This window comes from Marmota flaviventris, chromosome 3, assembly GCF_047511675.1.
Source record: "Marmota flaviventris isolate mMarFla1 chromosome 3, mMarFla1.hap1, whole genome shotgun sequence".
In the NCBI taxonomy this organism is placed as follows: domain Eukaryota; kingdom Metazoa; phylum Chordata; class Mammalia; order Rodentia; family Sciuridae; genus Marmota; species Marmota flaviventris.
Window position 1 is genome coordinate 63,494,637 of NC_092500.1, and position 249,684 is coordinate 63,744,320.

The 249,684-nt window shown below is 41.2% G+C and overlaps 8 protein-coding genes and 1 non-coding gene across 42 annotated transcripts; 4 read left to right on the plus strand and 5 right to left on the minus strand.

The window, feature by feature from the left end:
* The first annotated feature begins 26,930 nt into the window (after positions 1-26,930).
* Atp5mc2 (ATP synthase membrane subunit c locus 2) lies at positions 26,931-35,190 on the plus strand. Its single transcript, XM_027949995.2, has 5 exons — positions 26,931-27,005; positions 30,387-30,456; positions 32,325-32,402; positions 32,877-33,070; positions 34,931-35,190. The coding sequence occupies exons 2-5, from the start codon at positions 30,418-30,420 to the stop codon at positions 35,043-35,045; spliced, it is 426 nt and encodes a 141-aa protein (XP_027805796.1). The 5' UTR covers positions 26,931-27,005; positions 30,387-30,417; the 3' UTR covers positions 35,046-35,190.
* A 27,203-nt stretch (positions 35,191-62,393) lies between these two features.
* Positions 62,394-164,263, plus strand: LOC114103948 (cyclic AMP-dependent transcription factor ATF-7). 5 transcript variants are annotated; one of them, XR_011707078.1, is made up of 13 exons: positions 62,394-62,509; positions 86,361-86,429; positions 130,273-130,369; positions 135,115-135,233; positions 139,874-140,011; positions 143,047-143,204; positions 144,523-144,622; positions 145,228-145,341; positions 145,937-146,089; positions 149,608-149,805; positions 151,288-151,396; positions 155,686-156,027; positions 161,499-161,588. XR_011707078.1 is itself a non-coding variant. In XM_071609803.1 (12 exons), the coding sequence occupies exons 2-12, from the start codon at positions 86,382-86,384 to the stop codon at positions 161,591-161,593; spliced, it is 1,329 nt and encodes a 442-aa protein (XP_071465904.1). In that variant the 5' UTR covers positions 62,394-62,509; positions 86,361-86,381; the 3' UTR covers positions 161,594-164,263. The 5 variants fall into 5 exon arrangements, 4 of the variants coding, with proteins under 4 accessions (XP_071465904.1, XP_027805633.1, XP_027805634.1 ...); XM_071609803.1 differs by lacking the exon at positions 155,686-156,027 and having other exon boundaries at positions 161,499-164,263; XM_027949832.2 differs by lacking the exon at positions 161,499-161,588 and having other exon boundaries at positions 155,686-160,890.
* On the minus strand, positions 126,645-126,778 carry LOC114104081 (small nucleolar RNA SNORA38). The gene has a single exon (XR_003584774.1). It is a non-coding gene; the product is annotated as a small nucleolar RNA SNORA38 (small nucleolar RNA).
* Npff (neuropeptide FF-amide peptide precursor) lies at positions 164,159-164,814 on the plus strand. The gene is made up of 3 exons (XM_027949837.2): positions 164,159-164,263; positions 164,389-164,510; positions 164,634-164,814. Exons 1-3 carry the CDS (start codon positions 164,159-164,161, stop codon positions 164,734-164,736), a joined length of 330 nt encoding a protein of 109 aa, XP_027805638.1. The 3' UTR covers positions 164,737-164,814.
* A 93-nt stretch (positions 164,815-164,907) lies between these two features.
* Tarbp2 (TARBP2 subunit of RISC loading complex) lies at positions 164,908-170,362 on the minus strand. Of its 2 annotated transcripts, none has more exons than XM_027949834.3 (9): positions 169,990-170,362; positions 169,279-169,448; positions 168,456-168,558; positions 167,787-167,882; positions 166,999-167,071; positions 166,670-166,787; positions 166,256-166,383; positions 165,624-165,825; positions 164,908-165,477 (listed from the first exon to the last, which is right to left on the minus strand). In XM_027949834.3, exons 1-9 carry the CDS (start codon positions 170,040-170,042, stop codon positions 165,320-165,322), a joined length of 1,101 nt encoding a protein of 366 aa, XP_027805635.1. In that variant the 5' UTR covers positions 170,043-170,362; the 3' UTR covers positions 164,908-165,319. The 2 variants fall into 2 exon arrangements, with proteins under 2 accessions (XP_027805635.1, XP_027805636.1); XM_027949835.3 differs by lacking the exon at positions 169,990-170,362 and adding an exon at positions 169,743-169,850.
* Positions 170,363-171,699: 1,337 nt separating this feature from the next.
* Map3k12 (mitogen-activated protein kinase kinase kinase 12) lies at positions 171,700-189,052 on the plus strand. 5 transcript variants are annotated; one of them, XM_071609806.1, is made up of 15 exons: positions 171,700-171,938; positions 178,795-178,924; positions 182,004-182,485; positions 182,915-183,098; positions 183,284-183,475; positions 183,746-183,904; positions 184,040-184,198; positions 185,570-185,678; positions 185,946-186,055; positions 186,179-186,295; positions 186,414-186,551; positions 186,689-187,313; positions 187,500-187,570; positions 187,661-187,928; positions 188,337-189,052. In XM_071609806.1, exons 3-15 carry the CDS (start codon positions 182,041-182,043, stop codon positions 188,433-188,435), a joined length of 2,676 nt encoding a protein of 891 aa, XP_071465907.1. In that variant the 5' UTR covers positions 171,700-171,938; positions 178,795-178,924; positions 182,004-182,040; the 3' UTR covers positions 188,436-189,052. The 5 variants fall into 5 exon arrangements, with proteins under 5 accessions (XP_071465907.1, XP_027805708.1, XP_027805705.1 ...); XM_027949907.3 differs by lacking the exon at positions 178,795-178,924 and having other exon boundaries at positions 182,004-182,177; positions 182,277-182,485; XM_027949904.2 differs by lacking the exon at positions 178,795-178,924.
* Positions 189,053-189,839: 787 nt separating this feature from the next.
* Pcbp2 (poly(rC) binding protein 2) lies at positions 189,840-214,672 on the minus strand. Of its 18 annotated transcripts, none has more exons than XM_027949917.2 (15): positions 214,420-214,661; positions 212,116-212,258; positions 211,002-211,025; positions 210,874-210,906; positions 210,300-210,416; positions 207,567-207,698; positions 204,960-205,088; positions 203,871-203,957; positions 201,940-202,032; positions 200,719-200,760; positions 199,402-199,474; positions 198,853-198,891; positions 197,869-197,921; positions 196,606-196,775; positions 189,840-190,290 (listed from the first exon to the last, which is right to left on the minus strand). In XM_027949917.2, exons 2-15 carry the CDS (start codon positions 212,182-212,184, stop codon positions 190,254-190,256), a joined length of 1,098 nt encoding a protein of 365 aa, XP_027805718.1. In that variant the 5' UTR covers positions 212,185-212,258; positions 214,420-214,661; the 3' UTR covers positions 189,840-190,253. The 18 variants fall into 18 exon arrangements, with proteins under 18 accessions (XP_027805718.1, XP_027805717.1, XP_027805720.1 ...); XM_027949916.2 differs by having other exon boundaries at positions 197,869-197,924; XM_027949919.2 differs by having other exon boundaries at positions 203,871-203,945; positions 214,420-214,659.
* Positions 214,673-223,319: 8,647 nt separating this feature from the next.
* On the minus strand, positions 223,320-226,714 carry Prr13 (proline rich 13). 8 transcript variants are annotated; one of them, XM_027949800.2, is made up of 5 exons: positions 226,597-226,709; positions 226,285-226,426; positions 226,003-226,041; positions 225,242-225,615; positions 223,320-223,961 (listed from the first exon to the last, which is right to left on the minus strand). In XM_027949800.2, the coding sequence occupies exons 3-5, from the start codon at positions 226,019-226,021 to the stop codon at positions 223,920-223,922; spliced, it is 435 nt and encodes a 144-aa protein (XP_027805601.1). In that variant the 5' UTR covers positions 226,022-226,041; positions 226,285-226,426; positions 226,597-226,709; the 3' UTR covers positions 223,320-223,919. The 8 variants fall into 8 exon arrangements, with proteins under 8 accessions (XP_027805601.1, XP_027805604.1, XP_027805605.1 ...); XM_027949803.2 differs by lacking the exon at positions 226,285-226,426 and having other exon boundaries at positions 225,242-225,426; positions 226,597-226,714; XM_027949804.3 differs by lacking the exon at positions 226,285-226,426 and having other exon boundaries at positions 225,242-225,426; positions 226,589-226,714.
* A 5,488-nt stretch (positions 226,715-232,202) lies between these two features.
* On the minus strand, positions 232,203-238,974 carry Amhr2 (anti-Mullerian hormone receptor type 2). Its single transcript, XM_071609278.1, has 12 exons — positions 238,926-238,974; positions 238,457-238,639; positions 238,044-238,235; positions 237,709-237,786; positions 237,377-237,507; positions 237,031-237,261; positions 234,440-234,554; positions 234,135-234,307; positions 233,783-233,930; positions 233,501-233,637; positions 233,183-233,242; positions 232,203-232,691 (listed from the first exon to the last, which is right to left on the minus strand). Exons 1-12 carry the CDS (start codon positions 238,972-238,974, stop codon positions 232,473-232,475), a joined length of 1,716 nt encoding a protein of 571 aa, XP_071465379.1. The 3' UTR covers positions 232,203-232,472.
* Positions 238,975-249,684: the final 10,710 nt, after the last annotated feature.

Sequence of the window (249,684 nt, forward strand, 5' to 3'; positions counted from 1 at the left end):
AAAAGAATACAGTTCAATTTTAGATTGTTTATATTGAAATGATAGCATTCTGGACATACTGACTTAAATAAAATATATTTTTAAAATTAGTTTCACCTAGATCTTTTTACTTTTTAAAATTTAGCTCCTAGAAATTTTTAAATTTCATATTTGATTTATGTTAAATTTCTACTGCATAGCATTGCTTAAACCTTACCACAGAATAAGATACAACAGCCTAGGGCCTAGACACCCCCGTATTCTTTAATCACTCCCAAACTACCAATATGTCTCTGAGCAGAAAGATAAATAATGCCATAACCCTATACTCCCAACCATACAACCTAGGGCAGAGACTTCAGATCCATCTCCAGGGTTTCCCTGTCCTGATCTCTGACCCTTTTTATTTCCTCAGGTCTTTTGATACTAATGTGAGAACAGAGATATCCTATTCTAACTCACAAAAGTAGGTTTTCTCTTCCCGTCCTCGAGTTCAGAATCTCTCTCCCAAACCTCAATTTACAAGCCATGTCTTCCCCCTGTTTCCTCCAAGTATCAACTTCTTCTTTGCCTTTCCTCCTTTGAGAAACTGGAAATCCAATTTGTAGAAGCATGGTTTCATGGAAAGCATCCAGACTTTAATCCCACAGACCTAGTTTGTTATACTTTCTAATCATGTGACCTGGAGCAAAATATTTATCTCTTTGAGCCTAGATCTGCAAAATGTAGATAATATCTACCTGGAAAAGTTTGTTTCTGGGAAGATTAAATGAGATCATGTGTGCAGAATGCCTTATACAGAGGCTGGCTCACAATAGATACTTTGTCATTTGGGGTTTCCCACTTTGCTTCCTACCCTTCAGATTTGAAGAAGGAGGGAAAGACACAGTAAACTCCAGTCTATATATATGGACTCAAACCTCAAAACCAAAAGGGCTCTTAGAGATGTATTTCCAGCTTCTCCTTCAGGGAAGAAATTCCCTGGACCACATCCCTCATTGGTAGTCATCCAACTTCTGCACAAACATCTCCAGGGGGCTTTCATTGGTTCATTCAATCAACACCAACAAAGCACTGGGGGGAGCCACAAAGAAGGGCAGGCACAGATCTTGCCGTTAAGGAGCTTATATTAGCAAAAAAATAAATAAAAATAAAACGTATAAAGAAGTAACTATATGGCAAATGTGCTACGTGCCAATTGAGGTGCCATGACGGAGAGTTAACAACCTTACAAGTTAATTCATGTTCAACAAAGAGTAGTTCCAATACCAAAATCCCTTCCAAATCTCAGACCTCAGTTTTCCCATTCATTTACTGGAACGTGGGCCACAGATTATCCTTCAGGAGGACTTTTCTACAATAGTTTTAAAGCTCCAGTAGAGTGTGAACGTGGAAGAGGCTAGCGTGAGTGAATGGGAGCACAGGTATGGGGAGCACTGGAAGCAATAGCAGATGCTCCAACCTGTTTTGTGTCACAGAATGATTTCTGGGAGTTCCTAAAGACATCCAGTCCCCTTCCTTCTATTCAGAATTTCTGTCCTCATCTTGGAAAGCCCTGCACATCCCTCTTCTCAGGACTTAACCAAATATCTTTCTGTCTGTGCGTATCTCTCATCATCCCTAGTACATATCCTTCATCTTTTGTCAGCAACTCTATAATTTTCTTTGTGTCCATCTCTGCTTCAATCTGTCCCTCTCGTCATTTTGGTATTGGGTTTCTAACATTCTTGGGATCTTTTTGCTTCTCTCTCTGTCTCCTTGTCTCCCTTTTACTCTTCCATCGTACTCTGTTTCTTGGTTGATTTCCATTTTTCTGTCTCTGGCCTTGCTTTCTCTCCAGCTGCCGCAAAGCCATAAACCTAGCCGGCCCTGCAGCAGGCAGCCGCCAATCACTGGGCTCCAAGAGTTGAGAGGGAGGGGGTAGCAGAGACATGGGGGGATGGAAAAGCTGGGGCACTGTTGCTACAGCAGGGGAGGGGGAAGGTGCAGAAAAGAGCTGAGAGGTGCTCCTCCCAGAAGTCAGCCTCAGCTGCTTCCATAGCTTGTCTGGACCCCCTTTCTACAGAAAACAGACACAAGCCCCTCCATTCTGCTTGAAACAGGGTACCTAGGCCTCTCTCCTATATTCCACAAACCATGATTTGTCATCCAAAACCACTAGCAGAGATCACTCTGTGATAAATCTGCCTTCTGCTTCATTATTAGGCCCTCCCAAGATGAGGGAGTTAAGGGACCCTGGTCATCTAAGCATGCCTGGGACAAATGCATACAGGGATGTTGAGACAAGAAAATGATGGCCAAGACAGGGTGTAGTAGGCTAGATTGGTCTTGGAGAAGCGATGAAAGAAGGGAAGGGTCCTAATCAACCAAGGCTGAACAAAAGGTTGGCACTTCCGGCTATTCCTAAAGTAAAACTGACAGCCAGAGTCCCTGACCCCTGGTCTGGGTTGAGGTTCAGCAACTTAGAATACTACTTGAGGGGCAACTATTCACCTCACTTTCAGAAACCTACAAGGTCTGGGGGATTAGGAGAGGAAGACCGGGAAGGGGAGGGATCAGTGGGAGATTTTAAGACAAGAGCATAGGAGGAGGAACACTTCCATCCTGCTGGGGCCCTAAGGAGACAGACCTGGAAAGCAGGAATTCCTGGTGTACCGGCGACCCCTGCTGGCTGCACACACCACCACCTGGGAGATGGAAAGGTACAGCCAGCCTGTGTGAATCTGAATACCCTGGCTGTAACACTGTGTTTTTTGACTGTCACTGTAGAATAATGATGGTGTGTGCAGTGCCGCCCATGATTATGTGAAGCCACTCCTAGGTGAAGGCAATAATGTGACGGAGCATACAAGTCACAAAGTTCAGGCTCTGAATTCCTGGCTCCCTCCTGGGGATTCTGGGTATGTGGGAGGGGTGAGGTCCTTCAGCCCCCCATATCTCCTCACCAATGTTATGTCGGTAGTATAGAACCACTCAGGGAGGCTCTGATGGAGACAAAGCAAAATTAACCAGTCCAGGCAAAGGGGAGAGACTGCTCACTTTGGTATCAGACTTACTGGGCTAAAATTTTGATCCCCTGGTTACTACTTGGATGACCTCAGACACGTTACTTAACTTCTTTGAGCCTAATTTCCTCACCTGTAGGGACAACTTAATACTGATCACGCAGGGCTAATGTGTCGAACATAGTGCCTAGAAATGGCAGGCATTTAATAGATGCTAATTTTCTGCCTCCCCCTTCCTATATTTACCTCCCACCCTCAAGGTCGGGCAGGAATTTCAAAAGGCAAATAAACACGGGATGATGTTGACAATGATGGTGGTGGTGGTTTATATTTACGCCACTCATGCAAATCATTTTAAACATATTTTAATACATGGCTTTTTTCCTTTTTATTAGCCAAGCACATCATGATCGTGTTTTATTGGGATAGAAATATCCTGATGTTATGGCAGGTACCTAGAAGGATGGCCTTATGAAGTGATAACAAGGCATGACAAATCTTTCTTTATTGTGATACATTTTCATTACTTAGGTTAATCAGAAATTACCCATTAGAACAAGGGCTTAAGATAAGTACATGACAGTCATCTGCAGAGATCAAAATCTCCTGATTTTTCAATGGGTATCTAATTGTTATTGCTATTGTGGGGGGACGATTAATGTTCAGACTGAACTGGTCTTAAAACATTAGAATAACTCAAGGAGATATGACAGGTAGTTAGAATTAGTATATTCTGAAATTAAAAAGAAGACAGATATCAATTCCACCAAAGAATATTCTAACCCCTCCAGCTGTCCAGTGACAGGGGCAGACTGTATCTCAAGTAAAGAGCTCCAGCAAGAATCTTGAAGCAGAGGCCAGCTGACTCCTGGGCAGCCTTGCCATGGAAGATATCCTGGAGGAGATTGGGGCCACCCTGGGAGATTGGATAAGAGCCCCCCTAAGGTCCCTCCATAAATACTCAGTGTATGATGAATACCTACTCAGTAAAAATGTCCTTCCAAGCAGCATTACTGCCATACCCACAGTCATTGCTTGTCACCATGGGGTGGGAGTTGGGGGTGGTAATAACAACAATGATATTCTTTTCTTGAGACTTTGTTCTTACCAAGGAAAGGCAAGAGTCCAGGATCATTCCCTCTTTAACCATCCCCACATTTGTCTTGATTTATTCTGTAATCCTCATCTTTTTCTTCATAGGATCCATCATCGAGTATCTTAAAGCAAACCTTACCTTTTAGTTTCTTGCCTCCAAGAGGTAGGTAAGCAATGAGGAGGGGGATTTGTTTAGCTCCTATTAAATTACACTCCATAAATTTTGCCCTTAATTAAGAGAGGTGTGTATGTGCTTTCTTGCAAGTAAACATGTGTGTATGTATACTGTTTTTACATGTGAATGTAAATGTGAATGTATCTGAAGAAATCCTTTGCTGTTCAAGCCCATCTGAGGGATCTTGGTATCTAGCTTGGTATGGGGAGGTCTGTGTGTGGCTCCTTCAATACCTTCCGTATGTGCAAGCTAACCAGGAGTTATTCTTCTGACCTCTAGATTGATTGATTGACTGATTGATTTTGCAGTACTGGAATTGAACCCAGAGGAGCTTTACCACTAAACCAATCCCCACTATTTTAAATTTTGAGACAGGATCTCACAAAGTTGATGAGGCTGGCCTCCAACTTATGATCCTTCTGCCTCAGTCTCCTGAGTCACTGGGATTACAGACAGGCACCACAGTGCCTGACTTGGCTTCTAGATCATTGTACATGATCCCAGGTTTGTGTGTCCCCATCCTGAGCAAAAGTGTGTTGACACATCAAGATTTATTGGCCTTAGGCTGAGGTTGTAGCTCAGAGGTAGCGCACTTGCCTAGCATATGTGAGGCACTGGGTTCGGTCCTCAGGACAACATATAAATAAATAAATAAAATAAATATCCATCAACAACCAAAAAAATTTTTAAATTAATTGACTGTGTGCATGACTGTATTTTCCATCTCTATCCCAGTGTATGTGCAGCTCCATGTACACAGCCTGCCCTTTGTGAAGCCATGTATGTCCCACAGTCCATCTTCCCAAGGAGGATCCTGTGAAGAGTCCTTGGCACCCTCCCCTCCTGGCTACCCCCACTCCCCACTTTCCATGCCAGGAGAGATCTAATTACACAGAAATTAGTACAGAGAAGGATCGTTTGCTTTTATGGCATCAGCGCCAGGGCAGCTGTAAATCTGGAGCCGCTGCTGCTACCGCCTCTGGGCACTGTGCAGCCTATGGGGTGGGGTGCTCTCTCTTCCACACTTCTTTGCTCCTGGGCCTCTACCCTTTCCCAGTTCCTTTTACATACCCATCTCAGCAAAGGTAAGGGTGCAAAAAGGGAGGATGTGGCCAATCAAAAGAAGACACATAATAGGTGCTCAATAAATGTTCACTATGAGTAGAGGGATGAATGCTAACCACTATCAAACTACCCAGACCCAATGACAAAAGGATGAATATTTCTACTAAAATTGCTCTCAAATCTTCAAGTTCTTAAAAAAATCCTCAAGCTCTTACAAGTCTTCTCTACTTTCTTATGAACCCAGACAAAGCATATGGAACAATCAATCACACTAGCTTCTATTTTAGAGCCCTGAACTTCTTCTTAGCCTCATATAGCAAAGGCAGACCCAGTTCAGATCTTGATTCTTCTGTTAACTAGCTAAGTGACCTTGAGGACACCTTCCCTCAACTGAGCCTTGCTTTCCTCATCTGTGAAATGGAAGTCAAGAAACCTACCTCTCAGCTTATTGTGAGACATCAACAAAAAAGCACTCAACCCACAGGAAAGTGTCTACTTATCTTTAAATCACTATTCATATCTTACAACTAACACTTCCACCACTACTTCTAGCTCCTCTCTCCCATCATGCACTAGCTTAGCCTTTATCCCAACCAACCCCCACTCAAGTGCCATCATACACTTTGGGGCAACAAGACATGCAGACAGTCTGTGTCCAACCAGGAGTGAGTGTTTCTTTATGTCTAAGAGTCTTATCAGAAGACAGTGGTGAGGACAAATGACTCCAACAATCCCTGGAGTCAGTGTTTCACCCATAGCCAATGCAATCTATGCTCCTACCTTGGCAGTGATTATTTTGATCTTATTTTCATCAAGGGTATGAATTTGTTCCTTGGGGTATCCAAGCATCTCATTGTAAATGAGAAGAAAAAAAATCAAGGATTTAGGGAATTAGGAGGGACCAGGAGCTGGGAAACATCTGGGGTGGAGACAGGAGGCTTGAACCCATCCTAGAGTAAATTCAAAGGGCCCTTTAGGGAGTAGCAAAGTCAGAAATCAAATGCCCAGCTCTCGACTTCCTGCCAACACAGTCCTCAAAACCAAAGACTTGAGGATCTTCTTCCTCTTGTCTGTTCCTACTCGGATGTCTCCAGCCTAAGGCACTTGGCCAAGAATTTCTGGATTTATTCCCATGTGGATAAGCTCTAAATGGTGAATAGGTCAGGAAGGGACAAGCCAAAGAAATGCAGGAGTGAACCCCTTCCCCCAGCCTTCCCAGGTCTCCAAGCACCACTTGGGCAGGACCCTCCACTCCCACCATTCAGGGCCGGGAAGAGCCGCAGGAGCAATTGGAGGCACATCCTCTGTGTCCGGCTTCTCACCCCCTGATCTGCGTCCCAGGGAGTGTGAGGATTTGGCGTGAAGGGCAGAGAGGCAGGGGGGTCTCTGGCCCCCGCCTCCCCCACCCCGCAACCCCAACTCAGGCTGCAGTCTCTCCTCGTTGTAGCAGAGCGAGAGCAAAGGGACGGGCAGTAAAGATGAGTGATGGCGCAGAGACAAGCAGAAATACACCATCATGAAAATGCTAATGACTCCTTGCTCTCTTTCTTTATGGTTGGAGTAATACAGACTTCAATCATAAAAACAATCTCCCAACATTTTAATGGGCTCCATCATGCCCGCACTTGTCGGTATATTTGAAGAATAAATCACCCTCCCCGCTCGGAATGAATTCGCTGTCAAACTCGGCTCCCTCGGAGAAAATGGATGGGGAGAGAGGATGGAGTTTTTTTTTTTTTTTTTTTTTTTTTTTGGGGGGGGGGGTCTTCTCCCCCGCTAACTCCCTCCTAAACCGGATTGTCGTGAGAAATGCCTGGATCCAGAGTGGGAGGAGGGGGTGGAGGAAAATTGGGGAAACTGTGCCCGAAGGGAGGGATTTGAGAAATCGGGACCCGGACTAAGGGATTCCACAGCGAGAAAAACCACCCCTTGGACGGGTGTGGAAGAGTGAAAGGGGCAGGAACGGTGGTGGCACTGAAGGGAAGGGGCAAAACCCTGACACTGAACCAAGAGAATGCAAATAAGATGCAAAAAGCATGCAGATCCACATTATTTCTGCGTTATTTGTTTAGATTTCTTTCGGACTGTACCCCAGGCAGGAACACAAAGGGAAAGGGGAAAAGTTCGAGAAAACATTTTTTGGGAAAGTGGAAGAGGGGCAGGAAGCAAGCCCAGGAGTTCCTACTCCGAGCTAGTAGGTTTCAGCGCAGTAAGCCACAGGTCTGCACCACTGAGAAGGGCCTTAGAGTCCGGAGTAATTCTCATTTCCATACAGGTGGCCCTCAGCCAATGAAAACTTGGGATGTGCCTACAGCGAGCAACCAATCCCAGTTAAGGATGAGCTGAGCTGGCACGTTTAATTGCATCTTGATTGGTTGTGATGTTGCTAGGCAGAAGTCAGGTCTTGGAGATTGATGCGGGCAACACTGAAAAGCCACGTGAATACGAAACTATCTGGAAACCTAGACTCCTGGGTTGACATTTTTCTTCCCGAGAGCCTTCGTTCTTAAAGGACTGATGGGGTCAGAGGAATGTCTCTCCGTTTTTTCCTCTCGAGTGGGAAAGAGCCAAATAGTTGTCATATTTTTCCCAAAAAAAGCCTTCAGAGAAATCTGGCTACTTCGGGGGTTTTCTAGTCCCAAAATTCCCCGTGGAGTATTCGACCTTACCCTGGGTCTTCCTGAAATCTATGTTCAAGCCTTGCGGCTGCAGTTGAAGGTGGATTTTTTCTAATACTCAGAAAATGGAGAAATTGTGCTCCACATTCTCCCTTCAGACCGTGTGACTTAAAAAGCAAGAGCAAGAGATCCCCATCTTCCTGACCACTCGGCCAAGACCCAGGATGTCCCGTGCACCGTGCCGGGGGTTAGAATTTCACTCCTAAACGTCTAGGAGGTGGCATTCCTGAAATCGGAGCTTGAGCCTTCATTTTCACCTAATTTGCATAAAACTCTCCCTCCGGACCAAAGGCACCGGTCCCTCCCCAGCCCTGGCTCTCCTCGCCCCCCCACGCCCCACTCTTCTCACAGCCCGCTTGTCCCCACCCTGGCGAACCCCCCTAGAGCTCCCCCCTGCTGGCCACAGGGCCCAGAGATTCCCGCGGCTCGGGAGTCACAGCCTCCCCGGAGGCCGGAGGGGCACGGTGCGGGGAGAGGTAGGGGCTGCCTCCGAGAGCTGCGAACCCGCTGGTCTGAATACGACCGTCCGCCAACAATATGCCACCATTTAAATCTGAACGCGCGCCAACCGCCGATTGTGATGTTAATTCGGCGATGATTTAGGGGGGCGGGACCGAGGGGGGGCTGGCCGCCTCTCTGTCAAAGTGCTGTCCGGGGGCTTAATATTTGTAATTGAAGCTGATGAGGACTCCGTCTCTGTTTCTACTGATAAAAAAAAAAAAAAAAAGGCAGGGAGGGAAAAAGAGCAACTAAATTATAGGGCCTGGAGAAAAACATGATTAATCAAAGGTTTGAACTGTCGCCGTGTTCGAGGCCCAGTAAATCTCGCCCGGCCGGGCCCCGCGGAGGCCGGAGGATAAATCTGAACCGCCCGGTGTTTGCCGCCCCTCTCGGTTTGCCTCTTGGTTCGCACGTCAATTAATTCGATAATTGGATTTGAAGAGATGTCAGGAGATTGTCCAGGGGGAGTCAGGAGGGAGTGGGTGTGGAGAAAGGGCCTGGGGATAGCGAGAGAAGAGGCGAGACCGGCGGAGTCGGTTTGTGGAGGGACGGGAGAACCGAGCCTGCTTCATCCAGCTCGCCTCCGCTAGGGGTTTTCTTTCTGCTTTTTCTTTCTCTTCTCTTACCTCCTCCCACCCCTCCAGTACTGGAGATAGAATCCAGGGGCGCCTTACCACTGAGCTACATCCCCAGCTCTTTTTATGTTGAGACAGTCTCGCTGAATTGCGGAGGCTGGCCTTAAATTTGCAATCCTCATGCCTCAGCCTTCGAAGTAGCTGGGATTTGACAGGCGTGCCACGCTGCACGGGCTCGGTGCTCGGGATTTTGGAGAAGACCTTGGAACAGATGGCTGGCCTATGCCTTGCCCTTAGCAGCGGTTCGCGACTCATCTCTTCACACACTGCTCTCTCCAAGAACTTCCCAAATTCTCCCTCTAAATTCTGCCCTTGTTCCACCACCACTTTCCTTTCGAAGCTGATGGGAGTCGCTGGGGGAATGCATTTGCAAGTGTTTGTTGGTGTGTAAATGATGTTTCACTGATCCCCGTCCCAGCTCACAACACGTTTTTCTTTACCCATCCCCCAAGTTAGACACATACTTCACACATTTAGGATTCTAGCCTCCAGTCAAAGCTAACCTTCTGCTAATTGGTCAGGTGTTGCACACCTGTAATCCCAGGGAGTCCAGAAGCTGAGGCAGGATCACAAGTTCCAGGCCTGCCTTGATTTTTACTTAGCAAAACCCTGTCTGAAAATAAAAAGGGCTGGGGATGTAGCTCAGGGGTAGAGTAGTAGAGTGCCTCTCTGTTCTATCCCCAGTACAGTGCCTCTGGATTTGATCCCCAGTGTGTGTGTGGGGGGGGGGGGGGCACATGATGACTCCTTTACAAACATATCATATACACATGTTCACAGGCACACCGACCCAAAGACAGCTAGTCACTAAGCTCTTGGCTGCAGCCTGACATAGAAGTAGATGCTTCCAAAATTCAGCTCTTCCATAATATCAAATGGATCTTCCCCCAAAAAAGGTGGATCCAACCCCTAAAATGAGTGTGTGAGGAAGTGGAGATGGATTTGAGGGTTTCCCCCACTGGTCTCTCTAGATTTTTTTACGCAGGGATGGAGAAGGTTGGGTGAGGGGTGCTTATAAGAAAACAAGGCAAATAATTCTGAAAAATAAGATGAAGTTGGAGGCGAGGAAGGTGGTGAGGGCAAGCACACAAAAGCTGTCCTGTAAGGCTACTTGGTAGAAAAAAAGAAAACCCTCTGGATGGACACCAGCAGGCACCTCAGGGGAGGCCATAGCCAGAGGCTGCCCTTGAAACACAGGAGGAGCAGAGCGGGGGAGCGCTGACTCAAATAACCACCAGAGCAGTGCAGCAGGCCAGCACTCATTTAAAACACTGACAGGCGACAACTAACCATGCACACTGGAGATGATCTGCCGCAGTCCGGCTGGCTGCAGCAAAATAACCGGGGGGTGACGAATAACTTGTGTACGTTGATACAGCAGGAGTAGGAGCCGTTTATTGCAGGACAGGAGCAGTATTTATACATTCCACAGAGCTTATCTAATTAGCATAAACTAGATACATCAGTCAACCAATCAGGAATCTCTACACTTAATGGCTCGCTTTTGTTACTTCTCAAACCACTCCCTCTGGCATTTTGCCAGGCACCATCCAGACTTGTTTACGAACTCTAACATTCCCCTGGCAAAATGCCAGGTGTTATTTTGACTTGTTTACAGACTCCAACATTTTGACTTGTTTACAGACTCCAACAATGATCATTTTTTGAATATGTGTGAGGCAAAGTCCTGTTTGTGAAGGGACAATTGGGGGATGTAGGTAGCTTTGGTTTCCATGTGGAGGCTCCTCAGAGAAGCCAGCTTTTACCTGCTCTTTCTTATTATCTGGCCTATTGAAGAAGTCAATACAGCGCCAAACAAGAAAGGAACTGGACCTACCACCTGTTTTTCAGTTATAGCCTGGTTTGGTTCTCTGCTCTATGAATGGACCTTTGATCACAAGTATTTTGTATACTGGGAAATAGTCTCATTTAAAAGTAGGAATTGAGCAGTGGGATCATAGGAAAAATCAGGGCCAGCTCTCCCCATACATCCCAACAGGCAAGCCTTTCATTATCTCTCAAAAAAGGACACCTGTCTTATGAAAGACAATAACACCAGTTTCCCTCTGAAACCACAGGGAGATGGAAGATGAGATTTAGGGGATTACCACCAGATTAAAGCAGCTGAGGCTGGTGGACAGAGCACTGGACTTGAATTCAGAAGAATTAGCTTTAAGTCCCGCACTGCCCTACATGATCAGGGAGGTTGAAACCCAGAGTTGAAATGACTTCTTCAGACTGTGGTTGTAGTTCAGTGGTAGAGCACTTGCCTAGCATGTGTGAGGCCCTGGGTTAGATCCCCAGCACCACAATAAAAAATCAGTTCTTCATTTTTCCAATTTATTGTACAGACAGCCCCGTGTGGAATTCCATTACTGCCTCCACTTACTTGTGTCTCAGTTCCCTCTTTTATATAGTAAGAATAGTAATAGGACCTAACTTTGTAGAGTTGTGGTTAGGATTTATATAATTCATGTAAAGAAAACCTCTACAGGGCTGGGGTTGTGGCTCAGTGGTAGAGCACTCCTTTGGCACGTGGGAGACCCTGGGTTCGATCCTCAGCACCACATAAAAATAAATAAGTGAAATAAAGGTATTGTGTTCAACTACAACTAAAAAATAAATATTAAAAAAAGAAAAAGAAAACCTCTACAATGTCTAGCATATAAGAAGTATGCAATAATAGCTGTTTTTATTATGATGATGGACATCGTTCTCATAACCGACCAACCTGAATGTCACATAATTGGCAAAAGTTATTCACCAATGCCTGTAAACTATATTGTGACTGAACCACAAGGGGCCCTATAGAAAGAAGTGAATGCTGCCTTGAAAAGACAATAGGTTTTCCATTTGGGTGGCTCTGAAGACCACATTTTATTACCTTCAAGTTTGCCAGATTTAGGTTCATATAGGAGGGGTATACCTGACCAGCTGTAACAGATGTATCATTCACTAATTCATTCATTGAATGTTTATTTGAAAAGCAGCAGCATTCATCAATCCATCAAACCTATATTGAAGTCCCATTAAGTGCTCAACACTTTTTAGACAGTTATTAAGCCATGACTCCATGATTTTTAAAATTTTTTTGTAGTTGTAAATGGACAGAATGCCTTTATTTTATTTGTTTATTTTTATGTGGTGCTGAGGATGGAACCCACTACCTCACCTATGCTAAGCAAGTGCTCTACTGCTGAACTACAGCCCCAAGCCCATGATATTAAAAGCTACTCTGGTGATACGTGTGTGTGTGTGTGTGTGTGTGTCTGTGTATGCAAAAACATATATGTATAAAATCTTTGTATCCCCAGCACCTAGCACTGTTCAGGCACAGGGGAACTTTATAAAAAATATATATTGAATGAATAAACACCATAGAAAATGGAAGAGAATTAGAAATACAGTTCCTTCTCTTAATAAGATTTAATTCCCAGTGGGGAAACAAGATTTGTACACATGAAAGAAAAAAAGAACAATACAAAATCAAGGACAGTGACAGATACCAATTATCCCAGAAACTTGGGAGGCTGAGGCAGGAGAATCATAAGTTCAAAGCCAGTCTCAGCAATTTAGCAAGGCCTAAAGCAACTTATCAAGACCCTATTTAGGGGCTGGGGCTAGGGCTCAGTAGTATCGCACTTGTCTAGCATGTATGAGGCACTGGGTTTGATTCTCAGCACCACATATAAATAAATAAATAAATAAATAATAAAGGTCTATCAACAACTTAAAAAAAAAAAAAAAGACCCTATCTCAAAATAAAATTAAAAGGGCTGGGGATGTGGCGCAGTGGTTAACTGCCCCTGGGTTTAATCCCTATTACCAAAAAAAAAAAAAAAATCTTATAAGTAAATAAGTTCTAGGTGACATAGACTAGGAAGAATTCAAGGAAAGCAGGTGGTGTGCAGTGGGAAGGATGCTAACATGAAAGGAGTAGGCCTAAAATAAAGAGCAGAATTTGGAATGGCTGAGGAGGAAGAAGGGCACTCTAGCTGCAGGAGTAGCAAGGTGACAGCATGTGGCAAGAATCTGTACATGTTGAGAAACAATGACTAAGCCAACTTAATAAGAGGGTCAGGCTCTCTATTTGGAAGATAGGCTCCATGCACGATTGCAGCCACTGTTTCTCTATGTTCCCAGTCACCAAGAAATGATGATAGCATTTTCTATTATTTTAGATTACTCACACCTTTTCTTCCTCTGTCTTAACCTGAAAAACCAAGAATCAAAATAGTAACTAGTTGCTACCCTCAGCAAAACAGATTATGAAAGCAATTATGCTATTCCCATTTACCATTATCTGCCTGAACTGGGAATTCTTTTTTTTAATTTTTTTTCTTTTCAGTACTGGGGATTGTAGATAGGGTCTTATATACACTACACAAGTGCTCTGACACTGAACTAAGTCCCTAGCTTTTTCTTTTTTCTTTTCTCTCTCTCTCTCTCTCTTTTTTTTTTTTTTATCCTCCTGCCTCAGCCCTCTGAATAGCTGGGGTTATAGGCATGCACCTCTGTGCCTGGCCTGAGCTGGGATAATTAATGCCTAGATTATTACTATCTCCTTCATAAACTTTTGTTCCCAAAAAATCCTGCAAGACAACCTTACCTTTTTTTTTTTTTTAATTGTAGACGGACACAATATCTTTATTTATTTATTTTTATGTGGTGCTGAGGATCAAACCCAGTGTCTCACACAAGGCAGGCGCTCTACCACTGAGCTACAGCCCCAGCCCAGGGCAGCCTTTCCTTTACAAAGAAGAAGAAGAAGAAGAAGAAGAAGAGGAGGAGGAGGAGGAGGAGGAGGAGGAGGAGGAGGAGGAGGAGGAGGAGGAGGAGGGGGAGGAAAAAGAAAGGGAAGGAAGGAAGAAAGGAAGGAAGGAAGGGAGGGAGGGAGAAAAAAAACCTTCACATTTTTCTCCAGTTACTTTGAGGGAAACATGGTAGTGAGTGGGAAGGAAACCAATGTGAACTGAGTCAGTGGTTTCTATATTCCAGGTGCTTTGCTTATATTAGATTATTTAATTCTCACAATAACCCTGTTAGTTGTTTTTTGTTTGTTCAATTTGGTTTCAGTAGCATGGATTGAACCTAGAGCCTTATCTACTGCTTAGCTATATCCTCAGCCCTTTTTAAATTTTTTTATTTTGAGACCAGGGTCATCACCCAGGCTGATCTCAAACTTGCGATCTTCCTGCCTCAGACTCCTCAGTTGCTTGGATTACAAGTGTGTACCACCATACCCAGTTAGGTAGGTATTATTATCCCACTTTACAAATAAGGAAACTGAGGCTCAGAGAGTCTACCCAGGTTCAAAAAAGAATAAATAACTCTCTGAATAAGGCTTTGAACCAGGTCTGTAGAGTCCATGCTGTGAGACCTGAGTGCCTATTTTGGAGGTCCTCCTTCTCCCCTACAGTGAAAAGAACTTAAAGCCAACTGGTTGTACCTACTGGGAGCTCTTGCCTTCCCTCTCTGAGCTAATCGCCATTCTCCATGCTGAGCAGGGCAGCCTGGAGCTCACTTCCAGAGCCTCTGAGAGCGCAGACTACACTGCTGGGGAGTGGATGTATTCAACTGTGTGGCTGTCTTGAGCTTGTGTGTGAGGCTCCTTGGGTAGTAGGAGAGAGCCAGGAACAAAATGAAAACCTGAAACTCAGACAAGGGGTGGGAGGTATCCCAGAGTCCTAAATATAAACTTTCCAGTTCCTGTCAATGTGTCAAGAAGCTAGAACATGTTTTCTTTAATGGTTCCTTAGCTCTGAGGTATAACTCCTGCATAGTTAGACAGTCGGCATGCGGACCTATATTTTCATCTTATCTGAGCCCTACAAATATTAGGGGTGGGACTGCTTATTTCACTATACTCTGAATCTTTTCCTTTCACCTGCTCTCTTCTGTCCTTTATAGCTGTAAAGCCCCAAGATTTGCCTACCAAGCAATTCTCTCTTTATTCTCATAGTTTCCCAAAGCCACCTTCCACCTGAAATTTCTTCAACTAACTGCCAAAGGAGGTGCTGATTTCCTCTCCGCTGCCCTTTCCTTGATGGGATAACTTCTGTTAACTCTGCTATTCCTGACCTTTCAGAGGATGTAACGAAGTTACAGTGTGTATCTCCAGTCATTTTACTATTTGTCCTGTCATTCTTCTTTTTCTTTCTTTTTTTTTCATTTTTGTTTTTGTTTATTTGTTTATACTTGGGATTGAACCCAGGGGTGCTTTACCACATTGCCACATCTGCAGTCCTTTTTATTTTTTTATTTTGAGAAAGTGTTCTGCTAAGTTGTTAAGGGTCTTACTAAGTTGCTGAGGCTGGCCTTGAACTTTTGATCCTCCTGCCTCAGCCTTCCAAATTGCTAGGATTACAGGCATGTACCACCATGCCTGGCTCTTCTGTCTTTTATGACTGGGAATCTTCAGGATGTTTTTGATACTCATAGCAGCTTCCTTGCTTGAGCCATAGCCCTTAGTCTTTAGGGAGAGATATTGTAGATGAAATCCCAAATACACAAAGCAAGGCCTGGAGACTCAGCAAGTTTTGAAAAATAAGGACACAAATAGGGATATCCCGATGGGAATTCCAATTCTTTTAGTAGGGGAAAATTGGAGGGAGTACAGCCCAGAGAAAAAGTTAGGCAAACGCAGAGTCACTGAGTACCAAGTTTAGGGGAAGGCCAGCAGAAAGAATAGGGCTCCTAAGTTATGGAACCTATGGTTTATGGAGCTTATGGTCCCTAAAATTTGGAGATGGGATAAGACCAAGCTTGGAAGAGTTAGAGAATGGTACCACATAGTGACCCAGGCCAGAAAAATGCACCATTTCCAACCTCCCTTCCTCATCCCCACAGCAATCATGGAGGCCTGTCAGCTCTTCCTTCTCAACCTCTCTTAGCTCTGCCTACTTCTCTTCATCCCAACTATCACCCTAGAGCTCAGGCCACCACCATCTCCCACCTGGATTGTGACATCAGCCTCCTTAATGCTTTCTGTGCCCCAAGTCCTGCCTTTCTCATTAGCTTTCCACATTACAGCTAGAATGATCTTTCTAGAATGAAAATTTGAGGTTCTGGGGTAGAGTGCTTGCCTAGTATGCATGAAGCTCTGAGTTTGATTCCAGCACTATTTTAAAAAAAGAAAGCAAATCCAAGCCACTCATTCCTCTGTTTAAAGACTCCTTTCTGCTTTCTGGATAGAATCCAAATGCCTTAGCTCGATGTTCAACATCCTTCAGGATCAACTAATCTCCTCTTTGCACCCAGATACACACATAACTGTTTATTCTGGCCACCCTGAATTACTTGCCCTTTATAGAAAAGATCACTTAATCACTCAATTCCAAACCTTTGTACTTATATCTCCTTCTTCAAGGGATATCGTTCTATTCTCTCCCTGTACAGATCCTCTAAGTGTTTCATAAATATTACCTCCTCTTTCCTTGAGGGCTCCAAATGAGACCTTTCTTGATTACCACTCCTCAGCATGGGAATGCATGTACTCCCATAGCACCCAGTACTTACCCCTCTTATAATACCATTGTACTGTGTTTAAATTGTCTTTTAAATCTCTGTATCCCCTGCTAGATCATAAACTTTTTAAAGACAAAGAGTTTATCTTATTTGCTGTTCAATCATTTACAAAACTTCTATTGCAAGCCTAGTAAGTGCCAGGTACTCTTCTTAATGCTGGGGATTCAGTGGGAGACAAGGTCACTGCCTTAGGGAAACTTATCTTTCAATAAGGAAAAAAAGCAATAAAAATAAAATTATAGGGCTGGGGTTGTGGCTCAGTGGTAATGCACTTGCCTAGCATGCGTGACGCACTGAGTTCGATTCTCAGCACCACATATAAATAAAATAAATGTTCATCAACAACAAAAAAATATTTTAAAAAATAAATAAAATTACAATAAGTGTTAAAAAGAAAAACAAAGGAGGATAAGGGATGAAGAAAGGAGGGTGGCTAAGCACAGTGGTGTGCACCTGTAGTCCCAGTTATTTGGGAAGCTGAGACAGGAGAATAAATTGAGTCCAGGAATTTGAGACCAGCCTGGGAAATATAGCCAGACCCCATCTAAAAGCAAAAGAAGAGAGAGTGGTGATTGTTTAGAAATGGTGGAAGAAAAGCCCTGTCTGAAGAGGAGAAGCATTTGATATGGGGCCTAAATTAAATTAGGGTGATCTGGGGATGATCTGTTGCAGGCAGAAGGAACAATCACTAAGTCTTGTGTATCAGGAACAGTAGGAACTATTGTTTGTTTGTTTGTTTTGGTACCTGGAATTGAACCCAGGGTGTTTAACCACTGAGCCACTTCCCCGGCCGCCCCTCCCCCCTCATTTTTTATTATTATTATTTTTTTAATATTTATTTTTCAGTTTTCGGTGGACATAACATCTTTATTTTTATGTGGTGCTGAGGATCGAACCTAGCGCCCCATGCATGCCAGGCGAGCACGTTACCGCTTGAGCCACATCTCCAGCCCTTTTTTTTTTTTAATTTTGAGACAGGGTGTCCCTAAGTTGCTTAGGGCCTCACTTGATTGCTGAGGCTGGCTTTGAACTTGCAATCCTCCTGCCTCAGCCTTCCCAGGTACTGGGATCACAGGTGTGCACCACTATGCTGGCCAGTAGTTGCACCTGGGATTTTCCTTTTTTTTTTCCCTTTCCTACAAGTAAAGTACTGGAAAGCTATTGGGAGATTATTTGAGGTTTTGTTTTTCCAGTGCTGGAGAATATATATATATATATATATATATATATATATATATATATATATATATATATATAATTTTTGTTTTGTTTTGTTTTGGTACCAGGGATTGAACTCAGGGGCACTCAACCAACTGAGCCACATCCCCCATCCCTATTTTGTATTTTATTTAGAGACAGGGTATCACTGAGTTGCTTGGCACCTCACTTTTGCTGAGGCTGGCTTTGAACTCCCAATCCTCCTGCCTCAGCCTCCCGAGCCACTGGGATTACAGGTATATGCCACTGTGCCCAGCCTGACCTATATTTTAAAAGATTAGATAAGCTAGTTATGTGGAGAACAGACTGTGGAGGGGTCACATTGGAATCAAGGAGAGCAGGTAAGAGGCTATATTGCAGTGATCCAACAAGAGATATCAGTGGTTTGATTTGGCGAGGTGCAGTGGCACAGGTCTATAACCCCAGGCACTCAGGTGGCTGAGGCAGGAAGATTGAAAGTTCAAGGCCAGTCTCAGAAATTTAGTGAGACCTGTCACAAAAGCAAAAAGAAAGAAAGGAAGGAAAGAAGGAAGGAAGGAAGAAAATTGGTGATGCAGCTCAGTGGTAAAGTGTCGCTGAGAAGGGAGGGAGGAAGGGAGGGAGGGAGAGAAGGGAAGGGAAGAGAGAAGAGAATGTGGTTTGGACCACATTAGATTTTGGAAGTAGTAAGAAGTAGGCAAATACAGGAAATGTTTGTGTTCTCAGTGTTGAGCATTATGTCTGACTAGACATTCAGTAAATATTAAGTGAATGAATTAAGAATTAATCCAACTAGGATTATAGGTACTCACCACTGCCCTAGGTCAAAGTGGGGTTTTTAAGCAGAAACCACTTTACAGTTCTCCAGATTTTCTCACTGATGGCAAATCTTTATTTTTGAGGTGCATTTGGTTCCTGACAATAGCCAAAGGGCAATCGGAATACACTTGGGTGAATGTGTTTAAACACAAGGTGTCTAAAACAATGTGCTGCCTTGTGTGGTGGCACATGCCTGTAATTCCAGCAACTGAGACAGAAACAGGATACCCAAGTTTGAGGCCAGTCTCAGGAACTTAGAGATGACCTGTCTCAAAATAAAAAATATAAAAGGGCTGAGGATATATCTCAGTAGTAAAGTGCCCTAGGTTTACCCCAGTGTGCATGTGTGTGTGTGTGTGTGTGTGTTGCATATATATATATATTATATATAATCAATCCAACTAGATGAAGACTCTCAGCTGAAACTGAAATCATCCTTGGAGCCTCTACAAAAATCTCAACCCTTCTAAAATCTGGAAGTACATAGCTGCCACTGACAGCAAATATATATGTGCTTTATATATAATATGTAAACTAGCACACTTATGTATGTATGTGTGTACACATACACACATATGATTTGCTAATTCCTAAAAATCAATGGGGAGATGACTAAAAACCCAATAGGAAAATGGGTTATGACTAGGCATTTCACAGAAGAGGGAACATAAATGGCCAATAAATATATGAAAAGATGTTCAACCTCACTAATAATTAGGCAAATGTAAATTTAAACCATCATGAAATTCCATTTTATATGCAATAGATTAACTAAATATCAATGTTGGCAAGGATAGGATAGCAACCAAAACTCTACCCCAGCACCTCAAATTTTCATTCTAGAAAGATCATTCTAGCTCTAGTGTGGAAAGCTAATGAGAAGGGCAGGACTTGAGGGCACAGACAGCATTAAGGAAGCTATTGTCACAATCCAGGTAGGAGATGGTGGTGGCCTGAGCTCTAGGGTGATAGTTGGCATGAAGAGAAGTAGGCAGAGCTAAGAGAGGTTTAGAAGGAAGAGCTGATGGGCCTCCATGATTGTTGTGGGGATGAGGAAGGACTCATATACTTTGGTGAACATAAATACTGGAAAACAAATTGAAATTTAGCTAGAGAAGTTGAAGACAATTCCTTGTATGTGTGTGTGTGTGGGGGGGGTGTTTCTGGGGGTCAAACCTAGGGCCCCAGTTATATCAGGTAAGCTCTCTATCACTGAGTTGTAACATCCCCAGCTCTCTCTCTCTCACACACACACACATACACACACACACACACACACATACACACACCTTGAAGAAACACTTGTCCATGTATACCAGGAAACATATACGAAATATTATTAAAAACAGCATTGTTTGTAATAGCAAAAAACAAATAGAAATGAACCTAAATATTCGTCAACAAGGGAATTAATCAACAAATTGGTAAACTATTATATATTAATGAAAATAAACTAGAGCTACCTAAATCAACAGGGATGAATCTTAGAAACATAATATAGAATGAAAAAAGCAAGTTGAAGAAGTCTACAAACAGTATTATATTGTGGTTTAAAAGCAGGAGGGAGGACAAAATAAATAACATACAAAATAAATAATATAAAATATGAAAAAAACCCAGGAAATTAAAAACATAAAATTCAGGAGTGACCATAGGATAGAAGCACCTGGAGGCCCTCAATGGTATTAGTGATTTTTTTCTTTTCTAAATTTTGGGATTATTTAATGGGTGTTCATTTTATTATCATGCTTCATAATTTACATAAAACATCAGCTCTAGGAAGGTAAGGATTTTTGTCTTTTTTTTGTTGATGCCTGGGTTTCAAGTACCAAGAATAATGTTTGGTATATAACAGATGCTCAATAAATATCTGCTGAGTAAATTAATATGTATTACTTGTATTCTTTTACATATAAAAGAATACAAGTAATACATATCAATTGATTCAAATATTTCATAAATTTTTAAGAAGAAAATAAAAGTTGGGAATGGTGGCACATACCTGTAATCCCAGTTACTGGGGAGTCTGAGGTAAAAGGATCACAAGTTCAAGGCCAGTTGCAGCAATTTAGCAAGACCCTGTTTCAAAAAACTAAAATAAACAGGATTGGGAGCCAGGCTCAGTGGCGCACACCTGTAATCCTAATGGCTCAGTGATTACAGGACTTCAAAGCCAGCCTCAGCAACAATGAGGCACTAAGCAACACAGTTAGACCCTGTCTCTAAATAAAATACAAAATAGAGCTGGGGATGTGGCTCAGTGGTTGAGTGCCTGAATTCAATCCCTGGTACCCCCCTAAAAAAAGGACCAGAAATGTCATAAAGCAACCTGGATTCAATTCCTGGTGAAGAAGAAGAAAGAGGAAGAAGAGGAGGAGGAGGGGACAAGGGATAGAGAGAAAAGGAGGAAAAAGAGGAAGAAGGAAAGAAGAAGGGGGTTGGGGATTTAGTTCTGTGGCAGAGCACTTGCCTGGCATATGCAAGGCCCTGGGTTTAATCTGCAACACTGGAGGGGGGAAAAAAGAGGAAAAAGAAGGAGAAGGAGAAGAGCCTATTTTAATCACAATGCCTCTTGGTTATTCTAGCTGAAAGTCATACTGCTTCCTAAACTACACAGATAGAATTTTAAATCCTGATGCACATTATGGTTATATATGAACATGTCATTCTTAATTATTATGAAAACAAGGGATTATGTTTTATCCTTTTTTATATACCCATGTACAATACCTTATATAGCAAATGCTCAATAAATACTGACTGATTACTTAAAGTCACAGGAAACAAAGGCAGATAAAGAAGGCCAGATCTGTTAGTTAGCATGTATTTAAAGATGAAAAAGAATTTAGTAACATCTAATGTTTTCTGTATTTCACAGACAAGAAAACTAAAGTCCAGAGAGTTGTTTTTCTCAAAATCACATAATTAATTACTAATATCCCCCAATTTAGACTTTAAACATTTAATTTGCTGCTCTTAACTCTTCACAACACTTCACAATGACACAACACTTCACAATGACGTCTTTTCTTTTCTTTTTTTTTCTGGTACTGGCGATTGAACTCAAGGGCACTCAACCACTGAGCCACATCCCCAGCCGGATTTTGCATTTTGTCTCACTGAGTTGCTTAGCACCTTGTTTTTGCTGAGGCTGGCTTTGAACTCATGATCCTCCTGTATCAGCCTCCGGAGCCATTGGGATTACAGGCCTATGCCACAGTGCCTGGCTCACAGTGACTTTTATTTTTTATTTTTGTCTATGTGTCTTCTTTGGCTTGGGAGGGATCTTTCAATGACAAGGACCAAATCTGTTCACAGATATTTAATCATAACTTTCAGATAAATATGCAGGACATGTACAAACTCCTCATACAGATTCAAAGGGATTTATATTCTCCCACAGCAAAAGCTTCTTTCTGACCATCGGCAACAGTGAGGCACTAAGCAACACAGTTAGACCCTATCTCTAAATAAAATACAAAATAGAGTTGGGGATGTGGCTCAGTGGTTGAGTGCCCTTGAGTTCAATCCCAGCTCTCCCACTGATCCCTCCCTCAGAAGCCTGGATACCAGTGATCCTTTCCCCTTTCTCCATTTACTGTTTTCTTTCTCTAGAAGTAGATAGGTTTAATAATGGCTCACAGTCCTGTATCTGAGGAACTGATTTAGCAAGAGAAAGTAGAGAGAGCTATCACTCAGTCCCCACCAGCCCATCAGAGCCCCAAAGTGAAATAAACAATAATATATAGGGGCTTCAGGTGTAGCTCTATGGTGAAGCACATACTTAGTGTATGCAAGGCCCTGAGTTCAACCTCCAGCACAAAAGGAAAAAAGTCCCTCCAAAATAGAGGAGTTCAAGATCTAAAAATAGTCCTTTATTGGAGTGTAAAGATACCACTTCAGCTTGGACAAGAGAATCCTGAAAAGTTAACGAACCACACAGATCACCTGCATCTCCCCCTGATTTTTCCAAATGAGGAAATTAGAACATTTAGAAATAAAGTAACTTGTATAGTTATTCAAACAGTAGTAGGATTGGGATTAGATTCCTAGTCTCCTGCCTTCAAGATAGCTGTTCAGGGGACTGGGATTGTGGCTCAGTGGTGGAGCGCTTGCCTGACATGTTCAAGGCACTGGGTTCTATTCTCAGCACCGCTTAAATAAATAAAATATACATCCATTGACAACTAAACAAAATTAAATAAAAAAAAAAGATAGCTGTTCAGTTCATTCCATGCCCCATGCTCATCTAGCAAAACGTATCATAAAGTAACCTCATCATAAGCCATCTGGAATGCAAAACATACTATTTGAACCCTTCTTTCTCTCTGGCAATTTTTAAAAATTTTTTGATTGACATATCATAATTATATGTATTTATGGTGTACAATGCAATTTCTTCTTTCTTTCTTTCTTTTTTTTTTTTTAGGTACCGGTACTAGAGATTGAACCCAGAGATGCTCTACCACTGAACTACATCCCCAGCCCTTTTTATTTTTTATTTTGAGACATGGTCTCACTAAGTTGCCAATGCTGGCCTTGAATTTGTAATCCTCCTGCGTCAGCCTTATGAGTAGCTGGGATTACAGGATTATTACAGATTGCACTACCATGTCCAGCTAATGTGATATTTTGATGTATGAATACATTATAGAAAGATCTGATCCAGCTAATTAACATAATCATCACCTCACCAATTTAATTGTGTATGTGGGTGTGTGTGTGTTAAGAACATTAAAAATTTATTTTAGGAGATGGAAGCAGTGGTGCAGACCTGTGGTCCCAGAGGCTCAGGAAGCTGAGGTAGGAGGATCCCAAGTTCAAGGCAGGAGAATCACAAGTTCGAGGCCAGCCTCAGCAACTTAGTGAGGCCCTGTCTCAAAATAAAACTTGAAAAAAAAATGGGGTCGGGGGTGAGGGTGGAGGTAGAGATGTGACTTAGGGCTTAAGCATTACTGGGTCCAATCTCTAGTATCAAAAACAAAAACAAACCAAAAACACCTAAAAAAAAAAAAAAAAAACTATTTTAACAATCTTGAAATATACATTAACTGTGGTCACCATGTAGTGCAATAGATCACTAAAACTTATTCCTCCATTCTAACTAAACTTTGTACTCTGTGGTTAACATCTTCCCTTTCCCCTTCTTCCTTCTTCCCCCACTCCCTACCCAATTTTTTTTTTCTTTTTTCCTTTGTGTTTCTCTGTATCTTAGTCTCCCTCTCTTTTTCTAATCCCTTTTATGTTTTTCCCTGTGAATCTTCTCCGGGGTTTCAAATTGAACTGTGGGCATGCTTGCATGATTCTTTCTATAAACTGTGTTTCTATCCAAAGGCAAACATGTGCAAGCCAATCAAGACTCTTTCTTGGTGACCTTTGTGGAAAAGAACACTAGGAATTTCAACAGGAAAGATGCTGAACCTCCCTCCTAGCCTATCCAGACAATTAAAATGAGTCTCTGGCTCCCCTGAGGGTTGTTAACCAATCCAAGGAAAGAAAAGATCAATCTCATTTCTTCGTCACTACAGTGCAGGAAAGCTGCTAACCAGTCAGAGTCTACTACTGAAAGTCATTAGAAAAACTGGCCAATCAGGCCAACCTTGTTACATGGCCTGGTAGGAAAAGAAAGGGACTGATTGGAAAGGATAGTTCTGGCTCCACACCCTTTCCTTCCTGGACCCGTCAGTGATGTGAAGGAAGAACCCTTACACAAAGCTCATGGTTAACAGGATCCCTAAACCTTCAGCTAATCTCTTTAATTCTTCTCTCTCTCTCTCTCTCTCTCTCTCTCTCTCTCTCTCTTAAAATTCACTCCTGCTTCATACTACATACAGAACAGTGAGACTACTTTTTTTGTAGTCTCACTGTTCTGCTACTGATGTAATTTCTTGCTTTAAACCTTGTTGCAAAAGCCCCCAGTATTTTCTGGTTCCCCCAAAATCTCTACCCACCAATATGTCAGATAACTTCTTTTGCATGATTTATGTGGGTAAATTTTTGTGACAGTAGTCTCTCTCTCAGGAGATACCATACAAGGACCCTAGTTTCTAGAGACTGCAATAGAGAGCAGTGCAGAATTGAATTGCATTGCTCCTAACCATAATAGTGATGGTGATGAAGATGACAGCAATTATTAAACCATGTACCAAGCACCTAGCTAAAATCTTCACGCATATCATTATCCCAATATTGGCTACAAGGTTAGCACTAATTAGTCCCAATTTACAAAGGAAGAAATTGATTTAGAGGGGTTGAATAATCTGCCCAAGGTCACACAGTGATTTGCCAACTCAAGTTTGTCTCAATTCAGAGTCCACCACTGTATCAAACATTGCAGGCTGTGACAACTTTTTTTTAAGAACATTAAAAATTTATTTAATTTTTGAGAAGGGCTAACTTTAGTTTACTCAGAGACCCTCTGGTCTCTGGGATTGTTGGCGATAATTGAGATTGTCTAAATTGTTGCATCAAACAGCTGCAACCACCGTTTGGCGGTGGCTCCAAAGAACTGTGGACTTTCTGCCTCATAGGCTGTGAACTGAGCGCTAAATGAAATTCAGTTTTGACGGGTGCAGGGGTGTCCGTGGATTTCAGGGTATAAACTTCTAAATCCTTGCTCCCCTGTCTTCCCTTTATCCCACAGCATCCTGCACAGTGCCTGGCACAACTTAGTACTTGGTAAATACCTGTTGATTGATTCCCAAAGATCTCAGTTCCGCTCCTACCCTAGTCAACAACTGGAACTGGAGAGAGATTTGGGGATTTCAGTGGAGCCTCTGAGAATCCTAATCGAGTTGAAATCTTGGATTTAGGGAAGGCGGGAAGTCCCCCACCCTCTTCTTCTCCTATTTCTCTTCACTCCTTCCCCTCCCTTTCAGAAGCTCAGGGCCATAAAAATGCAGATGGAGGATCGGTGTGAAATAACGGGCCCATATAAATCCCTCTGCCGCCCGCCTGCAAGATGGATTGGCCGCATTGAAATTCCTCCGCGAGGATAATTAAACTCGGGGCCTCATCCGGGCAAAATTACATTCCTGTAATGGCGTCGCTCGGGGTCCCGGGAAATTGCTCCGTGGGCTTTCAGCGGCGGTTTTTATCGCCGGCCGGGGTGTGCCTGGCTGCGGCTCGCCTCTCCTCCGGGACCGTAAAGCTGCTGCTGTGATTTATCCTCCCCTTCTCCCAAATCCGATTAAATGGAGGAGCTCGGGGCCGGGGCGCCGCGGGGCCGGAGAGCCGGGAGGGGGCGGCGGGAAGGACGGGGCCAAGGAGGGGAGGACAAACGGCCCCTCAGAGGGTGGCGGATTTGGTTTTATTTACAGCCGCGGCTTTCTTTTTATTTTTTATTTTTTTTATGGGGGTTTGGTGAGTTTTTCCCGTCTTTCTCGTGCTGCGTTCAATGAGCACGATGCCTGGACGGCTGGGGTTTGGAACTAGATAGGCCTCGCGCCCTTCTCTTCCAAAGGGCTGGTTAAGTCCTGTCTGAGGGATAGGCATAGAAGCCCCCACCGCTTCCACCAAGGGGAGGCCCCAAAGGACATCAGAGGGAAGTCGTGGGCTTTCGGGGGAGTGCCTCATGTGTACTGCTTAATCCATATCTCGCCTAGGTGAAACCTGGGCAGAGACCTGGGCTTGCCCAGGGTGACCTTGTACCTTAACTCAGGACACAGGTGATTGTTATTCCTAATCTGCCCCAGGAAAGAGAATTTTGGACTAAACCCCTAATTTTCTGACTTGTTGATACTGCTTTTCTCATGGCTTATCACAGAGTAGGAAAGGGGAAAAGACAAAGCCAGCTGAACCAGCTGTGGCATTTTGCTAACTATTCCCCCCTTAACCAGTTTTCCATCTAATGATGCCGGGAGCCCCAGGGCAACAGAAGGCTGGAATCCCTTGACTTCATTTTCCTCCTGCAACATTTCAGTAACTGAATCGCAATCACTATTGTATGCTATTTAACTCAGTATCTGAAGCTTTCCCCCAATGGGTTGCGCATGCTCAGAAAGGAGACTGGCGGCCAAGATCCCAAACGCTGTACTGATCAAAGGCAGGCCATGTTATGGATCTGCTTACTCTGAAGTTGGCCTATGTCCGCCAACTACAGGGTCGGCTCCGCCTGTAGTTTCTCCTCTCGAACACCAGGTGGGGCCTCTGGCCGGATGCCGCTTCAGAGCTAGCAGGCGGCGCTGTAGAACCTGGGCCCACCCTCGACATTGCATTCACTCTATCCGCGGCGGAGCGACTCGTTCGCCTAGGCGACGCATGCGCCAAGTCTTCCCTTCGCTATTCCCGCCCCCCCCTCCCCTCTCTGTCTTCTGTGCACTGGGAGCAGGTAAGGCGTTGGGGCCTCGTGCCCTCTCTGCGCCGCGCAGGCGCGCAGGGTACCACCTCGCGTGGATGCTGTGCGGCCCTTTTCTTGCTTGTTCCCACCCTGGTGCTTACACCCTCCTCGGTTCCCGCTGTCCCCGCTTCTGAAAGCTATCCCTTCCGCGTGCTAGTGACCTCCAACCGCGCGGGCCTGGCGCCATCTTGGGTGTTTCCTAGGGGAGGGTGCTTTGTAGCTGGCAAAAGTCAGATCCTGTAATGCTGATTTTCATCGGTCTCGACCCAGTCCTTACAGACGCTTTTAGCTCACTTTCTTGCCCTTTCAGAGTTGTCATAGTGCCCTTTCTTTCCCTACTTTCTCACATCTTAACTCTTGCCCCAAATTTCCAGATTCAACCCCAGGACCTCAGGCGCTCCAGCAGTGGAGATAGTACATCGTTCAAAGCCACCAAACCCTCAATTTAAAAAGTGAACTGAGCCGGGCGCGGTGGCGCACGCCTGCAAACCCAGCAGCTCAGGAGGCTGAGGCAGGAGGATCGCAAGTGCAAAACCAGCCTCAGCAACTTAGTGAGACTCTGTCTTTAAATAAAATATAAAAATGGGCTGGGGATGTAGCTCAGTGGTTAAGCGCCCTTGAATTCATTCAATCCCTGGTACAAAAACATAAACTATAAACGTGGTAGAAACTACCAACAGGCATAACATCCTATCCTGTCAGACAGTCTTGGAAGAGCCAGGGCACAAAAGAGTACTGTTACCGGTTGCGTCCCAGTACCTTTACTTTCCTGGCACTCTGGTGTAGTTGGAAAAAATCACAAGCAGTAGGCTAGAAATGAAGGTTTCTGTTAGAGACAGCAGGGCTATAAGGCCCAGCTGGTGGTGCCTGCACGAGTCTTTGCTTTACAACTTTTTATTAAGCTCCGCAGATTTCGCCATCAAGAGTAAAAAGCTGGGCGCGATGGCGCCCTTCTGTAATCCCAGCAACTCAGGATGCTGAGGCAGGAGGATTGGGAGTTCAAAGCCAGCCTCAGCAATTAAGCAAGACCCTGTCTCTAAATAAAAATATAAAAAAGGGCTGGGGGTGTAACTCGGTGGTTGAGCGCCCCTGGGTTCAATCCCTGCCCCCCCCCCAAAAAAAAAAAGGAATTTTAAAGGAAGGAAATTATTAAGTTAGCATTCCTGTAACTCGGAACTCTGGAGGAAACCCATGATAATTTAAAAGCCATGGTTCTATAGAGTGCCACTGCCCAAGTGCAGGCTCCAGCTGGCATGGTAGCACACAGCTGTAACCCCAGCAACTGGGGAGGCTAAAGCAGAAAGACTGCAAGTTCTAGACCAGCCTCAATAATTTAGCAAGCCCCTAAGCAATTTAGCAAGATCCTGGGGATCTTGGGGATGTGGCTCAGTGGTTAAGTGTTTCTGAATTCACTCCTGGGTAACAAAAAGAGAAAGAAAACAGATGCAGTTTCCTTTAATTGCCATCTTTGTTGTGAGCCTATTATTACCTGCCTGTACCACTTTATAAATGATTTGGGGGGGAAGGTGGGGGGGGTCACTTAACCACTGAGACTTATCTCTAGCCCTCACTCAGTTGCTGAAGCTGGCTTTGAACTCAGGATCTTCCTGCCTCAGCCTCCTAAGCCTCTGGAATTACAGGCATGTGGTTTGCCACCCTACTCAGCTTATAAATTATGATTTTAAGGCTTAAGTGCTTTGAGAAAAACAGCTCTCCCTTTATTAAAAGATTTAAAGAAGTATTGGATTTTGACCCAGGGAAACCTGTTCAGCAGAATTGGGGTTTGTGTTGCATATAGGTAGAAATCAGTTCTAGACTGGACAAGACTTAAAGATACCTATAAAACTAAAAGTAACTAAGATTTTGGATTCTGAGGTCTTAAACCCTGGGGCAATTTGAACCCAGTTCATTTAAGGAAGTTGTGTTTAATAGACCTACACATTTTCAGAGTTTCAGCCTATGGCACATTAGAAACTGTGTAACTTAATAGAGAAAAGTTCAAGGCTGACTTGGCAAATTAGTGAGACCCTGTCTCAAAATAAAAATTTAAAAGAATTGGGGAGCTGGGCATGGTGGTGCATGCCTGTAATCCCAGCAACTTGGGAGGCTGAAGGAGAAGGAACACAAGTTCAAAGCCAGCCTCAGCAATTTAGTGAGGCTGTCTCAAAATAAAAAAATAAGAAGAGCTGGGGATGTGGCTCAGTGGTTAAGTGCCCCTGGGTTTAATCCCCAGTACCAAAAAAAAAAAAAAAAAAAAAAAGCGTTGGAGATGTTGCTCATTGGAAGAGTACCCCTAGGTTTAATTCCCAGTACCCCAAAAAACAAACAAAAGTAAAATGCTTGATCTCAAGTCCTAGTTCTACCACTACCCTAGTTGTGTGTGTGTTTTGGTATTGGGGTTGAATTCAAAGGGGCTATACCCCTGAAATATATCCCAAAAAGCCTTTAATTTTTTTTTTTTTTCATTTAGAAACAAAGGCCTGACTAAATTGTTCAGGCTGCCCTCCAACTTAAATCCCTGTCTCAGCCTCCTGATAACTAGAATTAAAGGCTTCTGCCACCATGCCTAGCTCCAGGAATATATATTTTTAGTACATATACTACCTCTACCCCCAGATAATTTTGGTTCTGGTGTCTTCTCACTTCACTTGGAGAAATCTTGCGTTTATATCTTTAACTTTCCCTCTCTTCTCTGGTAAGTTCAGCTCTACCAATTTAGACACCTGTAGGGTGTAAGGACTTATTTAGATCTTAGGGATGCAAAATATAATACTATAGTGAAATGAATAGTTTAACAGTCATTGCTGTTGAGGATTATTAGAGTTTCTCATTGATCTGCCTCATGCTGTTAGTTAAATAGGAAAAGTGTTTTGAGTGTCAAGTACTGCTAAATAATTCAGTAAAAAAGATTGTTGGAGTCCTTCCAGTGTCTTGGCCTTCAACAAGTATCTGTCAAGAGTACAAAGACTCGTCTTTTTTTTTTTTTTTTTTTTTGAGAATTTTTTAATATTTATTTTTTAGTATTTGGCGGACACAACATCTTTGTTTGTATGTGGTGCTGAGGATCGAACCCAGGCCGCATGCATGCCAGGCGAGTGCACTACCGCTTGAGCCACATCCCCAGCCCAAAGACTCTAGTCTTTAGGGGCTGGGATGTGTCTCAGTGGTAGAGCACTTGTTCAGAACAAGAGAACATCATTTGATGATAAGAAAATCTTGGAAGCTCTATGGAGTTTCTGGAGGAAAACACAATATCAAGATTCTTATTCCATCTCTACTGATCAATCTTTCTGCTCTCTGGGCCAGTTAAGCTTTCCAGAGCAAATTTAGTGAGCAAGGACAGTATTTATAATGCTGCTTCTGTAATTCCAGCTTTCTTGCCACGACCCCTCACCCCCTGAAAATGTATGCCTGCTCCAGGTTCCTCTCCACCCACTCCTTGGTGAGTACCTGCTTTTTCTGGGAGAGTTTTCTTTTCTTGTCAGACCTTATTTTTCACAGCTGGGTTTGGGGGGTGTGAATGAGATTCTTGAGCAGGGATGGCTCTTTGCTCTGGTAGCCTGACAAAAGAGTGTAAATTGTTTCCAAGGTACTTCCCTATCCTATATTCTTTGGAGGCCAGCTAATTCTTACATATCCATAACCAAGATCATGTTATTCCTAATCAAACTATATGTTCCTGTACATTGGAGCCCAGCCAGAAGTGGTAAGCATAAAGTTGATACATAGTTTGGTCTGTATATGAATTGGGAATAGGATCTCAGTGAACTGTAGCTAGGAGTTCATTCTAGGAACTGAAATTTGGTTTTAAAAAAAGCTTACATACACATTGGAAAAGCATTTGGCTCAGAAGCAAAATTAGATGGCCGGGTGCAGTGGCACACGTCTGTAATCCCAGTGGCTCTGGAGGCTGAAGTAGGAGGATCACAAGTTCAAAGCCAGCCTCAGCAATTTAGCAAGGCCCTAAGAAACTTAGTGAGACCTTGTCTCTAAATAAAATATTAAAAAAGGGATGGGGATGTGGCTTAGTGGATAAGCACCCCTGGGTTCAATACCTGGTACCAAAAAAAGTAAATAAATAAAAATTAGATAGATCAAGGTGGGGTACACATCTGAAATCCCAGCAGCATGGGAGGCTGAGGCAGGAGGACCATAAGTTCAAGGCCAGCCACAGCAACTTAGTGAGACCCTGTCTCAAAATAAAAAGGGCTGAGGATATAGCTCAGTGGTAAAGTGCCCCTGGGTTCAATGTTCAGTACCAAAAAAAATGAGAGAGGCATTTCTCATAAGTTAAAAGGAGTAATGCTGTTAGTAGGCACCATTTATTATTTCCCATGTGCCTAGCATCAAGTTTACCAATTTGTATACTTCATCTAATTTATTCCTCAAATCAACTCTGATATTGTTCCCACTTGATAGATAAGAAGACAGAAAGATTTAAGTGACTGATACCAAGATTGCACAGCTGATAAAAGAGTTAAAATTGGAGTGTAGATCTATCTGACTTTAAAGACCTAGCTGTTACTTACTATGTGTGTTTTGAAGATATTGGGGTTAGTTAGTAAAGGCTACCAGGAGGAGGTAAATGTTGAGTGTGGATCTTTGAGTTTATTTTCCAGAGGATGTGAAAGATGCCCCAAACCTTGGCTTCCTTTTTGTGGGCTGGCCATTATCAGATAATTCCAAGGCTTAATTTTTTTCTTGTTCTTAGGGACTGTAAAAAGGTACAGCAAGGGTTTACAGTAAAACCCTTTTAGCACAAAAGGAAGTAGACTTTCTTAAAGACTGAGAACAAGAGATATGGTGATGTATCTACCCCTACCGTTTGGTGGTACTAAGAATTCAGCCCAGGGTACTCTTCCATTGAGCCACATTCCCAGCCCTTTTTATTTTTCATCTTGAGACAAGATCCACTAAGTTGCCTGGACTGGCCTCAGTCTTGGAATTCTCCTGCCTCAGCCTCTGGAGTTGGTGGGATTATAGGTGATGCCACCACACCAGTGGTGGGGGAATGTACAGTTTGCTAAAGCTGGGCATCTCTAGTCCCAGCTGCTTGAGAGGCTGAATCAGGATCACTGCTTGAGGTGAGGAGTTCAGGGCCAGCCCAAGCTACACAGCAAGACCCTGTCTCAAAAAAGCAGACAGAATTTGCTAAGACAAAGAGTAATCCAAAATTCTGACTAATTGTGAAAAGAATGGAAGGGGCACCAGAGAAAAAAAGATTTTATCTATGAAGTAATAACTTGTATGGCTCCGAAAGTTCTCTCCACAGCCTTCCTGACCTTCCTGCCCTTGTGTCATTCCCACTAGGTCAGGAGCACCTCTCATCTGCTGAGCCGACCACTGTCTGCAGTGGTTCTGAACCGACCAGAGACACTGACATATGAGGTACCTTAACAGGTGGAGTTGGGACTGTGGTTTGGGGGTAAAAGGGTATGGAAGGTTACCTGCCAGAACCAGTAGAGGGAGTCCTGAGGACAGTCATCGCAGAATAAAATTCTGGAAGAATCAAGGCCATTGCTTTAGGTGGAGGTGGAAGACAGGTAATAACCATGTATGTTTTTGTGTTTCGGTTTTTCTGGCAGTACATGCCTATATGTGCTACTGCTAACTGCTATTACTTAGTCTAGTCTAATTGACTTTAGGTCCCACATTACCAAGAAGAGGCTAGAGTCTCTGTCTTACCACTTCTAAAATATTGAAGGCATTTGAAATCCACCTCTGCTTGCCAGCATTTTCATAAGTTTTCCAGGGAGACTATAGGATTTGGCATCATAGAGGGCTTAAAGGGTAAAAAATGTTTCCAAAGCAAAAACGGGATTTCAAAAAAATCTTTACCTTCTTCCTATCTCTTCTTCACAGAGCTTCAGCAGCTTGGCAGTCCCATGTCCCCTGACCTCACTTATCCCTCACCGCCGCTTCCAAACCAGCACCATTTCAAGGGACATTGACACAGCAGCCAAGTTCATTGGGGCTGGGGCTGCCACAGTTGGGGTGGCTGGCTCTGGGGCTGGGATTGGGACTGTATTTGGAAGCCTTATCATTGGTTATGCCAGGTAAGATAAGTTGGGCCCATTGTCTCTGATATGCTTGCCAAACTTCTAGGCAGAAATATTAGACAGTCTAGAGTTGTACTATGCTAAAAGCAGCCACTATATAAAATATACATTTCAGTTCCTCAGGTCATACCAGCATATTTCAAGTGTTCAGGAGCCACATGTAGGTAGGCACTACCATATTTGACAGTGCAGATATAGAACATTTATATCACTGAAGAAAGTTCTGTTGAACATCTTTGGTATAGAACAGGGGTTGGCAAATTAAGGCCTGAAGGCAAAATTTGGACCACAGTCTGGTTTTCTATGGTTGCGTTAAGAATGATTTTTACTTTTTTAAAGGTTTTGTTTAGTTTTGTTTTTAAGCTAGAAGAAAAGATTTTTCAGTGGTCCTACTATAGGGAAGTGATAAATGTTTAAGGTACTGGATATGCCAATTATTCTGATTTGATATGTATCAAAACATTATATTGTACTCCATAAATATGCACAATTATTAGGGATGGGGTTGTGGCCCAGCGGTAAAGTGCTCGCCTAGCACGTGCGAGGCGCTGGGTTCAATCCTCAGCACCACATAAAAATAAATGAATAAAAATAAAATATTGTGTCCAACTACAACTAAAAAATATTTTTTAAAAAATATGCACAATTACTATGTTTGCATCAAAATTTTTTTAAAAAATTAAAAGGTAACAGAACCATATGTGGCCCACAAAGCCTTAAATATTTACTATTTGGTCCTTTATGGAAGAAGTTTGTAATCCCTGGTCTATAGCTCATTCAGTCATTCCGCATAGTGGCTTTACTGCTATCCCCACACCCCTCACTCTTGGGAAAACTGCCTCTGCAGCTGGCCCTATTGGTCCCTGACACTAGGGACTATTTGATTCCCACCAGCTCCAAACAACTCACTGGTATAACTAAATTAATCCTTTAGAGACCAGCAAGTTCTCTTAATGTCTTTGGGGAAATAAAGTTATTTTTTAGGGTTTGTGTTAAACAGAAAGCCTAATTGCTTCTGTGTCTATAATACTGTTAAAAGCTGGTGTTGCTTTACCTTACCCATTAAGACTTCCCTAGGTGTCAAGAGTAAGAGAAATATAAATTTTCTGACTATTTTGGATTGAAAGAAGGAAGTCAGTCCCCTGGCTCTGGGACAGTGTTTTTCTAATTGTGTCCATAAAGCCTGGGATCCTGAGGATATGCCCCAGATTGTCTTAAGAGAATGAAGGGGAGACCAGACAAGCATTTAAACTGCCCCACTTTTTTTTTTTTTTTTTTTGTACTATTGCAGTTTGGTTTTTGTTTCTTATTTTGTGGTTCTGCTGCTTAAAGTTTGAAATACTGCTCTAGAAAGACCTTACCACTCTGGATACTTTTCTGTCCTATTCGGGCCATGGATTTTAACTTTTTAAGTTACAATGATACAGGGGTAATCCACTGGAGAAGGTAATGTTGGTACCTGGGTTGTGTTATAGGATTTTGGATTGTCCACTTCCCCCTCATTTAGTCCCTGCAGAGACATTGGTGAATCGGGGCAAGAATTTGGACATAATGGTGTCATCTGAATGGCTCCTTGCATAAGATAAGTTTAAAGGCCAGGCTTCATGGTGCATGCCTGTAATCCTAGCTGCTCAGGTGGTTTAGGGAGGAGGATTATAAATTCAAGGCCAGCCTCAGAAACTTAGCAAAACTCTGTCTCAAAACCAAACTTTAAAAAAGGTTGAGGATGTACCTTGGTGATAGAATGCCCAGTACCACCACCAAAAAAAAAAAGAATTCTCCCTGAGCCTACCTAGATGTTTATCCTTTTCTTTGTATGTACTAGAAATTCAGTGTTTTCTTCTCCCCTTCTCCCAGGAACCCTTCTCTGAAGCAACAGCTCTTCTCCTACGCCATTCTGGGCTTTGCCCTCTCAGAGGCCATGGGGCTCTTTTGCCTGATGGTGGCCTTTCTCATCCTCTTCGCCATGTGAAGGAGCAGTCTCCGCCTCGAATTCTTTCTCCCATGTCTTGTCTACCCTGTATGTCCCTTTTCCTATACTTCCTCAGGCAATCTGGGGAAAGTGGTTGGCTCAGGGTTTGACAGAGGGAAGACAAATAAATACTGTATTAATAAGATGTTTCTTGAGTCTCCTGTGTATATTTCTTTTCCACAGTTGGCTGAGTAACTTGGTGAGAGTACAAGGTATGCAAGGTGATGATGGTTCTAAAACTCAGCAGGATCTGGCTGAGCTCAATTGCTCTTAATTGTGTTTCAGGGAAACCTCATTTGAAATAGCTCTCCTTTTTAATAATTACCACCTCACATGACCTCTTATTTGCCCTAAAGGATTGGGGTTAGTAGCAACTACAATCCTGGCTTAAAATGATGATGATTAATTCATTTTCTATTAATCATCACTGTCACTGTCCTAGCTCAGTGCCTAGTTGTCGGTCACCTGTTCTGTTGTAAGAATTTCTTATTGGACCACTTGCCTCCTGTCTCTGCCCTTTACTTTTTACTTGTACCCACTACTGCCAGGTTAATTCTCCTATAGGACTGGTTTTTGTTTACCAACTCAAAAACAACTTTCTTAGCTTTATATTTTTGGGGGTTTTATTTCTTTCTTTAAGATGGAGTCTTGTTTTATTGCCCAGACTGGCCTCAAAGTTCTGGCTCAAGAGATCCTACTGCCTGAGTCTCCTGAGCTGAGACTATAGGCACATTCCATCAGCACATTCCATCATGTCGAGCTTATCTCTTTTTTTTTTTTTAGTTGTAGATGAACACACAGTATCTTTTCTTTATTTCTATGTGGTGCTGAGGATCTAACCCAGTGCTTCATACATGCAAGACAAACGCTATACTACTGAGCTACAGCCCCAGGACTATCTTTTATTCTTACACACTTAACCCGAAGTGACTGTTATTTTTCAGATGCTTTCCCATCCTTAATTCTGCTCATCTTTGTTTTCTTTCTCTGAATCTTTGCTTACTTTCCTCTTTTTTTCTTTTTTTTTTTTTTTTTTTGGTGATGCTGGGAATTGAACCCACGGTCTTGTGCATGTGAGGCAAGCACTTTGCCAACTGAGCTATATCCCCAGCCCTGCTTTCCTCTTTTTTCAATCTGTTATCTTAAAGACTTGCTTAAATGCTGTCTCTTCCTTCATGAAGCTGTTATCTAATTTCTACCTACCCTCAGTCAAATGAGCATTAACCCCTATAAAGGGCTATAGAGCATATTGTATCTTGTTTATAATACTATGGTCTGTAATCTATGGATTTGTGTGCATGTGGACACTTAAATCTCCCAAATCAGGTTGTCAATTTCTTGAGGCTGAGACTCTCGTGTTCATGTTCATATCCCTAAAAGTATTTAATTTATCTCAGCATGTACTTAGTCACTTTTTTTTTTTTTTAATTTTCTCACCTGATTCTTTCTCCCTTCACAAGTAAGGAACCAAACTTTGAGAGATTGAAATGTTTTATCAGAAGCATTCACTGACAGGGAACTCATACAATCCAAGGTATAAAACTATCCTATTGTTGGTCTTATGGGACTCTTCCCAAGAAAAATGTTGCTGGTGACTATTAAAAATGTAGGAAGAAAAGGGCAGAGAAAACAAAGATAAACTTTTTTTCTGTTAAAAATGGTTCATGAGGTCTGGGGTTGTGGCTCAGAAGTAGAGCGATCGCCTAGAATGCGTGAGGTACTGGGTTCAGTCCTCGGCACCACATTAAAAAATAATAATAAAGATTGTGTCCACCTAAAAATTAAAAAAAAAGCCTCATGATCTGAGCACAACAACCAGGAGCAGTATTGCTTGTGATTCTAGTGACTCGGGAGTCTGAGTCGGGAGGAATGCAAGTCCAAGGCCAGCCTCAGCAACTTCACAAGACCCTGTCTCAGCAACTCCTTAGCACCACAAAAACAAAACAAAAAACAGTACATGATTTACAATCAGGAAGAAAACACAGATACCTTCTTAGGGTGGTAAGGATTGAGCTAGGGCCTTGTGCATGATATGCAAGCATTTTACCACAGAGCTGTGGCCCCAGTGCTATTCTTAAAATAGACAGATACCTGATGACTGAGGAAGGGGAAAGGCAGTAGAGCCTTCTACCAAAGGTTTAAATTCAAGTGAATAAAACAAAGGGAGGGCTATTGCTTATTTCCAAATATGTATATACTTCCCATCACCTCTGGGTTGGAGGAAACACAAATTAGAATCTGTGCTCATGAGGTCCACACCCCAGATAATATAGCAATCTGGAAGCAAACTGTGGAAAGACCCCTCTTGACCCTTAATCAAATATCAAAGGGGCAAGGATAAATGATTTGGAGTGATCTGCCTGTGGACTTTTAGTTACTGCTTGAACCAAAAGTAAAACCACTAAAGTCAACAATGTTATAATTTCTGAAAAGATGCTAGCACATATCCAGTTATTTCAAGCTATGTAAGATAGAGCTTATTCAAAATTTAGCCTTTAGAAAATACAGGAAATTTGCCAGGAATGGTGGCACATCCCTGTAATCTCAGCAACTTGGGAGGCTGAGGCAGGAGGATACCAAGTTCAAGGTCAGCTTCAGTAATTTAGGGATACCCTCAGCAACTTGGTGAGACCCTGTCTCAAAAATAAAATAAAAAGGGCTGGGGTTGTAGTTCAGAGGTAGAGCAACCCTGGGTTCAATCTCCAGTATTTAAAAAAAAAAAAAAAAAGTTATTTGCTCTTCTTGCAATTGTTCTTTTCCATGTTAATTTTAAAATCAGCTTAAGGGCTAGGGTTGTAGCTCAGTGATAGAGTGGGTTCAATCCCCAATAGCCCCATTCAAAAAACGTTGTGAAATTCTAATTTTGTCAACTCTGTGTCCCCAAGTACCTCTTGAAGTTTTGGTGCTGAGAGTTGAACTCAAGGCCTGAAGCTTACTAGGCAAATGTTCTACTGGATTGAGATGTATCCCCAGACCTTTAAAAAAACTTTGTTATATGCATTTATGAGTGTCAAAATGAACCCCACTATTATATATAACTATAATGTACTAATTAATAAAACAAACATGGGCTGGGGCTGTAGCTCAGTGGTAAAGAGCTTGCCTTGCATGTGTGAAACACTGGGTTCGATCCTCAGCACCACATAAAAACAAATAAAGACATTGTGTGTCCATCTACAGCTAAAAACTTTATATATTAAACAAACAAAAAACCTCTACAGTAAAAAACGTAAGTTTGAGACACAGTCTTGCGAAGTTGCTGAGGCTAGCCTTGGACTTGCATTCTTCCTGCCTCAGCCTCCCAAGTCACTGGAATCATAAGCATGTGCTACTGCCCCTGGTTGCTGTGCCCAGATCAGAAGGCATTTCTAACAGAAAAGGTTTATCTTTGTTTACTCTGCCCTTTTCTTCCTTCATTTTTAATAGTCACCAGCAACATTTTGCTTGGGAAGAGTCCCACAAGACCAACAATGTGATAGTTTTATACCTTGGATTGCATGAGTTCCCTGTCAATGAATGCCTCTGATAAAACATTTCAAACTCCCAAAGTGTTAAAGTGTTTCTTTACTTGTGAAGGGAGAATGAATCAGGTGAGAAAATTAAAAAAAAAAAAAAAAATGACTAAGTACATGCTGAGATAAATTATATTAAATACTTTTAGGGATGTAAAAATGTGTTTTATTCTTCTTCTTTGTCCTTCCTACAGAATTTAGTTTAGGTAACCACTTAACAACTTAGGTGTGTACAAGCAAAGCTTGGTGGCCCATGTGTTTTTGTTTTCTCTGAGGTAAATGATGAGATTGTTCTGCAAGAAGCTTGGAGGCAAATTTATTCAGGAGTCAAGGCAACCTGGATCCACTTGGCTTCAGGCCCCAAGAGACATCTATTGGCAACCCAAGTTGCCAACAACTTGGGGTAGAGGAGAGGAGAAACAGGGTTCAAGAGCAAATTTTCTGAAGATCTCTCCAACTTTGATTTCAGTTCTAATTTCTCTAATAGCACTGGCTATTGAGACACTGGGCAGATCATTAACCAGGAACTTTCTAGGACCTCTGTTTCTGCACATTTACTAAATAGGGGTAATAATATTCATCCCAGGGATCAGCATGTGCCCACAAATGTGCCTTGAGTATTTTGAAATGATAGTGTCATCAAAATTCAACCTGTAATCCTACTTGCTCAGGAGGCTAAAACAGGAAGATCCCAAGTTCAAGGCCAGCCTCAGCAACTTAGCAAGGCCCTAAGCAAGTTGGTGAGACCCTGTAATAAAAATTTAAAAATTAAAAAAGAAAGAAAAAAGGGCTGGGGATGTAGTTCAATGGTACCCCTGGGTTTAATGCCAGTAACCTGCCCTCATAAAAATTCAATGTATACTGATTATAATTTGCTTTCTTTTTCTTCATGGCACTCCAAGCCTATTATAACCATTTTTTTAAAAAAAATTATTTTTTTCAGTTGTAGTTGGACACAATACCTTTATTCCATTCATTTTTATGTGGTGCTGAGGATTGAACCCAGGGCCCTGCTCATGCAAGGTGAGCGCTCTACCACTGAGCCACAATCCCAGTCCCCCTATTATAACCATTTTATAGGCAGCTTCTCCCTCTTATGGTAGGCATAGAGAAGGGAACTGACCATTCAAATTTTATTCAGATGGGAAACATCCAAGGAGAGAACCCAGGTATGCTGAAGGCAGCGAGACCCACTTCCCTCTTCTTCTTTTTTTTTTTTTTTTTGTTTTTTTAAACACTTATTCTTTTTAGTTGTAGGTGGACACAATACCTTTATTTAATTTTTATGTGGAGCTGAGGATCAAACTCAGTGCTTTATGCATGCTAGGTGAGCGCTTTTCCTCTGAGCCACAACCCAGTCCCCACTTCCTTCTTCTTAATCCTTAGTTATTTCAAGAGTTGATTGTGTGCAGGGATTAAACATCTGTAATCCCAGCAAGTCAGGAGCAGAAGCAGGAGGATCAAAAATTCAAGGCCAGCCTGGACAATTTGGCAAAGCCCTAAGCAATGTAGTGAGACCTTAGCTCAAACATAATAAGAAGTTGTGGGTGCAGTGGCAGATACCTGTAATACCAGCAACTCAGGAGGCTAAGGCAGGAGGATCGTAGGTTCAAAGCCAGCCTCAGCAATTTAGCAAGGACCTGTCTCAAAATAAAAAGGGCTAGGGATGAGGCTCAGTGGCTTAATGCCCCTGGGTTTAATCCCTGGTACGAAGAAGAAGAAGAAGAAGGAGGAGGAAGGAGGAGGAGGAGGAAGGAGGAGGAGGAGGAAGGAGGAGGAGGAGGAAGGAGGAGGAGGAAGGAGGAGGAGGAGGAAGGAGGAGGAGGAGGAAGAAGAAGAAGAAGAACTGGGAATGTAACTCAGTGGCAAAGTGCCTAGGGTTCAATCCAAAGAAAGAAAAGAAAGAAAAAAAAAAAAGGAAGCATGGGGCAGAAGATGTTGTACAGAATACTAAACATGAGGAAAGGCCTTTCAAGTCAAATGTTTGACTTCTCTTATTAGTGTAAAATGGTTAGAGATAGTCTATTTCCACTTTCCCCCTCCTTTCCCCAAAGAGATACTTTCATGTTTTGAGTAAGTGCTATAATAGGCAGAATTTGTTTTTCAATGACCCCTAGGAGCTAGGGGTATAGCTCAGTGGTAGAATACATGTAAGAACCCTTAAGTTTTCAATCCCCAGCATTGCAAAATAAATAACTCTTTAAAAATGTCCTGCTCTAGGGCTGGGGTTGTGGCTCAGCGGTAGAGCACTCGCCTAGCATGTGCAAGGCCCTGGGTTCTATCCTCAGCACCACACATAAATAAATAAAATAAAGGTCCTAAAAAAAAAAAAGTCCTGCTTAATCTCCAAAACCTATGAATTTTATTTTATTTATTTATTTATTTATTTTTTTGGTACCAGGGATTGAACCTAAAGGGGCTTACCCACTGAACCACATCCCCAACCCTTTATTATATTTTATTTTGAGGCAGGCTCTTGCCAAGTTGCTCAGGACCTCACTAAATTGCTAAGGCTGGCTTTGAACTGCAATTCTCTTGCTTCAGCCTCCCAAGCCACCATACCTTACATGTGTGTACCACCATACCCTACCAAAGCCTGTGAATTTGATACCATTCCCCTTGGTTATGTCATATGGCACTGTTAACTTAGGGAGGTTATGTGTATGGGCCTGATCTAATCATATTAGCCCTTAAAAGCAGAGAGTTTTCTAAAGCTCATGGCATTAGAGGAAATCACAGATTTGAAGACAGGATTTAATGCACTATTGCTGGCTTTGAAAATGGAGAAAACCTTATGCAAGGACCAGAAGTGGCATTTCAGAGCTGAGAGTGACCCACTAGCAAGGACCTAGAAAGGAAGTGGGGGCTTCATTTTATAATTGCAAGCAACATAATTTTGTTAACAACTTGAAGGAGATTGGATGTGTGAGACTGGAAGTTCCTCCTCAGAACCTCCAGAGAAAAGCTGAGCATAGACAACTCCTTGACTTTGGTTTGGTGAGACCCTAAATAGAGAATCCAGTCATTGCCCCCTGGATTTGTAATCTAGAGATAGTAAATGGATGTCATTTTAAACTGCTAAGTTTGTGGTAACTTGTCATGCAACAATAAAGTTAATACAAGTATAACTATTCCAATCTGCAGTACAAGGAGTGAAATTTCATCTAGATCTTGAAAGGAAATGCTAAAAGTTATCTGTCTCCTAAATTCATTGAATCTAATCTAGCTCAGGGAGGCTAACCAGAAAAGACATTAAAACCAAAAATGGATGGCATGTTCCTTTATATAATTTTTTTTCTTTTTTTTAGTACCAGGGATTGAACTCAGGGGCACTTGACCACTGAGCCACATCCCCAGCCCTTTTTGTATTTTATTTAGAGACAGGGTCTCACTGAGTTGCTTAGCACCTTTGTCTTGCTGAGGCTGGCTTTGAACTTACAATCCTCCTGATTCAGCCTGCAGAGCTGCTGGGATTACAGGCGTGAGCCACCATACCTGGCATTTTTACATAGTATTTCACTTGTGTAAAGTAGGGGGTTTTGTCTTTCATGTTCAAGAATCATGACTTGTTTCTCCAGGTTATCTAAGTAGGAAGTGATAAAACAGAATAAGAACCATTGACCAAACTCTTTGCACTATACCACTCTGCCTCCTGGGGGCCAGGGTGTCATTGGAAGAGTGGGAAAGAAATCTGGACATATTCTGAGGTTTCTCAGTGAAGGTGATTGATCCATTTTTCTTATAATTATTATCCCTGCAGTTATCTAGCAAACAGGTAGTATTTTGCTTACTCCTGGTTTCATTTTACCCAACTGTTCATTTTCTGGGTTCCTGGGCAGGCTCATCTCAGTTGGCTCAGCTCTGCCCCTAAAGTGGATATTTTTAACCATTGTAGATTACAGCCTTCCAGGAACTGTGTAGCTGCTTTTACAGAAAAGAACTCTACATATCTTGCTAGTGGGGGATTGGTTGGGTTTGTGTGTATGTGTAGGGATGGTTTCTGAGCCCAAACAGACTTGCAGCCCCTCTACGCCTTCTCCATCCCAGTCTCCCAGCAGCTGGAACCAAAACTTGAAGTTGTCAAAGCTAGCTGCAAAGGGTAACAAGTAGGTAGCTCACAGCCCTCTTAGCAACAGAAGAACAGTCAATAGGGATTTAAGGTAGGGAGAAAGTTCAGCTCAGGGAAGGTTTGTACAGTACAGAAGACAAGATTTGCAGAAAGCAGCTTGGCCTTGGAGAGTTAACCAGATTCAAAGTCCCAGAATCCTGGGTTCAAGTTACTCACTGAATGGCTTTTGGTTAAAGCCTGTGCTACAAGTTCCTTCCCTTGTGTTGAATAAAAGATTATCTGCCTTCCTGAGATGGCACAGAAATAAGTGAAATTAGGTTTTTAATTATGTTTTTTTCTCTTTTCTTTTTCTTTTTTTTGGGGGAGAGGAGGTGCTGCGGGTTGAATTCAGGGCACCACCAAGCTACATTCCCTAGACCAAAATTAGGTTTTAAAACTACTTGTTGGAGGGCTAGGTTGTGTAAATTATCTCTGTCTCTGCTGTTTCTTAGTTACCAGTTTACCAGTAGTAACTTAACACTAGGATTCTCTGCCAGTGCTAAAATTAGACTCTACTACTCTTCCTTTTCTCCCTCTTGCTTTTGTTTTTGGGACTTAAGGGGCAGACATCTGCACTGCTGGAGTTAATAATAAACTAAATATCAGTTTTTTCTTTAAAACTCTTTTCTCACTAGTTGGGCATAGTGGAATATGCCTGTAATCCTGCAACTTGGGAGGCTGAGATGGGAGGATCACTAGTTCAAAGCCAAACTTAGTGAGGCCCTAGGCAACTTAGTGAGACCCTGTCTCAAAATTAAAAATAATTTTTAAAATTTTGGGGTAGGGATGTGATTTAGTAGTAAAGCACCTCGGGGTTCAATCCCCAGTACTAAAAGAAAAAAGAAAAAAAATTCCCACTAGAAAACACTGTTTCCTTTTCTTTTTTAATATTTATTTTTTCATTGTAATTGAACACAATACCTTTATTTTATTTGTTTATTTTTATGTGGTGCTGGGGATTGAACCCAGGGCCTCACCATGCTGACCACTGAGCCACAACTCCAGCCCCAGAAAACACTATTTCCATCCCACCCACTTCATTATCCTTTCAAAGAAGTAAGACAAATACGCCCTGAATTTTTATTTTTTTCCTCAGCACTGGGGATTGAACCCAGGATTTAGCACATGCCAGGCAAGTATTATACCACTTATATTATACTACATCCACAACCCTTCACATTTTATTTTTACACAGGACCTTGCTAAGTTGCCTAGGCTGGCCTTGAGCTCGAAATCCTCCTGTTTCAGCCTACTGCATCGCAAAGATTATAGGAATACACCATTATACCTGACCTTCTCTAGATTTTGATGATTTGATTCTCTTTTGGAAACAGAGCTGAGAAAGTCTAGGGAATGGGAGAGGATAGAATAGACAGAATTGGAATGGTAGGAAGCTAGACTCCTGGTTTCTCCAGCCTGACTTCACTTTCCTGGCTAGATAGGCTTTCAGCCTCTAAAACTGAGGTTCCCTATCATATCACCAAAGGGTCTGGAATTACTCCTAAGTGTGCTGACATCTTCTGTAAGAGTGGGAAGTTCAGGTATTGGGCACTTTTCCTGCCCGGTGAGGGATGGGGGGTAGATAGGCAGAAGGGACTCAGTCTTTTCCAGCTGCAACCTAGAAAGAAAAGGAAAAATTTCACCAGGGAAGATTGTGTAAACAGTGCGTTTGGCTGGAGCCATAGAGTTGGGGAAGCAAAGAAAGGGATCTTTGTTCTCCCCTACCCCAGCCAGAGTACAATCATAGAGTTGGGATTGTTTGTTTTGGCAAGGGACTCCTTGCCTAAAAGAACTAGGCGTTCCAGAGACTAGTGAGGCCTCTGTTGGGTTCCCCTATGGAACTAGGGAGAGGACAACTCCCAGTTTAAACCCTTTACCTATGGAAATAAGCTGGAGAGCTGCAGGCCTGAGACATCTGGCACTTTCTTCTCTAGCTTTGTTCGCCTTCTTCCTTTCCTACCTTTGCCTTCTTACAGTCTGTCAGTTTAGTTGACCTCAATCTTCCTGCCTTTGAGTGTGCTGTCTTGTATTAGAGAGTATTCTTGTATCTGAGTTCTGTCACAAAAGAAGCTAAAAATTTTCACAGACAGCAATACAATGCCAGGGCTGCTCTCTAAGGAATCCAGCAGTAAAAAGGATTATGAGATAATCCTATCCATTCTTTGACTTTTAGGTTGTGTTCTATCTGGCCCTGACAGTTGCAGTCAGTCTGTCCCCAAATCTCCAAAGCTGTCCTACTTTTCTTGGTTAACATTAGTGTCTCACAAATGTAAAGTAACATGTATAAAGTGCCTGCCTATGCCAGGTGCTTTGCAAATGCCATTTTATTTAGTTCACAAGACCTACTTATGATGTAGATATAATTACCCCCATTTTACAGATTAGGACACCAGGGGATTATCAAGATTAAATAATTTGTCCAAGGTCACACAGATGGTATATTAGTTTACTAGGACTGCCATAACAAAGCACTACAAGTTATTGTCTCGGTTCTAGAGGCCAGAAGTCCGAGATCAAAATGTCAGGAGGGTTAGTTCCATCTGAGGGCTGTGAATAATCTATTCCATGCCTATCCCCAAGCTTGTGGTAGTTTTCTGGCAATCTTTGGCATCCCTTGGTTTGTAGATGTATGCCTTGATCTTCATATGACATTATCCTTGTGTACATATCTGTGTCCAAATTTCCCCTTAAAGAAAGACACTGATCATACCAAATTAGGACCTCCCCAAGGTGAGTATGACCTCATTTTAACGAATTACATCTGCAGTGATTCTATTTCCAAACAAGGTCACATATCAAGATACAATGAGTTAGTACTTCAACATATGAATTTGGGGATGACACAATTCAAGCCATCAATGATGATAACTTGTTATGCCAAAATTTTAATTAATGTCCATCTGACTCAAAAGCATTTATGCTCTTTCTACTGTACTATACTGCCTTCTGAAAATCAGAAAATTGTTTAGTATGTCTGCTGGTGCCAGGTATGGTGGCACCAGCAGATATACTAACTATATCTACTGGTGCCACCATAGATATAGTTAGTATATACTATATCTACTACTCAGGAGACTGAAGCAGGAGGATCACAAACTCAAAGCCAACCTTGGCAATTTAATAAGACCCTGTCTTAATTTTTTTAAATGATTTTTTACAAATATTTTTTTAGTTGTCAATGGACCTTTGTTTTTTTATTTATTTATATGTGGTGCTGAGGATTGAATCCAGTGCCTCACACATTCCAGGCAAGTGCGCTACTGCTGAGCCACAGCCTTTGCCCTTAAATTTTTTTAATACATTTTTTAGTTGTAGATAAACACAATACCTTTTTTTTAACCATACGGTTTATTTTTATTTATTTTTTAGTTATACATGACAGCAGAATGTATTTTGACATATAATACATACATGGAATGTACATACAGCAATCATATTATCTATTCTATTCTGCTGTCCTTCCTATCCCCCCTACTCCTCCTCTCCTCTCCCATCCTTTCTCTCTATCCAATCTAATGTGACACACTTTTTTTTTCTTTTTCTCGTCACAACATCATATATGTATTCTGTATAACAATGAGGTTCTCCTTCCTTCTTCTGTGCAACTCCCCTTCTCCCTCTTTTTCCCTCCCACCTCTCTAACCTATTTAGTGGTAGTCTTCTTCTCATGCTCTTGTTCCCTATCCATTTTGAGTCACCCCCTTATATCAGAGAAGACATTCGGTATTTGTTTTTTAGGGATTGGCTAACTTCACTTAGCATAATCTGCTCTAATGCCATCCATTTGCCTTCAAATGCCATGATCTTGTTATTTTTTAGTGCTGAGTAATATTCCATTGTGTATAAATGCCACATTTTTTTTATCCATTCATCTATTGAAGGGCATCTAGGTTGGTTCCACATTCTAGCCATTGTGAATTGTGCTGCTATAAACATTGATGTGGCTGTGTCCCTGTAGTATGCTCTTTTTAGGTCTTTTGGGTATAGTCCGAGAAAGGGAATAGCTGGGTCAAATGGTGGTTCCATTCCCAGCTTTCCAAGGAATCTCCATACTGCTTTCCAAATTCGCTGCACCAATTTGCAGTCCCACCAGCAATGTATGAGTGTACCTTTTTCCCCCCGAATCCTTGCCAGCACTTATTGTTGTTTGACTTCATAATGGCTGCCATTCTTATTGGAGTGAGATAGTATCTTAGAGTAGTTTTAATTTGCATTTCTCTGAAAACGCAATACCTTTATTTTATTTATTTTATGTGGTGCTGAGGATTGAATCCAGTGCCTCACATGTGCGAGGCAAGTGCTCCACCACTGAGCCACAACCCCAGCCCATCTTAAATTTTTTTTTAAACTATTTTTTTTTAATTTTTTTAGTTGTAGATAGACACAATACCTTTATTTTATTTATTTGTTTTTATGTGGTGCCCCAGTGCCTCACACATGCAAGGCAAACACTCTACAAACTGAGCTACAATCCCAGCCCCTGAAAACTATTTTTAGTTGTAGAGGGACACTTTATTTATTTATTTTTATGTGGTACTGAGGATCAAACCCAGTACCTCACACATTGCTAGGCAAGTGCTCTACTACTGAGCTACAGCCCTAGCCCCTGTCTTAAAATATTTTTAAAATATTTATTTTTTAGTTATAGGTGGACACAATATCTTTATTTTTATGTGGTGCTGAGAATCGAACGCGGTGCCTTACACATGGTAGGCGAGCACTCTACCTCTGAGCCATAACCCCAGCCCCTCTGTCTTAAATTTTTAAAAAGAAAAAAAAAATAGAAAGGTTTTGGGGTATAGCTCAATCCCTGGTGCCTGGGAGTGGGGGGAGGGTAGTCTTCTGGCTTTCAACACTTCTCTCCTTCAATCCAAACTCTATTACTGTTAACTAATTCTCTTTCTAAAATATGGATTTGATCAATCACCTTCAGACTTAAAATATTTCAGAGACTTCCAGGGGTTGAACAGACTTCAGATAAAGTCCAGACACCTTTTGGAGGTAAACAAGGCCATTCTTTTTTTAAAAATATTTTTTATTAGTTGTTGATGAATTATTTTTTACTTATTTGTATGTGGTGCTGAGAATCGAACCTAGGGCGTCACACATTCTAGGCAAGCACTCTACTGCTGAGCCACAACCCCAGCCCCAAACAAGGCCATTCTTAAGAGAAACCAAATTATCACAAGGCTTTTTTTCATGCCTGTCTTTTCAGTGTACTTTCTCACACCACTTTCTTCCTCTGTCCAATCCCTATAAACTCCAACTGTACATGCCTGTTTGTAGTTTCTTCCTTTTGTTTTCTGTACTGGGGATTAAACCCAGAGGTGCTTAACCACTGAGCTACATCCTCAGCCCTTTTTATTTATTTTAAGACAGGATCCCGTGAAGTTGCTTAGAGGCCTCACTAAGTTGCTGAGGCTAGCCTAGAACTTGAGATCCTCCTGCCTCAGCTTCCTGAGCTTGTGGTATTAAACTGGTATGCACTACTTTGCCTGGCTGTTTGCAGTTTCTTAAATACAGTATGTTTATACACTCCTTCTAGTCTTGCTTTCCTCCCTCATGTCTCCTAATCTGTTCCTTTCACAGCTATCCTCATTTCAACTAGTCAAACAAAACCCAACGCTCATCCTTGATTCCTCTACTTCTTTTCCTCTACTCATCTATCTCTACTGTCACCTCCCAATGTCAAGCCACCATAGTGTCTCACTAGTGTAATAGCTTCCTAACTATACAGATGTGTGCCACCATGCTCTTTAGCCATGTGAGTTTCTTCCTCTATGAATTCTCCTTTTTATCTTTTGCCCAGTCTTTTACATTATTTTCTTTTGTAGTGCTGGAGAGCCAACCCAGGGCCTCACACCTGCTAGGTAAGCACTCTACCACAGAGCTGCACCCTAGCCCAGCCTATTTTTTATATATTTATTTGTGCTTTTCTTTTTCTTTCTTTCTTTTTTTTTTTTGGTGGGGGATACCAGGGATTGAACTCAGGGGCACTCAACCACTGAGCCACATCCCCAGCCCTATTTTGTATTTTATTTAAAGACAGGGTCTCACTGAGTTGCTTAGCACCTTGCCATTGCTGAGGCTGGCTTTGAACTCGTGATCTTCCTGCCTCAGCCTCCCAAATGACTGGGATTATAGGCGTGCACCACCACACCTGGCTGTGCTTTTCATATAGATTTCATAATGAGTTCTTTACATATTCTATATATTAATCCTTTGTTATATGAGTTGCAAATACCTTCTAATCTGATTTATCTCTTCAGTTTGTTTATAATATGGTATCTCCACTCCCCCCTATTACACCCCCACCCATCTCTTGAACTTGGAATAGAAGTCTGGGCCTTGCACGTGCTAGACAAGCCTCCTACCACTGAGCTAGATTCTTAGCCTTGGTGGGTTTTTCTTTTCTTTTCTTTTTTTCTTTTTCTTGTACCAGGAATTGAATTCAGGGACACTCGACCTCTGAGCCACATCCCGAGTCCTATTTTGTACTTTATTTAGAGACATGTTCTCCTTGAGTTGCTTAGCACCTTGCCATTGCTGAGGCTCACATTGAACTCACGATTTTCCTGTCTTAGGCTCCTGAGCCACTGGGATTACAGGCATATGCCCAACTCTAGCCCTGTTTTTGATACAGGGCCTTGCTTAGTTGCTAGGGCTGTCCTTGAACTTGTGGTTCTCCTACCTCAGCCTCCTTCGTCACTTAGATGACAGGCATGCACAATTATGCCCAACATTTATATTATTGTTATTATTATTATTTTTTTTTTTGGTGCAGTACTGGGGATTGAACTTTGGGTGTTTTACCACTGAGATAGGATCTTATCTGAATTGTCCAGACTGGCCTCAAACTTGTGATCTTTGTGCCTCAGCCTCCCAAGCCAAGGATTTTATGTGTGTATCACTGCATCCACTTTATACTCTTTTTTAATTTTTTTTTTAGAGAGAGAGAGAGAGAATTTTAATGTTTATTTTTTAGTTTTCGGCAGACACAACATCTTTGTTTGTATGTGGTGCTGAGGATCAAACCTGGGCCACAGGCATGCCAGGCGAGCGCTACCGCTTGAGCCACATCCCCAGCCCAACACTTTATACTCTTTTGACATAGAGAATTTCAGTTCTTTCAATCTTTTCCTTTATGAGCATGCTTTTTTATTCTTATGTAGGAATCCTTCCCTATCTTGATATTATAAAATTATCCTTCCATTTTTTCCCCCTAACAACAAACCCTGGCTTTATTACTAACTAGCTGTAAAATGTTGAGAAAGTTTCTTAACCTTTCTGGTCCTCACAGTTCTCTTCTATAAAATGAGAATAGTAATAGTGTCTATTTATAGAGTTATTCTTAGGATTATTCATTTGTATCAGGCAGGATCCCCAATTAAACAGATATCACTCTGAAATTAGGATGATTTGAAAAAATCTACCTATAAAGATATGGATGCGGGGCCTGGGGTTGTGGCTCAGAGGTAGAGCACTCGCCTAGCATGCGTGAGGCACCGAGTTTGATCCTCAGCATACATAAACTATAACTAAAAATATGTAACTAAAAAGTAAATATTTATTAAATAAATATTTATTAAATTTATTAAATATTTATTAAATAACTATAACTAAAAATAAATATTTTAAAAAATATTTAAAGAAGATCCCACTCAAACTACCTATAAACTGCAGGAGAAATGCAGGCTCAAAATAATTCTTACAAGAGGAACACAAGTTACCCTGAAGGGTGAGACTTTTGTGATCCTTACACAGACAAGATCCTGGAATTCAGAGAGAGAAGGATAATTCCCTACAACCATAAAAATCTATATTCATTTATTCCAAGGTGATGATCAGGGGAGTATCTCTGAGAGGTACCATTTGAGCATGGATGGGGAATCACACAGATAGTACAATAATGTGCGGGTAGTAACAACAGATAGCTGTTCCAATCCTGAGGCCAAAATGCAAAAGAAGGGTAGGTTAGAGTTATTAGAAAGATTAGACTCCATGTAGATATGATCACCTTGGTAGAGGTAATGATCTGCCAGGGATCCAGGAACAGCGTAAACCTGAGGCAATTTGGCAGAGAAGAGCCTGGAAAATAAATACCTTGGCCTTACTGTCCTTCATTCCTTCAAACTCTTACTGGGGCTCTACATGAGCGGAAGCCAGAGGACAAAGGAATAACCTGATATTGTCCATACAGGATACTGGGAACCAATGGAGAGAGTGGATCTGGAAGAGCAAATGAAAAGTATTTGGTATAATTTCTGTTAGAATGTACTGAGTTCAGGGCTGGGGACGTGGCTCAAGCGGTAGCGCGCTCGCCTGGCATGCGTGTGGCCCGGGTTCGATCCTCAGCACCACATACAAACAAAGATGTTGTGTCTGCCGAGAACTAAAAAATAAATATTAAAAAAAGTTCTCTCTCTCTTTCACTCTTTAAAAAAAAATGTACTGAGTGCAAATTTGAGTTAGTACTATTTTAGGCTCTGAGGATACTATAAACACAACAGACAGGGTCCCTGTCTTTTTTTTTTTTCTTTAATTTAATATACATTTTTTTAAGTTGTCTATGGACCTTTATTTTATTTATTTGTATATGGTGCTGAGAATCAAACCCATTGCCTCACACATGTTAGGCAAGTGCTCTATCACTGAGCTACAATCTCAGCCCTAGAGTCCCTGTCTTTATGATCTTATATTCTAATGTGAAAAGACAGATAATACATATTAGCAAATAGAACATGTCAGATACTATAAGTGCTAGAGAAAACAAGGTAAGATAAAGAAGATAGAGTGACAGGGTGTGAGGTGTAGGTTAGTTGGTCAGTATCTCTGACTAGGTACCATTTGAGCAGTGACCTAAAGGAAGAAAGAGAATGAACCATGTGTATATCTGGTATTTAAAAAAAAAAAAAAAAGGAAAGGTTTGGACATGGGACTTAGTCTATTTTCTGAAGCTATAATAAAATATCTGAATCTGTGTGCTTATAAAAAAGTTTACTTAGTTCAGAGTTTTGGAGACCAAAAATGCAAGATCAGGAGGTCCCATCTGTTCAGCCTATACTTATGGTGTCATAGCAGATGGCACCACAATGGAAGGAACCATGCAGAAGAGATCATATGGTACAATAGAAAGCCAGAGAAATTCAGGGACCAGGCTTGCGTTTTTATTTTTTTAATAACTTGCTGGGGTCCATAAGAACTATATTCATTTCTTCCACAGTGATGCCCCCCAATGACCTAATCACCTCCCACTAAGCTGCCCCTCTGGACGGTTTTTCCACCTCAGTACCACTATGCTGAGGATCAAGATTGTAGCACCAGAACTTTAAGGGACACACTCAAACCATATTGGACCATAGCAAAGACCAGGCTTGGCAGTCTGAGGAAAAGTAAGGAGATAGTTCTTTTAGAAAATAATGAACGACAAGACAGCAGTGGCTTATATGAGTGATGACAAAGTGGTGAGGAGGGGTGGCATCCTGGGTGTATTTCAAAGGTAGAGGATCTGCTAATTCTAAAAGATTTGTAATGTTGGATGTTTGAGAAAGCGGATTTGCTTTTTGAGAACTGTGAAAATTAAACAAAGGCCTGCAGCAATAAGGAGAGTGTTTATTCAGGAAAAATAGTTGAATCTCAATAAGAACAGTGAGTTTTATGGCATTTTACCTTATCCTTTTCTCATCTTCCCCCCTCTTTGACTCCACAGTAGCCTTGAAAACCAACTTCTTGCAGTCAGTGAAAGCTGGCAGCTTGGTAGCCACTAGAGAGTAGAATGGGGTTGAAGCAACTTCAAAGCCCAATTCATAAAAAACTGCCATTACTTGACTAGTCTGGTGGGTCCCTGGAAGATCCCAAACTACCTATAAACTGCAGGAGAAATGTAGGCTCAAAATAATCCTTATAAGAGGAACACAAGTTACCCTGAAGGGTGAGACTTTTGTGACCCTTACACAGACAATGCAGAGGGAGAAGGATAATTCCCTACAACCTTAAAATCTGTAAGAGGGCTGGGGATGTGGATCAAGCTGTAGCGTGCTCGCCTGGCATGCGCGGGGCGCTGAGTTCGATCCTCAACACCACATAAAAATAAAATAAAGATATTGTGTCCACCTAAAAAAATAAAAAATAAATATAAAAAGAAATAAAATCTGTAAGAACAGGTTCCAGTTAGAACTGGTCAATATGGGCCAAAGTGACCTAGAGTGGTCATGGCAGTAGGGAATGAAAAATCTGATGTCATCTTGCTGTCAAAAACCAAGAGGTGGGCCAGGGGAGGTGGTGAACACCTGTATTCCCAGCAACTTGGGAGAATCACTAGTTCAAAGCCAGCCTGAGCAGCTTAGTGAGGCCCTAAGTAACTTAGCAAGACCCTGTCTCAAAATAAAAAATAAAAGGGCTGGGGACTGGGGTTGTGGCAAGTGGTAGAGTGCTTGCCCAGCACGTGTGAAGCACTGAGTTCAATCCTCAGTACCAGATAAAAATAAAAAATACTAAAAAATAAATAAAATAAAATAAAAAGGGAGGGGGATATGGTTCAGTGGTAGAGTACCCCTAGATTAAATTCCCAGTACCAAAAAAACCACAATTATCTTTATTTGATCTGACTGGAGCTTGCTGAGTACAAACAGGCTTTTCCCTTCAGGCATTTGTCTAAAATAATAGAGGTAACTGTTTAACACTGCAGTTGTTTGTGATGGCAGGTAATAGTTGGGGCCAACAACAGGCTAACTAAAAAGTCTAAAAGGAATACTGGGGAATTTGACATCCATAGGGGCTTTGGAAAGTTCTAAGATATTCCTGGGAATCTAGAAGACCATTCATATGCTCAGGGCTATGTGTACACTCAGAATTGTGTGCATGGTCAGGAAGTCTCAGTATTAAACACTATTGATTAAACTTGAGGCTCTATACCAGTACAAAGTGAAAAAAGAGTTGTAAACTGCCTGGCTGAGAGCTGAAATCATACCCCAATATGTACTCACAGTCCCGGAGCAAAGACCAATAGACTCATTGGTTCTAGGCACTTAAGAAAATCTCTGTCCAATAATTAGCTGGGCATGAAGACAACTGAACACAGACTTGCATGGACATATATATCAAAGAATATAGAAGTTACAGAATTATTTCAGAAAGGCCACTAAATAAACAACCACCATTAAAAACAAATAGCAGAGGCTGGGGTTGCGGCTCAGTGGTAAAGCCCTTACCTAGCATGTGTGAGGCACACTGGGTTCAATTCTTATCATCACATAAAAATAAATAAGCCTGGGGTGGGGCTGGGGCTCAGCAGTATCGTACTTGCCTGGCATGTGTGAGGCACTGGATTCGATTCTCAGTACCACATATAAATAAATAAAATAAAGGTCTATCAACAACTAAAAATAAATAAATAAGCTGGGCACAGTAGTGCATGCCTGTAATCCTAGCAGCTTGGGAAGCTGAGGCAGGAGGATCGCAAGTTCAAAGCCAGTTTCAGCAAGAGCAAGGAGCTAAGCAACTCAATGAGACCCTGTCTCTAAATAAAATACAAAATAGGGCTGGGGATGTGGCTCAGTGGCCGAGTGCTCCTGAGTTTAATTCCTGGTACTAAATAAATAAATAACTGTTCATCCACAACTAAAAGAATATATATATATATATATATATATATATATATATATATATATATATATATAATGGCAGGGCTGGGGCAGTAGCTCAGCTTGCCTTGCATGTGTGAGGCACTGGGTTCAATTTTCAGCATCTCATAAAAGTAAACAAATAAAATAAAGGCATGTTGTCCAAACAAACAAAAAATAGCAGACCCTAGATGGAGAGAGGAGCATCTGATTTTTACAAGTACCACTTTATATTATTTAAAATGGTTTTCAACAAAAAAAAATTGAGACATGCAACAAAATATGGATCATACACAAGTAAAAAAGCAGTCGAGGGGCTGGGGTTGTGGCTCAGAGGTAGAGCACTCACCTAGCATGCATGAGGCACTGGGTTCGATCCTCAGCACCACATAAAAAAATAAAGATTTGTGTCCACCTATAACTAAAAATAAATGTTAAAAAAAAAAGGCAGTCAATAGCTGGACGGTGGCACATGCTTGCAATTCCAGCTACCCAGGAGGCTGAGGCAGGAGGATCCTAAATTGGAGGCTAGCCTGGACAGCTTAACATGACCCTATCTCAAAAGCAAACAAAAAACACATATAATAAAAGGAAATGACCAGGCAAGTTGGCAAGACCTTGTCTCAAAAAGTTAAAAAGGGCCAGGCTTGGTGGTACATGCTAGCTACGGAGGAGGCAGAGGTAGGAGGATTGCAAGTTTGAGGCCAAGACTCTGTCTCAAAAAAGGAAAAGGGTAGAGATATAGCTCAGTGGTAGAGTACCTCTGAGGTCAATCCCCAGTACTGCAAAAACTAAAAAATGATGCTGTCTATAAGAGACACCCATAGATTCATAGTTTCAAAGTCATGTAGGGGCTAAAAGTAAAAAAATGAAAAAAGATACATGATGCAAATAGTAACCAACAGAGATCTGACATACTACAAAAAGTACTTAAAGATAAAATTGTTGGGCTGGGGTTGTGGCTCAGCATTAGAGAGCTCACCTCTCATGTGTGAGGCCCTGGGTTCGATTCTTAACACTACATAAAAATAAATAAATCAAATAAAGATATTGTGTTCAACGACAACTAAAATAAATAAATAAATAAATACATAAAGATAGAATTGTTATTGGACCTGGGTGTGGTGGCACATACCTGTAATCCCAATGGCTCAGGAGGCTCAGGCAGGAGGATCCTGAGTTCAAAGTTAGTCTGAGCAACTTATCGAGGTCCTAAAGCAACTCAGGGAGACCCTATCCCTAAATAAAATATTTTAAAAAGAGCTGGAGATTTGGCCCACTGGTTAAGCACCAGTGGGTTAAGTTCCTGGTACCAAAAAAAAAAAAAAAAAGTTTTATTTAGAGACAAAGCAGGACTCCTCCACCTACCAGAGTAGAGACTGAACCCAGGGGTACTCTACCACTGAACTACACCCCTGACCATTTTTGGGGGGTGTGGGCAGGGGCACTCTACCATGGAACCACATCCCAATCTCTTTTTATTTTCTATTTTGAAACAGGGTCTTACTAAATTGCCAAGGTTATCCTTGATCTTGCAATCCTCCTGCCTTAGCCTCCCAAATCCCTGGGAATACAGGCATGCACCACCATGCTTGGCTAAAGGAGGACATTTTACAAGGATAAAGGAATCACTTCAGCGAGGTACAATGGTGCACACCGTAATCCTAGACTTGGGAGCCTTAGGTAGGAGGATTGCAAGTTCCAGACCTACCTCAACAACTTGTTGAGGCCGTAAGGACTTAGTGAGACCCTGTCTCAAAAAAAAAAAAAAAAAAAAAAGAAAAAGAAAGAAAGAAAGCAAGAAAAAAGAAAAAAAAATTTAAAAGGGCTGGGGATGTGGTTCAGTGGTTAAGTACTTCTGGGTAAAGTCTCTGTACCAAAGAAAGAAAGAAAAAAAAAATCACTTTATCAAAAAGATATAGCAATTGTTGGGGCTGGGGGGATGTGGTTCAAGTGGTAAACGAACTGCCCTGGCATGCGTTCGATCCTCAGCACCACATAAAAATAAATAAAGATATTATGTCCACCTAAAACAAAAAAAATAAATATTAAAAAAGATATAGCAATTGTAAACATAAATGCACCTAATAAAAGAGTCCCCAAGTATATGAAGCAATGATTGACAGAACTGAATGCAGAAATAGACAATTCGATGATAATAGACTTCAATATCCTATTACAATAATGGACAGAATACTTAGACACATTAACAAGAGATAATTTGAATAATACTATAAACCATCTATATTTAAAAGACATCTATATAATGATCTGTCCAACAACAGCAGAATACAAATTCTTTTTTATTTTTATTGTTTTGAGAGAGGGTCTTACTATGTTGCCCAGCTGGTTCCAAACTCCTGGCTCAAGCAATACTCCTTGCTTTAGGCTTTGGAGTAGATGGGACTACAGGTGCAGGCTACTGTGCCCAGTTTTGAACACAGATTGTTTTAAGGTACATTTTTTCTCTGGGATAGAACATGTTAAGTCTAAATATGGTCTTGATAAATTTAAAAGTATTATAAAAGTGTATATCCTCCTATCACAAGGAGAGAAAAATTAAATGAGTACCAGGAGGAAGAAAAGGGAAATTCACAAGTATGTGGAAAATAAACAACATATACCTAAATAAACAATGGTTCAAAAAAAGAAATTAAAAAATAAAAAGAAGAAATGGTTGAAATAGAAATTAGAAGAATACTTTGAGATTAATAAAAATTAAAACAAAACCTATTACATTTATGGAATGCAGCTAAGCAATGCTTAAAGGGAAGATTACAGCTATAAATGAGTATAGTTTAAAAAAAAAAGATCTAAAATCAATAACCTAACCGAAAGAAACAAAGAAAAAGAAAAATCCAAAGCAAATACATGGAAGGACATAATAGAGATTAGCATGAAAATCAATGAATAGAGAATGGAGAAATATCGGAGAAAAGTAAATAAAACCTGAAGTTGATTCTTTGAGAAGATCAACAAATTGAAAAAAACTTCAGTTAAACTGACCAAGATAAAAATAAAACACAGTGGGCTGGGGTTGTGGCTCAGCTGTAGAGCTCTCACCTAGCAAGTGAGAGGCCCTGGGTTCGATCCTCAGCACCACATAAAAATAAATAAATAAAGGTATTGTGTCCAACTAAAAAATAATAAATAAATAAATAAATAAATAAAAACACAAGTTACTAAAATCAGAAATAAAAGAGGATATTACTATCAGTCTCACAAAAATAAAAACAACCAAACGCAAACAAATTAGATGAAATGCAAAAATTCCTAGAAATATACAAATGACAGAAACTGACTTGAGAAGAAATACAAAATCTGAAACTGAAATTAAGAAAACAATTCCATTTACAATAGCACCAAAAAGAAAAAAATACTTATAAATAAATTTAACAAAAGTAGTTCATGATTTGTGCACTTGAAACTGCAAAACACAATTGAAAGACATTTAGAAGACATAAATAAATGGAAAGACATTCCATATTCACAAATTGACAAGGCCTGGTATTATTAAGACGGTGAAACTCAGCCAGGTGCAGTGGCACACACCTGTAATCCCAGAAGCTTGGGAGGCTGAAGCAGGAGGATTTCGAGTTTAATTTTGGGTTGCTGATACTAGTCTCAAACTTGCAATCTTTTTGCTTCACCCTCCTGAGTTGTTGGGATTACAGGAGTGTAAGCCACCACTCCTGGCTTTATGAATCCTTTTGATATTGGTATAAGGACAGATACATAAGAACAATAGAATAGAATTGACAGTCCAGAAATAAACTCAGGTATTTAAGGTCAACTGATTTTTGACAAGAGTGCCAAGAAAACTGAATGGGGGAAAGAATAGTTTAACAAATGATGCTAGGACAACTGGTTATCCACCTACAAAAGAATTTAACTGAACCCCTACCTAACACCATATGCAAAATTAATCTCAAATGGATCTAAGACCTAAATGCAGGAGATAAAAGTATAAAACCCTTAAATATATATATAGGTGTCAATCTTTATGCCCTTAGATTAGGCAATGTTTCTTAGCACAAACAAGAAGACAAATTGGACTTTGTCAAAACTAAAAACTTTCCAGGTGTGGTGGCACATGCCTTTAATCCTAGAAGTTTGGGAGGCTGAGGCAGGAAGATCACTAGTTTAAACCTAGCCTTAGCAACTCAGTGAGGCCCAAAGCAACTTAGTGAGATCCTGCCTCAAAAAAAAAGGCTGGGGTTTTAACTCAGTGGTAGTGTCCCTGTTACCACACATACACACAGATGAAATTTTTGAAAAGTAGAAATTAAACAAATACACACACACACACACACACACACACACTAAGTGGGGAAGACTGGGGAAAGGCCATATGTTGGGGAGAAAGAAGGAATTCTGTTTGGACATAAGTTTAAAATGCTTATTAGACATCTAAGTGGATTGTGAAGTGGGCAGTTGGAGAAGATAATTTGCAGTTCAGAGGATATGGTCTGGGGATATAAAATTGGGGGGAAATTAATTAAATATATATTTATTTTATAATATTATTTATATGTATGAATAGTACCTGGAACATAGGAAGACATATAAATGTTAGCCATTCCATGTCTAGAGTAATAGCCTATGATTTGTAGCATCCCTTCTCCATTTGTAATGCCACCTCCATTACATACAAATTTTCCTTATATATTGGAAGTTGGCTTCTATCTTGCATTCTCTTATGCAGGAATATTTTTGCAGGATGAGTACTGGGGATTGAACTCAGGGGCACTTTACCACTGAGCTACATTTCCAGTCCTTATTTATTTTGACTAAATTGCTGAGGCTGGCCTCAAACTTGGATCCTCCTGCCTCAATCTCCTGAGTCACTGGGATTACAGGCGTGTGCTATCATGCCCAGTTTATGTAGAAACTGTTTTAGAAGAGAGTAGATTGGAAGCCCAAACTCCTCTCAACTTTTCTTAAGTTTCAAGAATGTGATTCTAGACCTGTTTTACATTTGCTATGTAGGGAGGAATCACCTAGAATCTTCCTCTCAGAAGGTTCTGGGAGGACACATGAGATCCTAGACAGGAAGTTCAGAAAGTTTAGTAATCTGGGACTGGGGTTGTGGCTCAGTGGCAGAGCACTTGCCTTGCACATCTGAGGCCCTGGGTTAAATCCTCAGCACCACATATAAATAAACAATTAAAAAATAAAGGTATTGTGTCCATCTACAACTACAAAAAACATTTTAAAAAAAGTTTAGTAATCTAAAGTGACAAACAGAATAGAGATTCCATGGGTGATATTTTAAATCAACTCTCCTTATGAGGAAAATTTGTATGTAATGGAGGTGGCATTACAAATGGAGAAGGGATGCTACAAATCATACTAGAATAGGCTATTACTCTAGACATAGAAAGGCTAACATTTATAGATCTTCCTATGTTCCAGGTACTATTCATACATATAAATAACATTATAATATAAATATATATTTAATTCATTTTCCCCCAATTTGATCAATTTTAAAAAGTTTTTAATTATAAAATTTACCATGTTAACCATCATAATTTGGAGGCAGATACTGGGGATTGAACTCAGGGGCACTTAAGCACTAAGCCACACCCACAGCCCCATTCATTTTTTATTTTGAGACAGGATCTCACTAAGCTGTTTAGGGCCTTGACAAATTACTGAGCAGGCCTCTATGCAATCTTCCTTTAAACTTTTGATCCTCCTGCCTCAGCCCACTGAGTGGCTAGGATTATAGGCATGCGCCACCAAGCATAGCTCATGATAAATTTTTGAATACAGTCTTTGCATTTGATGTTTCCTTCAGAGAACTTTTTTAAAGAGTGTTTCCTGATAATTCAGCCCCTGGTTTAAATGGTACTTTCTCAAAAAGGCTGTTTCTCAACACTAAGAATAGTTTCTTCCTCACTCCTAGTTACGTTGTCTCATTACCCAGAAGCACTCTTCACTTTTTGAAATAGATGTGGTTTTGGATTATTAACTGTTAACTACCTCCCATCAACTCACACATACACACACACACACACAAATTCCAATACAGGGTTGGGTCTGTCTGTTCTACACCACAGGACTAGAATAGTACTTTGCACATAGTCTGTCCTGTTAAGTTTTGTTAAAATACTTGGTGAATAATATAGTGCTTTTTGTTTTGAGGTACTGGCGATTAAACCCAGGGGTGCTCTACCGCTGAACTACATCCCTGGGCCTTTATTTTTTTCATTGAGACTGGGTCTTCTAAATTGCTGAGATTGGCCTTGACTTTGTGATCCTCCTGCCTTAGCCTCCTGAGTAGCTGGGATTACTGGCCTGTACTACTGCACCAGGCATTGCTTTTTCATTTGTATGTGTGTGTGCTGTTGGGTATTAAACCCAGGGCATCACACATTCTAGGCAAACTCTCTATTCCAGAGCTACACCCTTGGCTCTATAATGCTTTTTAAAAATTGCCAAGCATTTTCATATATCTCACTTGATCATTACAACTCGGAGTAACTCAAAATGGGATTTCTATCCTTATTGTACGGTCTTACAGAAGCATCTCACCCCAGGCCATAGGACTTGTAAAATGGGAGAGCTGGGATCGCTGCACAGGTGGAATGCTTTTTCCAATGCATTCACTCCAGTTCTAGGGCTAAGGGTATTTTATATTACTGTGTTATTAAGGAAGTGCCTGGCTCTGGAGGGTAGTAGAAACGACCCAAACAATTTTTTACATGTAGACAGTTCCTGGAGTTGAACTCCTACTACCACCTCTTTCATTTCCTCACCCCATACAGTCACACACATAGTAGAAAACTGTGGCCACAATGATGGTACTGTTCCCATTAAGAAGAAAATACAACTACTCAATACCTGTTTGAAACCGTGAATTCCCTTGTTTAACTTGCTTTGTTCCTTCCTTGCCTGTTTTTAATAGCTTTATTGAGGTTTAGTCTTTTTCCCCCCCAGTATGGAGTTTTTTTTTAGCTTTAGGTGGACACAATATCTTTATTTTGTTTTTATGTGGTGCTGAGGATCCAACCCAGTGATTCGCGCATGAAAGGCGAGCGCGCTACCACTTGAGCCACATCCCTAGCCCCCCAGTATAGTCTTTAGTTTAGTAGTTCATCATTCTTTCCTTTTTTCCACTTAATATTTACTTTTTTTTTTTTTTTTTTTTTTTGTAGTTGTAGTTGGACACAATATCTTTATTTTATTTATTTTTATGTGGTGCTGAGGATTGAACCCAGGGCCTGGCAAGTGCTAGGTGAGTGTTCTACCGCTGAGCCACAATCCCAGCCCCTCATCATTCTTTCATTAGGTTTGTTTTTTCTTTATCGGTACTGACGATTGAACCCAAGGGTATTTTACCCCTGAGTTACATCCCCAGACCTTTTATTTTGTTTTTATTTTTTGAGACAGGGTCTTACTAAGTTCCTTAGGGTCTCACTAAAATTCTGAGACTGGCCTCAAACTTGCAATCCTCCTGGCTCGGCCTCCAGATTTGCTCCTGGCTCATTAGATTTCTAGACTACACCTTCACAAAAATCTTCTGAAGGCCGTCTCATAATTCAAATTCTGCTTTAAATGTTACTTTCTCAAAGAGGCTTTCTTTCAACACTAAGAGCAGTTTCTTCCCCACTCCTAGTCTTTCTGGGATTGACCCCAAGCCCTCAGAGCAAGCCAGGTAAACTCTCTACCACCGAGTTTATCCCCAGCCCAGTAATCTAATTTTTTTTTCATGACACCTTTATTCTATTTATTTAATTTTATATGGTGCCGGGGATCGAACCCGGAGCCTCACACGTGCTAGGCAAGCACTCTGCCACTGAGCTACTGCCCCAGCCAGTAATCTAGTTTTAAAGTGTGCTCCGTGAGATCATCTCATTCCTTAGAATGTTTGCTTCATCTTTTGGATCTACATCACTACAGATACCGTAAAGATACTATTTCCTCCTTTTTCCTTTCTTCCCTCCCGCTTCTACAGCCGAACACGTGTGACCTGTGTATACAGTCTGGCTCAGCCTTCCACCCAAGGCCTCCCCATAGTAAGCCCCTCCCCTCAGCTCTTTTCCAACTCAGCCCTCACGAATCTCGCCCCCCCCCACCCCGACTTCTCGCGAGAGGTAAGCTCGCCTGGCCGGACGGGAGGAAAGTATCTGCTCCGCTGAGGGGGGAAAAGGAGGAGCTGGAAACAGATTGTGGGACCGAGCGCGGGCGGGCGGGAGGCGACGGAGCTACCAGCGGGTGAGTCCTGTTAATATTAGCTAGTCCATGGTCTGAGAGCAGTCTCCCCTTCAACTCTGGCCAGCCACAGCGTCCCGGGCCGGGGTCTCCCCTCCCAGTCTGTGCTGGACGGGGGCGCTGAGGCGGTGGCCGGGCCCTGTCTGAGGAAGAGGGTGGGGCTTAGACTAAAGAAGACCAATAAGAGAGAAGGAAGCCACGATTGGCGTCGGTGAGCGCTAATGGGAGGTCGCTTTTGCCTTACGGAGTGCCGCCCCGCTTCTCTCCCTCCTCCCGCCTCCTTCTTTTTGGGGGAAGGCGGGGCCAGAGGCCCGAAGTGTGGGGAGAACTTGGGGTAAGTAACCCCGGGGGGCACAGGGCGTGGCAAGGAGAGGGGAGTTGAATCTTAAGGGTAGTGTAGTGTAGTACAGCCTAAAGGAAGGATAGTTAAGTGAGAGAAAGAGAACTGCCAACTATATTGAAGACCTAGGACTTCCCAAAGAGTGGGGTTAGGGACTTGGCATTGGAAAAGGCAGGGGTAACCGGCAAGAGGTAGAATTAAGTAGATGAGAACAAGGCCTTTGATCAGGTGAAAACATGCATTGGATTTTGCTGGAAAAATAGGGGTAGATAATTGGAAATGCGGGTCATGGCATTTCTACTGAATTAATAAAAATATCAGAGAGAAAATATGGATTGGGAGAAAATGTAAGTGATTGAGTTTAGGAAGACAGTAGAGATCTGTTGAGTCTCCAGAAGGCTGCTTTGGGAATGGTATGGGAGTTGAAAAGGGATAAGGGAGATGTTTGCAAAGAAGACGGCTGATATACAGGTCTTCAGCCTAGGTATGCGAAGGAGGCTGGGATACTGACTTAGGCCTTCTAGTGGATATGGCACCCAGACTGGTGACCAGCCTGCAAGAATGCTGAGAAAGGGTCGGGAAGAAGAAAATAGAATACTCATCTTTACTCAGATTTTCTTTCTCTCTCTATTGGCCTTCTCAAACTTCATCACTTCCAAAGTAGAGATGTGAGCTTGGGGCTTAAGTAGCCCCTTAGGGACTTGTATGTAGCTTTGAATTGTTTGTTATGTTCTCTTCACTCCCGTGTTTACTACCCTGGGCACCTCCTACCCAGATTCCGCGTTGCAACTTGCCTAACTTTAAAAGTTTGTTTTCTACTTAACGGGGTAATTGAGTATATCTGAAGGTCCTGTTGTACTAAGGATAGGTTTGTGTGCAGATTTTCCTCAGCACGCTCACTTGATTTCTATTTTTAAAATTTGACAATAGTATAATTTGTATAGAAACATCAATCTCTAAGCACAGATGTCTAAGCACAGATATATTAAATTGAATTTTGTTTTGTTAAATGTGGCTTCTCCACTCATTCTTTTTTTTTTTTTTTTTTGTACTGGGGATTGAACCCAGAGGTACTTTACCACTGAGCCACATCCCCAGCCCTTTTTATTTTTTATTTTGAGACAGGGTCTCACTAAGTTGCATATGTCCTCACTAAGTTGCATATGTCCTCGCTAAGTTGCTGAGGCTGGTCTCCAACTTGCTGTTCTCCTGCCTCAGCCTCCTGACCTGCTGGGAGCCCACATGCCCTGCCCCATTCTTGAAGTTATTAAATGGTTAGTTTTAATTAGCTTATATTTATTTTATTTTTAATTTTTTTTGTGGTGCTGAGGATCGAACCCAGGGCCTTGTTGTGCACACTAGGCAAGCACTCTATCACTAAGCTACATCCCCAGCCCTATATTTTTTAAATGGCATAAATAAAATAGAAATATTTCAGGAAAGTGAAAATTTTTCCTTCATATCTGAACTCAGAAACTAAAGAGTTGTCATAATAGAGCAAGAGTTGAGAAAATCAAACAATTTGTATATAAACATGGAAGATGTAAGGAAAGTGGAAAGTATTGCGAAATATAATGTCTGTAAGAAAAGAAGCTAAAGAAAAATTTGGCAGCTATGTAAGTAGTATTACCTGTTTGTTCTTAATTCTATACAGAAACGGGACAGGCCTTTGCCCTTTGTTTAATAGTTACGTAGCATTTAATAATGAGTTGGATGAATACAGCCAATTAATATTTTCTTTGACATTGCCTGTTTCTTTTACATTCCTTTTCTTTCTTTCTTTTGTTTGGGGGTGGGTACCGAGGATTGAACTCAGGGGCACTCAATCACTGAGCCACATCCCAGCCCTATTTTCTTTCTTTTTTTTTTTTAACATTTATTTTTTAGGTGTAGATGGACACAACACAATGCCTTTATTTTTATGTGGTGCTGAGGATCGAACCCGGGTCCCACCTGTGCTAGGCGAGCGCTCTATCGCTGAGCCACAATCCCAGCCCCCCAGCTCTATTTTCTGTTTTATTTAGAGACAGGGTCTCACTGAGTTGCTTAGTACTTCACTGTTGCTAAGACTGGCTTTGAACTCTGGATCCTCCTGTCTCAACCTCCCGAGCTGCTGGAATTATAGGTGTGTGCCACTGCACCCAGCTCTTACATTTCTGTTTTCTTACTTTTTTGGGGGGGGGCAGGTACCAGGGGGTTGAACCCAGGTATGTTTAACCACATCCCCAGGTCCCCTTTTTTTAAATTATTTTTTTAGTTGCCAATGGGCCTTTATATTAATTAATTAATTAATTTATTTATTTATCTGCGATGCTGAGAATCAAACCCAGTGCCTCACACATGCTAGGCAAGTGCTCTATCACTGAGCCACAATCCCAGCCTTTTTTATGTTTTATTTTGAAACAGGGTCTTGTTGGAGGCCTTGCTGAGGGTCTGAGGCTGTCTTTGAACTACGATCCTCCTGCCTCAGCCTCCCAGGTAGCTGGAATTATAGGCATGCACCCCTGCACCTGCGTTGTTTTTTTTTTTTTTTTTCTCTTGAGAATGCATTAATGTCTGAAATATCAGTAAAGCTAATGTGTGAAGATAAACCAGAGTATGTAATTTTGTTTGTTTGTTTGGTACAGGGGGTTAAACCCAAGAGCACTTACCATTGAGCCACATACCCTGTCCTTTTTTCTTTTTATTTCAAGACTGGGTCTCTTTAAGTTGCTGAGGGTCTCACAAAATTGTTGAGATTTGTGTTGAACTTGTGATCCATTAGCCTCAGTGTCCCCAATCTCTGGGATTGCAGGCATGTGCCACCACCCCTGGATCAATGTATGCAGTTTTGTATTAACCTTTGGTTTTCAGCAACCAGTTGAAAATTTTCTTCTGGGTCAAAAAGTTGCCCCTACAGCACATTGAGACTTATTAATTACTGATCTATTGTTGTTAATTACTGAGTTGGGTTTTAGTATTTCACATTAAGAGCATTGCTATTGGATATTCAGAACATTTTTCACATTTTGCCTGACTTTAACACAAAAAAATACCTAATGAGAGAGCAAAAGTACCTTGTTTTGGTCTTCCAATGTAAATTTTTCTTTTTTCTTTTCTCCTCACTAATGTTACCACCTCACAGAAAACAAGAGTGCAATTTACGGATCAAAGTCGGTGTTGTGATTTTATATATACACACACACACACACACACACATACTGGGAACTGAACCCAGGGGCACTTTACCACTGAGTTAAGTCCCCAACCATTTTTATTTTTTATTTTGAAATTTTGAGATAGGGTCTCACGAAGTTCTTTAGGGCCTTTCTAAATTGCTGAGGCTGGCCTTGAACTTGCAATCCTTACTTCAAGCTGCTGGGGTTATAGGCTTGTACCATCATGATCAGCCAGTGTTGTAATTTTTAAAATAACTTTATTTAATTTATTTATTATTTTTATGTGGTGCTGAGGATCGAGCCCAGTGCCTCATACATGCCAGGCAAGTACTCTACCACTGAGCCACAACCCCAGCCCCCTGTATTGTAATTTTTAAACACTATTATTTACTATGCTTCAATTACTCTATCTTGTTCTCTTTCCTCTCCTTACTTCTAACCCAAAATGAAAATTGTTTTTTTAACCAACTCTTAAGCTACTACTTTGCCTCAAGTAAAGTTCTTGCTCACTCTGAACACAGCTGCTCCAAAGTTCTAAAAGATACTGTTTTGGGAGCTGGGGTTGTGGCTCAGTGGTAGAGCACGTGCCTATCATGTGTGAGGCTCTGGATTCTATCCTCATACCGCATATAAATAAATGAATAAAATAAAGGTCCATCAACATCTAAAAATATTAAATAATAAAAAAAAAGATACTGTTGGGGCTGGGGATGTGGCTCAAGTGGTGGCGCGCTCGCCTGGCATGTGCGGCCCGGGTTCGATCCTCAGGACCGCATACAAACAAAGATGTTGTGTCCGCTGAAAAACTAAAAAAAATAAATATTAAAAAATTCTCTCTCTCTCTCTCTTTTAAAAAAATAAAAAGATACTGTTTTGTACATGTTAAGACTGAGTTTTTCCTAAATTGTAGTAAGAGGGTATAGTGTTATTACAGCTTTCTCATGTATCCATTTCTGATAAGGAGGAGCCTTCTCCTTGCAAAGAAGTTTTAGTTGGAGCAAATAGCACTGCCCTGTAAATGTACAATAAAGACAGCTCTCTTCTTGGGACTAGTTAACAGACTGGCAAGTAATTGCCACCTATCCGTTGGTAAAGGTACTCATGTTAATGTACAGCAGTTGTTTGAGAAAAACAAATGCAGCATTCATTAATACAAAAAAAATGTTCATTTCTTTTGTTGTTGATGTCTTTGAAAATGATTCTTTGGTTTTGGAGTTCATTAAAAAGTCTATTACTTTAAAAACATGTCAAAGAAAACACTTTTTAAATGTTGTATTCCACCAGATACAGCGGCCCATGCCTGTAATCCCAGCAATTTGGGAGACTGAGGCAGATGAATCACAAGTTCAAGGTGGCCTCAGCAATTTAGCAAGGAAAAAAAAAACAAACACGTGGGGAGTGGGGGGGACACGCCTGTAATCCCAGTGGCTCCGGAGGCTGAGTCAGGAGGATCGTGAGTTCAAAGCCAGCCTCAGCGAAAGCGAGGTACTAAAGCAACTCAGTGAGACTCTATCTCTAAAATAGAGCTGGGGATGTGGGTTCATCGTTGAGTGCCCTGAGTTCAATCCCTGGTACCAAAAAAATAAATTAAAAAAAAAAAGTCAGTGGGCTGGGATTGTAGCTCAGTGGTAGAGAGCTTGCCTGGCATGTGTGAGGCACTATGTTGGATCCTCAGCACCACATAAACATAAATGAACAAAGGTATTGTGTCCATCTACAACTAATATATATATATATATATATATATATATATATATATATACACACACACACACATATATATATATACATATATATATATATATATATATATATACACAAAACATATATATATGTATATAAATATATACGTGTGTGTGTGTGTGTGTGTGTGTGTAAAGCTAGGGCAAAGTGCCTCTGGTTTCAATCCCTAGTACCAAAACAAACAAACAAAAACAAGTTGTCTTCCCCACTAGGCCTCTTTTGGGATCAAGTATATCATGATATGTAAAAACACATGTTATAAGGAGGAGATTGGCATTTCACAGATACCCCTCTCCATTATTGGAGTTCTGCTTTTAGAACATTCTCTACATTGTGATGAAGCTCTTTAGTTCTGTCATCTGACGCCACAATAAGTAAAACTAATTCCTTGTCAATGCAGTAGACAAATATTTGATGAAAGTATGCCCATTGAGGCATATTTTTCTGAGTAAATATCCCAAGTTCTTTCAGTTTCTTCTTAACTGACATTTTTAACAGATTTAGGCTCTTTACCAATTTAGTTGCTTGAGTTTTTAGGATTATCTAGATCTGAATCAGATAAAATCTGATCAATACAAAATACGGGAGAAGGGTGTGGGGAGCATGGCTTCTTTTTACTTCACTCTGTACCTCTGTTCATAAAGCCTATGGTCACATTAGTTTGGTTGGTTTTTAAAAAAAATGTAATGGAAAATTTATCCGTGTTATTATCATCCTATTGACTTGGGCTGCTTATTTTAGCTTCAATAGCGTATTTTCACCTCTTGAGCATTCCTCATATATTTGTCTTATTGGCAAACTTGATAAAAGGATGCCATTGTAGGTCACTGGTAAAAATGTATAAGGATAGAGAAATACTGTACATCAGTAGACCATCATTCTGTTAACATTAGTAACCTTCTAGGTGAAATAAGTTATGAATCCCACTTGCTGTTTTATATTATCTAATCTTTATTTTCTATGATGTATCAAGAAGTGTCCTATTGATTCAGGCGTGGTGGCACACACCTGTAATTCTAGCAACTCAGGAGGCTGAGACAGGAGGATTGCAGTCTAAGTCAGTCTCAGCAGTTTAGCAAGGCCCTAAGCAACTTAGCAAGACCTCTGTTTCAAAATAAAAAATAAGAAGGGCTGGGGATGTAGTTCAGTGACAAAGTGCCTCTGGGTTCAATCTCTAGTACCACCACCACCATCACCCAAAAAAAGAATTAAAGAAGTATTCTGTTGAAATCCAAAATATATTCTGTCTATAATATCCCTCATCTCCTAGGCTGGTCTTGTCAAAAAAGAAAAAGAAATGAAAAGAAAATGAAGTTAAATATTAGTTGTTGTTTGGCTATCTTATACTAGTGTTCATAGAAACTGCATAACTTACCAATTATTCAAAAAACAATTTGTTTAATTCCCTTTAGAGTCTTCCTGGGAAATAACATCTGTTTTACAATCTATAATTTCTGTTCTTTACCACTCATAATTTTAAAAAGTTATGATTTTTGTTCTCCATTTTCAGGACTTTAGGTTCTGAGGTAGTACTACTTGCTTTTCTTCTTTTTTAAATAATTATGAAATAATTAACAATATTTATTTATAGTTGCTTTTTTTTGGTCATTAGATGACATTCTGTTTTGTAAATTTTTTTTTTTTTTTTTAGGAAGAAGCTTCATTCTCTGAACATACTGAGATATCAGAGAATTAAAGTATTGCCCTTGGAACAGTTTTTATTGTAGCTTCCCCCATAATATTGTTTGGAATAAAAACCTATACCAACTGTAAGTGTGTGTGTGTGCGCGCACACACACACACACACACACACATGCATGTACACCATTGACATTTATAATTGTAGTTTATTAATATGGTGGACTAAGTTTGTCAGGCTGTGTGCTAGAGCAATGGTGGTACAAATCAGATAGAGCATCAGAAGACATCTCTAGGGATGAAAAACTTTTAATGGGCAGCAAACAACCTTCCTGCATGTTAATTTTAGACCCTGACAGTTGAAGTTATGTTTGAGCAATTTTAGCTGATAAATACATTTTTAAAGCACCTTCCTCTTTTGGGGTTTTAATTTTTACTTTCATTTTTTAAAATTGAAAATTGTGAATGGAAATGTTTGTGCAGATGTATACCTTCTCATTTTTCTGATATTTTTAGTTACAAATTCTGGAAAGCAGGTGAATAAACTTAATAACCCCTCAAGGTCCTTTCTAATCTAAACATTCATAAGTAGGAACTCAGATCAAGGAACTTAAAATTGAAGAATCAGGAAGAAAAATAGACTGTAAAGAAAATGAAATGAAATGGTTCTACTGACCCAGTGGGAATGGATAAACAAAAAGTAAGGAACATAAACAGTAAGAAATAATAACTCCTTTGAACTAAAAACAAAAATCAACAACAAATATTTTGCATTGGGGTCATTTCATGTCTTAAAAATATTTTATCATGACATTTTCTCTTCAGCATTTCCCTGGTGGACACTTGTTTTGAAAGAATGTTGGTTTTTTCATTTTTCTGTTGAATCATAGTACTTTGTTTCCTTTCCTTCTCTAGTTGTTCTTTTGTTTAGTTTTTTCTTTTCTTTCTTTCTTTTTTCTTTTCTTTTCTTTTTTTTTTTTGTCTTCTGAATAACGTTGTGATTGCTTGTATGCAATGAAGTAAAATTCATTTCGGTTTTAAAAGTGAGCATTTGCTATGTATCTTCCTTGGTGAGAAAGGATGAGTGTTACAGCTCAGGAACATTTGTATGAAAAGATAAACTTGTTATTTGGTTCTTAAAACTTTGTAGGGCTGACATTTAGGAAAGATTCCTAACTAAACCAAAAAGGCAAGTTAGTATAGTAGTCTTTATTAAGGTCTTAAGTATTTTAGATATAAACTCACTATAAAATTACAACTTTTGTTAGCTTTTTCTCATCTTTTGGTAATTTTTAATCCTAATTGTTCTCATATATTTGAAACCAGACTTCACAAAAAGTTTCTCTTTTCTATTCATTACTGAATTCCTCCTTAATATCAGTTTATGAAAGCCTAATGGGAGCCAAGATTTAGCTTACAAAGTTACTTTGTGAACTTGTGGTTTTGGTGTCTGTGGTTACACTGTGGTTCTTTCATAGCCCCACTTTTTCACAAAACCCTATTTTCTTTCTTTTCTTTTCTCCTGCAGGCCCCCCCACTTTTTTTTAAAATATATTTTTTTAGTTGTTGATAGACCTTTATTTTATTCATTTATTTATATGCAGTGCTGAGAATTGAACCCAGTGCCTCACACATGAGGCAGATGCTCTACCACTGAGCCACAACCCTAGCCCCTCAACCCTTTTTTCTGTTTCATTTTTTATTTTGAGACAGGACCTTGCTAAGTTGTTGATTGCCTCACTGAATTGCTGAGGCTGGCCTCAAATTTGTGATCTTCCTGTCTCAGCTTCTGGTGTCACTGGGATTACAGGCATGCGCCACCATACCTGTGTGTTTTTTTTTTGTTTGTTTGTTTTTAAACTCAACAGTGCTTAACACTGAGTCACATTCCTAGCCCCCCTGCCTTTTTATTTTTTTTATTTTTTTTTATTTTGAGACAGGGTCCCTATAAATTGCTGAGGTTGGCTTTGAACTTGAGATCTTTCTGCCTCAGCTTCCAAGCTGCTGCTGCTGGGATTACAGGCATGCACTACCGCAGCTGGCCAGGTAAAGTGCTTTCTGATGTAAACAGGGAAGGGTTATATGCTAGCCTGGTCAAATTTTATTTGGAATTTAAAGCTTACATTGCAATAGAAAAAATTTTTTTTCTTTTCAGATTAAAAAAAAAAACAATAACAACAAAATAGTACTGCTTGGGGTTGTATCTCATTAGAATACATACTTAGCATGTTCAGGGCCCTGGGTTCATTCTCCAGCCTCCATTCACCCCAAAAGCTCAGCCATTCCCCACTACCTTGTTCTTACCCCCAACCCTCAGTACTGGGGGTTGAACTCAGGAGTGTTCTACTACTGAGCTACATCCCCAGCCCTTTTTATTTTGTAATAGGGTCTTGCTAAATTGCTGAGACTGGCCTTGAATTTGCAATCCTCCCTGCTCAGCCTCCAGAGTACGTAGGATTACTGGCATATGCCACTATGCCCAAGTAGCATAACCACTCTTTTTGAAAGAAGAGTGTGCTTAATAAATAATATTATAAATAATAAATAATATTATAAAATTAAGATGATTTATTCAATATAACATGATTACTATAAATGATTTATTTCAGCCAAGTTTCTTGCCAGTAATACTTATTTAAGCTTTATCAAACTTAAATAAAACTATGTAAGTTTTATTTTAATATTATATTGTTAGTATCAACATACCCCTGTAGCACCATTTTTTAAAAAATATTTTATTAGTTGTTGATGAACCTTTATTTATATGTGGTTCTGAGAATCAAACCCAGTGCCTCACACATGCTAGACAAGTGCTCTACCACTGAGCCACAACCCCAGCCCCATATAGCACCATTTTTAAATGTATTTTTTAAAGTTATCCTTAAGCAGTAGTTTGATATTTTTACACTTGGGTTTGAGAGCATCAGTCAATGAGTGTTGGAATACCCTCAAATAAATCACTTTGTTACAAATATCATAACAGACTTTGAAAATAGAAAATTTTCTTGACAAATTCTAGGCTTCCCTGTAATTATTATTGTGAAATATTGTCACTTTTTCCTATCCAGAACCAAATTCATACTGAGGTTTTAATATTAAAGTCTGTCCAGTTTGTTGTTTGTACCCTAAGTCATGAGGACTTAAAACTGATACTTAAAGATCAGTGTTTTGTGTTGATTGCTATTGGTTTATTGTTTTAGGGTAACACTTTATCTGAAAACAAGCAGAGAGAAAAAAAAAACAAGTTTTTATTTGATTTTTGATAGATATCCTACCAGTTTCCAGAAAGTTTTCTACTCTAAAATACACGTTGAAGGGGCTGGTGAAGTATATAGCTCTGTTAAAGTATTTGCTTAGTATGCTCCAGTCCCTGGGTTCAGCCCTCAGCACTGCAAACAATTAAAAGTTTAATTTCCAGTACTGCAATCAATCAATCAGTCACTCAAAACCCAATTGCACATTGAGGTCAAACATTGTTAGTTATAATGTTCTCTAGTTATTTCTAACTTTGCTTCCTGCTGTCATTTTACCAATTTGTAACTTCTTTATTTTTGCTCTATTAACCTTTCTGGGGTTAGCTCAAAATAACTCTTTGAATCTTCCAAAGTCCTAAAGAACCTTAAACAAAACAAAACAAGCGGAAAACTTCTAGTTTCTAGTCAGGTAGTTGCTTATGTAAAACTGCTTCAAGATAGGTTCTAAGCTTTGGCCAAGTGTTGCCTAACTTGTGATTCAGCGTAATTCTCACCCACATCTGTTTTCAGTCATTTGCTTGAAACTATTTGGTCTGTTTAGCTGGCTTCTTTCTTTGAAACCCATGCCTGTATGTCTGATCTTGAAATCCAGAAATTAATTTCAAACTTCTGTTTAATTGATTTATCTAGGTACTCCATTGCTCTTGTTATTTTTTTGTTTGTTTTGGTACTGGAAATTGAAACAAGCGGTGCTCTACCGTGGAGCTTCACCCCCAGCTCTTTTAATTTTATTTTTTTCTTTATTTATTTTTTTCTTTTTTTAAATTTATTTCTTACATAGATGACAATATGGAGTACATTACATTCATAATTATCCATTCACAGCACAGTTTTTTATAACTCTATATATAAAGTATATTTACACCAAATTATGCCATTACACATGAGCTCTCTTATTTTTTTTGCATACAATTCTTACTACACCTTTATACCATCATTTATCATATCTCTGTATATAAGATATGTCCTTTTAATTTTTTATTTTGTGTGTGACAGGGGATCACTAAGTTGCCAAGGCTAGCCTCAAACTTGCCGACCTCCCTGCCTCCATTTTCCAGGTCACTAGGATTACAGGCATGCACCACCATACTTAACTGTTCTTGTATTTCTTTCTTTCTTTTCAGTAGTTGTTATTACTGAGGATTGAACACAGGGTACTTTACCACTGAGCTACATCCTCAGTCCTTTTAATTTTTTTTTTTTGTTGTTTTGAGACAGGGTCTCTGTAAGTTGTTTAGGGCTTTACTAATTTGTTGAGGATAATCTTCAACTTGAGATCCTCCTGCCTCAGCCATCCAAGTCTGTTCTTCTGTTTCTCCAACTTTTTGGTTTCAGTACTCCTTTAAACTCTTAAAAATTATTGAGGACTCCAAAGAGATTTTTGTTTATATCTGTTCATATTTAGCATATTAGAAATTTAAAAGGAAGTTTAAAAATAGTGATTTATTTTAAAGTAATAGCAAATCTAATCCATGTTAACATAAATAACTTTATCTGTAGTTTCAAAATAGAGGGAAGAACTTCAAATCTCTGTAACGTCTGACTTAACATGAGACAGCCAGTTTCTCATCTCTGCTTCAGCATTCAGTCTATTAGGATGTTTAAGTATTTAAGGAAATATGACGAGGGTCATACAGATATGTTATAGAAAAGAGAAATATTACTGTCAGGTAAATATAGATAATCTTCTTCAGTCCCAAATCTGAAAAGTGATAGTTTTTAAAAGTGTAGAATCTGAAACCACATCTGTGAACTTTTGATACTATTACATTAAAATGCATTGGCCTGCCAGGAGCGGTGGTGAAAGCCTGTAATCCCAGAGACTCCTTCAGAGGCTGAGGCAGAATTTGCAAGTTCAAGGCCAGCCTTGGCAATTTAGTGAGACCCTGTCTCAAAATAAAAAAGACTGGGAATGTGGCTCAGTGGTTAAGTGCCTCTGGATTCAAACTTCAGTACCCAAAAATAAATACATAAAATGTATTGGTCTGTCTTGCTCTTTAAATAGATCTTTTGCCCACAAGTGATTTTAACCCCCATAAACCCTCTGAAAGAATTTGGGAAATCTGTCAGAAACCATGGAGCCTACTTTGAGAACTGTTGTCTTATAATGCCAAAGTTGAAAAATACAGCTATTTTCCATGTGGAATTTATGACCTCTCCAACCTTAGTGCCTCATAAAGGGTGAATCACTGATCATTTGTATCAGAATTACAAAGAATATTTTTTAAAGTGTAGATTCTTTGGGCCTAGTACCAAGAAAATCCAGGAGGCCTAGGAGTTTGTATTTTTACAAGGTGCCAAGGTAAATATGCAGAGTTTGAGAATTATTGAACTACCTTGACTTTATTTTAAGAAAATATAATTCTAAAATTTGAAAATCCACATAAAAATTAATACTTGAGTAGTCACATTATAGATGAACATATTAAAGATTAACATATAAATTCTGACATTCTTTGTAATTAGGATATTCTAATTAACCCATGTATTTTGATAGCTATCATACATACGAAGAATTGGCAAATTAAAGCAAAAGTAATAAATATGTTAGACCTTGCAGGCATGAGGTTTCTTTGTACCTACTCAGCTTTACCATTCTAGCACAAATAGCCATGGATGATATGTAAATGAATAAGCATGAATGTGTTCTAATGTAACTTTAATTATGGACACTAATTTCATATAATTTTCGTGTGTCACAAAATAGTCTTTGATTTTTTTTTTTCAACCATTTAAAGTGTGAAATCCATTCTTATCTTGTAGGCTACACAAAAATAGATGGCAGGCTGGATTTGGCCAACCCTTGGTATATGTTGTAACTAGATTATGAATTTAAAAATAACCATAGTAAAATATGCTTAACATGAAAACTGAGCATTACATTTTCCCCATTGCCCCATCTGCAGTTCTATTTTTTGCAGTTTTAGTTAACTCATATAAACAGAGATCTGAACATGTTAAATGGAAAATTCTAAATAATTTCTAAGTTTTAAATTGTGCATTGCTGTGAGTAATGTAATGAAATCTGGTGCCATCCCACTCTATCTCTTCCAGGACCCTGGGACGTGAATCATCCCTTTGTCTAGCCAGTCCATGAATCCGTGTTGTACGTTGCCTTTTAGTCACTCGGCCGTCTCGAGTATCAGATCGACTGTCACAGTATTGCAGTGCTTGTGTTCAAGTAACCCTTATTTTACTTAATGATGGCCCCAAACCACAAAAGTACTGATGTAACAGATGCACTAGGGCATAAAACATGGAAGGACAGATTAACTCTGGTACTATGTGGCAATGCTGCAGGGCGTATAGGAAAAAACATACTACGTACAGAATTTGGTACCATCTGTGGTTTCAGGCATGTACCTCAAGTCTTAGTATCTCCTGTGATAAGGAGGGATTATTATACTTAATTTTTTTAGACAAAAATATACTCCAAGAATTTATAGTCCTTCAAATTCACGTTTCTTGATATTAATTTGTAAGTATATAAGGAACACCTGTTGTATCCCTAAATTGTTGGAAATGCATGATTCAATTATAAATAGTTACACAGTGTGCAATTTGTCTGCAACTTTTCCTGAGTTATAAAAAGATGTGTTCATTTTGCTAATTTTTGCATCTTTTCCCATTTCCACATTTTCTATTAGTGCATTTTAGTTGTATATAATGATGGTATTTAAGTTACATGTTAGTACATGCACATAATATAACAATATGATTTGGCCAATATCACTCTGTAGAACTTCCCCCTTCCTACCCTCTTCCCACTCCCTGGTTCCTTTCCTCTGTTGAGCTCCCTTTGATTTTTCACAAGATCCCTACCCTCCCTACCTTTCTTTTCCTTTTTCCTCTCTAGCTTCCACATACGAGAGGAAAAAAATACAGCCCTTCAGAGTTTGGCTTATTTCACTTAACATAATGGTCTAAAGTTCTATCCATTTTTCCTCAAATGACATAATGTCTTTGGTTTTTTTGGGGGGGGAATTGGGGGGGTACCAGGGATTGAACTCAGGGGCACTCAACCACTGAGCCACAACCCCAGCCCTATTTTGTATTTTATTTAGAGACGGGGTCTCACTGAGTTGCTTAGCACCTTGCCATCGCTCAGGCTGGCTTTGAACTTGTGATCCTCCTGTCTCAGCCCTCTGGGCTGCTGGGATTACAGATTTTTGCTTCCGTGTCCAGCACATAATGTCATTTTTGAATAAAACTCATTGTGTATATACCACATTTTCTTTATCCATTCATTCATTGGTGGATACCTAGGCTGGCTCCATAATTTGGCCATTGTAAATTGTGCTGCTATTCACATGGGTAAGCAGGTATCACTGGAGCATACTGACTTCAGTTTTTTAGGATAAATACCAAGGAGTTTGTAGCTGGGTCTTTTTTTTGTTTGTTTTTGGCAGTGCTGGGGATTGAACCCAGGACCTTTGAACATGCGAGGCAAGCACTCTACCAATTGAACCTAGTCTTTTGAAGAATCTTCATACGGATTTCCATAGTATTTGTACTAATTTACAGTCCCATCCTCTCCTGCATTTATTATTGTTTGCCATTCTGACTTCTATGAGATAAAATCTCAGTGTAGTTCTTTTTTTTTTTTAATTTTTAATTTATTCTTTAGTTTTCAGTGGACACAACATCTTTGTTTGTATGTGGTGCTGAGGATCGAACCTTGGCCCCATGCATGCCAGGCGAGCACACTACCGCTTGAGCCACATCCCCAGCCCCTCAGTGTAGTTCTAATTTGTGTTTCCCTAATAGCTAATGATGTTGAACAGTTTTTCATGTATTTCTTGGCCATTTGTATTTCTTCTTTTTGAGAAGTGTCTGTTTAATTCATTTAACTCATTATTATTTAATTTGTCATTTGGGTTATTTGTTCATTTTTGTATCTTGTTTGGAGTATGTGGATAAGTAAGATTCAGACCAACCTCAACCTCTTGATTCCTTTTTTGCCAGTTTTTTTTTTTTAAACTCTGTGCCTCAGTTTTCTAGTCTGTTGGCAAAGTGCTTTACAAAACTTTGATTGAAGCCAGATGCAGTGGCACACGCCTGTAATTCCAGTGTCTTAGGAGGCTGAGGCAGGAGGATCATAAGTTTGAGGCTAGTCTCAGCAATTTAGTGAGAGACCTTTAGCAATTTAGTGAAACCTTGACTCAAAATACACATACACACACACACACACACACACACAAAAAAAAAAAAAAGACTGAAGAATGTAGCTTAATGGATGGTAAAATGCCCTGGGTTCAATCCCCAGTACTAAAACAAACAACAACAACAAAACCTTAGTTATAAGACAATAGGCTAATTAGTTCAAGATTATAGTACTGTCCTTTTGAGACAGTTGATTTACTTAATGAGATATTAGAGCTAAATTATTGTAATGTCAAGTAATACAATGGAAAATTAATCAGAATTTCAGTTCCTAAATAATCTACTACAGCAGATGTTCTGGCATATTTCTGTAATCCCAGTGATTCAGGAGACTGAAGCAGGAGGATTGCAACTTGAGTCCAGCAAGACCCTGCCTCAAAATAGAATAAAAAGGGCTTGGGATGTACCTCAGTGGTAGAGCACCTCTGGGTTCAATTCCCAGTGCCACACCCACTTCCCCCCCTCCCCCCCACCAAAAAAATCTGTTGCCTAGCAAAACTTGAGTTTACTCTGTTTTCTGGAGTTCACATAATCTGTATTATAGTCTCATGTTCATATGTTTACTGAAATATTTTCCCTTAGTCAGTTTTCTAGATTTAATGCAAATCAGAACAGCACTGAGTATCCTATGGAGAGTAAAATGTTGAAACTACCGTGACAAAGAATTTTAGCACTTGTAGTCTTTGCTCAGGAGCAGCAAAATTTTCTTAGAGTCTGAAAATTGATATCCTAAGTTATATTTTTGTAAAAAGAACTGTTTGTATATCATTCCCTCACTCAATGTTGGGGATTGAACCCAGCGGCTCTCTACCACTGAAATAACATCCCCAACTCTTTTTATTTTTTATTTTGAGACAGAATCTTGCCAAATTGCCATGGTTGGCCTCAAACTTGTGATTCTCAGCCTCCCAAGTAGCTGGAATTACAGGCATATGCCACTACCCCAGCTTCCTTCCTTATTATTTATTAATTCATTCACTCATTTACTGGTACTGGGGATTGATTACGGGGGTGTTAAAACCTCTGAGCCACACCTTAAGCCCTTTTAATTTGGGGGGGGCATGGTCTCATTAAATTGCTTAGGGCCTTACCTTCTGGAGTAACAGATTACAAGTGTGAACCACCATGCCTGCCTGGTATGTATGTATGTATTTATTTATTTATTTTTGGTATTGAAGATTGAACTCAGGAGCACTCAACCACTGAGCCACAGCCCACATCCCCAGTCCTATTGTATTTCATTTAGAGACAGGGTTTCACTGAGTTGCTCAGCACCTTGCCCTCACTATTGCTGAGGTTGGCTTTGAACTCGAGATCCTCCTGTCTCAACCTCCTGAGCTGCTGAGATTACAGGTGTGTGCCACTGCACCTGGCTCATTCTATCAGTTTTTGGTACTGGGAATTGAACCTAGAGTGCTCTGTCACTGAGCTACATCCCCAGCCCTTTTTATTTTTTTATTTTGAGCAGGGTCTCACTAAGTTGCTTAGGGCCTTGCTAAGTTTGCTGAGGCTGGCTTTGAACTTGCGATCCGTAATCTTAGTTACTCAGGAGGCTAAGGTTCTTCCTTAGCCTCCTGAGTAACTAGGATTACAGGTGAGTACTACCTTTTACAGACTTTTTGTTTTTTATTTTGAGACAGGGTCTTGCTAAATTGCTGAGGCAGATCTTTTTGTGGTGCTGGGGATTGAATTTAGGACCTTGTGCATGCAAGGCAAGTACTCTACCAACTGAGCTATATCCCCAGCCCACTGATGCAGATTTTGAACTTGCAGTTCTCCTGCCTAAGCCTCCCAAGTCTATGGGATTATAGGTATGTATCACCATACATAGCATGGTTTTTATTTCACTCATTGATTGATTCATTCATTCACTTTTCTGGTATTGGGGATTGAACCCAGTGGTGCTCTACCACTGAGCTACATCCCAAGCCTTTTTTTGTTTTTTATTTTGAGGCAGGGTCTCACTAAATTCCTGAGGCAGATCTTGAACTTGGTGATTTTTCTGCCTCAGCTTCCCAAGTTGATGGAATTATAGGCATACGCCACCACACCAGGTTCTGGTGGTGGTGGCGGCAGTGGCTGCTGCTGCTGCTACTACTACTTCTTCTTTTTAATATTTATTTGATAGTTGAAAATTAACCCAGGGTCACTTTCTCAGTAAGCTATATCCCCAGTCCTTTTTTTTTTTTCTTTTTCTTTTGAGAGATTCTTACTAAGTTTCTTAGGGCCTTGCTAAATTGCTGAGGCTGGCCTTGAACTTGAAATCATTGTGTCTTAGCCTCTTGAGTCACTGGGATTACAGGTGAGTACTACCAAATCTGGCTTCTTTTTAATATCATAAAGGAACAAGGCCCATATGTGCCTGTCTACATTTTTCAGCATGGTTATAGTTGAGCTAAATAGCATTTAGTACTTGCTAATCTTGGTTTGAGCTATCTGAATTCCCTTTGTGGTAATGGCTGGGTTAATTTCTAATTATTTATCATTGACATTATTTATTACTACAAGTAATACTTGTTGTCAGGGAGCATTCATGGGATTCTGAAAATCGGTCCTTAAGGGTAACAAAGGACTGTGTTGAACTGCTTGGTTTGTTCTGTGTATGGATGTAAGCTGAAGTTTTCACCATATTTATTTTCTGTATGAAACTTAGTTTATAATTTTAGAAAGACTTTTGATGGTTCTTTTTTTTTTTTTTTTTTTTTCCCTTTTTGGTACCAGGGATTGAACTCAGGGCCGCTTAACTACTGAGCAATATCCCTAGCCCTTTCTTATATTTTATTTAGAGACAAGGTCTTGCTGAGTTGCTTAGGTCCTCAGTAAGTTGCTGAAGCACAGTCTTCTGCCTAAGTCTCCCGAGCTGCTGGTATTACAGGTGTGTACCACTGTGCCCAGCTGATGGTCCTTTTTTTTTTTTTTTAATTTTTAGTTGTAGATGGATACAATACCTTTATTTTATTTATTTTTTTGTGGTGCTGAGTATTGAACTCAGTGCCTCATGTGTACTAGGCAAGCACTCTACCACTGAGCTATAACCTCAGCCCAGATGGTCCATTTTTTATTTAATGTATATATTTTTTAGTTGTAAGTAGACACAGTACCTTTATTTTATTCTATGTGGTGCAGAGGATTGAACCCAGTGCCTCATGCATGCTAGGTGAGCGCTCTACCATTGAGCCACAACCTCAGCCCCTGTTCATCCGTTTTGAACTTAATTTGCCAGTTGATTCTGTTGCTTTGTAGTAGAGAATGAGCAACTTGTTATGATTTAAATTTTAGAGCTTTGGACCTGTCTGGCAAATACATACACCCTGTCCCCACCCCTCCAACACTTAATTTAAAGACATTTTTTTTTTCCAATCATGCTGATAGGCATTCTTAGCTGACATTATAATTTATTTATTAAAAGCAATCCGTGGGGGGGCTGGGGTTATGGCTCAGCGGTAGAACGCTCGCCTAGCATGTGCAAGGCCCTGTGTTTGATCCTCAGCACCATGTAAAAATAAATAAATAGATAAAATAAAGTTATTAAAAAAAAAAAAAAGTAGTCCGTAGGGCTGAGGCTGTAGCTCAGTGGCAGAGCGCTTGCCTAGCAAGTGTGAGGCACTGGGTTTGATCCTTAGCACCATATAAAAATAAACAAATACAATAAAGGCATTCTGTCCATCTATAACTACAAAAACAAATTTTAAAAAAAAGCAATCTGATAGTTGTAGAGCTTTTAAGAAATAATAAAGGTACAAGAAGAATATAAAAATCATGTAGAATATGGTTATCCAGAGATAACCCTTTTTAATATTTTGTTGTTAATTCATCTTTTTCCATACTTATTATTTGTTTTCTATCCTATAGATTCGGAATTATGGATGTATGCAGTCTTTTATTCTGCTTTTCTCATTTAATGTATTAGCATTTTCTCATGTCATTAAATAGTTTTCAAATTGTTTTCTTAACATTTTAAATAGTATCTTGTGAGGCAATACCTTAATATACATTTATCAATTTCTCTTAAAAATTCAATTCCTATCATTTTGGATTATAAATATGACTATGATGAACATTTTAATACGTAAAAGGGTCTGTGTTTCTGGTTTTATTCTTAGAATAGAATCCCAAGAGAAGAATGATTTGTTCAAAGGTATCAAACATTTGGGTAAGACAGTTTACAAATATTGTCAAACTGCTTTTCAGAAAAATTGCCCAAATATGTATTCCTAAAAGTTGCCTCTTCTGCTGTATTTGTGATTGACATGCTGTTGTGCCGGAACATATATCTTTTTTTAATACTTTTATTTTATTTATTTATTTTTATGTGGTGCTAAGGATTGAATCCAGTGCCTCACATGTGCTAGGCAAGTGCTCTACCACTCAGCCGCAACTTCAGCCCCTGGAATGTGTATCTTGACAGTTCTGGCTGAGGTTTTGTTAGAGGTTTAATTAAGCATTAACTTTTCTATGTCTGTGTCTGTGTCTGTGTCTGTGTGTGTGTGTGTGCGCGTGTGCGCGCGCGCTCGCGCCACACTCACGTGTAAGATGATGGTGGGAATTGAATCCAGGGATGCTCTACCACTGAGCTCCATTACCAGCCCTTTTTATTTTTTATTTTGAGACAGGGTCTTGCTGACTTGCTAAGGCTGGCCTCAAACTTGTGATTCTCCTGCCTTAGCCTCTTGTTTTTTTTATTTTTAGGTTCATTTTACTTGGCACTTAATAGTTCCATAGTAGTGTTTTTTGAATGAAGGAAGAAAGGATAATCTAATCCCCTTTTAGATTTCTATGAATCTTTGGTATTTATGGTATATATGCCCTGTCGTTATACCTAGTGATGTTTGCTTTTGTCATTAGAACAGGCCCTTGGTTGTATTTGTATGGGGCTTGGATTCCATATTTAAGAATTGGGCCATCTTATTAACACCAATTTGTTACTAAAGAAATTATCACATCGTAACCAGATTCAGAGAATTAACTTTGTAACCCTTAGTTACAGACTCTATCCTCAATTCTATTAAAAACAAAAACTAAAAGAGATAGATAGATCTATATATACAAAAAAAGAGAATCTGTTTTTTCATTTGTATGTTGACGAATTAGGATCTACCTCTACCTCTGACAAAACTATTAGACATAGGCTTTTGGAAATTATCTCAGTTATTAAAAAGTTATGCTCTAAACATTGTGTTTTTTTTTTTTTTTTAACTTTTTTCACAGCAATCCGATAACTTTCTCTTTTTAATAAATCCTAAATTTTATCATTTTTGCCTTCTGGCTTCACTGAGTACCTCAGCCTTTCCTCTATACACCTTGATCTCTTGGACGGCCTTTCAGTGCATCTTTGTTTTCCAGTTCTTCTCCTTGCTGAAAGCATTTCACTTACCCTTGGCAGTACCTCTTAATGTATGTGTATCCCTGTCCTGTTATTTATTGTTTAGTTCTATAAAATGCTTGTGTTTCATCCTAAAGAAATAGATCGAGATGACAACACACTGTGAGTGCTATACCCAGATACATGATCTACTTTGTCAAGCAGTAGTGTCAGTGTCATTATTGAAGATTTCATTTTTTGTCTCCTGTTTATCCTACAGAAATGCGTAGCTTTTTGTTTTTGAAAGAGCATCAGTTTGACCTAACAATTAAAAATTTGTTTTCAGTATCAGATAGAAATAAACCAGCAAGATTCTTTATATTAACAAATTGATGCAGGAGAAATTTTAAAAATAGAAATGTTTGTTGGATTTATTTATTTTTTAATGGATGGACAGATCATTCTGATTGTTAAGTATTTAAACTTTCTTTAAAACAAGAAATATGGAAATTACATAGGGCAAAAAATTAAGGGAATGATTTAAGAATAACTGTGGGTATTTAAGAAAAAAAGCCTTCTTCCTCCCATTGTTATCTCCCTTTGGTGAAAACGGTAAAACAAAGGCCAGCAAATTGGGAAGGAAGCAGGAAATCCTAGTTAGTGAATGTCAGTTGAATATTTAAGACCAGTGAAAATGCTTACTTCTGTTAGATTTTAATGCTTTTTTTTCCCCCAAAGTGTTTTTTTCTCTCCCCCCCACCCCCGCCCTTTTTTTCTTTTCAAAAGACATATTTGTTTGTTTCTTTCTTTTTTCCTTCTTTTTGGCTGGGGATGGAAGGACTCAATTTTCTTATCTCTATTTCCTAATAATGATGCCATTAAATAAAACCCAGAAGCCATATATTGTGGAGTGATTGTGAAAAGCCAAGTTAAGTTTGAATTTTGTGGTTCTATGGAAATCATTCCAAAATTTATTTAATCACTTTGTATGCCAGTGCTGTCCCCTTCTCAGCCAGAACCCATTTCTTCCTCTAAGTAAATAGAAAAATGAGAACATTTAGGTCCAAATATCAGAACCAAGATAAAAAATAAGGCATTTTGCGTGGTTCTTGTGTCTATTCTAGCCCTTGTAGTTTACTTCCTGGTTGGAAAATATGTTGGAGGCCCTTTTTGAAATAAAATTTCATTTTGTAATTATATTAGGAAAACAGGTTCTAGGACTAGAAAGTGAAATTATCTGTAGCACAGCATTTAGGACTTTTTCCAGAGGTGAATTGCTTTTTAGAAATTATCTGAATTTTCAGACATAAAGTTCTTGGTCTTTATATTTATCTGCTTTTGTTTACCTTTTTTTTTTTTTTTGTACAATGTTGTGTTTCCAAAAAGTACTAAAAAATCATCATATATTTTAAATAAACAAACAACCCCCCCAAAAAACTCCCTTGTCCTGGGGCTATGTGGAGAAGAATGAAGCTCTCATTTCCTAGTACCCAATCATCAGCTTGAGCTAGCATCTCCTAGGAACAGAATTTATTGAAGCAATTTATCCTGGCTAAATGTGATATAAATCTGTGTACATGTATGTACATACAGGGTCTCTTCCATTACAGCAATGCTGCAGCATCAGTTTCCTTCATGGTTAGACCATGTTCCTATCACATTGAAAGATGACCAAGAAGCCCCTTCTATTTTATTGAGCACCCCACAATTTTAAGCGCTGATTAGTTGTGGAATTGCTGGTTAGACAACCAGAAATACTCGTTTCTAACCCCAGAGTGAGCCCTAAGAGAATAGGAGAGATGTTACCTACCCACCCTCTATGTTTTAAGCATGGTTTTCTGGTTACCAGATTGATTCTAGCATGTTAACTTTTTAATTTAATATAGGCCTGACTGAGATTGATATTTCTGTTTATCTCTAAGATAAAATTTGAAATTTGGTTACAGTTCTGAAATTATTTCCAATCATATTCAAATAATTGAATGTGATTCAATTATTTCAGCCTCTGTTATCTTCCCTGTTCATTTGTTTGTATACGTTTCTCTCTTATGGAGAGATGTTTGGAAATGTCCTTTAAGAGTTTAATCTATAAGGGTATTTTCATCCCTTTCCCCGTTTTTCTCTTCCACTTTTCCAAAATACTGTTTATCTTTTGGGAATATTTTTACTGTGATTTGCATTTCTAATATTTATTCATCTATACCTCTATTTTTATTCCTAGTTGGAATATGAGAAATTTTCCCAACCCAATGAGATTGGAATTATTGTTCATTGACAAAGAATGTTAATCAATATTTTGAGAATTTAGCTTCAATATTAAATATATAATATTAAATATTAAATAAATAATACACACACACATATAAATAATTATAAATTCTGTTAAATTCTTCAGAGAAATAGAAGAGATGGATGGTGATGCTTTTTAGTGTCATTTCTTTTATCCCCTGCAGCAGTACACATCTGTTGGCTGCAACAGAGCAGCCTAAGAACTCTGGGCAAGAGCGGCACAAACAGCCGGAACATATTCACCCAGTAAACCCCCAAAGAGTCGACATTTGTTTTATTGCTGCTTTTAAAAACCTCACCATAAATAGAATCAGAGGCGGGGGGAGGGTACCGATATTTCTCCATTTGCCACAGTCGATTGGTGGGGGGAGGAGGAGGCTCCCAGTGGGGAAAGAAGGCTTTTATTTTTATTTTTTTATTAATGAAAATCATTTCCCATGTAGCCCAATAGGATGGGTGCTTTGTTTTCTTTGGCAATAATCTGGGATAAACGACTCTTGCCAACAGTCTCGTAGTTTATACACCAGGGAGCCAGATTATGGCCCTGTAAAACGGAGCACCCCTCCTATAATCCCTTAATTAATTAAATGACAAATTTTGGTCTTCTCTAGTTCAAAAATATGGCTTCCACATTGAACATTCAGTGGATTTATTGACATAGGGAATTGCACTGTTGTAATTCAGCAGACTAGAGAAGTGTGTTATATACTGTAGCAGAAAGGGAAAATCTAGCAAAGGTTTGAAATTCCTTGACTATTTAAGTATAAATTTTTCTAATACAAAATTTAAATTGAGGGACAGTAGATCACATGCCACCTGTCTAATGGGTCTCCTCAAAGTAGCCTGTGTTTACAGCTTTGATAGATAGCATTCTTGGAACACCTGTTTCTAGGCTTGATATTTTTGAAGCACATTTTTTTGCTCCAGCGTATTTAACATAACTTTTCCCCTACCTCCCCCTCCTCAGCTCCGCTCAGCTATATGAAATATGGGAGACGACAGACCGTTTGTGTGCAATGCCCCGGGCTGTGGACAGGTACGTTTACAATATACTTTATTGTGAATGTCTTGTTGTGAATCAAAGTGGCTGTTTTATCACTAAGGCAAAGAGTTTAAAGCCGGTATTTTACGTGATCACTGGAGGTAATCAGATCAGAGGATTTGCAGTGTGTAAATCCAAGTTATGAGGAAGTGTAGGCACTCTACCGTAATGAAATCTGCCTTGCTCTCTTCCATATTGTTATTCTACTGGTGTTTGTTTTCCAACACACAGTGTTGAAGAATACATGTTGCTCTCTCCTCTTTTGTAAAGCTATCCATCTAAATACAAAGCAAGTTTAGAAATATCTTCATGGATATAAAAATCTGCTTAACATATTTGGAGAGATAGCTGACAAGGTACCCTTCATGTGAACCCCAATTTCAGATTTTTTTTTTTTTTAAATAAGAAAAAGTGTTTCTTCTGTTGATCCAGAAAATCATGTTTAACAGGTAAGGAAGAGACCTATCTAGGAAAGACAAATCTAATAAAGAACCTGAGATATTATAGCAGTATATAAACATTTCCCTTGTCTGATACTATGAAATGCATTGTTCTGTTAGCTGACGTGTAATTTTGTGTGTATATGTGTATAAGTCAGATATTTCTCATCATATGCCTTTTTAATAAAGCAATTTTGATGTAATTGCCTTTTTCAAACTTCTTAACTCTTAATACTCTGTGCTAATACCATGTTCCACAAAAAAAGAAAAAGAATACCAAAAAAAGTTTTTATCTGTCTTTATTAATTTATTTTACAGGCCCTGAAGGGTGACTTTCTGTTTATTTAGAAGTAAGTCATAGGCCTGTCCAGTGACACTTACTGGTAGTATGTAAGATTGCAGACTAGTTCTAGTAAACATTGTAAATATTTAGACAAAAAGAAGAGTTTAGTTCTAGAGATTAGTAAGAATTGGCTGGGCACAGTGGTGCATGCCTGTGATCCCAGCAGCTTGGGAGGCTGAGGCAGGAGGATTGCTAGTTCAAAACCAGTCTCAGCAACAGTGAGGTGCTAAGCAACTCAGTGAGACCCTGTCTTTAAATAAAATAGAAAATAGGGCTGGGGATGTGGCTCAGTGGTCGAGTGCTCCTGAGTTCAGTCCCTGGTACCAAAACAAAACAAAAAACCCCCAGACTACTAAGAACTGGAATTTGAGTAGTAGAAGAGATGAGGATGGTAACAAGAAATGGACAGAGGGAAGAGTCCAAATTTCAGTAAATGCTGAAAATTTCAGATAAGACACTAACAAAGCTATTGTATTCTGCAATATTCAGCATCCTAAGATGCATTTTCTTTTCCTTATCAAAACATTCTACTTTATTACTGACTGCTTGTTTCCCCATGTGGTCTATATTTAATTTTTTTAACAATAGAAGACAGTTAGAAATATAGGGTAAATTTGTTTTCACTTCTCAAACAGCTTTATTAAAGAACATACCTAAAAATGATCCCTCCAACTTTCTGTGTAAATTTAATAATACTATTTACTATGACTCTGACAACTGATAACTTGGTACCCTTTTCACTTCTCTACTGGAAAAATCTGCTTTTTTGGTGAAAGCATTTATTTTTCTGATATTTACCATTATTTTCTTTATTTATTGCTTAAACTACTCAATTTCTATGTCTTACATTAAGTATACTTATTATGCAGTATACATAAAACCATCCAAACAAGGATTTCTCAAAGAAATAAGAATGGATGATAAAAATAAGGAATACACGAGAAAAACATCTCTTAAGCTTTTTGAGCAAAACAGTGTAAATAACATCTCTTCAGGCTGTCTTGTTAAAAAAGAGTAGTATTCACTAATATTGGTGTTTGTTTCCTTGTTTTCATTTTCTCTTTTAAAAATTTTTTTAAAAATTTTCCTAGATGTAGGAAAACAGTAAGGATTTTTGCTTTGATTCTTCCCTGTATTGTTAGGTTTCATTTCATCATAATCCTTTCCTTCCCCTGTTTTTCTTTCTCACTTCTGAATTGTGTAATGGTATTTTGGTTATTAGGATTCATTATAACCACTGACTTACATTCTCAAAGCTTCCTCCAACCCCAAGGGAAAGGTGGGTGTGACACTTGGGGGAATTGTTACCTTCTTGAGAATTCTAAGTTACTTGTTCCATAGTAAAAGGATAGCTGAGTGTAGTGGTGAATACTTGTAATCCTAGTGACTTGGGAGACTGAGATAGGAGGATTACAAGTTTGAGGCCAGCCTTGGCAACTGAGACCCTGTCTCAAAATAAAAAAGAGCTGGGGATGTAGCTCAATGATAAATCACCCCTGGATTCAATCCCCAGTACAAAAAAAAAAAGGGGGAGGGGGATAAAGGAAAAGGATAGAAAGGAACAACTTAAGACTTTGGAGCCAGCATGATTCATTCCTTTATTTTCTTTGCATATCAAACTATTTTCTGGTGAGATTATAGTTCTGAAGTTATATTTAGTCTCCTTCCAAGTTTTTTTTCCAATATTTAGTAACAGATAGCATTAGAGTGGAATCTCTACAAGATGTACTGTGATTGCTTTATGTTATATGAATGTTATACGTTAGTGAAAATCTGGCAGAGAAGATAAATTTAGTTGTTAGCTACCCTTGGCCTGTCATTCAAATTCCTTATATCCCTTGAGAATGGTTGCATTCTTGAGCCACCTAGAGGTCTTAAAGTTATTTGTAATCCACTTGTCATTGACTCAAATTATTTATTCCAGAAAATATAGAATACTAAAAAAACTATATAAGCTCCAGGAGGGTAATAAGGACCATGATAGCCAGACAAGGCTGAGGCAGGAAGATGGCAATTTCAAGGCCAGTCTAAGCAACTTAGCAAGATCCTAGGCAACTTAGTGAGACCCTGTCTCACAAAATGAAAAGGCTGGGGATGTAGCTCTGTGGTACAGTGCCTCTGGATTCAATCCCCCAATACAAAGAAAGAAAATAAGAACCAAGATACATTTTAGAAGGCATAGTTTAGAACCTACTATGACAGAAGTCTCAAAAAGCAGTGGTTTGGGCTGTGATTGTGGTTCAGTGGTAGAATTTCATCTAGCACATGTGAGGCACTGAGTTTGATCCTCAGCACCAAATAAAAATAAAATAAAGATATTGTGTCCACTTAAAACTAAAAACTAAATATTAAAAAAAAAGCAATGGCTTTTACCAGGTAGAGAAAACAGGAATGGAAGCAAATTTGTAATTGAAGAGGCTGATTGTTAAAAGCAAGCAAATAAAACTATGGGAATCTTGCTGTGCACACTGGCGCATACCTGCAATCCCAGCAACTTAAGGCAGGATGATCACAAGTGTTTGCTCAGCCTCAACATCTTATTGAGACCCTCAGCAACTTAGTGAGATCCTGTCTCAAAATAAAAATTTAAAACAACAACTATAGGAATCTTGAATTGTTTCTATAGTTCCCTGCTCAGAGTTTACCCTGTATTTGCCTAAATTAATGTCATCCTACACTTTAATATTAAGGGAAGGTGAAAGGAAAATTCACCTAAAATAGACTGGTGGATTATGCTCTCTACTATATAATCAAAACCACCAGGCTTTCAATGGATACATAAACATGTTTTGGTTGCTAGGTCTTTAATGGCTGTTATTTTTGGATTCTGTTCATGATCCACTTTCCAACAGTACGTCTGATGTGACACAGCTGAGTTCTAAATATGCTGCATGTACTTTTAAAAAAAAAAAAAAAAAGATGGCAGCTAAAGGTTGTACTGTCTGCATTCTTATCTGAAAAAAACGGGTGATAAGAGTTTTTTAGCCCTCTTATTTCTGTTCTCCTGTTGAGATACTTTGTTTCTCTTGAAGTAGTGTCACTTTCATGAGGAAGAACTGTAGGAAAAAGTTTTCCTGCTAAAACCTCTTTGTGGAATATGGTAGAAGGAGTCATTAATAGAGCTGCTTCCTGAGAGGGGACCAGTTAGTGTTAATAGGGCCCCCAGACATTCTGTTGAATCAAGTTATATGGGTTTTTGAAATGTTTATTAGATAGCATCTCTTTATAAACATTGTGACTATAAAATGGCTTTGTCGGGTTTTTTCTTTTCTTTTTTTTTTTTTGTGATGGGGTCTCACTATATTGCCAAAGCGGGCCTCAAACTTGTGGGTTCAAGTAATCCTGACTCAGCTTCTTAAGTAGCTGAGTTTACAGGTGTGAAACACCATACCTGGCTTAATTTGTAATTTTTAATACTTTTGGGGGCCACTTTCACTTAAAGATGGAATATAAAATTATTCTGTTATATGTGGAAGCAGGTATAAATACTATGTTGGTAATCTTGAATTTCAGATATTATTTCATGTGTACATAGTTAAATAATATACCTCTTTTTTGTTTTATTTTTACCCAGTTTTTATTCCTAGGAGTCTACACATTCCATAATCCTGTACCTCCCTCACAGGCATATAACAGTGGTTTGTAGTACAAATTATGTAGATTTAAATGGCCCCTCTGGATACCATCATCAGTCTTTGAGCAAAAGCTGGTCATATCAGCTTATTACTTTAGAATGGCTTTATCCTAAAGAACAGGAGCACATTTCCTCTGAGGAAATACCACTCAGGAACAGTTAGTAGTATCCCATTATCAGCCACTGAGAAAAGTTTCTGTCATAACCACTCTGTATCATCTCTGTCCTTTTAAGGGAAAGTCATCTGTACAGTATGATCCTGAGAATCTGAAGATACCTACTTTATCCCAGAGGACATCTAGATAGAGGTTGAGATTTTCTTCATATCTTTCTGAGACATGAAAAACACAACTAACTCATAGACCTCCAGGGCCTCTTTTTCTCTTCAAAGGCCAAGAATAGCAATGGAGCCCTAGTTGTGGTGAGGTTGAGGGCAGCTTCTTGCACCTCCTTATCTTGTCATAGTAGAAATAATGTTTATGGTACTGTAGTCCTGGCTTCACTTGGCATTTAACCAGCCTCCAAAGCTGTTTATTGCTTCATATCCTCTACCTCCATGAACATTATCCCTTAAATCTCTATTTCTCTGTAATATATGAGGCAACAAATAGCTCCTAAGATTGGTTAAATGCTGGCATGCTGCAAAGGTATATGTTTTATTACCTGTATAACACAAATCTATAGAGGTTATTCCTGTTATCCCAGTGTTCCATTAAAAGGACCATACTGGTACTGTGGGAGTCTGGATCTTACATTGTATCCCTTTGACACATTTTTCCTATTACCTGGCATGAACACAAAATAAAAACAAGGAAGAATGAGTTGGTGCTGATTACTAATTCTTTATGTTAGGGAAGCATCTTGAATTGGAAAATAACGGGAAGAAATAGCTCTGGTAGATAAATGCCATTTGTGGTGGTATATGCTGTGTTTACATGCTATGACAGGTGAAGGTAATTTCAGGCAAATAGATAAGCTTTCCTCCTCACTCTTTGCCAAGAGTTTAAAAAAATTTAAATTTTTATTTAATAATTCATATTTCATTCAATAATTCATCCAGTTCCCATCTGGTAAGAGTGCCTGCATGCTGTCACGCAGCTGAAAATACACTGCATTATACACAATTAGGCCAAATGCTAACCTTATTTTTTGTAATATGTTGATTTTGCAATTACTTTCAGCTCACTCTGAGTGCACTGCAGTTTTATGTAACCCTGTAATGAAAGTAGACTACTGTTACTCATTGTATAGACAAGACTGGGACTGGGGTTTTAAAAATGGAGGTGTTAAGAACAAGGAAAAACTTATGTTGCTTTATGTCAGATATGACACTCTTCTTTTTTTAAAAATTTTTTAGTTGTTGATGAACCTTTATTTTATTTATATATGGTGTGAGAATTGAACCCAGTGCCTCACACATGCTAGGCAAGTGCTCTACCACTGAGCCACAACCCCCACCCAGATCTGGCACTCTTGACACTTGTCCTTAGAAACATTTAGTTGGTTGTTTAATTTTTTTTCTTCTATTCTTTTTTCCCTCTCTTTTCACCTTTTTTTAAATTGGTATATTATAGTTGCACATAATGATGGGATTTGTTGTTACATATTTGTGCATGTACATGAAATAACAATATAATTTGGTCAATATCACTTCCCAGGACTACCCCCTTTCTCCTCCCCTTCTATCCTTTAGTTTCTTTCCTCTACTGATCTCCCTTTGATTTTTTAAATTAATTAATTTATTTATTCTAATGAGGTACATATGACAGCAGAATGCATTTTGATTCATTGTACATAGTTGCAGCACAACTTTTCATTTCTCTGGTTGTGCACCATATGTGCAGTCATACATCTACCTAGGGGAATGATGTTCCCTTTGGTTTTCATGAGACCCCCCCCCACACACACACACCCACACCTTTCCTTTTGGTTGTTTAATTTTTTATGTTATGTTTATTATGCTGTTACTAAAAGCATAGCATATTAAAAGCATCCTTGCTCCTGTCTCCTCCACTGAAAAAAAACACCTGTATAAACCTAATTGGAGCTACACCCAGAAAAATTTCAGCTTAAAACTCAAAATGGGAGCCCAGAAACTGTTCTTAGAGTATTTTTGGTAGGAAAAAATAAAGTTCTGTATCTTTTTATTTCAGTTCTTCCCAAGTCAGGAGTGGGTTTCTTTCCCAGTCCCTTCTTTTCCATACTGCTGAGGTTACAAAGTGCCTTCCTGATCTGAGAGCCTGTCCTTCCTTTATCCCTCTTTGCCACCCTTGCAAAACCATATATAGCCAGGTTTTGATTTACAAGATATTGTCATTATATAGAATTTTTCATTCTTTTGTCAAATAATCTTCCAGCTAATGCAGCAGATTAAACAGCCAATATACTCCCTCTTCTGGTTACTGTATTTCTTTAATGCAGATTGACTTGCTCAGCACTTGCATTCTGAAGTCCTTGTTAGGGCTTCTCTGTATGTGGATTCATAACACATCTGTGTGTACATCCACAGTGCTGTATAAATAATAATAAGTAATCACCAGATGGCCTATAACTGCTCCTCTGGACCCTCTGGGTCTCTTGAAGCTGTTAGTAAAGTCTTCTGGCGTTTTGCTGGGGAAAACTTGTCATAGATTTATTTCTAAAAAAACTCAAACTCACAACTGGGTGTTTAGGACTAGATATTGCTGTCTGTGTTGTAAATATTTAACAGGCTTTGTACAATGACAAGTAAAAGCGCCATTACTAACCACACACTGTGGCTTTGGAGCTCTTCCCTCCCGGCCATTTAGAAAGGAAAAGAAATGCCAATAAATAGTGCATTATGAGCAAGGTGCAAGAGATGCTCTCTGGAAGATCTTTCTGAAGAGAAGAAAGAGAACTTCAACATTGTGCTTGAAGGATTATAATTGGGCAAACAAGGTTTTTAACTGTATGCCAGTGACTTAAAGAATACACAATGCTTCTTTAAAGTTGGGCTTTAATACTTTAAGAAAAAGCTCCTTCAGATAGAATTTAGTCAGATCTAAGTTTCGACCCTTTTTGAATCTGCATAGCCAAATGATAAACCCTTTGAAAAGGGTAATTTCTCAGTACAACAATGTATATTTTTAAAAATTAAAGTAGAACTCATTACCACTAAATTTTATTGGTTTCTTTTTATTTCTTTGTTTCCCATAAGATAACCCAAATATTTTAGACAGAAATCTCTCAAACCTAGGTTTCTTTTCTCTGTTGAGGGATGAATCTTTATAACTTCAAAGGGACTGTCCTTTAAATTGCAACACATGACTATTACTATTGAGTTAGGATGTGTAAAAAGCTTTTCATTTTCAAAATACTGTTTTGAAGAGATGTTGAGATGATGTTTAAATTGTGAGGAAGACATGCTATTAATAATTAATTATAGAGAGATATTGCCTTTTAAATTTTCTTTCACAAAATTATGTTGAGGATTTTATTTATTTATTTTTTTGTACCAGGAACTAAATGCAAGGATGCTTAACCTCTGAGCCACATCCCCAACCCTTTTTATTTTTATTTCGCTAAGTTACGTAGGGCCTTGCTAAGTCGCTGAGGCTGACTTTGAACTTGCAGTCCTCCTTTCTTAGCCTCCCAAGTCACTGGGATTATAGGCATGTGCTACTATGCCTGGCTAAGGATCAGATTTTAAAAAGGAAAACATCACAGAGAAAAAATGGAAGCTTTGAGGTTTATCTCAAATTAGCTTATTCGTAGTCTGGCATTCCATGTGCTATGTGTGGCTGCTGATTCTGCCAGCAGATTGAAGTGCTGAACCAACTTCTGCTCTAAAGGCTAAAATTGCCAGCCATCATTCCAGCTTTTAAATCTTGATTTCCCATCAGTGATGCCAGATTTTGAGCAAACATAGCTTTGTCTGTAGATCCCAAATGGAATTTACAATTCCCTGGGTTGGAAGGAAAGAGTTCTTTCTTTCTTTTCGCCTTTGAAAAACTTGAGTGGCTCTGCAGGGAAAGACAGTAGAATAAATCTGTAGCTTTGGTGTGTCCTTTGAGTCATTGTAGAAGGCTGAGTGCTTTATTCAGCATTCAGCTGATTGGCTGTCAGATTTGCAGCTCTGCTTATCGAAGATGTGGCCTCTGGAAGAACCACTTATGTTATTCTGAAGAGAATAATCCTGTGGCAAAAGGAACACCTCCTACTTCCTCCTAAGGGTCAGATCTTCTTTTGATACTGGGTAATATCCCTTGATTTTCCTGAAAAATCTGTCATAAAGATTGGCACCAGCACAGGTTGCAGATGTGGTTACAATGACAAATCCTGATTCCTTAGCCACAGAGCGAGGTATCAGAGTGATACTCATAAGTATGCCAGCGGCTTAATAATGGTGATTTTTCTGCTGAGACTCTCAGTATCCGTTATAAGCCTCTTGGCTTCTTTTTTCTCTGAGGGAAATAAATTTGTTTTAGTTGTTTGCACACCAGTCACCATAAAATGCCATACAGAGAGTTGTCTTTATCTCCTTCCCTCACTTCCTCAAGCTTCTTTGTCTTTAGTAAATTGACCTCTCCAAATTGAGATCAAGTCCTACAGTTTAAGCTTTCACCTTTTGCCTTTCGTTTATACAACTTGTCTTGGCTCATTGTCCTTATACCTGGTGGGGATTATGTTTTTTTTTTGTTTTGTTTTTTTTTGTGGTGCTAGAGATTGAACCCAGGGCCTTAGATGTGCAAGGCAAGCACTCTACCAACTGAGCCCCCTGGTGGAGGTTATTAACAGCATTTTCTCTCTCTTTTTTTTAATAATTAATAGAATTTATCACACATAATTTTTCCTTTTTTTCTTTATTATTATTATTGCATACTGGGGATTGAACACAGGAGCATTCTGCTTCTGAGCTACATCCATGACCCTTTTTAAAAAATCGTTGTTGTTGTTATTATTAATTATAGTACTGGGGATCAAACCCAGGAGCATTCTACCTCTGAGATAGGTCCCTAGCTATTTTTATTTATTTTATTTTGATTCAGGGTCTAAGTTCCAGGTCTGGCTTTGAACTTGTGATTCTCTTGTTTCAGCCTCCTAAGTAGCCATAGCACCTAGCAGTTTTCCCTGTTATTTAACATTTTAGTGTGTTATATTTGTTACAATTGGTTAGTAAATATCAATACATTATTGTTGATTAAAGTCCATGTTTTTAAATTTTTGTTCTTGTTGTTGTTCATAGACATTTATTTATCTTTATGTGGTACTGAGGACCGAACTCAGTGCCTCACACACGCTAGGCAAGCACTCTATCACTGAGCTACAGCCCCAGCCCTAAAGTCTATGTTTTTTATTATGGTTCATTCTGTGTGTGCATTCTATGGATTTTGATAAATATATGATATTTATCTACCTTATAATGTCCAGAATAGTTTCACTGATCTAAAATAGATGGGCCTGTGCTCTACCCATTTATATCTCCTTCCTCTCCTCTTTCTGATCCCCTAGTAATATCTGTATCTCTTCCCTTCTCTCCCGCCCCCTCTTTCTCTTTCTCTCATTGGGTATCAAATCCAGGACTCATGTTTGCTAAGTAGGCCCTCTACCACTGAGCTATACCCCCATTTTTTTTTTTATGCGGGGAAGGGGAAAATACTAGGGATTGAACCCACAGGTACTCTACCACTGAGCTAGAGCCCTAGACTTCTATTTTTTTTTATTTTGAGACAGGGTCTTGCTAGTTGCTGAGGGGTCCTCAAACTTGGGATCCTCCTGCCTCAGCCTTCTGAGTGTCTGGGATTATAAGCATGTGCCACTGCACCTGGCCTTACCAGTGATCTTTTTACTATCTCCATAGTTTTGCCTTTTAAGAATATCATGTACTTTTTTTGTTTGTTTCTTTAAGACACTGTCTTGTTGTGTTGCCCAGCCTGACATCAAATTCCTAGGCTCAAGTGATCTTCCTGCCTTAGCCTCCCAAGAAGCTAGAAATATAGGCATGCTCCATTACACCTGGCCCTCCAGATTTTTAAAGTTGTAAGCAGATGATAATGTGATTGGATATAGAGGAGAAGAAAATAGATGTGGAAGGCACCTCAGCTTCAAGTTTTCTCCAGGAGTTTATCTAGGAAGATTTAGGTGACAAGCCTTTCTGCTCTCTAGGAGCCTCTCTGATGTTATAGGAATTGGCTTGCCTAGAGTTAGCTTTACTAGTTCTAGGTGTTAGGAGCAAGAACAGGATGAACACTGTGTGAGCTTATATGGGAATTAAGGTATTAGGGCTGGGCAATACAAAAGGATATAGAGCATGTGATCCCTTTTCCTTTGATGAGGTCAGTGACAATGAAACCTCCTTTTCCCACTTTCTCATGGGCAGCCTTATATGATTGAACAAAAAAATACAATTTAAAGGTCATTAGAAAAGACACACCATCCAGAAATAAACCCCTTTACTTTTACTTAAATGAAAGATTCATAAAATTAACAATTTGGGGGGAAATGATGGAGAAATGTATTGAGGCCATCATTTACACTTTAGTATAAATTAGCTTAATGACAGCCATAATCTTGTCTACATAAAGCAATGGAAACTTTAATTTGGTGTTAGGGGACAGTAGATGAGAACTGGCTTAGATGGAATGGTCCCTGAGAAAAGATACCACTATTTATGAGGACATCAAAGATAAACAGATCTACTTTTTTTTTTTTTTAAATGATGCTGAAGATTAAACCAAGGCCTTGTATATGCTAAGCAAGCATTCTACTGCTAAACAGCAACCCCAGCACCATATCTACTTGGTTCTGTTTTGGGATATCTCAGTTTCCTTTCCCAGATGTTAGTTGAGAAGTCTAAATCTTAAGGGTTCTGGTAAATACTGAAACCAGTTTAGTTGTCTTTTTAAATTTTATTTTTATTTTTTGTAGTTGTAGATGGACACAGTGTCTTTATTTTATCTATATTTTATGTGGTGCTGAGGATCAAACCCAGTGCCTCACATGTGTTAGGCAAGGACTCTACCACTGAGCCACAACCCCAGTCCCAGTTTAATTGTCTTTTTTTTTTTTTAAGTCATATCTTCCTTTTTGTATCTGTAAAATATGGATTGATAAAACATGAAGGAAGGAGAAATAATTCTCTAATTCTAGGACTTAAACTTCCTATTTACCTAGACTTCTAACCCCTTTAGTAGGCAAAAGGTGTGTTAGGCAAACTGTCTCCTGCTGAATTATATCTCCAGCCCAAGATCTCTTTGTATAGAGATATTGTCTTCTTTTGTTTGTTGAGACAGGGTCTTGCTATGTTGCCCAGGCTGGCCTCTGAATCCTAGGTTCAAGCAATCCTTCTGCTTCAGCATTCCACATAACTGGGACCAAAGACCTTGCTACTTTCCCTGGCTTCAGATACTGTCTCTATTTCTTCTAGGTTTAACTGTTTATGAGACTCTTACAGTCTTTCCCTCAGTACTAATTTCCTTATTTATTAAGCTAAAATAATGCTGGTAAAATGAAAAGTAGCCTAAGGAAGATTCTTAGAGTTATGTTCAGGATTAACATCAATTAGCTTATACTCACAGGTTGTGTATACATATACACATATACTATTTAGAGGAAATGTCATGTTTTTCTGTCTGTTTTTTGGTACTGGAAATTGATTTCACGGTGCTTTAACCCACTGAGTTGCCAGCCCTTTTTATTTTGAAACAGTCTTGCTAAGTTACTTGGGATCTTGATAAATTGCCAACGCCTTGAACCTGTGATCCTGCTGTCTCAGCTTGCCAAAAATATGGTATTTATGTAGTATACAGGAAATTTATCCAGAGAACTAGGAAGAATGAAAGAACAAAATACAATGAAACTTGTTGAACTTTATGGATATAATAAACAGCTTTTGAAGCAACAATAACCATAGTTAACTGAGCTCTTATTGTGTTTTATATGAAAGTACTTTATAGGTATTATTTTGTTGAATCCTATCTGAGAATTTAGTGTCATCCTCATTTTACAGATGAGAAAACTAAGGCTTGGATATGTTAAGGGTACTGGTAGAAGAGTAAAGTACTTTGTGACAGAGATATGACTCAGATCCAGATAGACTACAGTCCAACACTCTTAAATACTAGGCCAAATCACTTCCTTACTATTTTCTAAACACATGTCAGTATTTACATCTAGCATAGACAAAAATGAATAAATAGTGGGTTTGGTAAATGGTGCAAATGCGATTAGTTAGGTCCAATGTGTAGTTTGTTACTGATCCAAGTTTCTGGCTGCCATACCAGTGAGAGATGAAGCTATAACTGAGCTCTGCCTGTGAAAAATAAGATAGGATTTCTTACTAAAATGAATAGAATGCTCAGACACTACCTCCACCTTAATCTACAGTTTTGTTTTGTTTTGTTTTTTACTCTCTCTGGGAATGTTCCTAATATGTGTCAATTCTCTTTAAGGTAAGCCACTACCATTTTGAAGCAAGGATATATATATTTTTTTTCCCCCACAATACTAGGGATTGAACCTAAGGGTGCTCTACCCCTGGGCTACATCACCAGTCCTTTTTTTATTATGAGACAGGGTCTAACTAAGTTACTTAAGGCCTCACTAAATTGCTGAGGCTGGCCTTAAACTTGTGATTCTCCTGCCTCAGCCTCTCAACGGACTGGAATCACAGGCCTGTACTACCATGCCCTGCTAAGATTTTTTGACCAGCCAGAAATGTAAACAGAACTGGAAAACTAGGGCATGAACGTTGTGGATTTAGCATCCTCTACTGATAGGTCTAAAGAATGTTAGAATGAATTCTAGGCTGGGTTACTTTCTTATTCATATTCTCTTCTTTCACACATTAGTTTTAAGCCTGTAAACTCCTAAATGCAAAGGATGGTGTCACTTTATCTTCTTTTGTGTAGTACCATGTATATGTAAAGGACCAAAAAAGATCAGGGAGTCTTATAGTTGATATTTACACTAAAGGGGGTCTTGCTATTTGTAGTAAAAGAATTCTTTATGTTTTGTCTGAATGTTTTTATCTTCCCCAGGAAAGTCACTTAAAATATACATTTTCCTTATTGATTCTGATAATGATTCATTGTATAACTGTGGACTGCTGCAGTCTGGCTGCAGCAAAATAACCAGGGGGTGACGAACAACTTGAGTACATTGTTACAGCAGGAGTGGGAGCCATTTATTGTGGGACAGGAGGGGTATATATACATTCCACACAGCTTATCTTAATTAGCATAAAATAGATACAGCAGTCAACCAATAAGGAATCTCCACACTTAATGGCTCCCTGATGTTACTTCACAAACTACTCCCCCTGGCAAAATGCCAGGTTCCATCTTGACTTGTTTACAGACCCTAACAGTGGGCTATGTGAAATTAACTGCATTCAGCTATAGGAAATACCTGACTATAGTCTTATCTTTTCTATCTCAGACCATAAAGTTAAATTCTTGGCTTCAGAATCAGAGTGCATCATTAGCCAGTGTCACAACCTACGAAATTATCACTCTGGGTATCCAGAGATCTCATTTGTATTTTTTGCTAGGTGATTCTGATAGATCAGTTAGTTGTATGTGAGTGTGGACTACTGTGTGTGTGTGTGTGTGAGAGAGAGAGAGAGAGAGAGAGAGAGAAAGGGGGGGCAGAAAGAAAGATATGCCAGAAGTTCCTATAAAAGTAAGTACAGGGCTGGGGTTGTGGCTCAGTGGTAGAGCGCCTGCCTGGCACGTGTGAGGCACTGGGTTCGATTCTCAGCACCACATAAAAATAAATAAAATAAATAAAGGTAATGTGTCAATCTACAACTAAAAAAAAAAAAAGTACAAAGAAGAAAAGGTGATTCAGGGAAGTGACCAAAGCTGCAAGCTTGGCTCTTCAAGATTGTTAGACAATAATAGTTTAATGGAATGATTGAAGACTACAATATTTTAATGTTAAGCCTCAGTTATCTCCTTGTGTGTCTCTCTTTTTGTTTATAAACTCACAAATGTTTTTCCCATTGTCATAGTTATTGGAATCAAATGAAAAGAAGTGTTGGGATAATTTTAAAAATCTCAGTTGTGGGGGCTGGGGTTTGTGGTTCAGTGGTAGAGCGCTCGCCTAGCACGTGTGAGGCCCTGAGTTCAATCCTCAGCACCACATAAAAATAAATAAATAAAATAAAGGTATTGTGTCCAACTACAACTAAAAAATACACATTAAAAAAAATCTCAGTTGTGGTATATACATGTAGTTACTTTGTATACTAGAGTGGGCAAATAGTATTACAAATATCTGTCACCTCAGTGAGTTTTTTTTCTTTTTATATAGTGGCAATCTGTGCATTAATTTTTTCATTTTATTATGTTCATAACTTTAGATATTCTTTATTTTACTTCAGTTTCAGGTATTTCTTAGGATTAAGGGACAAATTGTAGTCCCATATTGAGAGGGGAAAATGAAAGTAGTTAACTAAAAATTTCAGGGATCCAGTTGTCTAAATATGTCTTATAAAACACTATATTAGATTTAACACTTAGATAGTCTCTCTTCAGTCTTTCCTTTGCTTCCTTTTCAGGCTTACTTTGATAATTGCAGTAATGGAAAGGGGAGACTTTATTTTGGCATTATTTCACTTTATTACTTGTGTTTGAAACTCACAGGCCTTTTGGAGGCTTGTACTTTCTAAGTATGATCATTTGACTGCCCAGAAAAGAGAGGATTGTATGCACATACACAGCAACTCTTGGCAGAGCAGTGGTTAAAGGTTTGAACATATTGTACCTTGTTGGCTATTCCTTTAGTCCTCAGGGAGGCATTTTTGCTCCTTCATAGACAGTACCGCTTGTCAGAGTGGAAATGGCTTTTTGTTTTTTCATTTATCTAGTAAAATACAGTGGGCTAAGGTTTTTGGGGAAGCAATTTCTTCCTCCACCACGTGAACAGAAGGTTGTGCATAATATCTTTGGAACAAAGGGGAGGTGGTGATAGAAAAACCAGTGGCTAGTGTACAATTGGATTGGAACTTTTTCCAGAAGAAAATTATTTCTTGAAAAGCTGATTTTTTGCCATGCTGGTTTTTAATTTTGTTTTGTTTTAAACTTAGCATTAAAATAATAATGGATACTTTTCTTTAGGCTTACTTTTTCAGGCTCTTTTTCGAGCACTTTATGAGAATAAATATGCAACAAGCTATTTACTTTTACTTAATGATTTTTAATATTTGTTCATTTCTGAGTGATTCATTCTTGGTATTGCATATTCAGTAGGTTTTAATAAACCTATGATGAGGTATATATAGCACTATAGATCTTACAGCTATTTTAGCACATTTATACCTAAGTATTTCTCTTTGAGGGTGTTAATAAATGCTAATATTTTTTCTTTCAGTAATTCCCTTGTTTTATTTGAAAAAATAAAATATCATTTCTAAAATACTAGAACATTGCAAATATGTTATACAATGGATTTTGTCTAACTCCATTTTAACCTTCTTTCTTTTTTTTTAAGTTAGAGCTTTATAATTATACATAGTAGTTGGGTTCATCCTGACAAACTCATTCATGCATGAAATTGCTAATGTAGTTTTTTTTTTTGTATTGGAAATTGAACTCAGGGGCACTAAACCACTGAACCACACCCCCAGCCGTATTTTATATTTTATTTAGAGACAGGGTCTCACTGAGTTGCTTAGCACCTTGCTTTTGCTGAGGCTGGCTTTGAACTTGCAATCCTCCTGCCTCAGCCTCTTGAGCCACTGGGTGCCACTGCACCTGGCTAACTTTAGGGGTTTTGTAAATGTAATTTATCAAGTTGAGGAAATTCCCTTCTTTCTAGTTTACTAAGAGATTTGTTTTTTGTTCTGTTTGTTTGTTTGTTTGTTTTTTCATGCTGGGGATTAAACACAGCGCCTTGTGCATGCTAAGTACATACTCTACCACTGAACTGTCTACAGCTAACCCTAGTGTACTAAAGTTTTGGGGGGATTTTGTTTGTTTGTTTGTTTTTGGTCCTGGGAATTGAACTCAGGCGTGCTCTACCACTGAGCTCAATTCCCAGTTCTTTTTATTTTTTATTTTGAGACAGGGTCTTACGAAGTGGCTGAGGGTCTCCCTAAATTGCTGAGGCTAGTCTCAAACTTTTGATTCTCTGGCCTCAGCCTCTGAGTTGCTAGGATTATAGGCGTGGGTCACTTTATTTGTCTTTTGTTTTGCTTTGTTTTATCATGAATATGTATTGTATTTTTGTCAAATGATTTTTCTGCATCTGTTGATTCGATCATGTGAATTTTTCTTAAGAAGAAAAAATTGTTCTAATTTGTATTAATTGATAGTTATATGTTAAATCAGCCTTGAATACCTGGGATATAACCTATTCAGTCATACGGTGTAATTCTTTTTATGCATTATTGTGTTCAATTTGCCCATTTTTTTGTTGACTTTTATATTTTTGTTTATGAGAGACTTTGGTCTATAGTTTTCTTATAATGCCTTTGTCTAGTTTTTGTGTTAGGATAATTCTGACCTCATGGAATGAGTCAGGAAGTATTCCCTCTGCTTTTATCTTCTGGAAGAGACTGTAGAAATTTGGTATGATTTTATTTTTTCATTATTTAGTAGAATTGCTGGATGTGATGGTACATACCTATAATCCCAACAACTCAGGATATATCTCTACTTATATGTATAGAATGAGGAGAAAAGGAAGGGAGAAAGAGAGAAAATGTGTGTGTGGTATAATATTAGTTACCAGTGAACCTTCTGGGCTTGATGCTGTGCAGTTTTGAAGGTTATTAATTACTTATTCAATTTCACATTGTCTATTTCTTGTGAATTTTGGCAGATTATTTTTCAAGGAATTGATACATTGCATATAGGTTATCAAATTTGTAGGCAGAGTTATTCATAATATTCCTTCATTTTTTTAATGCCCATGGGATCTGTGGTTGTTGGTCCCTTTGCATTTTTTATTATTAGTAATTTATGTCTTTTCTCTTTTTTTCTTATGTAGTAGCCTAGAGAGAGGCTTGATTTTATTAATAATCTCAAAAGAATTATACTTGTTTTTTTTTTTTTGTTTTTGTTTTCTCTTCCTTTCTCCTTCAGTTTCAGTGATTTCTGCTCTCATTTTTATTATTTTTTTCCTGTCACTTACTTTGAATTTAATTTGCTCTCTTCTCTTCCTAGCTTCTCAAGGTTGAAGTTTAGATTATTGATTTTAGATCTTTCTTCTCTCTCTCTTTTTTTTTTTGTTGTTGTTGAGACAGGATCTCTCTAAGGTGCTCTGAGGGTCTTGCTAAGTTGCTGAGGCTGGCCTCAAACTTGAAATTGTCCTATCTCACCCTCCTGAGTTGCAAGAATTTAACAGGCATGTGCCTCTATGCGTGGTCTTCTTTTCTAATGTAGGCATTCAGTGCTATAAATTTCCCTCTGATCCCTGCTTTCACTGCATCTTACAAATTTTTATAAGTTGTATTTTCATATACTTTAAAAAAAAATGGGAGGCAGGACCAGGGATTGGACCCAGGAACACTTAACTACTGAGCCACATCCCCAGCTCTCTTTTATTTTTTAGTTTTGACACAGGTCTCCTCAATTTGCTTAGGGCCTCACTAAGTTGCTGAGGCTGGTTTTGAACTTGCAATCCTCCTGCCTTAGTCTTCTGAGCTGCTGAGATTATAGGCAGGTGCTATCACACCTGGCTCAAAATATTTTAAAATTTTTCTGGGGATTTCTCGTTTGATCCATGTGTTGCTTACAACATGTTTAATCTCTAGGTATTGGGCTGGGGATATAACTCCATGGTAGAATGCTCGTCTGATAAGGACAAGGCCCTGTGTTTGATCCCAATGCCTCAAAAAAGGAAAGAAAAAAAATAAATCTTGGTATTTTTGGATTTTCCAGCTATCTTTTTGATTTCTAGTTTAATTTCATTGTGGTCTGAGCATAAGCACTGTATGATTTATGTTTTTTAAAATTTATTAAGGTGTGTAATATGGCCCAAATTGTGATCTATCTTAGTAAATGTTCCAAGCTAGCATGAGAATAATGTATAACCTGGGCTGGAGATATAGCTCAGTGGTAGAGAGCTTGAGGCCCTGGGTTCAATCCCTAACACCACCAAAAAAAAAAAGAGGGTGGTGGTGGGGAGACAAATGTATAATCTGCTGTGTAAATTATACCCAGTTGATTCATAGCGCTATTGAGTTCATGTCCTTGTTGACTTTCTGCCCACTGGATAATGTTCATTTCTGATAGAGGGGTTTTGAAATCTTCAACTGTAAAAGTGGATTCATCTGTTCTTTCATATAGTTTTTGCCTAACATATTTTGAGTCTCTGCTGTTGGCATATACTCATTAAGGATTGTTAGGTCCTCTTGGAGTATTAACCGTTTTATCATTATGTAATAATCCCTCTTTATGTCTGGTATCTTCCTTGCTTTGAAATCTGCTCTGTTTGAAATAAATGTAGATACTGTAGCTTTTTTTTTTTTTTTTTTTCCCCCAGTACTGATGATTGATCCCAGGGGTGCTATACCACTGAGCTATATCCCTGTCCTTTTTATTTTTTATTTTGTGACAGGGTCCTGCTAAGTTGCCTAGGCTGGCCTTGAACTAACTTGCAATTCTCTTGCCTCAGCCTCCCAAGGCACTGGAAGTAAAGGTGTTTGTCACCATGGCTTACTTTCGCTTCCTTTTGATTTGTTTTAGTATGATATATCTTTCTCCCCTAATCCCAAGGCCCAGGATCAAACCCAGGGTCTCACACAGGCTAGGCAAGTGTTCTGAGCCATACCCCCGCCCCATGATTTTCTTTATTTCTTTTTTTCCTTTTTCTCTCTCTCAGCACTTTAAATATTTCACTCTACTCTTATTTACATCATTTCTGATGAAAAGTTACACGTATTTCTTGTTTTTATTTTTCTTTGGGTAATGCGTCTTTTGCCTCTGTCCTTCAAGATTTTTTTCTTTGATTTTTTTTAAGTTTAAATATGATATGCCTAGGTGTAGGGCTTTTATTTTGTTTTTGCTTCTTTTCCATTTATCCTATTTGGTGTTTTCTGAGCTTTCTGGATCTGTGGTTTGGTGTCTGACATTAATTTGGGGGAAATTCTTAGTCATTGTTTAAAATGTTGCTTCCTTTCTTGTATTCTATATGTGTATGTATATGTATACACAAATACGCATATACACACACATATATATATGCCCAACACACACATATATACACACAGAATGGATAAAGAAAATGTGGTTACATATGCACAATGGAATTTTATTCGGCCATAAAGAAGAACAAAATTATGTCATTTGCAGGAAAATGAATGGAACTGTAGACCATAATTTTGAGTGAAATGAGCCAGACCCATAAGTAAAAATAATCATATATTTTTCTTCATGTGAGGAAAATAGAGGGGAAAAAAGGGACATCATAAAAGTAGAAAAGCAACTAACAGTGTGTGTGGGGGGGTTGGGGATGGGCAGTATGAGAAAGAGTAATTGATCAAATTATTTTTACATATGTCTGAATATGGAATATGACCATTCTATATAATTGAGATGCACTAATAAAAAAGAAATAAAAACTCTTAGTTTAAAAAAAATAAATAAAAGAGATGGGGCTGTAGCTCAGTGGTAGAGCACTTGCGTAGCATATGTGAGGCAATGGATTTGATTCTCAGCACCACATATTTAAATGAACAAAATAAAGGCCCATCAATGTCCAAAAAATACAAGTAAATAAAATAAAGTAACTATCAGTATCTCATTGATTTCCCCTAGATTGATATCTTTTTTGTTTTTTTCTTTTTTTCAATATTTGATTATTTATTTATTTATTTATTTTAGTTGTAGTTGGACACAACACCTTTATTTTATTTATTTATTTTTATGTGGTGCTGAGGATTGAACCCAGGGCCTTGCACGTGCTAGGCGAGCACTGTACTACTGAGCCACAACTCCAGCCCAATATTTGATATTTTAATCCATGTTTTGGTAATGATACCTGGAAGTGTAGAATTGATTAAGGTTCTGGTTAGTGGTTTATTTTCCTTCAAAGCAAATCCCAGTGGGGCAGGAAAAAAATCTTATTTTTCCTTTAATATTCTTTTTTGAGAGTTGCTTGTATGAAAGGCATTGTGTTATACTCTAGAAATACAGCATTAAGTAGAATGCACATGGTCCCTGTCTCAAGGAAGTCATCAGCTCCTTCAGTTAATGTCAATCTTAAATAACAGCAGAAATTTTCTAATCCCACAAAATGTGAAAAGATGAATGTGATTTATGGTTCTTTTTCTACTCTCCTGTGTGTGTGTGTTAGTTACCAGGGATTGATCCCAGGAGCACTCAACCCCTGAACCACATCACCAACCCTTTTTTTTTTTTTTTTAATCTTTTATTTTGAAACAGGGTCTTGCTAAGTCTACTCTCCTTTTACATCTTTCTTTTTAAATATATTCAACCAAAATACACATCCTGTAACTATAATCACCACCCTACACTTATATGTTCTATTGTATTAAAACATCTTAAAAATCAAATGTTCAGTGGTAGGGAGTCAGGAGAAAAGGATAGACTGAAGGCCCAAAGTGCATCTCAGACATGAACCAAGAGGCCTCAAACAATTTTGTTTTGAGTCTTCTAAGTTACCATGGTCATGTATTGTCTACTGAGATCACTCCCAATATTGTACAGAAAGTATTTTAGAAAAAAAGTAGTAGTAAATATCTTTAAGTGAAAATTCATAATTAGCCAGGTACAGTGGTGCCAGCCTGTATTTCCACTTATTTGGGATGATAAGACAGGAGGATTGAAAGTTTGAAGACAAGTGGTGGTGCACTCCTGTAATCCCAGCAACTTGAAAGTCTGAGGCAGGAGGATCTCAAGTTTAAGGCCAGCCTCAGCAACTTATCGAGGTCCTAAGCAACTTAGCGAGACCCTATCTCAAAATTAAAAACAGCTGAGGGGCTGGGGATATAGCTCAATTGGTAGAGTGCTTGCTTTGCATGCACAAGGCCCCAGGTACAATCCCTAGTATCACACAAACAAAAAAAAGAAAAAGAAAGAAAGAAAAAAAGCTGGGGATGTAGCTCAGTGGTCAAGTGTCCTTGAGTTCAATTCCCTGTACCAAAAAAAGAGGGTCTGGGCTTGTAGCTCAGTGGTAGAGCACCTGCCTTGCACATGTGAGGTACGATGTTCAATCCTCAGCACCACATTAAAAAAATAAATAGAATAAAGATGTTATGTCCATGTACAACAAAAACAAAACAAAACAAAAAATTGAAAAAGAAAAAGCTCAAAGCCAGCCTAGACAACTTAGCAAGACTATCTCAAAATTTTAAAACTTTAAAAAGGGTGAGGGATATAGCTCAGAGGTAGACTACTTGTCTAGAATGTGATAGACTTGGGTTTCAGTCCCCAATACTTCCCCCCCAAAAAATCATAATTAGAAAATTCAGATGATGGGGGCTGGGGATATAGCTTAGTTGGTAAAGTGCTTGCCTCACATGCACAAGGCACTGGGTTTAATCCCCAATGCTACCCGAGAGAGAGAGAGAGAGAGACAGACAGACAGACAGACTGATTGACTTAGGAAATTCAGAAGGACTGGATGTAGGGTAAGAGCTAGGCACAGTGGCACATGTCTATAATTCTAGCAACTCAGGAGGCTGAGGCAGGAGGATCACAGGTTTGAGGCCAGCCTCAGAAATTTAGGGAGACCCTGCCTCATAATATAAAAGCAGCTAGCCAGGCCTGTAATTCACTTGGGAGGCTGAGGCAGGAGGATGAGAGTTCAAACCCAACCTCAGCAACTGAGCAAGACAACTCAGTAAAACCCTGTCTCTGATAAAATATAAAAAGGGTATGGAGTTGTGGGTAGGTGGTTAAGTACCCCTGGGTTTTATCCCTGATACCAAAAAAAAAATGTGGAGGATGGGATGGGGCTGGAGATGTAGCCCAGTGGTAAGTGCCTCTAGGTTCAATCTCCAATACTGCAAATAAACATAAATAAATAAATGGTAAGAACCACATAGGCCATTCAACAACACATCTGACATTATGGAATTTAAAATTCTGTTTTGTAAAGTGTTCCTTAAAAAGAACCAATTTAGAGGAAGACATGACCTCAGTGACCATCAATTATTTCAGAATATCTTAATTTGGTAGATAAGGGAAAGTTGATGGATATGAGGGATCCTCTCACAAATCTATATAAGTGAGGACATTTGTAAATGATAAATTAGATGCATTATTGATTGTATTGATTGATACCTTGTTCCTTTTCCATTTCCCTTTTTTTTTTTTTTTGGTACAGGGGATTGAACCCAGGGCTTCGTTTATGTTAATTCGTATATGTTAAGCATATGATGCTCTACCATGGAGCTACACCTTTATTCCCTTTTTCCTGTTGAATGATATTTATTTTCAGGAGGAAACATGAGAGGGGTTTGCAGTATAATTGCTTGGAATGAAAGTGACACTTGTTGTCTTCTGTCTGCCACCTCCTTTGTGGCTTTTAAAATTGGGGATAATCATGTTTAAATTAAGAGACAATTGTATACCACAAACTAAGAGGCTGAAAGCAATGTAACTATTCTCTTGCAGTGCAGGAAGTCAAAGTCTAAGCTCAAACAGTGAGGCAAGGCCTTACCTTTCTGAGGAGACTCTCTGGGAATATCATTTCCTGACCTCTTGTAGCATCTGGTTGCTGCCAGCATTTTTTTGTTTATGGCTATACCACTCCAATTTCTACTTAAGTCTTCGCATTCATTGCCTTCTCCTCTCTATGAATCTAATCTCTTTTTGGTCCTGGGTGGCTGAACCCAGGGGCACTTTACCACTGAGCTACATCCCTAGTCCTTTTTATTTTTTCATACAGGGTCTCACTAAGTTGTTTAGGTTCTTGCTAAATTGCTGAGGCTGGCCTTGGACTTTCAGTCTTCCTGCCTCAGCCTCCTTAGCCAATGAGATTACAAGAATACAACACCTTTTTTTTTTTATTTTTAAAGGACACTTGTGCTGGCTTTTAGGGCCCACCTGGATATTCCAAAATATCCTCCTCATCTCAAGATTCTTAATCACCATAAAAAGTATCACTCACAGGGGGCCGGTGTTGTGGCTCAGTGGTAGAGCATTTGCCTAGCATGCGTGAGGCACTGGATTTGATCTCCAGCACCACACAAAAATAAACAAATGAAATAAACATATTGTGTCCATCTACAACTTAAAGAATATTTAAAAAAAAAAAAAAAGTGGGGCTGGAGTGGTGGCTCAGAGGTAGAGTGCTTGCCTGGCACATGTGAGGCCCTGGGTTCAATTCTTAGCACCACATACAAATAAATAAATTAAATAAAGGTCCATCGATGACTAAAAAATATTTTTTAAAAAAAGTATCACTCATAGGTTCTAGGAATCAGGTCATGGACTTATCTTTGGGAAGCTATTATGGAATGAATTATGTCCCTCAATATTTATTGGGCTGGGGATATACCTCAGTTAGTAGAGTGCTTGCCTTGCATATACAAGGCCCTGTGTTCGATCCCCAGCACCACAAGGAAAAAAGAAAATTTATATGGTGCTGAGCATGGTGGCATGGTGGCAGGAGGATCATGAGTTTGAAGCCAGCCTTAGCAAAAGCAAGGCACTAAGCAACTCAGACCCTATCTCTAAATAAAATACAAAATAGGTCTGGGGATATGGCTCAGTGGTTGAATGCTCCTGAATTCAATCCCCAGTACCAAAAAAATGGGGGTCATCTAGGGATATAGCTCAGTGGTAAAGCACTACTGGGTTAAAACATTATATGGTGAATTCTTAACCCTAAGTACTTTATAATGTGACCATATTGAAAATAGGATTATTGCAGATATAATAATAGGAGGATGGTGGGCCCCTAATCCAATATGGGTGATGTCCTTATAAAAAGAGAAAATCAGACACAGACATACATACACAGAGAGAACACCATGAAGGGACTGGATGTATTCAGCCACAAGCCAAGGAATGCCAAAGATTACCGGAAAACCACTAGAAACATAAGAGAGGGGTATGGAATACATTGTTTTTGGCATCCTTCAGAAGGAAGCAACATTTTGATGCTAGCATTTTGATTTCAGACTTTTGACCTCTAGAACTGTGAGATAATAAAGTTCTGTTGTTTAAGTCATCCAGTTTGTGGTACTTTGTCAGGGTAGTTTTTCTAAACGAATAGGGAGCTATTATCAACCTACCAATGTAGCCGTTTGCTACAGTGAGTTGTTCCCCAGAAGCAGTGACTAGGAGTTCCAAAGCCTTAGTTCTCCCTGGCATCCACCCTTGGAATTTATCCTTTCTCCCTTCTCTTTGCCCTTAATGGATGAGGCTGCTGTAATATGATATGGAAGTTAATAGGATCCCATTAGCACCTCCTGGTTGTCTATGTTCCAGTATAACACAGTGGGAGGTTCTACATAATTGGAACAATTTATCATTTAGACCACAATCAATGAATATGGGTTTTTCACTAACCTTTCTGATGAGAAACTTAGTGCACACAAAACATTCATTATATTTGCCAGATGTCTCTAACCTTGAGGAAGACTGGAACAGGCTTCCAGAAACTGGTCCATGAATAATTTTCCCAATTTAGTCAGACCCTCACTAGCCTTTATGAATCCATTTCAATAAAAATATTTGAATTGGGGATGTAGCTCAACAGGAGAGCGTACGCTTAGCATGCACGAGGTTCTGGATTCAATCACCAGCACTCAAAACAAACAAACAAAAAGAATGTGAACATCTATTACATGTCAGGCACCATACTAGGCACTAATGACAAAAAGATATATAAGACATCAAAATATTCACATCACATGAGATAATTAGACATGTAAAGACACAATTATGAGCCCATCGAAGGGGCACATGTCTGTAATTATAGCTATAAGATCAAGGCCAGACTGGGCAGCATGGTGAGAGCCTGGGCAGCATGGTGAGATCCTGTGTAAAAATAAATAAGAACTAAGGATGTAGCTAAGTGATAGAGTACTCACCTAGTATGCCTGAAGCCCTGGGTTAAAATCCCTAATGCTGGGGGTTGGGGGGGGAGATGAAATTACATTATAATATGATAAATGTAATTCTGTAAGTATTTGCAAGTACTGAGAAACCCGGTAGAAATCAGGAAAGGCTTCGTGGAGGAAATGATGCTTTTGAAGGATAAATAGAAGTTTGCTAGACAGACATTGGAGAAAAACAGTCCACACATAATAGAAAAGCAGATGTGACAGAATGAAACAGTGTACATTCAGAAACAATGTAAGTAGTTTAATATTGACAAAGTGTAAAGTAGTGGAGAACAGCAGGAAATAGACTTCTAAGCTTCCCATGTTCTACTGTTTTTCATTGCTTTGAGTGTTCAAGAAGTATATGGTTGCAAGTTACGTTGGGGAGCATTGATTCCATTCTTTTTCTCTGCCTGCCTTCTTTTAATGCAGACCTCTAGTCAGTGGCCGTCATTCTAAAAAATGTCTCTTATAGCCAAAACACAAGCTCCTAAAACCCATTTGCCTGGTTTTATAAAAATGTAGGCTGGGGATGTAGCTTAGTGGTAGAGTACTTGCTTAGCATGTGCAAGGCCCTGGATTGGATCCCCAGCACTGCAAAGAGAAAAAAAAAAAAAGTGTAGCTCATCAAAACTTTCCAGGTTAAATAAACACAAATATAATCAACCAGGTGAATATGTCAACAAATCAAGATAAGAATTTTTTTTTTTTTAATCATTAAGTTAAGGTGGTAAGGCAGAACCCAGCGCACAGGAGCAGTGGTTTATTCAAAAGACCTTCCAAACCATTTGAACCTCTGTCTTTGCCTATTTCTTTACCAACTATAATCTCTTCTATGGTTACTGAGTCTGCATTTAAACTTTGACAACTTGTTTAAAATAAAAGCTTATTGCTGCATATTGGAATTATTTAAAAATGTGTGTAATCTCCTTATAAGCTTGAGCCAGCCATCTAAACACTGGTTTTATTTTTCAATTTTATTATTATTTTTTGAGACAAGGTCTTGCTATATTGTCCAGGCTAGTGTTTGACATTCTGGGACCCAAAGGATCCTCCCACCTCAGTCTCCCAAATGCTAGGACTAGTCTTGCAACACCACCCTGGCTTAAGCACTGGTTTTAGAGAGTGAGATTTCTCTCTCCCTGCCCTTAGCTTTGTATTTTCTATTGGCTTGACTGTTTCCTCAGAGATCAAGACAGAGTTTTGGTTACTATAGGTTCATGTACTGGCTTTTTGTATAAGTCCTGCTCAGCTTATTGTAAGCATTCAAAAACTCCTAGGGTTTTTTGTTTTCTTTTTGCTTTTTTTTTTTTTTTTTTTTTGCAGAGCAGGGGATTGAACCCAGGGCATTCTGTACTGCTAGGCAAGGACTAGGCAATTATTATTTTTCCACAGTGAAATTTTTAGCCATTCAAGTGGCTAAAAATTTCAGAACACAGTGTGGTAGGTCCTCCTAACTTAAATGGTTAAATTCCACACTTTTCACACTGTATCTTTGTCCTTTCCATCCATTTGTGAGATCCGGGAATTGCAACACTTACTGTGTAGAAAATTAGAAGATATATTATTTGATGTGTTTTTCATGAACTCTGTACCTCATAACACCTTAGTAATAATCAGGGAAGAGAGGAGATGAAAACATAAATGCATAGTATTAATAAGAAATTTTATAGGTCTATATGGTAATTATTTTGATTTTAAAGAAACTTTCCTTGTTTTGTCAAAAACTAGTTATCCCTTCAGGGACTCTAAAGGTACCTCAACTAAGTGATTACATCTGGAAAAAGAGTACTAAAAGGTCTACCATTAGGCAAGAGCTGTGGAGAAAGCAATTAGCCGCATAGTAACTAAGGCGATCAAGACCAGCTGATTTATTGCTGGGATTTCTCTGCTTCTAGGCACTGATCCTTTAAAGTTTGTTGAGCATTTAATTCATCCACAAAAGTAGGACACATAGCAAGATTATGTCCTTGTTAATTTAAAAAAAAATTTTTTTTTTAGTTGTCAATGGACCTTTATTTTATTTATTTTTATGCGGTGCTGAGAATCGAACTCACTGCCTCACATACGCTAGGCAAGTTCTCTGCCACTAAGCCACAACCCCAGCCCTCCTTGTTAATTCTTAAGCATGGATCATGGAGTTTAATAAAGAGTCAAACATTAGGGAGAGCGATAGCCAGGAAAAAGAAAAGAGATGGCTCCAACCTAAAACTCCATCTTTGATGAAGAGTGATCTTTAACTGCATCAGCTTCAAGAGTAACATAAGATATCTCTCTTTTACCATTTGTTTCTAAGGAAGCTTGGGGCAATAGGTGATGATAAAATAGAGTAATTTATTGGGTATACTATGTGAAAGTAAAATAGAATTCTTCATTTGTGTACAACTGATAAATATTCATGAAGATGCAGAATAAGATACATTCTCGCATATTCCATTTCCAAGTTCCTTAGATATAAAATGAAGAAGAATCTATACATCCTGAAAATCATCATATATTGATCAAGAATGTTTTCAGCTGCAGTTACTTAACAGTAGCTTAAAATGGTATGCACACTGTAATAAAAGAAATCCAGAATTAGGACTGTTTTAGCAGCTAAGCAAGTTTATCATTCTTTCCTCCTCTCTACTGTACCATTTTTAGGTATTACCTTTTTTTTTTTTTAATTTATTTTTTAGCTGTAGTTGGACACAGTACCTTTATTTATTTATTTTTATGTGGTACTGAGGATCGAACCCAGGGCCTCACATGCGCTAGGCAAGCACGCTGCCGCTGAGCCACACCCCAGCCCTAGGTTTTACCTTTTAATCCTCATCTGTATTGCCTCTCTATTAGGATGGAAAAGAAAAGAGAGATGGTTCTAGGTACTCAGCTGTTCTAGCTTTTCCTTTTGTAAGGAAACAAAAGCTTTCCCAGAAATACCATCCTCCATCTCACCTCTAGTGTATTTCTCTGTTTAACTGGCCAGAACTGTGGGCCAGATTGAATCTTGACTGCCTGAGAGTAACATAAGATATCTTGAGAGGCTGAGAAAAAAAAAAAAAAAGTGTCTTGCTTTTCCACCTTTATAGTGAGGCAAATAAGGGAGAAGGGCCGGGAATGGGGATGAAGAAACCAATAGCATCTTCATCAGACCTAATGTCTCTTCCTTTTCTCTGCCTATCTCCCCCTCCCCACAAGCAGTCCAGTTATGCAACAGTCTTTTCAGAACTAGGGACCCATTCAGAATTTCAGTTTTACAGCCATTTTGACACATAACTTAAGTAAGAACTTAAAACTAGTTCTTACTAGGGGAAAAAAAAAACTAAGAATATTATTGGCTGTGCACAGTGGTGCATACCTGTACTACCACACACTCAGGAGGCTAAGGCAGAAGAATCACAAGTTCTAGGCTATGCCCTCTTTTAAAAAGGACTGGGAGTGTAGCTCAGTGGTAGAGCATTTGCCTAGCATGCATGAGACCCAGGGTTCTATCTCTGGTACTGCCCTCTCTCTGCAGTTGAATATATTAAAAAGAGAGAAAAGAAAGAAAAAATATTTGTATTTACTTTTTTACTGCCATGCTTGGGAATTACAGAACAGAAGCTGAGATAACCAGGACTTTGATTGAGTAAATTTAAACCAGCTGTAAGATCATAGTTCTCAATGAAATAGTAAGCTATATTTAAAAAAACAAAATTTTGGGCTGTGGGTATAGTTCAGTAATAAGGCCCTGGGTTCAATTCCCCACACCAAAACAAGTAACTAAAAATTAAAATAAAAACAAAGTACCAGGCTAGGGTTGTGGCTCAGCAATAGAGTGCTCACCTAGCAAGGCCCTGGGTTCCATCCTCAGCACCACATAAAAGAAATAAACAATTAAAATAAAGTTATTGTGTCCAACTACAACAAAAAAAAAAAAAAAAGAAGAAGAAGAAACTATCTTTTCCCACTTAAATTGATAAGGAGAGACTTTTTTATCTGTGGGGCATATGTTTTAATATGCCCCTGAAATACTCTTATTTTTTCCTTATTTATACATAAATAAGTGAAATAAAGGCATTGTTGTTCAACTACAACTAAAAAATAAATATTTTCCTATGTATACATATATTTTATGATAAAGTTTAATTTATAAATTAGGCACAGTAAGAGATTAACAACAATACATGATAAAATGGAACAGTTATAACATTGCATTAATAAAAGTTATGTGAATGTGGTCTCATAATATTGTACTCTAGAATCTTAGCAACCTCCCAGTTGTGTTTTCTTTTTCCCTTGAGACCTCTCCCCTTTTAATTAATTTATTTATTTATTGAATAGTTTATTTTTTAGTTGTAGATGGACACAATATCTTTATTTTTATGTGGTGCTGAGGATCAAACCCAGGGCCTCGCACGTGCTAGGCGAGTGCTCTACCGCTGAGCCACAACCCCAGCCCATCTCCTCTTTTTTATTTAAAGGAAGCACTTTACAGCTCCTTCAGCATATCCAAATTGCTGGCATCACTACCCTTATCTTTGGGGCTATTAAGTAAAATGAGGGTTCCTTGAACACACATACTCTGTACTACCACTATAATACCAGTTATCAGTTGATCTAATAACTGATCATTGAGATAGCTACTAAGTGACAGTTGGGTGATATATACACCATGGTTATGCTGGACAAAGGGATGACTCATGCCCAGGGTGGGAGAGAGCAGGACAACATGATATTTCATCACACTACACAGAATGGACGCAATTTAAGACATTAGGGCTGGGGGTATAGTTCAGTGATAAAGTGCTTGCCTAGCAAAAACAAGGCACTAGATTCAATTCCCAGCACTGCTAAGTAAATAAATAAAAGTAAGCTGGGTGTGGTGGTCCATGCTCTGGAGGCTAAGGCCAGCCTGAATAACTTAGCAAGACCCTATTTCAAGACAAAAAAATCCAAAGAGCTGGGGAGGTAACTCTGTGGTACAGTGCCCATGTGTTCAATCCCCAGGACTGCAAAAAATGAATAAAATAAAACTTATAAATTTATTTATTTATGGAATTTTCTATTTACTGTTTTCACACTGAAGTTGACCACAAGTAACTGACACTGAAGAAGGTGAAACCATGGGTAAAGGGGGACTACTGTACCATCCTTTTTCCTTGACTACCTATTCACCATAGGAGTTGGCCTGCATGGCCTTTGGAGCTCAGCTTCCTTTCTCCTATGATTTATTGGGCATCTTTAACTCACTTGGCAAAAGACATCACCCAGTCTGACAAATATTTTCACATTTGTCATAAACGAAGAAATAAGAATTAAATTAAAAATGAGCAGTGAGATGTGGCTGAGTGCTTAAAACTTAAGCTACTTAGAGAAATACTTTATATCATTGGCTTATACGACATAGAATAATGCATTGATATTAATCCCAGATAATAATGATGAAGAGTAAATTCAATGTTGACCACAGCTTTAATATTTTTTTTCTGTTCTCCTCTCATTAGCTTGTTGATTTAATACATACCTTTTCAGATACCCCAGGATATGTTTTATAAAAGGAGGAATACAGTTCTTGACACTGCTTGGCACCTGTGGGATGCTGATATTCTACCTATAAAACTCAAGTAATTAAGATCCTAAAAGAAAATTCTCAAGATGATGAATTAAAATTACCATTGGAGCTAGGCACGGTGGTGTACACATATAATCCCAACGATTTAGGAGGCTGAGGCAGGAGGATTGCAAGTTTGAGGCCAGCCTCAGCAAATTATCTCTAAGCAACTTAAGTAAGACCCCGTCTCAAAATAAAAGTAAAAGGGCTGGGATGTAGCTCAGTGGTAAAGTGCCTCTGGGTTCAATCTTGATAGAAAAAAAATTTTTTAATTAACAATGGAGGGACTGGAGTTGTGGCTCAACTATAGAGGGCTCGCCTGGCACATGCAGGACCCTGGGTTCGATCCTCAGCACCACATAAAAATAAAAAAGTGAAATAAAGGCATTGTTGTCCAACTACAACTAAAAAATAAATATTTTTTTAAAAATTACCACTACAGGTTTGAGAAATGAAGAAGGAACTTAAAGGGTGCTGTTTACAAATTGCCATTTTTTTAATATTTATTTTTTAATTATAGGTAGATACAATAACTTTATTTTATGTGGTGCTGAGGATCGAACCCAGTGCCTCACACATGCCAGGCGAGCGCTCTGCCTCTGAACCCCAGCCCCAGCCCTTGCCATTGTTTTTAGTTGACATTTTTTTGCATAGACATTTTAGCTTGTAATAAAATAAAATTGAATTATGAAGTCAGATGCCACAGTCTGGCTGGGCACAATTCAGGAGCCACTTGTCAAAAGAAACATACTTTATTTTTAGAACACACACACCACACCACACCACACAGCTCCTCAGGAAAAACCCTCAGAGCCCAACTGCCACCACCACTTCCCACAAGCCTCTCAACTTCCCCCACTCCTCCTGCTCTTGAGGCTGATTGGCTGGGTTGCGTGGGCAGAGCCAAAAAAGTCCCCCAATGAGCAGCTCTGTGGTCTGAAAGGGCAGGGAAACAGCCCAATGAGCATCACCGCAGAGGAGCCAATCAGTTGGCAGCTAGAAGTTTGCTGGGGCCGCTGTGAGCCAATCGTCAGCTGGCAGGTGGAAGTTTGCTGGCAGCTGGAAGTTTGCTGGGGCCCCTTTCGGCTGTGGCTCTCAACATCTCCCCCTCTCTGTTTAAACAACAAGCATGTGACTTAGGGACCGTGCCTGCCTTAGGTTGTCCAATACTACATATGGTCCTTACCCGTCGTCGGATGAGCTGACCTCAAGGCGTCAGCCTCCTGTCTTAGGTTGGTACCATTGCAATTGGCTCTTACCCGTCATTGACTACTGGTCCAGTATACAGCCACACCTGTGGATAGGTCTTTGTACCAGCAGGGGCTGTGGCTCTCTACAGTCAGATATCCTAAGAAAGTAAATTTACCTGAAAGGACATGACACCACTATCTTTTCGTACTACAGCAGTATAACTCTGGCATGTTGAAATTGTCTTAGGTGCCTTTCTATAATAAAGGAAATCTTGTATCAAATAAAGTAGGGAAGATGCATGAATTATCATTTATTTGTGAAATGAAATTTACTTTGGAAGTAGAGATGGAAAGCCATGGGATGTTTCTGAAAGTATGCCCTGTTAAGGTCTTAGAACCAAAGAGTAAAAAAGTTTTTCAACAGTTATTCTTATAGCAATCATCTATAAAACTGTGCCCCATCCCTAAAACAAGAATTTTATCTGCTGCCAGAATCTTCTCTTTAAGATATTTATATATCCCTCCCAAACAGAAAATCTTTCAATCCATAGCCAAATGAATTTACCTTAGGTACCATTTGTTGGGGAAATTTTTTCCTCCTCTGGTCTCATTCATTCCTCTAACAACATTTTCTCTTGAGAGTGTTTTGGGAAGAAATTTCCTGTTCTTATTTTTCCCCTATAAATTACCTTGCACACACATGCAGCATATGAACTGCTGTTGCTGTGGTTGTGTTTATTTGTTGAACAATCTTGTACTTTGAAATGATTCATTCAAGAGCCATGAAGCATTCAAAGCAGGATGTGTGACTCACTTAGTAAACAGCAGCATCTTGAAGGAGAGAGCAGGAGCCTGGGTCTGGCTGAGGTAGAAGTGAAAGTCACGTTGGCTTTGAGGTATATGCATTTGTGTATTCACTTCCTTCCCTTCTTTCCTTTCCTTACTTTCTCAGATGAGTGATATTGTGCATTAGGAATAGAATCAGTGCAGTGAAGGTGAAAAATCCTTGCAAGACTCTTGCAGATGTCCCACTTTCTTCTTTCAGAATATGTGATCAGTTGAACTTCAAAGATCATTTGTGTTAAAAAAAAAAAAAAAAGGTTAGTTAGGCTTTTCACTACCTGCTCAACACTGATATTACTATATTCTCGAGCTTGCTGCCCATGGTTTCTCAAGTTTTCTGTGGCTTTTTCTTACTATTTTCTTTCATTGAAATATGCTCAGATGGAAGAAGCAAAGATGGCAGAGTGAGGAGCGCCTCAGCCATCTGGTCTCTGGGCTAGGGGCAGGCAGGCCCCTGGGAAGTCAATTGGGTCTGATGGACCCTGGGAGAATCCTTGTCACACAGGATGAACACTTTCCTGACATTTAGGTGCTTTTATTTTCATCTCAAAACAAAATTCTGAACTCAGGATGTGGCAGGTATTTCTGTGTTCTCTTCTAGAGCAGGTAGTCCTGCTTCTTTATCCAGCCACTTTCCCTACTGAAATATGGGTACCTTTCTACACATTACTTCTGTGGTTTGGAATGGAGAAAACTGCTTTTCTTTTGTTCCACCTTTCAGATTCAACACAGAAAGAAGCCCTTAGGGTACAATTATCCTGCAGACTTCTCCAGGAAGAAAAAAAGCAACTGATGGGTCTTCTGCAATTTGCTTAATTATTTTGCAAGTTGAAGGCTGATGTTTAATTTGAAACAGGTGCTTAGGTTGTGGTATTTGTGAATTCTTAGCCTTTTGCTCCAAACAAGAAGACTGATAAATGGCAAGTATGGATGAGTTTTTTTAAAAATGTCTTCCAGTTTTGGCCACTATTATGATAAGCACATTTGAGACTGCAGCAATAAATTCCAAATATTTGTTATAATTTGAAAAGAAAGAGATGTTAAAAAGTTACATATATCTCTAAATCCTGGTTCATCTTGTGACATAGATGACATAGATTTTTACTGGACAGATATGAAAGTCCAGTTTTGCAGTTAACTCTTTGATGTGATAAAGAAGCATAAAGACAAGATATCAAGATTGATTTCATATCTGATACACTAAAGAGATTCTGTACAAATACATAATTTTACTTGTGTAAATCCACATTTTTGGATGAAGGAAGGATTTTTCTCTTGGAGACAGAAGCTGTTGTTGACTTTTTCAAGCCTTGGAACATTGCTGTTTTTAAATTTTGTCATTCTTCTACAGAAGGACCAGATTGTGTAGCAGCTAACCCTGTGAGTGCATGCTTACATTTAGTTGAAAGAATGATAAAAGCGAACAACCTAGTTTGAGTCCATGATGGAACCCTGTTCACCTTCCTAAGATGAGAGGCTGCTGTATTACAGTTTTATTCATCCTGTTTTGTGGAGTCATATAGCACAGTAGAGTTAGTTTTCCATGTGGCCAAAACTGGAAGAAAAGTAGCACAAGTAGTTTTTTAGTAAAGAAGGTGTGATGCACCCTATAGTATGACCTGCCTTCAACTTTGGACATAGATGAGTAGAAGAAAAACAATGAGAAGTTTCCATATAACTCCTTTTTCCTAAGAAAAAGAAACAAAAATGTCTTATATAGCATCATTTGACTTTTTGGAATTTTACATTACATAATTCCATTTTTAATTTTTTAATTTTTACTTTTTTAAAAACATTTATTTTTTAGTTGGACACATACATTTATTTTATTTGTTTATTTTTAGGTGGTGCCAAGGATTGAGTCCAGAGCCTCACATGTACTAGGCAAGCACTCTACTGCTGAACCACAATCCCAGCCCTCCATTTTTTATAGAGTCATAAATAACTCTTTTCCTTCAACCCAGATGGGTACTTGGATTTATTTTTCTAAGTGTCAGGTGTAATGTTAAACTGAAAAGGCTAGGACTCAGGTAAATTTCCCCAGTTGGAATTGGACTTTCTCATTACCAAGTGGGTCTGTCTCAGAACCAATGTTTCCAATCCTAAGATTGTTTTGTTGTAGATTTAGAAGAAATTCAGGATCTGAAAAAACCTTAAATAAGAAAAATAGTTTCAATAAGAAAAAAAAGATATGCTCAGGTAAGCCAGGCATGGTGGCGTGCGCCTGTAATCCCCATGGCTCCAGAGGCTGAGGCAGAGGATTGCAAGTTCAAAGCCAGCCTCATCAAAAAAGAAATGTTAAGCAACTCAGTGAGTGAGACCCTGTCTCTAAATAAAACACAAAATATCTGGGGATGTGGCTCAGTGATCCAGTGCCTCTGAGTTTAATCCCTGCTACCAAAAAAAAAAAACAAAAAAAAAAAAAAACCCAAATATATATATATACACACACACACACTCAGTTGTAGATACCATAATAAAAAAGAAAGCTGTCTATGAAGCTCTGCCAAACTTAAAAATTTTGGAGAAAGGATAATTAGGTTTCAGCATAAATGACTTTTCAGACTGTCACAAATGTAAACTTCATTCCTTGTATTTTTCCTGGGTAGTTTAGGCAATCAGAGCTCATTTCCTAAAAACTAAAGAGTTCTGAATAGCTCCTTCCCTCAGTCTCCTCTTCTAAAATAAGGAAAGGGACCTGAATTCATCATAGGTCAGGATGTAAAAACAGTTCTAAATGTGAGGCAAATCCACACAGAAACTGGAACTGTTGTAGCCAAAAACAACATTTCAGGAATGAACCTGGCTAGGAGTTGAGTGCATATTGCACAAAAATTTCACTGGTCACAATGCTTTACCAAGGATTTAGCTTAAAACTGTTACATTCCTAATGCCCATATATTTATACCTGGCTCAGAGTCAAAAGGCAAAATTTAGCTTTAGTTTGACCTGAGCTCTCATTTGCTCTGAGATGTCTTTTTAATTCTGTTCAGTGCTGCTATTTAAAAATACTTCAAGAGAGTAGGCTAAATGAAAAGAACTATTTCTAAACATTGACTTATTTAGAATTATTCTTCAAAGAATAATTACTTTTTTAGTACAATACCTGTCTATCTTGAGATTTCAAAAAGGAAAGACAAAGTTGAATATATGATGCATGCCAGGTACTGTACAATTTTATATAATTATTTCATTTAAAAGTGTAAGAGTCTGTACATAGTGGCTCATGCCTGGAATCTCAGCTACTTGGGATACTGAGGTAGGAGTATCTCAAATTTAAGAGCAGCCTGGGCAACTTAGTGAAATCCATCCCAAAATAAAATAAAAAAGGGCTGGGGGTATAGCTCTGAGGGAGAGTACTCATGCATGATGCCCTCAGTTCAAAGTTCTGGGATGCCTGAAATGTTTCATATCTGTTGTGGGTGGCAATTACTTACATACAAATTTATTGAGACATATACTTAAGATTTGTGCATTTTCTATGTTATATCTGCATTAAAAAAAAAAAAAAAACAAACTTTGTAGTTGTTGATGGACAGCATGCCTTTATTGTATGTGGTACTGAGGATGGAACCCAGTGCCTCAGACATGCAAGGCAAGTGCTCTACCACTGAGCTACAGCCCCAGCCCTGTACCTGCATTTAAAAATGTAAAATAAGACTTCACTGAGATTTATTCCTGATTTATAGTTCTTCAGGTCATTCCTCTAACTCTTTTCATTTACCTCTGTTCATTTAGTCAGTTTGCTAGGAGGTTTCATTCTATATTCTCCTATTACAAAAATGTAGGTGAAGGGAAAACAACTAGAAGTGCAAAAGGTTTTTACAAAGAAGTCTCATGGAAAATTAATTGTTAATAAGAAACTATACTTTCCCTATCCATTCTGCAATTAATACCAGTTTTCTGATTGATTTCCTCATAGTACTGACATTCTGTTTTATGCTTCTTCGCATTTCTTTTTATTTTATTTTTTCTTGGTAAACAGGGATTGAACCCAGGGGTACTTAACCACCAAGACACATCCCCAGCCCTATTTATTTATTTATTTTGAGGCATAGTTTTGCTAAGTTGCTTACTGCCTTGCTAAATTGCTGAGGCTGGCCTTGAACTTGCTATCCTCCTATCTTAGCCACCCAAGCTGCTGGGATTACAGGCGTGTGCTACTTTTCTTTTTTTTTTTTAAAGAGAGAGAGAGAGAGAGAATTTTTTTAAATATTTTCGGCAGACACAACATCTTTGTTTGTATGTGGTGCTGAGGATCGAACCCGGGCCGCACACATGCCAGGCGAGCGCGCTACCACTTGAGCCACATCCCCAGCCCCCAGTTGACATTTCTTAAGCTAACAAAAAAATTTTCCTTCTGCTGTTTTTTTTTCTTTCCTTCCATCAAGGAATGAAAATCAAAAGTAGGCAAAACTACTTTGATTAGCTTCTTCTGTATTATCTCTTAGTTACTAACAAGACAGTACTTGAGAATTCTATTTAATCTATATCCCAATTACAGTGCTTTCTGTTTCCATCTTCCTAATTTTTCTGCCTTAAATATTTGCAGATCTTTAGGACATCTGCCATTTTATAAAATGAGTTTGGGAGTTTTCTTCTGCCTGTGGTGGTTTTTTTTTTTTTTTTCCTTCCAAGTTTCAGGTCCAAAAACATGTGTTGGCAGTTTGGCAAAGAAAACTAAAAACAGCTTTTAAATTTTTTTTCTGTCTTTTTCAGTTACTTTGTAGAAGGGTTTCTCAATAAAGACAAAAGAGAGATTTTGAGTTAAATAATTCTTTATGTTGGAGACTGCTTTAGTCAGTTTTTTCACTGTTGTGACCAAAAGACCTAAGAAGAACAGTTTTAGAGGAGGAAAAATTTGTTTGGCACTCATAGTTTCTGAGGTCTCAGTCCAGAGATGGCTAATTCCATTCCTTAGTGCCTGAGTAAGACAGGACATCATGGTGGAAGAGTGTAGTGGAAGAAAACAGGAATATGGTACCAGGAAGCAGAAGGAGAGAGAAACTGCTCCCCTGACCACAGACAAAACATAAACCCCAAAGGCATGCCCCCAGTGACCCACCTCCGTTGGCCCCACCCTTTCTACCTACAGTTACTATCCAGTTAATCCTTATTAGGGGATTAATACACTGATTGTGTTAAGGCTGTTCTAACTCAATCATCTCTAAGCTTCCTTGCATTATCTCACATAAGAGCTTTTGGGGGGCACCACATATCTAAACCACAACAGAGGTTATCCTGTGCATTATACAGTATCTATAGCATTCTAGACCTCTACCCTCTAGAGGCCAGGTAGCATCCATTTGTGACAAGCAAAAATGTTTCCAAACATTGCCATATATTTTCCTAAGGAGCAGAGTTGCCCCTTATTGAGAACCACTGCCATATAGTATAAACTGCATTTAGAGAAAGTGGGCTTGAGAGAGAAGATTCAAGATTGACATGTGATTAAAATCCCCCCTACCCCTTTTTTAAGACAGGGATCTGAGTTTTATTCCAACTGATCTCAAACGATCCTCCTGCCTCAACCTCTCCCCAGTAACTGGGACTACAAGCAATCTTAGAATATATTGTCTAGATCAGAGCTATCCAAAAGAAATATGAAGTGAACCACAAATATGAGCCACATATATAATTTTGAGTTTTCTAGTAGCCACATTTAAAAATAAAAATAAAGAAGTGAAATTAATTTAATTAATAATTAATTAATTTAATTAATATTTAACCCAATATTTGTAAAATAATATCATTCCAACATGTAATCAACATAAAAATTGAGATGTTTTATTTTATTTTTTTATTTCTGATATTGTCTTCAAAATCCAGTGTATGGTTTGAGTAATAGTGCATCTCAATTCAGATTAGCCTACATTAAAGTGCTCAATAGCCATGTGTGGCTAGTGGCTACCATATTGGATAGTGCATACCTAAATGATTTTGGTTTCTGGATGGGGTGCAACATAGCACATAATACTTTTTCTCTCCTCTTTTATGCCAGGAAACTGTCCTGATTTCACTTACTTCAGTAAATAAGACTCCAAGTTTGTTACCATATAAATTATTTTCCAAGATATATAAACTGTCTTCTGCTTCCAAAGTGATTCAGATTCTTCAGCCCCCATTTTGAATAACATCAGCCCTCTGTTGCCTTGGAGATGGTTAACATTCACATTTATTGAATATTATGATCATGTGTCCTACAACCGTATCAGTATTCCCTGAGTAGCTGTTTGACGCAACCATAGTTATAGATAAAATCAGAGAAAAAAGGAAGAGCCATTAAGGGTATTAACATGGGGGAGCTAGATTATTAGATGGTCAGTAATTTGTTGTTGTTATTGTTTACTGAGGATTGAATCTGGAGACGCTTTATCACTGAGATATATACCCAGCCCTTCTTACTTTTTATCTTATTTTTTGTTAATTTTTTTTAGATATTGATGGACCTTTATTTTGTTCATTTATTTATATGCGGTGCTGAGAATCGAAACCAGTGCCTCACACATGCTAGGCAAGCTCTATCACTGAGCCACAACCCCAGCTCCTATTATTTTTATTTTGAGTCAGGGTCTTGCTAAATTGCTTAGGGCCTCTCACTAAGTTGCTGAAGCTGGCCTCAAACTTGATATTCTCCTGACTCAGCCTCCCTAGTTGCTGGGATTTCAAGTGTATACCACCACACCGAATAGGCAGTAATTTTCCAGGAACACTCTACTACTGATCTACCCTCCTGGTATTTTTTTAGTTTCTTTTTTGACACAAGGTCTCAAAATTGCCTAGGCCAACCTCAAACTTGCAATCCTCCTGCCTCAGCCTCCTGAGTAGATGAGAATATAGGCATGTACCACCACACCTGGCCCTTCTACCTCTTTGATTCAAGAGAATATTCTGTATTTTACTAAGTTCAAAATTTTTATCAATTAATAATTTTGGCTATTTTAATTCAGAAATTGCTTTTAGAGGGATCATTCCCAAAGCATGAAATTCGAGACTGATTTTCTAGCATGCACAAGGCCCTGTGTTCAATCCCTATCACCGTGAGTAGTGGGAGGGTGTGCTGATCTAGAGAAGATTTTTTTTTTTTTCCAGTGCTGGAGATTGAACCCAGAGCCTTATACATGCTAGGCAAGTGCTTTACCACTCAGCTATACTCCCAGCCCCTGATCTAGAGAATTCTTTTTTTTTTCCTCCTCTTCTATGTGGGATGATTGATCCTGAGCCTACAGTGAACAAGCTGGCCCCAGACTTCTCCAAATCCACAAAATTTCTTTTCCTCCAATGCTTACATGTCCAAAGACAGAGAACCAAAGAAATGCCTTTGTAAGACGAAGGTTCTAGAGAATTCTTAAGACATTAACTTCTAATAAACAGAAAAATGTAAGGAGTATTCAAAACAATAGCCAACAATAATGTTGGCTTTTTTTGGGTACCAGAGATTGAACCTAGGGATGCTCAACAACTGAGCCACATCCCCAGCCCTTTTTTATGTTTTATTTACAGATAGGATCTTGTTAAATTGCCCAGGGCCTCATTAAGTTGCTGTGGCTGGCTTTGAACTTGCAATCCTCCTGCCTCAGCCTCCCGAGCCACTGGGATTACAGGCATGCTCCGGCATGCTCCTCTTGGCCTTCACTTTGACCAAAGCTTCAGTAAGCTTTCATTCTTCCCCTCCTACAGAATTCCATATAATTTCCTTTAAAATCCTATGAACCATTTCCTAAAGTAATGCTTTTAAATTCATAAAATACATAGGATTTTAAAGGAAATTATATGGAATTCTGTGGAATTTTAAAGTTATCAAATGTATGAAAAAATATATAATAATATATGTGCTTTTTAATTAGTGCATTAAATAAGCTCTAGTGGTGGGTATGGTAGCTACTATAACTTCAAAATAGTGATGAGTGTAAAGATTATTTTCCCTGGGTATGGTGGTACAGGCCTATAATTCCAGTGACTCCCTAGGCTGAGGCAGGAGGATTACAAATTTAAGTCCAGCTTTGGCAACTTAATGAGACCCTGTTTGAAAACAAAAAGGTCTAGAGATGTGACTCAGTGGTAGAGCACCCTAGATTTAATCCCAGTACTGCAAAACAAAAATACAAAAACCCAGAATATTTTCAGGCATGATGGGGTGAGGCTCAGTAATAGAGTGTGTGCTTAGCATGCAAAGGCCTAGAAACAATCCCCAGAGGAAAAAAGAATATTTTGCAGTATCTTGTAATAAGTACAAGGTGCTATAAAAAATGTGGAATTTCTATTATGAATTAGAAATGGTAAATTTCAGCTAGAGTTTAGTTCAACTAGAGTTTTGGATTCATCAAACCCTCTGAGATGCTAGTAGGTGGTAAATCCCTTCTGCCACCTACATTTCTCTTCAGGCCCAGCTTTTGATTTGGAAAAAATAAATAGCTCATGGGTGACTTGAAAGGGGTTTGGAGAACAGGGGTAAGGAGCAAAGAGGAACAAGAACTAGACAAATGAAACATGTCAGGCCAATGCAGAGAGTTGTAGCCAAAGGGAGGAACTGCCTTTTAAAATACTGATAAGGGTCTGGGGATATAGCTCAGTGGTAGAGTGATTGGCTACCGTGCTTAAGACCCTGGACTCAATCAACAGTTTCAAATAATAAAATACTGAACAATCTTAACTAGACCCAAACCTGATAGAGATTTAAAATCTTACTATCAGCTTATTTTAAAGCAAACTAGATTTCTGATAGTAGAGGAGGATTTCTTGCTTAAAAGTCAATCCTTTGGCTAGCTCAGTGGCAGAGCGCTTGCCTAGTATGTGTGACGCACTCAATTCTTAGCACCACATTTAAAAAAATAAAAACAAAGGCATTCTGTCCATCTCAACTACAAAAGAAAATTCTTTTTAAAGTCAATTCTTTCAGGTTCGAGAACATTGTTCAAAGTTTTTCAAACTACCTGCATGAAATTTCCTTGAAGTGCCTATAAACATATTTTTGAAAAAGATTCCTGAAATTACCAGTATCAACAAATCTGTTTAATCCACTACCTTTTGTCTCCCCTTAAAAGGATGTTTTTGATGGGTTTTTTTATGTTGTTGTTTTTCTCCCCTTGTAGACAATTCTGCTTATTTCCTTTTATCAAATACAAAGCAATCACAGACCCTGTATAGTAACTTGTTTAACCTACATATATATCCCTGGTTAACAGACTGTCACCTATCCTTCCACTCCTACCATCCCTTAGGGAAAATCTGTAACTGAAAAAGTTGGTGTATGGGGTTTACCAATAATAGAGAAAACTATAGTTCTTGATGAAATTTTCCTATATTTTGTTCATTTTTGTCTTAGATCCATCAGAAACCACTAAGGTAGTTTTCTTTTGACTGACTTCTTGGATCTTCACTTTTAATTGAAAATTCCCTGTGCCCTTTAGGCCACATCTGCCTTGCTTGGAAAGAATGTGGATCTTAACCTGGCTTTAGAAGTGAATTTGGAAAAAAGCTACTTTGGGGTAAAATAAAGGAGCTGAAACAGTTTAGTGTTGTTTTCTGGATGGGGGTGGGAACTAGAATGGGACCAACTCCTGTGTATTTGTTTTGCAGATGAGTTGTGGAAAGGAGGGTTGAAAGTGTGGTGTTTTGTGGGGGGTCTATATCTCTATATCTATATATATATGAAAGAGAAAGGTGGATTAAGCCATCAATCACTATTTTTAGAAACAAAAAGACAAATAGAATCATGTTTCAGAGCCTCCCTGTTGAAGAAGCTGTGGAAAGCTGCAGCATCCTGGCAGTTACTGTGTTGTAGGCATGTTTTAATGAAGGAACATGACCAGTAGCCACAAAGGGACGTTTGAGAGTACTGTTCTTTTGAATTACTGCTGTTCATCTGTTCCTTTCACCTCCTCCTTTTAAAGAGGTAGAAGTATAAATTATTGTCCAGTAACCCTGTCTTACTTAGTCATAAACTGGGGTGGACTTTGTTGCACCTCTTCATTGTTCTTTCATCCACGCCCCTGAACAAATAAAATCTCTGTGCCTTCTCCTTTTCTCTTCCCTCATCCTGCCTACAGGCTCCTCCCTACCCTTAATTTTTTTTCCCTTACATTTTTATTCTTCCATTATACAGCTAGCAGCATTGTACCAGCCCCTTTATGGCTGATGGAGCCCAGGCAGGCTGCCCGATGAGGGGAGACAACATTTGGCCAATGGGGCTGTGTATGCCATTATTGCTGGCCATTGGGCCTCTGTCCTCTATAGCTCCGTCCTGGCTCATTAAAACCCTGAGCCAAATAGCCACGCAGGCGCCTGCTGCAGCACTGTGGGGGCCAGGAAGTTAAATGATTCTCCTAATCCTGCATAATTTATCTCCCTGTTAGTCCCCTCATAAAATAGTCCAATTCAGCTCCACCATGGAGAGCTTTGTTCTGAAATGTCCTATTTTTGTGATGACCAAGTGCCCAGCCTTTCCCTTCTTCTCTCTTTATTATTATTAATAAAAATTGTTTTCCCCTTGTTCACTGCAAGTTTGTCTTACTGGTTTTTTTCATTTGGAGCCTCCTCCTGGACCCCACTCCACCAACAATCTGTCCATTTCTATCATTTGGACCTGATATTATAGAGCAGTTGGTGCTATGGTCTTTTCCCTTTCCTCTCTTCCCTGCCTCCCGGCACCTTTTTTCTCCATCTCTTCTCCTTTTCCATCACTTCCAATATTTTCTCTCTTCCATTCTCTCTTTCTAGGGACCAATCTCTTTGCAGCATGTTGGTTTAGGATATTTTAAAAGGTCATTGAATTGGTGGAGTTTTTTGTTTGTTTGTTTCACATCTCTATTTCCGTTTCATTTCAGAGATTTACAAATGAGGACCACCTGGCAGTTCATAAACACAAGCATGAGATGACATTGAAATTTGGCCCAGCCCGAACTGACTCAGTCATCATCGCAGGTATTTGCTGCCCCAAAAGCCACAAGCCTTGCTATCACCAGACAGTTAAGATTAATACCAGGGACCAGATGTACTGGGAGCTGTTCTCCCCTTCTCCAATCAAGATCCCTTATGTGATCTGCATTTAATCAGGAAAAAGGAACACTAAAAGCTCCCAAATTTCTATTATGCTTTCCACTGTTTTTAATAATGAGATTGTGTTCTGTGGTTTTTGAGAATAAATGTATTGAGGCTTTGTCCTAGCTTTTTTCAATCTATTCTCTCCTTGCTTTCTATTTATTAAGCCTTTAGAAGATTTACAGACAAGAGATGGCTTTGACATTTCCCCCTACCCACAGTGAAGGGGTAGAAAAAAGGCAAAAAAGCCCACTTAGGCTGGCTGTTTCTCTTCCACTGGGTGTCAGTTTTCTTCCAGCAGGCTGATTATCAGTTCGTAAATTCAACTTCCCTTGTGAACCCAGACACTGTTGAGGGCACATTTCCAGAACCCAAACAAGACATTTAGTCAGTGGGACTTTTCCAAGCCAATTTGGGTGACCTGGAACCTTTCACCAGTTGTTTTAGATGTTGTCTTGCTTCCATGCGACATTCTCAAGGGAGCACTCTTTGTAACCACTCTCAAATCTTACAGTAGTTCTTTTGTACCGTTTGCAGCTAGACAGACATACAAAAACCAAAGTGGACTTTTTCTTTGGATACCAAGAAAGGTTCTGATTTAACCCAAGCTAATATTTAATCAATAGTGTATTTAGTTGGAGATTATCACATCAATTAATAAATCAATTAAAGCACAATTTCTCTTAAGTATTATTAGCCAAAATGCTATCCTAGACATGGAGAAGGACAGAACCTCTTATAAATCCCATATTCCATATTAATTCAGCAAATATTTATTGAATATCTACTGAGTGCACCAGGTATTTTTCCAGGAGCTTATAGATTCATAATCCCTGAGAAAAGGATATGAATAGAAACAGTGTCATCAGTAATTCTTAAAACCTGAAGATCTTAGGGAAGAGTGGATAGGATGTTATCTCTGTAGGTAAAACATACTTAATTAAAGCAGGACATATATACATGAAAAACATATACTATTTTCACAAAAAAATACAAGTGAACAATACAAACAACATGAATACTGAGAGAATTAACATTAAGTGGAATCCAAATCATAGCATTCCTGTTCTTCCTGCCACTGTCCTCATTATATTTAGATTCCTCTAAACTCTCCTAGCTGGCCTCTTTGACTAGTCTATCTACCATACTACTGAAAAGTCAGTCTTTCTTAAATTCTACTCTTATGGTCAAAATCTGTCATTATTTTATGTTAACCCATTTTTGTCTCATTGTCCCAGATACCATAGTTGCCCTTTGTCCTACTTGCCTATATGAACAATATGTTCTCATTTCTTTTTTTGTTTGTTTGTTTGTTTGGTACTAGGAATTGAGCCCAGAAGTGCTTAACTACTGAGCCATATCTCAGCCCTTTTTATTTTTCTTTTTGAGACAGGGTTTCGCTAAGTTGCTCAGTGCTTCACTCAGTTGCTGAGACTGGCTTTGAACTTTCAATCCTCTTTCGGTGCTGGGATTACAGGCATGTACCACCACACCCACCTGTATTCTCATTCTTAATAATAAAGGATAGGGGCTGGGGTTATGGCTCTGGTAGAGCACTTGCCTAGCATGTGTGCGGCACTGGATTCGATTCTCAGCACCACCTAAATAAATAAATAAAGGCATTGTGTCCATCTATAACTAAAACTATTTTAAAAAAAAAAAAAAAAAAAAAGGATATATAAGCTCTAGATTATGATTTCTAACCTACCTTAATGCATTGGTTTCAATTTACTTGAAATATTTGCAGAATTGGAAAGATGGGACTTAATGGGTTAAAACTGTTTATACCTGGGATTTCAGCTGTCCATAACTTAGCCCTCTGTTATTCACCCAACTTTCTATAGAATTTATTTATTACAAAATGATTATCTGGGGCTGGGGTTATGGCTCAGAGGTAGAGCGCTTGCCTCACACGTTCAAGTCCCTGGGTTCGATTCTCAGCACCACCTATAAATAAATAAAATAAAGTTATTGTGTCCAACTACAACTACAAAAAATAAATATTAAAAAAAGTAATTATTTTAATTAGACATACCTTCTCCTCATCCATAATCATGGTAACCATACTCTGCCTTTCTCTGGGCCTTTACCTACACTACTCTCCTTAGCCTCCAGATATGGTGAGTAAATAGTGCTTTGAATGCTGAGAGACAACTTGGACAAATGCAAGAGCACATGGGAGATTATTCTCTAAGGCCTGGCTCAAATCCTACTTCTTTAAATTTTTTTCTAACAACTTTATGTGTTATTATGTCATTAATGTGTCTGTATTTAATTTCTGTGACAATTTTATTCCTCAGTATACATAGCACTGATTTTGTACACTGCCATGCTATCACAGTGTGATGCTATCCATGAATATTCATTTTATTTTTTCAACTAGAAAACTTTCTCTTAGTTCTCTAGGATAAGACCCAGGTCTTATATTTGGTCTATACTCCCATCCCTCCCCCAGTTTATACCCAAGTGTATGCACTGAAGCACCAAAACACAAAAGACAATATTCAGTAAATACTTATTTATATTTTAGGAATCATCAGGGCAGGCTAAAGGTTTTCTTACATGTTTTTAGTCCATTTGTTCAGGAACCACATCCCCTGAAGGTTAGAGGCCACCTGGAAAGTGAGGAATTAGGTTTAACATAAAAGAACCTTTAAAATAAAAATTATAAATGACTATGAACAGCAGGGGGTGGGAAAAGTTTGTGAGCCTCAGATCACAAGTCCAGAGTTCCTCTTCTGTCATCACCAGGCCCTTAGCTGCCCCTTCTGAACACTTGAGTTATAATTTCGTAATTTTGTTATGTGCCCTTTCTGAAGCATTCTAAGTATAAAAGATGATACTACCTCTACTTGCTCTGGGGTGGAAGGAAATTGTTAGCCAACCAAAGCTGCAGGAGAACCTTTTAAAACTATTTTGGGAGGTAGTGGTAACTTTTCTAAACACACTGATTCAGAAGAGCTTTTCTAAGTTTAAAAATAAAAAATGTTGTTTCCATGGAAAATCCTGTGGGATTATTTCTAAGTGATCCTGCTAGAATGGTCAATTTTGACCCCAGGTCTCATTGTTTAAAATATAATTTAAACAATTGTCCTGTTTATCATTCAGTCTAGTTTTTTGGGCATAGGAGATTAATCACTGAGGGGACTAGCATTGTAGCAAGTAAAACCATTGTAGAGTTTTGAGATCAAGGAATAGGATCATTTCTTTTCCAGAGAAGCAGGGTAAGGAGAGGGAAGCTCAAATCTGAAATTCAAGTTGCTTGAAAAGTTCCCCTGGATTACCAAGACCTCTCCCTAAGAGCAGAGGCATTCTGTTAAGGAAAAGATTTGCATTGCCCCTTTGGGGATATTTTGGCCGGCAAGTCTAAATCCAAATATCCTGGTTTCCGGAATTTGCTCTGGGCCCTGGTCTCTGTGAAATGAGCCCTATTGTTTGCAATTTCCTTTTCTAGCTCATGGTATTGCTCTCTTGCTCCCCAGTGCCTAGATTTGCCTGGAACGCCTTCAGAAGGTAACAGATCCATAACTTGGTAACCACTGAAAGACTAGGCACCATTCCTTTTTCTTCGTTTTAAATTTTTATTATTATTATTTTTGGTACTGGGGATAGAATCTAGGAGTGTTTCACCTCTGAGCTACATCCCCAGTCCTTTTATTTGTGTTGGTGGGCGGGTACTAGGAATTGAACCAAGGGGCATGCTACCACTGAGCTATACCCCAACCCTTTTCATTTTTGAGACAGGCTCTCATTAACTTGCCCAGGCTGGCCTTGAATATGCAATCCTCCTGATTCAACCTCCTAAATCCCTGGAATTACAGTCTTGTGCCACCATGCCTGGCTCCAGCCCTTTTTTTTTTTTTTTTTCCATTTTGAGACAGGGCCTAAGTTGTCCACGCTGGTTCTGGACTTGCAATTCTCCTTCCTCAACCTCCTGAGTAGCTAGGATTACAGTTGTTTACTACCACATCTTTCATTATTTCTTTTTTGGTAGCTTTAGCAGGCAAGCTCAACCATATGATCCTCAGTTTTTTTCTTCATCAGATTTTTATATAAATTTGCTTATACCTACTTAATTCAGCACTGGCAGGGAAGCTGGATATAGTGAGCACATGTCTGTGTGTAGTCCAAGCTACTCAGGAGGCTGAAGTGGGAAAATCACTTGAATTCATGAGTTCCAGACCAGCCTGGGCAACATAGTGAAAGGTATCCCATCTCAAATACAAACAAACAGGCCTAGCAGAGGTAAGTTTAAAAAGAAAACACTGCTTAACTGTACCTACTTTTCGAAGCTAGAGATTTCACAAAACTTCACCTGTGTTGGTTGTTTTGTTTTGTTGTAAAAGATGCAAAAAAGAAAAAAGAAAAAGAAAAAGCAGACTGAAAGGTGGGTACATGGATAATCAACCACAAAACATTGTCCTGTGTTCCCCCTGCTGGTCTTGAGGCAATACAACACAGACACCCTCTGGTGGCCTAGCACCAGTCTTCACCTATTAGAGCTCTATAAAAGCAAATTTGCCATAAAACAAACTCCCTGTCTCCAAACAGAATAAAAACATATTTTCTATGTACTCTCAAGTTTTAATTTTAGGTCAAAAGTAAGTTTCTTTTTTTCATGTTTACAGATCAAACTCCTACTCCAACTAGATTCCTGAAGAACTGTGAGGAGGTGGGACTCTTCAATGAACTAGCTAGCTCCTTTGAACATGAATTCAAGAAAGCTGCAGATGAGGATGAGAAAAAGGCAAGAGGCGGGACTTGTGAAAAAAATAAATAACTGCTCATGTTCCAGTTTAGTCTGTTATTGTATCTTGGGATAATATGCTTAATTGGTTAAAGCACAAAATCATGGGGTTGGTTCTATAGAACCAAATAATACTCACCAGTCCTAGTCTTCCATCCAGGACTTTAGATAGAGTTCAGATGGTGGATCAGCACAGTTCTGTCTTCATCAAAAATCAATCTTCCTACCCATCCAGTGGAGTATAACTTCAGTTATATATTTTTTTAAAAATATTTATTATTTGGGCTGGGGATATAGGTCAGTTGGTAGAGTGCTTGCCTTACATGCACATAGCCCTAGGTTCAATCCCCAGCATCACCAAAACAACAACAACAACAAAAAATTTATTTTGACTATGTTGATGTTAAAAGACTATCAATTGGCCAAGCACAGTGGCATATTCCTATAATTTTAGATGCTTGGGAGGCTGAGACAGGAGGATCACAAGTTTGAGGCCAGCCTTTGCAACTTAGCAAGACCCTGTCTCAAAATAAAAAGGATTGATTGTGTATGCCCATGGGTTTTTTCCCAGCACCAAAAAAATAATTAGATAGATAGATAAAATTAAAAAGGGATAGTATGAATTTCTCAAATTTTGTTAAATGTTTTTATTGTAAATCCCACTTTTTTCTAAACTGAGTAGACTTCTCTTCTGGGCCATTCTTACTCAGTCATCTAATCAATAAACATATTGAATTTTATTTTTTATTTCTGTATACGTGGTTCTTGCCTTCAAATAGCTTTCTAGTACCATTTAGGGCATTAAAATTAAAGAAGGATGTTCTTCTTAAATTTTTTTTTTTAAATTATAGATGAACACACAGTATCTTTATTTATTTTAAGTGGTACTGAGGATCAAACCCAGTGCCTCACATGTGAGGCAAGTGCTTTATCACTGAGCTACAGCCCCAGCCCCACGAAGGATGTTCTTAATGTCTTTTTAAGGAGATCAGCCAGGATAGTGAAAGAATTAGAAGTTATGTCACTTTAGAAACATTTAAAGAAATTAAGAAAGTTTTGCTTGAAAAAGAGATTTAGTACAAATAAAATTGTTGTCTTGAAATACTTGAAGAACTTTTATGTAAAAAAGGAATTAAATTTATTCTTTGTGGCCCAGGAATAGAAGCAGGATCACTGGGTGGATGCTATCACACAATATATACAGATGTATAGAGCAGTTAGTGGAAAATGCTGCAGTAAGGATTAAAAATGTTGGAATTCCTTCTAATCCTGAGGTTCTGTGATTCTGGTTTTAAACTTTTTATACTCCAGATTCATGAGGACCCCTTAGTTTGGAATGCCAGAGGAATATGTCAAAGAAGCAGAGTCAAAGAAATATAGTTCCCATGAAATAAGGAGTTTGGGGAAAAAAAGAAAAATGGAAAGGTCAAAGTTTACTTTAGAATTCAGGGGTTTTAGTCACTGCTTAAAATCAGGTCTGGCTGGGCACAGTGGCTCACACCTGTAATTTCAGGATTAGGAGCCCGAGGCAGGAGGATTACAAGTTTGAGACCAACCTCAGCAACATAATGAGGCCCTAAGCAACTTAGTGAGACTCTGTCTCAAAATAAAAAATAAAAAAAGCTGGGGACGTAGCTCAGTGGTAATGTCCCTTGGTATGATACTCAGCACCAAAATAAATAAATTAATTAAAATAAAAAGGGCTGGGATGTGGCTTAGCTGTTAAGCACCCTTGGGTTCACTTCTTATTACCAAAAAATAAATAAATAAGTAACATAAAATCAGGTTTGTATTGCAAAATAATTCAGAAGAGATGCCAATATCTGTGTCCCCAAACATATTTATTAACACATGAACCTCATAATTGCATGGTTTAGAGAGGCATGGAATCAAATCAGAATATAGAAAACACAGAATGTAAGAAAAATTTTCAATGAAACTCTTTCTAAGAGGAGGACAGCAGGTAAATGAAGATAGCTATACCTGATTTTTCCATCCAGCTTAAATTGTAAAAATTCTAGATAAAGTGTTTTTATCACCAGAGATATCTCAAAAGTTTCACAGCTTTCTATGAGCTTCATTTCATGCTGTCTCCCTCTAACTTAAAAAAAAAAAAAAAAAAGGCATGGAAAAATAATGGCATATATATGTAGCTCTTCTTTCAAATGGGAGAACTAGCCACAGTCTTCTGAAACCTTTACTTTAGAGACCCAGGTCTCTCATCTCTCTGCTACCTCAACTTATGTGATATAATTTACAGCATCCCTACGTCATCTCCCCTGCCATTTTCCCCTTCTCTCAAAACAAAGTAAGTAGTCAGATTATTTCTACCAGGATATAAGAAATTTTTATACCAAGTTCTTAATAGGAAAATTCAAGAAAAATGGCTTCCCTTAAAAAACTGCAAGTCTTTCCCACTGTCATTTCAGCTTGGTTGACACTTCTGGGAGGCCAGTTCATAGTTGGAATATTTCCTCGATGGACATCCCTTGATATTTCTTTTTTTTTTTTCTTAATATTTATTTTTTAGTTGTAGTAGGACACAATCAATACCTTTATGTTATTTATTTATTTTTATGTGGTGCTGAGGATCAAACCCAGGGCCTCACACTTGCTAGGCGAGTGCTCTACCCCTGAGCCATAACCCCAGCCCCTCCCTTAATATTTCTACCTGTCTGTCCAAGGTGGTCTTTACCTACCCTTGATGAAAAACACATGATCTCCAGGAGTGTTTAATGAGCCTGAAACTTTCTTGAACCACAGCTTTTTTTTAAACCAATGGTTTAAAATCCCACCAAGCTCTGACTTCATTGTTCTGAAAATTAGACAAATTGGACCTGATATCTTAGCAATATAGAAAGAATGAGGCAGAAATGAAACCATTTTTTCTGTTCCTCAGCCTCAATCAGACTGGGGAGAAAGAACCATTACTACCTTCTTTAATGTAGTAGATACAGATTATTTTTAGTTTATTCAGCTAACTACCTAGAAGACTTCTAGGGACTAAGGTACAAGGTAAGACAGAAACAAGCTTCTGTTTCACCAAGAAGTGCAGGATATGAATGGAACAAAAAAAAAAAATCCACTTTGTCATGAAACTGAACTGAAATCAGCCCTCTTTTTGTGGTACAGTGTCAGAGTCTGTACCATTTATCTCAAATAGTTTACTATTCCCTGCAGAGCCACTTAAAGCTCCAGAGTTCTGTGAGGTGATCACACTACTGCCAGGAAAGCACTCTACTTTCTCAATTTTTCATTCCTGTTCCTAAAAACAATTTCTAATTTGTTTCACTGATCAGATGATCAGACTCTCCTTTCTTTTTTTTTTGGTCGGGGGCTGGTACCAGAGGTTGAACTCAGGAGCACTCAACCACTGAGCCACATCCCCAGCCCTATATTATATTTTATTTAGAGACAGGGTCTTATTGAGTTGCTTGGTGCCTCGCCATTGCTGAGGCTGGCTTTAAACTCGGCAGTCCTCCTGCCTCAGCCCCCCGAGTTGCTGGGATTATAGGCATGTACCACCATACCCAGCCTCTCCTTTCTTTTTTACCCCAAAACCATTATCTTTCTGAAACTTTTAGCCTTCTGCTCCAGATTTTGGAGTGAGATCACTATCAAGCATGGTGAGTTCCCCAGAAAGCATTTCCTGTCTTGTTTGTAGTATGTTAATATCCATTTTGTCTTCATTTGCCTGTTTTTTTGTACCAGGGATTGAACTCAGGGATGCTTAACCACCAAGTCACATCCCCAGCCCCCGCTTTTTTTTTTTTTTTTTTTTTTTTTTTTTGTAGTTTTAGACAGAATGCCTTTATTTTTTATGTGGTGCTAAGGATAAACCCAGTACCTCACACATGCTAGGCAAGCACTCTGCCCACTGAGCTACAGCCCCAGCCCCCCAGCCCTTTTTTATATTTTATTAGAGAAAGGGTCTTGCTGAGTTGCTTAGGGCCTCACTATGTTGCTTAGGCTGGCTTTGAACTCAGGATCCTCCTGCCTAAGCCTCCCAAGTCACTGGGATTATAGGCATGTGCCACTGTGCCCGGCGTCTTAATTTGTTTTTGATAATTGGGTAACCTAGTCATTCTGGTTGGCACAGAGGGTATTCACAGCTTTTTTTTTTTTTTTAGTTGTAGATGAACACAATACATTTATCATTTATCTTTATGTGGTGCTGAGGATCGAACCCAGGGCCTCACACATGCCAGGCAAGTGCTCTACCACTAAGCCACAACCCTAGCCCCAGTATTCATAGCTTTTTAATGGCCAACAGAGTTGGTTGGGAATAGGCAGGCACTTGATTCAGGAAATCATTTTACTTTCCTGAAAAAGATTATAATCATAACATTTACATGGATTTAAATGATATCTTTTAATTTATTTTCCGGTCTTTGTAAGTATTGGCTTACCATCAGTCTTATCTTCATTTTAGAGTTAGGAAAATAGAATCTCTGAGAAGATAAAATGATTTAACCAATTATACATAAAGCATAGGACCCATACTTGAACTTGCAGTTCAGTGTTTTGACCAAGGACTGAACTTCTTAGAAGCATATGCTCTCATCTTGTAACTGGAAAGATATAGATTCAACCTAAAGGGATTCATGAAATTGAACTCTATTCATTCTCTTTCATCACAGGGTGCTGCTGGGCCCCTTGACATGTCTCTGCCTTCCACACCAGATGTCAAAATCAAAGAAGAAGAGCCAGTAGAGGTAGACTCATCCCCACCAGAAAGTCCTGCCTCTAGCTCCTGTTCCCCACCCCTGAAGGAGAAGGTAAAATTCTCTATTAGGAGTCATCCCAAATATTAATTGATAGATTAAGTTTTTTTTTCTAGTTGTTGATGGACCTTTATTTAATTTATTTATATGTGGTGCTGAGAATCGAACCCAGTGCCTCTGACATGCTAGGAAAGCACCCTACCACTGAGCTACAAACCCAGCCCAGACAGATTAAGTTTTTTTTTGTTTTTTGTTTTTAAAGAGAGAGAGAGAAATTTTTATAATATTTGTTTTTTAGTTTTCGGTGGATACAACATCTTTATTTTTTATTTTTATGTGGTGCTGAGGATCTAACCCAGCGCCCTGCGCATGCCAGGTGAGCGCGTTACCACTTGAGCCACATCACCAGCCCAAGATTAAGTTTTGATTCACAAATAATGTAAGATATAGGAAGGATGGCTGGATGCAATGGGTTGATTCTATTTAAAGGAATATTAATTATTTAGAAAATTTATATAAATTTTGCCTATTCTCTTGCACAGAAATTCCATTACTAAGTAGGAGAGAAGTTAATACCTGCCTGACAAAAGAAATATGTAAGACTGCTCATAGTAATTTTATTCATAAGAGCCAAAAAAGCTAGAAACATTCTGAATATCCATCAACCAAAGGATAAATAAATTGTGGGAGTCTAGAAGGTGTAACTCAGTGATAGAGTACTTGCTTAGCATGTGTAAGGTCTTGGGTTCAGTTCTAGCACCATCAATCAATAGTGTTATATTTCTAAAATGGAATACTACATAGCAAAGAAAAAAGAATGAATTGGGCTGGGCTGGGCATGGTGGTGCATGCCTGTAATCCTAGCAACTTGGGAGGCTGAGGCAGGAGGATCACGAGTTCAAAGCCAGCCTTTTAGTAAGACCCTGTCTCTAAATAAAATATTAAAAGGGCTGGGGATATGATTCCATGATTAAGTGCCCTTGGGTTCAACTCCTGGTACAAAAAAAAAAAAACTAGGCTATAGCTATAGTTCAGTGGTAGAGTGCTTGCCTAGCATGTGTGAGGCTCTTAGTTTGATCTCCAGCACCACAAAAGAAGAATAAAGAACTAATGATCATACAGCAGTATGTATAAATCTCAAAACATATTGAACAACAACAAAAGAATCAGACACAAAAGTATATAATTTGATTCCATTCACATAAGGTGCCAGAAGGGGCAAAAGTATTTGATGATAGAACCAGAATAGTGTGTACTAAACCGGTGTGATAGTGCACATTCCTTAGTCCCAGCTACTCAGAATGCTAAGATGAGAAGATCACTTGAGCCCAGGAGTTCGAGACCAGCCTGGGAAACATAGCAAGACCCTGTCTTAACAAAACAACAACAAAAGATAGTGCATATCTCTCATGAAGGAAAGACATGGATTGGGAAGAGACAAGAGAACCTTCTGGGTGTTAGAAACGGTCTCTATTCTGATTTTATATATGTAAAAAGTAATTTTATTATAATAACTTTAGATGAATGCACTTTATGTTTATAATATACTTTAATGAATAAATGAAAAAGAAAAGTCACATCCAGGTGCAGTGACTCAGGAGGATGAGGCAGGAGCATCGCAGGTTTGAAGCCAGTCTGAGCAATTTAGTGAGGCCTAAGCAACTTAACAAGACCCTGTCTCAGTCGCAAAATAAAAAATAAAAAGATCTGGAGATGTGGCTCAGTGGTTAAGTGTCCCTGGGTTTAATCCCTGGTACCTAAATAATACTCCCATAGGGAAATAAATCAAAGGGAGTATCCACTAGGTTTCTATTATGTTTTTTATTATCTTGATACTTTTTATGAAGTTTTTTATAAACTTACTGAAGATAGTATATGTACAGAAAAGTACATAAATAATAAGTATATAGCTGACTGAATTTTCACAAAGCAAATTGCTCACACCCAAATTTAAAAAAAAAAACAACATATATTATTTAGAACCTCAAAAGCCCCTCTATGTCTCCTCCTCATCCATACTGCACTACCATTGGTTAACTTTAATATCTACTGTTGGTAAACTGTCTGTACCTCATCTTACTCTCCTCCAAATTTAGTTTGGTAACTTCTCAAAATTACCTTCTCTCTAATATCACAGGCATCCTACCCGCTCCCCTTTCATAAGCAACCAAGTACTATAAACTGTCTGGAGATGCTTTCAAGGCCAATATGGCCACCAGCAGCCTAAGATCCTAGCAAGTTAACAATGAGAATCAGTATTTTTATTGCAGTATGATCATTGTTTAAGCATTTTGGGTTTTTTGTTTATTTGTTTGTTTTTGTGGTGCTGGGGATTGAACCCAGGGCCTTATGCATGTGAGGCAAGCACTCTACCAACTGAGCTATATCCCCAACCCAGCATTTTGGGGTTTTTTTGTTTGTTTGGTTGGGTTATTTTGATTTTTGTTTTTTTGATACAGAGGATTGAACCCAGGAGAGCTTACTACTCAGCGAAGTCCCCAGCTCTCTTTTTATTTTTTATTTTAAGACAGGTTCTCAATAATTTGCTGAGGCTCTCATTAAGTTGCTGAGATTGGTCTCAAACTTGTGATCCTCCTGCCTCAGCCTCTTGAGTCACTGGGATTACAGGCATGGGCCACCACACCCAGCTCCACAGCCCTTTTTTGTAAGGGTTCTAAAGGAGAAAATGAGTTGCCCTATTACCAGTGAATCTGCCTTTCCCCCTTGGAGGTCAGAAGATGCTTGAAAATCAAGCTTAGAATGAAAATATCTGAATTATGAAAAGTTGTAACAATCCCTTGAATTTATATGGTATTATAGTGCATCTACAAAAATTCCAAGCGACTTTCCAATTATCAATTATTTAACCATTATCCCTGAGAGGGAGATGGCTAAGGGATCTTAACTTAGCATTCCTACCGAATGGGTGAATGAGGTATGAGTGTATGATCATGATGGAATCAGATCATGATTTATATAAGTGACTGTAGTGCTCTTTCCAATAAATTTGTACTAGATTTTACCGATTATGCATTTCCCTATATGCAGCCCTTAAAGCCTTTTGTGATATGTTGGTCTCTTCTCCCCAGGAAGTTGCCCCAAAGCCTGTTGTGATCTCTACCCCTACGCCCACCATCGTCCGTCCTGGTTCCTTGCCTCTCCACTTAGGCTATGATCCACTTCATCCAACCCTTCCTTCCCCAACCTCAGTCATCACACAGGCTCCACCATCCAACAGGCAAATGGGGTAAGTAGAGAGCAGGGAGAAACAGTGAAGCCTGAATCTTTACACTCTATGAAATTCTACAATAGGAAGTATTTTTGAAATCTAAGAAAAAGGAGTAACTAAGATTATTTCTCAAATTTTAGGGCTGGGGAAGTAGCGCAATAGTAGAGTGGCTTGTCTATCATGTATGGGTTCCTGGTTTTGATCTCTAACACCACAAAAGTAAGATTTTAAAATAAATCTTTCTTACTATACTTTGTATACAACCAGAGATATGAAAAATTGTGCTCTATATGTGTAATATGAATTGTAATGCATTCTGTTTTCATATATAACATTAAAATTTTTAAAATGAAAAAAAGAAAGAAAGAAGTCTTTCTCCCATAAATAGAATCTCCTTTACCCTTTTTAATAGACAAGCAAGTATTTATTTGGAGGTTTCATACTTCTTTAATCTTAAAAAAAAAAAAAAAAAAAGAATCCATAAAACTTTAGAAAGTTTATCTTAGTGGTGGAGGCCAGATAACAAGGTATATTTAGTTCTCAGCCTCACACCTATAAAGTAAATGAAAGGTTGAAACCCATCAAGTCATCTTCCTTGAGTCTAGTGGTCCTCTCAATCCCATTTAGGGTCTTTGGTCTTTCCTATCCCTAATTGTGTTTGTCTAATTCTCTTTATTCCTTGCATGGCCCAGACGATTTTTCTGATGGGATGACCCATTAAGGACCCATGGGTTAAGAGGGTGTTGTCAGGATTAAGCTTATTTAAAGATTATTCTTCTCTGGACTCACTAGGAAAAATTAAAGACAGCTTCTTTTGGGGGCAGGGGAGCAAAACATGGAAAGAAAAAAGGGAAATTTATTCAAATTTGACCATTAAATGACATAATTCATCTTTGCAAATTGACAACTTTAATCCAACTCCCTCTTGCCTAAGGCAAGACAGAACTTATTTATGTCATTGGTAGGGATGTTAATTTAATTGTTCTAAAGCCTTAATGGGATTAGCTTTCTACCATTGAGTTTGTTTAATTTTTAAGATACAAGGATTTCACTGGGCTGAGGGTATAACTCTGTGATAGAGCATGTGCCAGGCCCCTGGGTTCCATTTCTAGCCCACAAAAAGAAAAAAGGAAAAAAAAAACAACTTGGTCATTTTCTCCATCTGTAAGGTTATTAGCATCCCTGCTTTTCCCCATTTTGAGAGGGTGTCTAGATTTTGAAATTCTGCTCTGCCCCTTCCCTAACTAGAAAAGAATCGAAACTCTGCTCATTATTGGAGGAAGATCCATAGGCAAAAGATCTATATTGTGAGCATTTCACTTCATGTCTCTTGAAGGTCTCCCACTGGCTCCCTTCCTCTTGTCATGCATCTTGCTAATGGACAGACCATGCCTGTGCTGCCGGGACCTCCAGTTCAGATGCCTTCTGTTATATCGGTGAGCTCTATAGTTGAGTCATCCAACCTTACCAACACACTAATCCCTCCTTTCCACCTGAATAGTCATAATCACAGAGGGGCCCCAGGGAAATACCGCCTCTGGTCTGTATTTGTTGAGCATGGCAGGCTGCCCAAACTCTTCACTAACCACTGCCAGTCAAGCACTGTGAAATGCTAGACAGAGCCTCATCTGGACAACTGGCTCCTGGTTTTAGGATTGATCTTGCCAGTCCACTGATTGTTGATTTCACTTGGCACATTCCATCTCCCAAATTGCCTACTGTTTTCCTGAAGATATAGCCCCAGGCCAGGGTTATAGCTCAGTGGTAGATCTCTTTCTAGTGCATGTAAGGTCCTAGAATCGATCCCACACACAAAAGGGGGAAAAAAAAAAAAGGTATAGCCCCACCCAGCCTTTCTCACAAAAATTGCCCCAACACTGAAGGATTAAATTCCCTCAAGCTATTCCTACATGCTCTATGGGCAGGTCACTTAGAACAGACCCTAAAATGCCAATCTCAAAATCACCTCTTTTTAGGAAAACCAATGGCATTGCCTCCTTCTATGGTTTTTTGTTTTGTTTTGGTTCTTGTCTTGATACAGCTGGCCAGACCTGTGTCCATGGTGCCCAACATTCCTGGTATCCCTGGCCCACCAGTTAATAGCAGTGGCTCCATTTCTCCCTCTGGCCATCCTGTACCATCAGAAGCCAAAATGGTGAGTACATACCAGCCTTGGTAATATTGGCCCTCTGAAAGGAGTAGTATCAGTTAGGTTTTTCAAGTGAGCTGAGTAAAGGAACCTTCTGGGGCTTACAAAGCTAAGGACACCCTGCTGTGGGATTTGGAAAAGAAAAGACCCTGATTCATGACTCTCATCTACTCTCCCCACCGTTGTAGCCTGGTACATAGACCATGGCAGTGAAAAGAGGCAGCACAGATTGTTTGGAATGGAACACTTGCCGTTTTAGTTACAGGGTGACAGATGGAGGGTGGGTGAGTGGGCAGGGGAGCTGGCCAAGAGGTGAATAGCTGCATAACCAGCATCTGGCCAGGTTCCATGAGAGAGCTTTCATCTGGACTCTATTGCTTCAACAACCTCCAGCCCCCAACTGTGCCCAGGATGACAGCCAGGGAACAGAGTAGGCATTTTAAGGATCCAGGTGCACATTTTCTCTCCCTGTCATTTTCTTTTAATTTTTCTGGTAAGGGAAAGTTGGAATAGAATTTTTAACTATAATTTAAGCCCATGTTTTTCATCTTTGATAGAATCTCACCCTTGACAACCTCTCTTTCCTTACCTTTACCCATAGAGACTAAAAGCCACCCTAACCCACCAAGTCTCCTCAATCAATGGTGGTTGTGGAATGGTGGTAGGTACTGCCAGTACCATGGTAACCTCCCGTCCAGAGCAGAGCCAGATTCTCATCCAGCATCCTGATGCCCCATCCCCAGCCCAGCCACAGGTCAGTTGGGCCTTTGGATTGGGGGGAACCACCTGTATTACATTTACTCTTGATATCACATCTATTTTTCAAGGAACAACCAACTAGAGAAGAATGGATTTCAGCTTTCTGGACATCTTCCTGCTACTTTTGTTTTTGTTGACAATTTGACTGCAGCAAAACACACCATTCTTCCTGGGCAAGTGGCACACGCTTATAATTCCAGATCTAAGGATTACCAAGTTTGAGGCCAGCCTCAGCAACTTAGCGAGAACCAGTCTCAAAAAGGGGGCTGGGGATATAGCTCAGTTGGTAGAGTGCTTACCTTGCATGCACAAGGCCTTGGGTTTAATCCTCAGCAGCACAAAAATAAATAAATAAACAAACAAACAAATAAATAAATAGGACTGGGAATGTAGTTAATTGGTAGCGCATCCTTAGGTTCAGTCCTTAATACTACAAAAAAAAAAAAAAAAAAAAACCCACACCATTCTTTACCCACCTTTGTGTTAGGAGTATGTGCAGACTGAATACTGCAGAGCTGTTGTAAAGGAGGACTCTGTTTTTTCATATGTGAATGGTTTAATGTATCTGCATTCCAAAATCATCTGAAATGTGACAGAACCTTCACCCCAAGCCACATTAGGTTATTCACTATTACAGGAGTCTCCTCTAATATATTTCCCACCTATTAAAGCTTACCAAAAAACAAAATGACTAGCCAGGCATAGTGGTACACACCTGTTAATCTCAGGTTAATCTAATCTTGGGAGGCTGAGGCTGAAGGATTGCGTTTGAGGTCAGCCTGTGCAATTTAGCAAAACCCCTGTCTCCTTTTTTTGGTGGGAGGCAGGGGTGGTACTGAGGATTGGGTGCTCTACCACTAAGTTACACTCCTGAGTCCTTTTTTTATTTTGATCACTAAGTTGCCTAGACTGGCCTTGAACTTGCAATCCTCCTACCTCAGCCTCCAGGGTTACTGGTATGCAAAATGCTGTTTCAACAAAACCTGAAAAGGGCTTCAAAGGGGTAGGATATAGCTCAGTGATAAGGCACCCCTGGGTTCAATCCCCAGAAAACACACACCAAAAAAAAAAAAAAAAACTTACTGGATTAGGTGTTTATAACAAAAAACATGTAATAATAATATATGAATATAATGTGATGTTTCAGGAGTATGATAGCTCAGTAGAAAATAAATAAATAAGAAAACACACACACAAAAAAAATACCTTCTTATTACCAAGTCAGTCTTTTTTTTTTTATCACAGACAAATAAAAATTCTTAAAAAAATCCAGAGAGGTCCCTTTTTTAAAAATGCCTGATTCAGAGGTATGTTTTAAAAAGATTCTTTGAAAACTGATTAGTCCTCAGTTTTCATAATTGTGTGAACTGGACAGGTGACAGTGACCTGAGATTGGTTTCTAGAGTTAACAGCCATTGCCCAGTCCCTCTTTTCCCGATGTCACCACCTGCTTCATTGGTTACCACCACATGTCCAAACATTTCATGGCCATATGCTGCCTTAAAGCTTGGCCGCCAACACAAGCTTTCATTTGAATTTTCTTGTTGGAAGCTAAACCTGCCCACCCTTCTGTACTCTTCCATCCTAAAAAGCCAGCTAGTCCTGGAGATGCTAAAGCAGTAGCTCCCTGCCAGAGCTGTGCTGCTTTCCCTCCCAAGGAAAGGACATACCTTCCTTTCTAATTACTTTTTCCTTCCTTTCTTGGCCTGTCCTTTCATATCCATCCTTTGCATGAGTTTCTTAGTTGCCTATGAGAAAAGAGGAACTTAGCCTTCCCTTTCCCCCATCCTCCTTAAAAAGCACATATTGATAAGTGCTCTGATGAGCTCAAGACAAAGAAAAATTTGAAATTCTCAAGAGAATTTTTGTAAATTTCTTGAAGACAGGTCTTCCCTTAATACAGTGACCAAGGCCTGTAATTCATTAAATGTCTTTGAAATTTTCTCTTCACTTTTTTCTTTAAGAGAATATTAGCCAGGCATGGTAACACACACCTATAATCCCAGTGACTCAGGAATCTGATGCAGGAGGATTACAAATTCAAGGCCACCACCAGCAATTTAGCAAGACCCTAAGCAACTTAGTGAGACCCTGTCTCAAAATTACAAAAACAAAAAGTGCTGGGGATGTGATTCAGTGGTTAAGTGTCCTGGGTTCAATCCCTGGTACCAAAAAAAAAAAAAAGAGGGAGAGATAGTATTAGTCTGAACAATGAAATCATCTCTTAATTTCCTATCTTAATGGAGACCATAATTCAAAAGGTCATGGAGTGGAGTACAAGATTCTGTGTTTTGTAATCTCATTCTTGTCTTCATGAAACTGATAGGATTTCTGGGATTATAGAAATAGTTGCTACTAGCAGCATATCCAAGACAAATCTACCTTGGGCTTGTTTTATAGCATATAGTTTCTTTTCTACAGATGACTGACCTTTCTATATTTGTTTACTTTTAGCTGCTATTAGGAAATTGATTTGGCTTCTCTTATGTGTACCAGCTAACAGAAAGAGAAGATGATCCATAAGTGCCTTAGAGATAATACACTTCAGCCTGAAGTTTAAAAAACAAAAGACAGTCCTATATCATTTCATAAAGAAATTAAACGTTTCTTAAAAGCAAACAAAAGGTGTAGCTTGCTGAGGGTGATTAATTACTGATTATAAATTTTTTAAAAATACTAATTCATGTCTCCCTATGAAAGCCCGTATCTTACTCATAGTGAGATGAACAGAAGCATTTTCTTTCTCCTTTCCTGAAACCTGTTAGAGCATACAATTTTTTTGTACATATTGCTTGTCCAAATCAATGATTCTCAAAATTGTATTTCCATCTCCCTAAAAGTTGCCAGGCAGAGTGGTACATATCTGTAATCCCAGCCACTTGAGGCAGGAGGATCTCAAGTTTGAAGCCAGTCTTAGCAATTTAGCAAGGCACTAAGCAACTTATTGAGACCTTGTCTCAAAATAAATAATAAAAAGGACTGGGGATATAGCTGTGTTAAAGTGCCTTTGGGTTTAAACCTCTGAAGAAAAAAAGGATACCCTATTGTTGCCAGGGGCAGTGACTCACACCTATAATCCCAACAGCTCAGGAGGCTGAGGCAGGAGGATTGTGAGTTCAAAGCCAGCCTTTTACAATTTAGCAAGAGAAACCCTGCCTTAAAAAGTGAAAAGGATTGGGGATGTGGCTCAGTGATTGAGCGCCCCTGGTACCAAAAAAGAAAAAGAAACAAAATATGATCCTAGTTTCATTTTCTGTCTCAAAAATAATTGGTTTTTCAACTGAACTGTGGTTTGTCTGAGTATAATACTAAGAGGACTAGAAGGAAATGGGAAGCAGAATAAGGAAATAATTACTATAAAAGAGCAGCAAAGGAACATAGTGACAAGACTTGCTGAGGTTACCAGGTTGGTACATATCTTTACCAGAACTTACTACTCTACCTAATATCAGGTTTGATTTGGAAAGGATTGATGTTCCCATCAAGTAACTCCTCTTCCTTCTTGGGCAACAGGTCTCTCCAGCCCAGCCTACTCCTAGTACTGGGGGGCGGCGGCGGCGCACAGTAGATGAAGATCCAGACGAACGGCGGCAACGTTTTCTGGAGCGCAACCGGGCTGCAGCCTCCCGCTGCCGCCAGAAGCGGAAGCTGTGGGTGTCTTCCCTAGAGAAAAAGGCAGAAGAACTCACTTCTCAGAACATTCAGCTGAGTGTGAGTGGCACCAAACAATTATTGGATCAGATAAAAGTGGGACAATATAACAGATGATGGTAATTCTTTAATTAGGAGAGATCCAGAAATTGTACCAGGAAGAATGCAGAAAAAGATCTCTTAATAGTCAGTATTGAGATCTCTTCCCTAATTGGGAAAGACTTACCATCTACCCCCGAATCTGCTACTAGAACCAGTAGTTCATAGACCCATTAGGGTGGAGAAAATTAAACACTCCAGCATGTTTTTTTTTAATCATTACTAAAATCTGATTGGGGTCATAGAACACCCAATGGGAAATGTTTTTGCCCCAGTAAATGTAGCTTAATGAAAGAAAAAAAGAAACCACATAAGCACAAATAGAACAATTATATCCATTCTCTTGAATGTTATTTTCCCTTTTTCTGATTATTAAAACATTTAATTGCAAAGATAATATGAATAATTTTCTATTCTCTCTCTCTCAAACACACACACACACACACACAATGAAAACAAGGTCCCTTTTTTTTTTTGAAGAGAGAGAATTTTTTAATATTTGTTTTTCAGTTTTCAGTGGACACAACATCTTTAATTTATTTTATTTGGTGCTGAGGATCAAACCCAGCGCCCCACCCATGCCAGGCAAGGGCATTACCGCTTGAGCGCTTGAGCCACATCCCCAGCCCCAACAAGGTCCCTTTTTTTTTTTTTTTTTTTTTTTTAAAGAGAGAGAGAGATATTTATTTTTTAGTTTTTGGCGGACACAACATCTTTGTATGTGGTGCTGAGGATCGAACCCGGGCCGCACGCATGCCAGGCGAGCGCGCTACCACTTGAGCCACATCCCCAGCCCAACAAGGTCCCTTTTTAATTTACCTTTCCCGGTCCCATTCTCTTCCCTGAAAATAAATTTGATATGTACCTTTCAGAGATAATCATATTTCTAAATATTTTTTCATTTATAGTTTTTGTATGGGAGTTGGGGGGAATGTGAGTTGATTCAAACATAAATAGGTTAACAGTATCTCCTAGAAACCTAGCCATGATAGCCTCGTTCTTTTAAATACCTAGCTATATATTAGTACATTCTGTAGTATGGTTATATTATATGGTATGAATTTTGATATTGTTCATTTTTATAAGAAGAATAATGCTACAGTGAACATTGCAAGCACTTTAGTAAATAGTCCTGTTAAACAGACTCCTAGATGTACCCTTTTTTAGTCAAAGAATATATATATATTATTAATTTCAGCATAATCATATTAATCTCAAATAGAAGTAATTTTTTCTATTATGAATCTCTACTTTTAATTCTAGGCAACTATAGTCGTTGAATTCCTGGCCCTGGCTATTTTAAATCTTGCTGGATCAGGAGTCTTATCCAAATTGGGGAGGAAAATCCAAGCAGATTCTATCCACAGTCTAGGGATAACCATTGGGAATCCAAGAATGGAGGATGAATTTTCTTGATACTTTTTTTCTTCCCTACCCTCTCAGAATGAAGTCACATTACTACGCAATGAAGTGGCTCAGTTGAAACAGCTACTATTAGCTCATAAAGACTGCCCAGTAACTGCACTACAGAAAAAGACTCAAGGCTATTTAGGTGAGTAGCTCACAACAAAACAAAATCAGCCAGTCATAAGCTACATGTATTGAGTGTCTTTATAGTTTATAACTCCATTCTGAATGTGCTAGAAACTCTCAGACTGATGAGTGAGGGACTCTATGGACAGCCAGTCTAACCAAAAAACAGGTTTTGACAACAATATAGAGTTATCCTAATAATTCACAATAGTTGATATTTATTGGACATCTTTGTTTTTTTGTACGGGATTGAACCCACGGGCACTTAACCACTGAGTCACATCCCCGCCCTTTTTTATATTTTATTAAAGATAGGGTCTTGCTGAGTTGCTCAGGGCCTCACTAAGTTGCTGAGCCTGGGTTTGAACTCAAAATCCTCCTGCCTCAGCCTCCCAAATCCCTGGGATTATAGGCATGTGCCACCATGCCTGACTATTTTTTGTTTTTTTAAGGTATGGGGACTTGAACCCAGGACTTCACCCATGTTAGGCAAGCACTCTACCACTGAACACAGCCCTTTTTTTCTTTTCTCTCTTTTAATTTATGAGAAGGGTCTAAGTTGCCAAAGCTGGCCTTGAATTTGTGATTTTCCTGCCTCAGCTTCCCAAGTAGCTGGGATTGCAGAGCCACCATGCCTGGCTGGATGCCTATTTTGTTTATGAACTGTACCATCTTCCCAATACTCTCATTAAATAGATATTACCTCTATTTATAGGCGAGAAAACTGTACTCAGAATAGATCAATTACCTGAAGTTATACAGCTAGTAAAGTAGTAAAAACAAGATTTACATCCAGATATTTCTTATTCTAAAGACACTAGAGACTTCCAGAAAAAAGAAATAGCAGAAGATACTTTAAGATTAAATCATTGTGATTTGGGGGTATATTTTATTTTTCTTATTATAGGCCAGTGTTGGTTTCTATTTATAATCTTATGATTATACATAAAATAGTGCTAGAAAGATAGCCATAGAGTTGTTCTGAGCATAAACACAATTCTGAAGTTAATATTATTGTGAATAATTTGCTTGTGGATAGTAAAAGCTAACAAATGCTCATTTTCATTTCAAATTAGATAAATTTATAGAAATGTTGGCTATATATGTTGATATATTGAATTATTTTTTCAAAACCATCCTTATCATTTCAAGATATATTCTCATAGAAAAAGAGTAACCACATCACCAATTGTAAACATCTCTATTTAAATTTTAATATGTGCTTCAGGGTATGTTCATTTATTAAGCAGCTATTGATTGAGTGCCTGTTCTGTACCAGGCACTGTTTTACATGCTGGGAATATAATAGAAAATCAAATAGATTAGATTAAATCCCTGCCCTTGAGGAGCTTATATTTAGTAGGTGAGACAGATAATAAATAAGATAAATAGGCAAAATGTATAGTTTGTTAGATAGTAGTAAATGCTAGAAGAAAAAGTAAAAAAGGAAAGGGTGATGGGAAATGCTGGTAGCAAGATTAAAATTTTAGATGAAGTGGCTTTTGAATAAAGACCTAAAGGAAATGAGGGACCTGGCTGTGCATTTTTGTGGAAGAAAAGTACTGTAGAGGGTTGGGGCTGTAGCTCAGTGGTTGAGTGCTTGCCTAGCATGCGTGAGGCACAGGTTCAATTCTTAGCACTATAAATGAATGAATGAATGAAACATAAGGGGTGCAATGGCAGAAGTAGGCAGTCTACCTAAGGTTACAATAATATGAACAAGAGATGATGGAGTCTTGACCAGGGTGGTAATAATCAAAGTGGAGAACAGAGATTGAATTCAGAATATATTTTGTATTTAGAGTGACAGGTTTTGATGACAGGCTACATGCAGAGATATATATGAAAAAAAGAAGAATCAATGGGCTTGGGATATATCTCAGTTGGTAGAGTGCTTGCCTTGTCTGCTCCAAGGCCCTTGGTTCAATCCCCAGCTCCAAAAAAAAAAAAAAGAATCAAAAATTGCACCAAAGTTTGTGGCTCGAGTGACTGCAAGAGTGAAGTTGTCACTGGGCATGGTGGTGCACACCTATAATCCCACCATTCAGGAGGCTGAGACAGGAGGATCACAAGTTTAAAGCCAGCCACAACAATTTAGAGAGACTCTTTCTCAAAATAAAAAATTAAAAAGGACTGAGGATATAACTCAGTGGTTAAACACCCTTGGATTCAATCCCTGGTACCCACCCACCCTGCTCAAAAAAAAAAAAAAAAAAAAAAAGTTGTCATTTTACTTAAGATGGAGAAAAGTCTGGGAGGTATATCAGCAGATCAGTTTTGAACAAACTGAGGTTAACAAGCATATTAAGCTTGGCGATGTCAGGCAAGCAGTTGGTTATATGGGTCTGCAGTTCAGAGAAAAGGCTAAAGATACCCTTTAGGAGTCAGTAGCATATAGTTAGTTTTGAAATCCAGGAACCTGGATGAAGTTCCTAGCTAGAAAAAGAGAAGTTATTCCAAGACTCAACCCTGAGGTTCTTCAACATTCAGAGGTCAAAGAGACGAGAAGGAACCCGCGTGAAACTGAGAAGCTGCAGCCAGGAAGTTAGCTGAGTAGCTAAATGTGGTGGTCTATAAATCAAGATAAGAAAGCATTTCAAGAAATTTAGTGATGGGCTGTGGATGTGGCTCAAGCGGTAGCGCACTCGCCTGGCATGCGTGAGGCCCAGGTTCAATCCTCAGCACCACATACAAACAAAGATGTTGTGTCCGCCGAAAACTAAAAATAAATAAATAAATAAATAAATAAGTAAGTAAGTTTAGTGATCAACTATTTCAAATCCTGTTGATGAGCTAAGGAGACCAGAACTGAACATTTTTCAGTATGTGGCCTATAGGTAGAAGTTTCTATTCATTTCCTGCAAACACTCTGACAGGTAGACAATCCATTAAACTACTTATTTGTTACAGCAAAGCCGTTTAGTTCCTGTGTGTGGTATTAACATTATGGTATGTACTTGACACAAACAGATAAGATACTTTCCCTACCTCTCTGACTCATATAGAGTCATCATAAACCCATGAAAGAGGTAAGAACAGGTATCCCACTCAAGGAGCCCCAAACTTCCTGAAGGTAACAAAGGAGGCCTCACAGAGGCCTGAAAAATGACTTAGGCCATTTATCAAGAGATCAAAAATATAACCACCTTTTGGAAGTTGGTCCTAATTCCCACATATCTGTTTAAGGAGCCATTGAGACTGTCTGATGTTTGATAAAATTCTTTGACCAGTAAGCATCATGGAAGATACCTTTGTATGCAGTTCAGATATTGTATTTAGTAGTAAAATGTTATTTTCACCTTAGGTGGAATAGTGTACTTCAAAATATGTTTGTTTATTATTATTATTATTAATTTGGTACAGGGGATTGAACCCAGGGGGTGCTTAACCACTGAGCAATATCCCCAGCCCTCTTCCCACCCTAACCTCCCATTTTTTATTTTTAAAGAGACAGGGTCTCACTAAGTTGCTTAGGGCTTAAGACCTTGCTAAGTTGCTGAGGTTGCCTTTGTACTTGTGATCCTCTTGCCTCAGCCTACCAAGTCATGGGATTATAGGCATGTGCCACTGAGCCTGGCTTATAATAAATATTTTAAGTCATTAATGGCTAGCTAATACCTAGCTAATTGATAGTCAGGTATCCAACAGATTCCTTTTAGTTTTGCATGTCATTTGAATCTTGGCCAAGTACTGGCCATTCATAACATCATTTGATTGTAGCTTTATATTTATCAGATTTACCTAGGGTAATCTACCTGCTAAAGAACATTAAAAATAATGGAATGGTTTGGTTCCTTTGGGAATTAATACAAGAGGATAGCTAAAAAAAAAAAAAAAAAAAAAAAATCGATTTTAAATCACCTTTAAAGAGGAAAATATTCCAAATAGCATTTTGAACTATACAGAGACTCAAAAGTCAGTATAATTAATATGTTGGGGATTCACTTTATTGGGATAGTCAGGTTAATTTTGGCTTAGTTCTTGTTTCCCTTCTCACAGCTTCCCATTTCCTAAGCCATCTGGGGTTTCCCCAAAAAGAGATGAGTTTCATTTTTCTTTAGACTTCTTTGGAATTATGGCAAAAGGTAGTCTTGTCTGTTTCCCTGTTCTGTTTTCTTTCTTTCTTTTTTTATTATATTTTTATTAGTTGTTGATGGACCTTGATTTTTGTTCACTTCTTTATATATGGTGCTGAGAATTGAACCCAGTGCCTCAAACATGCTAGGCAAACGCTCTACCACAGAGCCACAAACCCCCCGTTCTGTTTTCTAACACTTGCTCTCTGCTCTTTGCCTTCCTTCCTGGCAGAAAGCCCCAAGGAAAGCTCAGAGCCAACGGGTTCTCCAGCCCCTGTGATTCAACACAGCTCAGCAACAGCCCCTAGCAATGGCCTCAGTGTTCGCTCTGCAGCTGAAGCTGTGGCCACCTCAGTCCTCACTCAGATGGCCAGCCAAAGGACAGAACTGAGCATGCCGATACAGTCGCATGTGATCATGACCCCACAGTCCCAGTCTGCGGGCAGATGATGCCTCCCCTGATGGAGAGGTCCCCAGCCAGAGCTCTCCCGCTCAAGAGCCAAGAGAGATGTCATCTTATCCTCTCCCATCTGCCTTGGATATGGCAATACGTAGCGGGGGGACATTGTATGTTGTGAGTATGGACAGATGTGGGGCTTTTCTCTTTAGCAGCATGGTCATGTAAGTTTGACATCTGTACTAGGGGTCTCCCAGCCCTGGAGCCACATAGATCATCATCCAAGAGTGGGGTTTCTGATGTACCCACAGCCAAAGGCTTTTCCAAATGGTCCGAGCAATCATCCTTGCTCCATGCACGTGTACCTGTCTCTTTTAACACTAACCCTTGCACTTCTAGATTTGGGGTTTCTTAGTTTCCTCTCTTCCCACTAAGCTATGGCTCTTATCTTCTTGTTCCTTACCAGCATGCCACTTCTTGCTTGATAGAGGGGCTAGATCTGATGGCATATCACCTGCCATCTTATCCCCAGCCCCACCACAGACTCAGGACTTGGTCTCCCAGTAGCCGCTTATGTATGCCTTTCCCTTTCCAAAATACTAGTGAAAGCATTCACTTATGAAGAATGTAAGGTTACCTTTGACTTATGAAGCAGCAGTATTTTCCAGCTCTTCTGTAAGCTTTATTCCTCTACCTACCAAGAAAACAAACAAAAAAGACAAAAAGAAAGCCCAAAAATTTCTAGTCCTTTTTCATCTATTTCCAGAGCTGTATGGGTATCTCTTTTTGTCTCTTGACTTTTCCTAGGTCTTTCCCACCTCCCACTAAGCCTTGGCAACTTCATCTTGTGGCCTTATTGATTGATATTGCGTGGCAGTGAAAAGGGAAAGAGCCTGGGATCTAATTGGTGTTTCCCTGTCACCCTTCATCCTCCTGTAGTTCTAGTCATCAGGGCAAACAGGAACAATGCAATTTAAAGCTTTTTCCATCAGATTACTGGATTAACTGATTCTTTTGTTTTACCAGTTTACTGGCCAAAGTATGTATATTGTCACCTTTGGTCATGTTTTTGCTCCTGCTCTCCTTCTTGGTTCCCCTGTCCCTCTGCTATAACTAGTTCAGATTATCCCTCCTAGAGGTGTCATGTATGGGGACTCTTGTATTCCCTTGCTGTTGTTCTTCCTCCATCTCTTAGCCTCACAGATCTCTTTTCTGAGCTGTCTTGTATTCACCAGAGCCCATCACCCTCTGGACTACCTTCTCTCACTGGTTTCCTAGCCTAGCCACTAGGTCTCCCTGGTCCTGCAGAGTTATTCTTTAACTCATTTCTATTCTATGCCCCTTAAATGCGATGCCTCTCCATAGTACAAGCTCCAGGACCCTGACACATCATGGCAAATGTCCTCAGTGGCTTTTCTTGAATATAATATTAGGTGGAAGGAGGAAGGACAGAGGGAAGAAGCAGCAGAGGGGCCCAGGGTCTGGCCTGCCTGAGAAGTTGTTGACTGTGACTCTCATCAATTATTACTTTGAAGAGTTGAGTTGCGGGGGAAGAAATTCATGCCTCTTGATCCTCTTTCTTCACCAGTAGCCTCCTCATCTCCCTTGGCTCTTGAACTATGCAATATTTACCAGGGCCATAGGAAGCAATCCAAAGCCAGAAGCCTACTGATAGATAGGTCAGTTTTAATAGCCTTTCAGTATGAAACCCTTCTAGTTGTCCCAGAGCCACCTTCTGCCATCTGCCAAAACCAAGAATGTCCTTTTCTTCACCTCTTCTGCCTTCATCTTAAATACGTATACAAAATAACTGCCAGCCTCCTTTTTTATTTTGTCTTCCAAAACTGGCTGCCAGAGAAGAATGAGAAAATGTTTTAAGCTACAAGATTCCCATTTCCTCAGTGATATACTGGTGAACCCGTCAGGTGACATGTTTTGCTGCATTTATTTTAAATCTCCCCTCCTGCTTTTCAGTGTCAGTGCTGAACAAACCACACCTGGTGAAGAAGAAGGAGAAAAAAATATGATTTTCTCATCCATTACCACCAGGGACCCAACAGGAACTGTCCCTGAGGTGATCAGACTAGCAAATGTCATGGCAGATGGTCAGGATACAGGTTACCACCTGCAGGGACTTTGCTTGCCTTTAAAGATTCACAGCCATAACTTGTTCTCAGGACTTCTCTTTTAGATGGCTGCTCCCTGGGAGTTTTTTCCTGCTTTTGAGTCTTGTTTCATTTTTTATTGCCTTGATTTCCCAGTAGCAGCCTTGCCCTAAAGCATGACTGAGTTTATGGCTCCTAAGGAGCTTTCATCAGACCCTTGACTATTTTTCTTTCCCCTTCAGTCAAGTATTTTTAAAGTTAAGAATCAGTTTGTCATTGCACACATGCCCCACCAGTCTGTCCCTGTGTTGGATGGCTGTTTAATGCAGAGGGCCTTTTTTAGTTTCTTAGCCCCCATGTCTAATTCTCTTGAGTCTCTTAATTCATTTTTGTCAGTGAAGAGGCTAGCATTGGGGACCTAAATGAGGGGCATTGTCAGAACTGTAGTAGTGAAATGGCACTAAAAGGAGGAAGGGGAAAGACAGAACCCCAGACAGCAATTCAGTTGGTCCTTGGTCTCACTAAGAAGGCAAAGCACCTGCTCATCCTGAAGCTTTCTCTTACAGTCAAGGGGAGACACTTACCTTGTTATTGCTGCCAGCCATGTGGTCACTGTCCCCTGATCTTTGCCTTCCAGACTTACCTGGACCAGAACCAGATATCATGGAGGTGTCACTTAGCCCTTCTTAAGTACTGTGGCCCTTCTAGGACCTAGCAAGGACACTTTCAGAAAGGAACTGAGAATGTGGATGGCTTGGGACTCTTCCAAGTGAACACAAGACTCAGGCCTCCCACCTCACTCCGGGCTAGGAAGTGGTGAGAGCTGGTTTGGTCTGCCCTGCTCCCTTCAAAATAGCTTGCTCAGAGAAAGCCTCCCACATGACAGGGGGGACCAGAAAGAGTATAGCTCCTTTACTTATTATTTCCTGTTGGTCAGGCATCCCAAATCTGGCTTCCCTCTGCCTCCACTCTTCTCCTTGGCCCTAGGCCATATACTATATGGGATGGTTAAGAGTAGCTGGGCCAGCTGAACTTCACCTTGCTCCCTTCCTTTCCTATCCCTGTTCTGTAGCTGTTGTTCCTTTCTTGACTCACCAATCCATCTTCTCAAGGACCTGCCTCCAGCACCACCATCCTGGGAGATGGAGTGCTTCACCATATCTGTGCACCATCTACAGCCTGAATCACCAAGCAGATGCCAAGAAATCTTTCCTGTTTCTGAGGCTCTCCTGCTTCACACTGAGAGGCTCGGGAAAGGTGCTAGCCCCAAGGTAGCTCTCCCCAACAAAAAAAAAATAAGTCCCCTTTTCCTAATTTCCTTCCCATCCCCAAATTATTTTTCCCATTAATATTGTACATTGTGTACACAGGAAAGAAATTATTTTGTTTTTGTTTTTTATTTCATAACCAGTCTGTTTAGAGTCCAGTCCTCCTAGCTGTGTCATTTGCTATGCCTTTGCTAATGCGTTCTCTCCTTTCTTTAGATTTATGTTTGGAGTGGAAGGTGTGGAGGAACAGAATAGGTGAGGCTCCTAAGGCAGATTAGAGCCTACAGCCTCCCTAATTATCTCATGAAATAGAACTGATTTCTCTGTTTCTGTATGCACACATGAATGTGCATGCAAACATAAATCCCCATGCACTCACTCTGGGGTGGTGACCCAACAGGAATGAATATAGGTGGCAGCTGGCCAACATTCCCATCCTCTGCACCAGTTGAATTACTTCTCTTTGGGGTAAAATCCTACCCCAGAATGAGAAAAGGATGGAGAGAGTAGGGCAGATTAAGGCAATTTATGTCTTTCTTAGATGCAGGTTTGCATTGTAGCTACAAGGGTTTATTTTTTTAATGGGGAGCTAGAAGCACAGAGATAACTCATCCCAGCTACTGATGAGTGATGCACTAGCTGTAAGTGGCCACAAATAGTAGTCACAATGACTTTACGTTAAGTTTCTGGTTCTCAGAGTATGACCCAGGACCAGCAGAAGGAGTATCACTGTCACCTGGAACTTGCTAGAAATGCCCATTCTCAGCCCAACTGAGATCTACCAAATCAGAATCAGAAACTGGGAGTGGGTTTCAGTAAGCACTCCAAGCCCTTCTAATGTGCACTGATGTTTGAGAATCATCACCTTACGGGCAATTTGGGAGCTTCTTACAGGACATGGAGAATTATTTTAAATATCGTCCTCTGCCTTAGCACTAACATATTTTTCCATTTCTTCCAGTCCCTCCCTCAACTCCTATTAAAACAGTCACCACCACCACCACCACAACCACATCACTCATCTCAAACTAGGTTTTCTTCCTTTTAGTCTTTTCTATAAAACCTGTCCGTATATTGGTCTAGACAAGAGTTGTCCCTGTTCCCTTGCAGACTGGTCGCTCTGCATTCTTGATTACATTAAGGACCAGATGGAGCTTTAGCTGCCTGTTCCTCCCATATACAAGCACACCTTGCAGGCAGGGAAGAGTTGAGCCTCCAGCCCCATCAGTGGAGGCTGCTGCATCCTGATAATAGTATCTATGGAGAAGAAAGTTTGTATCTATGATTATATCTCTGTTCATCTATATATTTTTGACATGTAGCAGCACCTCTCTATCTCATCAAGGAACTCAACTTGATCTGGGTCTCCCCAGTCTCTAGTGGTGGACCCTGACAGGTGGGAGGATGCAGTGCTACAGGCAGTTTTGTTACAAAACTATCTTTCCCCCTTCCCCTCCATCCAATTCAGCATGACCCTGTGAGCAGGCTCTCACACTCTTTGGGACGGGGCTGAGGTGGGGCTTTGCTCTCTTCTCTGTGACCGTCCCTTTGCCACTTAGCAGTTATTCCCCAGCCATGCCTTCTCCCTCCTCCCTCCCTCCCTTGCCCTGACATATATTGTGCCTTATTTATGCTGCAAATATAACATTAAACTATCAAGAGAACCACTCGTTTGTCTGATGCTTCACTACTCTGACCTACAGATCCCATTGACCGTCTGGGTGTGGTGGTGCACACCTGTAATCCCAACGGTTCAGGAGGCTAAGGCAAGAGGATCATAAATTCAAAGCCAGCCTTCCTTAGCAAAAGTGAGATGCTAAGCAACTCAATGAGATCCTGTCTCTAAATCAAATACAAAATAGGGCTGGGGGTGTGGCTCAGTGGTGGAGTGCCCCTGAGTTCAATCCCCGGTACCAAAAAAAAAGAAAGAACAAATCCCACTGACCACTCTTCTGGGGACTCACTGGGCTTTCATATCTGCAAGTCTCTTCTCCCTCTAACTTCTTAGGACAGAAGGAGTAGGGATTCTTGTCTCTACTTTTAATACAGGAGTGGTGCAGCCTCCAGAAGGCTGTAGATTTATATAAATTACACAGCATGACCAAGGACACAGAGCTCAGATCTGTGGACTGGCTCAAAGATAAGGGCCCTTGGCATCACAGAAACATTCACCTGTGAACTTAGTGTTTGCTTTATGTGAATGAAGGATGGGAATATCTGAAGGCAATTGACCTTATCTTTCTCTTTTGTCCCCACCTTGCCCCACCCCCAACAGTTGGTAAGTTTTCAGCATGGCTGGGGAGTATACACACAGAAAGTGAACCTTTCTATGGCAGAGGGACAGTATGGAAGTGGTTGGTCTGGAGATGAAGGGAGACTTGCTTAGAAGCTGCTGAGAGCTCCCAAGAAGACAGATAATGCTAAGAGAATAGGGGTTGAGGAGGAGGAACGGGGAAAATCACTAACAATATCATGCATCTGTCTGTTCCTGATAATTTTCATTGGTAATAAGAATAGTGCCAGGATGACAAAAGAGGTAGCAGGTGCTGCTGAGATTTCCCTTAGGAAAAGAATGATGTATGAAGCTGTTTGTGGCTGTTGTTTGGTAGACAGTTGGCATATACAGGCCTCCATAGGAGAGTGGGAACAGCAGCAAAGGCTTTCACTGTATTGTGGTCAGAAGCACATGAGAGACTAGGGAAAGATGAGAGGAAGTTGCTGAAAGTCAAATACCAGGACCCAAATTGCAATGTCTTGGAGGTAGGAATGTGACCCTGAAGGAAGGGCAGTGTACTAGTCTAGGATTAACCCATTCTGACTTCTAAACAGAGATCAGTCTCCTTCATCGTAGATTAGGAAAGCAGCTAGACCAGCCCCTTTTTGAATGCAGCCTCAGCTCAGACCCACTTGTAATTGGCACTCAGGAATATTAGGAGGGGAAGCAGCAGCATGGTGGGTATTAAGTGCCTGCTCTGTGCTAGGTGGAAATGGTAGCATGCTTTGCACTCAAATCATTTCCTGTTCACAACAGCCTTTTAATAACCGAAGGAGTTGCTTCATTTTTATTATTGATGAACTAAAGTTTAGGTAAGTCAAACAACGAAGTGCAAGAGCAAAGATAAAAACAGTTCTGTCTGGCCCAGAGCCAGTTTGCAAGTTTGCAGTGCCCCACCCAGCCTTGCCACCCTGCTCCTCTGGATCTGTCACATAGGAACAAACAAGGACTGTGGCAGAATACAGAACCAGCCACCCATGGATTTAATATTCCCTTTTAAGAAATGAACTACAAGATGTAACTATGACGTCAGTTTGGTATTTAGAACCAACCATGAGACAAAGCTTACAAAAATGTTTACCTGAATTTAGACTACATTAATAGGAATATTAATGTATCCTATATAAAACATCCAGATCAAAACCTGTTCTAATATACAAATGTATAAGTTCCAAGATGCCTTGCTTCAAAGAGGGGAGCACTTCCCATTGGGCAAAAAAGATTAGAATGGAAGAATGAAATGTCTTTAGACACTAAAGATATTCTGTGAGGCCTAATGGAGCAAACTAAGATACCCACCCGGTGGATGCCACAGGGAGACTGAAGCCAGCTCAGCATAAGGATAAATCTATCCAAAGACTCTCTCAGGAAATGGTAAGTTCCCTGGGTCTGGGGTGTGAAAGTAATCACAGCTAATGTTTTGAGGATACCTGCTGCTTGCCAGATCCTGTGCTGGATGGATTACAAAAGGTATCTTGAATAATGCTTACCCTAGGAAGTAATTCCTTTTAATGTTCCCATGTTAGAAACCTGAAGTTTATAGAGGTAGATAGCTGGACCAGGGCTGAGTCAGAGACCCATTATGCCATTCACCATAGGCTGGAACCCCAAACTGGAACCCGTGCTCAGGAAGGGATTCTACAATTAGCAGGAAACTGCACGACATAATAAAAGTGCCTCCCTGAATAGTTGTTATTCTGATGTTTCCTAAGGCAAGATTCATGTTGCCTTGCCTCAGCGTCAGAGCCAGGTAGAGGCTGTACTGTCCACAAGGAGGTGAAACAAAATGACAGTCCAGCTCCACAGTATCCTTCTGCTGCCATTGCGAGTCAGGGCTTCAGGACCTCTCACCCTCCTAGGTTCCTCCTTGAAAGAGCTATGCTGAAAAAGAAAATGACTGGACCTGGTAGTAAGGAACAGTGGCCACAGGGTGGCAGCAGAGCTATAGCTGCGAAGGTCAGTTCCCAAGAAGAGTGGAGAGGCAGCACTGTCTAGTGAAGATGGGTCTGTCCACAAAGATGTGAAGCCATCTCTGCTCTTTGGGCTCCAAAACCCCATCAGTCTCCTGTATCTCACTTTTCTGTCCACAGTCAACTCTCAGAGTGGTGATTCCAGGTTTAACCTTCCCAAAGGCAGGGGTGTGACTAGGCTGTATGATTCTGACTGACTGCTGACCCAGGCAGGGAAGGGACCAGGCTATATCACCCTGGCCAACTCTGACCTGGGTCCTTCCCATTCTCCCTCCCATCCAGGACATAACATCTAGCCTTCTTGACAGGAGTCTGTCTATGCTTAAGTCTACAAGTTAGGAAAGGAGTGATCAATTGAAGCTCTCCAACCTGTTGAGGGATTGGGGATTCTTAAGGCCCCCTAGGGCCTGGCTCTGACAAAACATCTGCAATAAATGATGTTTCTTGAGCTCTGGAGACAGGATTTATGCATCTAATAAAGTCTATAACTCCAGGCTTAGGGGCTGGGGGTGGGAGACTGAAAGCAGGGAGCCCCAGGGGACACATGAGAGGGGATCCCAGGTGGCCCTTAATAGAGCCGTGCATTTCCATTGCCTGTCTAGATTCCCCCTCAGGCTGCTGTTGGGGGTGGGAGATAGGGGTACAGCAGGTATAAGAGGCTGGTGTGGCTGTAGGAAGGCTGATGGCAGCATGGATTCCAGGCGGGTGATAGTGCTGCTGGTGTTGCTACTGTTAACGGACTGGGGCCATGCTGAAGTACCAAGAGGCCAGGATGGAGGAGACCAGGTCTTTGTGGTAAGTGAGCACCCCATCCCCACCAGCCTCCTTCAATTTGCTCTTAGAAGCTACTTCTTTCCCCTTGTATCTTTAGTGTCCAGGGCATTTGCCCATCTTCCCTCCCTGCCACCCTCTTGCTGCAGAAAGAAGACAATGGACCCAGCTCACTGCAGCATGCCCAGACCCCTGGGTCCCTCTTGCGCTCCCTGCTCCAGGCCATGGAGAGACCTGGCCGGAGTCCAGCCTTCCTGTTTCAGCCCCAGAGGTGAGTCTGAAAAGTAGAGGAGCATAGCAGGGTCTGGGAAGGGCAGAAAAAGAAGAGAAAAGGGAAGGGACTCAAGGAGGGAGACTAGAAGGAGCTACATCTGAGGATGAATCTCTCCCTTAGGTTTGGCAGAAATACCTGGGGACCCTGGAGCAACGAGCAACTGAATCCCCGGGCTGGAGAGTTCTGGAGCCTGGCTGCCCCTCAGCGCTTTGGGAAAAAATAAGTGTCATCCCTTGATGTGTTTGCATGCAAGGCCCAAAGTGCCATGTGTCCCCCCAAATAAAGTGGTCTGGCTTCTGAATCCGTGTGTATCCAGATAAGACTTTACAGGGCTGGGAAAGAGCCTGAGGCAAGGACCACCAACCTCTACCTCCACCAAACCAAACTCCAGCCATTGCAGCTGACAAGGCTCCCGAGGCCACTACACCACTACTTACTTCCTGCAAGACCATGAGAATGGGGGCGGGGGGCAGTAGACGAAGGATGTGGTGCTGACCCCCACCATCCACATTACTCAGGGCACAGAAAGAGCAGGGTTTAAGAAACCTAGGAGCAGCATGTTTATTCTGGACTCTAGTAGAGCCCCCTTCCCACTTGTCATCACCTATAGGTAGACACTCTGGGCTGGCTGAGGCCCGGTGGTCCCTGGCTCCTTGCCCTGTGCCTTCTTCAGCTCAAGGCAGGCAGTCTTGTGTCAGAGGTAGAGAGGGCACCTCCAGAAGGTACCAGAGCTGAGTGGATACGTGGGCCCAAAGGCAGGAAAAGCAGGGAGCAAAGAGTACACATCCATGAGTCCATCTGAGGCTCTACTTGCTGCCTGCCATGATCTTGAGGTACTGCAGGGCACGGCGAGCGGCCTCACCTCGGGCTGCCTCCCTGGTGGTTGCAGAGCCATGACATACAGTGGCTGGCTGGGTGGACAGTTCCACTAGGCACTGGCAGAGACCACTCAGGCTCAGTTCCTCTGTAGACCAAAAGGAAGGGAGGCAGTGTTGGATGGGGCGGAGCACTGGGCTGGGGTACATCCACATCATCATCATCCCCTCCTGATCCCCTTATACTAGCTCTGATTCAGTCCCCACCATCCCCTGGCTCCCCAACTAGTCATACCAATATCCAGGTAGCTGACATGGAAGGCCTGCTCCTCAGAGAGCTCACTGAGTACACTGCAGCAGGCAGAGCCCAAAGCACCTAGGGAGCCCAGGGAGCAACTGCGAAGAGACAGGATCTTCTCTCCCACAGAATTTCGCAGAGAATCCCAGGTGCAGCCTGGGCCCCGGTTGCGAAGTCCATCCAGGCGGGAGCCCACACCCTGACAAGATGGGAAAAGTGAAAAAGATGTAGCCAGGGGCTGTGGAACCCAGGCATTCAGACAGTGTTCAAGAAAAGAAAAGCCCAAAGAATGCCTCTTCTTCCAGCTGTCCTTCCCCCAGTCAGTCCCTACATAGCATCCTCTAACTTCTAGACTCTGGACATGATGGCAAGGCAGCTTTCTTCATCCCAGAAATGGAAGCCTGCAGTTCCCCACCCCAAGCCAGCTCCCCCACAGCACTCACCAGTGAACCACGAGTCGAGGCTGAGGGGGCCTCAGAGACCCAAGAAGCCCTAGGTCTGGTAGGAAAATTGGAGCGTAAGCACACCCAGGACTGAGAAAGCTTACTCCCGAGTCACAGAACCAATGCCTGGTGCCCTGCTGAGTCATGGAAAGTCGACCATGTCCCCGGCCCACGCAAGACACTCACAATGGAGAAGTGATCGTCATCAGGCTCCGCCTCATTGCCGTCCCGGGCATCCAGAGGCACTGTGTGCACTCGAAGCAGCATTTTAGCGGCTGCATTACGCTTGGCCAGCTTTTTAGAAGTGCCACTGCCTGTGCATGGAAGAGGGTTGCTCGATTCTAACTCCCAACAGACCTGTGCTTTCCACCCACATGAATGTCAGTGAGAAAGGGGAGCTCAGAACCTGCCCATGCACCCAAGAACCTGGTCAGCTGAAGATGGGGGAAAGAGGATACAAAGAAGGTAGGAGAAAGAAGCTGAGTCAGCAACTATGGAGCAAGAAGAGGCAGGGTGCAGCAAACTAAAGCCAGGAACTGCCTTGTGTCAGGGTTGGAGGGCTGTGGAATATGAGCTGAGAACCCCCTTCTGTCCAGTTACCAATCTCAATGAAACGCTCCACTCGGCAGGTCATAGTGAACTCTTTGCGGTGGGCTGGCCCGGATTCCTGGGTCACTGTGTACTCTGGCAATCTCCAGCCTTTCTGCACCACCAGCTCCTTGGAGAGGAGACACAGGGAGCACAAGGCCAAGTGAGAAGAGACTCCCTATATCTATACTGGCCCTTACCCAAAAGCCTCAAACTCTAGATGACAGGAAGGAGGGGTGTGGAAAGGCCTTAGTACAAGGTAACTGCCCCACCCACAAACTCTTGCAGCCCCTGGTTCAAGGGAAGACAGGCATGCATGGAAAATGAGGATGGGGGCACACCTGCAGCGCACCAACGGGGTTGCACTCAGACTGCTGAGGGGAGACAGGGGGTTGCATCTCCATGGGGGGGCTCCTGAAGGAAAAAGGGCCCAGGCCAAAGCTGAGAATGGTTCCTTCTGGGGCTACCCACAAGCCCAAGTCTTAACCACTGCTTGGTTTTCCCATGCCATCTCCCTATTTCTGGCCTGCTTCCTCCCACTCCCCCACAAAAGAAGTGCCACATTTAGATTAAAAAATATTCGGTTATCATCTTCCCAGGACGGTGGGAGAAGGGCTGAATAGCTAGTCCCAGAGCAGTTAATGGATCTCAAACAGAATCATCAAATGGTCAACCCAGAAGAAACTGTAGACTACAAGACCATTAAATATCATCAGACTTCATCCATATTGCTATTTAAGAATCATAAATTAAGCCAGGCATGGTGGTGAATGCCTGTAATCCCAGTGACTTAGGAGGCTGAGGCAGGAAGATAGTCAAATTCAAGGCCAGCCTCAGCAACTTAGCAAAACCCAGTCTCAAAAAATTTAAAAAACGGATGTAGCTCAGTGGTAGAGTACCCCTTGTTTCAATCCCCTGTATCCTCCCACCAAAAAAAAAAAAAAAATCATAAATTACCCCCTGTCCCAAAAGCTTACCAATTGGTGCAAATTCTGCAAGCTCTTGTCCCCAACTATTCCATTCTTTGCTCACTGTCAGACTTCCTCATGCCTGACTAGCCTAGATGAGGAGCCAGGAGCCAGGACCTTCTCCTCCCCACCCTTTACAGCAGTCAGGGAACACAAGATACCTGATTAAGATAGTGGATGGAACAGGAGCAGCAACTGCCACAGCAGCAAAAACCGGAACCTCCTCAGGCAGTGAAGAGTCTGGGGGAGAAAAAGAACTTCCCGAGGGGAAGGGGGTCTTGGATTCACACCCAGGTGCAGGGAGAATAGAGGGGTGGGGACTCAGGTCTCCTGACCTGCCCATGCCTTAAGAGAACTTCTCAACTGAGCCAGACTCAAGAGACCCAACATCTTCCTCCTGGGATGCTTTGCTGCCCCTACTGGCTCAAAAAGACTGAGAAAATGTCATCTTAGAAAAGAAGTCTCTTCCTACCCAAGAACCATGGGAACAACAAATTCCAACCTGAGCATAGAAGAGGGAAGGACATATTTGCTAGTAAGAGGAAGCATGTAAGGGAGCAACTCCTGTCAACCTCAGCCTCCTCCCCCGCCCTCCCTAACCCCAACCCCAATTACAGCTACAATCCTGCAAAGGGGCTGGCTATTCCCCAGAGAATTCTTCACAGCAGCAGAAGCCCTAGAAACACTCTGTTTGGGTCCAGAGGAAACTCTTGGAAGGGGAAAGGTCAGGGTGGTAAAGGTCACCAGGCCAGGCTCAAGGAGAGTGGACGGTGGTACAGGGCCTGGGTTCCTGGCAGGACTTCTAGGTGCCTTGGCTGTTCCTCCCTCACCTGCTGTCCTCCAGGGCCGGCTCCAGCATGCTCCCCCCTTTGAGGTGTTTGAGGGCCACCTCAGCTGCCTTGTGCTTGGCTGCTTTCTTGCTGGGGCCCTGACCTGAGAGAGGGGGTGTGGGCAATACTGGAGGTCACTGGAAGAACAGAAGAGAAACCAGCATCCCAGTCTCTTTCCTCACAGCCAGAGGGAGTCAATCAAGCTCCTCTGACCATCCTCCCCCTGCCCAAGACTAGAACGGTTCACTAACTGCTGGAAAGAAGGGCTTTTATCTTTCTATTAGCTCCTAGAATTATGCCATGCCAAGCAGGAATTCTGAGCTCCCTTTAGGTGGAGACTCTTTCTCTGCCTTACTTCCCTCTGCAAAGTACTTTCTTTTCCCTCAATAAACAGCTGGAACAATAGAGTAGGCTCTACAAAGCCCTACTGTGCCACTTACTAGACATATGACAGTGTCCCAGCCATTCAATTTGATACTCAGTTTACTGATATTCAGATATAGAGCCCGGCATGGTAGCTCTCACTCCGCCAAATATCCACTGAAAATGTAAAGTATTCTCTCCTTTTCCTCTGGAGTGATGGGGACCTGCCAGATCCCCAAGGCAGTCCTACTCACTCCTCTGACTTCCCCAAGTCTACCCACTTCTCATAGCCCTGTTCTGCCACTACAGTCAGTGGCTTTTCCCCTGGAATCTCTGTAATCTTGAAATACCCTGAAATCTTACTGGCCTTGGAAAAGAGGACTGTGAAGAGAGACTCCACGATACAAAGCAATGGGCCCTTAAATGCACACCCCAGCCAGGCTGCCCAAGCCTTCCTCACCAGTGCAGCTGGTGTCGCCAACGGTGACCCGGAAGGTGAAATTAGGCTGGTGGGCTTGGCCCTCGGCTTTGAGAAGGTCGTACACAGGCGTCTTCCCTATTCTGGTCCCATACTCCTGAAGAAGGCTGATCGGGGTCTTGCCGGGGTTGGCGGCCAGCATTTGCTCTATACTGGGGTAAGGGGTACAGACCCACATCACACCTCTCCTCTGCACCCACCTGGCCAAGCACTGCCACACGACACCTAGGCACGTTATGGGGGACACAGGGTCCAGGGGACCCCACGCAGAGTGTCCATTGGCTGGGTTCAAATTAGGGATGTAGCTGGGAAAACAGGGTCCACTACCCCAAGGCAAGTGGGAAATGCACTGTTCCTGTCTCACTTAAGGCGAGGGAGCCTGTGCCCCGTGCTGATTGGAAGTGCAGGGACCCTGACACGGTGCAGGCCAAGAACCCAGTACCCACCAAATGCACTGAATGCGGGGGGCATAAAGCCCAGTGCTCCAGTGTAGTCTGGGAACCGAGCCAACCCCTAACTATTTAGAGCTGGAGGCGGTGGCCACTGCCCCGGTGCATGCTGGGAACCACTGCCCACTACCCCAGTGCTTGCCGGGAACAACCCTCAGGCCAGGTGCATGCTGGGGCCGCGGCGCTACCCTTCCGCACCGCCAGACACTTTTCGCTCTGCGGTGATGAGGACAAGGCGGCTCACCTGGGCAGCCCGCAGCCCGTGGTAGTGCCGGAGCCCTGCTCCTCTTCGCTCATTCCCTCCTCCGTCCCTACGGGCGCCACCGTGACTACAGCTTCCACGCGCCCCAGTATTCCGCCGACGAGCTAGGGCCGGGGCCAAGCCCGGAATCGCGGCCGGTAGGGCCCGCCGCGGGGCATGCTGGGATATGGAGTCCTCCGCCTACCCTACTTCATGAGTCTTCATCTAGAGGGGAGCTACCCGCCCCACAACCCTCCGCGAGGCTCGCTCTGGCTGGCTGCACCGCCTTCTGGGAGGAGCGGACGCTTCCGAGCAGCGGGCGGGCCGCACCGCCTCGGCCCCGGGCTGTGAGCTTGCGTAGTAGCCGAGAGGAAGCGGCTGGGGGCGGGACAGTGAGGGCTAACTTGCCTTTGGGGCCTTTTGAACCCCTAGAAAACTACAAAACCCAGCAACTCGCGCGTCACTCTGTCGCAGCTGTAGGGGCAGGGTCAAACACGCAAAAGATTCAACGGCATCATTGGCTATTCCGATTGCGTTTACTTCTCCTAGGCGACTTTCGATTGGCTACTTGGCCCAGAGAGGCGGAGACAAGGGAAGATAACCCGCCTCCTTGAGGAAAGGTTGTGATTGGCCTGGGAGGCTGCTGGCAGATCCTGCCTCTTCGTGGTCTCGGAGGGTAGGCCTTACCTGGACGCTAGAGGGGGCTGTTCTATCACCACCCCCTTCCCCCAGAGCAATGGGGTTGTTGTAGGTTCAAGTTCACCTCAGACAGTTCTCCCTTAAGTCGCCAGCCTAAGCCTAAACCCCTGACCCTCAGGCCACGGTGTCACAGAACCTGCTTCATTTTCCTAGGTTGTCTTTAATCTCCTTTACCCTCTACTCTCTAAGCAGCTTGTCAGGTTTTGTTTCTCTCCGAAAGCCTCAGTAGATCCACCCTAGTGAATATTTCCTTAACTGGCCAGGAATCTGGGACCCGAGAATCAGGCTATAGTGGGACAAGAAGAACTATGGTGCCTGGTATTATTCCCTCTGCCCTGAGATTTGAGTCTCTGGGTGCAGAGCAGAAAATATACTTTTGGCTCCCAAAGACCCACTCCTTCCCCAAAGTCTTCGCAAGCACTGACTGAAAGATACAGGGGAAATCTTGTGACCTTGGAGAAAGAGGTATCACAAAAAATGTCTGATTCCGATGAGCGTTTTGAGAATAGGTCAGGGAATAGTTGCCTTGCTCTAAGGTTGGAGGCGAGGGGGGGGGGCGGCAAGGAGGAATGCACAGAGGAATCTTGGAATGATGAGGGGTCAACCAGGAACACTGAGGGGGATGGGGCCTACAGCTGAGTGGATTCCAATTGGGTGAAACTGGAAAACGAGCGGTGACAATCAAGGGAAGCAGAACTGGCAAGATCGGTATGACGGGGGGGAGCAATGTCAGAGTGCTGAGAATACCATTTGAGGGGCTGCTCTCTCAGGGAACAGGAACGAGTCCATAAGACGGACCATAGGAGGTTCCTACGGAATCAACATAAGGCCCGAAGTGTAACTGCTGTAAGACACCGTCAGCAAGGAGGCGTGGGGCCCAGGCGGTCCAGGGACGGGCCTGGAGCGCGCCGGATGGCAGCAGCGGGCTCCTTTAAGAGGCCGGCGGCTCCAGCGCAGCATCCCCCGCTCAGGGCGTGTCCGTCCCGGGGGGCCAGGGGCGGGGGCCTTGAAGGAGCGGGAGTTCAAGCCGAGTGGGGACTGGGCTAAGGGTAGGAGATGGGGGCGGAAAGCTGAGGCTGACGCCGGTGCACCTGGACACCACACGAGCATCGCTTGTGACAGCGCCCCCGGTCCGGTCGAGGGCAGCGGGGGGAGGAGGGAAGGAGGTGGAGAAGGAGGAGGAGGCGGGAGCAGCATCCGGAGCGGAGCTGCAGCAGCGCCGCCTTTTGTGCTGCGGCCGCGGAGCCCCCGAGGTGAGAGCCTGGCCGAGTTGGGGGGGGGGGTGCAAGGATGGGTCCGGGTCCTGGGACTCGGGTGTGGAGGGAGGGTAGGGATGCAGATGTGGCATGGTGGGGGAGGAGGTGACGCGGAGATGGTGAGGCTGTGGGGATGGAGAACTGGGGACCTGGACCCGACGCCAGTGGGGATGGGAAGGAGGAGAACGGAGCTGAGGGATGCCGCGGCCCAGCTTGGAGAGGAAGGGCCTCCAGGGCTGTGAAGGATGTATGGGGGTGGAGGGACAGACTTAAAGGACTGCAGGCAAGAGAACAGCCTCTTCTCTCACTCACCCTCGAGATGGGAGAAGGAAGGCGGAGGGGGAGTTTGGCTCCTTCCAGGGAAGAGAAGGAAGGGCAAGGCTGGTGTGCCCACCGTATTTCCCCTCCCCCACACGTACAACTAGCAGGCTCCACCTGAAGATTACAGGCAGCACCTGTTCCTGATGGCCTGGCAATGGACCCCCTTACCTTCCACCTGTGATGCCCCTAGTCCCCTCCAGCTGTAGCATTCCTCTCCATCCAGCTGTTGCATCCTTCCCTCCCCCACTCATATGTGGCTTTCTCTTTCCTCTCTCTCCCCATCCTCTGGCTCCCCTAACTCATTTCCCCAGGTCAGGCCCATGGAGAAACTCCTTTTCCCTCCTACACCCCTCAAATTCCTTGGCTTGAGAATGAGCAAAAATTCTCTCTATAGAGTTAAAACTTGCTGACAACCATGGCCTTGAATGATCAGAGGGAAGAAAAGAGATCAAGACCCCATAGGCAATGGGAGGAAATAGCTGTCCCTTTGAATTAAGGGAGGAGTCCCACCTTTTAGCTCCCTTCTCTGCTACCTCTTTGGCTTTCAGTCAAAGAGGGAATGCACACTAGGTCTCTCCACCCAACCCAGAGTCCTCTTCAGCCACAGTTGCTGCCTCCCTCTAAATACTCTTTCCCTTCCAACTCTCAGGGAAGTCTCTATCACCCTGGGAGCTCTGGTTTTCAGCCAGAGGGTCATACCAAGTTAAAACCAGAAGGGATTCAAAAAGGTATGGGCCCAAATGCCTCCTGAGCCTTCCTGTCAGGACACTGAAGTTTCTCTGAGCTAAAGACCTTGCTCCCTCATGTCTCAACACTCAAGGGTGAAGAGGTGGCTGCCCTCTCCAGCCTCCCACTCATCTGTTCACTTACATTGTTGACCCCAGCAAACATGAAAACACGCAAATAAGTGGTCATCCCTTTATGAAACTAGTTATGGGGACAGGGGACAAGAAGTTTCTGGAAGTAGCTTGGGATTTCCTAAACTTCCTCACAATTGAGGATGGCAGAACCCTTATAAAAACCCATTGCTGTTCCCTAGTTCTTCTGGTGGTAGTGAGGTGGTAGAGTCTGGCATTGCCAGGAAAAGAGCACTAAGTTCTAGTACCCATCACCCTAAATCAGTCCCTTCATGGGGAAGAAGAAGGGGTTTGGATTAGTGAGCCAGCTGTTTGGGGAGTCTTTGCTGGGACAGGAGGAGGACAGTGTTAAACTGCAGCAGAGAGGACTCTGGGGCTTCAGGAGGGGTTGGCCACTGACCATCTGTCTGGATCATTTGCTCCCAATAGGATTGGGGTCCTGTGTGTGTGTTGAGGAAGCAGTGACACTATTCCAGAGGGATCTAAGGACCTTTGAGGAGAGAACCTTTGCCCTTTGGGTTTTGTTGTTGTTGTTTGTTTGTTTGTACTGGGGATTGAACCCAGAGGTGCTTAACCCTGAGCCACATACCCAGCCCTTTTTTACATTTTCCTTAGAGACAAGGTCTCACTGAATTGTTAAGTGTCTCACTAAGTTGCTGAGGCTGGCTTTGAACTCACAATCCTCTGCCTTAGCCTCCTGAGCTGCTGGAATATCAGACTTGTGCCACTAGTCCTGGCTGATTCTTTTTTTTACGCTTCTTTTTTTCTCCTCTTGTTTCTATACCACCCTTTCCACCTGTACCTTCTCTACTGCCTCTTTTTGAGGAAGAAAAGAAGGAAAAAAGGGAAGGAAATCACACTGATTTTAAAAACCTACTACTTCATTTTATTTTTTTTAATTTTTTTTAATATATATTTTTTTAATTTTTGGCAGACACAACATCTTTGTTTGTATGCGGTGGTGCTGAGGATCGAACCCGGGGCCGCACGCATGCCAGGCGAGCGCGCTACCGCTTGAGCCACATCCCCAGCCCCCTGCTACTTCATTTTAAACCTGTCCACATGACTGCTGTTTATAGAGAGCTTCCCATATACTAAGTACTGAGCCAACAACTTGATTACCTCAATAATGCTCACAAAAAGATAGTGTTATTGTCATCTCTACTTTAGGGATAAAGAAACAAACTTTTTTATTCAAAGTCAAAAGGCTGTGTGTAGGAGCTAAGGATATAGCTCAGTTGGTAGACTGATTGCCTCACATGCACAAGGCCCTGCCTGGGTTCAATCCCAAGCACTTCCAAAAAAAAAATGCTGGTGTGTTGGTGTGTGGCAAAACCTAGGATTTGAACCCAGGTCTGTCTGGCTCAGAGCCTGTGTTCACACCCATCACGAGTGTGTAACATAGGTACCCTGTCCCTATCTAGAGATGAAGAAATAGACCTCTTAAAAAATCTCATACTCCTGGGCTGAGGTTGTAGGCCGGGCTGAGGCTGTAGCTCAGTGGTAGAGTGCTTGCCTCACACACGTGAGGCCCTGGGTTCAAACCTCAGCATCACATAAAAAATAAATAATTTTTTTTTAGAAAGTCTCATACTCTAGCACTTGGGAGGGTGAGGCAGGAGAATTGTGAGTTCAAAGCCAGCCTCAGCATCTTAGGGAGGCCCTGAACAACACAGCAAGACCCTGTCTCTAATAAAATATAAAAAGGGCAGGGGATGCAGCTCAGTGATTAAGCACCCCTGATACCAAAATAATAAAACAATAATGTCTCATAGAACAGGTCACCCAACTAGTCAAGAGCAGAGGTAAAATCTCAGCAGACCTCTGTTTCTGAGGTTTGCCATCTCTCTCTCGATAGCATAATGTTCCTAAGCAAGGGGATAGAAGTGAATGAGCACTCCATCAATTTTATTTTATTTTTTCTTTTGCAATTTAGAATAAAGTTTATGTCTCATTTTAAAAGCAATTCAAAAGTTATTCCTGAAATACTAGAAAACTCAGATAATCTAAAAGAAGAAAATTAAAACATCCATGATTCTACCTACCTTGTGTTAAACCTCAATATCTATCTTTTAGTTTGTTTTCTGTTTGGGGTTTTATATTGCTGGGAATCAAACCCAAGACCTCATAAATACTAAAAAAGCACTCTACCACTGAGTTTTACCCCAAGCCCAGATTTTTTTTTTTTTAATGCACTTCCAGCTCAGGAACAGTGTGTTGAAATGAAATGCGCTTCTGCTGTGTGCACATCCCTGAAATCCCACCTTCTTGGGAAGCTAAGGCAGGAAGATCTCAAGTTCAAAGCCAGCCTCAATACCTTAGGGAAACAAGCTCAAAAAAAAAAAAAGAACAAAGGACTGGGGATGTAGCTCAGTCATAAAGTGCCCCTGGGTTGAATCGCCAGTACCAAAAAATAAAATATACTCAGCTTCTTCTAGGTCTACCAGAAATCCTGAAGGAGGGACCCTGTGGCTCATCCCACCCTGCTCCTACCCTCCCCTACCCCTCAGATCTCCGTGTGTAAGGCTGAGGGGTGATCCTGGCACACCATCAATGGAAGGGAGGGTCTTCCTGGTACAGCTTCTTAGGAGAACAGATCCCTAAGAGACCTGGCTAGAGAGTAAAGATGCGTGCGGAACACCAGGCCTCCCTGACAGTGTGCAAGAAGGGAAAAGGACCTAACAGTGGCATAACTGGGGGCTTTAGCACAGTGGCTGACATTGTGACGTGGTTCCACTGGATCCTGAAATCATGATTGATCCTGGGAAGCAAAAGATCAGAGACCAAGTCTCCCTTTTTCTGGTCATACAGAAGACATGGCTTCTCAAGAACCCAAAGAGAAAGACCTGGTATCCCGTCAACCAGGAAGACAAGGTCAGGAGGCTGCACCAGCTCACTGTACTCTCGCCATCCCTTAAGGTGGGATTGGGAGTCCAGAGACCACATTCTTTAAGCTTTCAGTGGCAGAAGTAGAGTTCTAGCTCTGAGCTCTCCAAATCCAAAGTCAGTTCTTTTGTCCTAAACAGTACTGTTCTCCCTCAGCACCCTCACTGCCACCTTACTAGGAGAAGTGTACCAGCAAGGATATCAGGGGCTTGACTTGTAAAAGGCTGAGGACCTGGATGTAGGGGTGAGCTCATTTTTATCAGCATCTCAAGAAGGCATTTAAAGGGGCTGGGGTTATAGCTCAGTAGTAGAGCACTCGTCTAGTACATGTGAGGCCCTGGGTTCAATCCTCAGCACCACATAAAAATAAATAAAACAAAGGTATTGTGTCTAACTACAACTAAAAAATAAATATTAAAATAAAGAAGGCATTTACATTTTATGAGGATGCTTAGAAAAGCTGGACTTCTTTCCATCTAAGAACTCTAGGGCCATGAACATGGATCCTGTCAAAAGGAAAATAAAAAGCTGCAGCCAGGTAGATAGGAGGCATGACTGGGATCCATCAGGCCTTTATCTTGTCAGGGTTTGGGGCAGAACCAGGATTCCAAAGCCACTGGTCTCCTCTCCCCTTGAAAACCCCCCTTCTCACTCCCACTCAAGAAAGAAGTGGAAGCTTCCTCCTTTTCTTAAGTGGAAAATGAGGTCTGGGACTGTAGAAAGTGTCTAGGGCAACAACACAAGACTTAAGCAGATGGCCATGCCTCTGAAGTAAGCCCCCAAGAATCCCAGTAAGCAGCTGTGTTGTTTCTTCTGTTAGAAAAAGAAGCTAGAGAGAATTTGAAAGACTCACAATAGGCCTCCTTCATCTCAGAGAACCCTGGAGGACATGGTGGTCACACCCTGTGGCCTCCGTACGGGGCACTCTAGGGACCACCATCAAAGCAGAGACCTCCCACCTGATCCTGAATGAAGGCCTGTGGGGGTATCCACAGAGCTGCCTTCTCTGGCAGAAATATAGCCCAGAGACCACTCTCTCCCCTTAGTCTGCAGCAGATGCACAAGTCAACACTTAGTAAATATGGTTGATAGGATGACTGACAGGGATACTACCCCTCCTATCAAATCTCTACCCTGCTCCCCATGCTCTGCATAATTGATGGCCAGGGAGATAAGTCCCTTCCCCTATGGTGACCAAATGTCTAGGCTAGGAGCTCCAAGTCATAATATCCCCCAAAGCCCTGGTGCCAAGGCCCAGCTCAGGGGCAGTGGGACACAGCTGGCAGATCAGGAATAAAGGAAATGGCAAGGAAGGGGCAGTTTACTGGGAGAAATCTCCAGTTTACTATGGCCCCTTGGGGCCTCAACTTTACCCCTTCTGCAAATCATCTGGAAGAGCTGTCATTATCCTGAGAAAGGGGATGGGGTGGATTGAACTTGGCTAGATTCCCTATCTTTCTCTCGTACCATCTCCTACCTCTACAGTGCCCTAAAAGACAAACAGGTGAAATGGCTTCCCTCTTCTCCCCAGCTGCTGGCCATGGATACCAAAGGGGCCTCTGGGGAAGCCTGGTGAATTGGAGGGAGGCCGGGCTGCAAGTGTCTCTGAGCATGTCACCTTCTCTAGGCTTAAACAACCAGATGAAGGGTGAAAAATTCCTTCAAAAAGCCAGCTCTTGTGTTACTCAAAAGCTCAGCTTCTAAATAGGAAACTAAGTGGGAAGGGACCCATTATCTCTGGGTTTTGGTACCATCTCATCTCCATTTTGGCGCCTGTGGGTGGGCACTCGGACCTGCAATCCCAGCTACTTGGAAGGCTGAGGCAGGAGGATCCCAAGTTCGAGGTCAGCCACAGCAACTTAGACCCTGCCTCAAAATTTTATTAAAAAGGATCTGGGAGTGTAGCTCAGAAGTAGAGCATTTGCCTAGCATGCCTGCGGCCCTGGGTTGATCCTTAGTGGAGAGGGATCGTGAGGGGAGACAGCTTTTCAGTTTGTCCACCTTGAACTTCACGCTGTTGGTCTCAGCATCTCTTGGCTACTCCCTCTGGCTGTGCCTTTCACCCTGTGTCCTGTCATCTCTCCATTTCCTGTTTTCCTTCTATGTGCCACTGCACCCCAGTGCCAACCACAAGAGTCCTTTCCCTTCAACCAACCGCTTTCCCTCCACCCGTTGCCCAGCTGAAGATCTTAAAGCAGACGAGGTCGGAGGAGGGGAACATAGGCGGCAGACCGCAGGGTCCAGGTCCGCACCTGCAGTGCCTGCAGCCCCATCCGGGCAACCAGCCACTTGCGCTTGCCCAGGTCAGGGGCGGGGCTCAGACGCGCGGTTCCGCCCTGTGTCGCTTTCACGTGACCCTGGGCTAATCTTGTCCTGGTGACTTCACAAGCCGCCTGGAGCCCAGTCGTCATGGTTACGCTGCAGCGCCCAGCGCTTCCCTCGGTCCGTGGTCCCCCTCTCCCCACCCGGACCCTGGCCCCCGCCACAAGCCACGTGACAACCGGGAAAGAGGTCGGGAGGGGGAAGGGGTCCGTGGTCGTAACCCCTTCCTCTCCGACTTGGGCTTCTGGAATCTGTCACCGGTGGCCTGATTGTCCAGCGGGCGGGCCCTGCACTTCCCCTAGATCCCCAGCCCTGGTTCTGGGTAGTCCCGAAGCGAAGCCCAGGCGTGGGAGGTGAAAGCCCTCGGATCCTCCAGGGCCCGATTCTCGGGTGTATTGGCACCTGCCCAGCCTGCGCTTGACTGTAACTTGCATTACATTACAATCACCTTCGCTCTTGAACTGCAGATATCTCGTGGGATGTGTAGGCGATTCAGAAGCCGAATGTGACAATAATTTCCACTTCTGGACCTCATGTTTTCTCAAGAAAATAAGAGGACCATAGTACCTTCTTTGATGAGCCAATGTGAAGATTAAGGTAGCATCACTTTATGGCGTTAGTTGCGTGTGCTAGCCTTAAAGGGTCCTGGAGTGGGTGGAGCAGTTGTTGTCCCAGGCTGAAGAATACCGCGAAGTCGTTGCTTTACAACAGTCCAGGCTCTCAAAGGAACTAGGCGCCTGACCATGGAATGCTTTCACATGGGAGCCATGATGGAGGAAGCACACGGGGCTGTGCTAGCCCAAAAGAGGCATTCACTTAAGAGGGTCTGGTCGTACAGACTTCCAGGATGACCTGAGACTCGGAAGTCAAAAAGTGATGACAAACACCTTCTGGGCAGAATAAGCCTCAGGCACAGTTTGAGCTTCATAATAGTAGCCATTGTAATTGGGTGCCCTGGATCAAAAGTTTGATGTAACATGGTGTCAGGTTGGTTCTACATGATTTGGGTACCAACATCATTAGTAGTGGTGAGGTGGGAGAGAGGTGCTTGGGTATAGCATGGAGTGTATGTTCTAGATATTTCTTAGATCCTTCTGGAGAAAGGACAGGGAGGACTTGGAGCCAACTTAAGAGTTAGGCCAGGTGATGTCAGTTAATGAAGCTTGAACTAAGGCAACAGTGGGAATAGAGAGAATAGAATGACATTGTGGCAGCTTTTCAAAGACACTAGTTAAAAAGAATGACCTGAGCCAGGAATCACTGGTGGTGCAGACCTGAAATCCCAGGGACTCAGGTGGCTGAGGCAAGAGGAGCATGATCAAGTTCAAGACCAGTCTCAGCAACTTAGATCTTGTGTTAAAAAAAAAAAAAAAAAGGAGGGGAGAGGCTGGGGCTGTAGCCCACTAGCAAACTGCGTCTATATTGGGTAAAATTCCCAGTCTCCCCTTAAAAAGAGAGGCCTGAAAATTGTGCTTTAAGAGCTAAGACTATCATTCTCCCTGGGTTCCCCCATCCCCCACCAATAGCTTCCTTATATATCTGCAACTTCATCCCTGAGTCCTTTTGCATGTGTAGATCCCTGCCACTCCCCTCCACTGTGATTCAGAATGTAAAATAGTTATTTCTAGGAGACTACCACAGGGGCTCCTGGAAAGACCTAGGTGAGGGACAGTGGAATTCTTGTTTTCAGCAGTCTCAGGATTTGATGACTAGATGTGGAGATAGGAGACCAGGATGACTCCTGGTATCCTTAAGGGGTCCTGGAGTGGGTGGAGTGGGTGTAGGACAATTCTGGTAAAGGCTGGAGAGTTTGCTGTGCCCCGGTGATAGCCAGTTCACCCTTCTGTGTAGTTGGAGAAACTAAGGCCCAACTATAGCTTCCCTGAGGTCATAATGAGCTACATCCCCAGTAATATTTTTTTTTTTTTTTTTTGAGATAGGGTCTCCATAAGTTGCCTAGGCTGTCCTTGAACTCACAGCCCTCCTGCCTTAGCCTCCTAAGTTGCTGGGAATACACCCATGTGCCACTGCACCTGGCAATGATTTGGGGGCAGGATGGTACTAGATATTGAATTCAGGGGCCCTCAGTCCACTGAGCCACATCTCCAACCCTATTTTGTATTTTATTTAGAGACAGGGTGTCACTGAACTGCTAAGAACCTCACCTTTGTTGAGGCTGGCTTTGTTGAGGCGATCCTCCTGCCTCAGCCTCCCAAGCTACTGAGATTGCAGGCGTGCACCACTGCACCCGGCTTCGCAATGATTGGTTTTTAAATAACAGCCAGCTATGAATTGGGATAAATCTCCTTGTCCTGGAAAATTGGATCTTGGTTTGGAGAGCTGGGGATGGGGAAACAAGGAAGAGATAAGACAGTGTCCTTTGAGCCCTGGAGAGCAGCTGGTGATGGGAATGGCTCAAGATGATTCTGCAACAGGCCATAGCTTGTCCTAACACAGCTTGTGCCTCACTACTGGATGGTTCTACCTTTTTTTGCCAGTTGTGCTGGGTGATAGTGGAGCTGTTAGCTTTCACTTACAAGGTGAAAGACCTTGGTTGTATACCTGTAAACACCTAAGCAAAGGGTTCTGTTGGGAGCCCTTAGTGTGTCTTAGGCTAAGGCTTTTATCTGAGTTAATGTTCCTGAGGGGGTCTCATTGGTATTGTCTGAAAGTTCTTGATCATGAGGTCTAGAAACATTTTCCGAGGGTGCCCAATTAGAAAGTCTATCAATCTCACGTGTGTACACTTCAACATGAAGGAAGTCTAGTTATGTTACCACTGCAGGCTTGAGATTGAGAATCAAAGTAAAGGTGCCTTAGAGACCCTCATATCTGTTGGCACCAGTGAGCCTCAGGTGAAATAGGTACTGCAGGAGTGAATTCCAATAGTTGTACAGGGAGAAGGGAAACTAGACTTGTTACTTGTGATTCCTAAGGTTTTTTGTTGTTTTCATTTCTGTGGTTCTGGGTTTGAATCCAGCTAAGCATTCTAGTGTAGAGCAGTAACCTAGCCTTATACTTGAATTTGAGATCTTATTTATTTATTTATTTATGGTACCAGGGATTGAACTCAGGAGGCACTTAACCACTGAGCCACATCCCTTTATATATCGAACCCAGGGCCTCGCACATGCTAGGCAAGCACTCTACTGCTAAGCCACATCCCCAGCCCTGCCACATCCCTTTTTATTTTTTATTTTGAGACAGGGCCTAGCTAAGTTACCTAGGGTTTCACTAAGTTTCTGAGGCTGACTTTGAACTTGTGATCCTCCTGCCACTTGGATTACAGGTGTGTACCACCCAGCAAGTTTGAGACATATTTTAAGGGGCTGGGGATGTGGCTCAGTAATCAAGTGCTTGCTTAGCATGTACAAGGCCTGGAGTTCAATCCCCAGCACCACAAAAATAAATAAATAAATATTGCCAGTGTGTGGGTGGGTCTGTTACTTGTGTCTACCTGAGAATGATACTCAAGTGTGTTACCCATATATCACAGTATTGCTTGCACTACTGATACCTAAGAAGAAGCCCAAGCATGTTGGGTGTCCTCTGATGGGTACCTCACGGAAAACTCAAGTGTTGCCTTCAGTGAGCTATTGCTAGCCCAGCTTCTTAGCCCAAGCTTTTGGAGCTGCGCCTGTGGCTTTGATAGCCCCTTCCTCCTTCATTCCCACAGGGCCTGCTGCTCAGCACCACATCGGGGCCTAGAGGCTATGGCCTGCCTCCATGAGACCCGCACACCCTCCCCTTCTTTTGGGGGCTTCGTGTCTACCCTAAGTGAGGCTTCCATGCGCAAGCTGGACCCAGACACTTCAGACTGCACCCCTGAGAAGGACCTGACACCCACCCAGTGTGTACTTCGTGATGTAGTGCCTCTTAGTGGACAGGGCGCAGGTGGGCCCAGCCCCTCCCCAGGTGGAGAGCCACCTCCTGAGCCTTTTGCCAATAGTGTCCTGCAGCTACATGAGCAGGAAACAGGGGGTTCTGGAGGAGCCACTGGATCACCTGAGAGTCGGGCATCTAGAGTACGAGCTGACGAGGTGCGGCTACAGTGCCAGAGTGGCAGTGGCTTCCTTGAAGGCCTCTTCGGCTGCCTGCGCCCAGTCTGGACCATGATTGGCAAAGCCTACTCCACGGAACACAAGCAGCAGCAGGAAGGTAGGCCAGGTCCCTGTCTGAGCTCTCTCCGAGTCTCCCTAAGTCTGAGATCTGTTGGACAGCCCCATACTTCAGTCATCACCCAGAAGATCCCTTCCCTCCCCACTGCCCAGCCCTAGTCCCCCACCCATCTATTAGCCTAACTTCCCAACTTTTTGTGTGTCTGTGGTGCTGTGGAACCCAGGGCCCACATGCTGGGCAACTGCTCTATCATTGAGCTGCACCCCAGCCCCCCAGCTGCTTTCAAAGCCACCCAATCATTTCCTTCTCTGTCCCCTAGACCTAATGTCTTTTCAGCCTGATTTGTTACCCTTCTGCCTTGCCCTTGACTCATTTTAGCCAACTCAATGATGTCCCCCGTCCCTGGCCTTGTCATAAAGCCTTGAGTGCAGCTTCTGAGCCTTGTGGCACTGTGCCTCCTGCCCACAGACCTTTGGGAGGTTCCTTTTGAGGAAATCCTGGACCTGCAGTGGGTAGGCTCCGGGGCCCAGGGAGCTGTCTTCCTGGGGCGCTTCCATGGGGAGGAGGTAGCTGTGAAGAAAGTACGAGACCTCAAGGAGACCGACATCAAGCACCTGCGAAAGCTGAAGCACCCCAACATCATCACTTTCAAGTGAGGTCCAGGGAAGGGGCTGGGAGTATTATGCCGAGGCCTGCGACCCTCATGAGCAGTGGGGCCTAAACCATCCTTCCCAAAGGAGACCCCCAGACAGCATGGGTGGGAATGAGGGTTCCAAGTGCAAGTGAGGTAAATGTTGGGCTGCCTGAGGCCTTCACATTATGGTGTTCGGCCCCCAGGGGTGTGTGTACCCAGGCGCCCTGCTACTGCATCCTCATGGAGTTCTGCGCCCAGGGCCAGCTATATGAGGTGCTGCGGGCTGGCCGCCCTGTCACCCCGTCCTTGCTGGTTGACTGGTCCATGGGCATTGCCGGAGGCATGAACTACCTGCACCTGCACAAGATCATCCACAGAGATCTCAAGTCCCCCAAGTGAGTATGCCTGCAAACAAGCAGAAATTGCTCCGCATGCAGGGGACCATCCAAGGCTGTGTGGCCCTCTCACTCCTTCTAGATCCTGCCCTAAGTGCATGTGGCCATCTCAGAAACCTTTTCCAAGTGACAGTTCTATCTTGGAAGGACTGTGGTGAACCTTTCACCTTTGGGTGTCCCGTAGATGTTCAAAAGAAAGGCCAAGTTGCTAGAGAGTTAGTTGGGATATGTGGAAGGACATGGATCCCAGCTGACTACACTTTTTACCAGCATGCTAATCACATATGACGACGTGGTGAAGATCTCAGATTTTGGCACTTCCAAGGAGCTGAGTGACAAGAGCACCAAGATGTCCTTTGCAGGGACGGTAGCCTGGATGGCCCCTGAGGTGATCCGCAATGAGCCTGTGTCTGAGAAGGTTGACATCTGGTGAGGGCCAGAATGAGGACTGAGGAGGGTGGGTGGCCAACAAAGTGGGGCAGTGCCACCAGGGCTTGGGCATTCTTTGGCAACCAGGGCCTCTGAAGGGAGACCTTCCCAAATGATACACCCTCTTATCTCCAGGTCCTTTGGTGTGGTGCTATGGGAACTCCTGACTGGTGAGATCCCTTACAAAGATGTAGATTCCTCAGCCATCATCTGGGGTGTAGGAAGCAACAGTCTCCATCTGCCCGTACCCTCCAGCTGCCCAGATGGCTTCAAAATCTTACTTCGTCAGTGCTGGTAAGGATGGCTGGGTTTGGGCTAAACTGGACTCTAGAAAGTTGAGAAGCCAGAGAGCTTTGCTGAGGAATAGCTAGCTCCTAGAATCCAGGCATCCAGGCCCAGAATCCTTAATAGGGAAAGGGGGCCAAAGCTACCCAATGATGCTCTCTAAGAATCAGGTATCTGAAATGTGGATTAAGGGACTCACAACTGAGGGATACTGGACTGACCAGTAATCTGCAGGGGTACATTAAATTCAAAGACAGAGTAATTTGCATCTGAATTGGGCTTCTACTGCCTTCTAAGCAGAGTGACCTTTGGGGTACTTGATCTTATGTGATGAGACTCTTTCTCAAAATAAAAATGGCTGGGTTCAATTCCTAGTACCAAAATTGATAGATTAGATAGTGCTGGGGATATAGCTCAGTGGTTAAACACCTCTGGATTAAACCCAGTACCACAAAAACAACATAAATGACCATAGAACCCAGAGGATAAGCTGAATCTTTTATTGTGATGGTGGTACTAGAGATTGAACTTGGGCATTCTATAACTGAAAGACAGTCCCAAGTGTTTTTTTAATTAATTTATTTTTGGATACCAGGGATTGAATCCAGGGGCACTTAACCACTAAGCCACACCCCCAGTCCTTTTTTTTTTTGGTATCAGGGATTGAACTCAGGAGCTCTCGACCACTGAGCCAAGTCTCCAGCCATATTTTGTAGTCCCCCTGACCCCCCAGTAGCTAGGATTACAGGTGTGCACCACCACACCCGGCTCCCAGCCCTTTTTTTAAATGTATTTTGAGATAGGGCCTCACTAAGTTGCTGAAGCTAGCTTTGAACTTAAATCCTCCTACCTCAACCTCCTGAGCCACTGGGATTACAAGCATGCGCCACCATGCATAGCTTATTTTGAGATGAGGTCTTAAGTTTCCCAGGCTGGTCTCAGCCTCCCAAGTCACAAGGATAACAGATGTGCATTACCATGCGCTAACCTGAAGATTCTTGGCATTTACCAAATTGTTTTTTTCATTGGTGTTTCTCAGAAAAATGTTTTACTGGGGTAGACAATTGGAAAATATGAAGTTAAACAGGTTTCCTTGCTGATAGTGTATGACATCTCCATGAGTTCTTATATCACAGTACATTTATTTATCTATCTATATCCATCCAGCCAGCTATTTATTTATTTATTTTGTGTGGTGCTGGGTATTGAACCCAGGGCCTTGATTGCAAGGCAAGCACTTTGCCAACTGAGCTATATCCCCAGCCCCATCACAGTACATTCTAAGACTGGGTTCTCCAGGACACACCTTAGGAAAGGATGTTCTAGTTCCTATCTGGTCCTCCCTGAAATTCCCTTCTTCCCCAACTTCATTCCCTTCAGGAACAGCAAACCACGAAATCGTCCATCATTCCGACAGATCCTGCTGCATCTGGACATTGCCTCAGCTGACGTACTCTCCACACCCCAGGAGACTTACTTTAAGTCCCAGGTGTGCTGTGGATAGGGAAATGAATATCCAAGTCCCCTTTGTAGAAATAATGATGCCCTTTGGGTGGGGTGGGGAGGCTAAGCAAAAGGCTTGGCTGGACACAATATATTAGTCCTTGTAGAGGACTGGGACCCCATCTTGGTTTGTCTTGTGCCCCACTCTTTTGCTCTGAAAACACAATTTGCAGTGGCACAGGCAACCTCTAGAGACCTCAGGTCAACTGGGTGAAGAGATGGCTCTTAACCTTCACTGTCTCTCCACCCCCAGGCAGAGTGGCGGGAAGAGGTAAAGCTGCACTTTGAGAAGATCAAGTCTGAAGGAACCTGTCTGCACCGCCTAGAAGAGGAGCTGGTAATGAGGAGGAGGGAGGAGCTCAGGTATGTGACTGAGGGGATTTTACCAGCAGCAGGAACTGGATACCACCAGCTCCCAGAGACTGAGATCCACCATGAAATCACATGAACTCAGTTTACCATGGGGAACCCATCTGCCCATTTCAGACATGCCCTGGATATCAGGGAGCACTATGAACGGAAATTGGAGAGAGCTAACAACCTATACATGGAACTGAATGCCCTCATGTTGCAGCTGGAACTCAAGGAGCGGGAGCTGCTCAGGTAACCTTGCCCACCTTTATACACCAAGGGCCTGACCTCTGCTGAGCTGCCTTACTTGTAGACCCTACAGATCCCTCATTATTCAGATGCCCAACTGAGGAATTATCTGAATCTTTAGGCGAGAACAAGCTTTAGAACGGAGATGCCCAGGCCTGCTAAAGCCACACCCTTCTCGGGGCCTCCTTCATGGGAACACGATGGAGAAACTCATCAAGAAGAGGAATGTGCCACAGAAACTGTCACCCCATAGCAAAAGGTAGGGCATGAGTTCATTGAGGTTCTGAGTATGACAGGAGTGATGCTGAAAAGGCTGCAGTTGTTTAAAAGGGTGGAAATGCTCGGGCCTTGGGTGGGTAAAAACATTAATCACAGCCTTGTATTCTCCCCTACCAGGCCAGATATCCTGAAGACAGAGTCCTTGCTACCTAAACTAGATGCAGCACTAAGTGGCGTGGGGCTTCCAGGGTGTCCTAAGGGTCCCCCCTCACCAGGACGGAGTCGCCGTGGCAAGACACGTCACCGCAAGTCCACCGCCAAGGGCAGCTGTGGGGACCTCCCTGGGCTTCGTGCAGCTGTGCCACCCCATGAACCTGGAGGACCAGGAAGCCCAGGGGGCCTAGGAGCAGGACCCTCAGCTTGGGAGGCTTGCCCTCCTGCCCTCCGTGGGCTCCACCATGACCTTCTGCTCCGCAAGATGTCTTCATCATCCCCAGACCTGCTGTCAGCAGCACTGGGAGCTCGGGGTCGGGGGGCCACAGGAGGAGCTGGGGATCCTGGCTCACCACCTCCAGCCCGCGGTGACACCCCCCCAAGTGAAGGCTCAGCCCCTGGTTCCACCAGCCCTGAGTCACCTGGGGGAGCCAAAGGGGAGCCGCCTCCACCAGTAGGGCCTGGCGAAGGTGTAGGGCTGCTGGGAACTGGAAGGGAAGGGACAGCGGGCCGGGGAGGAAGCCGGGCTGGGTCCCAGCACTTGACTCCAGCTGCACTGCTCTACAGGGCTGCTGTCACTCGGAGTCAGGTAAAGTATGGGGAGATTTCTATACTTCCCCTTTCCTTGTTCTCCCCTGGTTCTAGGTCTCATTGCCCATTCTGAGCTCTCAATCTTAGGCGACTCCCTATCTAATCTTTTGCAACTAAATTCCCTTATCCTGGATTCAAGACTTTTTCCCTTTTTTGATCACAGTCCCTCATTTCTCCCACACAGAAACGAGGAATCTCTTCAGAAGAGGAAGAAGGAGAGGTAGACAGTGAAGTAGAGCTGACTTCAAGCCAGAGGTGAGTGATAATCCTATGTGGCAAAGGCCTATGCTTTCAGGGCTGCAAAGGGCAGAACAAGTCATTAACACCCACCCTTTAACATTTTAGGTGGCCTCAGGGCATGAATATGCGCCAATCACTATCTACCTTCAGCTCAGAGAATCCATCAGATGGGGAGGAGGGCACAGCTAGTGAGCCTTCCCCCAGTGGCACACCTGAAGTTGGCAGCACCAACACTGATGAACGGCCAGATGAACGGTCCGACGACATGTGTTCCCAGGGTTCAGAAATCCCACTGGACCCACCTGCCTCAGAGGCTGTTCCTGATCCTTCCTCCCAGCCCATCCCACACCAGGACCTACTCAGAGGTGAGCAGGTAAGTTAAGAACAGAACCTACCAGATATCAGACAAGAACCAGGAGCCTGATTTTTGACAGCTTTCGGTGATATATGTACAGGCCAGAAAGATAGGTATTTAGCCTCCATCAGTTTCTGAGCCAGTTTCTTCCCCTCCCAAAAGCAAATATCCATATGGTAGAATGTGAGGCCTATGATACAGAGAGTGTATAATATGGTGTCTGTGACAACTCGTGTGGCCACTATTAACTGCAGCCAGGGAAGGATCCTGAAAATAGCAGTCTGGTGCCTTGCAGAATGACCTGAGCAACTAAAACCTGGAAGCAATAAAATCAGTAAGCCACTGGCTATTAGATTCTGCCCTTATTGGGATCATTATAATGCCAAGAGCTATTCTACCTCACTGCATTTCTACTCTTCCTCACAGGGCCCTCCTAATTCTGAGGACTCAGACTGTGACAGCACTGAATTGGACAACTCCAACAGCGTTGATGCCTTGCGGCCCCCATCCTCACTCCCTCCATGAAATTCACTCTAATTCCCTGTATATAGAGAAATATTTATATAAATTATATATATGCGCCACATAATCAGAGGAAGATGGGGCTGTCCCAAGCTTAAGTCAGGCTTGTGGGGAACTGACCCCTGATAAAAGTCAAGGGATACTGGCAGCTGTGGAGATGAATGACAAGTACTGCCCTAGAGCTGTGTGGAAACTGGGGAAACTGGCCCCTTCTTGCTTCACCCCATTCCTTATGTTCAGCAAGCAATGCTTGTCACTAGGATCTTTACCCCCAACATTGGGAGGCAGAAGGAACCATGTAGACTGCACTTTTCTGTTTTCCGTTTACTGTTTACACATTTTGCACTTGGGAGGAGGGAGACTAAGGCTGGGTCCTCCCTTCTGAGGTTTCTCAGGTGGCAATGTAACTCATTTCTTTGTCCCTCCCTTTCTCTGCCAACCCCTGGCTTAGGGCCCAGGGGGAGGTTGAGAGACTTGATAGCATGTGATGATGGCTCAGGCTGAAGAACTGGGGTGCTGTTTAAGTCCCTGCTTTTTATCCTGGTGCCTGATTGGGGTGGGGACTGTCATATTGTATCCCTGTGAAAAACCTTGAAATATAACCACTCCATGCAGGCCCAGCTGTTGAGGGTTTTTCTTGATGAATGAATGGGATATCAAACCTGGTGAAGAAGTTATCTTTTCTCACTAAATGATCATGCCAATTTTTGTACAATTACTGGCACAAATAGCAGCAGGTACAATCTTCTAAGTGATTTTATGACAAAAACAGAAGTAGCTCTTCTTATTGGCCAGGAACGGTGGCACACACCTATAATCCCAGCAACTCAGGAGATCAAGGCAGGAACATTGTAAATTTAAGGCCAGCCTGGGCAATTTTGCAAGGACCTGTCTCAAAAAAAGTAACTGGAATGTAGCTCGGTAGTAAAGACCCCTTCATTTCAAACTCCAGTCCCCCCAAACAAAAAAAAAAAAAAGGAAAAACCTCATTAAGGAAAAAGGACTATAAATGAAGACTTACTAAAAACAAGAAACTTAAGTTTTCATTTAAAATATGCAAGCTTGAACAAGGACAAATATTCCCATGAAGGTGAATCCCAGATACAGGTCAACTGCTTCCATGTATATGCATGTGTGCACCATCCAACCATGGAACTGCATACCTATTCTACAATTAGGTCCTAGCAAAGTCTAATCCTCAATCTGGGCATAAGGTTTCACAAGGGGCAACTAAATACAGGGTTGTAGGAAGAAAGGATTGAGGGTGAATAAAAAACATGGGAGTGGTGAACAGGAGAAAATATCTTAATTGCAATAAAGGCTTCTATTCAAAACCCAATCAGGGTCCTGTAAGGAATAAAAGGTACAAAAATAACAGGAAGACAACAGGAATAAAACCCACATGAATCACTGTGGCATCCAGTTTCTATTCACAAAGAAAAAGCTCCAGTCCATCTTTTAATTTTTTTGAAAAATTCCTGACATTACAGAACTAAACTGAAATGTATTAATAGTCCACTCTTTACATTTCCATGACAAACAGAAAAATTCATGAGCCAAAAAAAACAAACAAACAAAAAAAAACAAAAATAAAAGGGAGAAGCTTATAAAACTAAATATGGATCTCAGCATTAACAGCTGAACAGAGAAAGGAATTAAAACGCTTTAATTAAAAAATCACGAGTGGATGATAAAGTGTGTAGAAACTGAAAATTTACAAACTATTTAAAACCTGGAATCGCTGACTGTTCAGAAACTACACAGATGGATCATGGGTGGTGGTGAACAGCAGAAAGGGATTATGGATGAATCTGCATTGTTCTAGCTGCTCCCCATGCCACCCGTCTCCGAGGAAAGCCTGTAACATAGAAACAAACAAGAACTCAAAGTTAGTTTTCCCAGTGCCCAGGTGCACCTCGCCTCTAGAATGTTCAGCCTGGCTGACTGAGGAGGAAGGGGAAGGTAATCACACTTCAGTTTCTTGGATTAACCAGAACTGTAATACTTTTTTTTTTTTTAAGGTGGGGTGGGGATATACTGGGGCTTGAACCCAGAGGTTCTAAACACTGAGCTACATCTGAGTCCTTTTTAAATTAAGACAGCCTCAGTAAATTGCTTGGGGCCCCACTAAACTGCCCAGGCTGGCCTCAATCTTGTGATCCTCCTGTCTTAGCTTCCTGAGTTGCTGGGATTACAGATGTGCACCACCATGCCCAGCCCATGACCTTTTTTTAATGGACTTTCAATCTAAGCTTCCTCAGGCAAACTACCTCAGAACAGAAACAATGTTGGTGTCGTTCCTCAAGCTGTGCCCTCTAGAACTTCTAGATTTTCTGAAGATATGCTCCTCCACAAAGACTGTTCTTGGAGGACATGGATACACAGAAGTAATGTTTCTTTATTGCTCATATTTACCTCCTCCCAAACTGCTAAGTAAAATATAGCCATTTGGGAAACAAACATTATCTGAAAGTAGCCTCATTAGGTTACTGCTTAGATACTTAGCTTACACTGTGAACAGAACTAAATATGTAAGAATAAGTGATCTTAACTCTCTAAAATAATTTCATAAAAGGTTCTAAATTGACTAGCATGACCTACTGGTGGTGTCTGGTCAAGAAAGTTTGCCAACTCACATCTATAACCCTTCTACAACAAGGCATAGCCAAAAGTAGCCAGAAGGGAAAACCAAAGGTCAGGAAATTAGAGAGTCCTTCAACTTCAAACTATTTTTAAAATCAGAAATTATCTCTTCACCTCATCAAGAATAATATTTAATTCTTGAAAAGATCTAGGGCAAGGTCAACAATAAGCCCTGAATAAAAGGGTTTTGTGGGAACCAAAGGCCCACAGTTTAAATCTAGGACCATTAAAAAAAAAAAAAAAAGTTGTAGCACTCTGGCCCTACAGTGATCAAAAAGAATTGTCCAGTACTTACACCAAACATAAGCAGGACTCTGCAGGGATGGGGATGTAGGAGACAGGGACAGGAAAAAATTGAACAAGAAATACACAGCGGGCTGGGGATGTAGCTCAGTGGCAGGGTGGTTGCCTAGCATGCAGGCAGTGTGGTTCAATCTTCAGCACTGCAAAGAATATATTAAGAAATCTGGAACCACATGGGGGAGCTCTAAGCTTTTAAAAAATTTAACACCCAGTATCTTTGGAGGCCCCTTAATTGAACTGCTGCTCAGAAATCCTTCTTATGAATATTCATTAGGTTAAAAGGCCTTCCTATTTAAAACAACAACAAAAAAAGACCAAGCCCTCATGATATAAGTATGCTAAGTCCCTAACTATAGAAGGAAGAGCAACTAACACAAAAACTTCTACCTGGACAATTAAGCACAAGTTTGTCCCTCCAAACCTTCATCATGCTGATATGGGCATATAATGCTAATTCATATTCCCAATCTGGGATGACATCAGAGAAAAATACTGGAATACTTGTGAATAGCTAGGTTTCTTGTCTCTTTTAAGCAATGTCAACCAAAGGTAATGTAGAAAATGGTCATCAAGGAGAAATCTCTCATCATCAAGTTCTTTTCTCTATTGCTCTGGGGAAGAACATTATATATTCAAAACCCTGGCAATATGTAGAAAATTGGAAGCCTCCTGCCTTTACATTTAGAGTTCTGTTTTTTGTTTGTGTAGAGCACTGCTGGGAATTGAACCTAGGGCCTAGCACATGCCAAACTAGCATTCTAACACTGAGCTACCCGCAGCCCATCATTTCAGACTTGTGTGCATCCTGGAATAAGGAAATGAAAAAGCAACTAGGAATGCAGCTCAGTGATAGAATGCAAGCCCTGTGTTCAAATCCAAGCACCAAAAAACAAATGAATTAACCTCAGGGAAGTACACTGAGTAAAGGCAAGGCACAAATCTAAATGCTTAGGGACTTTTTTTTTTTTCGTTATTTGAGAGGACTAATGAGTTACAAATTAGTTGATCCCCAAGGGTGCTTCAAATTTAAGCTTATAATTTCCTACTTATCATAGTGTTGGAGCTAGGAAGGGTAGGCAGAGACCAGAAGGGTACAGGAACTTAGATGACTAATTGAAGTTGATTTAGGATTAGTCAGCATCCTATTCAAGTTCTGGACAATGTCACAGATTGGTTGTTCAAGATCTTTCAAATGTCACAGGAAGAAGGGTAATGCTCATTCACAGGAACTAGACAGTAGCTGCCTGCCTTTGAATTACTCCACCTTGTCCCACCATTCTGCGTGAAGAAGTTAAGTGATTTGTATATATATGCCTTGGAAGAGATCTTCACGATAACTACCTCAGACAGACACCCTTGTTACCTGCTGTTGGCAAGGTATGGGATATGAGAAACTCTTCTTCACTAATGAAGATCTATGAAGAACTCTCACACCTAAAATGCCACAGCCCTTTCCTCTTTGTGGCAATATTGTCAAAGATTTATATAATTAACCTGGGACACAAAAGTCCAATGCAGTTGTATAGACTTCCTAGTGGATTAGCCACAGGTCACAAGTTCCCACCCCTTTACACGTCACAGCACACGGTGAACTAAGGTTGTTACTGTGGCAACTTTATTACAGCTAGAAACACAAATTTGGCCAAAGGCCTGCTGATAGCTTAACCATTTAATAATTAAAAAAGGGTGGGGGGGTAACGGAGAAGCCTTTATTCATTAACACAGAGCCTAACACATTATTATATTGCAAGGCAGAATAAAGCTACAAAAAAGGTAACAGAATGAGAAAGAGCAAAAACTGTGGCTCTAGATAAAGAATTCAACAAGTCAGACTCTGAAACAGGCACTCAGCTGAAATGGCCTAAACCTAAACAAGAGTTATCATTGCCCCCACCCCCACCCAGATATACCCCAAAGTAGTAAAAGGAAAACGGTCACAAGCTCACAATAATTTGGTTCTCACCAGTGTTAACAAAATAAAACAAAATGAACCAATACACACTTGAGGAAGGTGCCTCAAGATATGCACTCAGTAGGGGGAGAACCTCTGTTTCTCCCCTTTCAGTTTGTTAGTTACACACGGCACCGCAGAGGTGGTGGTGGTGGCAGCTGAAGCCCCGGTACCCTTAGCAGCAGACACAACATTTAGAGCCAGGAGAGGGATGGGTTTCATGCCAAGCAGACTGGAGACACAAGGGGCGGTCGGAAGAGGGTTGGGGAGGCTGGAGGGTGCGTCGGAGGTCCCCGCTGTGGCGAGCGAGGGGGTGGTGGTGGAGGAGGAAGAAGAAGAAGAAGGGGTGGAGGGTTGAGAGAGGTTGATGCTGAGGTGATCAGGGATCGTGACGGAGGCTGCCTGGGAGGAGGGTTTAGCGTTTTCTAAACTGTAACAGAGGAAAAAAGGAACAAAAAAAAGGGTGGGTGGAAGGGAAGACCACAAAAGGGAAAAAGTACAGGACAAAAACCGCTTCAGTTATATCAGTAAGTGTCTTTGGTTGCCAATTAGGAAGATTTACATCAACTTCTGACAAACTGTATTTTAGCCTGTGTCCCACCCTCTAAATATGTACACTTTGCCATTTTCTATTCCACAATGCTATTTAAAACTGCTTTGGTGAAGAAAAAACTAACAAACTAAAAAAGGAATCATACAAGGCACATATTTCCAAATATCCTTTATCCAACTTACAAGAAAGAAACACTTTCAGGTAGAAAATGAAAAAGTATTCAATCTCCAAACAAGAAGGAATGTTTCAAATACTAATCAAATGTTAATTTCCCCTTCCAAAGGAAAATTACATAACAATTGCTTATAAAGCTGAATGTTACACAGAATTCTCTAAATTGTATGTATGTGTAGTTAGTCTGTTTACATCTCCACAAAAAACTCTGTTTAAGATGGAAAGGGACAAGTATCCAAAATAGGTCACTGACTAATTTCAAACTTCAAGGAATGTAGCATAAGAACTGAAGTATAGATAAGAACTGGGGAAGCTCTTCTAGTGGGAGGTGGTGGAGTATCAAAAGGCTCTTTGTTTTGACTGACCACACATCTAATGCAGACTTTACAGAAAGAAACTTACTCCCCAAACACTCAGGTTTTTAAAAAAGCAAAAATAATGCTGTTTTTACTCCTAAAGTAACCTCTAAGTTAACAGTAAACATCTACATCTCCCAAATGCCTACATGTGTTTAAAAGCCAAAACTACAGGTTATTAGCTGAACTTTATCCAGAAAATCTACCCTTCAAAAATAACTTGAGGAGCAGGGAGGTTCCTTTTAAAGATTCTATTTTATTTACCTTTGTTCATTGTCAGCTTCAATCCATAAAGGATGATGACAGAGTAATCAACTAACTACAGAAAGCACTGAATGTCACCATGAAAACTAAAAGAGGCAAAGCAGAAATACTCAGAATTCACTAATAAAAGTAGAAAAATTCTTCCTAAAATAAAACATTCCCAAATAATCAAACAGTTGATTTTTGCATTCAAATTGGCCAAGATGAGAAAGTGAACAGCAAGTACTGTGCATGCACAATCCTTGCTTTAGTATTAAATGAAGCTTAATCCTGGTGGCTCAGAAGGCTGAGGCAAGAGAATTTTTTTAGTTCTAAGCCAGCCTTCAGCAACTTAGGGAAGCCCTAAATAACATTGTAAAACTCTGTCTCAAAATAAAACACAAAAAGGGCTGGGGATGTGGCTCAGGGGTTAAGTGCCCTGGGTTCAATCCCTGGTACCAAAAAAAAAAAAAAAAAAAATCCATACACTGTAGCCACTGACCTACTACAGTACTACAGGGGCCAGGCAAACAGGCCACATTGAAAAATAGTCATAATGGAAACTCTCTTGACAATATATTCAGGACAATCCTACCAAAAACCCAAGAAAAAATTTTCCAGATTCTAATAACATGATTTTTGCCACTTGAAACTCCCCTCAAATACCCACTTAGAACAAGAAAATGAATCTTTGCCAACAGTCTCAGTGTCTAGTTTTCTACCGCTTTGACTATTAAAGACTTGATGTACTTGGCAGCTGAAGAAACAAACAGATCTAGATATAGGAAAGTGTTTTCTATGTAAAAATTAATAGTGCCTCAAAGAAAACTTAAGGGAAATGTCAAGACCACTACTAGGGAACTTAGACATCTCTGATCAGGGATAGAAGACCATGGTGTAAAGACTGGTCTGTATAACAATGACAAGAATACAGACTTCATACTTATGAAAGCCTTTCCCATGTACCTACCACATTTAAGAACTCATAAAACTTTCATGCTACAGAGGCCTAATAGGTAGGAGATAAGTACATAATAACTGAATAACACTCCCCATAAAAAGGATCCCTAAGCCCTTGGGAAATGTACTAACACAATGGCTTTAAAATGTTTGTTTGCAAGCAATTAACAATGTGACTTTAGCACATGAGCTAAAAACTATTTCCTAAGGGAAAGTTTTTTAGACTATTAACAGCTACCTTACAACTGTATGTAGTAACATTACCTTGGTATGGGATAAGCAAAACAAAAAAAAAACTCAGGTGGTCATTAAAGAATGAGAATGAGACAGAAAATACACCTGGTATTTCTGCAACATTCCCAAATAATCAAACACTTATAATTTGAGGGAAAAAAGGATGTTTTTAAGAACAAGTGAGGGGATGGGGTAGTGGCTCAATGGTAGAACACTTGCCTAGCATGTGTGCACCACTGGGTTCAATTCTCAGCACCATATATAAATAAAGGTTCATCCACAACTATATTTAAAAAAATACAGAAGAAATGGTAATGGCTGCCTCCAAGAGAATGCTTTGAAGTGCATTTCTCTATTATTAATTAAGGGTGCTTTTTAAATTCAATTAAAGGTGCTCTGATGTCAAGAAATATTGGTCTATGTGACATGACTAAAAAGAGAAACGTGGTTTTTTGGGGGTTTTGTCAGTATGGCTGATCTTGCCAGAGCACTGTCCTACTAGTGAAGTCATACACAATCTCTTCCAACTCCAAAGTTATCAAAAGTTAAATGCAACCAATCTATGTCACCCCATGCAAAGTTACTGGAATGATTTTTTTAATCTAATGATGAAAGAAAGCAGGGCTATATTTTTTAAAAAATTATTTTTGCCATCTCTACCCATCCCCAAGTAGTCCTATAATAATAAAGTATTACAATGTTCCCCAACATACCCCTACTATGTTGGAATTAAGGTAAAAGGTAGGGCAATCTTACCTGACGTTGATTAGATACTGAGCCAGGCTAATGCTGGCAGCAGATCCAGTGATGGTAACCTGCCTATCGGTAGATCCTTCCACTGGGTTCGCAATTTTGATCTGCGCCCCAGACATCTGACGGATCTCATTGATTTTGGCGCCTTGACGCCCGATTATGCAGCCAATCAACTTAAAAGAAAAAAAGACAACAAATTAAAACTTGTATGGCTAGGTCCAAGAATTCTATACTGTCTCTTCTACAACTTGGATCTAAGAACTAAGTAATGGGAAATATTATCCACAATCCACTCTTTCTCATATATTCTTAAAAAAAAAAAAAAAAAAAGAATTATTTTTACTGATCCCATTTCAATTCCTGACCCAACTTTTTGTCTTACCACTATGGGTCAGAGTTATCTGCAAACAAACTGCTACTCCAAACACCAGCTCTTCATTATTCCTTTCCTCAGAGTATTAACTCCAAAGAAAAAACAGATCAGAAATAAGATGTTACTAAAACCTAGTCAGATGGCTAGGAATCAATAAAGGCATCTTCAGTTCTGGGTAGCAATGATGCTTAAATTCATCTGCCATGAGGGGCTGGGGTTGTAGCTTGGTGGTAGAGCATTTGCCTAGCATGTGCGAAGTACTGGGTTCGACCCTCAGCACTACATAAATAAAATAAAATAAAATTACTGTTTCCATCTACAACTAAAAATATTTTATTTTTAAAAAAATCATCTGCCATGGACACCGTCTTACTACAATGATAAAAATTCTAGATAATTTTGAAAGCTTTTGTCTTAGGAAAAGAGAAAATAATTACCTACATTTGAACAGTCCAATACTATAAACAGTAATGAGACAATAATTTGTTCTTACTGAACATCTGAACTGTGGCTAATCAAACTGAGAAATTGAATTTAAAATATTTTATTTTTATCAACCTAAATAACCACAGTGTCTGTAGCTACCATGTTAGAAAGCACAGATTTAACATTCAAGATCATTTCACCCAATGCTTTAAGGATAAAAGTTCTACAAGATTCTACAAGAAACAAAGGCAAATGGAATTTCTACCTGAGGGGAAAAAAAAAATGTTCATTCTGCCTCACAATAAGTTTTCCACGTCAATAAATTTTTTCTAGGATTGTTAGTACCCCGAATTCTCTTTAGTTTAAAAAAACTTAATTTGGGGGCTGCGGATGTAGCTTAGTGATAGAGTGCTTGCTTACAAGTATGGGCACTTATATTCTTGGAAACCAATGCCTAGTACACTTACATCGTTTGGAATGGTGAGTTCATGAGAAGTAGTCTGAGCAGATGCATCCAAACCTGCTAAAAGACAGAAGAGAGCAAGAATGTTCAATGCACAGCATTCAGAACCACACTGAACTGCACATTAAACTAACAGAAAGAAATTAAACTGGAAACCCAGCATTGGCTGTTGGGATTCATCACTAACTTGGAAGCCTCCAAGGAGGAAAGAAGGGGAGAGGGATGTAGAAATAATGCTGGAAAGGTTCTTCTGTACACTCAGAAGAGCTGATTTCATGCCATTTCCTGCAAAGCCCCGCCTATTGGGGTAGGGGGATGGAAACAAGGGGCAAGGGAGCATGGTATCCTCAAACAGGACAAAATCTGAACCGAAATCTAAACATCAAGTCCTTCACTTCTTCCCCTTTTCTGCTTAGGATTTCCTGCTGTTGTGTTCCAATTTTATCTCACACAATGCTCACTAACACCAATGCCAATATCATGCCTGTTATTTGGTACCATGGACTTTTGGCACACATGCAGAGTTGACTTAAATATACCCGTGTCAGATTAACACCCTATGCCTTTATCCTCCTAAACTAAACTTTAAGGTCAGGTACAATGAAATGGCAGTCATGTGAGGGGTATTCATTTCTCCAGATTAACCCCTGTCTTTTGCTCAATTTGCTCTGGTTATTGTTTGGTTTTCCAATGAAAAAAGGAAAAAAACAAAAACTCATACCCATCAATAATGACACCTGGACTGGGCCAGGTCAACTGGCTAATAATCTTCACAATCCTAGTCCTGCTCAATTCCATTTTTAAAAGGGGGTTGGCCAGATCCATCAAGGGACCCTGGGGGGCACCAGGCCCACCCCCTTTGCTCTCTCAGCTTCCTCTCTGCCATGTGCATGTTGCTGATATGGTTCATGGGCAGTGAAACAAGACTCCCACCAGTTTATTAATATAACAGTAGAATACTACAGATTTTTTTTTTTTTAATCATTACCCCAATAGCCTTTCACCTCTGGAGAGCTGGATTCAATGCCTGTTAAGATACAAGTGAAAATGAGTTTGGTGGTCTCATCCTAACCCTATCGGACAAGTTATTCCTTATACAGAAAAAAAAAAGCCCAAAAAACAAAATAAAAACAAAAACAACAACAACAACAAAAAAAAACACTACACAATTTGGCACAATTGGATTGTTTCTACCCAAGTCTGAATAGCTGGTGGAGAGAAAGGGGATGCTGATCAGATCAAGGGGGCAACAGTCACAATGGTTCTAAGAAATATCAGCCTACCCTTTGCCTGACAAGCATCCCCAAACCTCACCCCCAAACCTTCCAGGACCTTTATTTTTCTTTTCAAATAACTCACCCCAAATGAAAACCAAGTTAACAAACACATTACCTCCTTGGGTTTAGCCATAGTAGGCCAAGTTTAAACCAGCAGGATGCTGGGTAATGAAGTTTTAAACAGATGTCAAGCTGAGACCTTGGGACTGGCCTCTGTCTTGCACTACACCTTACAGAAATAAACACTGAGGTTTCCATACCACTGAATCCGGTGTTGCCATGCGTCATAGGAAAATGAGACTGTTGCATTGCCAACTGGTGCAGCTTGGTCAACTGCAGGAAGCAAACAAGAAAGGATGGCATTAGAAAAGTAACACAGTCAAGGCTCAAGCACACTCACATGTGAAAATGTAGAGTTCCTGAATCCCCAAGTTGACTCTACTACTCCAAATACAACACAGGGGAATGACTGGCCTTCTTAATACAATCCAGGGAATGGGCAGAATATGAAAGGAAAGGAAAACAAATACAGAGGGTATCAGTATAAGAGAATGAATGCATTTTGGGTAAGTGAAAAGAAAAGCAACAGTACCAGCCCAATAACCATCCCCTTGTGGGCTACTTAATGAAGGTGTTTGCAGCCATTGCAACAGTTGCCCCAGGGACAAGCACAGACAGGCTAGGTAAACAAACTGTGCAGTGGTGCTAGGGAAAACACACCATGCAGGGTTCCACCAGTACTGGGAAAAGGGAAGGAAATGATGGGGGCAGGGAGACTGCAAGGGGAGGGCTTTGAGAAGAAACCAAACTGTTTAATCCCCACCACCAACAACTTCTACAGGTGTTTTTGTTGTTGTTTTAAAATCTCCATTAAACCACCCTAGCTCGTGTAAAGTAATCCCACTTCAGGTCTAATTCCCTCTCCTAAGTCCTGCCACTAACCAAGAACCAAACTCAACTATCCAAGTCTAATGCTCAGCACCTGAAAAGGTTAGTAAGGATAAAGGAAGAGTGCAGAAGAAAACGCCCTTAAACAAAGTCTAAATATTAGCACTTTAAAACAGGTGTTTTTTTTTTTAGTGGCAAGGAAGATTTTGAGTTGAATTCCCAAATGTTAAACTTCCTATCCTTCCCTGTGTTTAAGTCCCTCCACCCTCCCCCATATGTTTTAAGTTGTCACCTCAGATGAAGGAGTACCCAACAGCAAACCTTCCTCCCACTCCTCCCATGGAAAGGAGAATGCTATTCAAGGAAGCACAGTCCACTGTCAATTTAAATAAAAATGACAGTATATCATGGAACATTTCACTTTTAGAGTAATCTGAAACACAGGGGAAAGAAGCTAATGACCTATTGAAATATAATTTCCAGGGGTTAAACGTCAAAAGGCAAACAAGGTTCTATATGTTCTGGTTATAATTTTTTAAGAGCCAAAATGTGGTTCACCCTGTGAGGGTAACGATACTGTAAATGTTTAAAAACCCAACTCACTTCGGGATACTTGGGAGGAAGGAGTCACAGACAATATTGGATGGGAGAAGGAGCTTTTCAGAAAAAGAAGTGAAAACAAAACTTACATCTGGCTGTGGAATGGCATACTGTCCTTGAATGGTATAGGCCTACAAAAGGAGGAAAACAATTCCTATTAAAAACCAATCACGGACAGCCACCCAGTGCGGGGAATGGGGCAACAGATTTCAACTAGCCGGAAGTCAGAACTGAACTAGACAAAGGGGCGAGGCACTGAGGCAATAGATGGAGTCTTACAAATATAGTCAGACCTGAGCTGGCCTTCTTTGAACCCTATATATAATTACTTTATTTCAGGGATCCTATAGAAGCAGCCAAGTTCTCTGTAATTAAGGCAAAATATACATATTTGTTTTTTAGTAACTTTATTTATTTTTTATGTGGTGCTGAGGATTGAACCCAAGGCCTCACATGTACAAGGCAAGCGCTCTACCACTGACCCACAACCCCAGCCCGCTTATCTGTTTTAATGAAAAAGTGGAAGTGCAATTAAGCACTGCCTCGACTGACCAAGCCCCTGCTTCTTCCCTGTATACAAGACAGCCTAGAAGGAAAATGGTGTCTTCCACCCAGTACCACCCCAGTCCTCTACCAATTGTGGTGCCGTGAATGATTTATACCTAAACAAAACTACATGACATGTTTTCAAACATTTCCCTAACTTGTTTTTCTCTACATCTACCTAAAAACCTTAAGCTGGGTCACTAACACTATACAGTTGAAGAAAGAACACAAAAATCGCTATATTCTAAGTCCAAGTCCTACCTTTTCCCACCTCCCCTCCATAAAAGGCACTTGCAGCTCCCACTACGCCCTCCTCCCACCACACAATAACCTCCCAAAAGGGAGCTGGGTCTTGGGGCAAAGGGGGTAGGAGGCAAGGAGGAAAAGGGAGGGAGGGGAAGGAAGAAATGGCTGGTTAACAGGATGTGAAGCTTCTCACATCACTGTGGCTAGTATCCCCAAAAGTGCACCCAGGTAGGGGTGGGAGAAAGGTGAAAATAGGGCGGGAGGAATAGGAGAGGGAGAAAAGGGGTTGAACCAAAAATAAAAAAATAAAAAATAAAAAAAAAAGAAGAGTTGGTGTTACCATCTGGTGGGCTACGCGGCCTGTGTGAAATGAGGTGGGGGGGTCAAGTCCAGGTCCCCGTGGACAGGTGGTGTCCACAGCACAAAAATCACCAGCGCCACTGGCCCCCCGTGTGTTGGCAGTCTCGGCTGAGGCGGAAGGATTGAGTGAGCCTTGGAGACTGAACATCCCCTCTCACCTCTAGAGGTGGTCCCTCCAGGTCAGGGTTGAGGCACATGGACGGGGTGGTGTGGGGAAAGCTCGCACTGTCGCTGCCTGTGCTGTACCTGTCCTGTGGATAAATAGAGGATTTCAGTCTCCAGGGCTGTCAATCCGGCACCTTGTCACCAGCATGAAATTCACACAAAAAAAAGTTGTTTATTTTTTTCTTTTTTCCTTTAAAAGGGAGCTCACGACACAAATTTGAAACGAGCTGTAATCAGTGAATTAAAAAAAATGTTACCTAGTGGCATATTTCACAATGCACAATTGGGCTATTTTCAATAATGAAGGGGTGGGACAACAGAGCTGATACCAGCTCCTGGTCAATATGGGATTAAATTGAACCCCTACAGAGCCCACTTTGCCACAAAGGAACAAAAGACAGGTCCATCTGTGGACACTGTTATGAACTGGTCCATTTTAAAAAGGCCCATGGGAATGACCCACGAAAGGGCAACTCATTGAAAGAAGCTGCAAGCTGTTTAGAGGGTAGTCAACTGAATAAGGGGAAGGGAGGGGAAAAGGGAGGAAGGAAGAGGAGGAAAGCCAAGAGGTATGAAGGGGGTAAGAGGGACAGGAGAGAAGGGAAAAAAGGGTAGTTTTGAGAGGATTGCTGCCACACAGCATAGGACCCCCTTATAATTCCAAATGGGAGTGGGAGAATCCAGAAGAACAGGAACCTGGAGCTCTAAGAACGGAAAACCCTTAAGGCTAACCCTCCTGTCTCAATACTGACTAAGCCTGCCTTTGCTTATCCTGCCCAACAATCCAGACTAAGAGCCCTTTGACTAATCCAGTTTACACAAGAGCAGTGCTAAAGGTACTGTCTCAATATTATACTGTGACATGATTAACTTCTTGTGAAAGTTCCTAGAACTATATAACAAACTGAGCCCCTGAAACTTGTTTGGTTTCATGCCACTTCAGTATAGTTACCAATGTGATAAACTCCAAGCCTACACTCTCCCTTCAAATGACTTCCAAATCAAATACAGGTAATATGCTTATTAACAGGCCAGACCCAAGTGGGGATAGGCACTTTGCTTACACAGCTACCAAAACGAACACCACTATTTCAATCTTAATCCCAGTATTTTAAAAACTGGCCTAGCAATTTCTCAAATACTAACAAACGCATAAAACTACCATGGTGCTTTATCAATGCTCTTGTCATACACATCTAACTTTAGAATAAACCATGTGTAAAAGATGAAGAATTTAGATTGGTAAGGAAGGAGTAGAGAGAGGCCCAAGGGGTGCTTTGGTGTTCTTGCTCTAACACCAAAGGTCACAGCACCACAGCCCAACATGCTCTCCCCCTCCTATTCTTGTAGGCTGAACTCTTACCCCAGCTGATTTCAATTATGCCATGTGGTTCAAACCAGTATTTATGAGGTTAAGAGTCTGGGATATTGACAATACACTGGAGTTTGGAGGTGAAGGGGTAGGAGCAGGGGAGGTGAGGTGGAGGGAAGGGGAAGTTTGTAGGACACTCAAGTTCAGACGTCCCCAATTTTGAGACCAGCATCCAGAACTCTCCTTCAGAGGTCCAATTCTTTTCTACCTTTACTCAGACCTCTAAAGATCACCCCACACATACAAAAGCATGGATGGGGTGGGAAAGAGAGAAGTAGTGACGCAGAGGCAATTTAACTCTCCTAACCCATCCCACATTAAATTACAAAATAAATTACCTCTTCCGAGTGCCTACAAAACTTCCTTTGCCTGTTAAAAATTAAATACGGGCTTGGCATTCAAGGCTTTTTCCAGTACAAAAATAAAACTAAAAGCAAGTCAAACTATGGCCAGAGTAATCGGCAAGCATGCAGAGTGGCTTGGTGTGCTGCTGGCGGAGTTGACATTTCAAATATTATGTTAATTCTAGCCAACCAATAAGAACTGTCTTACCTGACCACCTGCAAAGATGACTGGAGAACTTGACGGCTTGGGCCGGTACGGGATGGTCACGCCCTTCGGGGGGGACTGGGAGAGAGTCAGAGGGGAAAAAAACAAAAAGAGATAAGGTTTCAAAGCTGCTTCAGCTGTGTGGCTTTAGCACACACAGTTCAGTTAAAAACTATTATTTCCATCCCCTTACCTACAGCAAGTTATCATTAGGTAGATCTAATCTCAAATCTGCAATTATTTGCCTTAAAGCAGTAAGACAGTCATGGACTACTCCCAGCGCACATTAATCATTAAAGAAGATACCCCTAAAAATAATTTTATGCACTATTTCCATGTATTTAATGACACACACACAAAAAAACTCTGTGTACATTTTAGCTGATAATTTTTAGGATTTCATATTTTAATCTGAAGAGAAAATAAAGCCAAGTTTGAAATAAAGTACCCAAAACATGAGACTAGGATAATATAGAAGTGTCTGCACTACACACTATTCAGAAATCCAATTTAAATTTTAACTCCACTTGGAAATCACTTTCTGATAAAGTATGGGACAAATTACATATAACTTAAAAAAAGGTTTACCCCATAATTTTCCTCTTTAATAGAATACTAGTGTATTAGCCAGACACATAAGTCATTCAAATACTACCACAAATTCACCATTCTGTTCTATATTCACTATCCTTTAGAATATATCCTGCTTGAAAGCCAGAAATTAAAGAATGTGCTCAAGTTCCATGTTAACAATGTATAGCATTCCAAAAGGTCATTTAGCTTCTCAGGAACTCAAATGAATATTTTGTCCACTCAGTTCAAGTAGTGAATCTTGACATCTACCCTTGTAAACTGTGCTAAAACTGTCCTAAGCCAAAAGATCACTGCTAGTTAGCAGGTTCTATTTTTGTTCACAGACCATAGGAAAAGTCAAAGCTGGGGGAAGGAAAATATGAACTCAGGGAACCTTTGTACCCACCCCCATTGAAGGCTACTAACAGCCTCACCTAATTCCAGTCTTACTAAATATAGATCAGTTCCTGTCCCCAGAATTGCCCTTCCCCCACTCTCAGCATGAGCCTGAGGGCTTACCTCCAACATGACCACGCAGATCTGTTTGACACACTCAATGATGGATTGCGGAATGCCAGCAATAGTGATGGCCCGCTCAGTTGAATTGGGGAGCATATCCCCTGCCACCTGGACTTGAGCCCCTGTACTCTTTGGGGGTAAAAAGAAATTAAAAAATCAGAAAAAAAATTTTTTTCTTTCAAATACTCACAGTATTTATTTTAGATTTTATAGCTCAGTGGATACTTATCCTGTCCATCTTCCCCTTTCTTTGTTCCTTCCCATTCCTCCCTTTTCATAGATAGTACTGTTTAATGGGAGTTAAAAATAAAATATCCTTTAAGAAAAGAATAAGCCTGAACAACAGCCTAAATTTAACCTGCTCAAGAAAAAGGTCCTCTAAACAGTTTCCTCTCAGCTTCTGTGGGCCCCCAAAAAACTATAATAATCACCCACCCACCTTTCATTCTATAGGCCAGTTACCATTTCTAGGGCTTAACACACACGGCCCAATATCTTTGTTCTCGTAGCATTTACAAAAGGCTCTCCAACTCAATTCTTTCTTTAGGAACCACTTCAAGTTTCATTCCAACACCAAATTCAGTAACCCCTAGATACAACTAAAAGCTTCCATAACCTAATTTAACTTCATTATTAAACAGTGATCCAGATTACAACTGTATCTGAACATACATTCCCTGTTTTCCCTTGCTACATGGAAATCTGGCCAAGAAAAACATCGCTACTCTAACATATCAAACTGTAAATGCTTTAGATATGAGAAAGTATACGTTGCCTCATATGTAAGGTGCCAAATTGCACACATTTGCTAACAAAATGAAAACTTATTGAAAATTCTGGTTAACTTTCTCATATCCTGACTTATTATTAAAATACATGAATCCCTTGCGCAGGCCTGTAATCCCAGCGACTCAGGAGGCTGAGGCACTTTTAGCAACTAAGTGAGACCCTATCTCTGAATAAAATACAAAAAAAGCTGGGGATGTCAAGTGGCCCTGGGTTCAATTCCAGGTATCCAAAAAAAAAAAAAAAAAAAACCCACTAATCCTAGGCGCATGATGACACATGCCTCTAATCCCAGCTATTTAGGAGGCTAAAGCAAGAGGATTGCAAGTTCAAGGCCAGACTCAGCAATTTAGTAAAGAGGTCTTTAAAATAAAATAAAGTTCCTGGGCATGGTGATGCAGGAGGCTGAGGCAGGAGAATTTTGAGTTCAAAGCCAGCCCAAGGGGCTGGGGATGTGGCTCAAGTGGTAGCGCGCACCTAGCATGCGTGAGGTACTGGGTTCGATTCTCAGCACCACATAAAAACAAAATAAAGATATTGTGTCCACCTGAAACTAAAAAATAAATATTAAAAAAAAAAAAAAGCCAGCCTAAGCAACTTAAAGAAACCCTATCTCCAAATAAAATATAAAAAGAGTTGGAGAATGTGGCTGGGTAGTTAAGTGCACCTAGGTTCAATCCCAGGTACCAAACAAAAAAAGTTACTGGAAATGTAGCTCAGTGGAAGAGTGTCCCTGGGCTTAATCCCCAGTACTAAAAAAAAAAAAAAAAAATTAAAAATTAAAAAGCTAGCCTGGAAAACTTGACAGGAACCCATCTTAAAATAAAAATAAGCCAGGCATGATGGTGCACACCTGTAATGCCAATATCTCAGGAGGATAAGAAGATTCCAAGTGGGAAGCCAGTCTCAGGAACTCAACAAGCCCTAAGCAACATAGCAAGACCTGTCTTATAAAATAAAATAAATACGGGCTGGGGATATAACTGTGTTAAGCACCCCACTTCCAGAAGCAAAAACGTAAATAGGGCTGGGGTTGTGGCTCAGTGGTAGAGTGCGTGCCTAGCACATGCAGGGCCCTGGGTTTGATCCTCAGCACCACATACAATAAATAAAAGTATTGTATCCAACTATAACTAAAAAAAATAAATATTTCTTAAAAATCATAAATAAAGGGCTGGGGTTTTGGCTCAGTGGCAAAGCACTTGCCAAGCATGTGTGAGGCTTCAGATTCAATCCTCAGTACCACATATAAATAAATAAATAAATAAAGGTACACCAAAGACTAAAAAATTTATTTAAAAAAAGAAATATATATATAAAAAAATAAAAACAATATACGGGGGCTTGGGTTGTGGCTCAGAGGTAGAGCACTTGCCTAGCATGTGTGAGGCACTGGGTTCCATCCTCGGGACCACATAAAAATAAAATAAAGGTATTGTGTCCACATACACCTAAAAAATAAATGCTTAAAAAATTAATTACACACACACACAGCGCCTGTGATAAGAGTATCACAGTCCTAATGGGAAAAACAGAAACAAAAAGGGACAGGGATATAACTTAATGAGAAAGCAAGCACTTGTGTAGTATAAATAAAACCCTGGATTCAATTCCTAGAACCACTAAATAATGATATAAAATCTGAGTTGTGCAAAAAAGGAAAAAAAACTACATAGTACTTTTACTCTCAGTTCAATCATTGTAGTCCTCTAATACCATTATTTTAGTCAGTCTTCATCAAGTACTAACATTTCCTAATTATACCAAGAGCTAACAGAACCACATTTAGAATAGTTAACATTTAAGTATAGCATAACCAACCTCTCGTATTTCCTTAATCTTGCAACCACCTTTTCCAATGAGAGAGCCACACTGACTAGCAGGGACCACCAGCCTCAGAGTGACCGGGGGTCTACTGGCAGCTGTGCTATTGGTCATAGAGCTGCTGATGTCCTACAAAAAGAAAAAAGCTGGTCAGAATATTTAAAAGATACACATTTAAGAAGATCCTTAGGAACCTGTAACTTCCATAAAAGAACCATTTACTCTTGTGTGTATGTGGGGGTAGGGATGTGTGAGACCTGGGTGTTAAACCTATGGGTATGTCTCTTTTGTTGTTCTTGTTGTTGGGGGTGTACTAGGGAGTGAACTCAGGAGCACTTGACCACTAAGCCACATCCCCAGCTCTATTTTTGTATTTTACTTAGAGACTGGGTCTCACTGAAAAACATCATCAGTCCTATTTTTTTCATTTTGAGAAAGTTGACCAGGCTAGCCTCAAACTTGCAATCCACCTGCCTCAACCTCCTGAATCCTTAGGATTACAACCATTTGGCACCTCACCTAGGAATAACCATTTATTCTTATAAGAACATGTCATGCCATAACCATCCCAAAAAAGGTTCAAATTCCATGCCTTGCACCAAAGTAAATGAAGATTACAACTTCTACAAACTTGCTCAGAAGTAGCCATAATTTTCTTTCACCCTCAGAGAGAGTATTCTAAAAGTAGGGAGAAAAGCAATTGTTTTATAAATTGGAGTTAACAAGCAACAGAAAAAGAATGAGGTTAAAATTAAATATTAAAGAGATGAGCCAGGTGCGGTGGTGCATGCCTGTAACCCCAGGAGTTCTGGAGGCTGAGATAGGAGGATTGCGAGTTCTAAGCCAGCCTCAGCAAAAGCGAGGTGCAAAGCAACCCAATGAGACCCTGTCTCCAAATAAAATACCAAGTAGGAGTGGGGAATTAGCTCAGTGGTTGAGTGCCCCTGAGTTCAATCCCCAGCATACCCCCTCCCCAAAAAAAGTACCATTACATAGATGACGAAACAGAGGCTCAGAGTATTTTCTCTGATCACATCTAAAAAGCTCTGTAGGGCTGGGGTTGTGGCTCAATGGTAGAGTGCTTGCCTCGCACACATGAGGCACTGGGTTCAATCCTCAGCACCACATAAAAATAAATAAATAAAATAAAGATGTTCTGTCAATCTACAACTAAAAAAAAGATATTTAGAAAATAAATAAATAAAAAATAAAAAGCTCTGAAATATAAAGGATACTACCGGAGCTTCAGAGTACAGGTCACTGAGACAACATAGGTTTAGAATGCATAAGACCCTCAGTTCAATCTCTTAGAACCAAAAACAAAACCTATACTGGCTCAAAGCCTACAATCTTTCCTATAACATCCCACATCCAAAAGTCATGGTTTTAACCTAGTTAAGTTTAGCCTTTGAAGATTAAGTGGTTTAAATGTCATTTCTCAGACTAACCTCTATTAGTACTGAGACCTTGGAAATGCTTAAGCTTAAACCCCTGAAATCAAGGACGTTTCTTATGTGGTTAAAGAATGGACAGTATGCCAGGCATTGTGGCACATGCCTATACTCCCAGAGACTCTGAAGACAGAGGCAGGGGAATCCTAAATTCGAGGCCAGCCTTGGCAACTTAGTGAGGGCCTAAGAAACTCAGCAATACTGCCTCAAAATAAAAAGGGATGGGGATGTGGCTCAGTGGTTAAGCACCCTGGTTTCAAACCCCCTACGCCCCCCAAAATAGATGTTTCCTGATTTTTTTTTTTTAATACAAGTAACCAAGAGAATTAACAGGGCCATGATACTCAAAAAAAAAAAATTGTTTTGGTGGGGTGGAGCACCAGGGATTAAACTCAGGAGCACTTGACTACTGAGCCACATCCCAACCCTATTTTGAATTTGAACTCTCAATCCTCCAGCCTCAGCCTCCTAAACTGCTGGGATTACAGGCATGTGTCACCATGCACCAACATTTTTAATGCTGAGGATATAACTCAGTGGTACAGCAATTGTCTAGCATGCAAAAGACTCTGGGTTTGATCCCTAGCACAAAAAAAAAAAAAAAAAGATAACATTTCTAATGTGGGCAAGGATAGGATTTCAGGCACCATTAAGTACCAACCACCAACCAAGCAGCATTTTTCTGTGGTATCAATTGCACAATTAGCAGCATTACTGCAGCAGGCATAGGGAGGGCAAGCGGGGAGCTGAACACATGACCTAGGACAATGGTTGCTTGGCCTCCCTTATAACAAAACCTCCGATATGATTATTTTGCTTCTGATTACCTAGGGCTCGCCCTCCAAGTACAACTTAACATTTTTTACCAGTATCTGTATACTTTTTTAATATAACAACACGCAGACTGGAAAATATCTGCAATCAATGAAATATATTAGTTTCAACAGAGCTCCTAACAAAAAGTGCATTAATTTAGTTCAATCAACTGGAAGAGGGCAACAATATACTCTGAAGGCTTAGCAATAAATGTAAAAAAGAGCTGGGGATATAGTTCAGTGGTACAGTACTTAATTAGCATACTTGAGGCTCTGGGTTTGAGCCAACACTTTTTTTTTTTTTTTGCTGGGTATAGTGGTACAAACGTGTAGTCCCATCTACTGGAGAATCTGACAGGTAGACAGCTTCAACCCAGGATTTCAAAAGCAGCCTGGGCAACATAGCAAGATCCTGTCTCAAACAAACAAAAAAACCAGGAGGTGGGGGAGAAAAAACAACGAACCTCTTCCAGTTTGTCAATGATCATAGCAAAGGCTTTGAAGATGGCATTAGTGGGTCCAGCCAAAGTGATAATTCTCTCAGGACAATTCCCTTCTGAGATATTGATACGTGCACCACTCTGAAAAAGGAGGAGAAACAAAAGTAGTTAAGAGACAAAAAAGATCAGAACATATATAGGATGTGTATAGCCTCTCTTTAACATAGGCAAGAAGCTACCTACCTACACTGGGGGGTGGGGGAGAAATCAAACACTGTCCCATGTTTGTCCTCAAACAAAGCCTATACCAGCTGTCCTGAATAAACTCCAAGATCTCTCTGAAAAGTATACACTCCTGCATATATTTGTCATTACAAATAACTGAAACAGAACTGGGGATGAAGCTTAGTGATACAGAACTTGTCTTAAGAATGGTGAGGCCAAGTTCAATTCTCAACACCAATAAAATAATCAAGCTAAAAAAAATAGACTTTCCCTATAGAGCTCTCCCCCATCTAATCTCTCAAACAGAACTTTCAGATGTTTTAAAAGAGTTTCACTTTCCAAAGCTAACAAAACTCGAAAGCCCCTAACTTACCTCCTCGCGCATCTTCTTAACCGATTCTCCTTTCTGTAAGAGGAAAAGTCAATGATGAGCTCCAACTGCTTTTTCAACTCAGACTGACTAAATAGTAATTAGTGTTGAAGTGAAATTATCTTACTTACCTTTCCGATGATACTGCCAACTTCCTGCAATGGAAAAAACTAGTGTAACTAAGAGGAAATTCAGAAGTGTTCATCATTATGAAAAATAAATTCTAACTATCCAGCTGTCCAACTGCTATTATGATAAGTACTACTCCAAAGAAATGGAGAGCTGGGTATGATGGTATATGCATATAATATTATCTACTCAGGGGGCTGAGACAGGAGGATCATAAGTTTGAAGCCAGCCTCAGCAACTTATGGAGAACTTGTCAAAAATAAAAAGGGCTAGGGGGTGGGGCGTGGTTTGTGGCTCAGCAGTAGAGTGCACGCCTTGCACGTGTGATACCCTGGTTTTGATCCTCAACACCACATAAAAAATAAACAAAAAAGATATTGTGTCCATGTATAACTAAAAAAAATTAAAAAAAAAAAAAAAAAAGGGCTTGGGGGGGGCTCAGGTTGTGGCTCAACGTTGGAGTGCTCACCTAGCATGTGCAAGGCCCTGGGTTTGATCCTCAGCACCACATAAAAGTAAATAAAATAAAGGTACTGTGTCCAACTATAACTAAAAATAGAAAAAAGGGCTGGGAATATAGCTGAGTGGCAAAGTTCCCCTGGATTCAATAACCCCAACCCCCAGCAAAAAAGGAGAGATTTTAAGATTTACTGAGGGTTGGGGAGATAAAGGTTTATTCTTTAATCAGAATTTAAGAGTAAAGCTATCAATGAATTTCAAATGAATAACCACATAGTGGTGGCTAAATACTATAATTTGTGTTTAATATAAATTATCTTTTATAAAACTAAATGTTTACCACCCCCTTAAATTTCCCTAAAATTATTTGTGAAATCTACCTATTACAACCTATAGCAACATCCATTAGAAAAATCTTACTATCCAGGTATGAGACAGTCTTTGGCTCTAACCTCTAGTTAAGCATTTCCTGCTCAGTGGAGCTTCCTAGTCAAATCTGTCCACTTTCCCACTATATTCACATCTATTCCATTAGAGAAGAGTACTAAAGCCAGACGCCCCACAGTGTTAATCTGATGAGCTCCAAGATGCATGTCTGCTCTTCCTGGCCCCTCCCCTAGCAGTTACTATGACCCAATTTCCCAAGCTGGTGCATACCTTTCCATGCATAAGTAGCCGAATGGTAAGAGTGACATTTAATCCACCTTCAATCACACCGGTGTCCATGTCGAGCAGTGTTATGGGGAGCTGGACTTTGAGTGGTCAAGTCTTTGGTCACTGGTGGGGGTGAAAGCCAAAAACTGAAATGCAAACATGACCAAAATCAGAGGAAGAAAACAATAGGAGAATATTTCCCAAAGTTATTTCTGCCATTATCAATGTTTTCTAAATGATTCTTTTCCTATCCAATTTGTACATACACCCAGCACAACTGCTTAACATTTAAAACTCTGGTGGTTACACAGTATAGAAGGCAACTTTCCAATTTGCTCTCATAAATGATAGGTTTTCCGCTGACTCTCGGGATGAGGAAGATTCCTTCTACTGGCAGTGGTTCTAAGGGAATTGCTGAACTTGCACCAAATTGTCCTTCAACAAAGTAAGCTTCAAAAAGATTCAAACACCTGAGCAAACCCCATACTAACCAACTTACATTAAGGGCAAATGACCTTTTGATTCCCTGTGGAGTAACAATTGGAACTACAAGCTAGAGAACACAAGTAATCTTCATAGTAGCAATTTCTAGATAAAGAAATTGAGATGTATCCCACATTAAAAATTTCAAATGTTGATGGATGACATCAAATGATTTTTAAATTGTGTCAACAACCTAACTGAAAGAGGCATCTATCCCAGATGCAGCCATGCAGACAGGAGTTCCACATTCCCCTTTGGAATGACTCCATACATTTAGTCCAATCAAGTCCTTTTCTCTTTCCCCTAACCTGTTTTGTTTGTACAAAACTTTTATTGCCACTCAGTTTTTATTCACATCTATTAAATCTTAGATTTCTTCCCAAAAAGACAATATAAAACTAATACATCTAAAAACTTATTCTGTAATTGTTTTCAAGACGTCCCTTTCTTCACTCATCCCCTCAAACAATGCGCTTAGTGATATGCAGAAAAAAAATTGGTTGTGGATATGTGTTTGCCTTCAATACTTCCTTAGGACCAATTTTAAAAGTGCCTCTCACAAGTTCTGTTAAATTTCTTTAATGACATAATTCAGTATCCATCCCTTCAAAACTCCTCCTATAGCTAGTTTTCTCCCTTCACTAAACCAGACACCCTTTTAATTTTGTTGTTAACAAAGGTCGGACCCTAAATACTTTCAGAAGCGTTTTAGTGATTGCCACACCATTCTGTACATGGTAAATTTGTCTCCTGTCTACTTCAGAATGTAAGTGCATTATATAAGTGCATCCCCAATGCACATTATTTTCCTATTTTCAGAATATAGCCAATTGCTGCCCAAATCCCACAAGTCAACACTTTTCACTCATGGGGGAAAAAGGCTTGGTAGAAATAGTTGAGTCTATCAGAATGATTTCCTTTTTTAAATTAATTATGGTAAAAATCTTAATTTCCTAGCTAAGATGTAATAGGAAGTACTTTACAAATACCACAATAATCACAAGGGCACAAAATGAAACATTTGAAGTTATTTCTTCAGGTGAGGCACAAATATGCATTTTTTAACTCCAAACCATTAAAGCAATCCAAGAAATCTGTCATACTTCTCTCATGTCAGTATAAGTGTACCCCATCCCAGGAATCCAGCTGTTAATCATGAAGTCAATTACCCCTCTATAAATAGCTCGGTCTGGGTTTATATCGGTAGGCATTTTGTAATTTCAAAATTCGTTACCCTGAGAGAACGTCCTGAATAACTCGGTAACTGGGAGCCCGCCTACCCTTTCTTTAATTCCGCAGCCCCCCTCCCCTCAGTCATCCAAGCATTTTGCCACTTAGCCCCCCCCTTCCCTCAATTAGAAAAGAGAGGAAAAATAAACGGTTCGGTCGGGGGGGGGCGCTGCGATCCAGGGGGAGGGGCCGGACTAGTAGCGCCTCCTCGTGTGGCTGCGCCAGCGCCTGACCCCCGCGGGGAGCCGCGCTCACCCGCACGGCCAGCAAGCCGGCCATCGCCTCCCCCACCCCCCTCAACCAACAAATCCACCGCCGCCCCCCCCTACCGCGCGCGCGCCCTCCTTGACTCCTGCGCAGCCGCCACCGGGAAAAGGCGGGGGGGGAGGGGGTAGGCCTTGCGCGAGGCCTACTAGGCCGCGCCAGAACCAGGTCCTCGCGTGAGTGGCCGGCCGGAGAGACTGAGGTGGTAGGCGCTCACGCGGGCCTACGAGAGACCGGGGTTCGTGACTAGGACCGGAGACCTCTAAGAAAGATGGCATGAGTGGAAACAGAAGCTTCTGCCGGGGGAGGAGGGGAAATTTTTAAGCTTACCTGCAGGCGCGAGACGACTGAGGGGAAAAGGGGAGCGGGCGGGAAGGGGAAGGGCGGGAGGCCGGGGGCGGAACAATAGGGGCGGGCGGGAAGGCAAGGGGGGCCCCGCGGGCGGGCGGAGGAGGAAGGGGGGGGTGGAGGAGGAGGAGGAGGAAGGGGGAAAGAGACCCCGGGGCGGGTGGAGGGCGGCGGAGGGCGGGCGGGCGGGCGGAGGGCGGGCGGGCGGGAGAGGGCGCAGGCTGCGGCTGCTCCGGCTGCTGCCTCTGCTGGTCTGGGAGGGGGACGGGGCGGAGCGGCCCGCTTTCAACCCCGCGCACCCTTCGACCCCGGAAGCGCTAACCGCCCCGGGGCCGGCGAGGCGACGCGTAGTCCAGACTTTCCCCACACAATGCTAACGGCCTCCCGAGAGCCTAGAGCGTCTCCTTGAATCGAGTCAGTACCAGCGAGATGGTCAGTTGCGAAAACGGAGATGTGCGATAGAGCGGCAGTGTAGGGACGCAAGGGAAACCAGTGACACCTAGAGGACTAACTGGAAAGTTCAGGCGTAGTGCCGAAAAAGGTAGCAATCGCCATGGATCAAGAAGTGGAGTGGATGAAAGAATAGGTGGAGAGAATATGAGAAAGAGACAAGGAAAACCCAGTAGTCTATACTGATACTAAAAAAAATAAAAGTAAAAAACTTAATTCGCCACACTGAAAGCGATTATTACACCAACTCCTTATTCTGAAATTGTTAACTAAAAGAAGCATTTACCATCCGTTTTCATCAGTAATTTATATAGGAAAGCCCGATTTTATAAAGAATCCCATCCAATAAATGTAGAAGAAATGGAAGAGTTAGGAAATTACTATTCTGCAACCCAGAATGATCCTGTCAAACTTTTAAGAGAAACGTCGTTAAAGAACATGTCAAATGTCACCACACAGATTATTTGCAAATTGCACAGAACGAAAAGTAATTTCAATGTAAAGATCTGGCAGTCAAACCTTACTCAAGTAAATGATCACACTTTACATCACTAGTAATAGGTCAACTTTGATGTTGTGTGGTCCTCAATGAGATGCAATAAGTACACAACATCATCTATTAAGTATTCCTGTCAAAAGTGTTTAGTATTAATCTTATCAAGCCATTATACCTAATTTGCAGTTTACAGGAAATTTACAGGGGATAAGGAACAAATTAAACCCCAATATTATAAAATAAGATATTTGTAACCCCAGAATATGAGATATTTCACAGGTCAAGTGGCCAGATCATTACAAAATGACAAATGTTAAAAAAAAAAAAAAAATGATGAAGACACAGGAAGAAAAATTTAAAGGCACTAATAACCAAATGTAATGTGTGGATGGATCTTCCTTGGATCCTGGTTTGGAGATGGAGGGAACTATATAAGACATTTTGGGGACAAGTAGGAAAATTCAAAGATAGATAAAATTAGGAAATATTGTTAATATTTTGTGATAATATAACTGTGGTTACAAAGGAAAATCCTTTTTAGGAAATGCACAATGAAATATTTAAGGGTAAGGGTCATGAAATATGAAAATGACAAAACATTAACAACATGTGAGTGAAAGTAGTATTTTATGGGTGATCCCCCTACCCGGTACTGGGAACTGAACCCAAGAGCACTTTCTACTGAGCTACATCCTGGCTAGGGTTTTTTTATTTTATTTTTTATTTTTGACACAGGATCTCACCCAATTGCCCAGGCTGGCCTCAGCTTGTGATCCTCCTGCCTCAGCCTCCCAAGTAAGTGGGATTATAGACAAGCTCCACCATGCCCCCCCTATAGATGATAAAGTCTTTCTTGTTTTATAATAAAACCTGGAAAAAAGTTATGTGAAATAGAACAAGATTGGCAAAATATTGATAATTACTTAACTAGTATTTACCTAGGAAATGTAGGAGTTTATTAAAATATTTTCTCTATCTTTCTATCTATAAATTTCCACATTAAAAAGTGAAAAAAAAAAAACAGCCAGGCACAGCGAATCATGCCCGTAAATCCCCTTGACTCAGGAGACTGAAGCAGAAATATCACAAATTTGAGTCCAGCCTCAGCAACTTAGCATGACCCTAAGCAACTTAGTGAGACCTTGTCTCAAAATAAAAAATTAAAATGACTAGAGGGATGTGTCTCAGTGATAAAGTACCCCTGGTACTTTACTTTACTCCCCAGTACCAAAACAACAACAACAACAAAAAAGAAAACAGGAACTCTGGCACAGACTAAAACAAAATAAAGAAATTGAGACAGCAAATACTGGGCTACTATTGAACCTTGTTCAAGTAATTTGAGCATCGGTTCTGGTTTCAATATCAGCCAAGTTTTATTGGGTAGCCCCAAATTAGTGGAGTCTTCTGAAAAGAGATCACTTCCTAAAGTGGAAAATAATTCTTGAGGACTAAAATGTCTTTCTTCCCAACCCCCAAAGGAGGTGCTGGATATTAAGAACAATGTAAAACAGAAAAATAAGTTTATCATTTGGCAAAGATGAAAGACAGACCAAGTACTGAAAGGAAAGAAGTAGGAAAATGTCAGGACACTCAGGAAAAAAAGCAAACCAAAGAGCAGATTTACTGTGTGAACTGAGTTGAAAGTCAGAACAATCTCAAGATTTTGCAATTGAATCATATATACTCCTGGGGCTCTGAGACAAGTGGTGAAAGTGATTATTATAGAATCATTATTAAAACATTATTATAGAATCATATATAATATGGCTGGGATGGCATAAAACAAAGATCAAATGCTATATTGAGCTGGCCAAGAGTTGCAGCCATCTTTGAAAGAGAGAGATGGGAGGATGAGGGTGTAGCTCTATGGTAAGTAATCATGTGTTTAGCATGCACAAGGCTGGTTCAATCTCCAGCACCAAAAAAAGAAAGGATGAATCTAATAGCAACACCTGAATGAATCAATAAATTCTTACAAGGAGAAACAAGCTAGGCAAGAGAATGCCAGGGCTATAACACAACCTGATATAGGGATAAGATTTCAAAAATACAGATAACTAAAGATTCGTTCCATTACTCAAAGTCCCCAAAGTTTCAACTTGCAGTTTTAGATATCATAGATTTCCTATTCTCATTTGAGTGGAAATCATGCCATCGTTTTAAGTAAGAAAAGAATAACAGAGTCTAGATTCTCTTAGGAGTTCAAGGTGGTAATGGCATGAAATAAAAACATTTGAGCCAGGTGCAGTGGCACACACCTGTAATCCCAGCAGCTGGGGAGGCTGAGGCAAGAGGATCACAAGTTCAAAGCCAGCCTCAGCAACCTCGAGGCACTAAGCAATTAAATGAAACCCTGTTTTTAAATAAAATACAAAAAAGGACTGGGATGTGGCTCAGTGGTCGAGTGTCCCTGAGTTCAACCCCAGTCCCCAAAAATAAAATAAAAACATTTGAGAACCACCATCTTTGGAGACTTGTACTGACCAACAAAGCAGAGGATGCAAAACTAATGTTCTCAGGAGACCAGCAAGCAACTAATTGGGAGAAAGAACTCACTAGGGCATGGGAAGGACTACAGGAAGACTAGAGTCAGGACCGGTTCTACAGAAAATAACCAATACTCAGGGACAGAATTCCTGCCTTAAGAAATACAGGCCCACTCTTGCCAGAGTTTCAGTTTGAAATCTGAATCTTTATTAAATGCCTAATATTTAACAGAGTAGTCCCTCCAGAATCAGATATTGCTCTCAAAATCAGATAGAACATGGTTTTCCAGTTTTTTGGTACCTAGGATTGAACCCAGTGGCACTTAAGCACCATCCCTATCCCTTTTTTTTTTTTTCCTTTAATTTTGAGACAGGGTCTCATTATGTTGCTGAGACTGGCTTTGAACTTAAGATCATCCTGCCTCAGCCTTCCACGTCACTGAGATTACAGGTGTGCACCACTGTGCCCAGTGCAATTTTATTTATTTATTTATTTTTTTTTTTTGGTACTGGGGATTGAACTCAGAGACACTCAGCCACTGAGCCACATCCCCAACCCTATTTTGTATTTTATTTAGAGACAGGGTCTCACCGAGTTGCTTAGAGCCTCACAATTGCTGAGGCTGGCTTTGAACTCGTGATCCTCCTGCCTTGGCCTCCTGAGCCACTGGGATTACAGTGTGAGCCACCATGCCCGGCCCAGTGCAATTTTTAAAGCTCTATTCACTATAGCAGTTAAGTGTATTTAAGACAAAATGGCCAGGCATAGTAATGTGCACCTATAATCATATGAATATATACACACACATATATAATACACACACATAAACAGACAAACCAACTCAGATTTGGTGGTTAAATGAAAAAATGTTAGGTACAAATGAGAACCAATAATATGCTCTCATTTGATATAAAACAGGGGAGAAGAATGATAGGAACAATGTAAGGTAGAAATAAAAAGAGAAGATTTGACTATGCATAGAATAACTAGCTCTAGATGTTTAAAAAAGAATCTGGTAGTCATGGTTGTCTTGTGGGAATCTGGAATGAGATGATTATTTTTCACCGGACATCCTATTAAAAATGTTGCAGGGCAGGGCCGGGGTTGTGGCTCAGTGGCAGAGCGCTTGCCTCGCACATGTGAGGCAGTGGGTTCAATCCTCAGCACCACATAAAAATAAATAAATAAAATAAAGGTATTGTGTCCATCTACAACTAAAAAAGAATATTAAAAAAAAAATGTTGCAAGGTCAGGCACGATGATGCACACCTGTAATCCAATAGGCTAGGGAGGCTGAAACAGGAGAAATGCAAATTCAAAACCAGCCTCAGCAACTTAGCGGGACCCTGTCTCAAAAATAAAACAAAAAGGGCATGGTGGCACACACCTGTAATTCCAGCAACTTGGGAGACTGAGGCAGGAGGACTGCAAGTTTCAGGCTTGCCTCAGCAATTTATCAGGGCCCTAAGCAATTTGGTGAGACCCAGTCTCAAAATAAAAAGGGCAGAAACATAGTTCAATGGTAAACAGCCCTGGGTTCAATTCCCAGTATAAAAAAAAAAAAAAAGGTGTAGGGCCAGGTGTGGTGATGCATACCTGTAATCCCAGCAATTTTGAAAGCTGAGGCCAGCTTCAAAATATACAAAGGGCTGGGGATGTAGCTGATCAGTGATAGAGTACCCCTGGGCTCAATCCCCCATACCAAATACATACATATATATCAAGCTGTAGGGCTGAAAGTGTAGGTCAGTGGTAGAACACGTGCCTAACATGGACAGACAGGTGGGCTCAATCTCCAGTGGGGGGAAAAAAATGCCAGGAAGGGGAGATGCATTTTCCCCAGTTAGAAATAGGGAAAAGGGGGTTAGTTAATTTTCTTCCCAATTTCTTATTTATTTTGCACGGTGCCAGGAACTGAACCCAGGGCTTTGTGCCTGCTAGGTGAATACTCTACAACTGACCTATACCCCCAGCCCCTCTGTATTTCTCTTTGTATTTTCTCCCCCCATTTCCCTCTCACTGTCTCTCCTTTATTTCTGGTTTATTTATCAATATCTGTTTCTCTTCAATTCACAATCCTCTCAGGCCCACATCTCCCTTCTTCTCAAAAAAGAAGAGTTGAACCTGGGCATGGTAGGCACATGCCTGTAATCCTAGTGGCTCTGGAGGCTGAGTCAGGAAGATGGTGAGTTCCAAGCCAGCCTCAGCAAGTCAGCAAGACTCTAAGCAACTTAGTAATACCCTGTCTTAAAATATAGAAAAGGGCTGTGGGGGCTGGGGATATAGCTCTGTTAGTAGAGTGCTTGCCTCGCATGCACAAGGCCCTGGGTTCAATCCCCAATCCGAAAAAAAGAAAAAAGAAAGAAAAGGGCTGCGGATGTGGTTCAGTAGTTAAGTGCCCCTGAGTTCAATCCCTGGTACCAAAAAAAAAAAAAAGGAAGAATTGATAAAGGAAAACATTGAGTAAGGAAAAAAAAAATTGGTGGGTGGTACTGGGGATAGAACCCAGGCCTCACACATGCTAGGCAAGTGCTCTACAACTCAGTTTTATCCCCAGCCCTGAAAAAAACTTTATAATCTTAGAATGGCCCCCAAATCCAGGACAATAGAAAAGTGAGTCTTGGCTTTGGATGTTCTAATAAAATTAAAACCTCGCTATAAAATACAGGAACATCTCAAACATCTTTTACATAACTCTCTGCAGGAACAAGCTATAGATACAGCCAACAGAACATTCCCTCCCTCTGCTTCTTCAAGAACAGCACTCGGTTCCAGGCGGGTGGTTCCACCTCTAAGACATCCCTCAAGTCCACTCCTCCAGCCACATTCCTTCTGGCAAGTGCCTACACAGTAACATGGGTGTGGAAGCTACTGAACTTCATTCTACACCTTCTTACAACTCTGTGACTTTATGAAGCTCCTTATTCTGCCTAAACTCATTAGGTTAAAAGTCCACACTCAAGAGCCACACTGCTTGAGCTCTAATCCACCTGAACCATTACTACCATCTGAACTTGAACAAGTTATTTAATTTTATTTTCCAAGGTGGGAGGCAACACTGGGGATGAAATCCAGGGGTGTTTTACCACTGAGCTACATTCTCAGTCCTTTTTTTATTTTTATTGTGCTGGAGATTGAACCCAGGGACACTTTATCACTGAGCTAAGTCCCCAACTTTTTTATTTCTTTATCTCACTAAGTTGCATAGGGCCTCGAAAAGTTGCTAAAGCTGGCCTGGAACTTGTAATCCTCCTGCCTCAGCCTTGCAAGTTGTTGAAATTAAAGGCATGTGCCACCATGCTGGGCAGTTATTAAGTACTTCAGCTTGCCTCATGTACAAAAATAGAAAATTTACAGAAGTTATAAAGAAAAGCACCGAGTGTGTGGCACATCAGAAATGCTTTGTAAATGGTTAGCTGATATTTACTAGGAACTAGGAAACTCCTGTCATCTGGAGTCCCAAACCAGCCCTAGCTCATTTTTCCAGTCAGACTGTCACTCCTCCCTTTGCTCCCTCACTGCTTAATTCACTGTCTCCATTGCTTTCCTTGTTCAGTATTTTCATTCTATTCATGTATCCATCAGCTCTATTAGATCTCGCGGGTCATGAAAGGCAGTGACTGACTTACTCCTTTTTGTAGCTTATCACCTACAACACAGTATTTTCCTCAATAAACTTTCCAGAATATCAGTCTAATCCCACTGGGATACCTGTGATTCCCAACATGCTTTGGAGCTTTATGACTCTACACTAAGCACAGGCTATTCCTAGCTCTTTACCCTCCACATGGTAAATTCATCTTTTTATCTTTTCTACCCTCTCAAGTCCCAAGAGATAGTTCAAATGTCCCCCCCCCCTTTTTTGTGTGTGATGTCATCTTTGACTCCTCTCCCCTCCCAATGATAATTATTTCAATGTTTTTATCCCTCTGGTACTCTAGGAATAGAGCCCAGGGGCACTCTATTTCTGAGCTAATTTTTTTTTTAATTATTTTGAGACATGATCCTGCTAAGTTGCCAAGGCTACCCTCAAACTTGCATTCCTCCTGCCTCAGCCTCCTAAGTATAGGTATATGCCATACACCTGGCATTTATCTTTATTAATTACTTTTCTTAAATGCCTCTTCCTCCACTCAATTTATCTTTAAATACCCAGTGTATTACACATTTAATCCCAGTGGCTCCGGAGGCTGGGTAGGAGGATCACAAGTTCAAAGCCAGTCTCAGCAACTTAGCAAGGCCCTGCCTCTAAATAAAAAAAAAAAAAAAAAAAAAAAAAAATTAATGTTTATGTTTTAGTTATAGGTGGACACAATATCTCTATTTTTTCTTTTTTTAATGTGGTGCTGAGGATCAAACCCAGTGCCCTCATGCATGTCAGGCAAGTACGCTACCTCTGAACCACAACCCCAGCCCCCCAATTTTTTTTTAAGATTTTTTGGTGAGGAGGTGTAGCAGGGATTAAACTCGGAAGTGCTTTACCACTGAGCTAAGTTCCCAGCCCTATTTATTTATTTATTTTGTGGTGCTGGAGATCGAACCCAGGGACTTGTGCATGCAAGCAAGTACTCTACTGACTAAGCTATATCTCCAGCCCCTAAATAAAGTATTTTTAAAAAGGGCTAAGGAGCCTGGGGTTGTAGCTCAGTAGTAGAGTGCTTGCCTGGCATGTATGAGGCACTGGGTTCAATTCTTAACACTGCATATGAATAAATAAGTAAAATAAAGGTCCATCAACAACTGAAAAATAAATTTAAAAAAAAAAAAAGGGCTAGGGATGTGACTCAGTGGTTAAGCACCCCTGGGCTCAATCTCTGGTACCAATAAATAAATAATTTGAAATTTAATTAATTAAAAAAAAAAACCCAGTGTGTAGTATTGTGCATGGCATATATATAGTAAGACAGTGGCCCTCCATTTTTGCATGCATCAGTTTCACCCAGTTTCATAAAATTATTGATTTGTAAGGCCACATCCATAAAGAATCTTTTTTTCTCTTTTAATATTTTTTTAGTTGTCAATTGACCTTTATTTTATTTATTGATATTCGGTGCTGAGAATTGAACCCAGGACCTCACATGTTCTAGGCAAATGCTCTACCACTGAGCCACAACCCCAAGCCCCATAAAGAATCTTATTGAGACTATTTGGGCTCTGTCTCTCTCTCATAGCTAGTGGTTGAAAACCTCTGCAGCCAGGTACAAAAACATGCTAAAGGCTTATATCCATTCATCCAAGGGAACACAATAAAGATTCATTCTGCTAAGACTGAACCAGTTTTTAAGGTTCTTCCCACTTATGAAACATAGCAATAGTATAGTGTCTTCCTCGCTGATGCTCTGGTCCCTTACTACAGAACTGATAAAACTAAAAGGGACTGCAGAGGATAGCAAAAGTAGTCCAATGTGCTGAGCCCAGCCAAGGTAATGGCACAGGTGAACAGAGATCAGGAGAAATAGTTTTATTTGGACCCAGAGTTGAAGAATGAGAGTAGGACCTGAGATAGCATATTTTGTTAAGGAGTAAAGATTAGCTTACAAAAGGGCAGTCAGAGATCATCAGCCAAGTGGACTCTACTTCCCAGCAGCCTTGCTGTTAGCACAATCAATAAAAGGACTGCTGGGAAATATATTCGCCACTAATTCACCCCAGTGTGCCATCATTACAAAAGTGTACAGGTTTTTCATCATAGTGAAATTTCCACAAACCCCCCTTTTAAAAGGAAATTTTTAAAGATCACATTTTACAGAACTTAAACTTGTCTTCAGCATTTAGCTCAGAGGTCTCACCATCTTCAAAAAGCAGCTTCCCTGCTAAACTTTTCAGCTACAAAATCTATCAAGCAGTGAGAAGGCTGCCTTTGCTAGCCCATTGCAATCCTCTTCCCATTTTCCCTAGCCAGTCAGGACTGAACAGCAGGGTAAGGCTCAGGTGGGGACAGGATGGAGGGGCACAAGGGCTAAATTCCCCCAGTACAACACGGCAGCTGAAGCTTGATGGGACAGCAGAACTGGTGAGACTTGAGGGGAGGGTCCAGGCCCTGTATTCAGTCAGAGTCACTGCTGGAAGAGGAGGAAGAGGAGGAATGCTGCAAGGGGAAAGGGGAAAGGACATAGCATCAGATCCAAATGACCTTTGATAAATGCATGGGTCATTCTTTGGTACCCCACCCCACCACCCAAGTATTCAAAGGGCAGGAATCTTGTCCTTTAAACAACAAAAGCAAGGAATTCCTTCAGCAGTGAGCATCCCAGAAAGGATTAAGTCATCCTAAATAATGGCACAGAACTTAATATGATGTCGTTGGAGCAAGTTTACAATTTTCCATACCAGAGCCAATGTCCAGGTAAGGAATACATTATAGGCACAAGCACAGTACCAAGCCAGGAAACAGCTGCTACCTTATAAATGCCTATTGGTTAGCTGCATTCAAAGTCCCTACAAATCTAAGAAATTGGATTCTGTGACTCTTAAGAAAAGAAAGTAGAAATGGCAGGTGCATGTGCATATATCTCTATTTTTTTCCTAAGCCCCAAAAGGGAGGAAGTGGGGAAGATGGGAGAGAAGGCTGGGGAAGTCCTACTGAAAGTGCCTTATAGGGATATTCCCATCAACACTACCATTAAAAACATTTTTTATCTCTCCAGGGTAATTTCTTCCTCATTCAATCTCACCTTTTCTTCTCTTCAGATTTTTCTACAAAAGACCCAAATCCACAAAGCAAACAAATAAAATGTAATTTGAGTCCTCTTTAGGATCCAGGTTAGTTTACTCCTTCCCAAGTCCTCAGAGCTGCTTCTACTCTTGCTAATTAGCACTCCTGTAGAATGAAGATTCTTTGCCATGAAGCTAAGCATGAAACCCCCTTAGCCCTAGGCTTTGTCTGAGGATGAGTCACAGAAAACACCTATGTAATTAACATAACACCCTAAGAATACTGACAGAGAGAAAGAAACTCCAGGAACTAGAACCAGATTATTATTCTGTTAATTATTATATAACACTGCTTTGTCAAAGGGCTGACTCAATTAACTGACATTGTACAACTTCAGTGGGTGTGTCCATCTTGCTAAAGCGTACACCTGAGGGGCAGGGAGCAAAAGTTCTGGGAAAGAGTAAGATAGAAAAGAGGGACTTTTGATTCTGATATTCATTCTAAGGCTCACCTTTGCCCTTTCCAGATGGGAGGGGCCGGAAACCTCAAGATTATCTGATTCTTACCAGTAGGATTCCTTTACAAAAAGCAAGAATCATCTTCCAGAGCAACCATGAGTCCATCCAGACTCTGAAACCCCCTCATCCAACCCCTGCCCACCTAGTCCCTTTCAGGGACAACCCTTTACTAGCAGGGCTCCAGAGGACACTGACCTTGCCATGCTTGTGGTGTTTGTGCATCTTTTTATGAGCTTTCTTCATTTTCTTCCGCATCTTCTTGTCCATTATCATTCCTGGGCCTACCATGCCAGGAGCCATGGGGTTCACAGGAGGCATACCAGGGGCAGGTGGTGGGTATGGAGGAGGGTAGGGACCTGAGGGTTGATGTCCTGGATATCCTGGTTGTGGAACAGGATAAGGGGACACACCTGGAGGAAAACCTGGCATCCCCTGGGGAGGTCCTGGGGGAGTGGGACAGGGACCAGGAGGAAAAGCCGGATTGACAGGTGGTGGATGTGGTGGATACCCAGGATTGGAACCTCCAGGGTACCCCAAGTTGGGGGGATGTGGATTTGGCCCTGGGTGCCCTGGTGGAAGAACCAGAGAACAAATAAATATTAATATAACCCAAAACCTCTGACAAAAAAAAAAAAAAAGATCGACTTTCTTACCTAATTCTTAAAGGAAAATAAAAGGCAAGGGGATGGGAGAGAAACGTGAGTTGGGGAGAAAAAGATAAACGTCCTGGCAGGGCTGGGGAGAAAGAGACAATGAACTCTGGAAAGCCAAAATTTTAGTAGCAGTGGGCCAAGGAGAACTTTGCTTTTGCAGGTGAACCAAGAGGCAGAGGAGGGAGACGGGGCGGGAGGAGGGGGGGACGGGCGGTGGGGGGGCTGTTAATACAAGAAAACTTCCTGTTGTGCGGCGGATTGGAAAGTGAGTGGGCTGGGAGAGGAGGTCCCCCAAACACCTACCGGCACTGGGATTCCACATATTCAGGTGTTTCCTCAAGCCTGAGGAGAAAGAAAAGAGGCAAAAAGCTGACGGCCCTAAGGCGGGTACTAAGGCGATTTAGAGCTGAGCCCAACCTCCGTGTCCCCGCCTCGCCTAGGTTCGCCCACTTAGAAAACCACCGTGGCCCCGCGTAAATGTTTCTTTTCAGTCGTTCCTTCGCCCCCAATATCTACCGTATTCCCAGTTCCCTGATCTGGTTTCCAGGGCCCCTCCACCTTCACCTTCACCACCTGCGACCGCACCTGGAGATGTCTAACTCTCCGGAAGGAGAAACCGCGTCTGTCAGATCACCATCACCCTTTCTCTGGGCCTGAATGCAGAGGACTTTAACCACCAACCTTACAGGGCCCCGCAGAGGTCCCCACTTCAGGCTAAGAGAAGGATCTGCTCCGAGGCAAAGTAAGAGGAAGGAATCTCAAGATCCTCCAAGGCTTCAATAAGTTGACACACCCCCTTCCCCCAAAGAAAGGGCAAATGGAGATCCTAGCTACCAACTGCAAAGGGACACTTGCCCCGGGAAAAAAGAAAATTGGAGAATCCAGATACCGGGTCACCTTCTCACAGTCGCCTGGGCTTGATCCGTCCTCCGCCAGTCTCAGCTCACACTTCCTGGTCACCCCCATCCCATGCTTCGGCACCCGCCTCTATTATCACCTAATTGGTCACTCGGCATGATGATTGGAGAGCAGACTAGTCAATCGCTGAGGTCCTTTTAGACTAGGAGGAAACGGTTGCTCACGAGGCGGGGCGGAGCCCCTTGGGGCAAGGCGGGCGGCTGGGCGAGAGGGGGGGAAGGCGGAGCCAGTTGCGGGTCAAAGTCCCGGGGAGGCGGAACAGGAGTTCTGTCATTATTTTCTGAGTTCATATCAGTGGTGCAATACATTGTAATGTGACCACATCTTGCTAAGTGTTATCATATAGAAATATTGTGAGCTCTAGAAAAGGACGAGAAGCTGTTGAATTCCAACCCCAAGTCCCAATATTGCCAGCTCCCTCTTCTCCACTATGTGAAGCAAAGAAACATACTTGGGAAAAGACAGATCCTAATCTCTCCCAGGTTTCCTGTCTCACTTGCATAGCTTCCCCCCCTCCCCCCACCCCGCACCCCGTCTCTCCAGTTTACCTTGCCTCCTCTCCTTCAGTTTTCTCTCTCCCACCGACCCCCAAGGCAACATTACTATCCCTTTTGTCTCCCAAATACATCTAGAATCCTTCCACTTCTATCTTCCTCTCTCCCAACCAGCCATCCTCTCCTGGATTGCTGCAATAGCCTTTTCTTTGTTTGTTTTTTAAACAACACAATCAACAAACTTGATCTAATGAATATATAGAACCATAGACCCAAAACTTTTTTTTTTAATTTTTAATATTTATTTTTTAGTTATGGGCGGGCACAACATCTTTGTATGTGGTGCTGAGGATCGAACCCGGGCCGCACGCATGCCAGGCGAGCGCTCTACCGCTTTAGCCACATCCCCAGCCCCTAGACCCAAAACTTAAGGACTGTTTTTTTTTGTTTGTTTGTTTGTTTGTTTTGCAGTATTGGGGGTTGAACCCAGGACATCACATATACTAAACAAGCACTCTATCACTGAGCTGTATATCCCAGCCTTATCCTTCATTTCTTTTTTCTTTTTTTCTTAAAGTAGGGATTGAATCTGAGGGCATTTTACTACTGAGCTACATTCCCAACCACCACCCACTTCTCTCTTTCTCTCTCTCTCTCTCTCTCTCTCTAAGAAGATCACAACTTCAAGCCCAACCGAGAAGGGAGGAGGGAGGGGAAGGGGGAGGGGAAGAGAGGGAGCTAAGGTCTTGCTAAATTGCTGAGTCTGGCCTCAAACTTGCAATCCTCTTGCCTCAGCCTCCTGAGTCACTGGGATTACAGGCATGTGCCACAGTCCTGATAACCTGTTCAGTCTCCCCACACACAAACTTATTTTTGTACCAGGGATTGAATCCAAGGGGGCACTTTACCACAGAGCTACATCCTCAGCCCCAATTTGTTTTCTTTTTTAATTTGAGACAGGATCACATTAATTTTTTGAGGCTGGCCTTGAATTTGAGATCCTCCTGTCTCAGCCTCCCAAATTGTTGGGATTACAGGCCTACACCATCATGCCAGCTAGGCTCATTCTTGTTAAGCACACTGAGATCATAAATAAAAATCAGTCACATTCTAAGGCAAGCATTTCTCAACTGAGGTAATTCAAATTTTGAAGAATTGTATAATACATACCATACTCTCTGACCAAAACAAACATTAAGCCCAGGGCCTTGAACATACTACACAAGCTCTCTAGTACTGAGCTACATCCCCAGCCCTTTTTTATTATGCTTGTTAATTTTATTTTGAGAGATTCTCACTAAATTGTCCAAGATGGCCTTGAATTTGCTACCTATCCTTCTGCTTCAGCTTCCAAGTAGCTGGAATTACATATATGGGGCCCTGCACTCTCATATGTTTTGTTTTGTGATATTGTTTTTGTTTTGTTTTGTTGGTACTAGGAATTAAACCCAGAGAAAACTCTATCAATGAGCAACTACATTCCCAGCCCTTTGCATCTTTTGAGTCACAGTCTTGCTGTGTTGCCCAGGCTGGCCTCAACATGTGATCATCCTGCTTCATCCTCCAAAGTTGCTGAGATTACAGATATGCATCACCACGCCTGTCCCTCTAATTTTTTTTGTTGTTGTTGTTTATTTGTACCAGGAATTGAATCCAGGGGGATTTTATCATTGAGCTATGTCCCCAAACCTTTATATTTTGAGACAGGGTCTCACTAAATTGCTTACAGTTTTGTTAAATTGCCAAGGCTGGTCTTAAATTTGCAATCCTCCCAGCTCAGCCTCTGGGATTACAGGCATATGTCACCAAACCCAGCACTCCCATGTGTTTTATTTTTGTTTTTGTTTTTAAATTTTTGTTTTGTTTTGTTTTAGTAGTCAATGGACCTTTATTTTATTTATTTATATGCAGTGCTGGTGCTGAGAGTCAAACCTAGTGCCTCACAACATGCTAGCCAAGCACTCTACCACTGAGCCACAACCCAGCCTACTACCATATGTTTTTAGATGAATTTTATTTTTATAATCATCTCAGATTTTCAGAAAAATTATGACAATAGTACAGAGAGTTTCCATACAATTCCCCTATTATAAACATCTTACAGGAGTAATGATATGTTTGCTAGAAAATTAGTAAACCAGTTTCATGCATGTGTTGTGCCAGTGAGTATATGGGGTGATGCTGGAGATTGAACCCAGGACTTCACACATGCTAAGTACACACTCTACCACTAAAATACACCCAAGCCCCAATGAATCAATATTGATTTATTAATGAAAGTCCATGCTTTATTCAGATTTATTTAGTTTTGGCTCCATTTCCGTGTTCCAGAACAACCCAATCCTAGTGTATCAGGACCAGCCTCAATGTACAGTTGGGTGCCCACAATTTGGATCATAGGACATGTCTATGAGCTTTATAATAAAAGTGACTCATTCCAGCTGGAGTACCTGATTTATCTTAAGCTAATATCAAAGAGTCAGACATATTCCCAGAGCCAGGATCAGGTTGTAAAGTTCCACATACCACACTAATAGTTCTATTTATAGTGTGCTTGAAAACTATGCAGGAGGCTAGGCTAGTGGTGCAGGCCTGTAAGCCCAGAGACTCTGGAAACTGAGGTAGGAGGATCACAACTTCAAACCCAACCTCAGTAATTTAGCAAGGCCCTAAGCAATTCAGCAAGATCCTGTCTCAAAAAATGGCTGGGGATGTAGCACAGTGGTAAAATGCCCTTGGTTCAATCCCCAGTACCAAACCAAAAAAAAAAAAAAGAAGAACAAAAACTGTGCAGGTAGAACCAGGCATGGTGGCACATGCCTGTAATCCCAACAGCTTGGAGGCTGAGGCAGGAGGGTCTGGAGTTCAAAGCCAGCCTCAGCAATTTAGCAAGGCCCTAAGCAACTCAGTGAGACCCTATCTGTAAATAAAATATTTAAAAAGGGCTGGGGATGTGACTCAGTGTTTAAGCACCCCTTGGTTCAATCCCTTGTACCAAAAGAAAAAACAAACAAAAATTTATCTAGTGGTTGGGGATGTGGCTCAAGCGGTAGAGCGCTTGCCTGGCATGCGTGCAGCCCGGGTTCAGTCCTCAGCACCACATACAAAGATGCTGTGTCCGCCAAAAACTAAAAAATAAATATTAAAAAATTCTCTCTCTCTCTCTCTCTCTCTCTCTCTCTTTAAAAAAAAAATTATCTAGAATTACACTGAGGCAATCATAGTAGTTATAGCTCAAAATGTCAGCAGTCATGTCAAGCTGAATCATACAATCTTTTTTGTTAATCAGTTGTAATAGTTTCTCAGATTTTTGTTTTTGATGACCTTCATGGTTTGAGTACCTGGTCAAGTATTTTGTAAAATGTCTGTCAATTGGAACTTGTCTGTTTCTCTTGTGATCATAGGTGTATTTGTTTATCTAACATAGTCTATGCTCATCAACATGTTTGTACATTCCTTTGTACATTCATTTCTCATAATTTACAGGGTTTTCATAAAGATGATTTTTTTTTTTTTTTGAGACAGGTTCTCATTATATTGCTTAGGTTGGCCAAGAACTTCTAGATTCAAGCATTCTCCTGCCTCAGCCTTCCAATAGCTAGGATTACAGATGTTTTTGCCACTGCACCCAGCTTTTAAGAGCCCCCTCCCCCCTCCCCCTACTGGGGATTAAACCCAGGGGCTTTAACCACTGAGCCATAAACTCAGCCTTGTTTTACATTTAATTTAGAGACAGGATCTTACTGAGTTGCTTAGGTAGTTGCTAAATTGCTGAAGTTGGTTTTCAACTTGCAATCTTCCTGCCTCAGCCTCCTGAGCCACTGGGATTATAGATAAGCAAGTGCCACCACTCCCTGTAAAACATTTTTAATGACTTGCTTTTTTTTTTTTTTATTGTTGTTTTGTTTATTTTTATTTATTTATTCATTCATTCATTTATTTTGCAGCACTGGGGATTGAACCCAGAAGCACTGTAGCACTGAGCCACATCCCCAGTCCTATGTAATTTTTTTTTTTTTTAATTTTGGGCAGGGTCTTACTAAATTGCTGAGGCTGGCCTCAAATTTACGATCCTTTTGCCTCAAACTTCTGAGTCACTGGGATTATCAAAGTGACTCAGAAGTGACTCACACCTGGCTCCCTTGCTTTGTTATCTAAAAGTTGTGTGACCTATGTGATCTTAGACACATTTCTGAACTTCTTGAGCCCTTGGTCTTCTCCTCTGTAAATGGTGTTAGCAGAATTATAATGGAAAATTAAAGCGGACTGTTAAGCAGAGGCAAGATGTAGTGTACATTATGTTTAAAGATTATCCAGAAAGTGGTGTTCAGCTTAGGTTGAAGTGGGAAAGTAGGTACAAAAATAAATAAATAAATGGAGGAAGAACTTCTTATCAGGGCTCACAAAACATTACCTGTTATTCTTTGCATCCCTTCCCTTGTCTCCCCACCATGCATCTTACATTTTTGCTATCCAAATTACCTGTGTTCTCTTTGTATACTGTATGCTACTACCCCTTACAGAGGCCAGGAATGTCCTATTGCCCCATGTTCTTGGGAAACTCCTGCTCAAGCAAGACCCAACTCAAGCATACCATGCTCTATGAAGTCCCCTGCTCAAGGCTTCCCTATTACTCCACCACCCTGTACAGAGCCTACAATATGAGCTGCAGGTTACTGAGCACCTTCAGGTACAGTGACCTCATTGTGTTCACTCTTCTTTCCCCAGTGCCCAGAAGGAGATCCCATCACTTATTTATCTATCTATCTATCTATTCATTCATTCATTCATTTGGCACTGGGAATTGAACCCAGGGTGCTTTAACACTGAACTACATTCACAGCCCTTTATCTTTTTTTATTTTTTTATTTTTTGGTATTAGGAATTGAACCCAGGGGAATTTAACCACTGAGCTACATCTCCAGCCCTTATTTGCAATCCTCCTGCCTCAGTCTTCTGAGTGCTGGATTATAGGTGTATACCACAGTACTCAGTGAGATACCACCATTTAAAAAAAAAAAAAAAAGTTCTAGTGGAGAAAGGAGAGAGAAGGGAGGGCCCAGGGTCACATGAAAGGTGGAAGGCCAAGGATAAAAATCTGGAAAGCTCACTTTATTCTTTTTCCTGTGCACATCTACCACTATTCACTGGTCAGAACTGCTGTGAACCAGATGCCACAGAATAATCCCAGATTCAGCAAGTGGGAAAGGTAGTCATGAGGCAGCCCAAATAGGCACATGATCACATTTATGTTTACATGAACATAGATTCCACATAAACTGCTCATTTACACATGAGAACTAAGATAAAACTAAGGATTCCTGGAATCAAGGCCTTAATGAATACTGAAGTGACAGGCCCTCAGCTGAGGCCACAGGGGAGAATGGCAGGGGTAGGAGTGGAGGTACAGTCTTCTGGGCAGAGAGGTAGGCAGATGTGTGTATAATTCTCTTGGAAGGGGTAGGCCTCCTGAGGATGGGCCAGGACAGCCAGGCGCTGCTGTACACACTCAGCTGTCAGTCGTGCTTCTGGATCAGCATCCCAGCAGTCTTCCAAGAGCTCCCTTAGTCCACCAGGGTCCTCGGAGGAATGACAGGGAAGCAGGCTTGACCCTGGGATCTTGAGTAGACCCCAAGGTTAAAAGGCATCTTCCATCTTCAATGTCTACTACTCCTGTTTTTGTCTGTGTTTTGTTGTTGTTTCACTGGGCACTTTACCACTGAACTACACCCCCAGCCCTTTTTATATATCTATTTATTTTGAGACAGGGTCTCACTAAATTGCCAAGATGGTCCTCAAACTTGTAACCCTTCTCCCTTAGCCTTCTAAGTTGCTAGGATTACAGGAGTGCACCACTGCACCAGCCACACCTATTTTCTGTTTCTTTCCTTTCCTTTTTTTTTTTTTTTTTTTTTTTGCAGTGCTAGGGATTGAACCCAGGGTTTTGAACATGCTAAGCATGTGATCTATTACTGAGCTACCTAGAACTGACTTTTATTGGGTTGCATCAGAAATACAGATGTATGAGACACAACAAGAAGTCACTGGTTAGATTTTGGGTTCCAACATACCAGGGGAGGCACCATCTTGGAAGCAGAGCCCAGAAAAGAAGCAAAGTCAGGGATGATCTGCTGAAATGAGGAACAGGGCTAATTGATGGTGGAGAATACAGAGAGACTTGAGCAGGAAAGTTGTGGATGGAATGGGGTGTATGAGACTTAGGGTGAAAGAGGGTCAACTGAGGACCTCTTCAGTTTTTCTAGTTTCAGAGGAACATGAACCAGGGAGTGGTGAGAGATGAGAGGAGGTAGGAATAGATAGACTAGTCCTGGAAGAGAAGTCCTTGAAGCCCATACCCAGTCCCCAGCTGGCTAGAAGTGGCCTCTTACTGTAACAAAGGATATCCAGGTAGATGGGATATAAGGGCGCCTCCTCTCCTCTACTACCAAGGCCCATAGCTCACAGGTGGTGGGAGTGCTGCCCAATTCTGCCTCATAGGCCAGTTGGAAAGGTGATGGTCTGCCATCTGGGGGAAGGTACAAGGAATAGATGTCAGCTTGCCCTGAGGTGCCTCCCATGTAGTGAAGGCAGGGAAAGAAGGTCACAGCTTTCTGGAACCAAGTCAGTAAGCCTAGAAGGGGTGAGTGGGGCATCAGGAGTAAGAAATTTACCAGGGCTCAAATCGGGGCAGCGGCTCATGATCTCCCATAGGAGCAGAGCCAGAGAGTAAACATCTGCTCGCCGAAGGGCTGTGCCCCAATCCTGGAGGTCCAGAGTCTTGTCCAAGAGTTCTGGCGCCATGTACCTTTGGGTGCCAGCCTGGAGAGCAAGGTGTGGAGGGCCAAGAATCATCTCTGTGGCAACCCTCATTGCATCCCTAATTCATGCAACATAATGCCCCCCACCATAGACTCAGCAATGTCCCTACCACCTCAGGCACTGCTGCATTAGCACTACTGCCATAGTGATAGTCACAATGCTACCACCATCATCCTGTCCCTTACCCTTACCCATAGTACTCACCTCCATGATGGTAGCTGGGCCTTGGGATTGAGAAGGAGCCCAGGCAGGGGACCCACTGAAACCAGGGAGCACCAAGGCTAGGCCTAGATCTCCAATTGCACATGACCTGTCTTCCCGAATGAGCACATTCTGGCTGCTCAGATCTCGGTGGGCAATACCTGGTTTATACTGGCCTGTGAGAAAATCCAAGGTTGAAGAGATATGGGTCTTCCTTACTCTTTTGACCCAATCTTTCCCTTCCAAGCTAAGGGAGAATTGGACACAGTAGTGTGGTTCCTGACTCCCTTGGCAGCCGGTTCACCCACCATCCTGCCAGCGTTCCTCATGCAGAAATGCCAGGCCCCGGGCCAGGGAGAGTGCCATCCGCAAGGAACTTCCCCAGTCACTGGTGTGCTGGGTCAAGTAGTGGCACAGAGAGCCCTGAGGAAAACAGAGAGAAGAGGGGTGACTGATAAATCACAGAGAGTAGGGATCAGTTGACAGATCTCTTTCCAAACCTGCCCTGCAGACAGACACCCTGACAGGTCCAGACCAAAACAACAACAGGCAGTGGAGGAGTAAGAATGAGCATCAGTGAGACTGATGTGAAAAATAGTAACTCCAGTAGTTGGGACTGTAGTTCAGTGGCAGAGTGCTTGCTTTGCATGTGTGAGGCACTGGGTTCTATCCTCAGCACCACATAAAAATAAACAAATAAAATAAAGGCATTCTGTCCATCCACAACTACAGAAAGGAAGGAAGGAAGGAAGGAAGGAAGGAAGGAAGGAAGGAAGGAAGGAAGGAAGGAACTTCAAGTCAACATAACTGAGTGCATATTGTGGCCCAGGCCATGTGCACTGGCCTCTGAAATCTTCATGATGACCTTACAAGGGAAGTATTCTGATCACCTCTATTTTACAGAGGAAGAGCTTAGAGGAAGTTAAGTAAACTTGCTTAAGGTCAGTTGGTGAGAGACAAGTGGGGCACAGATCCAAGCAGTCTGACTCACGAATCACCCACTATTAACCACCACCTTATGCCAACTCAGAGAACTTGATACAAAGAGAAGAGGAAAGTTATTCAGGGGCCTCTCTCATGAACTACCTTGCTTGAAGTGTCAGGTCTCTGTAGACATGAATAGGTAGACCTGGTGGATAGGAGCAGCAGATAAGGAACTGGAGGCAAAGAAGCAATAGAGCCCCCCATTCAACAAACATTTTTGAGCACCTTTGGTATACCAGCAACTGTATTGAGACACCAAGGTAGCTCAGGGACAGGTGAGACATAATGATAACATATAAGCATAGAATGCAATAAATACCACAATGGGGGGGAAAAAAGTGCCGTAGATGTGAAGCAAAACCCACTAACTATCTAGGGGAAGTCAGACACAGTTAAAGGAACAAAAAGTGATTTTTGAGCAGGGTCAGGAGGAACATGGTCAAAGGGGGGACTTTCCAGAATTCAAGATCTCAGAGATAGAGGAGCTGTAGGGGCTGATAAAATCCAGGGAAGGACTACTGCATTTGGGCACCAAAACAGGTTGAAGAGGTTGAACGACAAGAGGAAAAGGACTTGGGTAATGGAGCTCTTACACACAGGTGGAAGAGTCCTGCTTTTGGGGTGAACAGGAGAAAAGCAACTCTAGAGTCACACCGATCCTGGGAAAATGACTTTCTTTCCTGAGCCTCTGTGGATAGTAATTCCTACCTCATAGCATATGAATATTAAGTATGAAAATGTGTCTAAAGTGCTTAATACAATGCCTATTAGATGGGAAATGCTATAGAAACAAAAAAAAAACAATCCCAACCTTTAGTAGACCGACAAGGCCCAGTGTGCTCTGGCCTCTGCCTACTTCCCCCTCTTTATCCTGCAACTCATTGTTCTCCACCTCAGGGCCCTCCCTTTTAGATTTTAGTACATTTGACATATGACACTTATACCTCCAGTCTTTTTATCCACCCCCACCCCCACCATACTGGGGATTGAACCCAGGGGCACTTTACCACTTTGCTATAGCCCCAGCCCTTTTTATTTTTTATTTTAAGACAGGGTCTTGCTAAATTGCCCAGGCTGGCCTTCAATTTGTGATCCCCCTGCCTCAGCTTCCCAACTGGCTGGGATTACAAGTTTTTGCCACTGTATTGGGTGAGCTATTTCTTTAACAATGGTTTTCTTTTTTTCTTTTTTTTAAAAAGAGAGAGAGAGAGAATTTTAATATTTATTTTTTAGTTTTCGGCGGACACAACATCTTTGTTTGTATGTGGTGCTGAGGATTGAACCTGGGCAGCATGCCAGGCGAGCGCGCTACCACTTGAGCCACATCCCCAGCCCGACAATGGTTTTCTTTAAGGTTGGGAATATTAACTGTTTGGTTTCTCCCTTCCCTTATCTATATTTTAAGGGTTAAAAATATTAACATGAGCCAGGTGGATGGTATACACCTGCAGTCCCAGCTACTTGGGCAATGAGGCAGGAAAATCACTGTGCCCAAGAGTTCAGGGCCAGCCTGGGGAACATAGGGAGAGAGCCCATCTCAAAAAAAAAAAAAAAAAAAGTTTGCATTACTTGTGTAATAAAAAAGAAAAAGACAAGCCACACATGGTGGTGTATGACTGTAATCCCAGTGAAGGCTGAGGCAGGAGGATTGCAAGTTTGAGGCAAGCCTCTTCAATTTAGCAAGACCCTAATCAACTTAATAAGACCCTGTCTCAAAATAAAAAAAAATAAAAAGGTTTGGGGATATGGCTCAGTGGTAAAGCACTGTTCAATCTCCAGTTTAAAAAAAAAAAAAATTGCTTTAAGGAAGAGAAAATCTAAAGCAGAAGAATAAGTGTATATAGCCAGCCCCCTGCCATGCAACCTCCCCCAACTCCCCCCCCCCACACACACACACACACTCCTTAGTCCTCACCTTGGGATGCAATTCCAGTATCAGCAGGGGCCCAGAGGGCAGGGAGCCAGGGCCCCCCTGGCCAGCAGTAATAAAGCGGACAATGTGGTCATGCTGTAGGCCTGGCAGCTCATACACTGCTCTTTCGGCTCGGAACTGGGCCACAGCCCTTGGAGGGAAGGCCTTGATGGCTACCAGCTCGCCTTGCAGCCTCCCAGCCCACATCACTGCGTGACTTCCTTCTTGGATTACCTAGTGGGAACACTGTGCTGGGTGCAGGCCTCCGAACTAACACCAGGGCCAGATTTTCTCCCCAGTATAACCTCCAGGAATGCCCAGAGGAGCCCTTCCTCCCTCCAGGGGGCACCTGGGAGAAGCACAGCTCTGGCAGCACCGGCAGCTCCGGCAGCTCCGGCAGCTCCTCACTCCAGTCCCTGCCTGAGTTTGGCTCTGGCTGTGGCCCACCTTGCACTCTGTAGGCTTTTCGCTGCAGCAGGGCTGGTTGCAGAGAAGAACCTGAAGGTCAGGGTGTATAGGCATGGGGACAAGGGAAGGGGACTTTGCAGGAAGGGAGTTGTCTATGGAGGTCATGAAAGACAGTGTATAGAGATCTCAGGAATGTGGGGTCAGTGGTGACAAGAGACTCAGAGCTTGAGGGCAGTATCTTGGTCATAAGGGAGAGATGGGGCAAATTAGTACCCAAGATGCTGCTGCTCAGTAGAAGCAGGAGGAGGAGAAGCAGCCCCAACAGCACCAATGCCATCCAGATGGACTCGCCTGGTCATTAAGACAAGAACAGAGGTGGGTGAACATTGCCCCAAACTGCTCTCTGCACCTCTCCCCTGCTCAGAGAGCTTGCTTCTCAACCCACCCCCATCCTAGTCACAAGCCCCCTTATCTCTCTGTCACCAGGGCAACCAGCTTCCCAAGGCCAGGAGGAGGAAAGCTTATGGAGGGGGTAGGGTGAGAACTAGACCTGGTTCTACCTCTCCTCCTTACCTGGGCCTCAGGATGGGGCTCTAGCCAGTAATTACCTGGGGTAGCCTGGGTACCTTGGGGGCCAGGAACCCCCAGGTTCCCTGGAGAAGGCAGATGGCTGTAATTGGCATTGCAAAAGTCAGTGCCACAGGAGCAGGTGAAGAGAGTGGAGCCAGGGCTGGGATGGGCTCGGGGACTCAGGTCACAGTGGAGGGATTCACAGCCTGGCTCATCACTGTCTCGGCATCCTGATGGGGTAGGATTAGGGGAAGAGTAGAATAGAAGGAACAAGGGAGAGGACAAAATGGGGTCTGGAATCAGAAAGGATAACTCCCTTCTCTGCGAGAAGCATCCTTCTATCTCACATAGGCTTTTCTTTTCCTCCACACATTTCCATCTCTCCCCTTCTCCCCCAGGACATTCCTGTCTCCCACCCTAACTATCACTTGCCGTATACTTTGCCATTCACCTTGCATTTCCACCTGGGCCCGGCCTTGGGTCAGGTTCCAGATCCCAAAGCAGCAGTGACTGTAGAGGCAGCGAATAACCCTGGGAGGCCCTGGTCCTGCATCTAGCAGCTCCCCCAGTGTCTTTGTGCTTCCCCGCACTCCAGGGGCCTCAAAGAACACACAGGTCCTCCTGTTTGGTGGTGCTGAAACCCAGGGTGGGGAAAGGGAAGGATTCAAGAAGGGTGTGAATGTGGGGGCAAAAGGATAGACAAAACATGATTTTCATTTCCCAGGGTCAGTAAAGCCACAAGGGAAACCCAGGTCAGCAGAGGCCTGGAACCTGATGCCACCACAGGGACACATGACTACCCTTCACCCTCACTCATCCAGCTCACTCACCACTCTTCCAAAGTGATGGCTTCTGCTTCAAGAGTCCTTTTTGCTCACTGAGTGGGTGGAAAGATCCTGCCCCTCCCTATAGACACTCACCTTGTACAGCTGTAGGAAGCAATGCCCAAAGTCCCAATCTCCCCAGCATCTTGTTGAAGGATGGCAGTAGCAGGAGGAGGACAGCATAAGCCAGCACAGCTGCCCCAGAGCAAAGCTCCCTTCAGATACAGGGCACTATGGAGCTTCCAAGCCTTGAGTCCCCAACTCCACCCCCTCTGTCCTATCCCAGTCTCTCTGTGGGGGAGAAGGCTGCTGTGGGGGAGAGAGTGGGTATGAGGAAAACAGGGAAAGAAAGGGAGGAGCAGAGAACCAATCTCATATCCTCCTCTCTTTAGCCACCTCCTCTTTTCTCTGAAGAGCAGGAGGAGGGGGATTTGGAGGCCCAGCTGAGAATCCAGTGATACCTAACTTCAAATCTCTGCCCTTTGCTGACCTTGGAAGAAGGTGCAGGATCCAGTCAGCCTTTCTCAGGCTAGAAACCAAAGCAAGGTCAAATACCTAGAGCCATTTAGCTTTGCCCAAGATCCCCTGTAACTCATGTATTCAGGGCTCAGATCTACAGCTTCCTGGGCAGAGGGAGGCCTCATACCCCATACTAGATTTTACCTCATTTTTCAGACTCAAGGGTCAGAAAGTACATAAAATTTCTCAGAGTTAAAAAAAAATGACACTGAAAATAGTTACAATGGTTAATTTTTTATGTGTATTTTACCATAATAATAAAACAGCTGGGGATATAACTTAGTAGTAGAGCACTTGCCTAGCATATGTGAGGTTGTGGGTTCGATCCCCAGCACTACAATACAAAGAAAGAAACAAAAATCACATGGATTCACACAATGAGCAAATTACCATTATTGAAGCAATTACAACTTTTTATTGAGCACCTACTATGTGCTAGGGTAGTTGGGGCTATGCATTTTACAATCATCTAATTCCCCCGCTGAGATGTTTATTATATCTCCACTTTATAGACAAGAAAATTCAGTTTAGGTAAGTTGCCCAAGGTCAGTAGAAAACAGCAGAACTGTGATATGAACCTAGGTAATTCTGACTCAAAAGACCAGGCTCTATTCTTTGTATTATGTAATGCTGCCTGAAAACGAATACAAAATTCAGCAATGAAAAATTTTTCCATTAAATGCATATTTCAAAATTTGAATTTGGATTACTGAAAAAATGTCCAGCATTATCTGCCAGCAGACCACTTACTAGAAGGTAGGTAGAATACAGTTCAAACTATCACCACCAGAGGACAGCAGACATAGGACAAAGTCTGCGCTGGGGCAAGAAGGCAGAAAGTAACTTCTCTGATGATTAATATACACAGTACACCTCCTTTATGTATTAAGTTCTACGAATATAAAATATGAAGGGAAAATATAGGGTATGTAAAGAGCATGTCAGCAGGAGCTGGAAGAAGGTCAACGGCTTGTGTTGCAACAGACAGAAGCCCAACTCCACCAGATTCTTCCCCAAAGTATCCAGTCATAGGTAATTATTTCCACAACTATGAGCAGCTGGGTCCCATTAGATTTAGTCAGAGGGGATTGGTTCCCTATTTTTCAAGCTTTCTGCCCCCTAGTGGCTTCCTGGAAACGCTTGTCAGAATAAACTGGCTAGATGGGAAGGGGTGGGGTGGTGGTGTCTGAGTACTCTCTGAGCATGCTGAGGCCTTTCAGGAGGGGAGTAAAAAGCTCCAATAATTGTGTAATAGAAGCTGGTAGAATGACTAGGACTAGAGACAGCTACTCATCCTTTCTTGGGCCCTTCTAAGAGCCTGTGGGGCTGTGCCAGTGAGGTCCATGAAATGTTGTGCTTAGTTCCAGCTATCTTCCTTCAGCTGCTCCAAGATGAGATAAGTCTAAGGTGGGGGTGGGGGTGGGAGTTGAAGATCAAATAACTTCTTTTGTCTGGTATGTCTCAGGAGGCTGTCTCCTCCTAGTGAGAGCAGGGTAAGGTTGAGACAAAAAGGTAGTCTCCTCAGTGAAAGCTTTAAATAACTACTCCTAAGGAAGAAACAATTGACGGGAATTACACCTGCTCTGGGTAGTTAGGTTTTAAGAGTTGAGACAATAATAAAAAGTGTAATAATCTGCTAGGTGTAGTAACACATGCCTATAAGCCCAATCACTTGGGAGGCTAAGGCAGAAGGTATAACAAGTTTGAAGCTAGCCTGGACAACTTAGTGAGACGCTGTCGAAAAATAAAAATTTATAAACAGAATGTGAATGTAGTTCAGTGGTTGAGTGCTTGCCTAGCATGAGCAAGGCCCTGGGTTCAATCCCTAGTACCACAATTAAAAAATAAAATAAAAGGGCTGGGAACGTACTCAGTTGTCAAATCCTTGCTTAGCACTCATGAGGTCCTACATTCAATCATCAGTACTGTGGAAAAGAAAAAAAGAGGTGGGATAGTAGTGGTGGCAATAGTCTGTAACTGAGGAATTAGGAAGGTCCTAAAGGACTACCACATAAGAGTCAAGACTTTCTAGATTCCACCTAACTTTTTTCTTTCTTTTTTTTTTTTTTTTTTAATTTATTTTTTAGTTCTTGGCGGACACAACATCTTTGTTTGTATGTGGTGCTGAGGATTGAACCCGGGCCGCACGCATGCCAGGCGAGTGCGCTACCACTTGAGCCACATCCCCAGCCCTCCACCTAACTTTTTAAAACATATTTTTTTAAGTTTCAGATGGACACAATACCTTTATTTTATTTATTTTTATGTGTTGCTGAGGATGGAACCCAGTGCCTCACATGTGCAAGTGCTCCACAACTGAGCTACAACTCCAGCCTCTACATAATGACTTTCATTAGGGCTCCCTGATTCAAGTCAGCAATGATCCAATAATTTACTTTTTTTTTTTTTTAGTTGATAGACCTTTATTTTATTTATTTTTATGCGGTGCTGAGAATTGAACCCAGTGCCTCACACATGCTAGGCAAGTGTGCTTCCACTGAGCCACACCCCCAGCCCCCCAATGATTTACCTTTGATCCTACTGACTACAAAGACAAAGTAAGCTGTTCCTTTATTTAATTCAGCAGGTAGCTATGGATTCCAGTCTAGAAAAGGTTTCTGTTAGGTGCTGGGCCTAATAATTTCAGACAGAAATTATTCCTGCCCTTCAGGAATTCATAGTCTAGAAAGTCAAGCAGCTATATCAATAAGAAGCCAGAAAATAATGTGTCACACTAGAAATATGCCCCAAAACTGTTTACAAGAAGAAAGATCAAGTAATTATGCCTAAGACATAGAAGATAAAGTAAGAAAGATGCCAAGAGGGTTTCAGAGAAAGGGACATTTAAATCATTTTAAAGGTCAACAAAGGGGTTGGGGGTATAGCTCAGTTGCTAGAGTGCTTGTCTCACAAGCCCAAGGCCCTGGGTTCAATCCCCAGCACCAAAAAAAAAAAAAAAAAAAGGTCAACATAATGATTTTAAGAGAGTGGTTGTTTAAAGCAAAGAGCAGGAGTAAAGCTCTGGGGTTGCGACTCAGTGATAAGAGTGCTCACCTAGCACGTGTGAGGCACTGGGTTTGATCCTTACACCATATAAAAATGAAATAAAGGTATTGTCCACCTACGACTAAAAATTTTTTTTTAAAAAAAGGTAGATATATAAACACAAAGCATGCTGGACATGGTGGTGCATCCCTGTAATCCCAGGAGGCTCAGACAGGAAGATCACAAGTTTGAGGCCAGTCTCAGCAACTTTCCCAGACCCTATCTTACAGGGCCAAGGATATAGTTCAGTGGTAAAGTGCCCCAAGTTAGATCCCTAGTGCCAAACATACACAAGCATATATATTTAGTGACAAGAAAGCAATGAGATTTGAGGCAGTAAATCAACAGAGATATACTGGGACCAAATTGGAAAGGTTTTCAATTTTATAACAAGGAGCTTAGACTTCTACTAAAAGCAAAGGATTTTAGGCAGGGGCCTTGTGGCAATGTGGAAGATGAATGACTGGGGCTTATGGAGATCAGTTATAAGACATAACCAGTAACCAGAGTGAGCACTGGCTGGGTACACCGGCGCACACCTGTAATCCCAGTTAGGCAGAATTAAATTCCAGGCCAATCTTGGCAATTTAGTGAGTATTTGTCTCAAGATAAAAAATAAAGGGCTGGGGATGTGGCTCAAGCGGTGGTGTGCTTGCCTGGCATGCATGCGGCCTGGGTTCGATCCTCAGCACCACATACAAACAAAGATGTTGTGTCCGCCGAAAACTAAAAAATAAATATTAAAAAAAGATTCTCTCTCTCTAAAAAAATTAAATTAAATTAAATTAAAAAAATAAAGAGAGTTGGGATTGAAGCGATACGCAAACAAAACAAACATGAAACAACAAAAAACACTATATAGGTAAAATTGACAGGACTAGCAATTAAATGCATATGGGTAGACGAAAGGGAAAACTAAAAGATGATTCTGAAGTTTCAAGCATGAGTAAATAAGGGGCAGGTAATATTGTTAAGGGATATGCAGAATACAAAGGATTATTTCCCCTTCTAACACACCAAGTTCATCTGCAGGATGTTTAGATAAAATTGTCCAATAAGTAGGTTTTCAGGTCAAGACAAAGTCAGGGCTTGAGATTTGGGAGTCGACAACATGTATGTTAAAACTAAAGAATGGATAAGACTTGGGCTTGGGTTGTGGTTCAGCAGTAGAGCATTCGGGTAGAGCGCTGCACTGCTCTACTGCATGTGAGGCCCTGGGTTCGATCCTCAGCACCACGTAAAAATAAATAAATAAAATAAAGGTTTTGTGTTCAACTACCAAAAAAAAAAAAAAAAAGTGGATAAGACTCTTTCAATGAGAAAGATAAAGGGGCTGAGGCTGTAGCTCAGTGGCAGAGTGCTGGCATAGCATGTGTGAGGCACTGGTTTCTTAGCACTGCATGAAAATAAACAAATAAAATAAAGGCATGCTGTCCGTACACAACTACAAAAAAATAAAACAAAATAAAAAAGAAAGCACATAAGACAGGAAACATCAACATTTAAGGGACAGAGGCAGAAGTGACTATTAAAGAGACTAAAAAGAATATTCAGACATATTGAAAGAAAATCAAGAACAGTATCAGTGTCACACTCTATGTGACAAAAAGCTTTAAGGTGCAGTAGTCATAAAGAGGCTGATAATTGAAAGATCACTGGAGCTGCCATCAGGTCCTGATGTTAATGAGAAAGATTCTTGTTAAGTAATTGGTGCTAACAAAGTGGCCTAAGGATGAATAAAGAGGAAAATGAGTGTAAACTGATTTTGCTAACTGAAAAATAAAAGAACTAAATCAGTAGCTGGAAGAGTAAGCAGAAGTTTTTCAAAATGGAACATGCATAAGAGGATGACAAAAGGAGAAGGTATCATTGAAACAAAGAACAAAAAGTCAAAGAAATGAGGTTGACAGCACAAGTAGCAGGGCTGGTCTTGCAAAGGAAATATAACACTTCTCTACTAGGAAGAGAGAAAAAGGTTAACTTAGTGAAAATACAGATGTTTTTAATGAGAAGGATAGGAAAGTTTGAAGAAATGCTTCCATTTCCTCAATGAACTAAGAGGCAAATCATCTAATATAAATTAGGTCACAATCCAGAAACTAGCAATCAATAGTGTCTGTCTTACTTGCCAAACTATGAAATCCTTGATGACAGGGACCTCCTTAAGTTTTTTTTTTTTTTTTTTTTAATACTTTTAACCTAACTTAGTACCTCACACATAGTAAAGGATCAATAGTTGTTTACTAAATGAATAGATAACACAACTCTCACCTAACTAAGGCTGCAAAACCAAACCCATAAATACACACTCCAAAGCAGACAAGTATTAAAATGTCATATAAGGAAAGCAAATGGCTGGGTTTACCCACGGTTGAGTGCTGACAAAGAAGACACAAATAGTAGAATAAGCAAATTAACTGAGAATCTTGGTAAACAACAGTTTAACAATTGACCAAATATTTGTTAGGTAATATAACAACACATTTCTTAAAAAGTAAAACTAGAGCCTGATGGAAAATTGGGAAAGTTGTCAGAATAACTTCAATTCAGAAGGGGCCAGAGACCAGATTTAAATAATACAGGGTACAAGAAATGCAAAGTATATCAGGTCTAGATCTTGGTTTCCAAATGACATTCTCCAATACAAGGAACCTTAGAGGATTAGGTGATCAGAAGGCAGGGGCAGGAAAAATACAAGATAAGCCTGAAGCATCTTATGTATCTGAAAGCAATAAAGGGGCAGGCAATGTGGCACACACCTGTAATCTCAACAACTCTGTAGGCTGAGGCATGAGAATCCCAAATTCAAAGCCAGCCTCAGCAACTTAGTGAGGCCCTGTCTCTAAATAAAATATAAAAAAGGGTTGAGGATGAGACTTAGTGGTTAAGTGCCCCTGGGTTCAATCCCTGGTACAAAAAAATAAAAAGGAAAGGGGATGTAGCTCAGTGGTAAAACAATCCCCAGTGCCCCCCGCAAAAAAAAAGCAATAAAATTCAAAAAAACAAATTGTGTACAAAAAAATATGATCAACATGAATTCCCAGGGGCCAAAGTTGGGTTAATTGAGAAATTAAGTAATGTAGTATTAAATTATAATCCAAGTATAAGATAAATATACATGAATCCACACTAATATAAATGATGGTCTAATAAAAGAAGATGAAAATTCCTTACAGAATTCCAAATAACAGATACAGATAATGCCCCCTCTGAGGTAAAGCTTAATTTCCACCAACCCACTGAAGTTGGGCTAGTCTTAGTGATTCACTTACAAAGAGTAGGCAGAGAAAAAAGTTAACTTTATCATGCAGAAATCTGGCAAATATTAACATTGGTAATGTTACTTGCATACCATAGACACTATCATTGTGTTATGAGAATGGTATTTTACCTGTGGTATTCATTCAAAAACCATAAGCTGGGGCTGGGATTGTGGCTCAGTGGTAGAGCACTTGCCTAGCACATGTGAAACACTAGGTTTAATCCTCAGCACCACATAAAAAAAAAGCTATTGTGTCCATCAACAACTAAAACAAACAAACAAAACCCCATAAGCTAACAATGAGCAAAACATCAGACAAACCCAGATTGGGGGCTACATATAGGCTATCTGGCCAATATTCCTCAAGACAGACCAAGTTATGAAAAACAAGGAAAGACTGTCACAGAGGATACAAAGGATATGTGATAAGTAAATGCAATGTGTTACCCTAGAATGGATCCTGGAACAGAAAGAGGATATCAGTGGAAAAACTAATGAAACCCATAGTAAGAAGTTCAGTTCACATAATGTATCAATGTTAGCGTCTAAGTTTTGACAACATACCATAGTAAAATATCAGGAGGAGGAAAACTGGGTAAGGGTAAAACTCTGTACTCCCTTTGCAACTTTTCTATATTTTTTTTATTCTTTCCAATACTGAGGATTTAACCCAGGGACATTTTACCACTGAGCTACAACCCCAGTGCTTTTTATTGAGATAGGGTCTCACTAAATTGCTGAGGCTAGCCTGGAACTTGCAATCTTCCTGCCTCAGCCTCCTCAGCTGCTGGGATTATTGGTGTGCACCACATTCTGTAAACCTAAAATTACCCCTTTCCCAATGAAAATTGTTCCAAAATAAAGACCATATTAAAAAAAAAAAAAGAGGAGGAGGAAGATTTGGGGCTGCCCCTGTTTCTTTTGGCTCGACTTGTTTTCCTTTTTGGAGTACTGGGATCAAACCCAGGACTTGGCACAGGTGTTAGGCAAGGGCTCTACAACTGAACTATACTCCCAGCCCTTGGTTCTCCACTCTTCTGGGAAGTTGTGGAACAGTGACCTGATCATGAAACTTTACCTGGGATTGAAGTAAGGTAAACTTCACTAATTAATACATTCAGGAACACAACTGTTGTATATCTGGAAACATTTGCAGAGTTCAGAATATGAAGTTGTAACCATATTCTCCCCATTCCCCACCCTCTCAATACACCAGAGACATGGCTTTTTTATTAAAAAAAATTTTTTTTAATTGGTTTACAAAGGAGCTACAGACTACATTGAAACTAATCTTTGTACAAAAGGAGCGGGGAAGAGCCCCAAAACACCCAGACAAAAGGTAGGGGGAAAAACAAGAAAGAAGATACAAAAGGAGCAGGAAGAAACTGAAAAACAAGAAATTAGCATCATACATACACAAGAGTAGGCTGGAAAAGAGCAAGATGATAGAGCATTTAAAAGTATTTACCCACACAGCCCTGGTGATAATTGGTTTGGAATCAACAACGAACACACAGCATGAGATTATTAAGAAGTTTAAAAGGCAACAGTGGTATGGAGACTGGTTATTGCCAGTGTTAAGAGAGAGAAACTTGTTTTAGGCACCAGAGATTGAAACACCACCCCTCGCCCCAGGATGATGACAGACTTGGGAAGAGGAGCAGGTCCTGGGACAGCTGCCACTGGTGTATAGAATATCAGATATTCTCCTCATATTCTTTTTCCCCTAGACTCTAGGTAAGGGCCATGCATGGGATGCCACTGGGAGAAAGGGATGATCAGAAATATGAATAGCTGCCCCTGTTGACATTGTTCAAGAGCAGTTAGTTACTGGCAAAGCTGGGTAGAGGAAGCCCAATCCTCCTCTGTGGAGAAGGCACAGAGTAATTCCTGAAGGCAAGAAATAGGGAAGCACACACCCAAAAACAGAGTGCCAGCTGGGAGGTCCCAAGGGGAGGTATCAAAAAAGTCCTCACTACCTGCACCCCCAGCCAAACCTGACTTTATTTTTTATACTGAGCTGGGACTTCAAAGAATTAAAGGACAGATCATGGTTAACTAAATGAGGGTAATCCCTTCATTTAGACAAGGAAAGCTGGGCTGTTTGAAGGAGCAAATGGGAAAATACTCCTTTCTTGCAAATGAATGTTGTGGAGAAAATCTTTTTGGGTTTGTTAAAATCAAAGTGGAGAAGGCCTCGGGGAGGAATGAAGCCAGGAACTTCCCTTCTTTTCCTTTCCTGGTCTTCAGTCTAAGGCAAGTGAGCCAAGTGTGGAAGAGGGAGTATAAATTTAAGCTTAAGGCTGCTTAATGTCTTCCTGGGGGCTGGTATTTACGGAAGGCAGACAAAGAAAAGAAATAGGTCAACCTCAAAGCTGGTCTGCTCATCCTCCTAGGTCTGTACCCCCGGAGTAGAGCCAAGACAGGCACCAGAAAGAACACAGTCTCCCAAACAAAAGTAATAACATGCCCATATTTTATCAGCAGTTCTCAAAAACAATGTTTTCCGGGGTTGGAGAAGTGCCATATCCTCCTCCCTTCCCCCAAAGCTACTGCTGCCACCTTTCATCATTGCACATAAATTACTGGCTCTCTTCTAAAGGAAGATGAAGTCTGAGATTTCACATTTCTCCTCCCAACCCCAAGAGGCTACACAGCTTTGGCTAAGGGGAAGGAAAGTTATGCAAAGAGCCCCTTATCATTTGAGGCAGCCAAACTGTCCTCATTTCCTTGGTACCTGATCTCCAAAACTCTTTTGATCTGATCCCAAGGTCCAAAAGGCATCAGGGTACTTACAACTGAATGAAAACTTTAAGCATGTAGCACCAGGGCTCCCCCAAAGCATAATAGGGGCCTGATTAGCACCCCAGGAAAAAAACCTCAAAAAGTGTATAAATTTATTGCGTCCTAGCAAAGATCTGCAGCTTCCAGTATTCACACAATGTGAAGATATTTAACAATACAAAATATATTCTGAAAGTCAAACACCTGCAGTTCATAGTGCTTTCTCAGATTTGTTAAAAAAAATACAATGCTTAGTTTCCTATATAGGATATACAAAAGCAAAAAATATATATATGTATATAGTAGAAATAAATCAGCCATAGTAATTTACAGCTTTTGTCTCCAACCCTCCCCCAATCATAATCTTTACCCCATACTTCAGTCTATACTTTTTGGGATCAAAGGTTCTATGTATTCTGAAACCAGGCTGAGAAATATCCATTAAACTGCATTCTGCATAGCACCCAAAAACAGAGTGCCAGCTGGGAGGTCCCTGAAGGAAGATGGTGTGGGTTGTTACTTCTCTGGGTAAAAAGTGAGACAGTTAAGTGATAAGCAGATGAATGTGAATGGGCAACCTGAAAGAACAAGACAATGAGTGCTTTCATTTTACTAGTCCTGGTCATGCCCAACCCTGCAAGGTTTGGTCATCAAAAAAAATTTTTTTTTAAATCATGAAAATAGGTTTGGAATATGCATGTCAGTTACATTAATTTCTGCTGGCCTAAAGTTCAGGAAAGGGGAATTTTCAGTAAAGAGCTCCTGACTCAAGGAATGTAACCACCTAACTTCTCCTGGAAAAGACTAAATGGCTTGCTGCTGCTGGGAGACAGAAGCAGAAGCTGATTCCATTTGTGGGCCAAACAAGATGCTGGATCTGAAGCTTCCTCTGTGGGAAAGAAATAGGATAAGTGCAATGAATTGGATATAAATTCACTCATGGTAATGATAATGAACCAGCAACTTTTCACCCAAGAGAGAAACACCATCAAATAACCTCATCTAAAAGCTTGTAGTTCTCAGCATCAGTAAGCTAGTTTGCAGCTAATAATTTCATACTGGAGAAGATTCCATTCCTGGAAATGCTCTATGGAGCAAAATACTGTATACTCCAGCATGTTAACTTGTCCCTTTCCTCCAAAAGATGCCAAAGAACATGATTACAGACATAAAATAACTGACTCTAAGTTCTGCCTTTCAGTAGGAATAAAGTGTGTGATGATGAACAGTCATGGATGACTTTTA

Excerpts from the sequence above, each read along its gene's own strand:
- Atp5mc2 (XM_027949995.2), top strand. The coding sequence starts at position 30,418 with ATGTATGCCTGCTCCAGGTTCCTCTCCACCCACTCCTTG. Across the intron at positions 32,403-32,876 it reads CAGAGACACTGACATATGAG|AGCTTCAGCAGCTTGGCAGT; the intron begins GTACCTTAACAG and ends TCTTCTTCACAG. Across the intron at positions 33,071-34,930 it reads CTTATCATTGGTTATGCCAG|GAACCCTTCTCTGAAGCAAC; the intron begins GTAAGATAAGTT and ends CCCTTCTCCCAG.
- LOC114103948 (XM_027949832.2), top strand. The coding sequence starts at position 86,382 with ATGGGAGACGACAGACCGTTTGTGTGCAATGCCCCGGGCTGTGGACAG. Across the intron at positions 86,430-130,272 it reads ATGCCCCGGGCTGTGGACAG|AGATTTACAAATGAGGACCA; the intron begins GTACGTTTACAA and ends GTTTCATTTCAG. Across the intron at positions 149,806-151,287 it reads CTCAGAACATTCAGCTGAGT|AATGAAGTCACATTACTACG; the intron begins GTGAGTGGCACC and ends CTACCCTCTCAG.
- Npff (XM_027949837.2), top strand. The coding sequence starts at position 164,159 with ATGGATTCCAGGCGGGTGATAGTGCTGCTGGTGTTGCTACTGTTAACG. Across the intron at positions 164,264-164,388 it reads GAGGAGACCAGGTCTTTGTG|AAAGAAGACAATGGACCCAG; the intron begins GTAAGTGAGCAC and ends CTCTTGCTGCAG. Across the intron at positions 164,511-164,633 it reads TTCCTGTTTCAGCCCCAGAG|GTTTGGCAGAAATACCTGGG; the intron begins GTGAGTCTGAAA and ends TCTCTCCCTTAG.
- Tarbp2 (XM_027949834.3), bottom strand. The coding sequence starts at position 170,042 with ATGAGCGAAGAGGAGCAGGGCTCCGGCACTACCACGGGCTGCGGGCTG. Across the intron at positions 167,883-168,455 it reads CCGGCCCTGGAGGACAGCAG|TTCTTTTTCTCCCCCAGACT; the intron begins GTGAGGGAGGAA and ends CCCCTCGGGAAG. Across the intron at positions 165,826-166,255 it reads ATGACGATCACTTCTCCATT|GGTGTGGGCTCCCGCCTGGA; the intron begins GTGAGTGTCTTG and ends CCATCTTGTCAG.
- Map3k12 (XM_071609806.1), top strand. The coding sequence starts at position 182,041 with ATGGCCTGCCTCCATGAGACCCGCACACCCTCCCCTTCTTTTGGGGGC. Across the intron at positions 187,314-187,499 it reads CTGCTGTCACTCGGAGTCAG|AAACGAGGAATCTCTTCAGA; the intron begins GTAAAGTATGGG and ends TCTCCCACACAG. Across the intron at positions 187,571-187,660 it reads GAGCTGACTTCAAGCCAGAG|GTGGCCTCAGGGCATGAATA; the intron begins GTGAGTGATAAT and ends TTAACATTTTAG.
- Pcbp2 (XM_027949908.2), bottom strand. The coding sequence starts at position 212,184 with ATGGACACCGGTGTGATTGAAGGTGGATTAAATGTCACTCTTACCATT. Across the intron at positions 202,033-203,870 it reads TCATCTTTGCAGGTGGTCAG|GACAGGTACAGCACAGGCAG; the intron begins GTAAGACAGTTC and ends ATTTATCCACAG. Across the intron at positions 199,475-200,718 it reads ATGCCATTCCACAGCCAGAT|TTGACCAAGCTGCACCAGTT; the intron begins GTAAGTTTTGTT and ends TGCTTCCTGCAG.
- Prr13 (XM_027949800.2), bottom strand. Across the intron at positions 223,962-225,241 it reads AACACCACAAGCATGGCAAG|CATTCCTCCTCTTCCTCCTC; the intron begins GTCAGTGTCCTC and ends TTCCCCTTGCAG.
- Amhr2 (XM_071609278.1), bottom strand. The coding sequence starts at position 238,974 with ATGCTGGGGAGATTGGGACTTTGGGCATTGCTTCCTACAGCTGTACAA. Across the intron at positions 237,508-237,708 it reads ACTGAGCAGCAGCATCTTGG|CCCTGCTGCAGCGAAAAGCC; the intron begins GTACTAATTTGC and ends CTCTGCAACCAG. Across the intron at positions 233,638-233,782 it reads CTGCCCCGATTTGAGCCCTG|ATGGCAGACCATCACCTTTC; the intron begins GTAAATTTCTTA and ends ACCTTCCCCCAG.